Source organism: Archocentrus centrarchus, chromosome 19 (assembly GCF_007364275.1).
Source record: "Archocentrus centrarchus isolate MPI-CPG fArcCen1 chromosome 19, fArcCen1, whole genome shotgun sequence".
NCBI classification, from domain to species: Eukaryota; Metazoa; Chordata; class Actinopteri; order Cichliformes; family Cichlidae; genus Archocentrus; species Archocentrus centrarchus.
In genome coordinates this window covers 2,443,079-2,722,774 of record NC_044364.1, presented here as the reverse complement: position 1 = coordinate 2,722,774, position 279,696 = coordinate 2,443,079, and the positions used below count along the sequence as shown (strand labels likewise).

Here is a 279,696-nt window from a genome sequence, read left to right as displayed (position 1 = left end):
TGGTAGAAAAAAGTGTTTTCAGCATCTGGCTCCCCCGACAGCTCGACTATGTTAGTGCTGCTGGTGTTTTAAGGATAATCTTAATGGAATTTATCGACTACTAATATGGTTTGATGTGAGTACAGACCACCCAAGAAGGCGTTTCTTGGAGTGACAGTGAGGCAACAGTTTGTTGTTAGAGTGGAAGCATGTGACAGAGAGCAGCAGAGGGCTTGTTTATAAGGATGGGGCCTCAGGGAGGAGCACACCTCAGAGGCGTCGCTCAGGATTAAATAATAAAACATGTTTTGCTTGCTGGATCCAAACCAGCCAACGGTCCCGATCCCCTTTTGTTTGATTATTTCTTCTGCTGTTTTCTCAGTGGTTACCTAGCATCTACACAAAATAGAAAAAATAGATACTGTTTATTAAAGTTCTTTCAGCCGGTGTTCAGAACAGATTTAGAGCTTGGAGAGCTGTTTGTTGGCACTCCATCAAGAATTGAGCTTGGTTCAGCTTCAGTCATGGGTCAACAGTTTTTCTCCGCTTAGCATTTCTTACCAACCCCTGCCCAGCTTAATAACACATTTCACCTGTAAGCAAAGAAGAATGTGAGACCTGCTCGTTGTTTGTTGGGTTTCTTTGTTCTCCCTGCACCTGTGTGGCTTTCCTCCAGGTGACTTCCTCCAAAGGCATGCTTGTCAGTTTATCTCGTGATTCCACATTTGGCTGCAGGTGTGGAAGTGAATGTTTGCTGTTGCCTGTCACTCTGTGTTACTCACACTGCAAATCAAAGACTTGAACTTTAAATTCACTGACGAACACAGCTGAGACGCCTGAACAAGAAAACTCCTGCTGCTAGCACTATTTATCTCCATTTCTAATTAGTGGTTAATCAGTAGCAGCCATTGTTGTTTTTAACCACTGATTGTTTCTTTTGTTCTTACCTGAAATGTACCACAGGTAGCTTTTTTAGTTTAATGTATTTTCACCTCTGAATGTTATTCAGAAATAAGGAGAAAAGTGTCTTTCATAATGTACCGGGTCAGTATTATTCACTGGCAAATAGAAGATTTACATTCCATTAAACTGTTCTGTCATACCTGAGACCTCATGTTGAGCAACACCTGTGCTCTTACTTTTCTTTCCTCTCTGCAAATCTTTTCATCTCTGCAGGCAGAATCAGGTCCTCCAGGTGTCAGGTGTCATTTAGAGACTGAATAATGGAATCGGTCTTGTTTTTTTAGGACTTGTTCCTAGATACTCTCCAAAGAGGCACGTTTTCTACCATGTAAGTACTTCTGCTTCTTCGTTATATTTGAACTAAATTATCTCCGTGCGTGTATTATTTAGCTTCTCTTCCCTTGAACAGGCTGTAAATCATACGTACGTTTCTTCAGGATAATGGGGGTGCCTGCTGATGTTAACAGATGTGCTTACATGAAATCTACGTCAATAACCTTTAACTAATAGCCTCAGAAATACATTTTACTCAAGAAACATAACTTTAAGAATTCAACAGAAAATAAATGAATGATAAATTCACTAAATATATTTAATTGTTAGTGAATGTATCATTCATTTATCATTTATTGTGTCAGCACAAATCAGTCAGTGCATCAGTGTCTTTTGGGATACTGTATTGCTAATTACCTGCAGAACTACTGACTGGCCCACTCTCTCAGCAACATTGGAGGGTTTTCAAGCCTGAGTGACCTGTTTAAGGTCATCCCAAAGCATCTCTTTGATTAGACCACTTTTTCTGAGACATTCAGAGGTGGGTTTGTTGGTGTGTTTCCGATCAGGATTTTCTGGTAGAGCAGAATTTATGGTTCCATCAGTCACAACAAGTCATCCAGACCCTGAAGCAGCAAAGCAGCTCAGACCATCGCACCATGTTTGACTGTTGGTAGGATGATATTTTTATGAAATGCTGGGTTAGTTTTAACCCAGAAAAGGATGTAAACATCTCCCAAAGGTCCAAAAGTTTGTCTCATCAGTCCACAGAATATTTTCCCAAAAGTTTTGGGGATCTTGAAGATGTTTTTTTGGCAAATGTGAGACGAGCCTTTGTGTTCTTGTTGGTCTGCACTGGTTTTCTCCTACGAGCTCTCCCATGGATGCCATTTATCCCCAGTATCTCTCTTATTGCTGAATCATGAACTTTGACCTTAACTGAGGGGGGAGTGAGGCCTACAGTTCTTTGTGGCCTCCTGGATCGATCGTTGATGCTCTCTTTTTTTTTTTTTTTGCATTTTTGGCCACAGCGGCTTTTATGGGTGGTGGAGAGAGACAGGAAATGGGGGAAAGATACAGGGGAAGACACGCAGGAAAATTGGCGATGGGCCAGGACTTGAACCCACGCCACCCGCACCGCAACGCGGCATATGTATGTGGTCGCTGGCTTCACCACTAAGCCACCCAGGCACCCCTCGTCGATGCTCTCTTGGAGTAACTTTGGAAGGCCGGTCTCTGCTGGGAAAGCTCACCACTGTTCCAAGTTTTATCCATTTGTGGATAACGGCTCTCATCCTGGTTTGCTCGAGACCCAGAGTCTTTGAGATGACTTTATAACCTTTTCCAGATGTCTGTGACTTTTTCATCTGCTCTTGAGTTTCTTGAGATTGTGCCATGATGTGTTGCTTTTTGAGCCTACTTCACTTTGACAGACAGGCTCTGTTTAAGTTTTTTGTTTTATTCAGCACAAAACACAGAAATCACATTAAGTCAACTGGAGACGTTATTGCTGAGGTTCATTAGTAAACTCGGTCGGCAAAATTGAATCTAGAAGAAGGACAGTCTGTGGTTTTCTCTCTGTGTGTGTGTGTGTGTGTGTGTGTGTGTGTGTGTGTGCGCACGTACTATAAAGAAAGAATTGCTGTCATTCAGACTGTAAACAGAAAGTCTGCAGCCTCTAATATGTTTGTCATGGAGCAGGATTATGGTGTTCAACCGTGACCAGGTTTTGTGCAGGATCCGGTGCTGCTGTCAGTGATGTTTGTGGAGCTGAGACAGTAAACAAATGTTTCTTTGAGAAATTGGTGGAGACCAAAACAGAGCTAAAGGACAGCGGCGTGCTAATACTGTTTGTTAGCATGTTAGCCATAGCAGCTATATCTGAGAGTTACAGTTAAAGCCTTTTAGAAACAAGAATCAATCTCATCACTACTCCTCAGCAAGCAATCAGCATGTGAAGTTAAAATCCAGGTTTAATTTAAAACATCCTGAACTTGGAGCAGATCCTCCAGTTAAGCCTTTATGCTGTAATTTTGTTTCCTCTAATCCAAAACTATGAAAGAGTTCCCGAAATAAAACATAAGCTATGCAAATATAACTAAACCTAACATCATCTCTAAATCCGAGGGCGTCACTTACATTTATATAATGAAGAAAAACAACAGATTACAATAAACTAACAATAATCTGTTTCTTAATGTTTTAAAAACAGCATAATTTTAAATCGTTTCTTCTTTCTTCCAGTTTGTAAAGACAGTGAAGCTTCAGGATGTTCTGCCTGTGGATGTGTTTGAGTCTGTTCTATGTGCTACAGAGCAGAGTCTCATCAGATGAAGGTATTTTTATTGCTTATACCAGAAACAGAAATGCTATTATTATTACTGACTGCTGTAAACATATTAAGAAAAAAACACTGAATAATATTAGGTGTTGTTTTGTCCTCTTTCAGTTGTGTCACTGACTTGTAACCAAACCGTCAACGTTGCATTTGGAGAAAATGTGACTCTAAAGTGTTTCATAAATTCAGCTCCAGAAGAAGAGTGCCCACCTCTAAATCATGTTTGGTGTACCACAAATGGCACCAAACTATGTAACACAATCTCCACAAAATACACCTGTGACTTGGACCTGAGCTACGTGTCACTGACCATCTCAAATGTCCTGGAAGAGGAAAACTTCACAGCTGAAATCGTCTCAAACTGCGGTATGGCGAAATCACAGCCTATCAGAGTACAGCTACTCCACAGTGAGTATGGTGAGAGTCTGTGTGTTTTGGTCACACATGCAGTACAAATTGTACTCAGTGGATCTGTTAAAATAACTGTGTTGTACTTTGTCAGGTGGACCGAATCTAACACCAAGTTACAGCGAGCAGGAAGAGGAGTCGCCACCTGTGACGGCCATTTTACTTTGTGTGTCTGCAGCTGTTGCTGCTGTGGTCATTTTATACTTCCTGTATCGAAACTACAGACACAGAGTGAACGGGAGGACAGCAGGATCTGAATGTATGCGCTGGTTGTGAAAGATTTAGCTCACCTCAGCTGAGTCTGCTCCTAAACCATCATGGTGTGTTTTTATTTTATTTACATTTTCATTTTAAGTCATTTTTAGAATTCCTTGATGTGTTTACATGTGATGATTTGATGTGAATAACACTCCACGTCACTCTCAGTCTGCCCATCATAAGGGAAAGATTATCGGGAAACTGGGGAATGGGAATTTCCAGTCTGATGATTAAAGATTATGAGGCTGCGTCTGCTCTGAAACCACAGATTTGTGTTGCCGGTCTGACATCAGGAGTTTATTTTTCATCGGTGCTCGAATCACCATAAAGGGATCATGAAGCAATCTTACCTGGTAAACCCGCTGAGGTTTCTCCATCCTGACTGCAGACCTGTCAAATCACAGCTCTCACAAAAAAAAACACACAAAAGCCTTCAAGTGTATAACTTGTGATTGACAAGTGGCTGTCACGTGATGCCCCCTTCTCTAGGCAGTGTTTGGTTTCAGAACAGCTCAATGACAACCTCAACCAGAGATCAACCATCAAAACACTCAGAGTTTTGGACTTCACATATCAAAAGGGTTGTCATGGTGGATCCATCCATCTTATTGATACAGTCTATACTTATAAATATTATATATATATATATATATATATATATATATATATATATATATATATATATATATATATATATATATATATATATATATATATATATATATATATATATAAATAAAGTACAGTGACTGCAGAATTCTAAACGGTGCTATTATGGAAACAATGTAATTCATCTGAGACAAACCTTCCTGTGTTCCATCAGTTTGTTTTTTTGTTACCATTTCTTTCTGTGTTTATGTGTTACTTGAAAGTGAAATTCATCATGGAAAATAGAAATGATAACTGTGAAACTGTAAACTGTGATTAATATCCTGTATGTGCTGTGTGAACAGATTAACTGTAAATGAAGCAGTTTTGTTTAATGGAACATCTTTTTGAATACAGATGTGTCAGTAAAAAATCTTCCCCATCTTTGATGTTATGTGGCACACATGCACACACCCACACACAGCTGATAAAACAGCAAGAGTCGGTCTTGTTTCCTCTCTACGCCACATTTCTCCTGTTTGACACATTCAGGCTGCTGTCAGTCAGTCAGAGTGTAGAGCGTATGTGATAGCCTGACTGCATGATGAAAGTCCACTGGTGGAGCTGTGTGTTGGGACTGCTCTGCATGCCTGCTGAGGTGATACTCGGCCTCGGGACAGGTGAGTGTGTTTAAGCGAGAGGACGTATAAATATGCATAATATATTTTTTGAGTTTTGAAATCCAAAACCTTAGTTTGTCACAGGACTCCATGCAAGTCCAACCTGTGATTCAGTAGCTTGTAGAAGCAACTTTACCAGCAGTAACTCAAAGCAGAGTCTCTCACATCGCTGTGGAGGAATTTTGGGTCACTTTTCTTAACAGCATTGCTTCAGTTCATTAAGGTTTGCAGGAATTTGTTCATGCACAGCTCTCTTAAGGTCCTGCTACATCATTATCGAGTTGAGGTCTGGACTTTGATTGAGGCATTGCAGCAGCTTGGTTCTTTTCCTTAGATTTGCTGCTGTGTTTAGGATCATTGACCTGTTGCATGACCCAGTTTCTGCCAAGCTTTGCTGTTGGACTGATGGTCTCACATTTGACTCTAGAATACTTCAGCATACAGAGGAGTTTGCGGTTTACTCTTTAACTGCAAAGTGCCCAGGTCCCGTGGTTGCAAAACAACGATATGCTGACACGCTTTGTTTGGTTTGCTGTGCATTATGACTGAACATCCCCACATTGCTCTCAACTGTCCAAATGAGGTTGTTCCAGAAGTCTTGTGGTTTGTTCAGATGCAAATTTGTTCTATTTCTCTGAACATCCCACGGTCCGATGTTGGGGTGAAAGTGTTGGGATGACTGCTTCTGGGAAGAAAGTCTTTTTTACATGACTGTAGATGTAGTCAAAGATGAGTCAGTCACCTTTTCCTGTTTGTTTGCAGCTTCATCCTGTTATTGGGCTCTTAGCAGCGTCTTAAATATAGTGATACAACAAAGATATGTATGTAGAAGTACGTGTCTACAAATAGAAACCCACTGTGAGTGACATGGCAGTTTCTGTGTTTTCTGCCTAGATACTGCTTCACTGAAATAAAAGTTTATTTTCCAGTGCAACGAGGTAGAGTTGATGTACAAAGTAGCATAAAATGTAAATGATCATCCCCTCGACTGCCTGAATAATTGATTTTCCTCCACTGCACTTGAGTAACAATCCATTTCTCCCTGACAGCTTTCCAAAGTCCCTCATCCATCTCTTTTATGAGAGTCAACTCATCTGCTGAGATCACATGCTCCACGTCCCTGAAGAATCCAATGGGGCTATACGTGTACAGGCAGTTCCACAGTGAAAAGAACATTGTGTACTTGGACTTGATGGAATTTTCAATCACCAAGAACACCATATATAATACATTTACAGGCCGACTTCACGTAACTCCAGCCAAGACGGTCACCAATGACCATCACGGGTTCACCTTCCAGCTGTCTTTGCTGGGCCTGGAAGACACAAACTTGTATTACTGCGAATGGCTTTACACAGACACCCAGTTCAATAAAAGACAAGTGGCCAGCAACGGCACCATCATTATAATCAAAGGTGAAGAGAATCGTCTATTTCAGCTCATGCAATCCACTCACATTGAAAGAGGTGTGACTTTAAATTGACCTGTCTTTTTTTTTTCCCCTCACAGAGGGTGGCCCTGAGGAACAATGCAAAAACCCCATACTGGATCTGATTTTAATTTGCTCAAGCATTGGAGCATTTACTGTCATACTGCTCATCTTCATTATAGTGCTGATTATGAGGTGCAAACGAGTAAGTGCAAAACAAACAGACCTGCTGTAAAAGATCAGGCAAAGAGGATGTGACTGTGTTCGAGTGAGAATGTTTTCTTTGTCTTTGTCCAGTACAAAAAGAAATTCCGACCTGCTGTGCCACCACCAAGACCTCCGAGGCCTCAGCACATCTGTCCTCACCACCACCATCCTTACTTAGTCACATCTGTGAGCACAGACATAAACATGGATGTAAACATGGACGTCAGGTAGTGCTCAGAGATGGTGCAATGCTGACAATAATAATGCGTATGATGCACAATTAATTACACAGTGCATTTATCAGAGTGTCGTTTCTAAGAGCTGGCTGGAGATGTAATCTCTAACCTTTTGCTATAGTGCATCTCACTTCCTTTTACATAAATTTGTGTTTTATCTGCACAAAAATGACTGAGCTACCACATCCTGGTTGATGCTCAGTGTTCAGGTGCAATGTGTGAACAGTGTGGGTGAAGAAAAACTGCAAACCAAGCATTTTGATGCAGCACTCACTGGCTTGACCTGTTGAGTTTTCAACAGCTTTGTATAGTTTTTTTTTTTTATGTAAGCTTTCAAACTTTTTTGAACTATAGTTTTCTGCCTCATTTGATGTGCACAATAAATCAAGTTTATTTTTAAATTGTGACATTTCTTTGAATTTTTTTTTTTAAAGGATAATTGCAACTCAGTGGGCCTAAATTCAAAAATAGTAGTAAAAGTACATTAGTATTATCATTAAAAGTACCTAAAGTGAAAGTTCTCATATTATGCAGAAAGGTCAGTTTCACAATCCTACGCAGTGCAGTATACTTTTGAATCATAACTACTGATTTATTAATCTGTGTTAATGTATTGATAAAGCTGTTGCTAACTGATTAGCCTACTTTATCTACTCCTGGGTAACTTAGCTCTATTAGCACTTCATTACTGATTAGTAAAGAAAAGAAATAAGCTACTTTAAGCTGCTCCCTTGTCACGAGGGGTTTCCACAGCAGTTAGCTCCACATGTTTATCGCTGACTTTCACCCGTGACCACCAAACGTCCATGACTGCAGCAAATATGCTTGCATGTGAATTAGTCTCAGGATAATCCCAATCCAAACATGCAAAATAGCAGAATCACATACAACTTATTATTGGCTCATCATCATCATCCATCCATCCATCATGCTCACAGTGGTGTTGATAGCTTACAAAACCTTAAACATCAATGCAATTTAAGCTGGTAAATTATAAAGCAGTTCATAGATGCCAAGAGTGACTGCCCACTTTTTAAGGGCTCCAGTTCTGGGAGTGAATTTTTCATTCTTTTTCTACACTGATGTTTTAGACAATCCTCATATAAAGAGTTTTAAGCCTTGAATCAAGCCAGCCAGCTACAGGGTGAACCATGACTGTCAAAAAGATTTTACTTTGATTCAAATAAAAAGAAACAAAAAGAGACAAAAGTACAAGACTGTGTATAATTACTTTTAATACTAAAGGAACTACTCATCCCATAACCCATCACAGATCTCAGATTGCACAGCAAACTACTTCTAACCTTCTTGAATTTAATCCTTCTCATTTTCATAGTGTTGTGTAGTTTTCTATATATTGTGTAGTTTGTGCTGTGTGTGTGTGTGTGTGTGTGTGTGTGTGTGTGTGTGTGTGTGTGTGTGTGTGTGTGTGTGTGTGTGTGTGTGTGTGGTATAACCTAATTATCAGTTTGATGGAGTGCTTTGTTTCATGGTCACTTTATGGGTAGAGTAGTTCTTTTCTCAGACACCTAAAAGCAATGTTATTACACAGAGTTAGAGTTTCTACAGGAGCACGTACCATCCTTTCACAATGACACAGCTCGTAGTAAGTCTACGTTGACATTATGGCTCATAACCAAAATCCCTTTGGAGAATATGAATGAGATTTTTGCTTCAGGAACCTCACTGTTCTATTCTTGTCATTAAGAGAGAAATAAAGACAAGAACCATCTTTGAAATCATATTTTAGGTGGCAGCAGTGGCACCCCTTTAGATACACCCCTGCACTTCACCTAAATATTTTCAGCTGCATAGTGTTTGGACCGGGATTTTCCCGCGATTAATTTACACGCAATCAAGTTAGACAGTCTCGGGTGAAAGTCAGTGGAAAGAGCTAATTCATTGATACTGGAACACTAATCATGTGGAACTTTTATTGTTAATGTCAGTTTTCCACGGACGGTTGTGAGTGTAACACAAGGTCCAGCAGCTTGGAAGCAGTTTGTTTCGGTGGTAATATTTCATGTGATAAAGTTCACACGCGTAAAATCAGTTAGAAACGCGTAGATATAGCCAGCTGTTAGCGTTAGCTAGCAGGCGGAGGGCGCGGAGCCGGAAAAAAAGAAGTGCAGAGTAATGACAGAAGGTTTCCACCTTGGCTTTTGAACTCTGCTGCGCTGCTCAGTGACCGTCCAAAGCTCAGAGGAGGAGAGGCACCCATGCAGAGCTGGTTACCGGAGACGAGGAATGCAACAGAGAGGAGTTAACCGTTTCTTGCTCTAAAGACAGACAGCTCGTCTATAGGCAGAAAATGATGAGCGCTCAAAAACTGCTGCTCTCCGAGCTGAAGCTGTGGACATCTCGACTTCACACGGGTAAGCTAATAAGTTATGGCTAATATATTTAGTGTGAACACGTGCCAAACCTTTATCAGGCTGAGATGAGTCAGCGTCTCGGCAAACACCTGATATACCAAAACTCTCACATCAGTAAAACATAATACTGTACAGCTTCATGCCTCAGTCTGGGAGGCTTTCATCAAAACGCTGCAGGAGTAGGCTGTACAGTGTATTAGCTTACACTTTTTTTTTAGCTCACTGAGCAGATTTAATTCACATTCAGGCCTCTCTGTTATACTGCAGCTTTGCCTCACCACCTCTTGTGTTTTTGCAGGTATATGTGGGCGTGGAAAGGCTTCTTTCTCCTCATGCGGCCCAAAGGTGTGTATTGTCGGAAGTGGCCCCGCAGGTTTCTACACAGCACAGCATCTAATCAAGGTATGGTCTGCTGTTTATAACCCAGAATGCATCCTCCATTGCCTTCTATTACTGCCTGCAGGTAGTAATAAAAAGGTAATGCAGATAAATATCTGTGCAGAAGTCTTGAGTCACCCCTGATTCTTTTACATTTTGCCTCCGATGAGACCAATCAGTCTCTTTTTAAGTGGTTTTGAGTGGTGGTCCGCCGGGTATTGTGAAGGTCTTTCAAAGTTCTTCTTTGGCTATCGGCTGCTTTTTTTTTTACACAATTTTCAGTCCAGTCTGACCATTTTTAAAGGGGTGTTTTTGTTGCTGTTGTGTGTGAAGCCATTTAACACTGACTTGTGAGTCATTCAAGCATTAAAACGGCACCAGACTCAAGGAACCAGTGCTGTGCCTGCACATAGCAGACAACTTAGCAAAGAACCAATTTTAAGTTGTATCTTTAGGCACTTTGTTGCTATCAGCCTGACGTTAATGCACATCAGTTGTATCTTTAGTTGAGTTTATGAAAAATGTCAAAGATAACACAGTTTAACAGGCATAAAATTTTATTTTTGCACCAATGAGGTGATTCCTAAAAGGCTGTTATCTATTCATATTAATTATGAATGCAGCAAAGTACCGTCAGATTTTGATCCATCATTCACTTCCAGATGGAAAGTGTCTTATTGGTGCTGGACACCAAGGCAAAATGGCATTGTGCAAGTATAAACTCTTGTTAAAAAGGTCTCTTTAGCAGTGCAAAGCTATCAGTGCAAACAACAGCACAGAAAAATTCAGGCAGAGAAATCCTTACACATTTTTCTGCTACCTCAGGGACCAAAAGTGGAGAAGCTAATCCAATAGCTAATAGGAGCTGAAAAGGAGGACTGGAAGTCCTAATTTAAGTTTTTTATTTCATAATTCTCTTAAACTGCCTTTAAAAAAAAAATTGAAAATCTTTTTTTATTTTGAAATCAAAAATATTTGTTTAAATTAGTTTTTTTTTTCTGTAAATGCCTTCTCTGTTTGGACTATTTATTAATGGATTAATAGTTCAAATAAAATATTTATTCATAATTGTTTTAATTAACCAATTTATTATCCAATTAAATAATCAAATAACAAATTACTTGTCCAATAATAATTAACGTCTAAATAAGTAGAATAGAATAAAATGCCTTTATTGTCATTATACAGGATGTACAAAGAGATTGGAGATGAAAATGAACTTGTAAATAAATTGACTAATGAATATTTTACTGAAGAACTTTGACTTTCCTGGTCCCTCCATACTTGTAGCAGTATTTTGGGGGTTTGTTTGTTTTGTGGTTTAGTATTCTTTTTCTCCAATTCCAGCAGCATCTTTTGATGTAAAGATAAAGAGTCAGGCAGACTGAGCGTGCTTCTCCCTGCTGAGCACATAAAACCACTGCACCATCACACCATCACACCCTAACCAATACAGCCCCTCAGCTGCCTTCTGAGTCGCTGCTCACATGTAGAAGCGGAAATAACTTGCAGAGGATGTGTTTTTGAGTCCACAGGTTATGTCATTGCAAGCAGTGCTCCCCCCCAATCCCCCTATACAGTGGCATTATGTTCATTGGCAATACAGCAATGTGGCTTTTTGATGGTGTGTGTGTGTGTGTTATTATAGTTTTCTTTATTTTCTTTTATTTGTGTATCAGTAGATGAACCAGTGGATGATCATGTTCAACGTGGCCAAAGAGTTTAGTGTATTTGCAGATAAACCTTTGTCTGATAAACCTCAGACTGCTCTAAATGTGCTGTTTTTACTTTTGGCTCTGCGTGATGTCAGTGAGAGCACATGTCCCTAATATAGTTATCTTAGGCTCTGGCCATCAGCACAGAAGACCCACCCACCTGCTGTTTGGATCTTTTGGTTACAAGAAACCACCAGTCAGATGAAAGTTAGCTTAAAGGAAGGGGAAAGGTAGCTCAACATCTTGTTTGAGACAAAGGATGGACTGAGGGGTTGTAATATGGCCCAGTATAAAAATGAATGAGAATAATTTTTGAACTGTGAATCATACTGTCTGCGCATCGCCTCCTTATCATGGGGAGGTTTTTGTGTCCCAGTGATCCCAGGGGGGCTATGTTGTCTGGGGGGCTTTTGCCAAGGCAAACAGGTCCTGGGTGAGGGGCCAAAGAAAGAGCTATTTCAGTGACCCTTTTAAGAGGATTATCATGGGATCCGTTTATCCTGCTGGGATAGGATTACTGGGCCCACAGCCTGGAGGCAGGTCTGGGGAGGGTGCTTGAGAGAGTGGCTTAGCCTTAGCCCGTGAGGCCCGGCTGGGCGCAGCCTAAAGAGGTGACATGGGCCTGCCCTCCCACAGGTCCACCACCCACAGGAGGTGCCATAGGGGTCGAGTGCAGTGTGTGTCAGGCGGGGGCCGAAGCTGAAGAAGGAATCCTTAACAGGCTTGGTTCACCTGTGGGACCTCAGAGGCAGCTGATGGGTACGGGCAGGTCAGGTGGAACGGGGCTCAGGTGGTGGCTGAAGCTGCACTTTGATCAGGAGCCATGCAGTTTCAGTTAAGCTTAGTTTCACAGGTTGTTTAATGAGTTTTGTATTTAATTGTGTAAAATAATTAGAATTTAGCTCATTTTAGCTTATTGTTGAAAAAAAAATGAAAGAAACCCCAAAGAGGAAGACTAAAGATATTTTAGTGAGTTTTGTAATCGCACAGTATTGTTTCAGTTTTTATTTTTCTAAAGTCAATTAATAACTCGCTTATCTCTGTGTGTATGTGTGGGGGGGGGGATTTGGCATTTGCATTTGGCTTCAGTTTTACGTAACTTTAATGACTGTGATTGCAACAACTACAATCAAAAGATTATATCTTTGATTTTGTCTGTTTTTCCGTCTCAGGCCCGTCAGGATGTCGAGGTGGATATTTACGAGCGGCTGCCTGTTCCCTTCGGCCTGGTCAGGTTTGGAGTGGCCCCCGATCATCCTGAAGTCAAGGTGTCTGCTTCTAATCAGATCTTAGAGAACAGATAATTGCTTCAAACTATTTTTTGTGTATTACTTTGTTTTTAGCGAGTCCAGTTTATTTCTGCTGATCAACATTAGCCTATTCAGCAGTTCTGACGCCAGAAGCAATGACTATCTTTTACCCTTTGGATTGCAGCATTGTTGGGGAAAAAGAAACTCAGTCATCTCTTCAGATAAACCTGTTTACTAAAGTCTATTAAGTTTCACAGGACTGTGATTGTTACCTCTGGCACCATTAATAGTCAGTGGTTAATGCAGCCTAGTCAAACAGAAAGTAAACTTGCTAGACAAGGACATGGTTAAAAGCAAACAGTAAGTCTGTCAGTAAAGTGAAATTAATTAAAGGGTGCGATCATTTTCTGTTTTTGTGTTTGAGGTTAAATGTGAGCTTTGAAGCTCATTCATGGCACGTCTGTGTCATCACGGTGCAGCTGAAACACCAAAGGGATGGTATGCAAACGCATCGCAACACGCCCACAAATATACCAATTAAAAAATAAAAGCTTCTTAATAATGAGAGCTGTCTGCATGATTTCCCACAGCTGATAATGCCACCTTCAGATGTCTTCAGATGATTTGTGGTTAGGGATGTGGTTAGCCTAGCTTAGTATAAATACTGTAACTGAGTAAAAAAAAAAAACACCTACGGAGACCTTTTAAATGACTCTTGTGTCTCGTTTGTTAAATCTATACTCAGACATGTGAGAGCAACATCGTTTTTGGGGGATTTTCAACCATTTCTTGTGAAGCAACAACTGTTTTCATCTTTAAAGCACACGTAGCACAAAAGCACCCGTTTTTGTTTCTGTAAAGAAACACGATGCAGCGAGGGTGAGGTGGGCGTAAAGGTGGGCTTTTAAAAAGTCCGTAAGCCTGGTCTGATATTTCTGTTAAACTGTCCCCCGCTTTTAATTTTACACACCATAAAGGTAAGAGAGCACTAAGAGAACTAAGAGAGTAGCGGCTCTAAGGTGTAGTTGTGTACACATTTGCCTAACAGGGAAAAGATCCCCGGACTGATCCCAGGAGGAGATGCAGATTCACTGGGAGTTGGGTCAGGAAGAGTATACGGCGTAAAAAATCTGCCAAATCAAACATGTGGAGCGAACACGTGTGAACAAGGGAGCACCTGAAGGGAGCTTCTTTTTTTTAAATTTGAGATAAGGAGCAGCGTCCTGTCATTCAGCTGTCAGATTTGTGCTGTAGATTAATGTGCATAACAGATAAAAGTGTCACAGCGATATCAGGGCTCTTAAATTGTTTCGTTTGCGAGCTCGGTCTTGCTCACGTTACTCAAACTGAACAACAAATATTAAAAAATAGTTTTTTCGTTTCTTTGTTTTTTTTTTAACCTTCTTTCTTTCTGACCACAAATCCTAACCTCACATTTTCCCTCAGAACCAACACTGGCTCCATAAACAATTCAAAACACACCATTTCTGTCACTTTAGTTGATAAAGGCAGCCACACAGACAGCTCTAAAATAAAATAAAACTCATCCGCATTTATAGTTGTTCCAGTGGATCTATGGTTCAAGCCCAGAAGGCGTTGCATTTCAGTCTGGATGCGTGTTAGTTTAACTCCTGATCCTAAATTGATTGTGGATGTGAGGTAGATAATGTGCTTGAAGCAGAGAGAAAAAAATCTGTGTGGTTAAAATGTGCATTGAGTAGTAAGATTATATAAATCAAATGTAGCATATATACTACAGGTTAGAATAATGTAATCCAGGTTAACAGGAGCTGAATTTGTATTATTGTTTAATAAACACTCAAATAAAATGCTTTTGTTGGAGTCTTTATTAAGTAAATGCAGCATCATATACCAGCAGGATCCATGTGAGCATCTCTAAAATCAGACACTATATATGAAACCTCTCAAAGTAGCCTTAAAACCACAAATTGCTGTAATTAAGTTAGATAAACTATTAATATTTTAGGTGTTATTTCTTTGGCCCAATTATTGTTTGTCATTATGCAACTTTATGGGTGAAGTTTTCCCCATCGCCAATGTCAGCATTTCTTCTCCTAAACTATTAAAATGGCTGTTTGTCCAAATTAGTCCATCCATCCATCCATTCACTTCCGCACATCCTGTTAAGGGTCGCGGGGGGGCTGGAGCCTATCCCAGCTGTCATAGGGCGAGAGGCAGGGTACACCCTGAACAAGTCGCCAGCCTGTTGCAGGGCCAACACAGAGGGACAGACGACCTTTCACACTCACATTCATGCTCTCATTCACACCTATGGGCAATTTAGATTAGCCAATTAACCTAACCCCAGTAAGTTACTGGGGGGTTGTCCAAATTAGTATTAAATAAAATTGTTTTTTAAATTACGGTGAGGATTAATAACACAGTCCCATCTACCGTGTTTCCTTTGCCATTTCTCACTCCGGCTGGGAGGTGAAAGGTGGCAACCTTCATTTAAGCCACTACACTTGTTAGTGAAACAAGTGTTTGTTATTACAGAGTCTGTGCAGTCTAAAGTTCAGGTTTATTTTTCTGCACATCTGAGCAAACACTTCATATAGGAACTGATATTAAGTAATTTTGCTTCCTTTTAATGGTGTAGCTATTACGTCTTCATCTCCAGGGTTACATAATAACACTGTAATCGTATTGACTGCAGCCCTGAACTTTTCCAGACCTCGCCAAACAGAAGTGCATGTGAGAACGCAAACGTCTGCCGCAGCCAGTCGTCTGTGAGAGTAAAGCAGGTTTTAGTGTGGAGAATTCACAGTTAGTGAGTGGGCGTCTTGCCTCCTGCCCACACTACCAAGGCTGCGCCCTCACCTAAACCAGAGTATTCAGAGAACTGAGAGTGATTCTGAAGCAGACTTTCCCATGCTGTGTGCTACGCGGGAGAGTTGCAATATTTCTTTGCACGATTCCCCCGGCTGGGAGTTCCCGTGTGAAAATGGGCAAACAGTAATGTATTTTTCGCTAACGTGAAAATCGGTCTAATTATGGTTTCATCCCCACTACATGAGCGAAACAATAAACCTTCAGTCGAATACCGTAACGTTTTGTGTAAATATCCCTAAATCTGAGTTCACCCCCATGATACTTCAGACTCATCTTCAGTACCGAGGCCACTGAGCATCGGATAGGGAACTACTCCCATAATGGGCCAAATGGAACCAGAGATGGAGAGTGCAGCTTGAAGGTTTGGTCCAGGTATTCAAGAGTGAGGTGCTAACTTTAATGCTTTTGGTTCTTATCCTCAGAACGTCATCAACACATTCACGCAAACAGCCAAACACTCACGCTGCAGTTTCTTTGGCAATGTGAACGTAGGGAAGAATGTGAGCATCGCCGAGCTGCAGCAAGCCTACCACGCTGTCGTACTGGTAAGGATGGGAAAGCCCACTGCATATCCTTCGCCTTAAAAAAGAATTGTCTTTGTGACTGTATGCTGTGTGACAGAGTTATGGTGCGGAGGGAAACAGGAGTATGGGAGTACCAGGGGAAGACTTGGACGGTGTGTACTCTGCCAAAGACTTTGTGGGCTGGTACAACGGGCTGCCCAGCTGTCGAGAGGTAAAACTTCCAAGTGAAACGTTCCCATAAATACCGCAGATGTTTCCATGTGTTAAAAAGAAACTAAATAAAGTCCAATCGTGTCACATGAAAACCATCAGATAAGCCCGTTTTACTTTTTCTGCCACAACATCTCAGTTTCTCTCTCTTATCTGTCTGATTTCTTCATTCAGCTGAGTCCAGACCTGAGCTGTGAAACCGCAGTCATTCTGGGACAAGGCAACGTGGCCCTGGATGTAGCAAGGATTCTGCTATCGCCCATCGACATTTTAAAGGTGAGAAGCACACGGCTTTGAAATAAAAGTGTCAGAGTCAAAGCCCCAACAACACCAACAAAAAGAATGAAGACGTTTCAGTCAGCAAGCCTTGAGATATGTGGAAGAGCCGCTTGAGTTGAGGAATTTTATCTGTTTAAATGATCACCACAATTTTTTTTATCACTCGTGGGTTTAACACGAAGAGGTAAACAGAATCTGTCATGGTGCATTACCACACGCAGTCGTGTCCCAGTGTTACAGAAACAAATCAAATGCCGGGACTTTTTTCCCTCCTGGGTCCACGCTCTTTGTTGAGGTCTAGTTTTTCCACTTCTTTGTACATTCCTTCACATCCATGCCAAAAGTTTCAGTAGTCTAGAAGCACAAAGAGGCGGAGCCTTTATAGAGCTCAGGTGAGGTGAAAGAAAATGTTTTTCTAGTGTCCAAAGCAGCAGCGCTTGTTCCTGTAATCACCATTAAAACCTTTACTGGGGAACAGCTGGAGGTCCTTCATCAAACCACCTGATCAGCAAGTGTCAGCGTGAAGAGAACTTTGTAGCTGCTCCATCCACCGCTGTTTGTTTTACACAGCACAAAACTACAGTTAAACTAAAATAAAAGATGAACTGTTAGTCTGATAGCATGTTTAAATCAGGCAGCTCGCTGCCGCCCTGCTTTATATGGCAGCAATATCTGCAGCAAGCAGCGGTGAGTCTGAAGGGGGACGTGGGGCGTACTAGATCACATTTATTTATTTATTATTCTCTTCTGCTTATCCTGTTCAGGGTCACGGGGGGGTGGGGGGGGGGGGGCTGGAGCCTACACCTGTACAGGTCGCCCGTCTGCTGCAGGGCCAACACAGAAAGACAGACAACATTCACACTCACATTCACACCTGTAGGAAATTTAGAACCACCAATTAACCTAACCCCACTGGCTGCATGTCTTTGGATTGTATATGAATATAAAAGCGTTTTCCCCGTAAGTAAAAATGTACATGGTGCCAGGAAAAACTCTGAGCCTGTGACCTGGGGCTGCTGGGTTGGAAACTGAATTGTTATTATTAACATTAATTATTAACACATACAACATCAGAACATTTGTTTTCTGCAGCAGGAAATGTTCCATCAGAGCACAGGACCAGCCCCAGGTCTGAGAATGCTCACTTCTCTTCTCCTTTAAATACTTACAGACACGCAGACTGACTCATTCACTAGCACATACACACATGCAGACACACACACACACATGCTCAATAACACTGTCAGAACTCTTTTTAGCTTCCTGCTGATGTAAGGAAGCATTCAACGAGAACAGAAGGAAGGCTTTTATTTTTACACCTTAGTTTAGTTTGTATTTATACTTTATTGCATTTGACATTATTGCACTTTTTTTTGCAAAAATATATCAGACATAAATACATTGATATTTTTTTAGATGTATGCAGTTAAACTATTAAAAACTGCCAGTTAGCAACTCACTTTAAAAGGTCTGTTTTTTTTCTCTATTTAATATTTATTATTAAAACAAAAGTATTTTTTATCCAGTAACTCGAATAATTTCTGGAATAATTCATAAAATACTTGATTATTAACGCGATTGATAGCAGCAGCCCCAGACCCAAGTCAGGCTGTTTTCACATAATCACAATATAATCTTTAACACGGCACTGCCTGTATCAATAAATGAGGGCAGTTTAATATCAGGTGATGAAAGTGTTCAAATATACAGGTAAAAATCATGAATGTGAACGAATCTTTCTGTAAGTATGTTTGAGCCTCTTTTCACTGACTGAAACTTTATCAGTGCTGCATCATTAACAGAAGAAACGCAAGAATATTCTTGAACAGACACTTACTTTTTCCAGGCTTCAGGCCATCACTAAGAGTACGCTAGCTTGTCCCCCCCCCCCCCCCCCCCAAAAAAAAAAACACACACACACACACGGTTTGTGTCTCTTTCATGTATATGGTGAATGAGTTAGCCACTAAAATATCAGAAGCCTTCAAAGTATGTAAGCATGGCTTTTAGGATGTTTATTTTTGACAGCATCTTTGAGACCTTAAAACATCATAATAAGTAATGACAGGAAAGCACAGTTAAGCTCTTTTAAAAAAAAACTGTAACCAGACCAACGGTTACTGTTCTTGTGATGAGTAACCTTCATCTGCGTATCAGGTTTCTCTGACATATCACTTCATATCACTTCATACTGTATAAAACTGCACCTGATTAACAAGAACTTGTAGGTGAAGGTCAAAGATAACAGTGATTCTTATTCCTCGTATGCTTGACTGGTAAACACACCACAGCATTGTGTCAGTTATAAAAGTGAGTTTGACTTTTTTTGTTTGAAATAAATGATGAGCTGGTTTGTGAGACTAAAGTGGGAACGTTGCACAATCAAGAGCGGAAGTTTAATGAAATACAAATGTAGCAATTGACAGACAGGTCCATAATTTGTCAGACGAAGACACAATTCTTGGGAGTTTTGCCTCTGTACACCCCCACAGTGGATTGTAAATCAAACAATCAATATGTGATTGAAGTGCAGACTTACAGCTTTAATTCAAGTTCATTTGCATGAACTGTTACAGCCATCCTTATTCAGAGTTCCACATTTTCAGGGGTTCAAAATTAATGGGACAGTTGACAGTTTCATGGGCAGGTGAGGCCTGCTCCCTTCTTATTTCATGACAGATGAAGCAGACATTGTTGCAGACAAGTGTTGAATTTGTAGATGTAATTTAAATGTAAGCCCAAAAGAATGTAAGTGAGGGAGGCCATCATCAGGCAGGAAACAATAAATAAATAAACTCAGAGCAAAAACTGTTCAAAAGAATGAACTCACACTGAGCAGCTCAAAGACACCAGAAGACCAACAACTAAAGTGCACAATGGCAGAATTACTTCCATGGTTATGCAAAGCAGCTTCACAACATCTGACCAAGGACAGAAGACTCTCGAGGACTGTCAAAGTCTACGATCAAGAGACCCCTTCATGAATGGAAATGCAGAGGATTTACAACAAGCTGCAATCCACTGGTTACACTCAAGACCAGGACGGTCAGAGTAGACTTCAGTAGAAAACATCTAAAAGAGCTTCTGTACAGATGAAACCAAAGTTGTTGCTGTTGGAATGGATTTAAGTTAACAGCTGTGCCTTATTAAGAGTTCATTTCTTGAATTTCTTTCCCTCTTAATGTGTCTGAGACCATCAGTTGTGCTGTGAAGAGGTAGAGCTGGTATACAGTGAATAATCCTATTTGAGTAATGTTCTAATCCATATTATGTGGATAATTATTATATTATAATAATAATTATAATATATAGTTATAATATAATAGTAATAATTACAATATAATTATTATTATATTATAATCCATAACTAATTAAAGAAAAACAACAGTCCATCATTACTTTAAGAAATGAAGGTCAGTCAGTCCAAAAAATTTCAAGAACTTTGAAAGTCTCCTCGAGTACAGTCACAAAGAGCCTTAAACGTAATGATGAAACTGGCTCTCATCAGGACCGCCCCAGGAAAGGAGGACTGAGAGTTCCCTCTGATGCTCAGGATCAGTTCATCAGAGTTACCAGCCTCAGAAACCACAAGTTAACAGCACCCCAGATAAGAGCCCACCTAAATGCTTCACAGAGTTTAAATAGCACACACGTCTGAACATCAACTGTTCAGAGAAGACTGCGTGAATCTGGACTTGATGGTTGCATTGCTACAAAGAAGCCACTTCTAAAGGAAGAACAACCAGAGGTAGAGAATGGCTCGGGCCAAAGGACACAAGGAATGGACATCAGACCAGTGGGAATCTGTTCTTTGGTCTGAGGAGTCCAAATCTGAGATTTTTGGTTCCAAACACCATGTCTCTGTAAGATGCAGAAAAGGGGAGCGGATGGTTCCTACCATGAAGTATGGAGGAGGAAGTGTGATGGTGTGGGGTGCTTTGCTGGTGACACTGTTGGTGATTTATTCCAAATCCAAGGCACACTTAACCAGCATGGCATCCACAGCGTTCTGCAGTGACATGCCATCTGGTTTGTGCTTAGTGGGACCATCATTTGTTTTTCAACAGGACAATGACCCCAAACACACCTCCAGGCTCTGTGGGGGCTTTTTAACGAAGAGGGAGATGGAGTCCTGCGTCACATGACCCGGCCTCCACAATCACCTGATCTAAACCCAGCTGAGATGGTTTGGGAAGAACTGGACTGCAGAGTGAAGGCAAAGCAGCCAACAGGTGCTCAGCATCTCCGGGAAATTCATAGTCTGGATGACTTCAATATTAATTTACAATGTGGGAAAAAAATTAAAACATTGAATGAGAAGATGTGTCCAAACCTTTGACTGGTTTTCCAAGTCTAGGCTTCAATCTCATATTGATTGTTTGATTTTTAAACTGCCTCTGTACACCACAAATAACTAATGACCTGATAAACATGTCTTTTATCAGGTGTCCAGTTTTCCAGATGAAAATTACATTTATTTCACAAACTTGTGCTGTTTTTTTTTTTTGTAGAAAACTGACATCACCCAGCCGGCCCTGGAGGCTCTGGCAGAGAGCCAGGTGCGCAGGGTGCTAATTGTTGGCAGGAGAGGACCTGTTCAGATCGCTTGCACAATCAAGGTGTGTATCAGAAAGAAAAGAAAGGGAGTACATGCTTGACATTTAACAACCATTTCTTTATACATGATTCAGTTGGTTGTTAGCGCTACAAACAGAGGATATTATTATCAACTTTTTAACTGTATTTTTGCCTGATTCTTATCAGTTAAATTATGCTAGTTTTAGCTTTTTTTGATCATTTTAGTTGATTCAGTTTATTTAGGATCAGCTGACGGCTTTTCCGTGAGCTTTTACAACAGCCTGATAGTAGGGTAGTAAGGTAATACTATTCAGACTAAGTGTCTGGTTAGACAGTGTTTCTAAGATTCGTGGGGCCGAGTACAATAACTGTGGGTTTATTTGACTTTAGAAGCAGGAAATTAGAGGTCATCCAGGCCTTTATGTCTTTAAGACATTCCTGCAGTTTAACTAATTCAAGTGTGTCCTCTGGTTTCATGGATAGATAAAGCTGAGTATCATCTGCAGAACAATGAAAATTGATGCAATGCTTTCTAATAATACTGCCTAAGGGAAGCATGTATAATGTAAATAAAATTGGTCCTAGTACAGAACCCTGTGGAACTCCATAATTAACCTTACTGTGTGAAGAAGACTCCCCATTTACATGAACAAATGACAGTATATATAATTGTACCAGAATTAATAGGAATGATGGTCAAAAAGACAATAAGATCCAAGTCAAACTTCTTCACCAAAAGAGATTCTGGATGTTCTTCAAGTTTTAAATGATGTTTGAATTTGGTTCAGCAAACCACACTATCCTCTCCTTTTTCTACAGGAACTCAGAGAAATGGTGAACCTGCCAGACACGAGACCTGACATGGTGGCCTCTGATTTTGATGGAGTCAAAGAGGCTCTTAAAGGTGAGACCAAATGCAGGTTTATCTTCACGTTTGCGTTCTCACCTGTCTGCTCTGTTTTAAAGCCAATATATGTTTGCATACTTCAGGTGCTTTTAAGACCTACAAAGTGTGTTTTTCTTGTGTACCTGGAAAAGACGTCTGGTGTTTATAGTGAGCGGTCAAATGAGTTTAGATACCTACATTTGGCCTCTAACACGTGAATAAGAACACAGACTGCAGAAAGCGTCATGAGGAAGGAAGAAATGTATGTTGTGGTTTACAACATACGTATTTGAGACCTATAGCTCATATACTGTGAGGTGAATGGAAACTACTAACCAGCCAAGACTACTGCTGGCTGTAGTTAGAAAGCCTTTCTGCTGGTGTGAGAAACTACAGGTTGGGGGGAAAGTAGATTTGAACTGTGCAACACCCTGCAGCATCTTACTGACCTTCTAGGCTGGCCTCGTCCTTCCTAGAGAAAGGCTGCTGGTCTGATTGACGACGCCAAGCACGCTCAGGGTTATAGTGATAACCTTGGCTCTGGTCACAGATTATTATAATAACCCTGTGCTTATGTTTAACTGTGATAAACAGCAAAGGATGTATTAGAAGGGGGTGATTTTTATCTGTGTTGTAATCGTGACTGCTGAGCTTGCATTACAAGAGTGACGGGTTTGTGGTCACAGCAGCACATCAGAACATTGCAGTTACAGGAAATTTAAGAAGACCAGTCACTTTAAATACGTCTGGAGTGTGCATATGTGCACAAAACAGAAACTGCACGTGTACCTATGCAGGTGAAACACATGCATAGACACTTGCATACATAAATACATGGTGTTAATTTTGGCAGCTTTTCTTGTAGATGTTATCTTAGTCCTGAGATCAGAGCATGTATTCATGAAGGGGCAAAGAGTAGCTGCTAGTGATGAAATTCAAAGAAGAGATTTTGAATTATGAAGTTTTATAAGAATTTCTCCTAAAGTTAAATGACTACTTTTATCTGTATCCTTACTTATTCACAGAGCATCTTATCCATTAAGAAAAAACAAAACGGGAGTGGAGATGTGGACTTTCATCAGGCTAGAGTTTCAGCAGCACTGGTGGTTAGCACTGCTGCCTCACAGCAAGGAGGTCCTGGATTGGAACAGTGTTGCCAAGTCTGCTCATTAAAAACGACTGTTGGCTTGTTTTTTTTTGTAGTCGCTTGCGGGTCTTGTAAGTTGCGGTTTTTTGGGCTTGTTTTTGAACCTGAAGTTGCTTATTTGGGCTTGACTTTCTTTCCAAGTGAAACTCCTTGATTATCTCCCGGCGCCCCGTGATAAAGCAAAAGGCGAGTGGTTGGTAGTTTGTCCCTTCCAAGAGAAAGTAGCTGCAGTCCTGGTGGGAGACGTATCAAAGGCATTCTGCGAGTGTGAAATATGTGCTCACCAAGCTGATTTAATTCAACATGCTAATACAGAGAAGAACAAAAAAAAACTGTGCACCCTTGTCTTCTGTGAGGCTAAGAAACATGGGTTTCACTGCGCCACAATGAGACAAAACAAAGAAATGAGCTATACTGCTATGGAGCTATACAGTTTTACACAATGTGGTGGGTTGCCAGTTATTTTGGGCTTGTTTTCATAGAGCTGGTTGCCTGTTTCTCTCGCGAGATCTGGCAACACTGGATTCGAATCCACCACCTGGCCGGGTGCTTTCTGTGTGGAGTTTGCATGTTCTCGTGTGTGCGTGGGCTCTCTCCGGGTATTCCGACTTCCTCTCACAGTCCAAAGACATGCAGTTAGTGGGGAATGTTGGTGAAATTGGTTCCACTTTTAGACTTTCTTATTTTATTTTGTTTTTTTATCTCCAAAAACTCAACTAGGAAGATTTAATTTTTGTTATATTCAAAAATTATAGTATTACTTGTTTTAAAAAGTTATATATTTTAGTCATGAGACATAAAATATGGATGTAATAGCAAATGGCAGATTTACATTAAAGATATAAAAAAATTAAAGTTCGAAATTAAGCAAAGCAGACACATTTTAAACTGAAGTATTTCTACTTTGTCAGATTTGCCGAGGCCCAGGAAGCGCCTGACAGAGCTGATGCTGAAGACGGCCCTGGAGGTACCTGGAGAAAAGGAGCAGGAGAGACGGAACAAGGCCTCCCGTACCTGGGGCTTTCGATTCTTCCGGAGCCCCGTCGAAGTCCTGGCCGACATCAGCCGCGGCAGAATAGCCGGCATCCGTCTGGCAGTCAACAGGCTGGAGGTAAGCAGGATTTGGATTCCAAAAAGCACCTGTGCCTCTCACTGTGTGCTGCTGCTCCTTGTTAAAGCTGATACCCTCTCTGTGAGTAGGGTTCAGGTGAGGGAGCCCAGGCGGTGCTTACAGGAGAAGTGGAGGATGTGTCGTGCGGCCTGGTCGTCAGCAGTATCGGCTACAAGAGCCTCCCCATCGATCCATCAGTGCCTTTTGACTCCCACAAAGCCATCGTTCCAAACACCATGGGCCGCATTCAACGAGCTGCAGGTGCTCAGGAAAAACTATAAAGAACAAGAAAATTTTACATTATTTAAGAATATTTAATAACTCATTTTTCTTTGTAGGTCTGTATTGTAGCGGCTGGCTTAAAACAGGCCCTACAGGTGTCATAGCCACAACTATGAACAATAGCTTTGACACTGCACGATCATTGGTGGAGGACATGGAGTCAGGAAAGTTGGATGTGTCTGCCATCAAGCCCGGATCACAGAGTATCAGTGCTCTGCTGGAAAAGAGAGGTACTGTTATCACGTCGCTAATCTAAAACCGTGATGACATTTTTACACTTTTTCATGTCACAACACACCTGATCTGCATCTGTCAGGACATGTGCAAGTTCTGTCATTCTACGGTCAATAGCTGTGCATAAAAGTTGTCAAACCAGAAAAGAGGGGACTGGAAACAGTTGGATTCAGAGACAAGAGAGTTTGGTATCAAACTGAAAACAGGAAAAATGAACTTGATGTTGGCATAGGGCCCAAAAGAAGCAATCCTACATGCCACTAAAGCATTTGCTACAGAGAGTCATAGATCAGCAGCAGCACTGCCTCAGTGCACACAGAGCCCGACTGTTTCACAGGAGTTCTGAAGTTCCCACTAAGCTGCAGCCAAATGTGATTATTAATTTCTCTTCCGTAGGAGTGAAACCAGTGACTTTCTCAGACTGGGAGAAGATCGACAATGTGGAGACGAAAAGGGGTGAATCCAGTGGGAAACCCAGAGAAAAGCTGCTGACTGTGGAGGAGATGCTGCAGGTGGCTTGGACATGACTGAAGGAAACGAGCTTTCCATGTGAACAGGCAGTGCTGCCTAACTGTGACCTCACTGATTGACCACACAATAGAAAAAACAATCATTTGAAGTGCTTAACCTGGATTTAATTCATATTGTACAAATGACACTAGTAGGAACTGGTATGTCATTTCACTACCTTGTTAAACAGTATCAATCCAACACACTGAAAGACTGACAGCCTGTTGCTCTCAAGACCAAACTCTAATGGATACTATTGTTTTAGAATTTATACACTGTAATATATTGTTAATTAAAACCATGTGGCTGAAGCATTTTTTTTGCACTTTATATGATGACATTTAACATCTTAAATCTATATTTGAGGAAATAAAGTGACTTCTATGCTTTGGTTCCTGTCTCAGAGCATCATTTCCTACTGCTGTCATCTACAGTTCGGTCCACAGATCTTTGGACAGTGGCACTACTTCTATAGTTTTGGCTCTTTATAATTTGAAATAAGAATTACCCTGACACAACTGAAGTGCGGACTCTCCTGTTTAATTCAAGCACTGAGGAGCAGACAGTTCATTCAGCAGCTGTTTCATGGACAGATGCAGGCTATTGCTTAAGCATGTAAAAGCTGTTGATTGTAAGTGTGGGTTTAAAGCAGTTTCTATGAACCCTCAACATCAATCTGCAGGATCAGGCTGCAAAGAAAGAACCAGAAATAAGAACTCCTAAAATCCCAATAAATTTGAACCACTGTCACTTCCTGTGATTGCACTATAGCTGGACATTCCTTTATGACCATAGGGGTTTCTGACTAGTATTCTACTTGATAACATGTTACCATTTTTTATGCCACGGAAACAACACAGAAAGCTGAGTTAGTAGACTGAGTAATCAGATGGCATACACATCCAGCAAATTCTTTGACCCATTGTTCCCAAAAGGCCTGGCTGTATGTGAAGCACCTTTTTTGATGCTAGTTTTGATTTAGTATGACAGCTGTGTGATATTTTACCTCAAACATGCATATACTATGTTCTTCCATCACATCATCCAAAACATTTGAAAACCTGCAACCTTCATAGTATCCTGTTCATATGTAGATACTTGTCTACCTTGTAGGTAATCATAGTGTTTTAATCTACACTATATTGCTGCCAGTTTGTTGCTCATCTACCTTGAACTTGAGTAACAGCCCATTCTTAGTCCATAGGGTTTAATATTGCAGCTATAACAGCTTCACTTCCTCTGGGAAGGTTTTCCACAAGGATTAGGAGTGTTTCTGGGAATTTGTGAGGTCTGACACTGATGTTGGAGAGAAGGCCTGGCTCACAGTCTCTGCTCTAATTCATCCCAAAGGTGTTCTATCAGGCTGAGGTCAGGACTCTGTGCAGGTCAGTCAAGTTCTTCCACACCAAACTGGCTCATCCATGTCTTTATGGAGCTGCTTGGAACAGGAAGGGGCCATCCCCAAGCTGTTCCCACAAAGTTGGGAGCATCAAATTGTAGATCTCTGTAGGCAAACACACACATCCAATAGAATAGAATAGAATGCCTTTATTGTCATTATACAGGATGTACAATGAGATTGGAGAAAAGAGCACCGAAAGGAAGAGCCATGAGCGTCTGTGCATCTTATTACAAAAGTCCAATTTATTGCCCAAGAAGGGAATGGATACCCAAAACGTCACTTATTTATTGAAGGTACTTTTGTAATAAATTATCAGGGTTATTATAGTTAACGAAAACGAACGAAATAACGAAAACTGAAATTGAAAAAACATTGTCGTTAACTGAAATAAATAAAAACTATAATTAAAAGGAAAAAACGATAACTAATTAAAACTGAATTGTGAGTTTACAAAACTAACTAAAACTAACTGAAATTATCGATAAACTGACTTTCATTTACTTGTTTTTTTTTTAAGCCTTGTGGATTGATATGAAATCATTTTTTCTGCTCTCCGAGTTTAAGCTGGGAGCGCCACAGGACAACTGTGTGAGTGTGTGCGCATGTGCGCTCGCTCACCGCGCTGGTCCGCAAAGTAATGGCTGCGGTCTGCCGAGAATGCGGCAGAGTCCCGTATGGAGGCTCTTTGAGTACAAGAGCACAGATAGAATCGAAAGTCTTGTTGTGGATGATGAAAAATGTGCGGAACACTTCTTGGTCAGGAAAAACCAGCAACATCAAAGTCCAGCTGAGAAGCACACAGCGGCTACAGAAACCGCTCTGATCCTACCAGGTAACCTGGCCTGCGCCTCTGAGAAACGGGACTACTTGTCGGGTCCACGCAGCCCAGAAAGTTGTGACTAAACTGTTGCGTCCTTGTGCGTTTCCGGCTACTTTATCAGTGAGAGAATAACAATCAGGAATAATAATCAAAGCATCAATATATAAGGACTCACAACTGTCAGCAAATTCCTGGTAGGAGACTGCTGAAACTGTCAGGATGGACGTGAAGAAATGAAGAAAGTGAAAAAAAACAGGGACAAATATGTTAGCAGCCAAAAAACTGAGCACAAAGAGCGAGGACCAAAAAAGAAGTCCCAGCCTGCACTGCATATAAAACACCTGCACACGACCACAAGGTAATAACACACACAATCCAGCTACACAAGCATAAATGTGGACATGAGGTCGGACACTTCCGTAGGTTATGTACAGACACTGCAAAGACCCTGCAAGTTTAATTAGCGAGCATCTAACCAAGCTAGCTCCAAACCAGGAGCAGCTTCAGGTGGTGAGAACATCAGGATGCAGCTGGATTTGAGCTTTGACTCCTTCAAAGAGTTTGTTTTTGTCAAACACCACATGTAGGTGTTGTTAATCTGCTGCACTGATGCTGAAGTTTATTGTGGAGTTTATTGTAGAATTTATTGAGTTTGGGAGTTCATGTTTTTCTTTGTTTCTCCCTGTTGATGTTCATGTGTGTCCTTAATATTACACACATTTAGCATTGTGAACAGCTGGTTGTTGAATATGTCTGTGTAGATTCTCAGTCATCCAGGTCATAGTAGTCTCTGGAGCTTGAAAAAGGCGACTGGACTTCTTTTTGTTTCTTGAAGACGTTTCACCTCTCATCCGAAAGGCTTCTTCAGTTCTCAACCAAATGGTGGAGAGACCCAGGTATTTAAACCCCTGTGGGCGTAGTCCCCTGGAGGTGGTTATGACCCTCTATTGATCATGTGCTTGAACACATGTGCCCAGGTGTGAAGGGGGCGTGGGTCATATTTAATCAGTGGTTTCAGTTGAAACCAATTTAGGACTCCGCTCCATTGTTTCCTGTGGCCTATTGAGGTCACTGGAACAAAGGTGTGAATGGGGGTTGAGACGTCTGGGAAGGGAGCTCAGGACAGCACTGTAAGCGGGGGAAAGTTGGTGACGTAATCCACCTCCTCTGTTCAATGATGGTTGTTCACAGTGGACATAGATGGCTTCTTTCACTCCTCTTTCAAACCATCTGTTCTCCCTGTCCAAAATGTGAACATTGGCATCCTCATTGGCATTTGGTTGAGAACTGAAGAAGCCTTTCGGATGAGAGGTGAAACGTCTTCAAGAAACAAAAAGAAGTCCAGTCGCCTTTTTCAAGCTCCAGAGACGGTTGTTGAATATATTTCTTTAAACGGTATCTTTTGTCAAGTTTTCATTAAACAATAGTCACTTTTGCGCCTTGAATCTTGCACCTGATTAGGTATGAAAATACTAAAACTAATACTGAAACTAACTGAAACTAACTAAAACTAAGCATGAAACCAAAAATAAAAACTAATAAAAATGAGAAAAACCACTCTGAAACTAATTAAAACTAACTGAATTAAAGAAAAAAAAAGTAAAAACTAACTAAAACTAAACTATAATGTAAAATCCAAAACTATTATAACCCTGTAAATTATCTCCCAGGAGCTGTCTTCTTCTACTTAAGCATCAAATTGTCCCAAATGTTTTTGGATGCTGCAGAGGTGGGAAGTAACGAAGTCTAAATACTTCATTACTGCACTTAAGTAGATTTTTCAGGTATCTGTACTTTACTTGAGTATCTATTTTTCTGACTACTTTTTTACTTTTGTTCCCTACATTTTTACACAAGTGTCTGTACTTTATAATTCTTACATTTTCAACCAAACTCGTTACTTTAGGTTTAACACGTCTGAGAAGTTTTTATTTCCGGTCACTGCGCAGCACGATCTGAGCCTAAATGGAGGAATAATAACATATAAGAGACAATCCTACTGGTGTATCCTCCATCCCCGCATACAACGAGATTAAAGAGGCAAAACCATATAATTTATGTATCATTTAATATAATCAGGGGTTACAGATTGAGGGCAGTTGTCAGTAAGTTGTGCTCGCGGTACAGGATCTTGGCTAGCGCTACTGAAGAGGAGCGAGCATAAAGGGAGTAACGTGTGGCAGGTAAATGCAATGTTTCTAAATGCTCAACAAATATCAGCAAACACACAAAGTGTGTGCAGTTTGTCACACAGTGTGTCTGCTAGCTAAAAGAAGAGCTGCTGTATTTCAGGGAGAGCAAAGAGAGAGAAGTTCACTCAGAGACGTAACAAGGAGGACAGGAAGAAGCGAGGTTAGATTTAAAGGTAAGGACTGCAAAACAATCGAGGTATGCTACATTTGTGTAATTCTAAGATTGTATAAAATACTGCAGTTTAGTGTGTAATAAACAGGTCAGCTTGTTGTACTGTATTTACAGTAAAGCTCTGTGTTGGTGCAGAGAGGCTGTGTTCATGGTCAGAGTTACATCAGTGCAGCAGAGATGAGTCTGAATCAAAGCTGCTGATGCTGAGATTCATTCACTGAATCCAACATTTCTACAGGGGATGGAGATCAGCTCAGACAGCTGTGAAATACTCATGTTTGTGTTCAGGTGTGGAGGCACAGTCACCCTCTACTATGTAGACACAGAGACTAAAGCTGTTATTTAAATGCCCTTTCACAGCTTATGTCATACATAACATCTATCCATCCATCCATCCATTCGCTTCCACTTATCCTTTTTCAGGGTCGCGGGGGTGCTGGAGCCTATCCCAGCTGTCATAGGGCGAGAGGCAGGGTACACCCTGAACAGGTCGCCAGCCTGTCACAGGGCCAACACAGAGACAAACAACCTTTCACACTAACGCTCTCATTCGCGCCTATGGGCAATTTAGAGCAGCCAATTAACCTAACCGCAGTAAATGCATGTCTTTGGAATGTGGGAGGAAACCCACGCAAGCATGGGGAGAACATGCAAACTCCACACGGAGAGAGGGAGGGGCCTGGGCCAAGGTGGAATCAAACCCAGGCCTTCCAGATGGTATTCTAACTGTGAGGCAGCAGTGCCACCGGGCTGCCCATGAGTGCATTCACTAGAGTTCAAACTTAGATTGGAATAACATTTGTATTCTTATGTATTGTTTTATATTATTACAATAATATATAATGAGGTCCAGTTAGCTTTACACAAAAATAGCAGGTAGAAGCGTCCTCCAAAGAGCTACTTTTATTTTCTCGGCTTCCTGTTACCTCTGGTTTTCTGGGCCTCGTGGCCCCTTGGCTGGGGAACTACATCTGGTTTTTTTTTTGTGTGTGTGTGTGTTTGTGTGTTTTTTCCCAGGTACTGTTTGTTTTTTTGTACCTTTTTTTCTTTTTCTTTTTTTTTTACTGGTGCTGCAGTTGATGAACCATTTTCATGCCTGTCAACTCCAGTACTGCCACAATACAGATACACTTATGTGAACAATAACAAAAATGAACAAATAAAATAGAAATAAAAACACTAACAAGAGGAGTCTATAGAGAATTTGTAGAGCTCACCTTGGAAAAGCAAATATGTTTGGCACAACAATGCATTTAGATCATAATTGCAAATGCTGGCAGACAAGACAGGCTTTAAAAAAGCAGCTGGAGCAGTTTGCTCACGAGGAATGGGCCAAAAGACCTGGTGAAAAGTGCAGAAGTCTCACTGACAGTTACAGGAATCATATGACCTCTGACCTTGAGTACCTTGATATCAAGGTACCGAAGGCTGGTTGATGATCACGGGATTATTTCCATGGTAAAGAAGACGGCTTTATAAGATCCAGGAGAATAATTAATTCTCCATGAGGTAGGCACAGGAATAAAAAAAAAAACCCAGATCAGATTTTGCCAGGATACTTGTAAAAACCCAGAATAGCTCTGGAACAGCAATCCTGGGACAGGTGAGACGTACCAGAATGACCAGATAACAAATCATGAAGAGAGTTCTTTGAAAGGCGCGTAAAGCACACCACCTTACTTGTACTACATGTGTTTTGGTATGGGCATGCATGGTTTCCAGTGGCACTGGGTCACTGAAAGGACAAGTAGCTTAGAGCTATATTTTCTGTTTGTAATGAAAAAAAAAATCTCTGAAGCAAGTTTCAAACTTCTTACAGTAATTGCACGCAGGGGATTCCTGGGAATGAATGAAACTTCTCATTTTAATTATATTCAAGATCTTGAAAATGGATGTGTGTGTATAAAAAGTGCTGCAATTGCTCAGTGTTAAGGCAATATGTTCTGCACCTTCTTAAAGCTTAAGTCTGCATCTCAGACTTCTGTGCAATGATGTGCTTTATCATTGCAATGCTCAAACCAAGTTAACACCGAAGGTTATCTTCCAATTTATACACAGTATCAAATCTTCACCAAGGGTTTGAGCTGTCCCTCGAGAAAGCATCGTGCCAAAAGTAAAAAAAAAATCAATTTAAACTTGAAAAAAAGAATTGTTGGTGGTCACAAAGCAGGAGATGGATATACAGTAATCACAGCTTTTCTAAGTTCCAAGAACTGGAGTGAAAAGTATCATGTAGTAATTCAAAAAGAGCCACACAGTACAGAACAAGCCTGGCAGAGGTAGGAAGCAGATTTCAGCAGATTTCGAAGACCAGAAAGGACAGCAGTGACAGATGTGTTGAAAGAAACTAGATGGTCTAGCAGTCATTTAAAAGCATATTTCAGTTATGGATGTGAAATATTGATGTAATCAGATCAACTTAATTAAAAAAAACATTGCTGGTGCCTAAGAAGAAGAACCTAACTATCCCAGTGTATCTCTTTCTGTTTTCCTGCTAAAGGTAGTGCCGGTAAAACAGCTGCACGACCTCAGACTGTTTGTTTCTGTGTTTGTATTTCTTGGATGGGTGTTCTGTTAACTGTAACTTCCCCATTGTGGGACTAATAAAGGAATTCATTCATTCAAATTTATTTCTCTAATGGGAGAGACGAGATTCCGTTAAATGATTTTTATTCTCACACGAGGAGAAGTCACATACACACCCAAAGGAATGTAAATGAGTTCTGAAGAACTACACAAAGACACAGTGCACTTATGCCCTTTTCACCCCTCTCACCCCCTCCTTAGCCCAGCCATAAAGAAGAGGAGATTGTCTCCCAATTGCATGTTCCTGCATAAAGAGAAACTAACCACAAGGACACTAAAACTAATGAATGTGACCCCATTAACACACAGGGTCCTGAGAGGGGAAGGGTGTGTGTTTACAGATAAGGCATCTGGTTTTTACAACCTACCGGTCACTCTATGGTCAACCAACAGATAAGAAGTTAAAGTAAAAATTTCTATCACACCACTGCAGTGCAGTACCTTTAATACCTATAGTATGCTCTAATCTCTGTAATAAAATGTTCAATTCAATTGTACAACAAACAGTCGCCTCAAGGCGCTTTGTATTGTGGGTAAAGACCCTACAATAATACACAGAAAACCCAACAGTCAAAACGACCCCCTATGAGCAGCACTTGGTGACAGTGGGAAGGAAAAACTCCCTTTAACAGGAAGAAACCTCCATCAGAACCAGGCTCAGGGAGGGGGGGTCATCTGCTGCGACCGGTTGGGCTGAGGGGAGAGAAAAGACATGCTGTGGAAGAGAGATTAATATCAATTAATGATTAAATGCAGAGTGGAGTATAAACAAAGTAAATAAGGTGAATGAGAAGAAACAGTGCATTATGTGAACCCCCCAGCAGACTAGGCCTATAGCAGCATAACTAAGGGATGGTTCAGGGTCACCTGATCCAGCCCTAACTATAAGCTTGATCATAAAGGAAAGTTTTAAGCCTAATCTTAAAAATAGAGAGGGTGTCTGTCTCCTGAATCCAAGCTGGGAGCTGGTTCCACAGAAGAGGCGCCTGAAAGCTGAAAGCTCTGCCTCCCATTCTACTCTTAAGTATCCTAGGAACCACAAGTAAGCCAGCAGTCTGAGAGTGAAGTGCTCTATTGGGGTGATATGGTACTATGAGGTCTTTGAGATAAGATGGGGCCTGATTATTCAAGACCTTGTATGTGAGGAGAAGAATTTTAAATTCTATTCTAGATTTAACAGGGAGCCAATGAAGAGAAGCCAATATGGGAGAAATCTGCTCTCTCTTTCTAGTCCCTGTCAGTACTCTAGCTGCAGCATTTTGGATCAGCTGAAGGCTTTTCAGAAAGCTTTTAGGACAGCCTGATAATAATGAATTACAATAATCCACCCTAGAAGTAATAAATGCATGAATTAGCTTTTCAGCATCACTCTGAGAAAGGATGTTTCTAATTTTAGAAATATTGCACAAATGCAAAAAAGCGGTCCTACATATTTGTTTAATATGTGCATTGAAGGACATATCCTGGTCAAAAATGACTCCAAGATTTCTCACAGTGTTACTGGAGGCCAAATTAATGCCATCCAGAGTAAGTATCTGGTTAGACACCATGTTTCTAAGATTTGTGGGGCCGAGTACAAGAATTTCAGTTTTATTTGAATTTAGAAGCAGGAAATTAGAGGTCATCCAGGCCTTAATATCTTTAAGACATTCCTGCAGTTTAATTAATTGATGTGTGTCATCTGGCTTCATTGATAGGTAAAGCTGAGTATCATCTGCATAACAATGAAAATTGATGCAGTGCTTTCTAATAATACTGCCTAAGGGAAGCATGTATAATGTAAATAGAATTGGTCCTAGCACAGAACCCTGTGGAACTCCATAATTAACCTTAGTGTGTGAAGAAGACTCCCCATTTACATGAACAAATTGGAGTCTATGAGATAAATATGATTCAAACCACTGCAGTGCAGTACCTTTAATACCTATAGTATGCTCTAATCTCTGTAATAAAATGTTATGGTCAACAGTATCAAAAGCTGCACTGAGGTCCAACAGGACAAGCACAGAGATGAGTCCACTGTCAGAGGCTCTAAGAAGATCATTGGTAACCTTCACTAATGCTGTTTCTGCACTGTGATGAATTCTGAAACCTGACTGAAACTCTTCAAATAAACCGTTCCTCTGCAGATGATCAGTTAGCTGTTTTACAACTACTCTTTCAAGAATCTTTGAGAGAAGGAAGGTTGGAGATTGGCCTATAATTAGCTAAGACAGCTGGGTCAGTGATCGCTTTTTAAGTAGAGGTTTAATTACAGCCACCTTGAAGGTCTGTGGTACATAGCCAACTAATAAAGACTGATTGATCATTTTTAAGACTGAAGCATCAACAATTTGAAAGACTTCTTTGAACAGTCTAGTAGGAATGGGATCTAACAAACATGTTGCTGGTTTGGAGGAAGTAACTATTGAAGTTAACTCTGAAAGATCAACTGGAGCAAAAGAGTCTAAACAAATACCAGCAGTGCTGAAAGCAGCTGAACATGAAGAATAATCTTTGAGATGGTTATGAATAATTTTTTCTCTAATGTCTAAAATTTTATTTGTAAAGAAATCCATGAAGTCACTACTAGTTAAAGTGAAAGGAATACTCGGCTCTACAGATCTCTGACTCTTTGTCAGCCTGGCTACAGTGCTGAAAAGAAACCTGGGGTTGTTCTTATTTTCTTCAATTAATGATGAATTGTAAGATGTCCTAGCTTTATGGAAGGCTTTTTTATAGAGCAACAAACTCTTTTTCCAGGCTAAATGAGCATCTTCTAATTTAGTGAGACGCCATTCCCTCTCCAGCTTTCGGGTTATCTGCTTTAAGCTGTGCGTTTGTGAATTATACCACGGAGTCAGGCACTTCTGATTTGAAGCTTTCCTTTTCAGAGGAGCCACAGTATCCAAAGTTATACGCAGTGAGGATGTAAAACTATTGACGAGATAATCAACCTCACTGGGAGCAGAGTTTAGGTAGCTGCTCTGCACTGTGTTGGCACTGAAGAGCATAACAATGAAGGAATTAGATCCTTAAACTTAGTTACAGCACTTTCAGAAAGACTTCTACTGTAATAAAACTTATTCCCCACTGCTGTGTAATCCATTAAAGTAAATGTAAATGTTACTAAGAAATGATCAGACAGGAGGGGGCTTTCAGGGAATACTGTTAAGTCTTCAGTTTCTATGCCATATGTTAGGACAAGATCCAGAGTATGATTAAAGTGGTGGGTGGGCTCCTTTACATTTTGAGAGAAGCCAACTGAATCTAACAATAGATTAAATGCAGTGTTGAGGCTGTCATTCTCAGCATCTACATGGATGTTAAAAATCACCCACTATAATGATTTTATCTGAACTGAGCACTAAATCAGATAAAAAGTCTGAGAAATCAGACAGAAACTCTGAGTAAGGACCAGGTGGACGATAGATAACAAATAAAACAGGTTTTTGATTTTCCCAATTAGGATGGACAAGACTAAGTCAGGCTTTCAAAAGAAAGCAAACTTTGTCTGGGTCTTTGATTAATTAATAAGCTGGAATTGAAGATTGCTGCTACTCCTCCTCCTCGACCTGTGCTTCGAGCATTCTGACAGTTACTGTGACTCGGGGGTGTGGATTCATTTAAACTAACATTCATCCTGCTGTAACCAGGTTTCTGTAAGGCAGAATAAATCAATACATTGATCAATTATTAAATCATTTAATAGGGACTTTGAAGAGAGACCTAATGTTTAATAATCCACATTTATTTTGTGGTGCAGTTGAAGCTGTATTTGTTTTTGAATTTTTATGCTTAAATAGCTTTTTGCCGATTTTAGCTTTGTTTTTTGGTGGTCTGGGAGCAGGCATCGACTCTGTGGGGATGGCAGGAGGAGAGAAGCTGCAGAGAGGCGTGTAAGACTGCAGCTCTGCTTCCTGGTCTCAACCCTGGGTAGTCAGGTTTTAGGGTTAATAAATTTGGCCATATTTCTAGAAAGGAGAGCTGCTCCATCCAAAGTGGGATGGATGCCGTCTCTCCTAACAAGACCAGGTTTTCCCCAGAAACTTTGCCAATTATCTATGAAGCCCACGTTTTTGGTTTTAGAAAGTTTTTCCCCCCATTACGTTTCAAAATTGGTGAAATAGTGAGTCAAAAACCTTGAATTGTCTTCATGACAAGAATGCCACACAGAAATTGACCTTAAGAGCTTTATTCAAGGCAGAAGGAATCAAGTCTTGTACAATGCTTAGTGTAGGGCTCGTAGCAGCACGCCGCCCGCAGTCGCGTTGTCAGCCAGCAGCACGCCGCCCGCAGTCGCGTTGTCAGCCAGCAGCACGCCGCCCGCAGTCGCGTTGTCAGCCAGCAGCACGCCGCCCGCAGTCGCGTTGTCAGCCAGCAGCACGCCGCCCGCAGTCGCGTTGTCAGCCAGCAGCACGCCGCCCGCAGTCGCGTTGTCAGCCAGCAGCACGCCGCCCGCAGTCGCGTTGTCAGCCAGCAGCACGCCGCCCGCAGTCGCGTTGTCAGCCAGCAGCACGCCGCCCGCAGTCGCGTTGTCAGCCAGCAGCACGCCGCCCGCAGTCGCGTTGTCAGCCAGCAGCACGCCGCCCGCAGTCGCGTTGTCAGCCAGCAGCACGCCGCCCGCAGTCGCGTTGTCAGCCAGCAGCACGCCGCCCGCAGTCGCGTTGTCAGCCAGCAGCACGCCGCCCGCAGTCGCGTTGTCAGCCAGCAGCACGCCGCCCGCAGTCGCGTTGTCAGCCAGCAGCACGCCGCCCGCAGTCGCGTTGTCAGCCAGCAGCACGCCGCCCGCAGTCGCGTTGTCAGCCAGCAGCACGCCGCCCGCAGTCGCGTTGTCAGCCAGCAGCACGCCGCCCGCAGTCGCGTTGTCAGCCAGCAGCACGCCGCCCGCAGTCGCGTTGTCAGCCAGCAGCACGCCGCCCGCAGTCGCGTTGTCAGCCAGCAGCACGCCGCCCGCAGTCGCGTTGTCAGCCAGCAGCACGCCGCCCGCAGTCGCGTTGTCAGCCAGCAGCACGCCGCCCGCAGTCGCGTTGTCAGCCAGCAGCACGCCGCCCGCAGTCGCGTTGTCAGCCAGCAGCACGCCGCCCGCAGTCGCGTTGTCAGCCAGCAGCACGCCGCCCGCAGTCGCGTTGTCAGCCTGCAGCACGCCGCCCGCAGTCGCGTTGTCAGCCAGCAGCACGCCGCCCGCAGTCGCGTTGTCAGCCTGCAGCACGCCGCCCGCAGTCGCGTTGTCAGCCTGCAGCACGCCGCCCGCAGTCGCGTTGTCAGCCTGCAGCACGCCGCCCGCAGTCGCGTTGTCAGCCTGCAGCACGCCGCCCGCAGTCGCGTTGTCAGCCAGCAGCATGCCGCCCGCAGTCTCAATTTTGACCCCCTTGGACAACAGCTTGTTGAAGAGCCCAAGTTTCAAGTTGCCAACTGATGCCTTACTACCCACTTCATTGGTTTCCTGTTGTACTGTGAGGGGAGAAAGATTAGCTTTTAAAGTCTTAAAGCATTAAGCTTTAACCAGAAATGCACAACTGCTATTCAGATGTGCCATGTAAGACTTTCTGAACCAGGTCATATGCAAGTATAATGTCAAATATATCAAACATGATATTGCTCATTAACATTTTTGTAGCATCCACATCAGCATAGCTGCCAGTACTAGCCAAAAGTTATCCCTCCTGCAATTGCGCCATACACACATGTATAGTCAAATGCCTGACCAATAATGGAAAGTTGCTACATAAAATTGTATCTTGCCAGCAGGACTTACCTTCTTTAACATTTTGTGTCAGCGTGAACTCCATTGACTGGAGGAGGGCAAGGGCTCTCTGTAGAGAACCATCATTGGGTACAAGGCCTGTAAATAAATGATACAAGAAGTTCTATTTGATAGAACAGTGTTCAGCAGGATTTTACACTTTAGAAATTTCATCTTTCCTGTCACGGTCCTTCAGTAACTGACTGAAAACTCCCATAGATTTACACTTTGAATTCTAACTGTTTTTAATGCATCTAAACTTAATAGGAAACTTGTGTTTGGGGAATTTCTTTTTGTAATTATGCTTCTTGCCATTCTACTAATGTCTTATTTTGAGCTTCTAGTACTACAGGTGCTCACAATTAGGCTTGTTTCTTCAGGCTTCAATCATCAAAGCCAATGAACACTAAAAACAGCAAACAAGAGTCAATAGCAGAATAAGCTGTTTTGCATTGGCAGAAAAGGTTTCTCAGGCATTTCCTATTTTGAAGAGGTTATACTAAAATAAATTTAACCCTTCATTCTTTTGCCTCTGCAGCTCTTCCTTCTGATTCATTCCACTGACTGCTAAACAAGACAAACATATTTACACCAGAACCTTCTAATAATCTCAAGATTTTATCTTAACTCATCCAGTCTCACATATACCACAGCCTACCTCAGGGTTTGTTTGTTTTTTTTTATTTTAACTGAAGTGCTAAACAACATAGAAACTGCCCACCTCTAACAAGCCAAACAGCCAGCAGACAAGTAAGAACAGTCCAAACAGCTCCCATTGTTCCAGTCACCAAGAGTGGACGCCACCAAGAGTGGACGCCACCGGTGAGGTTTAAGAAGGCAACCTGCAGGTGGCACATCTGCAGCTCATCAGCTCTAATTATCTTGTGTCAGAAGAAAAAAGTGGGGGAGAGCAAGGCAATTGGAATGAATAAAAGACATCTAGAATATGTTAGAGGATTAAATTCAACCATGAAACTATTAGGAAAATAATATACAGGACAATGTGGAAATGCCGACAGAAGGAAACAGTGGAACATGTTATTGAAATGTAAAGAATTTAGAAGACCAGTTCTCACAGGTCACAAAAAGAGGGACAATGGGGGGGGGGCTAGCTTGCTGCCACAGTACTCTGAACTCACTCGCCTCTGCTGGCACATCCCCTCCGCTCCCCACCCTAATGCTCCCATGCAGTATGTGCTTCTAAGCTATGCAGAGGTTTTTGCAAACTCGTATTGTGCTCTGTGTGGCCTGGGGGGGGGCATAGTATGAGATGAATTTGTTTTCATTTTTAATAATGGCAGCGCCTCTCGGTGAGGGCAGGAAGGCCACAGACACTTATCTCCCTGTGTTTGTCTAGTTGTTTCTCTTGTCTTGGATAAGTGTTCTGTTAACTATAATTTCCCCATTGTGGGATCAGTAAAAGTATCATTCATTAATTCATAAAGCTAAAATACAAGTACAAGGGTGTTCAGGAGTTTATTTCTGAAACCAAACAGTTGTGATGGGTAGATGAAGCCTCATGAAGATTTGAAACTATTCATCCATTTGGCTGCACAAGTGGTAGAAAAGTAGTTGCTTTGTTAATTATAATTAACATGCTTTTATGAATTGGTGGATAAGAAACAGGTGGACACTGGGATGGCGGCGTCATGCTACAGAGCCCTGTCAACCATACAAGACTTGTTCCTAAAACCTGTGTACTTGTTTTCATTTGCCACCTTGAATAAAGAACTCAATGTCAGTGTGTTGGTTATACATCCTAATCATTGAACTCTGACGAAAGGTTGGCATTACTATTTATAATTTTTAAAACTTAACAGTAAACTTGGCTCAAAAAGCATAAAAAAAAACTGTCCTTGACTCATTTCTCTGCAACATTGCTTCTTGTCAATAAGTCTTATACAGTATGTCAGACTACCTCCAGAATTCAGAAGCATCGAAGATTGAAAGGCCTGTCTGCGGTCTTGACCTCAACCCATGACTCGCAGGATCAGCTTGGATGTGCTGTTTATGCCACAGTGACCAACACAACACTGGCTGACTTGCCCATCTCACAGCAGTGTGTGTGGTGAAGATGGTGCCTGGCATGAGAAGGTATTGACTGTTGTAGCTGTGTGTGGTTCTTCTACACGCTGAGGCTGCTGACTGAATAAATTGAATTGACAATATGTCTGGATAATTGAAGTCGGAAGAAACTATCTAAAAAACAACACCAAACAAGTCAGTAGCAGAATAAACTTTGGCATTAGCAGAGAAGATTTGGCAGCCCATATGATGATCCTTAATTCTGTCATTGGATTGGGGAAAAAAAACTTGCAATGTGTTATCCAGCCACCCCATTTCAGCAGCTACAGATCAGAATTCAATTTTAAACTCTGCCACACTTAGTCCCTTGTTTTAACCTAAGTAACCTCCAACCAGCACTTCCCTTAGACCAGGGGTGCCCAAACTTGCGGCCTGCGAGCCACTTCTGGCCCCGCCCCCTTCTGGTCCGTGAATTTATGTCAAAAATAACATACAATTTGGCCCTTTAAGTTACTTTTTTGACATTTCGCTTAACCCTCTTTATTGGGGGGGAAGGCGAAATGTCAAAAAAGTAACTTTACTGTTTGTGCTGGAGGGTTATAGTTGATAATTCATTTTTTTAGGATGCATTACTGTTTCAGCCTTTTCAATTCTATTTTTCAATTCAATTTTATTTATACAGCGCCAACTCACAACAAACAGTCACCTCAAGGCACTTTATACTGTAAGGTAAACTTACAATAATCCAACCTAGAAGTAATAAATGTATGCATTAGCTTTTCAGCATCAGTCTGAGACAGCCTGCTGTTGCTGTTGCAGAGGACGTGGAGGCTACAGCAGCAAGCATGTCTGTGATCTTTACACATTTTGTATCATCTACAGTGACACTCTTCAGTTTCTTCACACGTAACTTCTTGGCACACCCTTTCTGCCACTTGGGTTTTTCCATATTGTCTCTACTTTAACACACTCGCTCAACACTGAAACTACTAGCAGGGGGCACCACACAGAGAAAGGGTGGGGCCGCTTTCATCCTATATCCTGATTGGTTCTGTCCACTGTCTATATTGAAGATGTGCCAATGAGCCGCCCTCTCTAACTTGTGGGCCGGTCTCTTGTGGAAAAAAAAGGGAATAAAAAAAAAATCCAACAGCATCGGCCCCTGAGGACTGTCGGCCCACCGGGCAAATGCCCGGTACGCCCAATTACCAGTCCAGCCCTGGGTAATGCTGAGTATTATCTGCATAAATAAAATTGATGCAATGCTTTCTAATAATACTGCCTAAGGGAAGCATGTATAATGTAAATGAAATTGGTCCTAGCACAGAACCCTGTGGAACTCCATAATTAACCTTAGTGTGTGAAGAAGACTCCCCATTTACATGAACAAATTGGAGTCTATTAGATGAATATGATTCAAACCACTGTTTTGGAACCTCGTAAGGTGTTCATAATGAACACAGTATGAGATGATTTTTTTTTTTAACCTAACTATCCCAGTGTATCTCTTTCTGTTTTCCTGCTAAAGGTAGTGCCGGTAAAACAGCTGCACGACCTCAGACTGTTTGTTTCTGTGTTTGTATTTCTTGGATGGGTGTTCTGTTAACTGTAACTTCCCCATTGTGGGACTAATAAAGGAATTCATTCATTCAAATTTATTTCTCTAATGGGAGAGACGAGATTCCGTTAAATGATTTTTATTCTCACACGAGGAGAAGTCACATACACACCCAAAGGAATGTAAATGAGTTCTGAAGAACTACACAAAGACACAGTGCACTTATGCCCTTTTCACCCCTCTCACCCCCTCCTTAGCCCAGCCATAAAGAAGAGGTGATTGTCTCCCAATTGCATGTTCCTGCATAAAGAGAAACTAACCACAAGGACACTAAAACTAATGAATGTGACCCCATTAACACACAGGGTCCTGAGAGGGGAAGGGTGTGTGTTTACAGATAAGGCATCTGGTTTTTACAACCTACCGGTCACTCTATGGTCAACCAACAGATAAGAAGTTAAAGTAAAAATTTCTATCACACCACTGCAGTGCAGTACCTTTAATACCTATAGTATGCTCTAATCTCTGTAATAAAATGTTCAATTCAATTGTACAACAAACAGTCGCCTCAAGGCGCTTTGTATTGTGGGTAAAGACCCTACAATAATACACAGAAAACCCAACAGTCAAAACGACCCCCTATGAGCAGCACTTGGCGACAGTGGGAAGGAAAAACTCCCTTTAACAGGAAGAAACCTCCATCAGAACCAGGCTCAGGGAGGGGGGGTCATCTGCTGCGACCGGTTGGGCTGAGGGGAGAGAAAAGACATGCTGTGGAAGAGAGATTAATATCAATTAATGATTAAATGCAGAGTGGAGTATAAACAAAGTAAATAAGGTGAATGAGAAGAAACAGTGCATTATGTGAACCCCCCAGCAGACTAGGCCTATAGCAGCATAACTAAGGGATGGTTCAGGGTCACCTGATCCAGCCCTAACTATAAGCTTGATCATAAAGGAAAGTTTTAAGCCTAATCTTAAAAATAGAGAGGGTCTCTGTCTCCTGAATCCAAGCTGGGAGCTGGTTCCACAGAAGAGGCGCCTGAAAGCTGAAGGCTCTGCCTCCCATTCTACTCTTAAGTATCCTAGGAACCACAAGTAAGCCAGCAGTCTGAGAGTGAAGTGCTCTATTGGGGTGATATGGTACTATGAGGTCTTTGAGATAAGATGGGGCCTGATTATTCAAGACCTTGTATGTGAGGAGAAGAATTTTAAATTCTATTCTAGATTTAACAGGGAGCCAATGAAGAGAAGCCAATATGGGAGAAATCTGCTCTCTCTTTCTAGTCCCTGTCAGTACTCTAGCTGCAGCATTTTGGATCAGCTGAAGGCTTTTCAGAAAGCTTTTAGGACAGCCTGATAATAATGAATTACAATAGTCCACCCTAGAAGTAATAAATGCATGAATTAGCTTTTCAGCATCACTCTGAGAAAGGATGTTTCTAATTTTAGAAATATTGCACAAATGCAAAAAAGCGGTCCTACATATTTGTTTAATATGTGCATTGAAGGACATATCCTGGTCAAAAATGACTCCAAGATTTCTCACAGTGTTACTGGAGGCCAAATTAATGCCATCCAGAGTAAGTATCTGGTTAGACACCATGTTTCTAAGATTTGTGGGGCCGAGTACAAGAATTTCAGTTTTATTTGAATTTAGAAGCAGGAAATTAGAGGTCATCCAGGCCTTAATATCTTTAAGACATTCCTGCAGTTTAATTAATTGATGTGTGTCATCTGGCTTCATTGATAGGTAAAGCTGAGTATCATCTGCATAACAATGAAAATTGATGCAGTGCTTTCTAATAATACTGCCTAAGGGAAGCATGTATAATGTAAATAGAATTGGTCCTAGCACAGAACCCTGTAGAACTCCATAATTAACCTTAGTGTGTGAAGAAGACTCCCCATTTACATGAACAAATTGGAGTCTATGAGATAAATATGATTCAAACCACTGCAGTGCAGTACCTTTAATACCTATAGTATGCTCTAATCTCTGTAATAAAATGTTATGGTCAACAGTATCAAAAGCTGCACTGAGGTCCAACAGGACAAGCACAGAGATGAGTCCACTGTCAGAGGCTCTAAGAAGATCATTGGTAACCTTCACTAATGCTGTTTCTGCACTGTGATGAATTCTGAAACCTGACTGAAACTCTTCAAATAAACCGTTCCTCTGCAGATGATCAGTTAGCTGTTTTACAACTACTCTTTCAAGAATCTTTGAGAGAAGGAAGGTTGGAGATTGGCCTATAATTAGCTAAGACAGCTGGGTCAGTGATGGCTTTTTAAGTAGAGGTTTAATTACAGCCACCTTGAAGGTCTGTGGTACATAGCCAACTAATAAAGACTGATTGATCATTTTTAAGACTGAAGCATCAACAATTGGAAAGACTTCTTTGAACAGTCTAGTAGGAATGGGATCTAACAAACATGTTGCTGGTTTGGAGGAAGTAACTATTGAAGTTAACTCTGAAAGATCAACTGGAGCAAAAGAGTCTAAACAAATACCAGCAGTGCTGAAAGCAGCTGAACATGAAGAATAATCTTTGAGATGGTTATGAATAATTTTTTCTCTAATGTCTAAAATTTTATTTGTAAAGAAATCCATGAAGTCACTACTAGTTAAAGTGAAAGGAATACTCGGCTCTACAGATCTCTGACTCTTTGTCAGCCTGGCTACAGTGCTGAAAAGAAACCTGGGGTTGTTCTTATTTTCTTCAATTAATGATGAATAGTAAGATGTCCTAGCTTTATGGAAGGCTTTTTTATAGAGCAACAAACTCTTTTTCCAGGCTAAATGAGCATCTTCTAATTTAGTGAGACGCCATTCCCTCTCCAGCTTTCGGGTTATCTGCTTTAAGCTGTGCGTTTGTGAATTATACCACGGAGTCAGGCACTTCTGATTTGAAGCTTTCCTTTTCAGAGGAGCCACAGTATCCAAAGTTATACGCAGTGAGGATGTAAAACTATTGACGAGATAATCAACCTCACTGGGAGCAGAGTTTAGGTAGCTGCTCTGCACTGTGTTGGCACTGAAGAGCATAACAATGAAGGAATTAGATCCTTAAACTTAGTTACAGCACTTTCAGAAAGACTTCTACTGTAATAAAACTTATTCCCCACTGCTGTGTAATCCATTAAAGTAAATGTAAATGTTACTAAGAAATGATCAGACAGGAGGGGGCTTTCAGGGAATACTGTTAAGTCTTCAGTTTCTATGCCATATGTTAGGACAAGATCCAGAGTATGATTAAAGTGGTGGGTGGGCTCCTTTACATTTTGAGAGAAGCCAACTGAATCTAACAATAGATTAAATGCAGTGTTGAGGCTGTCATTCTCAGCATCTACATGGATGTTAAAATCACCCACTATAATGATTTTATCTGAACTGAGCACTAAATCAGATAAAAAGTCTGAGAAATCAGACAAACTCTGAGTAAGGACCAGGTGGACGATAGATAACAAATAAAACAGGTTTTTGATTTTCCCAATTAGGATGGATAAGACTAAGTCAGGCTTTCAAAAGAAAGCAAACTTTGTCTGGGTCTTTGATTAATTAATAAGCTGGAATTGAAGATTGCTGCTACTCCTCCTCCTCGACCTGTGCTTCGAGCATTCTGACAGTTACTGTGACTCGGGGGTGTTGATTCATTTAAACTAACATTCATCCTGCTGTAACCAGGTTTCTGTAAGGCAGAATAAATCAATACATTGATCAATTATTAAATCATTTACTAATAGGGACTTTGAAGAGAGACCTAATGTTTAATAATCCACATTTATTTTGTGGTGCAGTTGAAGCTGTATTTGTTTTTGAATTTTTATGCTTAAATAGCTTTTTGCCGATTTTAGCTTTGTTTTTTGGTGGTCTGGGAGCAGGCACCGACTCTATGGGGATGGCAGGAGGAGAGAAGCTGCAGAGAGGCGTGTAAGACTGCAGCTCTGCTTCCTGGTCTCAACCCTGGGTAGTCAGGTTTTAGGGTTAATAAATTTGGCCATATTTCTAGAAAGGAGAGCTGCTCCATCCAAAGTGGGATGGATGCCGTCTCTCCTAACAAGACCAGGTTTTCCCCAGAAACTTTGCCAATTATCTATGAAGCCCACGTTTTTGGTTTTAGAAAGTTTTTCCCCATTACGTTTCAAAATTGGTGAAATAGTGAGTCAAAAACCTTGAATTGTCTTCATGACAAGAATGCCACACAGAAATTGACCTTAAGAGCTTTATTCAAGGCAGAAGGAATCAAGTCTTGTACAATGCTTAGTGTAGGGCTCGTAGCAGCACGCCGCCCGCAGTCGCGTTGTCAGCCAGCAGCACGCCGCCAGCCTGCAGCACGCCGCCCGCAGTCGCGTTGTCAGCCAGCAGCACGCCGCCAGCCTGCAGCACGCCGCCCGCAGTCGCGTTGTCAGCCAGCAGCACGCCGCCAGCCTGCAGCACGCCGCCCGCAGTCGCGTTGTCAGCCAGCAGCACGCCGCCAGCCTGCAGCACGCCGCCCGCAGTCGCGTTGTCAGCCAGCAGCACGCCGCCAGCCTGCAGCACGCCGCCCGCAGTCGCGTTGTCAGCCAGCAGCACGCCGCCAGCCTGCAGCACGCCGCCCGCAGTCGCGTTGTCAGCCAGCAGCACGCCGCCAGCCTGCAGCACGCCGCCCGCAGTCGCGTTGTCAGCCTGCAGCACGCCGCCAGCCTGCAGCACGCCGCCCGCAGTCGCGTTGTCAGCCTGCAGCACGCCGCCAGCCTGCAGCACGCCGCCCGCAGTCGCGTTGTCAGCCTGCAGCACGCCGCCAGCCTGCAGCACGCCGCCCGCAGTCGCGTTGTCAGCCTGCAGCACGCCGCCAGCCTGCAGCACGCCGCCCGCAGTCGCGTTGTCAGCCTGCAGCACGCCGCCAGCCTGCAGCACGCCGCCCGCAGTCGCGTTGTCAGCCTGCAGCACGCCGCCAGCCTGCAGCACGCCGCCCGCAGTCGCGTTGTCAGCCTGCAGCACGCCGCCAGCCTGCAGCACGCCGCCCGCAGTCGCGTTGTCAGCCTGCAGCACGCCGCCAGCCTGCAGCACGCCGCCCGCAGTCGCGTTGTCAGCCTGCAGCACGCCGCCAGCCTGCAGCACGCCGCCCGCAGTCGCGTTGTCAGCCTGCAGCACGCCGCCAGCCTGCAGCACGCCGCCCGCAGTCGCGTTGTCAGCCTGCAGCACGCCGCCCGCAGTCGCGTTGTCAGCCTGCAGCACGCCGCCCGCAGTCGCGTTGTCAGCCTGCAGCACGCCGCCCGCAGTCGCGTTGTCAGCCTGCAGCACGCCGCCCGCAGTCGCGTTGTCAGCCTGCAGCACGCCGCCCGCAGTCGCGTTGTCAGCCTGCAGCACGCCGCCCGCAGTCGCGTTGTCAGCCTGCAGCACGCCGCCCGCAGTCGCGTTGTCAGCCTGCAGCACGCCGCCCGCAGTCGCGTTGTCAGCCTGCAGCACGCCGCCCGCAGTCGCGTTGTCAGCCAGCAGCACGCCGCCCGCAGTCGCGTTGTCAGCCAGCAGCACGCCGCCCGCAGTCGCGTTGTCCGCCAGCAGCACGCCGCCCGCAGTCGCGTTGTCAGCCAGCAGCACGCCGCCCGCAGTCGCGTTGTCAGCCAGCAGCACGCCGCCCGCAGTCGCGTTGTCAGCCTGCAGCACGCCGCCCGCAGTCGCGTTGTCAGCCTGCAGCACGCCGCCCTCAGTCTTCATTTTGACCCCCTTGGACAACAGCTTGTGGAAGAGCCCAAGTTTCAAGTTGCCAACCGATGCCTCAGTATCCACTTCATTGGTTTCCTGTTGTACTGAGAGAGGGTAAGGAAAAAAAAAAAAAAAAAAAAAAAAAAGTTAATCTATTCAAGTCTTCAAGAATTAAGCTTCATCCAAAATTACAGAACGGCTCCTAGATTGATATAGTTCATTGGCATTTTTGAGAAGTCTGTGACACCATGTCTGCAAATACTGGCCAAAGATAGCCCTACTATATATACACACACAAACAAGTGTACTGTCAGATACCTGACCAATACTGGAAAGTTGCTACATAAAATTGTATCTTGCCAGCAGGACTTACCTTCTTTAACATTTTGTGTCAGCATGGACTCCATTGACTGGAGGAGGGCAAGGGCTCTCTGTAGAGAACCATCATTGGGCACAAGGCCTGTAAAATGATGATACAAGAGGTTTCATTTGGGAAAGTTAATAGAACAGTGTTCAGCAGGATTATACACTTTAGAAATTATCTTTCCTGTCACTGTCCTTCAGTAACTGACAGACAAAAGGCAGTTACTCCCATAGATTTACACTTTGAATTCTAACTGCTTTTATGCATCTAAACTTAATACCAAACTTGTGTTTTGGGAATCTTTTGTAACTATGCTTCTTGGCAGTCTAATGACTTGTTTTGAGCTTCTAGTACCACAGGTGCTCACAATTAGGCTTGTTTCTTCAGGCTCCAATCATCAAATCCAATAAACACTACTCTGAAGTGGTTATAATTCAACAAATTTAACCCTTTAGACTTTTGCGCTCTGCAGCTCTTTATTCTCATATTCATTCCATCGACTGCTAAACAAGACAAACGTACATTTTCTGTTAACTGGTTGTGCTGTTTAATGGCAAAAGCAAAATCCCTTGCAGTAGCTAAATGACATTTCAGGAACATTACACCAGAACCTTCTGATAATCTCAAGATTTTATCTTAACTCATCCAGTCTTACATGTACCACAGCCTCTGATTTTTTATTTTATCTGAAGTGCTAAACAACATAAAAACTGCCAACCTCTAGCAAGCCAAACAGCCAGGAGACAAGTAAGAACAGTCCAAACAGCTCCCATCGTTCCAGTCACCAAGAGTGGAAGTCACCTGTGAGGTTTAAAAAGGCAACCTGCAGGTGGCACATCTGCAGCTCATCAGCTCTAATTATCTTGTGTCAGAAGAAAAAGTGGGGCAGAGCAAGGCAATTGGAATGAATACAAGACATCAAGAATATGTTGATGTCTTGATTAAATTAAATTCAACCATGAAACTATTAGGCAAATAATATACAGGACAATGTGGAAATGCCAACAGAAGCAAACAGTGGAACATGTTATTGAAATGTAAAGAATTTAGAAGAGCTGAGAAAATGTCAAAATACAAATCCAAGGGTATGCAATAGTTTATGAAACAATTAGAGAATATTATGACACAGTTCACTCAGTTTCAGCAGTCACCACTTTTTGTGAACTGACAAATTCACAGGAATTCATTGATACAGCAGGTGTTGACGGTAGTATCAATGAAACCTGAACCATTGTGCTCCTGTTGATATTAAATACATTATACTGCTTCAAGTATTCACTCACCCATCCAAATAATTGAATTCAAGTGTTCCAGTGACGTCCACAACCACAGGTGTATAAACCAAGCACCTAGGCATGCAGACTGCTTCTACAAACATCAGTGAAAGAATGGGTCGCTCTCAGGAGCTCAGTGAATTCCAGCGTGGTACCGTGATAGGATGATACCTGTGCAACAAGTCCAGTCATGAAATTTCCTCACTGCTAAATATTCCACAGTCAGCTGTTAGTTTTATTATAACAAAGTGGAAGTGATTGGGAATGGTAGGCCACATAAAATGACAGAGCGGGGTCAGTGGATGCTGAGGCATATAGTGTGCAGAGGTATCATCACCAAGTGCAATGCAAAGCGTCGGATGCAGTGGTGTAAAGCACGCTGCCACTGGACTCTAGAGCAGTGGAGACGTGGTCTCTGGAGTGATGGATCACGCTTCTCCACCTGGCAATCTGATGCAGGAGTCTGGGTTTGGTGGTTGTCATGGGAACAGTATTTACGGTGTATTATGGTGTGGGGGTGTTTTTTAGGAGTTGGGCTCAGCCCCAGAGTTCCAGTGAAAGGCGTTCTTACTGGTTCAGTATATGAAGAAGTTTTGGATAATTTGATGCTCCCAACTCTGTGGGAACAGTTTGGGGATGGCCCCTTCCTGTTACAACATGACTGCACACCAGTGCACAAAGCAGCTCCATAAAGCCATGGATGAGCCAGTTTGGTGTGGAAGAACTTGACTGGCCTGCACAGAGTCCTGACCTCAGCCTGATAGAACACCTTTGGGATGAATTAGAGCAGAGACTGTGAGCCAGGCCTTCTCTCCAACATCAGTGTCTGACCTCACAGATGTGCTTCTGGAAGAATGGTCAGAAATTCCCATAAACACTCCTAAACCTGTGGAAAGACTTCCCAGAGGAATTGAAGCTGTTATAGCTGCAAAGGGTGGGCCCACATCATGTTTAACCCTTATGGATTAAGAATGGATGTTATTCAAGTTCATATGCGTGTGAAGGGAGATGAGCAAATACTGTCAGCAATATAGTGTAGATTAAAATACTATGAAATCCTGCAAGTATCATAAACAAGTATCTACATGTGAACAGGGTACTGTGAAGGTTGTGGGTTTTCAGTTGTTTTGTAGGTTAAAATGTATCTTCAAACTTATTTAAGAGTTTAATTCCATGAACGGTTAGCCTGTGCCTTTAAAATAAAAATTCTTTTGAGGTATGGATTGTTTGCAGTTATTTTCTTGAAATTTCAAGTTAGCGCTGCCAATCAGGAAGCTCTGTGATTCGTACATCATTTCCTTGTTAACCAAAAGCAGGAAGCTGAAGGTATCAGCTTTCCAACAGATCGACATGTAAACATTGATTCCAATCCTTACCTTTTATGCAGCTGTTTTTTGTTAGAAGACATTTTGACTGTTTACTGTCAAAAACACACCGACAATTTGTTCACATTTGCTATAATCTGCTAGCTCACTGATATTGTCGCTACCCCATTTTGAGTGTGCATGCGCTGGTGGGATCTGCTTCTGGGCTATGGAAGCTTGCTTCCGCCACTAAAAAAAAAAGATTAAATCGCCATCCCTAACTCGAAATTTCGAGTTACGTATCTCAAATATTCGTGTTATTAACTCGAAATTTCGGCTTACCGCTACCAATCAGGAAGCTCCGATAAAGAGGCCATCTCCTTGTTACCCAGAAGCAGAGGTGGCAAAAGTACTGACAGTCTGTACTTAAGTAAAAGTACAAGTACTTGTGTTAAAAACTACTCTGGCAAAAGTTGAAGTACTGGTTCAACTTCTTTACTCAAGTAAAAATAAAAAAGTACAGCCTCCGAAATGTACTTAAACTGGTAAAAGTACCTCTTTGGAGGACGTTTCTACCAGCTATTTTTCTGTAAAGCAAACTGAACCTCATTATACATTACTGTAAAATTATACAATAATATTACATGAGAACACAATGTTATTCCAATCTAAATTTTAATTCTAATGAATCCACTCATCTTGAATCTGTTATGTAGTGAAGGAATATTCATGATATATGCCACATATATATCTTATGTACATTTACTTCCCTGAGAAATTTGTTTTTGATTGGAAGATAAACATAACTGATTAAAAATACAGAAGCTTATAATGTTCCGTGTCATCATGAACTTTGTGTTCTGACTGTACAATGAACCACACTGATGGAGACTACACAATGATAGAAATGGAGACTTTGGGATCACCCTGTTGTTGAAATTCTCTGTTTTCCACATTCTGTTTTGTATGAGGTAACCAAGACTGATATCTGTGACTATATGAAACTGTAAGCTGAATTAGTCATAAGTAAATAAGTAAAAGTAGTCAGAAAAATAAATACTCAAGTACAGATACCCGAAAAATCTACTTAAGTACATTAATGAAGTATTTGTACTTTGTTACATCCCACCTCTGCCCGGAAGCAAGCTTCCATACTACAGAGCCACACTCTCCATTGACATCTAGTCACATGGTCCAATCAGATTCAGGTGCCTTCAATGACCTGCAGAAACAACCATTATCACAAATATATTGTCCAATAGTTCACCATCACTGAATCAGCAAGCTGGCACAGCCGTGTTCAGCACTACTAAGCTAATGCTAATTAGCCCCCCACCCCCTCAACACACGTGCTAGGCTGAATTTTTTTCTGTTTATTTCGCCTTAAACTGAGACACATTTGTGGGTTGAGCAGAGTTGAGTATGTGGGTTGCAGCCAGAAAATGCTTGCCAAATCTTTTCTGCCAGTGCAAAACGGCTTATTCTATAGACTCTTGTTTGCGGTCCTTTACTAAATAATTGAAGTCTGAACAAGCAAGACATTAATTTATTCATTTAACAGGCATCACCCAATATGACACCACCTCATACTGGTCACACTGCAGTGGAATTGCATCCCATTCTTCAACCAGCCAGTGTGGCTGTGTTGGTCACCCAGCACACCCAGGCTAATTACACAAGTTTTCAGTGGGGTTGTGGTCAGGACTGCATGCAGTTTTTCCCATGGGCAGAACCCACATACTCAACTCTGCTGCTCAATCCACAATGCTGTGCCAAGTTTATTTCCCCATTAAGTTTTAAAATTGACACAATAGTGAAGTCAACATTTTCTCAAACTTTCTTCATGACTGGGATGAATACTCAACAAAAGTTGTCATTAAGGGTTTTATTCAAGGCAGAAGACAGCAGGAATGTGCACACATTTTAAAAGCAAGTCTTGTAATTCCTCAAAGTTGTTCCTCTCATTGTGAGGGGCTGTGGATACAGTGGTGTTAGTGTAGGGCCAGAGTGCCAAGTTATTTTTCTTAGACCAGCTTCAGTTGCTCGACCTCAAGTTGCTCAAACTTTAATTGCTCAAGCTTCACGAGCTTACCTCCTGGCAGCATGCCCCCTGCCATCGTCGCATTGCTCCCCACTGTTTTATTGCCACTCACAGTCACATCGATGCCCAGCAGCATGCTACCCACTGTCATGTCAACCCCCACAGTTTCATTGCCACCCACTGTCACATTGCCCCCTGCACTCATGTTGACCTCCAGAAGCATGCCGCCCACTTTCACGTCCACCCATCCCGTTTCATTGCCATCCACTGTCATATTGCCCCTTGCACTCATGTTGACCTCCAGAAGCATGCCACCCACTTTCACGTCGACACCCGCCGTTTCATTGCCCCCTGCACTTACGTTGACCCCCAGAAGCATGCCCCCCACCATCACGTCCACCCATGCCGTGTCATTCCCAACCACTGTCATGTTGCCCCCTACAGTCACATTGCCCCCCAGCAGCATGCCACCCACTGTTTCATTGCCACCCACTGTAACGTTGCCCCCCAGCAGCATGCTGCCCACTGTCACATCGACCCCAGCCGTTTTATTGCCACCCCTCACATTGCGCCCTACAGTCACATTGCCCCCCAGAAGCATGCCACCCACAGTCACGTCAACCCCCGCCGTTTCATTGCCCCCTGCAGTCACATTGCCCCCTAGCAGCATGCTGCCCACCGTCACGTCGACCCCCGCCGTTTCATTGCCACCCACCGTCACATTGCGCCCTACAGTCACATTGCCCCCCAGCAGCATGCCGCCCACCGTCACGTCAACCCCCGCCGTTTCATTGCCACCCACCGTCACATTGCGCCCTACAGTCACATTGCCCCCCAGCAGCATGCCGCCCACCGTCACGTCAACCCCTGCCGTTTCATTGCCACCCACTGTAACATTGCCGCCTGCAGTCACATCGCCCCCCAGCAGCATGCCGCCCACCGTCACGTCAACCCCCGCCGTTTCATTGCCACCCACCGTCACATTGCGCCCTACAGTCACATTGCCCCCCAGCAGCATGCCGCCCACCGTCACGTCAACCCCTGCCGTTTCATTGCCACCCACAGTAACATTGCCCCCTGCAGTCACATTGCCCCCCAGAAGCATGCCACCCACTGTCACGTCAACCCCCGCCGTTTCATTGCCACCCACTGTAACGTTGCCCCCTGCAGTCACATTGCCCCCCAGCAGCATGCCACCCACCGTCACGTTGACCCCCGCCGTTTCATTGCCACCCACAGTAACATTGCCCCCTGCAGTCACATTGCCCCCCAGAAGCATGCCACCCACTGTCATGTCAACCCCCGCTGTTTCATTGCCACCTACTGTAACGTTGCCCCCTGCAGTCACATTACCCCCCAGAAGCATGCCACCCACAGTCACGTTGACCCCCGCCGTTTCATTGCCACCCACAGTAACATTGCCCCCTGCAGTCACATTGCCCCCCAGAAGCATGCCACCCACTGTCATGTCAACCCCCACTGTTTCATTGCCACCCACTGTAACGTTGCCCCCTGCAGTCACATTACCCCCTGCAGTCACATTACCCCCCAGAAGCATGCCACCCACCGTCACGTTGACCCCCGCCGTTTCATTGCCGCCCACTGTCATGTTGCCCCCTGCAGTCACATTGCCCCCAAGCAGCATGCTGCCCACTGTCTTGGCTTTCTCTGTTTTAACATCCTCAGGCTTTTCCAAGGGTTGTTCAAGTTTCAAGTTGCCAGCTGATGCCTCAGTATCCACTTCATTGGTTTCCTGTTGTACTGTGAGAAAAGATTAGCTGTTGACATCTTAAAGCATCAAGCTTACACACAAAATTATACACAATTGCTCCCAGATTTCAGGTGTGCTGTGCAAGACCTCCTTAACCAGTCAGGTCATATGTAAGCATAACATTGAATATATGAAACATTATGACAGTACTCCTTAGCATTTTGGTAAGTTCATGACAACACAAGTACTGGCCACAGGTACTCCTCCTGCAGGTGCTATATCCAAGTGTACTGTGAAATATCTTACAAATACTGGAGAGGTGCTACATAAAATTGGATTGTGCCAGCAGGGCTTACCTTCATTAACATTTTGTGTCAGCATGGACTCCATTGACTGGAGGAAGACAAGCACATTCTGTAGAGAGCCATCACTGAGTGCAAGGCCTGTAAACAAAACTCTGATTTATGGCTACATTAGATTTCATGTTGTGAAAAAGTTTAAAGAACAATGTTCAGTTGGATTTCATAGTAAAATGTCATCTTCCCCATCACTGCTCCTTCAGCACCCACAGACAACCTGTCACCACGTAACACAATAAAGTCACTTTCTGTAGTTATACTGTAACTTTGATTTTCTGGCATCTTCTACCTAAAAAGATGTAGGCATATGACAATGTTTCCAACCAAAATTCTGTACTGTGACCAAGAGGGATTAAAAAAAAAAAAAAGTTACTCCCATCAATTTATGCCTCATTGAATTATCACAACTGCTTTTATGCATCAAAACTGAGAAGGAAATTTGTGCCTTTTCATTTCTTTGTAATAAGTCTTCTTGGTAATAAATCTTACAAAATTTTAACTTCACTAAATGAACTTGTAATGTGTTTCTTAAAGCTTTAATCAAGACTCTTGAGAAGTGCATGATTCCTTACCTGCATTTTCCCTCTGCAGCGCTTCATCCTGTCTGAGACTCATTCCACCAACTGCTAAACAGGACAAACATATTTTCTGTTAACTGTTTGTGCCTTTTAATGGGAAAATATAGTCATTTGCAATAGCTACATGACATTGCAGGACCTTTACATCAGAACCTTATAATAATCTCAAGATTTTATCTTAACTCATCCAGTCTTGGGTATCTGCTTTGAATTTGTGAACTTTAAGGTCAAATAACAGAAACTGCCAACCTTTAACTAACCAAACAGCCAGCAGACACATAATAACAGTCCAAACAGCTCCCATTGTTCCAGTCACCAAATAAGAGTGGAAGCTACCTGTGAGGTTTAAAAAGGCAACTGTGCAGGTGGCACATCTGCAGCTCATCAGCTACAATCAGGGGGGAAAAAAAGTGGGGGAGAAGAGAAATGGTGGCTTTATAGGAGGACAATAATGGAAGCTTTATGCTGGGGAACTTGGTGGGAACAGCGACTCAAAAAGTGCGCAGGTTATCATTTGTATTTCTTCACAATACAGAGTTGATGGAAAGGATATAGTTTTTGTTTTGTTTTGTTTTTTTGGGGGCTTTTTGCTAGCCTCCTGTCCAGTCCAGTAGGTGGCGGTAATACACCTGCCATCACACTCTAATGAAGAAGAAGAAGCCTAGGGGGTTGGCACATATTCTTCAGGCTACGAATTTGTGGTACAGGATTGAATTCAACTATGAAGCTATTAGAAAAATAATATAGAGGGCAATGTGGAAGGTGCCAGCAGAGGGAAACAGTGGAACATGTTTACGGATATAGAAGAGCTGAGAAAAAGCTAAAATACAAATCCAAGGGTGGGCAGGAGTTTATTTTATTTAAGGTGGCATTGCAACACTAGTTTTTTTGGGGGGGTTTTCCCAGGGAGGCGGGAATCTTAAATAGAATCTGGGGATTAAATGCAATATATTGTAGTTGGATGTTTATACATGGGTGGACAGATTCTCTGTGATGGGCCCTTCCATCCCCTGCTGCAGATTCTCCTACCACCACCCTAGTCAAGCAGTGATAACAGACCTTACTGTTGGTGTCTAAAGATGAAAATGTCTTCAGAGGAGTCACTGACTTAGTTGAACTTCACCCTAGCATGCCTAACTTGTATCTGAAAGGGAGTGAAAAATGAGAAAAATGCAAACTTTTAAAAAATGTTATCATTTCAAACTGGTTCTTGCAAACATATCAGGGCATTTTTTTTATATACATATATGATCAAACGCACACCCCCAGTAGTAATTTTACAATCTGCAAGTGCAATACATCAAAAGTGGCATAAAACAGACAATATGCATCTGCCAAGATTACTAATAATGTACAATCATATTTGAGTCACAGTTATATAATTGGATCCCTAAATTCCTGACTGATAAGTCTCAGTTATCAGATGAGATCTTATCAGGAGGCATTTCCTTTTCTGGCACGTAGGGATTTTAACCCAGTAGTGCCATCTGCTGAAAATGTGCTTTTTTATACATTTCAGTATAAGAACAGAGCAGTGTTTAATAATTGGATTCATAACAATTTATTCAAGTCTGAATAAGTGTATCTTCAGGGGGGCTTTTAGACAACTTGACTTTTACACAACTATATCAGGGGCTCAAAACTCATCGTATTAAATAATTATTTGATGCATAGAAAAACTTTATAATGTTACTTTTATTATATTTTTAGTAAACATGGTCTACAAGTTGAGTGTGATATGTATCCACTCCAGACTGTTAAATGTTTCAGGCTCATATTTTGTGTTGCTGGCTGGGAAAATCCCTGCCAAATGATCATCAATAAAACTCTGGTAACTGATTTGTAGTGGCATAATATAAGGTCCTTAACAAAGGTAAACATAACACAACCCCAGCACAGTTGAAAATTGCTTTATTTTTCCTGTTATGGCATAAATATGTCAAACATTATCCCACACTGATAGGAAAATGTGTGTTTTCGCAAACGTGCATGCGTCTCATGATCAGTATATTCCATAGGTGTGCTCCTTCCCGTCTCTGTATCTGTCCAGGTAGCGTAGGGGCTGCCGGTGAGGGTATTTGACCTGTGGGGGGTGGTACACTGGAGGCCTGATGAACTCAAACACCGGCTCCCTCATGCCTGCAGAGAGAAGTAGCAGGAAAGCAGACCGTTAAACTCACGTTACTTGCTGTTAGAAAAATGTCGGCCCCCACTTAGATGAACGCTTTAGTGACGAGCCTGGGCACGCACTCTGTTGCGTTTGTCATAGCGTGACTCACTTAGTGTGTTGTGAAAGGTGTTTGTCACGGATTCGTCCCACTGGCATTGAAAGAAGGCCAGGCCCGCAGGAGTCAGACTGTCCTGGTACTTTCTGTAGAAGTCGACGGTCTTAAACGTGCGATGCAGCAGTGAATGGCTGCGAGGAGAGACAACACGTGCTTAGTGTGTTTTTAGTTATCATGCAACGTAACACTTATGTGCTCAGTCAGTACATTTTTGGATCCAGGAGATGTTGAGCTCTGCTAAGCATAAAGACTCCTAAGTCCACTTGTTAAACACATTAGATTTTATTTGTTTGCAGAGCCACCTCATTACATGCAAATACCGGGACTATCAGCCACCTGTCTGACACATATCTAATTAGGTTTGTTTAAGATGAAACCAGCAGCTCCAGTAACAGTGACTAACTCAGGTCCTTTATCATGTTTCAGAAGTTTATGCGATGCTAGCATTTTACAAAAAAGAGGCACCTGATGAAATCTGTTGCTACATCTCTGTACTCTCTAATGCAGGGGTCTCAAACTCCCGGCCCGTGGGCCTGGGGGGGCAGGGGCCAGGAGTTTCTAATGGATCCAAATTTGTATAGCTAAAATGTATCTTTTTTTCTTTATTCCTATTGTGCTCCAGAGCCATGAGTAGAAAAAACTGTCTGAAATGAAGTGCTTAGAGCAATCTGGAGCCTGAACCTGCCCTGTCTCTGCAATCAGAATCAAGATCTGAATGCACTATTGTGCTGAACAAGTTTGCTTTTCCACTTCTATTCTTAATATTTTTATTTTTTTTCACCTCAACTTTTGGCTTAGACATGCACTGACCTCGTTATTTGAAGCCTGTTTATTATGAACATTCACCACTTTAACAATATATAATTATATATAAATGTGAGACATCTGGTCACGAGCACTGAGCGCTGCCCATGGCAGAGTCCTGCTAACTGCTCAAAAATAAACAGCCTCCATTTTAAAGCGGTTAAAACTGATGCATCATTATTGATCATGTAATATATTTTATCAAGTGTCAGCTGCAGATTTTCTCCAGAATATATATATAATTTTTTTATACTAGAGTAGCTTTGCATGGTTCACATTAAATATAAATGTTCCTCATTTATACCGGGCTCGGTGCCGTTCATCCTCCATCTAAAACTGCTCTTTTAGCTCTCTTACCCTCCATTTAAGACAACTTTCTTCAGTTTGGTTGCCTCTCAGAAACAAGATTTAAACAGCTTCTGTGCTCTGCTGTGTGTCTGGCCGTATGAGGTATCAACTCATAACCACATCGTAGAGCCAAGAATAGAAAAACTCTGTAACAGAGTGTTTTAAAACAGCCTGAGAGTTCGCCTCAGATGGGTTACTTGCACATAAAATTATCCCTTATTTGAATCATGTTTAGTATCACCACTATGACCATATATGGAAAAATATAGCAGCTCCATTTTAAGTAAAGGTTCAGGCGGCAGTTGCTGGTCCCTTCACTCAGATTAGTGTTACTCCCACCGCCCGATAGCTCTAACTGAGCAGCAGATGTTTCCTAGAACTTAAATAAATCAGTAATATCTTCAGTAGTTTAGACATTTCCTAACTTTTAAGTTTTCTGGCGCAACTACTAACTTGCTGTTGGGATGGACCTTGTTATTATGGTAACTCCATCCAAACAGAGTATGTCTCCCACCACCTCCTGGCTCTGTTTAGGGTACCGCTCACCATGGCGAGGGTCGGATGTCTTCCTGGAAGTTGATGGCTCCCTCCTGCTTGAAGAGGACGTAAATGTAGCGGTGGAAGCCCGTCCCTCTGGCGGGGAAGGGGGGCAGGTAGTGGCACAGCTCCTCGCCGGCCTGCACTGCTGCGCCCGGGATGTTCCCCCTGCAGAGACAAGCCATCCAAGGCATGAATGTCTGACTCAAATCCAGATTTATTTTGCTTTGCAATGATAACGGCCCATTCTGAAGCCACCAAACTCATGTCAGTCTTCTGGTAGATGGTATATGGAGTTAGTGTAATAGAGTAGAGATAGAGCAGTGAGTCATGTAAGTCAAATTAAAATACCCTGGATTAACTGAATCAAAACATGAAGGCTCAGAAATATATTTACAAGTACAGAAATGAGTGAATGAAAAACATGAACAATCCCCATCAGACAGGTTTTCCCTTCACTCTGATTTAAAGATTCATTTATTTGATATTTCTTGTGAACTTTGCATTGAAATGGTTTCAGCTTTTGAAGGTGGTATCTTGAGATATGGGAGATCATGACAATTTTTTTTTTGCCATATTTCAGTATTTTATAGTTATTGAAAAGTTATTCACTAATCCAGAAAATAATTGGCCAATTAATCAATAAGGAACTACATCAACCGCCTCCAACAAAGCTCAGTACTTTAAAAAACAGACAAGAAAATCGAAACAGTAACCTTGTTTCACAACATGAGGCAAAAACACCATCAGGTGAAACCAGACTATGAAAGAGGAGATGCTAGAAGCTGGTGATGATGTGCGACCCAAATATACACACACGACTCTACCGAGCGCCGCCGGAGCGCTCACCATCTGTACTGCATGTGACAGGAAGAGCAAAAAAGCAGCGCTTTAGGCAACTGGTTACAAACACTTGACCCAAGATGCAACGTTTCCATTTAATTATGTGACAGTCCTGTGCAGCTCCTGAAGAGTTACCAGCTTGAGTTTCTTTAGTTATTGTTAAAGTGTTAAACACACTTATGCTCTCACATTTAATGGGGAAAAAAAAAAAAAACTACCTGGGCTGCTTTTGTGCTTACATTTGATTTATGCTGTCACTGGATGTAAAGCTGCTGCTGGCAACCTTGAGTAGCTTCATGCTTCAAATTAGGTAGTGTATTATCAGTGGCAGTAACTCATTAGAAAAGAGGGAAAATGCCCTTCATTTACTAATAAATGCTGCTGACTGAAAGCTGCAAACATTAAAAAACAAGCATTGTTCAGCAAACCAACGGCCTCCCTGTTAGTGTGCATCCTGCTCGACCTTCTGAGCCACAGTCTTAGCGTGATTCCTCAGAACAGACCCATACATACAGACCCATAACCATGCAGCATAACGGAGCCTCCTGATTCTTTTGAAGTGTTTGTCAACCAGCTGTATCCACAGCTGGCCACAAGATGTCTCCCTTTCCATAAAAATTGCACTTCTGTACACCGGTGACTTGGATTCTGAACTAGTTTTGACATCAAAATCCTACTCCTATGAATACTTATGGATTACACTCCTCAGTTACACTCTGAGTTTGTGTTTCCACAGACAAACTCACTAAATGATGCTCACACAGCCAAATGAAGGAACTGTAATCATACATTGTTAGCCATATGGTTTTAAAGCTTATGTGACGATCCAAGCATACTCACACAAGCCAGTGGACATATTCTGCCTCATTATCCTGAAGATGCTCATCTGGAAGAAAAAAAAAAAGCCCCTTTATTTAATTTGGACAGTTACTTATGTGGATGTAGTGAAGAGAGTCAGTCTTTATTAGAACTGTCCAGTGAGACCTTTTGCCTGTTTTCTACTAGTACCTACTCGGCTAGACTCTACTCAGTTTTACTTGTTTTCCATTACAATTGAGTACCGCCTCAACAGGCAGCCAGTGATGTAATTTGTATGCGACACAAACACAAACAGTCGCTCCGTCTCGCTCCCGCTGGATTCTGCTGTTAGCCGCCAAACACAAAAACATCTGTGTTGGTTTGCGTGTAGCCGTTTCCCTCGTTGGCGAGTATCAAAAACAGCGGGTTTGTTTATTGTAAAGGAATTGCTCTCATGACTCATCTAGTGACATCACTGCCTGGCCAATCAGTGGCATGCAGTCTGTTGACGTCACAATTTCGGATTGACTCGGCACGCTTGGAACCGCAGCAGAGTAGATAGTAAAAAAGTACCTGGTACCGGTTACTAGCACCTGATGGAAAACCCAAAAAATCGAGTCGAGCTGAGTAGGTATCAATGGATTTGTGTTTACCTGGACAGGTAAGCAGCAGGGTCCAGAGGGAGCCCTCCTCTGCATTGAAGCTGATCTGCGGAGCTGATGCTGCCTAAAGGTCCACAGAAAAAACAAAGAATATGGTGTGAGAAGATTTATACGGGTGGAAAAAAAAACACACAGACAATAGAATCAGAATCTCTTAATGTACCTCGGTGGGAGACAGCTGATTCCCATAGTGCACGTGAGTGCTGTTATCCTGGCTGTAGCAGATCTTTAGCGTGACCTGAGGTAGAAAATAAGCCATGGAGAAGAGATCTCTGAAGACCCCATAATGGTCTGCAAGTCTTTTAATGTGAAACGGGCCGCTTGTCTCCTCCCAGGTTTCCTGCACTCGATCCAGAGGGATCTTAACTGGTGGGCAAGAAGAGAAATGTTGCCACATGGTGCCTCCATTGAGTACCCGAAGCACTGATTAAAAACTGAAATAAGCTTACACGTGCGCAGACGAGACGCCCGCTCCAGCTCAATGTTCTTCTTGTTCTCCTTCATCACCTGCCTCCTCCTCCTCACTTCTTTGGTTCTGGCGGGTTGACAGTAGGGCAGCCCAATGTCCACTCGCTCAGCGCCTTCAAAGACAAAATCCATTCACGCTCTCTCAAGTTTTAACTGTGAAAAAATAAAATTTATCAGACACTATTTCACCAGTTCCATCATCTCACCGTGCTCAGGATCAGCTTTTCCCACGTAGCTCCTGTAAGTCTTCCACCAAACGTTCTTCTTCTTTGCCTCCTCCGCTTGCCTGAAGTAACGATTGTAGCTGCGATACTTCTCTATCAATGCCAGGTTTTTAACATCAATCTCTTCATTCGGCATTGGACCCACAGGAGGAACCCGTCTGCAGAGCAGCGCTGGAAACATCCCAAACAGTTAGACACGTCACAAAGAAGATGTGCCAGCCATTTGCACACTTTTCCTGTTGCAGTCCTGTTCTACTCAGCTGCAGCTAGAGTACTGACAGGGACGAGAAAGAGAGAGCAGATTTCTCCCATATTGGCTTCTCTTCATTGGCTCCCTGTTAAATCTAGAATAGAATTTAAAATCCTTCTCCTCACCTACAAGGTCTTGAATAATCAGGCCCCATCTTATCTCAAAGACCTCATAGTCCCATATCACCCCAACAGAGCACTTCACTCTCAGACTGCTGGCTTACTTGTGGTTCCTAGGATACTTAAGAGTAGAATGGGAGGCAGAGCCTTCAGCTTTCAGGCCCCTCTTCTGTGGAACCAGCTCCCAGCTTGGATTCAGGAGACAGAGACCCTCTCTATTTTTAAGATTAGGCTTAAAACTTTCCTTTATGATCAAGCTTATAGTTAAGAGACTATGCTTCTGTTCAATCAAAATTACTGAGCTGAATTTTAATCAAACTTAGTGGAGAAGAAAGAAGAATCCATCAGATTTTCATACATAGCTGGGCCACTTTGTTTAAAACTGTGAAATAAGATACTGACTTCTGTGGAGGACTGCACACTATCAGTGCCCTTCTATTTTGTTTGTAGGCAAGGTTATGTACAAACTACAGGCCGAATGTTGAGAAATGTGGTGGTAAGGAAGAAAAAGCAGAAAAAAATCTAACAAATTTTGACTTGTATCAAGATCACCTTCTTTAACGTTGAAAAAATTGCCAATAAAGCCCTGGCAGAGGATGCACTCTCCAGGTTTGTGTGATTAAGATTGTGCAAAAACTACTAAAGGTGAATTACCATATAAGTCGATCTTAGTAAAACAAAGAAACAATTACTATTTGATGCAAACCATTTGTTTTAAAATTGCAAAATAAGGCACTAGCTTTGGCAGAGGATGCAGTCTGCCCATTTATACTATTACAGCCCCTGAGCTGTGTCACACAACCTTTTTTTTTTTTTTTTTTTCTTGAGAAACGTTTAGCTTATTTATTCGTCGCAGGTGGTGTCAGGAAGAGGGCAGCGTGCATCAGCGCTCTGCTTCAGCTAATGTAACCTGACACGGCATTTTGTGCATTCAGAAAGTTCAGGTAGTATTTTCAGAAATGTAAAACAGAATATTACTTAGTTAAGTTTGCCATACCTGTTGTGATAAATGTCCTCGCATTACTGACCCCTAAATCTGCCCCGGTTCGTAAGGTAGCAGAACAAACTGTGCGCAGCGCCATCTTGGAATAACTATCCCCGCCCCCTGGCCTTTTTTTTCTTTTTCTTTTTTTTTTTTTAATAAGTTACGGTGGCCGAAAGGAATAAAACGAGTCTTATTGCATTTATATTTCAAAATTAAATATGAATTATACATAATTTGATTGCAGTCGACCGCTATTTCACATTAAATAAACCAAACCAGACAAATGTTATAGTGTCATAATGTATAAAAAAACAAACAAACAAAAAAACGATCGACACAAATTAAGCAGTACAGTCTTTGCTCCTTTATATTGTACAGAACTACAATTTGCCTCCTAAAATATGAAATACATATGAAATACTGCGGATATTTTTCTTCATCGCTTTCTCGAAAACGCGTGAAAGCGTCATTTTTTGCGTCTTACGTCATCAGGGAAGCTTCTACTGACGATTTTCACTCAGTGTTGTGCGCGAATGTATCTGTTTACGTGGTAAGAATGATTTTTGTGTCTGTTGTACAGTATCTTGGTGGTAACTGTGCTCTATTTTAAGCTAATATCTTTGGGTCATTTGAATATTTTGACACGTATTCGTTCCCAAGAGTCCGAGCTAACGTTAGATGACTTGAATGCATGCTAACGCTGGCTAACGTTAGCGCTTCCGTTCACTTGTGTGGCAGCTGAAATTACCATTGGGACTGCTGCTTTCCCTTGGCTTTGCTGCTACTCTGATAACTATCCCTATAAATTTTAAGGCAGTTTTGAAAGAATATCTGTCCTTCTTTAAAAAATAAAAAAAACATTTTTAATAAAGTGAAGTTGTTTCTCTTGAAAGCTGTCACATCATGAGCAGCCTCATCCTTTTCTTTTTCTTTTTTTATCCACAGAGATGTCTGCCATGTCTACCGAAATGGAGTCTCAGAATGGAAATCTAAACTGCTCCATATGCCTGGAGTGTTTCCGGTACCCTGTAACCATCCCCTGTGGTCACACCTTCTGTAAGCACTGCATTACCAAGCACTGGGACACCAAAAGCCAGGCTGACATTGGCCCTCAGTGCCCCATCTGCAATGAAGAGTTCAAAACCAGACCTGTGCTGAGGCGTAATGTGTCCCTGTCAGTCCTGGCAGAGACTGCAAACAGCGCAGGCCCCTCCTGTAGGGAGACCCTGGTGAGAGGAGGTGAAGGGGCCAGAGCCATGTTGCTGTGCGAGCGCCATAAAAAGCCTCTGGTTTATTACTGCAGACAGGACAAGATGTCTGTGTGCTGTGAATGTGGCATCTCAGAGTGCGCGAACCACGAAAGGGTCATGCTGGAGGCAGAAAGGGAAACTCAAGAGGTATAAAAGAACAATGCATCCTCAGCTTTTTAGCTGGGAGTGGAATATAGATTGTGGTCATTAAATATTATATGACTGTGTCAATATGTTTTCCTTTACAGCTGCTGCTGGACAGGAAGAATATGGAGGTGGGGAAACTGATTGAAGAGATGGAGAAAAGTATAAATGACTTGGCTGAGAATATTGATCAAGCTAAGGTAAACTCACGCTAAGCCTTTGTGCTTAACAAAAACTGATGTCGCTCTCCATGAAAGAAAGAAATCAGGACTCAACCACGTGTTCCCAAATTTAACAAAGCAAACATGAAACTGAACATATTTTAAATCAACAGGTCACTCTTGATCAGACGTCAGCCTGGGTGAATGCCAAATTTTCCAGCCTGATGAAAATCCTGGCTGAGAAGCAGGAGGCGACGGCGCTTTTTATCGAGATGCAAAAGCAGGCAGCGCTCACAGAGGCAGAGACACGACTAGCCGAACTTGAAGAGCGCTCCCACGTGCTCAAAGAGAGCCGAGGCCAAATTGCAGCGCTGCACGATCTCTCTGATGCAGACCTCATCAGGGTTTGTACCCCTGCCTTTACATGTTTACTGAAACAAAAACCACATTGATGGGCCGGATCTGGCGCTTTGTTGCGTTGCAGGTGGTTCCACACACAGGTGGTAAAAGTAAGATTGTCCTGTCCCTGTGAGGTGAGGTTTTAACGGAGCATACCCAAGAGGAGCTTCCTGCTGCTAGATGGCTGCACAAGCATTTTTTAAATCAATAAGTGTGGTCTTAATTAAATAACAGCTCAAAAGAAAATTGAATCTGTGTTTAAGTACTACTGACAGATTAAAACAACAAAATGAGATTTATTCAAATAGGTGTGCACATAGATGATGCAAAGCTATAGACTGACCCTGCTGGTAAATAAAAGCTGGAATTAGCTTTCAAAGCCAACACTCGAGTGTCTGAAAACCTTCATTCTGTCTAAAGGCCAGCAGGTGGCGGCTTCTCAGGTTGCAAAGGGAAGTCTGGGGACGTTGCCTTAATGTTCCCTTTATTTATCATCTCGTTAAGCACTTTTCTTATAAATTTATTTTCTCAGTTTTTAGTTTCGAGTCTTATTGATGGTCATTTTGTAAATTATGGTCTCCGCTCTGCTTTTGATATCTGGGTTCAAAGCGACAGAAAATATTCAGTGTCATTCCCATCTGTGGGTAACGTCACAGTGGCTTCTTCTTCTTCTTTTTCTTACATATCTATAGTCTGCGGGTCAGACACATAGAGGCATTATTTGACCCAGCTATGGCAAGAATTGCACAATTTAACAGAAACAATGCCTCCAATCTAATAACCACAAATTTTACGGGCCTATATCATGATATGGTAATATGACAATGACTGCTGTCTTTGAAGTGTCTTTAAGTTTTTGTTAAAAGACAAAAAAATTTAATTAATTTAACAATTGCAGACACATCCTGAACTCACTGTTTCAGTAATCAATCAAACTTCTGCCCGTTCATCAAAGCTGTGTCTGAAACGTGTCTTCACAGGGATCAATGCACATAGAGGTCCCACGCTTCAAGGAAATTCCCACAGATGTGACTTCGAACCTGCAGGATCGATTAAACGGCATCACAGACATCCTCTCCCGAGTCTCTAAGCTGGTGTCTGAGGACCTGGAGAAGGCTGTGAGCACGGCTGTGGGTCATGACAAAGATGGTAACCTGCCACTGGGAATGATGTAGCATGTTAGCTTGATTTGTCATCAGAATGTGTTCTCATGCATGCTTTTGGTTTCCAGGTTCTCCTCAGGATAAGAGGCCAGTACTAGCTGTGGTTCCCAGTCCTGCTGCTCCGTCCCACCCCGTAGGGAAGGAGGGCCTCAGTGCTTGTGAGTCCTGAGAGACATTATATGTTTAAGGACCTTTAAGGCTCTTCTAGGTCACAGTTCCTGCTCTGACCTGCCTGATTAACTTTCTTCCTTCTTACAGACCGATGCTCTCTGACTTTTGACCCCCGGACAGCAAATGGGCACCTAGTTCTTTCCCAAGAAAACCGGAGGGCTGAGCACTTGACCTCAGGGCCACGTGCTGTCCCCGCACACGAAGCCCGCTTTGATTATACCTGGCAGGTGCTCTGCTTTCAGGGATTCAAACATGGCCAGCACTACTGGGAGCTGGAGGTGTCCAAGCCTTGGGCCTACCTCGGGGTAAGGATATCATAATGCTGTGTACATTGGCTGTGACCCATAAGCACGTACACGTACTCGGTAGTAGACTTACACTGATGTGGCTGATTGGTGTAGGTAGAGAAACAACCAAAAGCTTGTTCACACACATCCTTTTCCCCAGGTAACCTACGAGACCATCCCCAGGAAGGAGAAGGGCAAGAGGTGCATGGTGGGTATGAATGAACTGTCCTGGAGCCTGCAGCTGGACGAGCACCAGCTCAGCGCCTGGCACAACGGCCGGCGGGAGACCCTCCCGGGCCACTCCCATCACAGCCGCATCGGCATGCTGCTGGACTACGAGGCGGGTACGCTGACCTACTACGGAGACGGGCAGACCAGGCTGCACGCCTTCCACTGTGCCTTCACCCAGGAGCTGTTTCCCGCCTGCTGGATAGGAGAGGGGGTCAGCATCACCCTCTGCTCCACATGAGCCGGCGAAAAAAGGAAGTGGAACTGTAGGAAGCACTATGAAACGTGGCCACAATCTGACTTGAGTTAAGGACCCCGCCCACCCCACCCGCAAACAGTCTAGGAGCTTTTTTTAAAAAACATTTTTCTCTTGTGGGACGGCTCCTTCCAGCATTGTTTTTAGTAGTAGAACTGACTGACTGGCATTTTCCCCCCTAACATGTTTGCCACTTGGTTTTCCATTGTCACTTACCACAACACTGCTAAGGAAACGGTTACATACTCTGCCTTTAAAGGGGACTTACAGTTTTAATACACACTAATTCATTCTGTTTAGTTTTTTTTAAATATGTGTTAAATAATCTTCAGCTGTCCACTTTCAGGTTGGGGGAACAAAAACAGTCCCAGCTCAGTGGATCACACTTCTGAACTCTCATTACCTAAAATAATTTTTAGTGTTGCATTACAAAACAGTGAGCACTCACTGTAGAGGTTCAGGCTCAAAAGCAGGTGACTCATCATGAGACACTGAACTCTTCACACATGCTGGATTGTGTCTTTGGTTAGGACATCCAGTCCAGTTGAAACACAGGTTCTTTTTTCCAGGACGTGTGCAGTGTTCTGAGTGGAAAAATAGTTACTGAGGTGCAGGTGAGTGCATCAGTAACACTGTGTTGTGGTACTGTGCCAACACAGGATTGAACACACTACTCCTTGCATATGTCAGATTAGACTATCCCTGACTGCTCTGCTCTGAAACAGGTCACTGAGGGTTACATGTGAAAGTAGGTAACACTTCAGTTTCTTACAGATTGAAGATGACCTATTGCACTCGTTCCTACTGTGGGTTGGGCCCCATTTAAAGCAATATGAGTTGAATATAAGGGAATTTTATGATTATTTTGTTGAGGCAAAGGTAATATTGGTATTGGCCTTTTATATTAAAAAAAAAAGACATTTTAATGTGGCTGCGTGTCTCCTGTGTGATATCCGCTCTCATTGATGTCACACAGTGCAGTCTGAAGCCTGAACTCATTATTTGAAGCTTTGTCCATGTTTAACATGAAAATCCAGCACTAACAGAAAATAAAGCAGAATAGGTCCCTTTAAAAACACGGTTCTGGGCAGCTGCCTGTTGTAGCCTTATGTTCGTCACACACAATGAATGATGGACACTGATGAAAGTCCACCTGTGCCAGCGTCCACATACAAATGAAAACAAAGATAAGAGCTAAAAATTGTACTCCTACATGCCCAAACTTCTCAGTGCTTCTTTTTACGTGAGCGCTGAGCTCAATCTACAGAAATACATGAGCTTGTGTTTCCACGGTGTGGACGGTTCCACGCTGCTCTTTACAAACCTGCTGTCGGTGAAAAACTGTCTCAGGCTGTAGCGTTACTACTGAGAGGACAGAACTGAAACTCGAAGGCCACGTTATCACCGGGGGATCTGATCATGAATGCACAAATGGTGTTGAACTGGAATCTGATGTATTCTCCTGATGTGAGTTTTTTTGGCAGGTGTTCAGTCCCAGGTGTCTTTTAGATGATGACGGTTTACAAAGCTTAGCTGAGAACTTTGGCACATTTGAAGTGAACTGCTGTGGATTTGCACAAACTGAAGATAAGGAGTGACTGAGAGAAGCATATTTGGCTGTCTTGGCCTAATGATTGGGGGGGGGGGGGGGGGGGGCGGGGGTACTGTCACCCTTCCTGCTGACTGTTGCTTATGTTTGTCAGAAATGCTAATGCACTGTACTGTGGCATATTAAAACTCACCATCATGTGATAGCAATACTGAAATAAAGAGACAGTTCTGAATTCATTTATTAAAATCCAGTCCAATGCATACATGCATTAGTTGATCATGCCTTGTTTTCTTACTTGAGCTGTTAATTATACAATAAATTAGTTTGAATTAAATACAGAGCTTTATTTGTATTTTACACACAGCCGTGACGGAGCGTACAGGAACCCAATGCATAGCATTCTAAAAGTGCAAAGAATCAGCCGCAGATGTGCCACAGATACTGTATATAGATTAGTGACCACAGAGGAAGGAAGAATAGATGATGAGATGCTGAGATCCTCAAATCAGATAGATGGACCATAAACTGAAGACTAATGATCACGACCACAGGAAGCAGAAACAGAAGAGTTCACTGATGTTCTGTTTGTGTGTCTAATGTTAAAAATGAAGTGAAGGTGAAGCAGGCTGACGGTGAGCCTGACCGTGCGTTTTCTCCAACGTTCAGAAGCGTAAGAAAACAGGAAGTGACATCATTGGGTGACTGCTCTGCTCTTGCAGCACGATAAAGGTAATCCCTCCTGGCAGTTGGTCCCTCCGAGTCCCGGCCCGTCCTCTCTCTGCTCTAATCCAGGATCAGGGATTCGCTTCTGCGGCTCAACGCCGCTGTAATCCGTGTGGGCCGCTCGTCGGCCAGAACATGTCAAAGCAGATCGGGCCACCCTGCGACCCGCTATCTTTACAAAAGCTAGTTCTTCGTTAGGTTAGTGTTCTTGACAAAATAATCTCATTTTAAAAGTCTACATATTAAAAGCCTGTACACACAAATAATAGAAAAATAAAAGACTGCATTCATTTCGCCTCTGGACACGTTAGCAAAGTATTTACTATCATTAAACTGAGCGCAGGTTTATAGACAGTCACAGCAAATCATAACTGCTGCTGAATTTAAAGTTTAAGGTGGCTGCAGGATCCTGGGGACACTTACAAGGCAATAAATACTAAAATAGCTCATCAGGTTACAAAGCCCCCAAACCCTCTAATCACTGACCTGAACAGTCTGTTCTCCCTCAAAGATTGCTACCAATCCTTCTTCTTTGCTACTTTACATCGAGTAAAAGTGCATTTGAGAAGAATGAAGCCGATTACAATATATGACTCATTACAAGGAATGCAGGTCGAGGCAGGAAAGCAATGGGATGAGTTTAAGATAAAAATGGAGATGAGCTGGGAGACTAGGATGAAAAAATGGATAATGTTAAAAAAAATTTAAAAAACACACCCACACACACCTTCCTGCTGTCCAGTTAATGTATGAGAAATGATGTGATCCAGCAGGAAAGAGGAGAGAGGACAAAGAGAGGAAAGAAGGAGACATCGAGCAGGTCTACTGGTTCTTCTTGTCTTCTGGAGGAGAGTAGGGAGGAGGCTTGTCCTGGAACAAGAGCACAGTTTTGCTTTGAGGCCAAAGTCAGCTGTTTCAAATGTGAAACATTGTAACTGTTAGTGGAAGAGTAAGAATGCACAGTGGCCTTTGATTACTGAGAGAGAAGCTGAGGCAAACAGCTGGTCTTTAATCCAGTAAAATCATTTCTCTGCAGACACTTTGTGCACAGTTCCTGTCTGTGAACACAGAAACTTTTAAGATCTATTTTTTTTTTTTTACTGCTGTGTCTGAAATTTCAGGATCTGACAGGCGGATCTATCAACGGGTTCTACTTCCTGTTTCTGCACCACCGAAGAAAAGAGACAAAACAAACACTGGAGGGGAGGGAACATTTCTGACCTCACCGGCAGACATCCATGTTTAAAATAAACTGGCGAATGGCTGCACCAATATTTATGTTTGTTTTACTATGTTTTTGTTATTAATTACCCTTTTTTGTGTGTCAGGGAATAACATGAAATCTTAATTATGGAAAATATCTGACTTGTTTTCTTCCCCAGTGCAAACATTGATGTGATAATATATACTGTCAATGCCATTTTAATTACCAATAAGCTGACATCTATTCTGTACAGCGCTACATTTCAATGTTTGTTACATTAAATGTAGCATTAAAATAAATCGATATTTAATCTTTAGGTATAAAATATGTAAAAACTGTAGATAAATTCTTTTAAAAGGCGCTCATACTGAGCAAAACTCTTCAGATTGCTTTAAAAATCTGCCCTGAAGTCCAAAGCACAAAGAAGCTTACCATCATACAATCACTGGCCACTTCATTAGGTACACTTTGCTAGTAATGAGCTGGACCCGCTTTTGTCTTCCGACCTACTTTAATTCCTCACTCACGGGTTTGACAAGTTGCTGGAAACAATGATGTAAATTTCCTGTTCCACCACATCCCAAAGGTGCTCTACCGGATTAAGATCCATCATGACTGTGGAGAACATCTGAGTACACTGAACTCAAGAAACCAGTTTAAGATGATCTGAGCTCTGTGACCTTATCCTGCTGGAAGCAGCTATCAGAAGATGGACAGGCTGTGGTCATAAAAGAATGGACATGGTCCCCAACAATGCCCAGGTAGGCTGTGGTGTTTGAACGATGCTCAGTTGGTACTAAGACACCCAAAGTGTGCCAAGAAAACATCCCCCACACCACCAGACCAGCAGGCTCTGATTCAGCCTGAACCAGAACCTGAAGGCAGAATGACCCATGCATTCATCTATTTATGCCAAATTCTGCCCCTACCATCCAAAGTTCACAAAAGAAATCAAGACTCACCAGGCAACATTTTTACAATCTTCTATTGTCTCATTTTTGTGAGCCTGTGCAAACTGCAGCCTCAGTTTCTCCTCCTACATCAACAAGGCATGTTCACTCAGAACTGCTGCTCACTGGACACTTTGTCTGAGCATGCTCTGTAAACCCCAGAGATGGTTGTGTGGGAAAATCCCAGTATTCTGAAATGCTCAGACCAGCCCACCTAGCATCAACCACCATACCATCTTTAAATCACCTTTCTTCCTCATTCTGATGCTCAGTTTGAACTTCAGTAATCTTGACCATGTCCAACATGACTAAATGCAATAAGCTGCTGGTGTTGACGAGCAGTTGAATAGGTGTACCTAATGAAGTGGCTGGTAAGCATATATGAAAAGCAAATAACTATAGCTTATCTTATTATCCTACACACAAACGGTTACTGCTCTCCTAAAGGAAGAATGGGTCAATTCAATAAGACATGGAATTTCAAACAGCATCACAGCCGCTCGATTAAGATGACTGACGATACTTACACTGTATTTGACTCATTTAATAATAATAATAAAAACATTTATAAGCGGGGACATCCAGGCAGCTTACCTGTGGCAGGTACACATGTGTAGGGGGCAGCGTGGCACAGCTGGCGCTCGCTGCTGCTTCGGCTGCTTTGGCCTCGGCTGGGAAAGAGCGTGAGACAAAGGAGGGGGACATTAGCTAAACATGGGTCTTACTTTTAATCCCTGGGATATATGAGATGAGAGGTGCTAATCAAGCTGGAGGTTCAACGGTCAGTGCACTGAGGAAGGAAAAAGACATGTATGTTATCAAAAAGAGGGAGCGCAACAGCGAGCAGAGGAGGCGGCAGAGCACCGAGTGAGAAAATAGCTTTGATGTGTGATCAGAATGAAGGGAGAAAAGATTTTTCTTCAGATTATCTGATATTTTTAATGTAAGAGTGTTTGGTTAAAATCAATGTCACAGTCTAAAAACTCTTTTTCTAGTATTTTTTTTTTCCACCTCAATTTATGGTCTGCTTTAGAAACCGTGTTAACTCAAAGTGACTATACTAAGCTCGTTCAGTTGTAATGCCTCCTGACCATAGTCCAGATGTTACGGAGTTTGGAAATGTTCAGAGTTCTTCCACATAAGTAGGCAAAGCCCTACAAAACTGGAAAAAGCTGTAAGATATTTTTCTCTGGCATCAGATGCCAACTTTGCACCCTTGAAATCACTTTTTAAAGGCCTTTTCCAGTCTGACTGCCTTCTCTGACATCTTTGAGCACCTTTCTGTAAAAAAATGCGTCTGCTGGGATGTATTTAACCTTTACAGTGACTGTAATTTATGGAAACATACTTAAATATTGTAAATGCTATTTTTGGATAACAAAGGCCTTTTTTGGCACATTTCATGTGCAGGACAAATTTATGCCCCCCCAAATTGTAGCTGCACACAATTAGACATTAGCAGCTGCAGAATCACTTACAGAGGCTGTGATGTGAATTCACATCAAACTCTTTACTGGGGCAGCCAGCCCTGAATAAAGGGAAATATTTAAATGGCATTATAAAATCTACATAACTTGCACACAGCTTTTTTCAGGTGGAAAGTGTTTAAAATATTTTGGAGATCAGTGTTGCAGTAGGATGTGACATTAGCTCGTCTTTAACCATAAGCTCCGTAGTACAAAGTCTGCATGATGTTGGATTATGCCCGTGTGATAATATTCAAGGTGTATTTACTGCCAGCAAACAGGCAACATGTGTCCTGCCTCCAGCAGGCTGACTCACCTAATCCACACAAAGCACTTCCAATATTATGAACACATGTGAACTGGACCATTTCTGCTGCCCATTACAGGTGAGAAAAGACAAATGTGGTAAATAATCCCACCTGATTCTCTGGAAATTTAAGTTCCTGTGTGAAAACGGCTGAGAACTCTTTAGAGTTCCTGGTATGATGACACCACACAACAGCAAAGAACAGCAGAGTCTCGATGTCAGAGGAACCAATAAGGCAGGTTCCACTTAACCTGTGTCTGTACTCACTGCTTCAAAGAGGCTCAAAGGTTTGTTCAAATATCTTGAGGAAAAAAATCTATCCATACTTTCCAAACATGGATAGTATGTAAAGTAAAAATGTTTTACTCTCACTAAGAACACCTCTGGATGATTGACAGTTAAAATATTTCTTATTAGGGCCCGAGCACGAACTGTGCGAAGGCCCTATTGTAATTGCTTCGTTTATTATTAGGGCCCGAGCACGAACTGTGCGAAGGCCCTATTGTAATTGCTTCGTTTATTATTTTTATTATTATTTTTAGGGCCCGAGCACGAACTGTGCGAAGGCCCTATTGTAATTGCTTCGTTTATTATTTTTATTATTATTTTTTTTATTTTTATTATTATTCAGGCAAATGAATTGGCTTTTTGGGGGCTTTATCATATTCAAAAACTCATGAAACTTTGCACATGCATCACACCTGGTGAAAATTTAAGTATTTTCATGGGCTCGGGCAAGGGCGCGCCCAAATGGCTCGCTAGCGCCCCCTAAACTGGAGCCCCACCGCTGTGTTTCACGTACATGAATGAAACTTCATACACATGTATATCATGTCCAGGCGCACAAAAAATCCTCTTGGAGCCATGCCCTAAACCCAACAGGAAGTCCGCCATTTTGAATTAATTATGCAAATTTGGCGATTTGCAGCCCTCACACTTTCTCTAATAACTCAGAGGTTTTAGACGTTATCATCTTCATATTTGGTTTGTCTAACCTACACCCCCAGGGGAATCTAAATCTCGAAAATGGTGAGTTTTTGCCAAGGGGGAGGGGTCCTTATGCCCCTTTGACCTTTGATCATTCGCCATGAAAATTTGATTGCCTCTCATTCATACCTACATGATCCAATGTGCATCAAACTTCTCCAGTAGGATGAGGGTGCCCCCCTGAACACATACATATGACAATATTTAATATCAGTCGCAGCGCCACCTAGTGGGAACAGGAAATGTCATATTTTACACTTGGAGGTCCAGCTCCAAGGTGGTTTAGCAGAACCATCTCAAATTTCACCTGGAAAGCCTTAAGAAGTTGGACTTACTGTGTTTTCAAAACTGTGAGTTTTTGACAAAAGGGCGTGACCCTTATGGGACGGCAAAGTTCGATGATTCGCCATGAACACAAAAATGGCTGTAACTCAAAGCCAACTTGCCCAATCTGGCTCAAACTTCAGTGGTGTGATAAGCATGCTGCCCTGAACACACTCATATGCATAAAGTCCATAAACGTTAGAGCGCCGCCTAGTGGCAGCTCGGAATATCTTAAAATAGCAAGTTTTTTGAGTAGCCCCGGAGCTACGTTTTCTCTACATGTATGAAAATGTACATGCTCGTGTAACATACTAAGACGTACAAAAAAGTCTCTTGGACCCATACCCCAAACCCTACAGGAAGTCGGCCATCTTCAATTGAAGGTGTCAATTTTTGCGATTTCCACGCCTGCTATTTGAACGAACTTGTCCTAGGGCATTTCACCCAGTGACACCAAATTGGCTCCAGATCATCTACACAAGTAGCCCATCAAAAGTTATTCAGGGTTTTGTAGAATATTGAACGGTGTTGCCATGGCAACCCTCTGAATTTGGACTTTTTTCAATTTCAAATTCACAGAGATTCTAAACATCAGCCCCTGGGCTGTGCTTTCTCTATGTACCTGAAAATGTGCCTGCTGATGTAAAATGCTAACATCTACAAAAAAGTCTCTCGGACCGATAGCCGAAACCCAACAGGAAGTCAGCCACGTTCACTTTAAAGTGTCATTTTTGCCGCATTTTTCGCCTTTTCCAGGCCTTTTTGCCTCAACTCCTCCTAGGGCATTTGACCCAGTGAGACCAAAATGGCTCCAGATCATCCACACAAGTAGCCCATCAAAAGATATTCATGATTTTGTAGAATATTGAACGGTGTTGCCGTAGCAACCCTCTGAATTTGGACTTTTTTTCCATTTCAGGCCCAGATAGGTTCTAAACATCAGCCCCAGGGCAGTGCTTGGTCTGTGTACCTGAAATCGTGCATGCTGAAGTAACATCCTAAGACGTACAAAAAAGTCTCTTGGACCGATAGCCGAAATCCAACAGGAAGCCTGACATGTTCTAATTAAGGTTTCATTTTTGCAGCATTTCTCACATTTTTCAGGCCTGCTATTTGAATCATCTTCTACTACAGCTTTTCATCCAGTCACACCAAAATGGCTCCAGATCATCTACACAAGTAGCCCATCAAAAGATATTCATGGTTTTGTAGAATATTGAACGCTGTTGCCGTAGCAACCCTCTAAATGTGGGATTTTACTCATATACCACAGTGCACCAAATTGTTACATCTCTGACATACATTGTCCGATGTGCCTCAAACTTCACAGGCTTAATGGGAGGGTAAGGGAGACTGGACACACCCCTCTATCAGCTTTGTTTCACACTCATAACGCCACCTAGTGGCAACAGGAAATCAGTAGGACACTGATACTCATCATCCTATGGTCATTACAGTTTCATTGATGGCTGCAGGCATTACATAGAGCATTGTGACATATTAATTAGTGGGCACTCACCGACGCCACCTAGTGGGAGCGGGAGACGATCGACGCGAAGTACGGCTAGCCTGCTGAGCCGTCAGCAGCCGGGTGAGCCAGCTACTCTCTCGTCTGCGAGAACCTCCGAGCGCGGTTCGGCTGGAGCGTGCCACGGGTCGACGCGCGGCTTGGCTGGAGCGCGCCAGGGGTCGACGCGCGCCGGGTGCGAGGGCCCGCTCATCGCCGCTTGCAGCTTTAATTAGGGCCCGAGCACGAACTGTGCGAAGGCCCTATTGTAATTGCTTCGTTTATTAGGGCCCGAGCACGAACTGTGCGAAGGCCCTATTGTAATTGCTTCGTTTATTATTATTATTATTTTTATTATTAGGGCCCGAGCACGAACTGTGCGAAGGCCCTATTGTAATTGCTTCGTTTATTATTATTATTATTATTATTATTCAGGCAAATGAATTGGCTTTTTGGGGGCTTTATCATATTCAAAAACTCATGAAACTTTGCACATGCGTCACACCTGGTGAAAATTTAAGTATTTTAATGGGCTCGGGCAAGGGCGCGCCCAAATGGCTCGCTAGCGCCCCCTAAACTGGAGCCCCACCGCTGTGTTTCACGTACATGAATGAAACTTCATACACATGTATATCATGTCCAGGCGCACAAAAAATCCTCTTGGAGCCATGCCCTAAACCCAACAGGAAGTCCGCCATTTTGAATTAATTATGCAAATTTGGCGATTTGCAGCCCTCACACTTTTTCTAATAACTCAGAGGTTTTAGACGTTATCATCTTCATGTTTGGTTTGTCTAACCTACACCCCCAGGGGAATCTAAATCTCGAAAATGGTGAGTTTTTGCCAAGGGGGAGGGGTCCTTATGCCCCTTTGAACTTTGATCATTCGCCATGAAATTTTGATTGCCTCTCATTCATACCTACATGATCCAATGTGCATCAAACTTCTCCAGTAGGATGAGGGTGCCCCCCTGAACACATACATATGACAATATTTAATATCAGTCGCAGCGCCACCTAGTGGGAACAGGAAATGTCATATTTTACACTTGGAGGTCCAGCTCCAAGGTGGTTTAGCAGAACCATCTCAAATTTCACCTGGAAAGCCTTAAGAAGTTGGACTTACTGTGTTTTCAAAACTGTGAGTTTTTGACAAAAGGGCGTGACCCTTATGGGACGGCAAAGTTCGATGATTCGCCATGAACACAAAAATGGCTGTAACTCAAAGCCAACTTGCCCAATCTGGCTCAAACTTCAGTGGTGTGATAAGCACGCTGCCCTGAACACACTCATATGCATAAAGTCCATAAACGTTAGAGCGCCGCCTAGTGGCAGCTCGGAATATCTTAAAATAGCAAGTTTTTTGAGTAGCCCCGGAGCTACGTTTTATCTACATGTATGAAAATGTACATGCTCATGTAACATACTAAGACGTACAAAAAAGTCTCTTGGACCCATACCCCAAACCCTACAGGAAGTCGGCCATCTTCAATTGAAGGTGTCAATTTTTGCGATTTCCACGCCTGCTATTTGAACGAACTTGTCCTAGGGCATTTCACCCAGTGACACCAAATTGGCTCCAGATCATCTACACAAGTAGCCCATCAAAAGTTATTCAGGGTTTTGTAGAATATTGAACGGTGTTGCCATGGCAACCCTCTGAATTTGGACTTTTTTCAATTTCAAATTCACAGAGATTCTAAACATCAGCCCCTGGGCTGTGCTTTCTCTATGTACCTGAAAATGTGCCTGCTGATGTAAGATGCTAACATCTACAAAAAACTCTCTTGGACCGATAGCCCAAACCCAACAGGAAGTCAGCCACGTTTACTTTAAAGTGTCATTTTTGCAGCATTTTTCGCCTTTTTCAGGCCTTTTTGCCTCAACTCCTCCTAGGGCATTTGACCCAGTGAGACCAAAATGGCTCCAGATCATCCACACAAGTAGCCCATCAAAAGATATTCATGGTTTTGTAGAATATTGAACGGTGTTGCCGTAGCAACCCTCTGAATTTGGACTTTTTTTCCATTTCACTTACAGATAGGTTCTAAACATCAGCCCCAGGGCAGTGCTTGGTCTGTGTACCTGAAATCGTGCATGCTGAAGTAACATCCTAACACGTACAAAAAAGTCTCTTGGACCGATAGCCGAAATCCAACAGGAAGCCTGACATGTTCTAATTAAGGTGTCATTTTTGCAGCATTTTTCACATTTTTCAGGCCTGCTATTTGAATCATCTTCTACTACAGCTTTTCATCCAGTCACACCAAAATGGCTCCAGATCATCTACACAAGTAGCCCATCAAAAGATATTCATGGTTTTGTAGAATATTGAACGGTGTTGCCGTAGCAACCCTCTAAATGTGGGATTTTACTCATATACCACAGTGCACCAAATTGTTACATCTCTGACATACATTGTCCGATCTGCCTCAAACTTCACAGGCTTAATGGGAGGGTAAGGGAGACCGGACACACCCCTCTATCAGCTTTGTTTCACACTCATAACGCCACCTAGTGGCAACAGGAAATCAGTAGGACACTGATACTCATCATCCTATGGTCATTACAGTTTCATGGATGGCTGCAGGCATTACATAGAGCATTGTGACATATTAATTAGTGGGCACTCACCGACGCCACCTAGTGGAAGCGGGAGACGATCGACGCGAAGTACGGCTAGCCTGCTGAGCCGTCAGCAGCCGGGTGAGCCAGCTACTCTCTCGTCTGCGAGAACCTCCGAGCGCGGTTCGGCTGGAGCGTGCCACGGGTCGACGCGCGGCTTGGCTGGAGCGCGCCAGGGGTCGACGCGCGCCGGGTGCGAGGGCCCGCTCATCGCCGCTTGCGGCTTTAATTATTTTTATTTTTATTATTATTCAGGCAAATGAATTGGCTTTTTGGGGGCTTTATCATATTCAAAAACTCATGAAACTTTGCACATGCGTCACACCTGGTGAAAATTTAAGTATTTTAATGGGCTCGGGCAAGGGCGCGCCCAAATGGCTCGCTAGCGCCCCCTAAACTGGAGCCCCACCGCTGTGTTTCACGTACATGAATGAAACTTCATACACATGTATATCATGTCCAGGCGCACAAAAAATCCTCTTGGAGCCATGCCCTAAACCCAACAGGAAGTCCGCCATTTTGAATTAATTATGCAAATTTGGCGATTTGCAGCCCTCACACTTTTTCTAATAACTCAGAGGTTTTAGACGTTATCATCTTCATATTTGGTTTGTCTAACCTACACCCCCAGGGGAATCTAAATCTCGAAAATGGTGAGTTTTTGCCAAGGGGGAGGGGTCCTTATGCCCCTTTGAACTTTGATCATTCGCCATGAAATTTTGATTGCCTCTCATTCATACCTACATGATCCAATGTGCATCAAACTTCTCCAGTAGGATGAGGGTGCCCCCCTGAACACATACATATGACAATATTTAATATCAGTCGCAGCGCCACCTAGTGGGAACAGGAAATGTCATATTTTACACTTGGAGGTCCAGCTCCAAGGTGGTTTAGCAGAACCATCTCAAATTTCACCTGGAAAGCCTTAAGAAGTTGGACTTACTGTGTTTTCAAAACTGTGAGTTTTTGACAAAAGGGCGTGACCCTTATGGGACGGCAAAGTTCGATGATTCGCCATGAACACAAAAATGGCTGTAACTCAAAGCCAACTTGCCCAATCTGGCTCAAACTTCAGTGGTGTGATAAGCACCCTGTCCTGAACACACTCATATGCATAAAGTCCATAAACGGTAGAGCGCCGCCTAGTGGCAGCTCGGAATATCTTAAAATAGCAAGTTTTTTGAGTAGCCCCGGAGCTACGTTTTATCTACATGTATGAAAATGTACATGCTCGTGTAACATACTAAGACGTACAAAAAAGTCTCTTGGACCCATACCCCAAACCCTACAGGAAGTCGGCCATCTTCAATTGAAGGTGTCAATTTTTGCGATTTCCACGCCTGCTATTTGAACGAACTTGTCCTAGGGCATTTCACCCAGTGACACCAAATTGGCTCCAGATCATCTACACAAGTAGCCCATCAAAAGTTATTCATGGTTTTGTAGAATATTGAACGGTGTTGCCATGGCAACCCTCTGAATTTGGACTTTTTTCAATTTCAAATTCACAGAGATTCTAAACATCAGCCCCTGGGCTGTGCTTTCTCTGTGTATCTGAAAATGTGCCTGCTGATGTAAGATGCTAACATCTACAAAAAAGTCTCTTGGACCGATAGCCGAAACCCAACAGGAAGTCAGCCACGTTCACTTTAAAGTGTCATTTTTGCAGCATTTTTCGCCTTTTTCAGGCCTTTTTGCCTCAACTCCTCCTAGGGCATTTGACCCAGTGAGACCAAAATGGCTCCAGATCATCCACACAAGTAGCCCATCAAAAGATATTCATGGTTTTGTAGAATATTGAACGGTGTTGCCGTAGCAACCCTCTGAATTTGGACTTTTTTTCCATTTCAGGCCCAGATAGGTTCTAAACATCAGCCCCAGGGCAGTGCTTGGTCTGTGTACCTGAAATCGTGCATGCTGAAGTAACATCCTAAGACGTACAAAAAAGTCTCTTGGACCGATAGCCGAAATCCAACAGGAAGCCTGACATGTTCTAATTAAGGTGTCATTTTTGCAGCATTTTTCACATTTTTCAGGCCTGCTATTTGAATCATCTTCTACTACAGCTTTTCATCCAGTCACACCAAAATGGCTCCAGATCATCTACACAAGTAGCCCATCAAAAGATATTCATGGTTTTGTAGAATATTGAACGGTGTTGCCGTAGCAACCCTCTAAATGTGGGATTTTACTCATATACCACAGTGCACCAAATTGTTACATCTCTGACATACATTGTCCGATGTGCCTCAAACTTCACAGGCTTAATGGGAGGGTAAGGGAGACCGGACACACCCCTCTATCAGCTTTGTTTCACACTCATAACGCCACCTAGTGGCAACAGGAAATCAGTAGGACACTGATACTCATCATCCTATGGTCATTACAGTTTCATTGATGGCTGCAGGCATTACATAGAGCATTGTGACATATTAATTAGTGGGCACTCACCGACGCCACCTAGTGGAAGCGGGAGACGATCGACGCGAAGTACGGCTAGCCTGCTGAGCCGTCAGCAGCCGGGTGAGCCAGCTACTCTCTCGTCTGCGAGAACCTCCGAGTGCGGTTCGGCTGGAGCGTGCCACGGGTCGACGCGCGGCTTGGCTGGAGCGCGCCAGGGGTCGACGCGCGCCGGGTGCGAGGGCCCGCTCATCGCCGCTTGCGGCTTTAATTATTATTATTTTTATTATTATTCAGGCAAATGAATTGGCTTTTTGGGGGCTTTATCATATTCAAAAACTCATGAAACTTTGCACATGCGTCACACCTGGTGAAAATTTAAGTATTTTAATGGGCTCGGGCAAGGGCGCGCCCAAATGGCTCGCTAGCGCCCCCTAAACTGGAGCCCCACCGCTGTGTTTCACGTACATGAATGAAACTTCATACACATGTATATCATGTCCAGGCGCACAAAAAATCCTCTTGGAGCCATGCCCTAAACCCAACAGGAAGTCCGCCATTTTGAATTAATTATGCAAATTTGGCGATTTGCAGCCCTCACACTTTTTCTAATAACTCAGAGGTTTTAGACGTTATCATCTTCATATTTGGTTTGTCTAACCTACACCCCCAGGGGAATCTAAATCTCGAAAATGGTGAGTTTTTGCCAAGGGGGAGGGGTCCTTATGCCCCTTTGAACTTTGATCATTCGCCATGAAATTTTGATTGCCTCTCATTCATACCTACATGATCCAATGTGCATCAAACTTCTCCAGTAGGATGAGGGTGCCCCCCTGAACACATACATATGACAATATTTAATATCAGTCGCAGCGCCACCTAGTGGGAACAGGAAATGTCATATTTTACACTTGGAGGTCCAGCTCCAAGGTGGTTTAGCAGAACCATCTCAAATTTCACCTGGAAAGCCTTAAGAAGTTGGACTTACTGTGTTTTCAAAACTGTGAGTTTTTGACAAAAGGGCGTGACCCTTATGGGACGGCAAAGTTCGATGATTCGCCATGAACACAAAAATGGCTGTAACTCAAAGCCAACTTGCCCAATCTGGCTCAAACTTCAGTGGTGTGATAAGCATGCTGCCCTGAACACACTCATATGCATAAAGTCCATAAACGTTAGAGCGCCGCCTAGTGGCAGCTCGGAATATCTTAAAATAGCAAGTTTTTTGAGTAGCCCCGGAGCTACGTTTTATCTACATGTATGAAAATGTACATGCTCATGTAACATACTAAGACGTACAAAAAAGTCTCTTGGACCCATACCCTAAACCCTACAGGAAGTCGGCCATCTTCAATTGAAGGTGTCAATTTTTGCGATTTCCACGCCTGCTATTTGAACGAACTTGTCCTAGGGCATTTCACCCAGTGACACCAAATTGGCTCCAGATCATCTACACAAGTAGCCCATCAAAAGTTATTCAGGGTTTTGTAGAATATTGAACGGTGTTGCCATGGCAACCCTCTGAATTTGGACTTTTTTCAATTTCAAATTCACAGAGATTCTAAACATCAGCCCCTGGGCTGTGCTTTCTCTATGTACCTGAAAATGTGCCTGCTGATGTAAGATGCTAACATCTACAAAAAACTCTCTTGGACCGATAGCCCAAACCCAACAGGAAGTCAGCCACGTTTACTTTAAAGTGTCATTTTTGCAGCATTTTTCGCCTTTTTCAGGCCTTTTTGCCTCAACTCCTCCTAGGGCATTTGACCCAGTGAGACCAAAATGGCTCCAGATCATCCACACAAGTAGCCCATCAAAAGATATTCATGGTTTTGTAGAATATTGAACGGTGTTGCCGTAGCAACCCTCTGAATTTGGACTTTTTTTCCATTTCAGGCCCAGATAGGTTCTAAACATCAGCCCCAGGGCAGTGCTTGGTCTGTGTACCTGAAATCGTGCATGCTGAAGTAACATCCTAACACGTACAAAAAAGTCTCTTGGACCGATAGCCGAAATCCAACAGGAAGCCTGACATGTTCTAATTAAGGTGTCATTTTTGCAGCATTTTTCACATTTTTCAGGCCTGCTATTTGAATCATCTTCTACTACAGCTTTTCATCCAGTCACACCAAAATGGCTCCAGATCATCTACACAAGTAGCCCATCAAAAGATATTCATGGTTTTGTAGAATATTGAACGGTGTTGCCGTAGCAACCCTCTAAATGTGGGATTTTACTCATATACCACAGTGCACCAAATTGTTACATCTCTGACATACATTGTCCGATCTGCCTCAAACTTCACAGGCTTAATGGGAGGGTAAGGGAGACCGGACACACCCCTCTATCAGCTTTGTTTCACACTCATAACGCCACCTAGTGGCAACAGGAAATCAGTAGGACACTGATACTCATCATCCTATGGTCATTACAGTTTCATTGATGGCTGCAGGCATTACATAGAGCATTGTGACATATTAATTAGTGGGCACTCACCGACGCCACCTAGTGGAAGCGGGAGACGATCGACGCGAAGTACGGCTAGCCTGCTGAGCCGTCAGCAGCCGGGTGAGCCAGCTACTCTCTCGTCTGCGAGAACCTCCGAGCGCGGTTCGGCTGGAGCGTGCCACGGGTCGACGCGCGGCTTGGCTGGAGCGCGCCAGGGGTCGACGCGCGCCGGGTGCGAGGGCCCGCTCATCGCCGCTTGCGGCTTTAATTAGGGCCCGAGCACGAACTGTGCGAAGGCCCTATTGTAATTGCTTCGTTTATTATTATTATTTTTAGGGCCCGAGCACGAACTGTGCGAAGGCCCTATTGTAATTGCTTCGTTTATTATTATTATTATTTTTATTATTCAGGCAAATGAATTGGCTTTTTGGGGGCTTTATCATATTCAAAAACTCATGAAACTTTGCACATGCGTCACACCTGGTGAAAATTTAAGTATTTTAATGGGCTCGGGCAAGGGCGCGCCCAAATGGCTCGCTAGCGCCCCCTAAACTGGAGCCCCACCGCTGTGTTTCACGTACATGAATGAAACTTCATACACATGTATATCATGTCCAGGCGCACAAAAAATCCTCTTGGAGCCATGCCCTAAACCCAACAGGAAGTCCGCCATTTTGAATTAATTATGCAAATTTGGCGATTTGCAGCCCTCACACTTTTTCTAATAACTCAGAGGTTTTAGACGTTATCATCTTCATATTTGGTTTGTCTAACCTACACCCCCAGGGGAATCTAAATCTCGAAAATGGTGAGTTTTTGCCAAGGGGGAGGGGTCCTTATGCCCCTTTGAACTTTGATCATTCGCCATGAAATTTTGATTGCCTCTCATTCATACCTACATGATCCAATGTGCATCAAACTTCTCCAGTAGGATGAGGGTGCCCCCCTGAACACATACATATGACAATATTTAATATCAGTCGCAGCGCCACCTAGTGGGAACAGGAAATGTCATATTTTACACTTGGAGGTCCAGCTCCAAGGTGGTTTAGCAGAACCATCTCAAATTTCACCTGGAAAGCCTTAAGAAGTTGGACTTACTGTGTTTTCAAAACTGTGACTTTTTGACAAAAGGGCGTGACCCTTATGGGACGGCAAAGTTCGATGATTCGCCATGAACACAAAAATGGCTGTAACTCAAAGCCAACTTGCCCAATCTGGCTCAAACTTCAGTGGTGTGATAAGCATGCTGCCCTGAACACATTCATATGCATAAAGTCCATAAACGTTAGAGCGCCGCCTAGTGGCAGCTCGGAATATCTTAAAATAGCATGTTTTTTGAGTAGCCCCGGAGCTACGTTTTATCTACATGTATGAAAATGTACAGGCTCATGTAACATCCTAAGACGTACAAAAAAGTCTCTTGGACCCATACCCCAAACCCTACAGGAAGTCGGCCATCTTCAATTGAAGGTGTCAATTTTTGCGATTTCCACGCCTGCTATTTGAACGAACTCGTCCTAGGGCATTTCACCCACTGACACCAAATTGGCTCCAGATCATCTACACAAGTAGCCCATCAAATATTGTGGAAATCTTTAAAAAATATTAAACGGCCTTGTCACACCAGGCCATTAAATTTGGCCTTTGTTTTTCTCCCTCACCACCAAAATTGTTTGTGCACTTGTTCGCACATGCTTTGTCTGATCAGGCTGAAAATTTAATCACTCATGTACACACCCAGGCTGAATCCATAACTACAGATTCAAGACTGTAGGCGCAATAGCGCCCCCTACAGAAGCAAATGAAAATTTGTATGACCGTCCACAGAATTAGTTTTGCTCTGAAATACATGAAATATCTTTCACCATTCCTTACAAAATCCTCATCTATTTGATAAGCCTCCTGCCCTGAACACATTGATATGCATAAAGTCCATAAACGTTAGAGCGCCCCCTACTGGCAGCTTTAAATATCATAATATACCATGTTTTTTAGCTAGCCCCTGAGTTACATTTTATCTACAGCTCTGAAATTTTGCACACTCATGTAACATCCTAAGACATACAAAAAAGTCTCTTGGAGCCATACTCCAAACCCTACAGGAAGTCCAGCATCTTCAATTGAAAGTGTCAATTTTTGCCATTTTCAGGCCTGCTATTTGAATGAACTCCTCCTAGGGCATTTCACCCAGTGAGACCAAATTGGCTCCACATCATCTAGACAAACAGCCCATCAAAAAAGTCAATCAGACCCATGCCCTATTTTGCATGCTGGAGCCGTGACCACACCCCCAAATATTCCATTGCGTCTATGCCGAGAGCAAAAGATACCTTTTCCTATAAAAGAATTCAACTTTCTAGAGACCCATCACGATCACAAAACCTCCGAGTGCGGCACGGGTCGACGAGCGCCACAGGTCGACGCGCGCGGAGTGCGAGGGCCCGATATCACCGCTTGCGGTTTTAATTATTATTATTATTATTATTCAGGCAAATGAATTGGCTTTTTGGGGGCTTTATCATATTCAAAAACTCATGAAACTTTGCACATGCGTCACACCTGGTGAAAATTTAAGTATTTTAATGGGCTCGGGCAAGGGCGCGCCCAAATGGCTCGCTAGCGCCCCCTAAACTGGAGCCCCACCGCTGTGTTTCACGTACATGAATGAAACTTCATACACATGTATATCATGTCCAGGCGCACAAAAAATCCTCTTGGAGCCATGCCCTAAACCCAACAGGAAGTCCGCTATTTTGAATTAATTATGCAAATTTGGCGATTTGCAGCCCTCACACTTTTTCTAATAACTCAGAGGTTTTAGACGTTATCATCTTCATATTTGGTTTGTCTAACCTACACCCCCAGGGGAATCTAAATCTCGAAAATGGTGAGTTTTTGCCAAGGGGGAGGGGTCCTTATGCCCCTTTGAACTTTGATCATTCGCCATGAAATTTTGATTGCCTCTCATTCATACCTACATGATCCAATGTGCATCAAACTTCTCCAGTAGGATGAGGGTGCCCCCCTGAACACATACATATGACAATATTTAATATCAGTCGCAGCGCCACCTAGTGGGAACAGGAAATGTCATATTTTACACTTGGAGGTCCAGCTCCAAGGTGGTTTAGCAGAACCATCTCAAATTTCACCTGGAAAGCCTTAAGAAGTTGGACTTACTGTGTTTTCAAAACTGTGACTTTTTGACAAAAGGGCGTGACCCTTATGGGACGGCAAAGTTCGATGATTCGCCATGAACACAAAAATGGCTGTAACTCAAAGCCAACTTGCCCAATCTGGCTCAAACTTCAGTGGTGTGATAAGCATGCTGCCCTGAACACACTCATATGCATAAAGTCCATAAACGGTAGAGCGCCGCCTAGTGGCAGCTCGGAATATCTTAAAATAGCAAGTTTTTTGAGTAGCCCCGGAGCTACGTTTTATCTACATGTATGAAAATGTACAGGCTCATGTAACATCCTAAGACGTACAAAAAAGTCTCTTGGACCCATACCCCAAACCCTACAGGAAGTCGGCCATCTTCAATTGAAGGTGTCAATTTTTGCCATTTCCATGCCTGCTATTTGAACGAACTTGTCCTAGGGCATTTGACCCAGTGAGACCAAATTTGCTCCACATCATCTACACAAGGAGCCCATCAAATATTGTGGAAATCTTTACAAAATATTAAATGGCCTTATCACACCAGGCCATTGAAGTTGGCCTTCGTTTTTCTCCCTCACCACCAAAATTGTTTGTGCACTTGTTCGCACATGCTTTGTCTGATCAGGCTGAAAATTTAATCACTCATGTACACACCCAGGCTGAATCCATAACTACAGATTCAAGACTGTAGGCGCAATAGCGCCCCCTACAGAAGCAAATGAAAATTTGTATGACCGTCCACAGAATTAGTTTTGCTCTGAAATACATGAAATATCTTTCACCATTCCTTACAAAATCCTCATCTATTTGATAAGCCTCCTGCCCTGAACACGTTGATATGCATAAAGTCCATAAACGTTAGAGCGCCCCCTACTGGCAGCTTTAAATATCATAATATACCATGTTTTTTAGCTAGCCCCTGAGTTACATTTTATCTACAGCTCTGAAATTTTGCACACTCATGTAACATCCTAAGACATACAAAAAAGTCTCTTGGAGCCATACTCCAAACCCTACAGGAAGTCCAGCATCTTCAATTGAACGTGTCAATTTTTGCCATTTTCAGGCCTGCTATTTGAATGAACTCCTCCTAGGGCATTTCACCCAGTGAGACCAAATTGGCTCCACATCATCTAGACAAACAGCCCATCAAAAAAGTCAATCAGACCCATGCCCTATTTTGCATGCTGGAGCCGTGACCACACCCCCAAATATTCCATTGCGTCTATGCCGAGAGCAAAAGATACCTTTTCCTATAAAAGAATTCAACTTTCTAGAGACCCATCACGATCACAAAACCTCCGAGTGCGGCACGGGTCGACGAGCGCCACAGGTCGACGCGCGCGGAGTGCGAGGGCCCGATATCACCGCTTGCGGTTTTAATTTTTATTATTTTTTTTATTTTTATTATTATTCAGGCAAATGAATTGGCTTTTTGGGGGCTTTATCATATTCAAAAACTCATGAAACTTTGCACATGCATCACACCTGGTGAAAATTTAAGTGTTTTAATGGGCTCGGGCAAGGGCGCGCCCAAATGGCTCGCTAGCGCCCCCTAAACTGGAGCCCCACCGCTGTGTTTCACGTACATGAATGAAACTTCATACACATGTATATCATGTCCAGGCGCACAAAAAATCCTCTTGGAGCCATGCCCTAAACCCAACAGGAAGTCCGCCATTTTGAATTAATTATGCAAATTTGGCGATTTGCAGCCCTCACACTTTTTCTAATAACTCAGAGGTTTTACCACGTTATCATCTTCATATTTGGTTTGTCTAACCTACACCCCCAGGGGAATCTAAATCTCGAAAATGGTGAGTTTTTGCCAAGGGGGAGGGGTCCTTATGCCCCTTTGAACTTTGATCATTCGCCATGAAATTTTGATTGCCTCTCATTCATACCTACATGATCCAATGTGCATCAAACTTCTCCAGTAGGATGAGGGTGCCCCCCTGAACACATACATATGACAATATTTAATATCAGTCGCAGCGCCACCTAGTGGGAACAGGAAATGTCATATTTTACACTTGGAGGTCCAGCTCCAAGGTGGTTTAGCAGAACCATCTCAAATTTCACCTGGAAAGCCTTAAGAAGTTGGACTTACTGTGTTTTCAAAACTGTGAGTTTTTGACAAAAGGGCGTGACCCTTATGGGACGGCAAAGTTCGATGATTCGCCATGAACACAAAAATGGCTGTAACTCAAAGCCAACTTGCCCAATCTGGCTCAAACTTCAGTGGTGTGATAAGCATGCTGCCCTGAACACACTCATATGCATAAAGTCCATAAACGTTAGAGCGCCGCCTAGTGGCAGCTCGGAATATCTTAAAATAGCAAGTTTTTTGAGTAGCCCCGGAGCTACGTTTTATCTACATGTATGAAAATGTACATGCTCATGTAACATACTAAGACGTACAAAAAAGTCTCTTGGACCCATACCCTAAACCCTACAGGAAGTCGGCCATCTTCAATTGAAGGTGTCAATTTTTGCGATTTCCACGCCTGCTATTTGAACGAACTTGTCCTAGGGCATTTCACCCAGTGACACCAAATTGGCTCCAGATCATCTACACAAGTAGCCCATCAAAAGTTATTCAGGGTTTTGTAGAATATTGAACGGTGTTGCCATGGCAACCCTCTGAATTTGGACTTTTTTCAATTTCAAATTCACAGAGATTCTAAACATCAGCCCCTGGGCTGTGCTTTCTCTATGTACCTGAAAATGTGCCTGCTGATGTAAGATGCTAACATCTACAAAAAACTCTCTTGGACCGATAGCCCAAACCCAACAGGAAGTCAGCCACGTTTACTTTAAAGTGTCATTTTTGCAGCATTTTTCGCCTTTTTCAGGCCTTTTTGCCTCAACTCCTCCTAGGGCATTTGACCCAGTGAGACCAAAATGGCTCCAGATCATCCACACAAGTAGCCCATCAAAAGATATTCATGGTTTTGTAGAATATTGAACGGTGTTGCCGTAGCAACCCTCTGAATTTGGACTTTTTTTCCATTTCAGGCCCAGATAGGTTCTAAACATCAGCCCCAGGGCAGTGCTTGGTCTGTGTACCTGAAATCGTGCATGCTGAAGTAACATCCTAAGACGTACAAAAAAGTCTCTTGGACCGATAGCCGAAATCCAACAGGAAGCCTGACATGTTCTAATTAAGGTGTCATTTTTGCAGCATTTTTCACATTTTTCAGGCCTGCTATTTGAATCATCTTCTACTACAGCTTTTCATCCAGTCACACCAAAATGGCTCCAGATCATCTACACAAGTAGACCATCAAAAGATATTCATGGTTTTGTAGAATATTGAACGGTGTTGCCGTAGCAACCCTCTAAATGTGGGATTTTACTCATATACCACAGTGCACCAAATTGTTACATCTCTGACATACATTGTCCGATCTGCCTCAAACTTCACAGGCTTAATGGGAGGGTAAGGGAGACCGGACACACCCCTCTATCAGCTTTGTTTCACACTCATAACGCCACCTAGTGGCAACAGGAAATCAGTAGGACACTGATACTCATCATCCTATGGTCATTACAGTTTCATTGATGGCTGCAGGCATTACATAGAGCATTGTGACATATTAATTAGTGGGCACTCACCGACGCCACCTAGTGGAAGCGGGAGACGATCGACGCGAAGTACGGCTAGCCTGCTGAGCCGTCAGCAGCCGGGTGAGCCAGCTACTCTCTCGTCTGCGAGAACCTCCGAGCGCGGTTCGGCTGGAGCGTGCCACGGGTCGACGCGCGGCTTGGCTGGAGCGCGCCAGGGGTCGACGCGCGCCGGGTGCGAGGGCCCGCTCATCGCCGCTTGCGGCTTTAATTTATATTATTCTGGGTGGGGCAGCACGGTGGCTGTGAGGTGCTGTTGCCTCACAGCTAGAAGGTGTGGGTTCAAATCCACCTTTCTGTGTGGAGTTTGCATGTTCTCCCCATGTCTGTGTGGGTTCTCTCCGGGTACTCCAGTTTCCTCCCACAGTCCAAACACATGCAGTTAGTGGGGTTAGGTTAATTGTCCATAGGTGTGAATGGTTGTCTGTCTCTCTGTGTTAGCCCTGTACAGGATTATACTGGGTATTAATTACACTTATGCTGGGTTAGCATGATGCTTTTTATTTAGGCTGCAGCTGAAGTGAACATCAGCTAGCTGAAATCAGAGCCCCTCTATCAGAGAGTCTCACCTGCTGCTGAGGAGGGGAGGTCTGGATCATGTGGTGGCTGCTGACCCAGAGGAGCAGAATAAGGAGGTGGAGGTATGTATGCTGCAGAGGCATCAAACGCTGGAGGAGTGGGGTAGAATCCATCTGTAGTGCAAGGGCAGAGTGTTGCAGTTTAGACCAGCTGCTATGAACACTTTGAGGAGATGTGGAACTAAACTGATGACAACTCCACTTTCTACCTGGAGGAGGAGGGTTAGGGTAGGAGTATCCAGGTGGAGGTCCTGCTGGGTACATTCCATTGGCAGGGGGGGGAGGGTAAGCGTAGGCCCCATTAGCCATGTAGGGGCACCCACCAAAGCCAGGAGTCACAGGCTGACCTCTGGATGCTGAAATGAGAGGCAGTAAATCAATTAATAATTCCATAAAATAACAGGAATTGTACAGTTTTATTTGTGTTGCTTTGTTAGCATACCCTGAGCTGCAACCTGCAACATGTACTGTCCAAACTCTATGGCTCCTCCAGAAGCAAAGATGAGCTTGAACGTAGCACTGCCCTCCCAACCACCTGGGAAAGAGAGTCAACAGTCTCATAGACACAAAATGCTGCGTGTCCGTGCACGATTACAGCCCCACAGAGAAAGGGTGCACCTACCTCCAGGTTCTGCATTGATGGTGCCCTTGATGTAATTGGCCCCCAGGACAGGCTGTTTGATCTCACAGCCCTTCATCAGGTAGAAAGGCATCATAAAAGACTGCAGTGCATCACGTCCTTTAGCCAGGAAGATCACCTGGGAGTCAAAGAAACAGCACCATCTCAGCTACTCCCCTACGAACTATAAACACTATGCTCTAAGCTTATTATCATTATTAATAATAATAATAGAGTTCCGCAGATTGTTGCGTACTGTATGTGAATTGTGGCACCATTATGCCAACAAAAGGCTTTGTGTAAACAAAGAGTTAAGAGTTGTGGGTGTTGTCACTCACCCTGTATGGAGTCAGGTAGATGCTGCCCTTCTTGCTCTTTCTGAAGGCTTCGGGCAGCCTCTCCGCATCACAAAAAACAAGCTCCACATTATCATGGTTCATCAGCACACTAGTTACAGAAACAGAAATAAGACACTGGAAATAGCTGATTGGAAAAAAAGAGAGTTTATCCAACATTTTTTTATGTGCATCAAAATAAAAACCTACAATTTTTGTATGAGGTTTTGACCTACTTTCATCTGAAAGGCTTAAAAATGAGCTCACTGGGTTACTGACTCACTGTCCATTGCCTTTAGTACAAAGTACTATAAGCAAAGGATTATGCTTACTTGCCATCTAGTGACAGAGCTTACTACAGGTTCTGGGTAAGCTCTAATGGGTTTATCGTTACTCTGCAGCATCTTCCAGAAGAATCTGTCAGTGATTTTGTCTCATGCAAACTGATGACATTTGCTCCGGATGAAATAAACAAAACAAATATTTCACCACAGAGCAGGCCAGAGTGCAGACTCTACAGGCTGAGGGGCTACGCAGCACTACTGCACTGCAATATATGCTCAGCTACTCCTGCAAAAAGGCTAAATAACGTCTCATCCTCGATATGTTGGACTTATTAAAACATTAAAAATAAAAAAAAACATTTATGTAATCCCACGTGAAGCCTGCGGTGATGATATAACAGGCTGAAGGCCATATTTGGGCTAAAAGTTCGAGACCCGGTTGTGTAAAATGCGCAGCGAATATTACATTAGGAAATATGGCGATAAAATAATAATTATAGCCGTGCTGGTCGTGAACCATGTGGGGGTTTATTTTCTGTCGTCCTGCATTGATTAGGAGCTACTCTTCAATTCGGATTATATGATGACACCATAAGCCATAAGGCACTTTGTAAAAATGAAACTGGAGTCAAAAATGAAAGCCCAACGGTTGCTTCAAGCTTTTAGAAATATTTTTGTATGTAACAAAAAGCTACCAAACGCTAAAAGTTAGAATTTCAATGCAGTGTTTACTGTGTGCGCGCGTGTATTAACCGAATAAGACTAATAAGCTGCTGATATGTAAAGTATCTCCATGAAATGTCAGAACCACATTATTTTTGAATGAGTCTGGCGTGACGCTCGCCCCAGAGAGAGCGGATAACTTATCCCAGTCCGGTGAACGGTAACCGCTAGCTAACCGCCGCTAACGGACGTTACCTCTCGCTGTTGTTGATGATGACACCGCCGGACTCCGAGTGGTTCTGATTCAGAGTCATGGCGACGGCCCTCCAGGATGTCTCAAAAAAAGATTAAAAGACTGTGTTAGGCAAGCAGGAAAACGTATCCACAGGCCTCTCTGCAGCCTTTCCCCCGCGCTGATAACGGTTGTTGTGATACGGAGGCTGCTGAGGTTACTGCACCTGCCCTTCCGCCTTACGTGTGACACGCCCACGGGGTGACGTAACGCCCCCTTTAAAAAGTCGGTTTAGTGAAATTTAGGTCTGAAAAAATATTCAGGTCGATATTTAAAATGTTTTTTGAAACACTGAAGATCAAATGTCTGTGACTGAATGATGTTTGAATGAGCGACGCAAGATGATGTATTAAGAGAAAGTTCTACAGGGTTCTACAACGGCTGCAGTACAGACAGCACTTCCAATAATAATGCTGGAAAATGACCACTTACATAAGACTTTCAGCTTGCCAAACCGTGGCGCTATAGTTAGCACTACAGTCAGATATTAGTAGAAAAGAAACTGAAACAATTATCAAAAATTGTTTTCTATTACTTAACGTGATGTTTGGCTGATTCAATTCAATTCAACTTTATTTATATTGCGGGAAATCACAACAAACACCCGCCTGGTGCTTTATATTGTAAGGGATAATTACAGAGAAAAACCCAACAGTCAAAACGACCCCCTATGAGCAGCACTTGTGGGAAAAAAACTCCCTTTTAACAGGAAGAAACCTCCAGCAGAACCAGGCTCAGGGAGGGGCAGTCATGTCAACTGGGGGATTAGGGGAGAGAGACAGGACAAAAGACACTGTGGAAGAGAGCCAGAGATTAATAATAACTAATGATTAAATGCAGAGTGAGGTATAAACACACTAAAAAGTGGTGAATGAAAATACTCAGTGTATCATGGGACCACCCCTACCCCCATCCCAGCAGCCTAGGCCTGTTACATCATAACTAAGGGAGGGTCCAGGGTCACCTGATCCAGCCCTAACTATAAGCTTGATCATAAAGACAAGTTTTAAGCCTAATCTTTAAAAATAGAGAGGGTTTCTGTCTCCTGAATCCAAGCTGGGAGCTGGTTCCACAGAAGAGGCGCCTGAAAGCTGAAGGCTCTGCCTCCCATTCTACTCTTAAGTATCCTAGGAACCACAAGTAAGCCAGCAGTCTGAGAGCGAAGTAAAAGCATCTGTACTTAGATTCATAAATATTAACCTATATAGTAGTGTATTGTTACTGAATGTTAACCTTCTAGGCAGGGTTGACCTTATCTATTTAAGGAGCAGATAATATGCTTCAAATGAGCCACAGGCAGTGGCAAACAGGAGTAACTCCAAAATTCTATTTGCAGTACAAATAATGCAGGATGATAATACCAAGTATTAGATGCCTCTTACATTATGTAACAGCTACTCCAATGCAGAGAATGAGTCAAGAAAAGGTGAGTGGTCAGGTTAGTCAGAAATACCCACATGTTTGTGAAAGATGCAACAAGTGGCAAATGTGCACTGTGTGTCTGGGCCTCCCTATGTATTGCTCTCTAATCCCCACACATGCTGGCATTATTAGAGCCAACAAGGAACAAACAACAGATTACCCAGAGTTGTTAAGTGAAACACGTCTGCTGATACAGAGGAGGTGATGTAACGACCCTCGCTGCCAAAGTTTCCTCACCTGGATATCAGTTCATCTAAGCTGTGACATGTAAGCTTACAGTACAGCTAAAGCCTTAAGGCTTACACATGTCTGTGCATCTTTGCAGACGCGCTTGGCTGATGCTTGAAATTAAATCTAAAATAGTTATATGAGAAATATGAATTAGTAATTATAAGAATTCTGAAATCAGTCAGCTCAACATTTAGCTAATTATTTTTTTCACTTAATTACAATTGTAATTAAAATTGGAGTAGCATGAGTAAACTGTCTAAATAAACACAGCCAGGCTAACCACAACCTACACATAGACCGGGCTGTCTCATGTTACACGCAGTTTCATTATTTCATTCAACTGCAGTTTATCATGCGTCATGTTATGAAAATTTTGCTCCCAGGATATAAAATTACTTGTCATAACCGCCAATAGTGAATGCAAACTTTTAACCGTGATTCTGACAAAGCAGAGTGCCCTGACGTGTAAAACACTGCATGCGTGTTGATGTTTGTGTATGCAAAGCTAAAGAGGAGTGAGGCCTGTGTTTAGTATTCAAACAAAATGTAGGGCACTAGATGAAGAAAAAGTCATAAGTCACTGACGTTACCACCTTCTACAGGAAGTGATGACTTCCGGCTGCTGTGTGACAGCACCAAAGCACACTCAGCTTCCCTATATCAAACACACTAGGCTCACCAGCTCACGAGGCAGGAGTCTGAGGATCTTATATTCGCATCATTATGTCAAGTCAAAGTGAGCCCCCCAGCAAAGGAGACAATCTACTGCGAGCACCTCCACAAGTAAGGACTACAATGCATTTCAATATACTGACATGATTATAATATAGGCTACATAATATCTTTTTAATTTTGTCTCTCTGTTAATTTACATGGCGATCGGGTAACGGCCAAAGTGATGATGCCTTCAGTATTTCTGCTCTGGGTGTGAAAGGCTTTCCTGGACTTTGGTTTTCAGCAGCTTGTTACACTATTAAACCTTTGTTGAGTTTAAGATCAATTTTATGAAACTTAAAAGGAAAAAAAAAGCCTAAAATGGCAGCTGCAACAATGTTAAAATTGCATACAAAGTTGAGTCACTGGCTCCAAATGGCTATTTCGAGATGCTGTGACTATGATTCATTATTGTTTAGGGAAAAAAACATCAGATGATGTAGACTGAAACTTATTTTTCACGATGATCATCACAGTGTGTAGTTCTACGTGCTGTTTTGCAATCATTTACTTTTAAAGAGTTCGCTGCATGTGTACTAAGTACAAACATAATGAAAATACTGTATTTGTGTGTGTATGCATACGCTGAGGCTGGGCACATGTGGATTTGCATGCTTATTTTTAGAGTGTGTTAGTAAAGATCCCTCAGAGGTGAGTTTCCTGGATTGTTGCGTTACTGTTGTTTCCAAGTCAGTTTCATTATCAGTGACAGAGGAAGTCTCTTACACAGGCAGGCCTTATCAGAAACTTATAAAAGCACTTGCATTTCTTCAGATCAGCAGTGATGTATTTTTGTTGCACAGGAAGCTCTTGTAGCGACGGGTGCAGAGACCTGAGCTCGTGTTTAAATTCTTGTTTGTTTCAGTTTGATTTTACTGAAGTAGTTGCATTTTTTAATGTCCCTTTAAATGTTCAGCATACGCACTTTTGCTTTGTTTTCCAGGAGCATGGCTTAACAAAGCTCAAACAGGTAAACACACAAAAGATTTGTCATAATGGTGTTTTTTTTTTTAATTAGTTTTTTTAATTAGCTGAACAAAATTGAATGAATACAGCCACTCTAATGACTCTGTACGGCTGTTCTCAGCATGCTGACACTGTCATAATTGCAGATGTTTGGATGTGTAGTCATTATCTGGGTCATTACTAATTACCACCTAATGCAAATTAATGGGATGGACTGACATTTTGATACTGTAGCTTTCTAGTCTGACCACTGAAAGTGCTTTAGACTACACCAAGTATACACTGGAAGTATGACATAACTTTGGCCTTACATTGCAGTTATATGTAATCACTATCATTTTTACAACTCATCTGATACAGGACCTATATCTGTGTAAAATGACCAGTCATCTACTTACTGTTACGATATCTTGCTTTCAAAGCTCAACTGCTGCTGTTGTTTCTAGAGGAAAAATCAAGGCATCATGAAAGTCATTATGATGCTCTTACAAGATGGTTTTACAAGATAAGATAAGGTTTCAACCTTTTGTGTGGTTAGTGTCTGTACAAGATTTCATGGCAATAGCTGTCGAGACACTGACAGAGAAAAGTATTCAGGTATTCCCCCAAATCATTAAGATACATCCTTTAGGAACATTCATCCATTGGAGCTATCCCAGCTGCCATAAGTAACACCCTGGATAGGTAGCTAGTCTATCCCAGGGCTTACACCTATGGTCAATATAATTGCCAAAGAACCTAACGCACACATGTCTTCGGACTGTGGGAAGAAGCTGGAGAATAGTGTGAATTATTATATCTTTATTTATATTTATAATAACTGCGGCTGCTGTTACACCCAAATTTCCCCTCTGTGGGACAATAAAGGCTGTTTCTTCTTCTTCTTCTTCTTAAAAAACCCAGAGCAAACTTGTGGAGGCAACAGGGAGAACATACATGCTCCACACAGAAAGCCCCCGGCCAGCCATCGGATTCAAACCCAGGATCTTCATGCTGTGAGGCAGCAGTGCTAACCGCCATGTTTCTCTTTAGGAACAATGAAGCATGGGGCAGCACGGTGGCGTGGTGGTTAGCAGTGTCGCCTCACAGTGAGAAGATCTGGGCTTTCTCCAGTTTACTCCCACAGTCCACCTAGTAGGGTTGGGTTAGGTGATTCTAAATTGCCCATAGGTGTAAATGTAAGTATGAATGGTTGTCTGCCTCTCTGTGTTAGCCCTGCAACAGTCTGGTGACCTGTACAGGGTGTGCCCTGCCTCTTGCCATGATGGCTGGGATAGGTTTCAGTAAAGGATAAGTGGAAGAAATTGGAATGTCAGCATGTACAGATCTTGTTTGAGTCTGTCCAATAGATATTTTGCTGGTGGCACTAGAGAATAAGTCTGCTCTGAGGAGCATGAACGTCTGTGCAGGATTTCATGGCAATCCTTCCAGTTGTTGTTAAGACATTCATGTCAAAAGCAGCTTGCTGACATTGGTAGAAGACAGTCCAGTCCTTAAAGTCATTAGCAAGCATTCTCTATGGACGATGTCAAAATGTACAAAATTTCAGTGTAGGAAGATTTATGTAAAATGTACCAAGAGTTCTTCCAATCTGACCTGCAGATGTTGGGATATTTTACTGAATAGGTTAAAGCTTTGACATGCAAGTAGCACTAGAGAATAAATCAGGAGGTTTCATCATCAGAAGACTATGAATATCTCTACAAAATGTAATGGCAATCCTCCCAACAGTTGTTGAAAGCTGTGTTTCAAAATTGACCTGGGAGGTATTTCTAAAGGAGAATTCGAGGTATGTCCAAAACAGGAAACATCATCTAGTGACAATGCATGTCAAAATGTGTTAATTAGTCCAGTAGATACTAAGGTATTTGTTAGGAAACATGCTATTGATTTTATTTTATTTTATTTTATTTTATTTTATTTTATTTTATTTTATTTTATTTTATTTTATTTTATTTTATTTTATTTTAAATCACAACAGTTGCCTCAAGGTGATTCTGAAGTAGCAGAGAGCAAGTTATGTGCTTTGGGGATCATGAATGAATTTTGTATGTGTAGTAAAATTCATGGCAGTCCCTCCAAACTGAATCTATGTGTTACGCTGTACAGAAATGATGACTTTTTAGAAAATAGGAACAATACATTTTCACACCAACGTGTAACCGCATATCACTGATATGGTTCTTAAATGTCTTTTTCATGACTGTTTAGTCATTTTCTGTGTTTCTCTTGCCAGTTTTCACCTGGTCCTGTACGTAAACTAGGGTTGACGAGGAAATTGAGAGGGAGGGTAAGCCACTCCGCACGTCTTTTAAATGCCTACATTTGAGGTTTGAATTCTGTGTGTTTACTACATTTATCAAATAGAATCCCGGAAACACAGTTTTCCTGTGTCTCCTTTAGGATTTTAAAGAAGATGAAAATCCAGAGGAGAAAGCAAGGAGACACAAGGAGATGGAGGTACAATCGTTTCCAGTGTATGATTACATGAAATGGCATTTTCCAACAACATTCTCAACATGATTGTATCTGTTAAAAGCTCAAGCCTCTGTATAAGGAGCTGTTATACACCATTGCACACAAAATGGGTAAACCATCTTCAAACGAGGTCTTCACAGATGACCAGCTTCGACAGTACATCAGGGAGGTAAAAAAATACACAAATACATGATTCCACTCATAACTTTCCTACTGCATTGGTGTGCAGCTATGATTGTTCTTCCTATCTACCAGGCTTTCACTATGACAGAATCAGAGCACGACAGCCTGTTGGAGAAAGTACAGAGCACAGAGGTGAGAAAAGGAAGTCCGCATACTGGTTCCAATGAATGCACGGTTGGAGACCACCGACATCTATTCAGATGAATTTCATTTTCCACCGCCTTCACAGTGGCAGAAATTATGTCATCGGTGTGTTTAATGCTGCAGTATTATCTAACCCTCTTACCTACCCAGGCCCCAGTGTACTGTCTGATGGCCACTGTCAAGGAAGCCAAAGGAATTCTGGGAAAAGACATCACTGGTGAGTTCTTAACTTTGCAGATGAGATATTTGGGGTTTTTTTAAGTGATGTGATGATCGGGATTCATTTAAATACATATTTTTTTAGCCACAGATTCTCTACCGGTGGTGGTTTAGGATAGGCAGTTGGTGGGTCTTTACAGCTTTGGGCCAGAGAACAATCGAAATTATGCCTTGAAAGTTACTAATTAATCAAACTTACACTGTGCAGTCTCCTAAAAAAAAAAGTCAAACATCTAAAGTGCCTAAAACACATCATACATCATTACATATATGCATCATTTATCCTTGTGGCCTCCTGAAAATGAAACCCCAGATATTCTCTTATACTGCAAATTATTTCAGCATTTACTTTAAAAACAGACATGGATTCCAGATGTTGAATAGTGAATGCACTGACATTAAAAACTGCTACTTTGGTTATTTATAATATTCCCTTCAGAGCTGCAATATTTTGAAAATAAACTAACCTTTGTGTATCTTTGCTGCCATTTTCCTATCAGTTTAACTAAAAGTTCCAAAGCCTGTGATATTATTGTTTGGTTTATGCCCAAAATTAAAAAAAAAAAGCCATTAAAATAAATACTAGCAACTTAGTGCTGAACACTGGTAGCGTTTCCATTGTCATTATCATTGTCATATCACCATATTGGATATGAAACAACCACCGGCTCCTCTGGAAAAATGTGTATTCCCCGACTGGTCAGCAGTGGGTCCTGGAGGATGCTGGTTGGTGCTGGGTTAAGTTGCATGCAAAGAAGGTGCTGCACCAAAAACCTCCTCGTGATTGCTTTGGTTGCTAGCAGATTGCCACAGTAATTTTTCATGTTTGTCTGCAAATACTTCTTAATTACCTGCCCAGTGGCAATAAAACGTGAAGAAGTACAACACAAATGACATGGAGAAGGTTTGCCTTCAGTGTAAAAGTTATGCCTGAGTGTGGCACACAGCAGCCAGGGGTCACTGACCAGTCTGTAGACCTGCATAATTTGATGAACGGACTGGTACTTAAATAGTAATTTTTAATACACTGAGCACTCAAAACACTTTTTGTTACAAGCCTTGCCTAATTCTAAAATTCTCACACACACACACACACACACACACACACACACACACTCCGATGGATGTATTGGGGTTTGGTAACTTGCCCAAGGATACGTCAAGATGCAGACTAGAAGATTTAAGGATGAATCCATCAACCGTCCAATTGGCAGACAACCCGCTCTACCACCTGAGCCACAGTCGCCTCAACTTGAACTTTAGCATTCATTCACCCAGCAACTGCCATCGACCTCCAGCAACCACTCACAACCGATCAGGGAATATTAAATTTTCCCCAACAACCAGTGGTTGCCAGATGGTTGCGGAGCAGTCCCTAGGGTTTTGGTTCTTTAGTTCTGTTGATGGATTCTGTTTGTATTATATTTCCTGAGTGTCCTGCCCCCCTTGTGTTTCTGTGTCAGGTATTGTCTCCATCTCTGTGCCTCTGGGTCTGTCTGGTCTCTCTGTTCTTGTTCCCATGGTTGTGTTGATTTTATCTTGCCTACCCATTCAGTTATATCTCCTGTTCTTTGTGTCCTTAATTCCCTGCCTCTTAGGTTGTTATTCCCTTTTGTATTTCCATTCAGTCCAAGTCTCATCTCTGTGTTTAGTCCTTGGTGCCCCTGCTTTAATACTGTTTTCTGGGATTTTCTGGTTTTTAAGTGGGCTGCAGCACTGTTGACTTCAGGAACCTCTGGTCTATTGTTTATACTTTACATATGTTCTCAAATTGCTGATCCTCAGAAAAAAGAAAAGGGAAAATACCATGCCCTTCCTTTTAAAAATGTATTTCCTCTAAAACAATGATGCAGCCTTTTTGTGAAGGGAGCACTTTGATTCAGACGCGCTCAGTTTTAAGTGATTCTCCTGCAGCAAACTACATTCTTGATTTGGGTTTTTTTTTCCTTTTTTACTGAGTTCAGACTTTTCATACTTTTATGCTTGGTTGATCTCTATTCGGGGACGAGTTGAGTTCATCAAAAATGATTTGTGTTGAACAGGTTTTAGCGATCCATACTGCATGCTCACTATAATGGAGGATGAGGAGGAGAATCGGACCCGCAAGTCCCGAGCAAAACCCCTTAAGTCTGTTGTAAAGGATGCAGTGTCAGATGATAAAATCTACCAAACAGACATTAAGAAGCAGACTCTTAACCCCATCTGGAACCAAACTTTTGTACTGTGAGTCACAATTCCTGATTATTTCTGGTGATTTAAATTGAAATGTGGGCCTACATTACCTACTGTTGTCCTCCCTTTAGAGAATTTGGAGATGTTGCAGGCGCCAGCTTCCACCTCGAGATGTGGTGAGGAAAACACAGATCTCCACTTTCTGTCATATATGTGCAGTTACAATGGTGGATGCTCTTATTAAATGTGGCCAATTAATAGAGGGGCTGCACCGAGGAGATAAAGATTTTGAACCACTTATCATGCAAAGCTACTCTAGTAGAGTTTGAAAATAAAATATGATGTTTGAAATAAGCAGATTAGGTTCCCTATAAAACTGCCTTTTTCACTACATTCCCCTTTCCTATGCTTTTGTTTTGTATTGTACTACAGGGACAAGGATGAAGAGGTGTCACTCTCTCAGAAACTAGAGGAGTTCACAACCAACTTAAATAATTTAAGAAGGTATTCTGCTTTCTCTGTGACGGGTGCACACAAAGCTGAATATGCAAAGCGGGTAAATGCTTCTACTTGTGCCTGTTTAGGATGATCAAGGAGGCCAAAAAAGAGAAAGGCACAGACGACTTTTTGGGAAAAGTTGTCTTAAAACTAAAGGTATTAAATGGTCTTATTTTTGTATCTGCTCTTTGACTCTTTCCAGTCCAATAACCATTTTTTATCACCACACTACAGGATCTCCACTGTACTGAAGACAGCTGGTACACTCTGGAGCCTAGAACAGAGACTTACCCCGATCGTGGCCAGTGCCACCTCAACCTCAAGTTCATCCACAAAGGGGTATAAGGATGCCTTCTGAAGCCCTTTGCAGCCTTTGCAGCCCTTGTGTAGTTACCCAGCATGTATACATAGAAGTCTCTGTTAGAATAAATGAAGAAATGCACACTCATGAAACCTCTTTGATGTCTAAACATGCTCAAGAAAAAGGAAGTGGGCTCAATAACAGTGAAGCTAATAACACAATACTCAAATATGAGAAACAAGTGCTTCTTACAGGACATAGAACGCAGCACTGATATGTGTGACAGAACGTGTTGTGTTTACTGACAGAGAGACGGGACCCTGAGCGCTGGGCGAAGTGCTTATGTCAACTACTGCGGGATCCTGCAGCAGTTCGTCCAGGCTTACATGTCAAAGCAGCAGGTTAGACAACCGTCCTCTCAAAATCCTTTTTTAACCTCTTACCCCCACCCCACCCTTTAAAGGGACAGTTCACCCCAAAATAAATGTCCATATTTTGCCCTATCCTGTCACGAGATCAAGCCTCTCATCACAGGTGGATGGATCCTTTCTTCTGCCCAGTATTACGGTTTGTGGTTGCCGTTAGACAGAAAGAAAAAAGTTCCTACACGAAACTCCTCACTACTTGTTTTCTGAATATCTGAGTCACAGTTTCTTGAAAGACACTGCTGATGAGTTTTCAAAATGTATTTTTTTGTTTGTTTTATTTATTTCTTTTTTTGGTTTTAACCACTGTGTTCAGAGGAAGGCAAAAACCTTTACAGCGGAAATCCCCTAAAAGAGGCCACTCACACCAATAACGGTCTAGAGGGAAAAATTTACTATAATGCATAAAATGTATGTCTGTCAACAAAATCATTTTTGCACAATCAGGAGTCGAGCACAGATATCCTACATCAGGCCTATTCAATGACTTTTTCTTCTGGGCCAGATTTGAAAATTTTGAGATGCCACTGGCCCGAAGACCCCTACTTATATTATTTCTTGAGATTTAACTCTAAATATGCTAACACCTGAACTAAGTCATAAAAATAAATAAAGGAATTCACAATAAAGGCTTTATACTGCATCATTTATTGATGAGCAAAATAATTCAAGTGCATTGCAAATTTTAACATTTGGTCCAAACCTTGACCAGAATATTTTTAACGAGGCATCTATTCACCACACATATGTTTAATAAAAAACAATGTAATAATAACAACTTTTTGCAACAGTAAAATCTTCTATAACATTTTAGATGTATTTGCAAAAGTGCATTTGTTGAACTAGAAAGACCAACTGATGCAGTGCATTAAATATTTCAACAAAAGAAACTGCACCAAGTGAACACTTAATAACTGTAAAATTAAAGCTTCTTCTGCATATTCAAAGTAATGCAGACTTAATGAGTTCAGTCTTAGAGTCTTTGGGGTAAAATAAACACATTTATCAGTCCAAGCAGGGTTTAAACGGCGATTTTCATTGTCAATTTTACGTTTTTGACCTGTCACTGATATATTTTGGCGGTTGTCGCACTTGGAGAGTATTCTGGGCTGGCGCTGCTAGTGGTGCGTTCAAGTACAAGAGGAAGGGCGGGAATTTTTAAAACTGTCACAGCAAATATGATTTAAATGCGTTTTTGCAGATTACGTTGGGTCAGTCAGGGGGTGGGCCGGTCAAAGGGGGTTCGCGGGCCGGATGTGGCCCCCGGGCCGCTAATTGAATAGCATATCAGATATGATGATGTCATAATATCCGATGATGTCAACGGGCTAAAGTCACCCATCGTCAGCCTTTATGCACTCACATCAACTTATAAAAGTATCCTATCATTTTAATTTCATGACAATAACATCTGCTTTATATCTGAAAAACGTTTAATTATGCGCGACCGCCTACAAACAGTCTAAAATTACTTGTTAGCCTTTAAGCACCTGCAGCACCCCATAAAAGCATTTTCTCATTTACATTCATGCATGAACAGTAGCACAAACTCCACTGTAGCACGGCCATGCACTAGTATTGATAAATATGTAAATTTGATTTGGGGGTGAACTATCCCTTTAACCCTCCGATCTTGCTTTGTCTCGTTCAGAGTTCTGCCCCATGGAAAGGGGGGTTGTGTGGCGAGGCTCAGACTCTGCTTGAACTGTACGCAACACAGAATGACCTTTCACCTTTTCTCCAGGACCTGGCGTAAGCACCATATTTAATATGTTGCAGATTTAATATGAGAAGAGCATAAAACGAGCTCTGTATTAGCTGAGTGAGGGTTACATGAACACGCTGTATGTCACTGTTCTTCAAATTTCTGCAGCACAAGTCAAATATTCCACACAAAATGATGATGAAATACTTTGAGTACCATCAAATACCTTAGTAAGGCTGTTAACCCAACCACTGTGCTCTATGTTACCACTGAATAAATGTGGATGTGTGTGCCCTTGGCAGGAAGTGGGTGGCCTACAGTAAGCTGTACCAGAGTTTAGAAGTGGACTCATCTGTGCTGTTACAGCAGCTCACCAGTATAGAATACCACTGGCATCAGCAGGAGCTGCCTTACCAGCAGGTATAAGTGCTCGACTCACTGTCGGTCCATCAGAAGCAAATGTGTTTTTCCTTTTTAACCCTGCAACACTTATCTGGCATATATGCATGCAAATATACGTTTTTGATGGCCAAAGTTTCAAATCATGGTCCACAGTTTTTCTGGAAAAACAAATGCAGAATTTCCAGGTTTCTTTACAAAAATGAAAGCAGGAGCTGACATTTAATGGCAGAAGCGTGCTGAGAAAGTTTTTGCACTCTTGTTACCAGAAACAGGAACTTGGGGACTCTCTTCACGGCTTTCTGCAGTACGGACTGTGTCTGGTGGCCAAATACAGAGACATCTTCCCTCCAATACCCAGTGGTACCCCCAAACTACACACACTGCTCAGGTACATGTGGTTATAAGTGTTTACACACTTGATGGCAGAGCTGTTGTAGTTAAGGACTTAGATTATAAGAGACATGAATGTGCTTTTTTTGTTAGGATTTTGGTCCAGATCTGTAAGACACAGGCATTTCAGAAACTGAACCCAGCTCAGTTTGACCTTCACGATGAGGTCAGCGATGCCATACAGGTAAGTCGTCATACTCATGACTCATTACAAAATGAATGTTTAGTACATCATAAGTATTTGTAACATGACTTTTTTATCAGAGAGGCACAGAGGAGTGGTTCACCATCAAAAAGGGTCTGCATCAGCCGATGACAAAGGTAAAGTTAAACATATCCTGAACACCTGACTGTGGAAACAAGGTTTACCTGGTTTATCCATTTTATTGCACTTCACTTGTTATTTTTGCTCTATGCTGTCATAAAGGACCTGTCAGAAATTGGGAGCGCCCTCTCTAGGTTGATTGGGGAGGTGCAGGAAGACATAAAACACAACAAGGACATCTGGAACAGGGTATTTGCCAGGTAAGAGGGCAATTAAATGTTATTTTTGTAACTTTTTTTCATGCACAGGCAAGCAAACACAAAATAAGCACGGCTGCACCCTGTTCTAACAACATGTTTTTATCACAATAGCGCTGTGCAAGTTGATGTGTTCACTGTCGTCTACAAGAAGTTTGACTCCCTGGTAAGTAGCAAATGGAACATTAATTCCCATCAGCCTTCTTAATGAATCTGATCATTTCTCACCACATTATACCCTCCTCCATTCTCCTCTGTAGCTCGCAAAAGAAGTGAGGGAAACCTTGTCATTAATGGAGGGTCAGATGGAGCAGCAACTAGCCAACAGCCTGTTCCCAGTTTATCTGAGCTTGCAGGCCATCCACAAAGACAAGGCTTTCTTACAGAAAAGGTCAGAAATCATCATACTTCACATCCCTGTTTGTCTGATATGGCAGCACAAGCTCAAGCACCCTTTCACTTATCTCACTGCTCATGCTGCAAATGTAGAACCCTGTTTCTAAAACAGCTGAGACTGTAAAATGTAAATTGAAAACAGAAGGCATTCATTTTGCAAATCATGTAAACTCTTAAAAGTAGGATTAAAAGCTCATTTAGGAGCTTTATTCCAGCAATGCATTTGTAAGAAGTTGGCACAGGAGGCAACAAAGGTCCAGAAAAGGTGTGTAATAACTAAAAAAGCAAAAGGTGGAGCACCTCACAATTAATTAGGCCAACTGCAAGCAGGCCAGTAATATACAGTCTATGTTCATTAACATAAGTAAATATAAAGAGAGAGTCTGCGTCTTCCTTAAATAAACCGAGCTTTCTGTCTCTGCAGGGGAGTGCTAGAGCTGATAAACTTTCATGAGGGCTTCAGAGAGGCTCTGCCGTACTGGCTGAACCAGGCGTTCAGCACCACTCAGGATCGGGTGGAGAGGGCCGTGCAGGTGGACCAGGTAAATGATACAAGGCTGTTATTATAATGCACATTACATCCACAAGGATGAAGCTTTTTAAACCCTTCCCTCCTCTCAGCTCCAGCCGCTGCAGTCTGGTACGGTGCCAATAAAACACAGCTCCTCTGCAGTGGACCTGGTGGCATGTATCCAGCCCATCTGCCAGCTTTGGGACCAGCTGTCCTGGCCTGACCCCGAGGAGGCCTTCATGCTCATGGTCAAAATCACGGAGGTGCATAAATCAGATCCTATACTGGTTAGATTATGTGAGTGTGGGAACACTGGTGGTTCACTGTTGTGTATCCCTGCTTTCTGTGTGTTTTCAGGATGTGTGTAAGATTGTGGTGAACTACTGTCGCATCCTGAAGGAGAGGGTCAGGGTGCTGTCTGAGAACTCCGACCACGGCTGTGCCATTAACATGGTGAGAGGAGAAAAGATAAAACTTTAATTAAAAATATTTTAATGCTACAAAATGTTCTCCTCTCTGCGCAGTTGTGTGTGGTTGTGAACGACCTCGAGCACTTGCGGTCTGTGCTGACACGACTTCCTACGCAGCTGAACTGGGCGGGGCTTCGCGACAGGACTCATGATGTGATTGGGGAGAGCCAGTTCAAAAACACGCTGCCCTCACAGCTCCAGCAGGCTCAGAGCATCTTGGGCCGAGAGATCCGATCGGCTTTAGACACTCTTGGGAAGAAGGTATCAAAGATGAGTTACTGCTTTTGAAAAGCACCATATCACACGTGTTTAAAGTGACATGTCTGTCTCTTCAGTTAAATACAGACATTGAAACGCATGTCAGAAGCATGTCAACCAGGCGGAGGATTCCCTCCAAATCCACAGAGGATGTAAGTGATCGTCATACTTTTTTTTTAACATGAGACAGATACCCGCTTCACGTTTAGCCGTCTTCTCTGTTTTTAGGCTGCAGCCCCTCTAATGCGCTACCTAGAACAAGAGCTGCAGTACATGAATGAAAACTTGGTTCAAGAGAACTTCAACAGGTACTGAGCCTGATGTGTGGCAGCTCTTCTTTCTTTTTGTGTTTCCAGATGTGTCACTTTCAGAGCCTCGGCTAAGTTTTCTAAAGATGAAACCGTGTCGATTGATTTTATCTCCCATGTCCAGCCTCCTGACGCCTTTGTGGAATAACTCAGTGAAAATCATCCACCAGGTGGCTACTCAGCATCAGCAACAAGAGGGGCTGATGGTGTTCTCCCAGAGGCTGCTCTACACACTGCAGGTTGGTCCACAGCCACGGGGAACCGTCTCTTTTTCCAACACCACTTTAATGTCTGATAAAGTCTGGCTTTCTTGTCTTTAAGCAGTCTTCAGGAAAAGGTCTCCAGGCTTCTTGAAGGACGTCCAAGCTCTTCTTTGGATGTCAGCTGCCTTTTGTTCTGCTCACTGTTGTACCTCTCCCCTGACCTCCTCCATATATACTGACTAAGATTTGAACCAAAAATGTCAAATTTGGATCCATCACTCAATAAGACCTCCTGTCACTGTGTTCTTGTGTATTTCTTTAAGAATGGCTTCTTGACAATCTTCTGATGTTTCAGTTAGACTTGGAATGAGAACCTCATTAATAAAGTGTTTACTGAGGTCACAGATCAAGAGAGCAGAAGGCCTCTTTTCTATAGACTTTAATACTATCAGTTCTTTTTTACAGAGAAGCTGCGACTCCAGGTCATTAGGAAGAATGATCCAGAAGCCACGTCTTTTACATCTAGTGGAAAAACACCATTTTGATGGGACTTCATTAAAAACAAACAAAAAAGCTTCATAATTCATTTTTATTCCTTGTAAATTCCAGTGCCTTGAGCAGTGCTTCCACGCTGAGGGAAATGGACTTCCTTTGAATAAACTTCACTCTGATGAGTACAAGGTGAGAAACTGCAGACAGCAGAGGATGAACTGTTCATTTCACTGCGTGTTTCATTTTGTACAAAAATGAGGAGGAAAACAAAAAGTTTTACTTAATATTTATTTAATATTTCACTCCTGTGTCTGTCAAGGCTCTTAAAAGTCACCTCAACCACCACGCCCTGAGCAGCCAGCAGCTTGTGGAGAAGTTCCTTGAGGGGAAAATATTTGAGCAGGTGAGTTTGCAATAAACACTTCTCAGACTTTGGCAGATTCCTTTCAAACCACCATCAGACTGTTACCGTCTCCGCTGTTTTACAGAAAACATACAGTGGAGAGAAATATGGTGCTGTCACCCTCCTAGCATCCTACAGAAGATCAGACCAGAAGCTCCAAATTGAGGTGCTGAATGCAGTCAACCTTCTACCAATGGACTCTAATGGTGAGAACAGCTCCAAACATACTGTTGACAGATGATACAGATATATAACAAGTATACAGTGACGTGTGCATTGACGCCAGGTCTCAGCGATCCATTTGTGCAGCTGTGTCTGGAGCCTTACCACATCTTTGCTGAGGTAGAACCTCGCTGCACTCAGATAAAAAGCTGTGATCTCAATCCTCTTTTTGAAGAGAACTTTGAATTGTAAGTACTTCACTTTAGTGAGTGAGCTTGTGCTGCTGCTGTCTACTTTCCACGCGTTTCACCTGGTTTATCTCCATCTCGTCTCTGTCGTAGTATGGTTTCACTGGAACAGTGTCAGGCACACGGAGCTTGCCTGGTGATCACGGTTCTGGACCACGACACTTTGAGTACAGATGACTTTGAAGGCGAGGCCTTTCTGTCCCTCAGGTCAATACCAGGAGTCGCTACAGAAGGCAAAGGAGATGAACTGAGCTCACGGCCAAATGACACCCCTGCTCAAATCCGCCTGCCTCTGATGCATCCCAAACCTAACGGTATGTCAGTATGTTAGAGACGTCAAGTTACATAATTATATTTGTGCGTGAAGGGCAGATTAATCTAGATAAAACATCAAATCAAAGCACAAGGTTACACTGTAGACTGGCTACTTTAAAGCTACATTAATCAGTATTTTGAAATATACTGTAAAAACAAACAGCACTGAGGGATGACCACACTGACTCTGCAGTTCCCTTTAGCTCTGTAGAGCTATTTAGTGCCTTTGAACTCACTGTTTTAGTATTGTGGTCTACAAACATATTTTTCTATGGACGATAAATGTTTTTTCTGACATTTTTTCCCTCCTCATTTTTTCTGGCTGTTTCTTCCACACGTTCTGCATTTGGCTAGGGTCAGTGTCACTGCTGGTAGCATGAGGTCATACCTGGACCCTACAGAGGCTGCACAGGTAGTCCAACTCCTCCAGGATGGCATATCAATACACGCAATTGCCAGAAGGTTTGCTGTGTCTCCCAGCACAGTCTCAGAGCATGGAGGAGACTCCAGGAGACAGGCAGTTACTGTAGGAGAGCTGGACAGGGCTGTAGGAGGTCTTTAACCCATCAGCAGGACCGGGATCTGCTCCTTTGTGCAGGAGGAACAGGATGAGCACTGCAGAGCTACAAAATTATCTCCAGCAGCCACTGGTGTGAATGTCTCTGAGCAAACAATCAGAAACAGACTTCATGAGAGTGGCCTGAGGGCCTGACATCCTCTAGTGGGCCCTGTGCACACCGCCAGGCACCGTGGAGCCCAATGCGGGTGGGTCAGCAGTGGTCTGGAGAGGCATATCCATCGAGGAACGCACAGACTTCTACAGTTTAGGCAACAGCACCCTGACTTCCATACTGTATCGGGATGAAATCCTCGATCCCACTGTCAGACCCTACATTGGTGCAGTGGGTCCTGGGTTCCTCCTGGTGCACGACAATGCGGCCTCATGTGGGGAGAATGTGCAGGCAGTTCCTGGAGGATGAAGGAACTGATACCACTGACTGGTCGCCACACTTGCCGGACCTAATACCAATAAGAACACCTCTGGTTCCGCCAGGTTGCACCTCCGACTGTCCAGGAGCTCAGTGATTCTCATTTCCATCACATGATGTGGCATCCTTTCATTCCTAACACATTACCCAGCCCATATCAGTATAGGTATCCAACATAATTTTCTTTCCCCCATTGAGACCTTTCTTTCTGAGACGTGTGCATACTGAAATTATGACCGCAAATAAGGAACTCCACATGAATGTGATAGGCAGCTTAAAAATTAACGCTGCTTCTGTAGCTTTTCTCGTCCTGCACATTTTGAGACATTTGGTGCATAAGCATTATTAAATAGCATGTGCAGTTCTGTCCCACCTAAGTCATCCTGACCACTGAAACCTAACCCCTCTTTGTGTGCACTTTTTTGTAGACAACGGCATCCTGCGGTTACTGGAGTCCAGGAAAGGAGACCGGGAGGCGCAGGCTTTTGTAAAGAAGCGACGACAGAGAGAGAAACAGTCACAGGAGGCCACTCAGCCATAACGAACACACAGAAACAAGTTGTTCCTCCAAAAATATACAATTTGTTTTAATGATCTGTACCAAAAAACAATGAAAAAATCCACTCAGAAGGAAACACTGGTGTTGCATGAGTTGTGTGTGGACCTTATGCTGAGCATGGGTTTACTGAAGACCATCACAGTGATCATGAACACCTAGAGCCTCACACAGCTTTACATACCTGTATGCTTCCTGATGCTTTGTCTAATCAGTGCAAAAGAGTATGACATCACTTAACTATGTGTGTGTGTATGTGTGTGTGTGTGTGTATAATATAAGACTACATTTGACACTGAAATGTCAAAGATTACTACAAATGCTAAAATATTGGCAGAGAAACCTGTCATGTGGGGCCGGTTTTCACAAAAATACCTATGTCTGCGTTAACATGAAAAGTAAAAATTAAAAATATGTCTTTTCAAAGATTACACAAGTTGAGTATGTTTGCCTCGATTGTGTTAACATGCTTCCCTCTTCCAGTTTATGTAGAAGAATATTAGAGAAAACCTGAGTGCTTTAAATAGAGGCCATCTGTTGTAAATTTAAACAAATATTACTACTATTGGTTTAATATTTCTGTTAATAATGGCCAGTAATTAGCTTTCCTTTGCTAGGAAAAAAAAAATTAATAAAATCTAGACAAGTGGTATCAGTAGGCAGGTGGGATGTCCTCCTTTTGGCTGTAACAATATAGACTCGTTGCTGGATGAAACTAAACACGCCCTTAAAGTGTTTTCAGTCAGACCTTTTGATTTTTGTTAAGATGGCTCAAGAATGTTAAAAATAAATAGAAAGAAAAACTGCTGACCTGTTGCAGATGGATGGAAAACACTGTTTCTTTAGAGTGAAAAACATAATTGAGAACTATCTGTGTAAATATTCCATAGTTAGGTTTACAGAAGTAATGACAGCAGGTCATAAAGTGATTTTCACAACTCAAGGGTGAGAGAAAGAACAGTGCTGCTGGTCAAAAGCAATATCTAGTTAAAAAAAAGTGTTCCATTGGTAACACTGGAAACATTATTCATTCTAAGTTCCACATTAAGAGCTTTTACTTAGTGACTAGAGCTCACCAAGCTGCTAAGTAATGAGTTAATCTCATCTTAAAAGTATGCAGCTAGGTCAGTGCTTAATTTATTACCACATAACAAAATGATCTCCAGGTAATTCTGAACGGCTGCCAGGACTCGAGGCTGGTATCTGTGGAATCAGGATTGACTGGTCTGGAATCTGTGGTGGTCCCACTGAATTGTGAGGTCAAGAGAGCTGCTGTTCCAGCGACTGTTCGGGGCAGAGTGGGCAATCTGTGGAGGTGGAGCAGCTCTCGCACTGTAGTCCGTGGCCACAGGATAGGGACACCGAACCCTGCTCTCCACATGTCACACAGCATTGTCTCTGTTTCCTGTACACCACCTTAGTAAACACAAGAGTCACATGTTTACACCTCTTAAACTGCACAAAGAATTTTTTACACTGGGTCTCATTTACTATGTGCATTGACACATTCTTACCTTGCACAAAAAACATGAGTTTGCCTTCAACATCACCGTCTGATTTATGACACGTGACATTTTAAAATAAATTTTAAAAAAGTGACACTTGGGCAGAAATAACTTGGGGGGTGCTGAATTTCCCTGGCTCGAGTTAAAGAAAAATAGGAATCAAAATTCTTATTCTGTTCAGGGTCGCGGGGGGGCCGGAGCCTATCCCAACTGACATGGGGCAAGAGGCAGGGTACACCCTGTACAGGTCACCAGCCTGCCGCAGGGCTAACACAGAGAGACAGACAACCATTCACACCTGTGGGCAATTTAGAGTGACCAGGTAACCTAACCCTGCATGTCTTTGAACTGCGGGAGGAAATGCACACAAACACAGGGAGAACATGCAAACTCCACACAGCGAGGCCCAGGCCGAGGTGGAATCAAACCCAGGCCTTCTAGATGTCAATCCAGCTGTGATGCAGCAGTGCTAACCACCACGCCACCGTGCTGCCCGGAATCAAAATTGATATGAAAAAGACAGTCTACAAGCAGAAGAAAACAGGTGGAGGACCCAAAGTGTGTGATTGCGTGCGGCAGAAGTTGTTTTTGATGAAAGATAAAAATATGTTTGGATTAAAAGGTTAAAGCTGAGACCTTTCCATTCAGTATTTAGTTTTCTTTACATGCATTTTTATTTTTATTAAATTGTAATTCTGAGCAATTTATGGCTCACGGTGTTTAGGAAAACTGTAAATAATGAATAAAAGGCAATAATAATTAGTAGCAGTAGTAGTACTATTCATTTTAAAGGTTTCTTAAGACAGCCAGCCCTTCATTTGCTTGTACGCATCGTCAGAGGGACTTCTAAATTTGTTTGCGACGTACGAACAAATTCAGATAAAAGAATATTGATAAATCACTGATCTGTGCGAGAAATATCTGTACACACAAGATTTGTGTGTACAAGAAATGATGGCTATTGTGTTTTTTCATACCTTAATCAAGGTTCAATATAAGAGAAATGACAGTTATTTTTAACTGTGATTCCAAAAATGAGGAGCTGAAAATTATTATAATAGGTCCAAAACATTATTTTGTTAAGTTAGGCTCCAGTCACACAGATCTGGAGACTGCTCAGTGAACTCCTGGCAAAAATGTGTATTTCCAACCCAGATGGTGAGAGGCTGCTGGCTGTCCCTGGCTGAAATCCGTTAAAATAGGGGTGTGACACCTTGTGATTGCTCTGGTTGTTGCAGACTGGTCACAAACTGGAAAGTGAGACTATTCGCCTTCAAAGCAACCAGTTTAAATCAATGTCCGCTCAGACTCATAATATGTACAATGAAGACTGAAGAAGTTCCATAAATAGTAAAAAGTATGTTTACATTTATCTAATAAAGCACATTTTGTCTCAAACTTGTGGCCATGTAGCCAAGATTTCTAGTCAACGTATGAAAGTCTTGTGGAAGTTTTGATAGAAAATTAAGCTCATAAAAAGAAAGCTTAAGATGACTAATTAAAGCTTCTCTTCCTAAGAAGCTAAGCTGGAGCTTTGTAGTCCTCATTATGCTGTATACAGATTCAAATACTGAGGTAAAAGCATCCTGAACAACGATCCCTTCATTTAATGTTTTTTGCTCCATCTTTGAGGTGGGCTGGTCAGCTTTGTGTGTTAGCCATCTGACCTTTGGTATTACACATGAACCCTAAATACTTTTTTTTCTCCTGAGTACTGTGGAGGTTCTGGGTATTACCTGTTCTACAGCATGTAAGCAGGTACAGAGCTGAGCCTGTAAACTGAGGACCGACTCCAAAGGCAGTCGGTGTAGTAGCTGGAGTTGGTGCAGTGTAAGATGAGGATTATCGCCGCTCCTTAAGCTCTCCAGCGCCTCCTGCAGGAGAGTAGCCTGTCTCTGTGCCTCCTCCTCAGCCTGCCTGGCTCTTTCTGCTTCCATGGCTAATCGTGCGGCATGGGCACGCGATTCCTCTGCATCTGCTTTCAGTGCAGCGAACGACTGCAAGAGAAAGCAGGCAGAACAAATGATGTGCAGTCAGAACTGGGATTCGTTTCTTCAGTTTCTGCAGGTCACGGCATACAAACTGCCATTTCAGAGACACGCTCACATATGCATGCCCCACTACCTACCTACCTGAGCTGTGTGTCTCCAGCTGTGACCCCACTGCTTCAGTGTCCTGTGAGCTTCCTCCAGCTCCTGTTTGAGCCTGGTGGTCTCTGCACAGGGGCCAGAGAGCAGTAGGGTTGGAGGTGTACCAGGAGACCCCTGGCCTGATGGGAAGTGTTCCCAGATATTAGTGCTCATACCATTCAGACCTACAAAGAAATGAATAAATATAGGCAAAATCATATCGCTTACATCACCACTCGATGACTTAAATGAGATTCTACAGACCTAAAGAACTATGAGATGGTCCCAGGAAGGTGCTCTCTGACTGGCCAGGTTGGGACAGATGCGTAGAGAAGAATGGAGAAGCGTGTGGCCTGACTGGGGGAGATGGTGAAGGTGAGCTAAAAGCAGCGGAGCTGCTAAAAGACCCTGGGATGTTCACTGGAGCAGAACTCTGAAGCTGGCTACCGCCTATGAAGGCAAATGAATATTTTTACATACATGTGCATACTGTTTAATGTTGCACAGATATTCATATGTCGACAGTTCTGTGTGTTCATGCTTTTACGTACCAAGCATAACTCCCACACTAGGCAGAGCAGAGCTGCTGCTGCTCTCCAAGCTTCTCTCCAGCGCCGAAACACCAAAGTCATTCAGGTCGAGATCATCCAGGGCTGACTCTAGAACACATAAAGCACCACAACTTAAATATTTCATTGTCACACCTGCTTGATATGTGGAACCGTCTTAGTTCTAACATCTTTACTTACCAACAACTGACTCTACAGTTTCACTAGTTGGGTAAAAGGGGAGAGCGTTAGCATTCATTCCAGAGGATATGCTGGATCCTGGGGGTCCGAGAGGAGCGGGGCTGGGCGGTGTGGCAGCCAGACTAGAGGGGATACTGGAGGACAGACTCAAAGGGCTGCCGACCGGCAAAAACACCTGTAAGTCCTTAGCAAAAAGGATTTTGTTACTTAACGTGTCCTTCACACAAGGACATTGACAAATAAATGAGCAAGAAAATAAGTGGACGAGCTAATGGCATGCAAAATTTAGGCTAGTATAAAGCACCAAAAAAAAAAAAAAAAGTGCTGAAAGGTGTAGTGTTTTTACCTGTTTGTTCTGAGTTGATGCCAGTTCTCTGTGCCGCTGCTCCAGAGCAAAGCCCCTTTGCTTGGCCTGAAAAATAGTGACTTAAAATAAGAAGGACAAACACTGCATAGTAACTACAGCTTCATTCCAGAGATGATTTTCTTTCAGTGTATCTTAATACAAACCTATATATGTCTTTCTCACCTGATCTTCCCTCTCAAAGCCAGGTGCCCGGCCGTACCCTCCTTCTCCTGCCCAAGGAGACTGAGGCTCTGCAGATCCACTCATGTCCTCACACAGAGACAAAACGCTACCAAGCAAACCTTGCTCTGTTACACATGAGCCTGCAGAGGGGGAGAAGGGGTCTGAGACAGAGCAAGACCCCATGTTGTGACTACTGGGACTCGCAGAAATCTCCTGGACAGGAAGAGGGTCTGGAGGTCTAGGGGGTGGAGGGGAGCTGGGGTTGGGGAATGATGGTTCCTCAGGAACAAAGGGCTCTGGAGGAGGAAGAAAAACTAAAATTACAAGCCAACTCATCAGGTTTCTGAAGACATGACCAGTCGTGTTTTGTGGGGACTTACTTTCAACATGAGCAAAGGCACAGAAGGGCCCTCTGGGACAGCTGCCGCATTGCTGCATGTCATTGCACTTGGTGGATTTATAGATCTGTGACCCAAATAAAAGTACTGCTATTAGTCTTTTGTGATTTCCAGTCAAGATTCTATGAGCGTTCCCCTAAAAGAGACAAACCTCTGGGTGGAACTGCTGTTCCGTTCTTGTGTGGCAATACTGACATGACTCAGCTCCCTCACATTTACTGGGATCTCCCCACTCTTCACTCTGCTTCACTGCAGGACACGGCAACGCTCTGTGGTGGTATGAAACAAACAACAATTTGCTTAAACACAACCCCAATCGAGCAACAACACTGATCTGTAAATCGCTTCTTTAGCACAATGAAACAGAGCACCTGTATTTGTGCTTGTGTGGGCTGCGTCTCCTGTCTTTGCTGTTATGATAATACGGACAGGCATAACCTTGACGGCACAGGCGAGGTGGTTTCTTACAGAGCTCAGTCTTGTAATGTGACAGCACATAGTCATTATCTGAGGAGATATGGAGAAGAAGAAAAGACACAGTGAGGCAGGCCATTTGAATTTAAGTAATAATATTTGACCTTAAAAGATTTAAGAGATTTAAAGAAACAGATAATATCATAATACAGCCCAAAACTTTGTATGAGGAAGATCAGACGCTACATTTAAATTCTGGGTTTCTAAGGACTTGAAAAGATTCAAGGCCTGTTCAAACTGATGTCTTTGTGCCCTCTGAAGAACTGAGACATACATTTAATAATAACAGAAAACTTTTTTTTTTTTATATCAAGATCTGAGAGGTCCTGTGAAAGCATATCAACCTAATTCAATTACTAGACCTTCACACATACCTGTTAGCACTGTTTAAGAAAAAATAATATAAATAGATATTGAAGGAAGACATGGATGCAACAGAAAGCCAACTGGAATGATTGATGTTAACCATGCATTTTTTTCCATCCATCCTCTTAACTGCTTATCCAACTGCAGGGTGTGATGGGACTGGAGCCTATCCCACCTGTCACGGGGTGAAATGCAGGGTACACCCTGGACAGGACACCAGGACTAACACAGAGAGACAACCATTCACACTATGACTAATTTAGAATCATCAGTTAATCTAACATGCATGTCTTTGGACTGCAGGAGGAAGGTGAAGCACCCAGCACCCAGGCACTTGGGGAACATGCAAACTCCACCCACAAAGGCCCTAGCTGGCCAGTGAATTCAAACCTAGAGCGTTTTTTGTTGTACCACTGTGCCACCCTGCAGTTTTTTGCACTGATGAGAGTTTGAACATTTTGTTTGCAGCTCGGCCTCTTTTTTTCCTGCAGCTTTTTTTCTGTCTGAATGCCTCCTGAAGTGGTGTTCCAGATGTTACCTTGCCAGCGTGGCTCCTCGCTCAAGATCTTCTCTATCAGGGCTGTGCTTGCTGCCTGTCCCGACTGTCCATCGCCTCCACCTCCCTCCGCGGTCCCCGAGCCTCCTTGAGACTCCATCACCTGCATTTCCCTGTGGAGCACATAATGACAAAAGACTCTGTCAGCACACAGCCATGCACACAGAAACTAAGATGGCTTGCACATTTCATTTGGTGCACCTGATGTCATAAACGGGGCTGCGCAGGTCATGTGATCCGTGAGCAAATGCACAATGGGAGCCGTTCTTGCTGCAGTGGCCTTTTGCATCAGTTTCGTGGATACACGATCCAGTTTTATAGTAGCGGAGGTGGTACCTGCGCTCTGTGTCACCTGCTGTTCGATGCAGAAATGGGCATCTGGAAAAATAACATTTAAAAATGTATATAAAAACATGCAAGTCAACTGATGATTTTTTTTATTATGAACTAACTCTTGTCAGTAAAATGTCAGAAAGCTGTTAAAGAAAAGCTCAATTCATAATTGTCTGTTTGTGGCAACTCTTGCATGGATAGAAACATGACCATGAGATGTTTTACTATAGAGTGATTTAAGAACACAACATTTACAGAATACTAAGTAGTATTTATCAGAAGCTCCAATTACGAAATATATACCCTTTCCACCTTTATCTATGGGTGGCAACAAGCCATTTTCCACGGTTTTGGCCCATTTGTGGATGTCCAGAATCACTACTTCACTGCCTTTGATCCAGATGAAGACAGTCTGTTGATATGCAGTGACCTACACATTTGCATAGTGGATTTCATAAAGGACCTGAACGTAACATTCTCTTAACAGTTTAAAAATGACTGCAAACCTGAAAACATGGAGCTTTTAGTCAAACACTGTGCCATTCTTTTTTAATTAAGCCTATACACACCCCTAATATAGACCTTCCGAGACATGGTGCGGTCAGGTATGCCATTCACAAAAATGACTTGCCCCTTACACAAGTCGCCATTTTTTTTGTACTGAAATTAAATCAAGGCAGCTGGGAAAACCAACGAAAACGTGATGTGAGGCAATCTTGTACAAAACTGAATCCTTAGCCAGACTCACTCATCTCCATCAGGACAGGTGCCTGTTCCCTCATCATATTTGGTACAGTAAACATCTGGGCTGTAGTTGAATGTTCCGTCCCGTCTGCGGATTGGCCTCCGGCGCCGCTGGTTCAGGAAGTGCCAGTGGAAACAGGAAAAAGGCCGGTGCTGGGTACATTTATGTTGAACGAACAAGGGACACTGCTCCGTCCTGAACTCCTTCAGATATCTGGGGAAAAGGTAAGCAGCAAGAGAGACTGGAATAAACTGCTGTACGGTGTTACTATATTTTACAGTGTCTTATAAATAGGAATATATGAATATATTTTATGACTTTTCCTGTCCTTATCAAGAACTGTCTTAGCCCAACCCAGTCATAGTCTCGGCAGCAGTGATAAACTATTCCTATTGTACATATTGTCACTAAACAAGCTTTAAATTAATGCTGCCGTAGCACACACAATCAAAACACTTAAACCATCCTCTACCACACACAGCTTGTATGAAAGGGCTACTGTTACTGTTACGTTAGGCCTCTTTATCGAGACCTGCTGCGCTAAATAAACACATTACTGCTGAAAATGTTTGCTTCATCCATTTTAAACTAGTCTACCACGCACTCGTTTTCCTCAAATAAATTTTAACTGTTGTTTGCTGTGTGTAACTGCACGTGAGGTTGTGTACACTTTACTAGCTAATCCAGCTAACTTAGCTACGTACGTGTAATGTTGAGGTTTCTCGGGCTGCACGTTCAACACGGTTGCAGGAGATGTTGACCCCCCTGCGGGCGAAGACGAAGAGGACGAAGATGGTCCTCCGGTAGTCGTCACTACCGAAGATGACGGGGGCTGTGGATGCGTTTTAGACATTTTGCCCGTCTAAAGCCCAACAACAAGAAGCTTGTTTTTAGCTTACTGGCTAGCTTTTCTTATTAGCTTCGAAATCCGCATTCTGCGGCGATGTGAGCCTGCGCAAGACAAGAGGAAGTAATAGCAAAGGGACGACTATTAACACGGAACTATGGGACATGAAGTTCAATTATGACTTGACTAATAATTGTGCTAGTTATAAACAGTCAAGATATTCTTACACAGTTATGGCATTTGTTACAAAGTTATGGCATTTGTATAAAAACTAAACAGAAGGAAATAAGGAACAATCGAGGTCACATTTGTTTTTTTTATTTCCTTGTTTCTATTGGCTGTAACCAGCCAATAAGCGTGCAGTGTGGTACAAGCTTGACGTCACGGCAAAGTATTAATAGTCGGCCTCGTCGCCCTACGTACTAGAGAGCGTTTTCGGAGGGTACCAAGGTGTAGGTGTTGTTCACGGTGATAGTTTCAAACTCAACTAAAGTCGTAAAGGTAATGAGTGGCTCGCCTTGCTGATAATACTATTAATTAGTGTACTGTCTTTGCTGTGAAGTGTTGTGGTTTTGTTTCGGGCTTAAGTATCGACTTGCTAACGATAGCCTTTGCTAAAAACAGGACAATGGAGTCTCTTGCTGTTTGTCGTTTAACGTCACTATTAACTCACTGAAGTGTAGCTAGAAATCAGAAACGACGCCAAAATGTGTATATTAGGTCAAAGTTGAGATTGCTATATGCGAAACGGTTACTAGCTTAGATGATTGTTTACACTAATATCGGTAGTGAAATAGAAGTAGTTTCGCTTCGGTGTTGAGGGGGGTGGACGAGAAGCTGAAAATGGCGAAGTCGAAAAGCGGAGACTGGCCGGGCTGGTTCGGGCTCCCGCTGTTTTGACGCCATTGTCTCTGGTTACAGTGGGCCGCAAAACAAGTTTGTCTATATCAGTGAGTTAATAAACGTGTTAAACGAAGTGTGTTAAAGAGATCAGCATTGGGTCGCTTTAGTGGAAACTCTTACATAAGCTGAAGTGGTGGATAAATGTCACGTCTGGTATGGTTGTGCCTGCCGCCTTGGGGGAGGGGAGCTGTGCTAACCTTGTAGGCTAGGCTAGCATGCTATCCTGGTGACTAGTTCGTGTCATACTGTTGCTTCAGCTCAACTGCTTTACTTCATCTGGCAGTTACTGTATATCTTTTCTTTTTAAAGCTATTACGAGATGGCACGTACCAAGCAGACTGCTCGTAAATCTACTGGAGGAAAAGCGCCGAGGAAGCAGCTCGCTACCAAGGCGGCCAGGAAGAGTGCACCATCCACCGGTGGCGTGAAGAAACCCCATCGTTACAGGTGTGTAGTACTTGTGGTTTTCCTTAAATAGTTTTTTATTGGCATGCAGTATATTGACTGTCTCCTTGATTCTTCTCCTAGGCCTGGAACTGTGGCTCTGAGGGAGATCCGTCGCTACCAGAAGTCCACTGAGCTGCTGATCCGCAAGCTGCCCTTCCAGCGCCTGGTGAGGGAGATTGCTCAGGATTTCAAGACTGATCTGCGTTTCCAGAGTGCTGCCATTGGAGCTCTTCAGGTAAATGAGGTTACATTTCATCACCTACAGAGTAGGCTGTAATATGGACATCACTAAATGGCTTTTGTTTTGTTTTGTTTTTTCCCCTCCCTCTCCCCTCCCTTTCCTTACACAGGAGGCCAGTGAGGCCTACCTGGTGGGTCTGTTTGAGGACACCAACCTCTGCGCCATCCATGCCAAGCGTGTCACCATCATGCCCAAAGACATCCAGCTGGCTCGTAGGATAAGGGGCGAGAGGGCCTAAGTGGCTAGTGACTGCATTCTCATGACAAATGATCCTATTTATCATACTTAACCATTTTGTGGACTCTTGTTTTTTTTTTTTTTTTTTAAAAAAACCAGATTCTTTTCTTTATTTTTTTTTTTAGATTGCGACAAATCAACCATTCCACAAGATTGAGCCCCTTTCAGACATACTGCTGTCTTATTAGATATGGATCTGGTTTGTTTTAATCTTTAATAACATGCAACTGTGGAGAGAGCCATCATATGAGCAAAAGGCTTGTATTGTCAATAAGGCAATAAGTATTGTCAGCTTTGACTTAAGTGTTAGTCACGCTTTGGAACAATAAGTTCTCCATTGTCACAAAGTACAAAGCCCCACAACCCAAGCATGTAACTGATTACTCTGTCCCACTGCTCTCACATATTTGGCTCTCTTCCTCATTAGGAATTGCAAATGCATCATTACAGTGTTTTTGTTTGGGGATGTTTTTTTTAATGCTTCATGTTGCTGTTGAGGGCATTCTCTAGTGAGCTGAGCAACTCACAAAGATGCACAAGCAGTTGTAATCTTGTGTGCCCATCTGATAAGCGTTTCAGCTTGTACTGTCAAAAATGAGGTTTTGATGTTACGACAAAAACTTTTTGTCAGAATAGTATTGTGGGTGCATAATGAGTCCCATCACATCAATGGGAAAGCGTGTGTCTGAATGGAGCTTCAGAGTATCCATCCACCATGGGTCATCTTACAAGCTATACCATCACTTATTTGTTGTGGGTGTTGGGCTCCTTCTGGCCATAGGGTTCTCTTTGCATCTTCCATGGGGGAGGGCAGGGTTTTTAATCCATTTACCACAAAATGCCAGCATGTCATGCTCTACAGACATAGTGTCAGGGTATTGGCTACCTCAGTTGATCCTCTGTACTCCGCAACAAGGAGCATGGCAGACCCCCTGTGTTTTCTTGATGGCTTTTTAACATGTTTTTTCCAACATAAAATCTTGGCAGCTACATTTAATACTATTTATGAAATGTTGTCACATGTCTTTCTATTAAAGGTCTTTATGAGTAGTAAAAGGTGTCTTGTAGTTTTGCTATACAGACAGTCAAGAGGTCTATGTGGTCACTACACATCTTTTATTTACAACACACGGCTGGTCACAGCTGGTTTTGTCATACAAACCATTCAGTATGCTTGAACCCGGTGGCTGTAAGAGGAAAATGCAAGTCTTTAGTGTCTGACACATCTGTAAGCACGTGGCTGCGTCTGATAACCGTGATGCCTCACCGATTCGGCAGACGATGTCTTCACACTCCTTGATGCTGCTCGCTCGAAGCGCCACACAGCAGAAGCCTGTGGACTGAGGGGTTTCTGGGGAGTCTCTGTGAACACAGCCAATCGTGTGTTTAGATGACATGGGGGGTCCAGCCAATGACAAGGCTTATATATTGCATCACCATCATCACGTGGGAGGAGTGTGAACTAAACTACAAGCAGCCTGGTTTAACAGGGATGTGTGGAAAAGCCTTTAATAATAAAATAGCCTCGATTATCATGTTTTCCTGGGGTGTACTGTGATACTTACGCCACACAGAAGGCAAATACTGTGTAGTCTGGCTGTGCATATCTCCCTACACATGAAATCTCTGGATAATGGTGCTCAAACAACTCCTGATGAGAAAATGGAGACAAACTTATTCCAGAAGAGTTAAAGTTTGGTCAAAGAGGGGCTCTGAGTGAGAGGTGTCTACTTACCAATTTACTGTTTCTGTCTGTGCACGTCAAATGTGTTTCCTTCAAATCTAAAAGCACTTCCTGTGGGGCAGATTACACAGATTATGCACATGCAAGGACTTTGCAGAAAATCCAGGAAAACTGCTTTGATTACCTTGCTAGGTAGGTTTTTCTGCAACACCTGTGGAATCGCATGCTGCAGCACTTCCTTTCCTCCAAACTAAGAGGGAGGAAAAGGGTAAGCCACAACAGTTACAGGAGGTGTGCACACCATGTCTGAAAATGCTCCAAGTTGTAAAAACAAACTGTCATCTACCATTCCAATGTTTGCCTTTCCCAGGAACTGCACTATGTACACAATCCTGTGGAGGAGAGGTTCAGAATGTATTTCTAAAGTGTTATATGACAATAGCATGAATACATATTACAGAGACACTGCATTAACACTTACCTTCCCTCTTTGAGACACTGTGATGGCGGGGGCTTCTGGTCTTTACTGGCTGTCTGCAGGGAGGGAGCAGGACCCAAGTGCAAGGTGGGGTTTTCTGTCCTCAGCGCCCGCAGGAATTTGATAAGGGGTCTATACACGGTTCCATCATGGGCCCTCCATCGTATAATGCGGATGGACAAAGGGCAGCCCTTAAACCGAGACAGAACTACACCTGCCTGGGAGTACAAGGAAAAATTTATGGTCAAGAAGTGTATTATGCAGTTGTAAGTCCATCTGTCTCAACAAATGCTAGTGCAATTCCATTTCTGTCCTTAATCACTCTAACCTGCTGCACATCCTTCCTCATCAGTATGAGTCTGTTTCTCCTTCCTTAGGGGCCAGATTCACATACAACTCACTATAAATCATTTTCTTTGCTAAATACTTTCCCTGTAATTCCTCATTACACCACCAAGTCTTCCTGTTCTCATAAATATATCCAAGAACAGCAACAGCTTTTTTATTTTTCTACCTGTTTGGATTCGACTCTGGCCTTATCGTGCCTTCAGGTGTGGTAATCTTTACTTTGTTAACAAGGAGAGTCCTGCTCACACCCACACAGACCTTCTGGCTCATTAGAGAAGTGCTCATACAGGGTGTAGCTACACCCAGAACAACATTACCTTACACACACTGTGGCTTTTAATAAAAATATTCTAGTGTAAAAAGGACACATTTAAAATGAAAAGGTTAATAGTCTACAGATGTGAATGAAAACACTGTAAGTAACATTTTAGTCTCACTTCAGATGTGTAAGTGCACAGAAGGGAGTCTGTAACCATAACTGTGCTAAAGGACACAAAAATAACAATTGCACAACCATTTATGTTTGATCTTATCATATTATTGACACTATAACAATATTTTACTTTAAATATCATGAGTAACATTAACACATCATGACGCATAACTGTTATAATGTGATATTGGGCTAATCAAAGACACAATAACATAAATAATAACTGTTCTTTCTTGGGTGTAATTCTTTTGTTTAAAATATAGACCACACACAATCATTTGTTTTTCAAAATATCCACAAATATCACACAACATCTTTAATATTCATTATTTTTGCTTGATAACAGTGTAATGAAAATGTGATATCATGAAAACCCTAATGCTATATGACACTGTACGACTGAGGGATATCTCACATGTCCACTTTTGGAATTCCTCAGCGAAGTCCCGTTGATCTCATCGATTATGTCACCGGGACAGACGAACCTGTCAACGTCAGCCTGACTGCCGGGCATCAGGTCGAGGACGAAGACGCGCCCACTGAGATACCTAAGAAGCAGATACATAGATGTTTTTACTAGCCCACATGTTCAGAGGCACGGAAATATTTTTTGTAGACTGTAAGATACAAACCTTAGAACCAACCCCAGCTCCCGGCAGGGCACGACTTCATACATCTCACACACCTAAAAACAAACAGTCAGTCTTTCACCTCCTGCACTGCACTGTTTTTTTTCTATGGGTTTCTAAGGCCTGTAACATAATAACACTGTTACTGTGATGCCCTTACCGGAAGGAGCCAGCTCTCATCCAGAAAACTGCAATTCTGTATAAAAGAGGAGAACAGCCTTATTAGATCGAAGCTCAAAGTGACTGGAAAGAATCTCGGCAGTAGCTCTGACCTCCATGTCCAGTTTGAAGTCCATGTGTGAGAGGACCAACAGCAGCGACAGGAAAGGTTCTGGAAGAGGAAGAACAGCTGTTGCTGATGCTGGGCAGTGGTGGTGTCAAGAATTTCCTCAGTTTTGCTGAAGCTGCTGTAACTTAAGAAAAAAGCCTCACCCATAAATTCCTCATTCCTGAGAATGGATAAATCTGGGCTGTACCACTGGAGCAAAGAGAAACAATGTTCATCACAACTATGCAGGTGTGTTAGAGAGACACACTTGCCAAAATCCCATTTTTGTGTGGTCAACACTGGGGAAAATGCATCTCTCTCTAAATACACTGCACTAGAAAAACATGCGTGGTCCATGTGTCTGACCTCCAGGAGTCTGGCTGTGTGCAGCAGGTGCGTGAAGAACTGCGGCAGGACCTTGCGGCTGAGGGCCAGCCTGAGCAGGTAGCGGCCTCGGCCCTGAGCTGAGAGCAGCTTCCTGCAAACTCTGGTCTGCTCAACCGCTAAGGACAGAGCAGACAGACTGCACAGGAGAACACAGACAGGGGTGACAGGCATTAACAAGCGAAGCTGCCACTAAAAGGCTTCCCTCTGTGCTAACTCTAAGTGGGATGCAGTTACCTGCCACAGGTATCTTGGTGAGGAAGCTGTTCAAAACAGTGCCAGTAATCTCTGTGCACCAGACTGAGAACTGGCTCTGGAGAGAAATGAAACACACACTCAGTTAAAGACTGCAAAAGCCTCCTTGGCCATGAATTCTGCTCCAAAAATGCGTGATACTGACGCTGGAGCCCCTTCCTGAGGACCAGCTCCAGCAGCTCACAGCAGGAGGCGAGGTGAGGGTTAGAATCTGTCAGGGTCTCTCCATCTGACTGCAGGTTCAGGACACACACTGCGTGGGGAGGGGAAAAAAAACACGCAACACACAGTGGATCTGTCGTCATCAGCACGACGATAATACAACTGCATTTCATTTCACTCATCGACACTGTGACTGGGATACGGTGCCGCTGATAATAAATGTGGCGGAAGCTTTTTGTGTAAAAATAGTGCGCTTCAGGCTGTCAGAAATAAAACCCAAGGCTAGTTGTATGTTTTATTGGGAGCACGTCACCAACAGCTGCCTGCTGAAATGCTGATCCAAAAACACTATCAGTATGAATACCAATATCACTATCACTCATCTATTATTGATGCTTACCTTTGAGGGAGCCGAGGAGAGGGTCTTTGGGTGCCATGCTGATCCGCCAGCTGTGAGCAGAGCCTGTCCTCGATCTGAGACGCGCCACTGCCAGCCTCCTGTCATTTAAGCACGCGCTGGGGACGCGCGCTGTAAACACACTTCCGTGTAGCTGACATACCTGCCCGAGACCGTGAGCGAGGACGGGCGAAATGCGGGGTCATTAATTTATTATATCAGATAAACCAACGAAGCGAAGAAATATTCAACCTGCAAACACAAGTGCCTGAAATAACACACACACACACCTCAGCACTGACTGACAGTAAACATGTCGTGCTGCCTTCAGGGACTCCGCCTTACAACCACTCATTTCAGTAGCTGATACTTATCTAAATTTTAATAGCTTAGCCCATTTTATATGGGCATAATGTTAATTATCCCGGCTCGTATCCGAATACGTAACTAAATAAGCGACTCACTTGTTTTACTCCTATTTAAAGTATGGCAAAGCTGGTATCAGGGCGGTAACGAGGAATGGTAGGCTCGAGTAGAGTACCGTCTGCCTTTTTTTTAAATCAAGATTGCGGTCATCAGTCAAATATACCGGCTGTCTTATTTAAATAAAAAATGAACAGATTAATTCACGGCCAAAACAGCGTAAATTAATCATTAAAAAAGAAAGAAATAGAAATAACCCCTGTGAGGTTCTCTCTCTTCGGTGAAGCTGTTTGGCGGCCTCTAGTGGCCCGTATTTCAAAGTGCCGCTCGGTGGAGGCGGTGGTTGATAAGGGCGCGCGCTCCGTTCTCGCGCCGCAGTTGTAGACGGGTGAAGGAAGCGGTGAGTCTGTGAAGGATGGCAGAGCACTAAAAATCAAACCGGCTTTCGCGAAAACATCAGGAAAAAAAAAGCAGCACAGAGTTTTCGGTGGAAAGGAAATTTATCCTGTTACAAGGTGAGATTTTTTTTTTCACTCAACCGAGGTGATAATTAAGAAAACTGGTTGCATTGTGCCTGCTCGCAGGGCCTAATTAAATTAAATATTTATGCTTGCTATTGATTAATGTCCTTTTTTTTTTTTTGCATTATCGTCGCTTCAGGCGCAAGAGGTCATTTTATCTTTACTTATAACATTAACATTTCGAAATCACATGCCATTTATTATTAATAGCATTTTGCAATTAAATCCAAAGTGCATTGATATTACGTTTACAATAACGCGTGCCTGTTGTTGTGCATAGTGTTTTGTTGTGATGCCAACTTGCAGGCAGTGATTTGTCAATCACTCCCAGTATAGAAAGCCACTACCTGTGTTTGTATAGCATTGGTAATCCTGGATTTCCTCTAATCTTCCAGCTCCTCTGCCACCTACATGCTCAGCCTCCGCTGCCAGAAATAACCACACCATCCAAACATGAGTCACTTACAGACGAGCAAAGCTGTGACATCTGCTGCTCTCTTATTATAGGTGGAGAGTTAAAGTTGAGCAGCACTGTATTCACTTAATTGATTCAAAAGCCAGTTGCATAAAAACAAATATTTAAACCCAATTTCTAATACCAGGGATGAGGATGGAAGAAATTCATATGTATATCTAATGAGCAGAAAATAGGCGTACCCATGAGTGATACTGTCAGATACTGCTCACTACAAGGCAACTTTCAGTCCTGACTTTGTGCTCCTCAGTGTTTGTTGCCTCCTTTTAGCCCTGCTGCTGCCTCTACATCACAGAGAGAACAGCAAATCCTCCCTGCTTGTCACACTGACTGCTGAATCAACAGCAAACTGGTCCAATGATCCCCCGCAACCTCCGTCCACAGTGTTTTTATTAAAAGCGCACTGCTGTGCTGCTGCGCTCACATCACCTTGGGAATAAATTTCCAGTTTCAAGATGCATCGATCCACGCGCACGGCAGGAAATCCTATTGCTGTGCAATATTTTTTTTGGCATGTTTTTACATCTCTGTTTGCCGCCCACTGTGCGGGCTTATGTATGTGTGCTTTGCGGAGTGAGTGGGCTGCCTAGTGCCTACCAATACACGGGTGCGCTTTCACTCCTCCTCAACACCTAATGATAGCTCAGCGGGCCTCTTAATCAGCTCTCTGTGGACTCTGAGTGCAGAGCTGTGATAAAAGTTCTGCAGTGCTCCACACACACCTTTTTGCCACCTTCTCACGCATTAGCCATTTCTGCTCCCTCATCGATTTGTGTGGGCAACGGGAGCGCAGTCAGCTCCAGCTCTTGACAGAATGAGTGCCAGCGTGCTAAAGCTTTTTTATTATCATACCACAGGGCATCGGCCTCGTGCTCCAGCTGCCAGCATGATGAAAGAGTGCCTGCAGTTCCTCATCGAGCCAGCCAAAAAGCTGAAAATCCGACTCAAGGTATACAACTCCTCCCATAGAAATTGCTGCAGGGGCTAAATGTACTTCGAGTCCCAGTTTTCTCCTTCTTAATTTCTGCTGCTTTGCTCCAGGAGTCTCGCAAAAGAGTGAAGCTTGACAAGAAGGAGCCTCTGGTGGAGAGTCAGTTGTTTATTATGGAGTTGGCCCGGGAGCTCAACAGAATCTGCCAGGTAAGCTCTTCTCTTCTCTTCCTTTTGTTCTTTATTACTTACAGTCACTGGCACTCATTTGCATGGTTTTTGTATCTCAGAGATCAAACATGCTTTGCCACATCTGGACTGGAGAGGACATCTGGCCAGCAAACGTGTGTCGTGACTTTATTGTGGAATGGGCTGCTGTGCTGGAGAAAAGAGTGCAGGTATGAAATAGGTGCCATATATATATACGTATACATTCATTGTTTCTGGATGCTCTTAAAAGTCTGTATTCTTTATTCAGCCGAGGATAATCTCATCTGACTGCCAGTATGAGAAGTCTGAGAAGAAGGACTGGAAGGGACACCTTCTTTGCATGCTGGAAGCAGGGGGCGAGTACGACATGGGCCCCCACAAAAGGGTCATCATGGATTGGACTCGGGAAATTAAAGGCAGACCTCAGGTGACTTTCTTACGGCGCCTGCCTGGTTATTAAAGTCTGACCCAGTTCACTCCGTGCATATCATAAAGATGATTAAGCTTAATCCTGCCCTTGACAATGATCTCATCATACTCAGACTGTGCTGGAGCTCTTGCCACAAATTAGAGTTAACAGTTTCTAACCCCTTTTTCCAGCCGACTGTGTGGCCGGGCGAGCCTGTGCTCATGATGCTGGATGACCTGGAGTTCCAGTGGAAGAGGGGCCGTCTGCCCAACCTGGTCCCAGCCATGGAGCTCGTCATGCTGGCCGTGCTGAACGCCGACAGCCCCATAAAGGTCTAGATATCTGTTGCTAAATGAGCATGACTCAATTTTTCCATATTCTGTGGTTGAATTCATGGCCAGTAATGTAATAAGTCAGCTTAGGTGATTTGAAACATGAGAAATTTGCATGATGTTCTTATATCAGGTATCTGGACTAGCATGATGCATACATGATGCATACATGCTGCATGACACTCAGTCATGCTAATCTGTTTATCTCATTGTTCAGCTCACCTTGGCCTGCTTTGTGTTTCCACTGTGCGTGTGTGTGTGTGTGTGTGTCTTTGTAGGAGGATGTGACAAAGCAGTGGCTGGTGAAGAAGCAGAGAAGCCAGAAGACTGGTGAGTACATGTCATCCAGTTTAACAATGCTACACCAAACATCCTGATTTTTGTGGTTATTAGTCTGAAACCAGCTGTTGCTGCCTGATCCGTACCACAAATGGATGCACTGAATGATGAGTGGCATTCTGTTATTGGACTTCTGTGCAAATTACAGTTTGTCCATGGTGAACACCGTGTTTGAACATAAGGGGTGTTCTTAAGTGCACGTGGCACCAGGAGACCCTAGGTCACAGGTCAGTGATCGATGCTTGGTTATCCTGTGGGACTCTGGCAGCAGCTGAAACAGAAACTTGGGTGTGGGAGGATTTCAGTGAGGCCGCGGGACAAGACTTTTGGTCGGCCTCGAAGCGATTCTGGCAAATCGTCAGGTGACTCAGGAGGAGAGCACAGCTCTACTCATATGGTTTATAGTGCAGGCGGGGTGCTTTGACTTTAACTGATGGTATAGTTGGGTGGTGGAAGGAGTATTTCAAGGATCTCCTCTGACATGCCTTCCCTAGAGGCAGCAGAGTCTGGGGTAAGGATGGGCAATATGGCCTCAAAATTATATCAAAATTTCAAGAAAATTTGGGATGATTTTTCTGACAATATAGAAAAAAATTGAAAAATTTCATCGATGCTTGAAGCTCGGCAGGCAGCAGCATTTGTAAGTGTAAGTAAACGAAGGGCATCTTCAATCCTTTTCACTGATTCACACTTCTTAATCTGAAGTGTGAATCAGCTGAAACAAGGTCACAGGTCATATCAGCAGCATATCCAGTGACACAGCATAAGTCAAATGTAATGTAAGAAGTGTTTTCCCTGGAACTTTTAAGTAAAGGTATAAAATAGTGGCTCAACAGTTTAGCTTAACAATAACTAAAGTAACTTAATCTTGTAACTCTTCAGGAGCTGCTTAAAGCCCTGCCTTTCCACAATGTAACCACATCAGTCGTTTCCATCCACCATTTGTTCTGCGTGTTATATGGAGGCCAGCTAGCGTGTCATTTGGTTCCATCTGAGTCACACACCAGCAGCTGCTAGTATCTCCTTTGTAGCCTGGTTGTACTCGATGGTGTCTTTTTGCCTGAAGCAGTGAAACAAGTTTGTAGTTTCCATCTTTAGCGGGAAAAGTTTTCTTGCATATTTTTCAAAGTACGGAGCTTTGTTGGAGGTTTTTGAAATCGTTCCCTTTTTAGATATTAAATCATCATCTGACGCTGACACGCAGCTCTCTCAGACATGCCTGGGCTTATCTTGAGAACACAAACACATGGCATTGCTACAGCAATGATATCACAATAGGACATTTTTATGTCACTTAAAAATTTATGGGGACGGTATCTGGGCACGAAGAGGATGACCGCAGGTTCACCGACGGAAATCTCGTTATGACTTTTACTTCCTTTAGTTAGACAACTTTGATCACTGAACACTGAGACATGGAGACTTTTAAGGGGAATGGGAAGTGGCGTTTTGTGGCTTTTGATAGTTTAGGGATGGGTATTTAACGGGTTATGATGCAACATGATTAATTGGCGTGTAGTACGTGTGGAAAGGATTCCGTAAATATCATGATCTCATTTTTGATGGAGGTGGCATTTAGCGGCTTTTGCATCTGAACTCACTAGGCTAGTCTTGATTTCAGTAATATTTGGGGGGTCAGATAAAAAACTGTGGCGGGCCGGATGTGGCCCGTGGGCCACCTGTTGACATTCACTGATGTAGGAGATGCTTCAGGAGTATGGGGGTTCTGGCTCGTTGGTACGATCCATTTGGTCCCTGGTCGAATGTTTATTGAGGAAGGGTCGGAGTAGAGCTGCTGCTCCTCCAGTTGAGGTGTTCCAGGCATGTGATACTAGGAGTAATCATTTTCTTGATTCTTGATGAATTTATGGGCTCTGACACTTGTTTCATATCATAAAACATGAAGTTCATCAATTAATTAAAAAATTTACCTGAATATATATTATACTGGGATTGTTTGATTTGCAATAATTCCACCATTAGAGTGAGTCTAACAGTCAGTTTAAGGCTAAGAGCAGTGTGAACGTTTTCAGACCTGCTTATTAGTTTACAGCACACATTTATTATCATGGTGAGCCACAAATCCTTTGGGGGTTGCATCCAGAAGGGCACCTGGTGTAAAAAATCTGCCAGATCAAACATGCAGAGCGGCCTGCTGTGCTGATCCTTGTTAATAAGGAAGCAGCTGAAAGTGGCTTTTATTAAACTGTATATTAGCTCCTAAGATTAACATTTTTCCATCATGAGGCAGCATTACGTTTCATAGGCTAGTTAGCCGGCTAAAACATTCAACCCATAATCAGAAAATAATATTGAGATGTTTATAGTTTGACTGCCTCTAACTCAAAAGCTTAACCCAAGCTAAAACACAGGCTACGAAGTAAGGAAGTAAGGAAGTCAGAAAGCCACACAGCCAATGCTGACCAACCACACATGTTAATTGGGTGTCATAGAAAAGTTGGTCTCAGCACAACAACCACCGCAGTCAGTCAGTAACGTGTGAATGGCTGTTACCGTAATACACTGCACTGAGGATTTAATTAGAGCTCATCTATCAATATGTGATTGGAAGCATGTTAGGAAACAAGCTTGTAGGAGGATTTGGGCTGTGAATGGAATACTTGTCTCCCTTTAATCTCAGTAACTTCTTTCTTTCAGACGCTGTGCGCTACATCCCCCACTGTGGTAAGTCCACATCCTGACTGCTGAGCACTGAATTAAACCCCTTTGATGTTTTTCTATGGTCGTCTGGGGCTGGGGGGGGGGCCTGGATAATATGATCTGAAATCTATAGCATGTCACAATAAATTTTGAACTTCATTAACAGCAAATGCAGTGATAATGTCTTTATGGTGCATCACTGGATCATGTGTTTGTTCACTTTTAATATGTCAGTACGGTATGAAAAGTTGAGCTGGATTTGGGAGAAATTGAACTGTGTGTAATTCTGACATTTGTTTGGTATCACTGATGACAACCCTCTATATTTTTTATGGAAAATTAAATCTCTGCACCTGCTTGAATTGATATTCGGACTTCCTGGGGGCAACAGAATTGAAGTGGGTCCAGAGTGTGTTCAGAAAATACCCCCACACATCACATGACTACCAGCAGCCTGGACTGTTGATACAAGCAGGGTGGATCCATGATTTCATGTTGTTTACGCCAAATTCTGATCCTAAAATCTGTCGCGGGATAAATCGAGACTTATCAGGCAATATTTGCTCAATCATCTGCTGTCTAATTTTTGTGAGCCCATGTGAACTGTATCCTCAGTTTCCTGTTCTTTGCTGACAGGAGTGGCACCTGGTGTGGTCTTCTTCACACACTGGTTGTTGTGCATTCAGAGATGCTCTTCTGCACACCTTGTTTGTAACAAGTGGTTACTTGAGTTACTGTTGCCTTCCTATCAGCTCAAAGCAGTCTGGCCAAAGCCAAAATCCAGCTTTTGTTCAGCATATTTTTTTTTCTATAACCAACTTTGAACACTTATAGGATATATCATAGTCCAGACTTTATCATTTTAACGTATATATGACAGAATAACAGAACCAAGCACTGCTGCTCTGGATGTTTAATCATTTATCTGGTAATTCACTGGAGAAAACTTAAAGTGCTTTCTGGGTATATGAAAGATCTCCTTTTACCTCTGTGTTGATAACAGGCTGATTTTCAGGCCGTTACTCCCTTTTTGTGTGCTTATGGAGAAAGAACATTGGAGTTCATATGTTCTGCATAAAAGTTTGGAAATATCACACCAAAAATGCTTTTCAGAATGTTTCCAGTGAGCACGCAGAAGGTCCTGGATCACCACTGTTTTGGTCTTCACTTCTGTCTCTTTGCTGCTAAATGCACCATTATATTAACCATTTAGCTGCTGTGTTTGTTGGCTGAGCAGATAGATGACAGTGGGTGTAACCATGTTTTCTACTTGTTTGATCGGTTGATTTACTTTACAGTTAACTATAATCTCTTAAAGGAGTGTCTTTTCTTTTTCTCTGCAGTGTGGAATTGGATTTGTGATGCAGCAGGTATGAAAATCTCTCCTGTTTTTCACGTTGCTGTGACATCATTTTACAATTTGTAATCCCGCCCTTTCATTCCATAGAGGACGTCACTCTGGACTCTGAATCCTCCCACCCAGGCCTGCTCATCTCCGATGATGACAAACGAATGCGGTGCGGCCCGGAGCGCCGCGACGTTCTGCGGTGCCCACGGCGCTTCGATGGCTGGTGGTGTGCTGTGGGCCAGGAGGGTTATGCCTGTGGACGCCACTACTGGGAGGTGGAGGTGGGTGAGCGGGACTGGCGGCTGGGAGTGGCCAAAGCTTCGGCCGTGAGGCAGGGCTTCCGCTCGCTCAACACAGATACAGGATACCTGACCCTCCGTCTGGAGAGAGGCACAGATCTGAAAGCCCTGACGGTGCCTGCTACCCCTTTACCCCAAAGCCTGGTGCCTAGGAAAGTCGGGGTATATCTGGACTATGAGCAGGGCCAGCTGTCCTTCTACGACGTGGAGAAGCGCTCACACCTGTACACCTACACCGAGAAGTTCACAGAGGAACTGTACCCTGTGTTTGGGACTGTGGAGGTGGTCAAAGACCTGGTGATCAGGCCTGCAGACCTGAGACAGCCGTGCCTGTGCCCGGGGCCCTGCCTCTGGAACTGAATCAGATCGGTCCTAATCCTCAGCGGCTCACAGAGCTCGTGCTTTTATTCCACTGAATCAGAACCTCGTGCTGTTTCTGGAATAAAAGTCTTTCTGTGAGGGGAAATCCAAAACAGGAACTGCTGTTCTTCTGCGTTACACTTTCTGTTTCTCTGCCTTCATGGAGACATGTAGTATTTGACTCTTTGTATTTTAAAATGAGCATTTTAATGATGTCAAGTGAAAAAGTTCTTTTTTTTTCCCCACAGTTTTAAATTACTTTCAAACTTTATTAGATAAAATATGAGAGCAATTTAAAACTGATGTTGCAAGATTTTCATCCATGTGGATTTTCTTTTCTTTTTTTTTTTTTTTTTTTTACATTTTTTATTGTTGATAAATGAAAAATAAACATCGCAAATGTTACAGCATGAGTGCACTGTGAATGATGATAGTTCTAGCTTCAGTGCGGTGCTGATGAGGGCAGATATTTACAGACCGGGCTGACGCATGCCACTAGTTGAATCTCACTCTGTTTGATTCTTTGTATCGAGCTTCCTGCAAACATTTCTTGGGCATGAGCTTCTTTTTGCAGCTGTGTTTTTGTTTATTTGTGCTATATAAGACATGGCAATGCTCCCCCTCTCCTCAATAAATCTGACTAATAATTCCAGAAATCTCTGGAAGTCTGTTCATCTCTTCTTCGCTTATGTGAATAGCGGGTGTGGCGCTGTGGAGGCGAGCAAGTTCAGTGCTGAGTTTGAAGTTCTCGTATTTGAGCTAAAAGCTGTCACCAGTGCGTCCGCTAAAGTCAGGGGAGGGGCATACATGCACACATCTTCCCATAACCTACCATGAAGTATTAACCCTCACACAGGTCCCTGACGGGGACTGACTGTGTGGTTTGGGTCATGGTCAACCATAACTTAGACAAAAAAATCAGATAGAGTATAGTAAAAGGTTTATTTCATATCTTTATTATGTGCAATAAAATTGGTGTATGAAAATTTTAATAAAAATAAAAACTCAACTGTTGAAAAGTGATACATATTGATCAGAAGGACAGGAACGCTTTATGTGTTTTTGGTGAAAAGTTCATCCACTTATCCATTTCCCTACTGAGGAGTTACAAAAGCATTTTCAAACAGAATATGAAGCCAAACAGTAGGACGTGCAGTAGAAGCAAATACAATCTTTCTGTCTTTACACACATTTTCTCCAATATGTACGGGGGCCCAGAGGTGCCAAACACAAAAAAATAAAACAGTTCACAAAGTACATTCAGAGTTAGCCGTTCATAAACAATAGACTGTAAGATTCCTATTTTATTGTTTACAAGGTGTAACTTAGAAACATCTCCTCTTAAACTGTTCATGTTCCCTTGTGGGTATGTTATGAAGGAGTATTAGGGCCACATTGAGAAAAAAATTATAAATTTTGCATTTTGAGAATAAAGTCAAAATTTCAAGAAAAAGTATTTTGAGATTTAAGTCATCATTTGAAGTCAAATAACGGCCGCGGCTGCTGTACCCTCTACAAGATGCCTTGGCTAGATGAAACGACTCGATCAGCTGTCTTATTGTGTCTTATTGTGTCTTATGATTTTACACGTCCCCTCTGTACTGCGCGAGGGTGCGGCCATCGATGTCCTCGCATCTGTCCGTTGCCAGTTTGTGTTTTTTCCTTCCGAGCAGATGCAGCTTTGTGCACCATCTCTTTAATGTCCTCATATTTAATCACTACATCGTGTTTGTGCTAAAACAGAAATAATTTCCTTGTTACTAAAACCAATTCTAAACTATAGTTTCACTAACTCATAACATAAGACAGTTTGGAGAGGGTACAGCAGACGTGGCAGTTGTTTGATTTGAAACCACAACTTTAATCTCCACATTTAGACTTTTTTTCAGATTTTTGACTTTATTCTCAAAATGCACAATTTCATTTTTTTTTTTCCTCAATGTGGGCCTAATACTTCTTCGTAGTATGCAGCTCTGGCATGGATGTAAATTTCTGCAGCTTTTACACACAGTCTTGATTCTTGCTTACAGGGTTTGAAGTGTAATATTATTCCAGTCTCTTCCATTGTTTCAGGATTCTTCCACTCAAAACCAAAAAATGATTACCAATATTTTTACGCTAAGTGAATTTTTTTCTTATTTTCTTCTAGTGTTTTGCACCTCAGGGCCACTGTACATATATCTGACTGTTAAAATCTTACAATGCTGAATACATGGGGAGAAAAAAACCCCATTAAACATGAAAAATACCAACTTAATTCGGTGGTGACAGTAAATGAAATACCAAATCAGGACTTTTGCTCGTCAGCAGGAAATGTGTAACACAAAGTGAGTTTGCAGACGTAGCTTGATATTTAATAAGTATGGAAATGTTAAAATAAACCAAACTTATGGAAGAAGATGACAGCAGTTTGTAACAGACGTGGAAAAACGGCCTCCTCTCCGCTGATTTCTACATGGAATGATTATTAATTGGTTGCAGCGTGTAAGCCACACACACTCTCACATATACAAAAACATTCAGCACTCCGAAGGCGACTCTTTTTAAAAGAGATTCTCACATGTGATTCCTCATTACGTCAGACATCTGGATGCCAATTTGTCAAACAAGCCCTTTAAGATTCATAAAACATCTTCTTTGTGACAGTAGTTGCTCCCATGACGCCCCTCTGAACCACCTCCTTGGTGATCTGGCGAGTCACCATGCTGCCAGTCTCTGTGTGCTGCGTAGTCATCATCATCCCATCTGTCGCAGACAGAGCGGCACGCAACAGTGAGCGAACACATCTTATTTTAAAAAGAATAATAGTCAAGCTTGCTTTATTTCTGTACCTGAGAAGAAGGGGTCGTCGAGCATGGTGTGGGAGATGTTGGTTCGTGTGCTGACTTCTGTTGGCAGGTGGAAAACCTCCCGCCGGGTCATTGATTGGCTGCTATGCTGGGACAAAGCACCTATGTGAGACAAGGAAAGATGGAAGCACAGATAGATGGTAAGTCTGTTACCTCCAAGACGCAAGGAATAATGAGAAAGTGGCAGAAATGCTAAAATCAAGCATTAGATTATCAAAAAACATTTAAAGCTTAAGCTAATTTGCTATGCTTGCTCCAATACGGGCTTTTAAAGGTACTTTCCGTAATCACCCTCAGCATAAGTTAACCAACTTCCACCACCAGGGGGCAGAATTCTACGCGTTGTGTTGCTGTTTAACTTCTGATATATTATGAGGTGTTACCTTTTGGCAGGCCGCCTTTGTAAACCAAAGCATTATCTCAACGGCTTGCCTGGTTAAATAAACTGCACCATCTTGTGGTACAAAGTGGTATTACACAAATCCAGCCCAGCTCTAGTTCAACTTAACCGATATCTCCTCAACACAATACACAGATGGAGACAAAAATTCAAAACATATTTTAAACTATTTTTAAATACAGGTATTTACACTGTGGAAAATACATAAAATTCATGAACTGATACTTTAAAACTTCAGAACTTAATGAAAAATGTAGACAGAAGAGTAAAGTAGTACAAAGAAGTACCATAAAATGATAAGAGGCAGATCATTAATGAGAGCATGGCAGATCCAGCTTTAAAAACTGTTTCAGTTCAGGTTTAAAATGACCCGAATCAGGATCCACTTTGAATTCGGCAGGCAAGAAAACCCACATGTGGATCGCCTGATATAAAATGCTGTTTTTTCCAGTGAGGATTAATGTAATGTCACCTAACATTTCCCACTGGGCACTCCGTGTGCGGCTCAGCTCTGAAGAGGCGCCCGCACGGGAAGTCATTTGCAGCCATGTGGTGACCAGAGACCACAGAAGGTCAGTGACCTTCAGTGATTTCAAACAGCAGGCAAAATAACGGCGCAACTTCAAGGTGAGCGACTGAAGCCAAAAACATAGACTGTCACGGTGTTTTTGTGTTTTTTGAAGTTTTGTATTTGTTGAAATTCCTCTGTTGTGTTGCTGAGTTTGCCCACGGTTTAGACTCCTCGTTTGTTATAGTTTCTGAGTCCTGGTCTTAGTTATGGTTATTTGCATTTTAAGCCTGTTTCCCTGTTTCCCATATTCTGTCCTGGTCTCCGTGTTTAATCTGTGGCGCCCTGCCTTTAGTTTGTGTCGCATATGGTTTGTCTGTCAGGGTCACATGCCTCAGTCCTGGTCTGTGTTTAGTCATTTCCTGTTTTACTTTGGCGGTTCCAGCTGTTTCCTCTCTCTCCTCGTCATCCCATGTGTATTTATTGTGTTTGTCTATGAGTCGAACCACTTGATGAATTCTAGAAATGCTTTCTGTACATTTTCACACCTTTGCAGAAATGCTGGAAGAGCACTGAATTGAAAAATGTGAGCTATTAATGAATCCACACCAGTTTTCATACTTTATAAAGCCATCCAGCGGCCTGATTCGGACTCATGGTGAGACAGTGACAGCCCCTGAGTGTCATGTGAGGTGCTTCTGCTGTAAGTGGAACCCTGAGGTCAGCGAGCACCTGTTAAACGGATTACCTGTTAATCTTTAGATTTAACTCAGGATCTCTTATTGTGCACGGCAGCAGAGAAAAAGCAAAGTGATGTTTTCTTATTGTTGAGTGTAAGAATTATTTAAGTTTTAAGGTAATTTATGGAATAAAGTAAATGTAGTATAAAGAAAGAAATCCAGAGAATTTCTATTAATTTTGATGGATGATAGAGACTTGTGGACCTTTACAGTGCCACAGTCATGTCAATATTTCTGCTTGGCTGAGAGGACCATAAATCAGCCCCAGAGGTTCCCAGAGGATGGATCTTTTTTTGGTAACAGCTTTAAAATTCATAGAGCACATTCCTCTTACATAACTCCAAAATGTTTGCTCTAGCGTACCCTCAGGCCAAAATGTCAAGTCTGTACAGAAGATGTCCTACATCCTGATACAACAGATTGGCATTTGCATTTGTGCTTCCGAGGGGATCATCTGCCTCTTTTTAGATCTTTCGTGTATCCTTTTCAGCTTTTAGCAACAACCGCTGGGAGTTTTTTTTTTTGTTTTATTCATATCAGATACCAATCTGTCAGGATGGGCTTTGTCTTACTTCCGTCCTGAGATTCGATGGTGATGATGCCCTCCCTCTCGGGACCGAAGCCCTGTGTGGTTCGAGCCTGGACCTTAAACTTGTACGGGACGTTCTCACTCAGGTTTGGAACGGTCAGACTGGTCTCAGCACCGTCGCCGTTCACCTGGAAGGAACGCATATCACCTGGAGGAACCAGGAAACAAAAGTCAGGCAAAACACACTCACTTTAAACGAGACCTTAAATTAGCTGTTTTAAAATATTAAAACGCTATTTTTTTGCCTTCTTCTCAAAGCCTCACCTCCACCGTGCAGCTGTTCACAGGTGATTATATATCCCAGGATGTCTCCGTTGGGCTTACGTGGTTTCTCCCAGCTGAGCTGCAGGGAATCAGGACTCAGAGCTGTGAACACCAGAGGGCCTGGAGCACTGGGAGTGCTTAGAGTGAAAGGTGAGCCTGGGAGGAGCAGAGACAGAGGGCAGCATGAGGAAGGAGAAATAGTGCATCTAGTGACTCTATTAAAATAAACAACCATTGTTTTTGTCAATCGACGAGTGAATGAGCACCTGGCATGGGGCTGAGGGGGCTCTTGGGGTCCACAGCGGACTCGATGGTGATGACGCCCTCTCTTTCTGGACCCCAGCCCTCCTGACTCTGAGCCTTCACCTTAAACAGGTAGGAGTGATTTGGCAGCAGGTCCTGGATGATCACAGAGTTCTCTGCTGGGTTTGTCACATTGATGCGCTTCATCTCACCTGCAGAGAACAGAGAAAAGATATTAACTGCCTCCATAAACAGGAACTGGCCACGTGCATGTCTTTTTCTCGCACGTCTACAGTAGTGTGCTACATTTATGTCATGAACTGGTCCTTGCATTTACCTCCATTGAGAAGCTGGTAGAGGACACAGTAGCCCAAGATGTTTTTCTCACAGTGGGGCTCCTGCCAGCTGACTTTGAGGGCTGTTGGTCCCAGAGCAGAAAACACCAGTCTGCTCGGGGTGTCTGGAATGCCAGGGGGGAGTCGGGCATCTGATAGACAACACAGAAAAACACGAGTGGTGAACCTATCAGAGGAGAGAGATTGGCCTGGCATTTGTTTTTAAAAATATCACTTTTAAATGACTCCACTACTTTTCAGTCTCAATTACTTTGAGTGAGCGCAAAACAGCAACCAGGATTGTTGCAGACTTGTTGGATATCTCTCTCCTCTGTCTGTTATATTGCCATTATGATGCTTTGCAGTGACATATCTGATTTAAAAACCACCCCTGATGATAGATTGCATTATAGAGTTCCTGAGTAGTCCTTAAAAGCACTGCAGTTAGGAGCAGCAGGATCAACTGTATTTGACATAAAATTCACTGGCAAACAAACTATATTATACCAAATATTCTATTTACCAACTCCTCAGGGAAACACCTGTCACTTTATCTTTCAAGACTTTAAAGGAGTGAAATGAATTTAGTCTGAAAAGTAAAACTGCAGAGTTGGAAGACAATCCTCTGCGGCTGTTTCGCTACTAGGAACTCTGCACGAGTGCTTTTAACCCAAATTCTTTCTTACGGCCAGCAGGGGGCGACTACTCGTGTGACTACTTGTGTGAAAGTCTATGTGAAAACAGCTCTCGGCTCCCTTCATCTGCGACCTTAGTAAACACTTTAATGAGGAGTGTATGATCTCAAACGCTAGCTTTAAGTCTTATTAATCCTCTGGAGTTGATGGGTGCATGTTGTTTTTGTTTTGTAAATGTTCCCCATTAAAGTCAAAAAGGATGATTAAAGCAGGGTATGTTTTAGCGCGGGCTATTTAGCCATGTAATCGGCAAGTCACTTCCACATGTAATAATTTGATATGCATATGTGAATGAAAAATGGCTTTAATATAAAACAAAGGTTGTTAGAACAGCAGATCTCAGCATGAGGCAAAGTTCCACTTAAAGTAGCAGCAAAGACTGAAGAGGGGTGCTTTATGCATCGCACCCGGCAAACCCTTCCAGTGCTTTCATGCTTGCATGCTGCAGACTTACCCTGGAGAACCCTGTCCAGACTATATAGGGCATCACTGACTTCTGAAGACTGAGTCCTGGCCCTCGGGCCTTGAGACAGGCTGTAGCCGAAGTGACTCTGAGAGCTGCTCTGCATCCCAGTGTAGCCGAACCCACCTGATGATGGTGCATTGAGCAGGGGAATTGGGGGGGGAGTAAAGGACGAGGACACCAGAAGGATAAAGGAAATGATGGGGAAAAAAACAGAAGGTGGAGGAAAGCGCATAAGGAGAGAAGAAAAACGAGGCACAATACAACAAAGAGGAAATGAGGGGAGGGAGGGAGAAATGGCGATAGTCAGCATAGCAAAGTCTACGTGGATAAGCCTGCTGTACAGCCAACAGCCCCAACCCTGCTAACAGATGTCCAAACCAATGGGCTCATGCGCTTGCACAGTTTACCTGTCAAGACATCTTAACTGATGCACTCCAAAAAAACCTGAACTTATGGCCCGAAGAGCAGAAATAATTCTTTCTGAATCCACTGAAATAAAGTCAAGCTTCAGTGAAAACTTACCGAGATCTTGGAATTTGCTTAACTGATCTCCCATGACGATAGAGTCGCGGATGTTTTCATCCGTGTAACCTCTGTTCTCCGAACGCTTCCTCATGATAACTTCGGATGTGTGGACTCCTCCTCCGATCACATCCTGTCTACGAGAGCCTCCTGCATGAAAGGAGACACAGACGGAAGGATAAAGATGTGCGATGTCTTGACATTTTGCTTTTGCTCAGTGCCGTTCCGGTCATCCATCATACCTGGCCCAGACAAGTAGGTGGTGGTTGTTTCTGTGGTAAAGGAGCCGCCTGCCCCTCTGTAGTTTGAGCTCAGAGTGGACATTGGAGAGGACGATGCAGAGAGGTTGCGTGTGCCTGATCCTCCTGGGAAAAGGAAGGTCTGGTCCCACTTCGAATTGCCCATATAATCTGTGACACACAACAGTGAGAGCCAGGGTTGTTAATAAGACAGTGGAGATTTTGCAGCTAACATGTATTCACTTTCACTCTGCTATTGATGGGAAGCAGCCTCAGCCAGTCCACAGAGAGTAAAGCAGCAGCAGTTTCAGTCCTGCTTATGTGCAACTTAAAGGTTACGCAAAGAGCAACTAAGGTTTAGCAAATGTTCACCATGTGCAAGCAAGGAAAGGCTGTCTTGTCAGTGCAGGCATTGAGGGTTACAACTGCACTTTTTCTTTTAATTCAACTGGAATAATTGATCTTTTATTGCTAGAAGAGTGCCTGTTTCTCCAGATAATTAACATGTTATGCTTACTTATACTGTAGCAGGTCACAGTGTCATATTTTAAAGGAGACCTATAATGCTTTTACATAATATATCATATATTTATAGTGTTATAGTGCTGGATAAGTTCAGCGTATGTAATCTATGTGAGCCAAACTCTCAGGGTTCAAACTGCTTTAAATACTTGGTTTCCAACAGTTTTCTACTCTTGTGCTGAGCTGATGTCACTTTGGCACAGATTTCCTTATATGGTCATTTTATTACTAAACCAGCAAATATACAGGTGTACGAGCAGTGGGATCTGCTTGGGGAAGCCAGGTAAGGAGCAGCCTGGAAGTTTTTTCAGCATTTATTGTTTTTATTTCCGCTGGTTGCTAAAAATAAAACCTAAAAATCACAGAAATAAACTAACTTGGACTAAAGGCTAGGGCGCTAACGCACAATAGCATACACATTTATTATCTAATCTTAGCATACATAACTTCCTAGTTAGTGATGCAAAATCTTGCTTAGGTTGACAGTAATGTTATTAGTCTTATATTTTTGCCAATATCTATTAATCTAATAAATACTGAGATATTTCACGGAGTATATTTGACCTGCGAATGAAGTAAAGTAGCCATGCAGTACAAGTGATAAAACTGAAGTACTTTCTTTATGAGCAGGTGGTGAAATCAGCATGTCTTCATCTACAGACCCAAACTGTTCCTGGTATAATATATCAAATACTGGCAGCCTCCTAGATGTAAATAACTGAGTTCTTACAAACCAGATCCATGAGGTACTTTGGATATACAAGAAGACAAAAGCAAAAACAGCAACAGTGGATTTCAATAATTTAAAAAAAAAGAAGTGTATTCCATACTTGTGTGCACACTAACTAAGCCTTTAACACAGCTTAACACAGGCAAGCTGCCTCCAGATCACAACCTCCCCAGTGGGATACATAGAGAATAGACCCGATCATCAACTGGAGCTGCAGCAGTTGATGCCAGTGCTCCTCTCTGGGCAGGATATATGGGACAGGTGCCTACTAAGGGACAAATGGTAATATTTCAGAGCGGATCCAACCGCGAAAGCAGCGAGAAACGTTGTTGCCTTGCTGGGAGCATGACTAGCCGTGCATAACAGCTGGCATGCTGGCTGCCTATCTGCGGGTCTGATGGAGTGGTCTTCACCTGGCAAGGGTGTTTTGGTGTAGCTGGGGTTGGGGGCCTCATCTGTGCTCGTCTCTGTGTCTGTGCTGAGCCGACTGGGGATGACATCCACTCGCTTTTTCCACGACACCTTACGGAGATCCAGGTTGGACCCCACCAACTTGACATATTTCCAGCCTTGATTTTGTGGTTACAGTGGAGAAGCATGCAGGCCAAGGATAGATTTGTTTGTTTTGCTACAGAGTACTTTACAAGAAAAACTACAACACATTCATGGGGTTATATGATCTATACTGTACTGAATATATATCGCTTAAGTGTAAATTATCTCGGAGGCGAGGAGCAACTTTAGCACTGCCTGCCAGAGAAAACTGAGAGCAAAACAATGGCTGCAAAAGCAGGAGAGTGACAACAAACCAAATGGGTGAAGACCTTTAGGTTTGTGATCATAGAGACATCCACTGCATATGTCTGCAGAGGCAGTGGAAGCAGATTTCTGTTGCCTGTAGGAAAAAAGTCTGCCAGATGGAAATGATATCATAGAGCCTTGAGGATACCACCATTTCTGAGTTTCAAAGCTCTTGCAGGACTTCCTAATGTCAGCCTTTTCAGGCATTTTACACTGAAAACCTGAAGAGATGAGAGAACCGAAAAAAAAAAAAAAATCTCACATGTTGGATCTGACCAACAGTTTGCAGAGTTTATATCCCCTCTGCCTTGGAGCAGTGAGAATGTGGACGGAAATAACTGGATCCATATTATAGTGACAGCTCATTCTTAAAGCCTGGCAGTCGGCAGAGCCAGAAATCAATCCAAACTGAGCAGTAGCGCGATAAGATGACCCTGACAGCTATCATGAGAAGCTTGTGGTTCTGGTTCTAGATACTCACCCTCACCAGAGACACTGGGTGTCTTGGAGCCTACAGGTGACTTCAGCACCTCATTGCTGTACATCAGGTAGCCGTCATACTCATCTCCTGCCTCGGCATCTACAATAGGGACATCTGGAATGATGGGAACTGGGAACAGAAAGAGAGAGAGGTGAATTTTTTTTCATGCAGACAGAGGTTTAGCAGTAAGGGCTCTGGGAAAGTGTTTGCCACAGACTTACTGGACAGAGGTCTGGCAGGCTGTGATGCCAAATTGATGGTTGCATCTCTGAAGGGGCCCCAGCCCACGCTGTTCTTGGCACGGACCTTGTACTGATAGGTTTGTGCGTTCTGGAGGTTCTCGATCAACAGCATTCGCTTTTTGGGGTTGTCGATCTTCACTTTCTTAGCTGGTCCCACTGGTTCTGTGAGAAGACAGGGGTAGAATAAAAAGCATGCACTGCTACCATGCGTAGAGTATATGCGTATTTTAAGAGTGGGTCTCTTACTCATATCATCATCGATGGGTGTGTAGACGACCTCATAAGCTGTAATGTTGCCATTGGTCTCAGCAGGCTCTGCCCAGCTGAGCTGAGTGACAGTCGGACTGATGACGTTGAAGGCTAAACGACCAGGTTCTCCGGGCACTACAGGAAAACGGTGCAGTTGAAATTTATAGAGATTTAGATATTGCTAAACTGAAACAGGTTCCACAGAAACTAGCTCTTCTGTAGGGATCAGACATTAGACTTTAATACAAAGGAAATGAGTCACAATAATTACCATCCTCCAGTGTTTGACAAGGAATGACATCAGTATTGTAGCCATCTCCCACTGCATTGTAGGCGCACACTCGCATCTCGTAGTCACAGTAGGGGTACAGGTTGGTCAAGTCAGCATGTGGAGTCTTCACATCTAAGACCTGGGCATCTTTCTCTGGGTCACCATAGATCCAATACTTCACCTAAAAGAAACATAACGTTTGATAAATATTGCAAAATGTGCTTCACAGGAATCAACTCTGAGACTAACGGTGATGATTTCATGTACCTTGTACCCCATGGGGTTACCAGGCGGGGGCTCCCAGTTGAGCCGGATGCTTCTGGGACCAGTTGCTACGGCCTTAGGGTTTTCTGGGGAGAGGAGGTGACCACCGGGTGAGGCCGCTTTCCTGTTTATGAAACCCATCTGTGCCATCTGGGCTATTTCTGGAGATCTTGGAACTGCAGGATTTGGAAGGAATTACCAGATGAAACAATCATACAATGATCCGAAATTTCACAAATGCAGTTTCAGTACATTTTTGGATCAATGTTTTTGTGGAACTAACAGTTCAGTCTTACCTCCATCTGTGACATTGACAACCGTGGTCTTCCTATCTCCAATAGAAGCATTGCTACTTGGGTCAAACAGCTCAAGCTGGAAGGTCTCAGGCTGGATCGGGCTGGGGTAGGCTTTCGGATCAATCACAATGTTCTTTTCTGTCTCTCCAGGAGCAAATTTTAGAGGGCCAGATAACTCAAAGCGCTGGGCCTTCTTGGTCCGCCATTTCACTGTGGCAGGGCTGTCGGGGTTGCGAGTGCGAACCACTGGGATGGTGTAGGATGGATCTGATGTAGTGAAGTTCTGGAAGTCCTTCTTGAACATTAACGCACTGGGTTCTGGATAAAGAAAGATGTGGGAGAAAGAGAAGCAACTTTAGTGATCAGGTCTTTAGTTGGAAGCAAGGCTGTAATCAGAACACTTATGCATCCGTTGACCTGGTAGGTCTGTGATGGTGACGGTGGTTCTCGGGTAGCGTCCCAGCTTGGCACCCTGCCTTGGGTTACTGAGGTCCATGACAAACTGCTTGACCTGTTTGTCTTCCAGTAGACCATCTTTCTCATTCAGCTCCAACAGACGAACAGGAACTATCTTCTGAGTCTCACCAGGACCATAGGTCAGGTCTCCTTCTACAGTCACATAGTCCTGAAATACATTAAGGAGGAACAGGTTAGGAATGTGGAAAACTCAGTGACCTATACCACACTGACTGCGATTAGAAATTGGCTACAGCCTGTAAAGGCTCTAAAGGTTTGAGAAGTCCCCGTGCTTTCCAAATCAGACTGGAAATACTGGAGCATTTTGGTCACCCTGTTCGTTTTTAAGCACCAGACATGACCATATTTGGATGAAAGTGTGGAGAAAGTAATAGGCTTGCAAGCTTTGTTAGAAATCCATAAACTGTAGACATACCTGCTATTTACAACTATGCGCCAGAATAATGAAATACTCCAATTTGACTGACTAAAACTGAAGAATATGGATCTTAGACAGCCTATACCGAAGAGCAGGTCCAGATTTGTGAGATAATTCCATTAAATATCCACTAAAAGGCACCAAGTCTACAAACATAGTCGAAGGTTCCAGTTTAGTGACTCAAATCAGCAGTGGTGAGGCCTACAAGATAGCTGTTGGCCACAGCTGCCTGTCAATGGGGGGAAACAAGCTGTAGAAACAAAAAGGTTTACTGGACCAGCCAGGAAACCTGTTAATCTATTTGCTTAAGTTGGAACATGGAACATTTTCCAACATGGAAAAAAACACGGACGCCTGTGAGAACTGAGTTGAAGACAGCTTAACGTGGCTGCTGAAGGAACTGCAGTTTTTGGCGATCCCACTTTGGCTTTATGTTTCAGTCCCATCCACATCATGCTCTAAAAAGCCACATAAGTTATCAGCACACAGAAGCTCACCTTCTTATCCTTGGCAGTGAGGTCTCTTGTGCGGTATGTGACTTGTGTGCGTCCATCCTCAATGATCTCTCTGCTGATTGGGATGTTGGCCACTCCGTCCTTCCTGCTGTAGGTGTAAGCTGGCTGGAGGAATGAAAAGATATTGGTGGCTGGGGGAGAATAGAGGGAAGAATCAATTAGTGCACTCAAAGATTATACAGTTCAAAATTAGTTCAAACCACAGGGCCTCTTGAATTTTAATTCAAGATTTCTCACCGTGCTCTTTGATGATGGTGATGTTAACCAAACGTTTGCCGATCTCTGCAATGCCCAGAGGCACATCGACAGCCTCAACCTGCAGCTGCTTCTTGTCGTCGTCTTCATCTTTGACGAAGAGCGGCACGTGAACGTCTACTGACTCCACGCCTTCTTGGAACTCGATGGCTCCAGCAGCCTCTGCAGAAGAGGAGCAGGTTTATGGCAGGCAGTGATGAGGATGTAGCTGAACTACAGTACACAAATAACACACACCTCTGTCTGTGGCTACTGTGTAGTAGCCTGGAACCACTTTCAGGTCATGGAAGTTTCCAGACTGGACGTTCTTTTCAGTGAGTTTGACGATATCTGGGTAGCTGCTACGAGGAGCAGACAAGGCGGTGTCCATAATGGTGTAGTCCTGCCTGAAGAGCACAGGAGGGTCAGAGAAGTCAGACATTCATCAACTTGGGTTCTCTAAGAATAACTGCAGTGTTTTCTTGTATTATATTAATGGTACCTTTTTCCGGCATTTCTCTGCATTCTGTGAGGACAAAAACATTTGTGAGAAAACTGAAAATTTGTTTCCAGTTCTGATGACAAGAATTAAAAAAACACACATACACACACCTTATGAGTATGGATTAAGAAGGACATTAATGGACATGTAGCCCATCTTACCTGAATGAGGGCTTTTGCACCTTCTGTGCCCCAGGAATCTGCTTGTACACCTCATTTAGCTGTATGGAAGAACAATAGCTAAGTGAAAATGTTCGTACACTCGTACATGCGTCCACAGGCGATCAAAAACACTCACATTATCAGTAACTTCCTTGCGCAGCTGTTCAGCCTCTCTGGAATCTGGGTGAGTTAGGCTCTCAGAGAAGAGCCTGTTCAATCGGAGTGAGATCGGGAATGGGACTACAAAAGAGAACATATTTATGTAAATAACTTTAAGCTTTCATTTTCCTCTTTTTACTCCAAAAGCCCACTTTCCTTTTTTTTTCTCTCTCAATTAATGTGCTTTTAAAACAATTTAACACTCACTGGTCTCTTTCGGGTTTGGCTTTATCAGAGCCTGGGGGTGACTGAGTCCACGGTGGACGTTGTCTGTGACCTTCCAGCGAACCACATCGGTTCCTTTGGGTGGACCGGTCCTCACCATCGGTGTGTCCAGATGGTCTGAGGTGAGCAGAGACTGACGGAACAAATACTCATCTTCCTTGAATCCGACCATGCGACCTGAAAATAGAATTCAACATAAGGTGACTCACCTTGAACGTGATCTCTGCTGGGAGGGTGAAGGATTTAAATGAGCACTGTCACATGTCACGTGTAACATGACAAGCATCTTACCTCTCCTACAGCAAGGCAGCAGAGCAAGGCAGCTCTGTGTGTTGAGAAGAGACAGAACGCATTACTTCAGCTGTGACTTCTATGAAATATGAATTATTTATGGGTCCAAGTATAGGTTTTTACCTGAAAGCAGGTCTTGCAGCAGGCGCAGTATTTCCAGCAGCAGAGCAGCAGAAGCCCCAACAGCAACAAGAGGAACAAGATGAAAGGAAGCAACCACAGGAGACTCGCAGGGGGACACTCTGAAGAATCATCAGGAGAAGTTGATAAAGTTAGAAACAAAATCATACAAAGCACTGCTGCCAGAGCTGCCAGAGCTCAGCATAAAGCTACTACTTCTCCACATCAAAAGGTGCTAGTTGTGGTTGTTCAGGGATTTCAGTAGTTTGCCTCCTGGGCGTCTTTTAGGTGAAGTATTTTAGGAAGAAAACCCAGAGGCAGACTGGTTTGGAGATGCCTCAAAAGTTTCATTGCACTTCTTAAATACTTCTCAATGCCATTAAATATGCCTGAATAAACAGCAGATCAAGCTAAAACTAAGACTCCATCCTAAGGATGTTATATAGTAAGAATTTGACACATGCTGTAACTTTTCTCCAAGTTAAACTCATAAAACTAATGACAAGAACTTTTAAAGTAAAGAAATTTGTGTGATCGGGCATTATTCCACCACACAATGAGAAGCTGCTTCAGAAAGCTGCTTCATTGTAGATGTAAATGAAAAACATACATATGTAGATGTAAAATATAATAATCCTGCAGCTCACCCTTCTTTTTGAGCACCTGAACCTCCAAATGGTTCCTTAATGGACCTGGGTTGGTAACAGTGTAGTAGTACGTACAGTCATCGTCCTCATCACGGAAACTGCAGGACTCAGACACTTCCTCCTCTGAAAACACAAATGTATGAACTAACATTAATCCTGTGTCATTATAGTGTCACAGCTGAGAATCTTTATTAAAATGATTTATTTAATTTCCTCCCTTTGTATGTGCTTACCTTTTTTCAGTTCATCCACCATGATGACTGTGAACGGACACTCGTCACACCTCTCTTTTTCCTTCTTTTCTCCTGTCTTCCACGCCTGACACTGGACACAGCTCCTCGTAGCCTCGCACGCACCAAAATGAGCCTAGAAAGGTTACAAACACACGAAGAGAAACTCAAGCAAGACTGCAGAGATGTTAACTAAGGCTAAAAAGTAAAAGTAAGTAACTCAGCTGATGATATACTATACTGGGACATAAAAACACATATTTATACATCCACATACCTGGAAATTTGGCTCACAGGATGAAGTCATCTCTATGCCAGAGTCTTGACATTCACACCAGCCGCACACACATTTACCTCGCCCACCGCAGATAACCTGGCACAAATACAGACACAGTCATGCACTGATTATCTTTAAGGATACATGATAACCTAATATAATTAACAAATATCTCTGGCTGTACTCACCCCCTTGCTGTCCAGACAGGTCTGGTTGCTCGTGGGGCATTCACAGGCATTGCCTGTCCAGCCCGCAGTGCACGCACACCGACCCATAACACAGGAGCCGCGGTCTGATGGGAGAGGAAACAATAAGATGCAATATTTTTTATCCTTGAGGTAACTGCTGATATAGCTAACAAACCCAGAGAGGGTGCTCTCATCAAAACCAATGTGGCTGCATGGCAAAAACACTAAACGAATGCAAAATCATAGGGTGACATCACCGTGGCTACATCCATCATTCTTAGTTCATGGTGGCAGGAGTCACCCACAAGTGGCTTTGCTGGTTCGTGACTCCTGCCACCATGAACTAAGAATGATGGATGTAGCCACAGTGATGTCACCCTATGATTTTGCATTTTGCATTCTGCTGTTTAAATTGTGGAATTTTTTGAGCTGAAAAATGCAGCTGCTCCAGTTTTGGGTGCACACGCGTGAATCTAAATTGTTTGACTAACAGATGAAAGTAAAATATGTTGGTATAAGCCAAATATAAAGCAATTTAAAACTGTCAGGAATTTCTACCATGGAAAGCACAGCCAGTTTAGTCATAATATGTCATAAAGTATTGAATGTATATATACTGCGGCACTGAAAACATTATGCATACAACCTTAAATAACAAATTCAGCAATCACAGCTTGGCTTACCATTGCAGAGGAAACCTCCATGTCTATTACACTGGGTCTTGTCATACTCGCAGTAGGGTCCTTCAAACTGATTTGGGTTGTAGCATATGCAGGTTCCACACTCCTGACATTCTCCACGTCCTGAACAAGGTTCATCCATGCCTGGAGCTTTGCACTGGTTGGTGTCTGCTGCTGACGCGCTCCCTGAACAATTACAGAAAGGACCCACCCTGAATGGGAGACATGACAGCATACCATATTAAACCCAAAGGCTTGAAAATGTCAGTCAAATGTGCCACAATCCTGGTAATTTTTTATTCTTTCTTATGAATGAATAATTAAAGTCTTACCAGCCTTTATGGCACTGACACTTCCCACACACCAGATCTCCTTTGTTGTAGCACCTAGGTGCGTTACGGATGACCGTCTGGAGGAGAGATTAAAAAATGTCTTTTAGGGATGATCTGCCATAAAGAAATTTGACTGTAACTTGACTTTTTGTGTGCTTCTGTACATCATACCTTCTCACAATCGCAGGTTGGACACAAAATTGTGGCATTAACCCTGACACCATTGCTAAATGTGGTCGGTTTGACTCTCAGTACTCCCCCTTTTTCATCTGGTCTCATTTTACAGACATGCTCTTCATCAATCATCCGTTGAGCTTTGAGCCGCGTCATGAACTTGCCCTAGAGACCATGCAAACACAAAAAAAATCATGTTTCCAAATTTATTTCATCTGTTGGCAGCCTCAGACAAAATTGTTAGGTTAACTGGTGATTGGCCACGGTGTGGAGTGTGTTTGGTTATCTGTCTCTCTGCCTTCCTGTAAAAGATCGGTGACCTGTCCATATAACTAAGTTGGACAAGCAGTTAAGAAAATAGATGGATGGATGTTTAATAGTGCAAAAATGTGTACAAAACAGGGCAAGCAAGGCAGGCAGTGCTTGCCCAATGAAGTCTAGGAATAAACATCAATTAAGAGCAAATTAAGTGATCTCTCAAACAGTGTTCTATCATAAAGCTTCTCGCATTCCTATTTGCATCCATTCATTACATTACTCCCATCTTGTGGCTGCAGTTTGCTATTGTCTCTGGAAGCAGAATTAAAGCTGCTTGATAAGGGAGGTGCTGAAATCTGTATGGGTGGGTTTTCACGGGTAAGTATATAACCCATTAACAATGGCTGGAGTTTGTCAAGCTGAGAGGCTAGTAGCTCTTTCTGGCTCTTTGCGCATGTGCATTTTGGATAAACCTCTGGTCTCTCATGGGAGACTGAGGGGAGATTAGCATGCTAGACAAGCTGACACTGGCTTTGCTTTCACTGAGCTTAGTCTGGAAACAGCTAGCATTAGCAAGCAAACGAGCACTCTCATTTATCATTGTAACAGATGAGTTTTAGTAAACACCTTTGTCAACATGTTTGATGTAGGAAACTTTTAATAACTTTTAAGAACTCTTTTAGCATGTTAGTAATGAAAGCTTTAATGACGGCGAGGGGGACTCCTGCCATGTCTGGTTCAACAAAACAGATCTACAGACACTATAAACCTATGATTTTACAGAATATGATGCATTACCACAGATTAAACAGTATATTAGGTGTTTAAAATGACCCCAACCATAAACATCTGCAATAGTAATATGAATCCGCATAACACCGATGGGAACATTTATTACTTTATTATTTAATACACTTTATTTTTGAAACATTATGTAAAATTTGCCAAAAATATAGTTTTATGTGCAGTGAAGTGTTTTCATAGTATTTTATTGCCACTTTTGCTAAAGCAACAGTTCTAAAAAAAATTCCTCCACCACTGGTCATTGTCAGTTAATAGTAAATAGTTAAGTAATTATGGAGGTATAATTTATTTATTTAGTGTCTGCTCACCTTTTTGTAAAAGTCACCTCATGACACTGGTACAAAATTATTTTTGATAGAATATCTTTATGACTCTTGTTGTTGTTGTTGTTGCTTGCCCTGTTGTGTAATTATAGGTGTGCCTTAATTATGTATCTTGGGTTTCATAGTAAAATAGGGAGGGCTGTAAACATTACTTTAATTCTGAAAATCCCAGTTGGTGCCAGCAAAAATAATAATACATAATACATTCATTAGTAAAATAAATTGTTTCCATCTTGTTTTCTCACATACAATTTGTCCAGGCTGGAAATTAAAGTCCCCATACTGTGCAGCTTGTCCATTTAGGTTCATGAACTTAGCCTCGAAAGCCTTGGGTCTATCCTCTGCACGGATGCTCATCTTAGCACGGATATTCTGAAAGGACAGCCGGTGTGAGCACACATCAGCACACAGAGGTTCACTAAACAGTGTACAATGTTCTAGCAGCTGTAAGCTGTTACCTTGAAGGCGGTCTCCATGATCTGCAGGATGTTGGATGAGTCTTCTTGCAGCAGACCAATCTCAGCAATGGGGAAATACTCTTTGAGTTTCTGCACACAATACGCATGCCATAAATGCATAAATATATATCTTTTTTCAATCAATCACAGACTGTAGGCATGACTTCAGTGAAATCTGAGCATCTAAAACCCACCAACCTGGTAGTATGTGTAGGAGTGGTCAGTGACAGCAAAGATGGGGATGATGTTGTGTTTTCCCAGCAGACGGACCAGTGTTGGTATTGAAGGGTAATCCTGCTCCTCGGCCTTTGTGTAAAAACCGCTTGCATTGAGGTAGCATTTCTCATCGTTCCGTGATAGGATGCCTGACAGCACATTAGTGCCGTCAACTTCATAGTGGAAGGCTGACTCAGTGGAGAAAACCAGGAGATGCGTGCTGTCTTTGCGCCAGCCAATTTTATCCTAGAATAAGGACATAAAATTGAGAGCAAAAGATATGTAGTAAAAAGACTAGAAGAACATGTTGGGGAAAAAAGGTACAAAATGCTCAGCCTTTGCAGAAACCTTTGTATTCGTGGGTGTTTGGAGCTGAGAAAATATTATACAACAAATTTCAGGGTGCTTTTCTGGACGTGTCCAAAAATAATGTCACAAAAGTGAATCTATAACAATAAATTTGCAGGATGGAAAACCAAATGATGAGCTGAAAGGTGATCAAAACCTTTGTAGTTACACGGTAATGAGGAGAGTGAGAGTTTCTGTGTATGACCCAGTACTGCTTGAGTTGACTGCCTGAATGAGATGGCAGGTTTCACCAAGTGGCAGAAGGCTCCACCTTGGTGGCATCAAGAGCTTATCTCTGCCTCTTGTGGATGATGTGGTTCTGCTGCTGGAGGCCTCCAGCACTGGAACAGTTCAAAGCCAAATGTGCAGCAACAGAAATGTCTGAGGCCGTAGCTCTGAGCTGAAAAAGGGAGGCGTGCCGACTCTGGGTGAGGGGTGAGTGGAGTGGAGTTTAAATGTCTGTGGTGTCTTGATTGATGGACAGATTGGGGCTGTGTCTGCAGTGAGGTGGACGCCATGCTGGTTTGTTGTGTTGAAGAGAGAGCTGAGCATGAAGGGAAGCTGTCTACCCTCACCTGTGGTTACAAGCTGTGGGTACTGACTGAAAGACTGAGATCATGGATACAAGTGGTGGAAATGAGGTTCCCCTGAAGCGTGACTGGACCCATAGGAGTTCAGTCATTCTGGAAGGACTCAGAGTACAGCTATTCTTCCACACTGAAAGGAGCCAATTGAGGTGGTTCAGGCATCTGACGAGGAGACCTCCTGAGTGAGGTGTTCTGGGCATGTCCTACTGGGAGATGCCCCTGATGTAGACCCAGGACATGCTGGAGAGAGCACATCTCTCGGCTGGCCTGAGAACAGCTCGGTGTCCTCGTGGATGAGCTGGAGGGGGTCTGGGCTTCTCTGCTTATGCTGCTGCCCCTGCAACCCGGCCCCGTATCAGCATCAGAAAATGGACCGATGGAAGGATGCCGGTGACAGTTTTAGACCTGTGAATTCAAGGTAAATTCAGGCAGAGCAATACTGGTTTAGTATTTTTATTTACCCCACACACTGCAGCCTGTAATATGGCATCGAAGCCTCCCTCAGGAGCATCCAGGTTGCCAGATATTTGCTCCTTCTGAAGCTTCTCTGTGAATTCTTTCAAGTCGCTGGTCAGCTTGATGACATTTTTGAAAGAGAACGGAGGGTCGCTGTCGGGCCATGGCTGTTTAAGTCTGACAGGGAGGAAGGAGAAGAGACAAAGAGGAAAGGGTCATTGTGGTTTGACTATGCTAACGTTTGCACAGGATGTGCTCAGCTTTCTTTATTTTCTCTCTTACTTGGAGGGCCTCATGTCGGTCTGGGGCTCTATGACTTTGTCCACAAACTCTCCAAATCCAATAGTGTAGTCATTTGACAGGTGCTCCACCAGTGAAGCTACAGGAAATACATTCCAAGTCAGTATTACATCAACAGTCATCACAACCCATCACCTTGACAAGGGTGCTCACCCAGCTCATTCCCCATTTTCTTCAAGTTGTTCAAATCGTCCACCATGGAATTTGAGAAGTCCATAAGAATGTACAGATCCAGAGGGCCTTTCTCTGGGGCAAACACCTCCACGTTCAAGTTTCTCTCCTCTCCTGGCAGGAAGGTCATCATGACGTTTTGTGGCGACACCTGAGACTGCTGCAGATTAACGTTGATTCGTCGTTCCTGAGCAGAAAGATGAACGGAGAAGAAGAAGAACAAGTGAGATCTGAAATCTGAAAAATCTTGACTGTAAACAGTGGTAGGAGAGTGATGAAGGCTTACTTCCAGGATCTCCTGGCTGCTTCGAGCTGTAATGATACTTGCAGCCTTGCAGCCATGGCTAACTATATTCTCGTGCAGATCACAGCGAGGGCCATTATAGGTCTGAGTGAAAAGGAAGACAGATTTGTGAGGACTGCTTTCCTGCAGAATCTTCGGTTGACAGCTTAGGCAAGATTTTTGGAAATGGAGTAAATTTGGTCTGCAGACTACATCTACTCATAACACGAGGTCACAGTATCATCTGAGATTCTAAAAATGCTAAGAATAAGAGCATTCTCCTCGAGGAATGAATCATCTCCTGCTCTTTCATATCCCTGCAGTTTCTCCTCTCACCTCTTCGGAGCAGTAGGCGCAGCCTACCCCAGCCTGCAGACATTCTGAGCAGGTCTTGGCCCTGGAGGCAAAGCAGTACCTATCTGTTGGAGCAGAAAGAGAAAGGGAACACCGTCAGAAGGCGTCGCAGTGAGGCATGAAACTTAGCTCAACTGAAACTAAATGGATCTTCAGATCTGCCATTTTTTGCCTCTATTCCATAAAAGCTGTCTAAAATAGTGTGTTAATTAAGTTTTTGGAAAATTAGGGTCAAATCCAACGATTCATTAAAAATATCTCATTGAAAATCCACAAATTGTCACGAGATCCTTTGTCTGTGCAGGTTTGGTGAATTTACACTTCAGTGGTTTTTAATCAAACAACATGGAGACATATTTTATGATAAATGTTTTTAGTGTTGGTAATACATATCTGGTCTTTCTCACCTTCAGCACGAGAGCAGGTCAGCAGGACCGCTAGAAGCACGAGTCCCACCGAGAGATGTAACGTCCATCTCCCCATCGCCTTCCTGCAAGAGAAACAAAAAAAAAATTTGCAAATGTAGACGAATGCTCAAATCCACATTTAGGGAGAGAAAGAGAGGAGAAAGAAAAGATGAGAAAGACTACTTTACTGTGGTGTAATTTGAACCACCTCTACTCTCAAAGGCCGGATGGACAGAACAGGAGCAGACACTCCCATTACCTTCACTTCAGTGTGGGAAAACAGCAGTTTCAAAAGACAAAGACACAATGCAACACTAGACCTTATTTTTTTTTTTAAAAATCACTTTTTAAAATACCTGAATATGCTCAAAAATAGTGATCTACAAACCATTTTAAAGTCCCTGTTTGTGGTCTTGTAGATAGTTTGGGTGCAGAGGTTTTGTGATATCAAGGAGAGAACATGTGGGTACACCCAAATACAATAAAGGATCATCATTTCAAATACTGTGAACTGACTTGTCTAGAAACAGCTGCTTCTGAGGTCTGCCATGCATCAGACTGGGGAGCATACATTAAATCTGTGTTCCATTCGCTGTTCTCATCCAGCTCGTTTCATGCAGAGAGCCAGTTGAAGCTCTTTATCTTTGCTGCAGCGTGATGGAGGGAATCATGATACCAAAGGGCGGATACAGGGTGGGACCTGGAAATATTCGTGGCAGCACGCTGTGCAGACTCTTCACAACAAAACCACTTTATAATTTCACACTGGAATCTTGGACAGAAGCTGCAAAAACTGCACTGAACATGGCACTGAACAAAGGGCGCTGTGTGGCACGAAATGTCCCAGTAATTGCCTCAGTGGGCAGATGTGATTTGAGTGCACAAAAAAAAAAAAAAAAAAAAGGTGATTTTCACCCTGAAGATTTACAACTCTGAAAAGGAATTTCTCCTTCAGGCGAGAGAATGACCTGTCCGAGCTAAAAACACATGGGAAAGGCAACCTGGCAGCTCGGTGTGAACTTGAGCTGGCTACAGGTGTGTGCATGAGCAAGGAGATCATAAATCACTGAGCAGAGTCGGTCAGGCAGGAAAAACAGAACAAAACAGCTCTTATCCTCAAACTGGCTCAACAGTCCCCGAACACGAGCAAAAAAAAGAGCAACTTTGTGTGTTGCTCCTTCTTAGACAAAATCAAAGGCACGCAGGCCTTTATGACACTGACACAATTTGCAGCTTCAATACAGTCACTCAATGATCCTGCGGGGCATTTCCCAAACCCCAGAGTTGTTTCTGTGCAGAAAACTGGCTGCTAGGTGAACATGCCACCACTGGGTGTGGCCTGACTTTGTCGTGCCTTCATCAGTAAAAGGCAGGAGGGTCTTTGCAACAGCCCCCACTTCCCCCCCGTTATCTGTAAATTCCTCCCTTACAACCACAAATACCACAAAGCAAGCGCCAACACAACAGGTCTGGAGATTTAATATTGCTTCTCTATCAGCAGAGAGCAGCAGACTGTGCTCATATGAGCACAAAGATTTCTCCCTCCTCACTTTGGCTGAGCCAGTTTCCTTCACCTGTGTTACATTGTAGTCTGGATTTTGATGTGAGCAATCATGCAGGAAGAGCAGTCAAAGTAATACACACACACACACACAAATTAAATACAAAGTTGTTCAAAGCTCACTCATCAGTCTTGTAACATGTGGCATGATATAAAGTTATATAACGCAGATTTTACAGCCATTTGCTTCGCTCAGAAGTCACACAAATATCAGCAGGTGGAATAAGCTGTCAAGTTCTCAAAGCTCAGTTTAAAGCGAAGGACGCTGAAAACAATGAAGCTATTTGGCAATTTATGACCGCATACAAAGAGATTACTGATCAAACAAACCTCTTACTGTGTCCTCGCCCAGTCCAAGTCCAAAAGTCCAGCAACAAATAAGAAACCTATTTCCTTTTTTTCCTGCTTTGTTTGATCCGAGAGTTTGGAGGTTAGTTTGTATCCACCTGTTAGGGAAAAAACACTTCTTCGAATCCTCGTGTCCAAGTTCAAAGTTCCCCTTAAAAACAGAGACGGACGCACTTCCAGTTTCTTTCTTCAGTTTCTTCTTTCTTTGTTCCCGTACAGTCCTCTCTGGTCAAATATTGACTTATTTGCTCTTAAACTCAGCTCAGACAAGTGTGTGTGTGTGTGTGTGTGTGTGTGTGTGTCTCAGAGTGTAAGACAGAGTCTTTAAGTGTCTGCAGGAGAGATATGAGACACAGTGAGAGCAGCTGAGTGAATATACTGCGAGGGCTGTGACTTGATCCCTCCTTTTGCTCCTGCATGCTCACACCCACACACAGACACACACAAACACACAGACACGCACACACACACACACACACACACACACATACACACACACACACACACACACACACACACACACACACACACACTCCCTTTCCTATCCAGGTGAGTAGCTCTAACAGAGTTAACTCCCCTCTGCCACCTCCATCCTCTTCCTCTTCCCCACACTGTTGGAAGTTAAAACCTCCACACCTCTGTGCATCAGGCCCCCCTTCCCCTGCTGCATTCCACCCCAGCAGGAGTTCACCTGTGTGGGCTTGACACTCTGCAGTCAGTCCCTTCCTTCTGCGGCCTCCTCCCATGTTCTTGGGAGTGGCACACACAGCAGAACTCTACCTGCAGGCTACGGGAAACAGTTCTGTGAATCGTGTTTACACAATCATGTACTCGTACTCACAGGGCACATTTTCTTCCTGTCAAATATTTGATATTAATGTTCTGATTGCCACATACCTGAATCAGAGCAGGGAGAAGGAGCAGAGGAATCTGAATTCCTGAACAGTGTCGTGGTCACATGGCCCAGTGTTTATACTTTTTATATAGTTTATATTTGCTTATATATTTAAACGTCCTCTCATATTTTGTTGGAAAATCTTTCCAACTTGCAAAACAATTAAAAACAGAATAAGACCCCCCCACACACACATTTTTTTGCTTTCTGAAATGTCTTTTTTTTTTGGCACCTCCGGGCTCCTGTACTTATGACCACTGCAAATATGCTTGATTTGAGATTTCTCCACTGTGCCACCTCTGTGCTGTTCAGTAAGAGGAGCCTATGCTGACTGTTGGTGGGAGACGGGGACGTACCTTAAAGTTGTTAATGCAAACAGGTTACCTACATCAGCGCCTGTTTTTACACAAATTGGCCAAAAAGCAGCAGCGTTCATGTGAATATGTTTCTTTTATCTTCTGCTGCTGCGGACCGTCCGCTTCAAGATGCTCTTCTGCACACCCCAGCTGTAACGAGCGGTTCTCCGATCAGCCTGAAGCAGCCTGGCCGTTCCCCTCTGACCTCTGCCTTGTTGATACAAGGATCATTCTCTGTGAACCCTAAAGGTGGCACTAACAGCCATGTCATATTCCAAGTCACTCAGGTTCTAAATTGTGTAGCTGTAGCATAGAGGGTGGGAGGTGGGTAAATGGGCTCGGAAGCAGATCACATGTTTATTCAGCCCTGGCTGTGAGTGAGACTCATTCCCATATTGACAGCATGTTGCCATAATCATGATTTCATTGCTGTTTTCTGATCTCCCCAAGAAGGCACTCGTGCTGCTGCGTGCTCATTAAAAATGCTCGTGTGCTGGTAGAGTTCAGAGAGGAGACACCCATCTGAACTGATCTTTCAGCGCCTGTGTCCCTTAGGGCAGGGCTTTTTGTTCAGATGTCAGGATTGGCGTTCATCATTGGACTGCTTTGTTGTTGAGCTCTCTCAGTAAGTCCTCCTCTACCCTTTAACCGTAACTCTAACCTGTTCATCTTTGCTCCACTTTAACTTTTTGCTCTTTAATGAATTTCTTACAAACACAGGATTTGATTAAGGAGCAGAATTATATTCAAAAGGAAGTCGTGGGAATTCCAGATAGAGGCAGAGTCAGATTGAACAAGAAAGCCTTTTCCTCTGCTCTGCAGCAGACCACACATCAGGTGTTAAAGGTTACTTACAATTACTTACTGTCTCTGCACCACATCTCCTCTAACACTTTGAGAGCTGCACTCACGCAGACTCGGATAAGGATCCAAGTTGGACCAGATGTGGGATCTGAGGACTTTACGAGACTTTTTTCCTTTTCACTACATTAACAGCCTGCTTTTTTTCTTTTTTTTGGGGGGGGGGGCATGCACAGCCACACTCCTAGCAACCAGATCTGGTTTGATACAATGGGCGACTCTCTCCAGGGGAACAAAACATGTGCAGAAACAACTCTTCTCCACATTCTTTTTTTTTTTTGCTAACACTGAAGGAGGTGCTGGAAAGGTGTGGCACACCTGCTGTAGCATTTCTGCAATTAGTTTGAACAAGGGATCGTGTGAAAGAAGCTTTGTGCTAATTATACTCATACATACGTGGTTATACATATATTTTAGCTTGCAGTAAACACAAGCAGTGACGGCCAGCAGTTTAATGTCATCTGTCCATGTCAAAAATCTGAATGAAAAGCAGAAATTATAACTCCTTAAATTGTGCTTTTTAAAAATATTTATTTACTCATTTGTTAACATTATTCACACTGAGTGGAAACTATATGTAAAAAGATCATAAACTGTTCATGGACCACAAATGCACAGCTGTTGCATTCACATCTGTCCTTTGCAAACATACTAATTATGACTTAAGGCGTTACTTACTGCGTACAAGATGCACCTGTGGGGAACTGGACTCATCTGCAGAATAGATGGGGTCGTCTTCCCCACTCAGGAAAAGCAAAACAATCCAAAAAGTGGGGAAAGTAACATATAAAGTTTTTTTTTTTTTTATTCAGAGAAGAAGCAGAACAAGAATGTCTTCCCGCTCCCCTCTCCACATTTCAGCCTGAGTCAGTGCCCGACTCTTTGCCAATTTACATGACAAAAACTGCACTTTTTCTGGATCACTGAGTTCATTCACCCCTTGTAACCGTGTCTCCCCTTCTTCTTCTTCCCACCAGTAAATCTGTTGCAGTGCACAGCTGAACTCAGCTTAAATCAAGACCATCATGCTAGCAATTAATGACTTTAATAAAGCTGTGCTATAATGTAATTAAGTGTGATGAACACAGTGTAAAGTTAGCAAGAAAGGGTTCCATAAAAACACATATGATTTGTGTCTGTGGTAACTCCCTTCAATCAGCAGCAGTGCAATATGAACAGTTAGAATATAAAAAGAATATAAATATAAATAGAATATGAATAGTTAAAATATAGTCAATTAAATAAATAAAGATAAAGTAGATTGAGATGAGATATATATATATATGGCTATACACAGTGCAAACCAGATAAAACCAGATGGGTATTGAACTCTGTGTAGTGCTGTGCAATGATGTGCTTTAACTTTGTAATGCTTTATGTTTGGTGAAAGAAGGGAGGGGCGTGCAACCCAAAGAGCACCGTCCCCACAGTGAAACACGGCGGTGGGGGTATTATGCTGCGGGGACGCTTCAGTGCGGGAATCCGGGAATCTCATCAAGGTGGAAGGAATGATGAAGAAAGGAGGATATTTGAAAGAAAACCTCAAACAGTCAGCTGCTAAACTGGGTCTGGGTCACCGCTTTGTCTTCCAGCGACCCAAAAACATACCTCGCTCCTGGTGAAGAACGACCTCCAGAAGACCAAAGTGAATGTTACTGACTGGCCTGCACAAAACATCTGTGGGATGAACCAAAGACCAAGGTCCAAGCCAGAAGACCATCAAATCTGGAGGAGCTTAGAGATTTGTGAATGGGATTGCTCAGGAGACGAGTGTGAGGCCTGACTGCAGGCTGTTATCAGCAAATAGGATACACAACTATTAGCATCAAAGGGGCTAATAATTTAGAGCAGGGGTCCTCAAATCCAGGCCTCGAGGGCCGGTGTCCTGCAGGTTTTAGATGTGTCTCTGCTCCAACACACCTGAATCAAATGGCTGAATTACCTCCTCAGTCTGCAGTCAAGTTCTCCAGAGTCCTGCTGATGACTTCTATATTTGACTCAGGTGTGTTGAAGCAGAGACACATCTAAAACCTGCAGGACACCGGCCCTCGAGGCCTGGATTTGAGGATCCCTGATTTAGACCCTGATAGTTTTTTGGTTTTGTGAAATAATTTTGCTTCTGTGTGCAAACTAAAATAATGTAACCATCCAAAATAAAACGTTTTAAAAGCTGTGTTAAAAATTCCTTTCTCAATACTTAAAATCATGGGGCCAATAATGCGGTCCTTGTGCGTGTTTATGTGTACGTATGTATAAATACCATAAAGCCAATATGGACCCGGGGACCCACAGAATAACATCTTAATATTGTGTTGACATTGTGCGCACATTTTGAGTGAAATCATGACAACAGTGGATCGATGGGGGAAAGTTGTAACCTGCTCGGTACAAGCTGTACATCGGGCGTGTCTCGAGGGCTCGCCTCCAAAGTGTGTGCTCATCCGTGATTTCACACGCACACACCTGTGGCGATGACGGTGAATCATCCGCCATTTCTTTAAACTATAATCCACAGAGAGGGGGGGGGGGGGGGGGGGTCAATTACATTTTGCTTTCATAATATCTGAAGGTATCTAAATACACTTTATACAAGCCCATTTTCATTTTATATTTTAGCACTCGGCTGGTTGAACTGATGTGAAAGCTCTCAAGAAGGAGGGACCTCTAACTTTTCTCTCTTCAAACTCTATGCATGTACATAATCAATCAAGCTTTATTAGCAAAAAGTCACAGTCCAGCTCGTGAATGACATATAACGGGAGATAAAGCTTTAACCAAAAGTTACCAGTTTATTAATTAAAAGAAGCAAAACCTACAGTTAACTTCATGAGGTGTTAGTATCTGGATGAGTGAATGTAAAGTCTATGGGGGTGTCTAGTGTTAAAGTAATGAGGCTGAAGCCAACTAAGCAGGTGCTGGGTGGATGGAAGTATACTCAATAAAAATCCACATTACAGTTTTAATTTGAAAACTTCAACGCTTTTACAGTAATGACACCATCAGCCGAGTGTGATGAAACCATCCAATCAGCTCCAGTTTCCGGCACTAACTGTATTTTCATGTCCTCGGCCGCTCGAGCTCGGAGGGTTCGTCTGCAGTGAGGAATCCAAGTGGAGCCAAGAGTGAACGGCAACAGTGATTTTGGAGCCTGCAGGTTGTTTGTCAGTAACGCATTTGCATTCCGGGCTGTGCAAAAACATGTCGAGATCCAACGAGAACATGAACGCGCAGTCTACCAAATGCATGTTCTGTAAAGGCTTGTGGGCCAAACGTGGGTATGATTCAGCTGCATGGTCATAAATGAGTCAGGTCTAAGCCATAATCTGCACTCTAAACCTCCCTCAGGGATAACACCAAAAATCACCGAGTCCTCTCCATCCTCAAAAAACAAAGTTTTAATGACTGAGAGTCAATTTAGGAAGTCAGTATATGATTGAGGGAAGAATATACAGTTAATCGCAAACCTGTGTATGGCAGTCTTAAATTGCAGGCCACCGTGGATGATTATACATCATCATGACTGAGAACGCAGGGTGAGGTTCCGATAAACAACTGGAAAACAAGTAAGTCTTTTTTCTGCATACTTCAGATGTTTAGTTAGGCAAGTTAAAGGACTGCGCCCAACTTACAAGTATGAAAGGTTATGATAAACTATGAACAGGAAGTGCTGCTGCTTTAAAATTCAAAGCAGCTCAGAGCCTGCTGATTCTTGCCAGCTTCAACCCACTGCAGTCCCTCAGAATCACATCAACTTCTTGACACTCCCCTTCCACAGAAGTCAGACGAGGAGCGTGAGGTTTGACCTCACCTGGAACGCAGATGCTAACCCCGAGAGAGAAAAGTCTAACTGTGCGAGTGTGCTGGCGGGCGCCGGCACAAACACCAGAGAGATTCTTCAGTCCAGATTCAGGCCAACGCCTGCAGTCAATAAGAGCCTGCTCCCCAGTAACCACGCAGCATCCTTTCAGGACACAAAGATGTGAAGCTTCGTTAGAAGCAGACATATCTGAGCTGAACAGCAAACAGGATACAGAGTTACAGTTTGTGCAAATGACTAAAAAAAAACAGACAAGAGTCCAACTGAAAAGGCAACATCTGATCCATTTATTCACCTTCTTTTCAATACATATGTACAAGTGTAAAAAACAAACATCTTAACTCGGTCTCATTCACTATGCCACAGACGAAAAAAAGAACTGTTACGGCAGGCATGAAAATACTGTACCAGATCTATGAGTAGAAAAATAAACTTCAGACATTTCTACTGCATCTGTTCTGCGTGGGACGCTTTTACATTTTCTGTCTTAAATAAACACGTGTTGCCAACAAATAAAAACAAAAAAGCAGGCTGACATACTGGTTTGATCAGAAAGAGATCTGCATGCATCAGATTTACAGAGGATCCAGGAGTATTTTCCCCACGCTCAGTTTGGCTTCAGGATGCAGTAATGCAGATACAATCCCAGAGATAGAAGGCAGTTTTTAGTCTTCGAGTCCACGTGGAGCAGAAGGAATTTGTAGGCTTCTTCTAAAAAAAACGTGTCCATCAGTTCATTTGTCTGCGTTTTACACATATATGACTGCAGCACAACACGGGTCAGCCCGTTTTCTCGTGCTCACTGCTTCGCTTTCTTTAAGATGGTACCAACGGCGGAGATGACCGTTGTCTTGGTGCCGCTTGCTGTGGTTGTCACGGAAACAACAGCAGGCAGTGTGGCCGTGGTAGTGATGAGGGTGGGCTGTGCCAGGGTCACGGGGATCGCAGAGTCCCACTTGCTTTTCCTCTTCTGGGCATCTGCTGGTGAGAGTAAACACAGTCAGCAGCAAGTAGAGTATTTTTTTTAAAATCACAATTAGCAGCGTTCATAACAGCAGGTCTGTTTTTTCTGTTTTATGCACACACACACACACACACACACACACACACACACACACATGAGAATAAAGGTGGCTTCAGCAAACAGTGGGTGGATCTAACTAAAGGGCCAGATTCTGTGTTTTTGTGACAGACTGCAAGTAACAAAGCTCTCGGTTATGTGTAGACAACACTGGTCAATATTAAGAGGCTTAACAAACAAACAAAGAACATTCTGGTTGGGTAAAAGGAAGAAAATCTTTGAAAGCCCTTCAGAAAACCTGCCCAAAACCACTTTAAGAAATCACAAGAAGCTCCTTGGAGGCAAAATGTAAAGAAATACGAGCTGGCTCAAGATTTTGCAGTACTGTACCTCACTAACCCAGTAATCTCACTTGTTAGCGTACCCCTCAGGTCTAACCTCATCACACTACTGTTGTAGCACAGAGAAGCTGACGCTATCGGGGGTTGCAGGGGCATTGTTTCACCTGTGGCTGTTGTAGTGGTGGTGTTGCTGGTGGTAGAGGCTGCTGTGCTGGAGGGGTTGGTGCCCTTCTTCGTCCCCGTCACAAACTCAATCTGAAAAACACACAAACATTGAAATACTGGTTTAAATTCTTGGTGCTGTTTGTTTGCCACTATTACTGCTTAAAAGAACAACTTCACTGAAAAGCTCTACATGAGAGGACGCAGCAACAGCCGAGTGATGGAAACAAACTTGTTAACATTTTGCACAACTACAAATTCATGGACGGCTCTAATGTCTCTTAGTTTGACTACTGTAACTCCTTTAAGCTACATGTTCATTCAAGTCAGGTTTCTAACTTGGTGCAACAGCAGGAACGATGCTGCTGATGGCAGCACGTATCACTATGTTTTTTAACATCGTCCTTGGAAACTCCCATCTCACCCCTCTTCCTGCATTTACTTGTGTGAAATGATCTACAATGTAAGCCAAAAAGGAAAGGCAGTTTGTTTTTACACTGAAACCCAGAGCGGGTAAAGCTGAGCGCTACATCTGCCCTGGGCTGGGTCTGAGCTGCTGTGATGAGAGCTCAACTTGGCAACACTGATTTCTGTCTGTCAAATGGAGGTTAAGTAGAAATGAAGCACAGCTGGTGGAGACTTGCCCCTGACGCAGACTGACAGAGTAATCCTCTCTTCTTTATTGTTAGGCTCACCTTTGTCCGTTCCTTCTTGGCTTTCTCCAGTTTGTCCATCTCCACTTTCTGAGCTTTGGCTGAAGGATTAAAAGCAATAATGAGCGCTGGTTTGAAATCACAAAGAACAAGAAAAGAAAAGAAAAAAAGAGAAAAAAGGTTTACCGAGAGCCTCGTAGTATGAGTCTTCTGACCAGCCGTGAGGATCGAACATATCTTTTGGGTAGTTAGTTCCCAGTTCATCTATACCGCAGAACTGTATGAGCTTCTCGTAAATGCTGGGGGGAAACAAAGCGAGAGAATAAACGGTGTATCTGGTATCACATGTAAACGTTAGCTTGTGTGTGTGTGTGTGTGTGTGTGTTTGATGGTCTCTCCAGCCCAGCCGAGCTGCATACCTCGGGTTTCTAAATTCCTTCTTTTTCTGGATGTGGCTGTTTGTGTCAAAGTCTCCATGGAGCTTCCTCTCATACAGCTTATGAATCTTCTCCTGTTACAAAACAAACAAATTGGCGAAGGAACAGAACACACAGGAGGTCATCCCCGAACAGAAAGACACGCACACGCCTCAGGTTTGACCCCACTTAACTTGTGGCACATGTGAAATAAACACCACCTCTGACCAGGAATGGAGTTACTTTCTGATTTTTCTAAGAAATAGTTAACATCCAAGCTAAACTAAGTCACAGGGAGCTGGCAGATGTATCCAGAAGTGATGTGTGATGACTAACACAGAGAAAGATGGAAGAAAGCAATGAGAAGTGAGAGGATATTGCTCCTCATCATCCACAGAAGCATCTTTATCATCACTCCAGTCCAAAGCCTAATTCACGGTCTTCTAATATCAGTGTAATCTAAACAGGCATCTCTATTGGCTGGATAATTTGTTTCAAACCATTACAAACAATTATTTTTGATGCTTCCTGACCTTCCACGATTACAGCTAAAGTCTGAGTAAACCCCTGTGGACAGGCACAAAACACTAATTAAAAAGGTTTCCTGTGGAGTCTTGAGCTCAACAAGCACATTTATATTAAATTTATCTGGATTATAATGAATTCTAAGTATTTTCAAGGTCCAATAAGCACGCATCTTCCTCCTCTTAAAAGGTTTACATAATCTTACGGTATATTAAAACCTGCACTGTTTTTATTTCCCATTAAACCACCAGCGGTGCATCAGCAGAGTGGCAGAAATCTGCTGGAATGAACTGGATGGAATTAAACGGAGAACCTCAGTTTAATTCAACCTCAGTTCCATACTTGAAATAACCTATGTATTTTTAAGCTGCTGCATTATTTTGGTTCTACCAAAGACAAAGACACAAGCTTCATTTATACTTCTCCACTGAATCAAGTAGATCCTACAATATATCCTATGCAAGTAGCTGACACCTTTGTTAGCATTTGACACTTGTGTGTGCCTGCGCTGCTGTATAATTCCTGCTGCGACACTGGCTGGCGGGGGGGTTTTTCCTCTTTGAATTAATCTGAAAGTTGGCGACAGAAGAAGCATTCAGAAATGCACAGGAGCAAACTGTGTCCATGCAATGTTTACAACATGTTTCAAACATCTCTTTAGAAGTCCTCCAACTTCACTTTTTGTCTGTAACAGGTGAAATATTTATTTTACAGTGAATATAATTTGGATTTCTGCTGATAAAACTATTCAGGCTGTTGCGAGCTCATTTTCCAATGACTAACACATTACACAGGACGCTTTTTGACCTGGTCCTTAACCTTTCCTGCGACCCCCTCAGATTTTGTGGGGCTGTTAGAAAAACACTATCCCTTTAATTTCTGCAAGAAAACTTTCTCTGATGTGGACTTGGTCCCTAAAAATTAAAAACAGATATAGCAGTCCAGTTATCTTAGAATAGAAATCCTCTCTAGAGCGATCTGCGGTTCAGACTGAGTGCAATGAGCTGGCAGCCAGTGGATCGTTCTAATCTGTTCTAATCCCAAGGTCACGGCATGACTGCAAAAGGCATTTGGAAACAGTTCACAAAGTGGCTACATTCCAGCACTGGTGAACCGACAGGACAAAACAGAATATTTGCGAAATCCAATTAAACCGCACTGTGAGAGTGCTGCAGCTCCTCTGTGCCTGGAAGGCAGGGATATCCAGGCTGTACCGGTGAAGGTGAATCATTAGTTGTTCATCTGATAGGTGGGGGAGTGTCAGCCCAGAGGGGATACTGCTGAGCTGTTCACTTACTAAGTCAGCTGTATGTCCTGACCTGCCTTTGCTCCTCAGAAGACAAAGCTAACTGGAGCTGGAAGCACCAAACGCACAGCAGCGAACAGAAATCAGCGGTGGTGACGCTAAGCTGACTGAGGATGACACTGTGTGCTGGTTTAATTACAGGGGCGCATCTCAGAAAATTTATGTCGCCACCAGAATGTATTTCTAACCCGAGAGGGAACGAGTGAAAGCTTAATTATTCACTTGGCGTCAACGGGAGGTTATTTTCAGTGCATAAACAGCCAATGTGTTTTGTGTATGGAGAAGGTGGCGTTCACGCTTCAAACTTTAAGTCTCAGTCTGGAATCCTTAACTCTGATCCGATCGGACTGTTTCTCTCCCTGTGGAAGCAACTTCTTCCTTTACAAGCTAATAAGTTCTCTTAGGAGGATGAATTTACTACCTGGAAAGTAGTGATCCAACACATAAACAGGTCTACAAACCCAAGATTATTCCATCAAGCTCTTATAAACCCCACAGCCCCAGCTTTAACCACACACCCTTTCCCCCATCTGATTAGCAGACATAACTGTGGGCTGGGTGGCGCTACTTAAACTGTTGTTGTCATATCATGCAGGCAAAGGGAGTGCTGCAAGTGAAATGTATGTGGTTCAGTAAACGTTTAACAGCTGTGTACCTGCAGTTGGCTGGAGCAGCGTCCAGGAGGTTCAGCGGGAATCTTGATCTCGTCAGGTGACATGTTCCTCACCTTTTCTGAAAACAGAGCTGGCAGGAAGACAGAAAAATAAACATGAGCCTTCAGATGTTTTTACCTCGGTGGCCTTTTCCCTTTTCTGCTCTGCCCTGCGTGTCTTTACATGCAGAATAAGGATTAACTAAGTTACTCAGTGAAACAGTAGAATCAGAGGGAAGGTGGTGGGATATGGATATGCACTGGAGAACAAACTTCATGTGCATAAAAGCATTACTGGAGAATTCCTGAACACCCTTGTGTTCATCTTACTCCTAAGTGTGCGCCAATAGGTTTTACAGAGCAATGTGGTATGAAGAGTGCATGTCCCAGGCAGGGAGTGGCTGTTGTTGGGGCTTGCACAGCGAAGGGAGGCTCCTTTCATTCCCTGTGGACCTGTCCCTTGTTTTGTTCTCCTCGCTCGACTTGTCTCCCTCTGCTCCCTCTGACTGCAGGCCAGGCATTCTTCAGTGTCACTCCAATGCCCAATCACACAGATACAGTTGTTTAGTACCATCAATTACTGTGTGCATAGATGCTGCGAGTATGTGCCTGTGCAGACGGAGGAACTCGTGTCTGCTGAAGTTCTATGAAGAACACTGACGAGTAAAGACTTGACGGGGCATGAGAAGGCAAAAAAAAAAAAAGTGCTGACTGGGTCTGAAACCAACTACTTTTATTATTTTTAGTGTTTCTTTAATTCAGCTTTAATTAAAGGACCTCTAGAGCAAACTTCCACATTTAATGCACTTAAGTGTGATTTAGGAAAACATTCATCTGAGCTTTCAATCAAGGAACAGAAGGAAGAAAGAAAAACATGTCAGACACAAGTCATTAACCTGAGTATATATTTCAATTTCTGACACTTTTCAACAAGACCAAAGCTGAACGTCCCGTCAGGTGGCACAGCATCAAAATACTCTAGTAGTCCAAGAAAGCTTCCAAAAACCATCATTTAAAATGGACTTTGGCAAAGTGGAAAACTGCCCTGTGGTTTGGAAATAATGGAGGCTGCGTCATCTTGGCCAATGAGGAGCGTGACCACCCGGCTTGTTTAAAGTGTGCAGGTCAAAAGCCTTCATTCGTGATGGTATGGGGGTGCATTAGTGCACATGGCTTGGGTAACTTATCCATCTGTGAGGGTGCTTTTTATGCTGAAGGATAAATATACAGAAGGCCTTATTGACAATGGGTTAAAAAAAAAACCCATCCATCCATTTTCTTCCACTTATCCAGGGCTGGGTTGCGGGGGTAGCAGCCTGAGCAGATTTCAGGCCTCCTCCCCTCCAGCCAGCTCCACCAGTTCATCCCAGGCCAGCTGAGGGATATAATCTCTCCAGCGTGTCCTGGTTCTACCCCAAGGCCTCCTTCCTGGTAGGACATGCCAGGAACACCTCACCCAAGAGGCGCCCAGGAGGCATCCTAGTCAGATGCCCTCGCCACCTCAGCTGGCTCCTTTCAATGTGGAGGAGGAGCAGCTCTACTTTGAGACCCTCCCGAATGGCTGCGCCCCTCACTCTCTCTAAGGGAGAGGCCAGCCACCTTTTGGAGGAAGCTCATTTCTGCTGCTTGTATTTACAATCTCATTCTTTTGGTCACGATCCAAAGCTCGTGACCACAGGTGAGGGTAGGGAAATAGACTGACTGGTAAATCGACAGCTTCAAGACTGGCTATTGAAAAAAAACCCATTCATATCATTCATTCAAGAGTCCATCTGCTGGAGTGGTCTGCTTGCACTTCAGACCTGTCACCTACTAAAACGTTATGAAACAACAAAGGATGCCCTTAAACAGATTAAATGTTATATCAAGAAAGAATGGGAATGCATTTGGCTTCCAAAAGTAACAACTGATCTCCTCAGTTCCCCAAACACTAACACACGTGTTGTTACATGAAGAGGTAACGCAACACAGTGCTAAACAAACACTTGTCCCATCAAATTCAAATATCTTTAAAAAAAAAACAGTGATACTGATACATCTGTGTGTTATTTTCAATTAAATCTAAGCTTTAAATGATGTGCAAATCACTGCACTCTGTTCTCAACATTTTACACCATCTTCTAGGTATGCAGAAATATCTCTGCACCAAAGTTAGGCAACCTCTGCATGTGGGTACTGTGCCAGAACTGAAATGTAAAGTGCTTCTCTGCAGACACGATGCTGTCGTACACTGATGATTATTTTCCCCCAGCAGTCCCACCCTCCACTATTTTTTCTGTTTTCCCCCTCAGTCTGCTGATCGTGTGGGACCACAGACTCACACGTGTACGCTGATGGCTCCTCATGTCAGAAAATTCAAGGAGGAGGAGTACCACCACCTCCCGTTCCCTCCATAGCTGATATGGTTATGGTTAACTTCCCCTGCCGGGGTAAAGGAGGGGCAGGGTGTTGCCTCTGTTGGCTAGACACAAAAGTAAAGCTGAGTATGCATTTGCACAGGTTCATACACATCGCTAAGATGTAAACTAGTAAAGAGACATCTAGTTGCATGAACACTGTTGGTCCCACGTGTAACTAAGCCTGTACTATTAAACACAGAAAATACTGTAGCCCCAAACAATAAAAACAAGACAAGGCAGGTCCAATGACTCAGAGGCATTAGGTGGTAGCTTGGTATTTCGTTAAACTCTCTCAGACACAGACATGCACACAGTGGCTCACAGTGCCGCTGCAACAGGGGTTTAACACTGTGGACGCCTGCTAATCCACTTTAAACAACCTGAGATTCACTTGATAATTTTGTGTCCTCGTACAAACTCTAGACACTAAAATAAACTGAACATTAAGCTCGTAGTAGCAGTGGAAGTGAGAATAAATCCCATCCTGTGCAAAAAAAAATATACATAAATCAAATCAATCAACCCCTGATTATTACACAGCTCAGCACATGAAGGAATATTCTCAGACAACAGGAGGAAAGCCAGGAAGAATCTGAGTAATAAACAGACAGAGAAAAGATTATACTCTGTTTCTAAATCACCATCTGTCCTCCCCAAAACAGACAGAAAGTCAAAGTCTGTGCCCTGGGGGGGGGTTTCTGGACAGACAGACAATGTCCGTCCCTTCAGTAAACAGACAAAGAGCCGTCTTCAGCTTGCTGACAGAAGGCTTTCTGCCAGATGCTCTGTGACATTTACTGACAGACAAGACAGAGGAGCCGGGCTCCACTGCAGGAATGCCAAGGGTCCGGGCTCAGGCTGTGAGTCACACTCTGACACTACAGTACACTTATGGCAACTGCTCTGAAAGCCTGAAATCGCTCTAGTGCATTTCCTTTTCCTCTGAGACTCCTTTTTATGGCCGAGCCAGGCCAGACGTTTGGAAGAGGTGATGATAACGGGAGATAATATGCGAGCAGACGCCACCGAGCTTACTCGGCTTCTGCTGCCTCTCTCAAGGAGTGATGTGAAAAATTACAATGAGATGCATCGACACCTTTTAAAGAGAATTTATTCCATCTATTTTAATGCAATATTTTAATGGTTATTATGGCTTATCTACACTCACTGCACTGCCTAATCTGTGCTGTCATCTACATCCAGCTGGGGGCTGTATAAACCAACGACAGAGGGGGGAGTGTTGGTGCCAAAAGTTTATGATCTAAGAGATTGGTGTATAAAACGCCACATCCTGCATCACTCATATCCTGCCTGATTTGATGCTCCCTTACACACCTGTACAGGTCAGTCATGACTCACTAACCACTGCCAGGTCCTTGTTTCATTTGTCAGTCAGTGGACAAAAAGGCTTTTTAAGTCAACTTGGTCTAGTTAGTGATTCACACAGCCCTACTGCACCAACACCCAAGTGACATGATTTACAGGGGGAGGGAGATTCTTTCACATCACACACATTTAGATGCAAGTGTTATTCTACATTCGTACTATTGCACCTATAAGCAAATGTTAAGAAAATCCCAACCGTGTCTGAGTCAGATCATTATCTTCTACAAAGGATGAGTCATAAATTTGTATTTTTAAAAATGGACAAAATGTGGATATCCTGGGGTCTACACTCAGCTGCAGAACAACAGGTTTTCTGCAGACGTCATGAAGCTATAATGTAATTCTCCTGGATGATCATACCAGCCAAAATGCAACTGTATGATTTAATAAAACATGCGAGGGGCTTTGTGGTCTAGAATTATTATAATATCACATTCTTAATGAATTTCAGGAGTGATTTATTGAGAATAAAAATGGGAGGAAAATGTTTTTACAATCATCACTTCCTCATGATGATACATGTCCACTTTACACAATATTAAAGATTAACACTTAAATCCAACTAGCAGCTTTAATCGGGTATCAACCATCTCAGCAACCAGCATAATCAGCAAGGGCACTGTTGGAAAAATATTCAACAGGCAACTTCACGATGGTTAAGGCCATCTTTATATACAGTCTATACTAAAACTGTATTTCACCGTGAAGTTCGGCAAACAATGGCTGCCTCACATTTATGTGAGTCGCAGTACTTAATTCTTGCATCTTGATCTCAGTATGATATTGTTGAAGTCAATAACATAATGAGAGGTCAAAGGTGGTGGCTGCTGGCATTGCTGCAAAGTCTCAGAACCTTTACAGAAAGCATCAGGACTTGAGCACACATTACACAAACTGTTTATTCTTTTTAATACTGTATGAGGTCTTTTGAAAATAAGACTTCAAGTCAGGTTAGTTTTAACAACTTGTGGACAACAGCAGAGGAGAAATATACAGCAGGCTTTGGCTAAAACTTCTGTAGGTTCAGTTTATTGCTGTAGGTTCAAGATTGAGAGGCAGTTTAACCTTTTAAGGGTTGTTCCATATTCTGTGTGAGTATGTGTGTGAATTTGTGTGTGTACTCACCAACTAGCTCATTGGGGTCCCTTCTCTCTGCTTCTGGGATCTGTAAAAACACAAGAAGAGGGGAGAGAGGGGGAGAGGAGGAAAAAAATGGATACACTGGCAACATCTAGGCAGGAGGTGCTCATCATTAGTGCTCGATGGTGGGAAATACAAACAGCACCAGTCATAGATATTATGAAATCATGATTCCAGCAAGGGTTTAGTGAAATGCTGTGGATTACAGGTAAGGTGGTGAGATGAATGATCTAAACAGCTAGATCCGTTCAGGTGAAAGACAGCAGCTCATTCTCTGTGTACCTGAAACCTACAAAACACAGAAGCCAATGCAGCAGACTTCACACACTGAGGTGCAGTTTCTGAGCAGCAGCTCTCAGACGCTTCCAGTGAATGCCTTGGCTTGGCAGGAGGCGGAGTCTCGTACAGCCCTTAAAATACGCCGCCTGTTGTGCCAGCATTGTGGACGTAACACAGGTTCAGCACAAAGGAACAGTGCTGTTATTCACAGGAATCATGCCGTCACCTAGCAACTGCACAGGCACATCAAAGAAGGATCCTGAAGTGGGCCAAATTAGGAGGAGGAGGAGGAGGAGGAGGAGGAGGAGGAGGAGAGAAAGATGTGGATGTACAGTAGAGAAGACCGGCAAAAATCCAAATCATGACATGACACGCACATATTATTTTCATATTATTCTCTCCCATTTAGCTCTCCCTCACAGTGAAGTCACAGTAAGCAGCAGTCAAAGGTTTCTGTAGAGTGATTATAAATTCAGTCCTGCCACCAGGCAAGACCTGAAACAGGGGTGTCAAACTCCAGGCCTCGAGGTCCGGTGTCCTGCAGGTTTTAGATGTGTCTCTGCTTCAACACACCTGAGTCAAATATAGAAGTCATTAGCAGGACTCTGGAGAACTTGACTGCATACTGAGGAGGTAATTCAGTCATTTGATTCAGGTGTGTTGGATCAGAGACACATCTAAAACCTGCAGGACACCGGCTCTAGAGGCCTGGAGTTTGACACCCGTGACCTAAAATATCACCAACCCTTCAGATCAAAATGGACAAAAACAGACAAACCCACAAACTAATACTGTCGTTTTCTTCTTTCCTTCTTGATGGGATTTATGTGAGACAGCTGTATTACATACATCCTTCTGTTAATGTGTTTTGAATACTCAGCAAACTGGGAACAAAGATGAAGACTGACCCGTTGGCTTCAACTCCACTGTAAACAAACTCTTCTTCTGAAGGAAAGGACAGTAACTCAACAGGTGTTTGTCTGGAAACAGGATGCTGATGTGGTCGAGGCACCCACACGAACAACAGGTCAAACTGGAAGGTCAACACAGAGGCTGTATATAAAATGGACGTGAGCCTTTCATAAGGAGGCTGATATCCTTCAACGTGTGCAGCAAAATAGTGGGAATTTTCTCAGTTGTAGCGAGCGCAGTGCACTTTGCTGTGATCGACTAGGGAGCAGCTGGTGACACAGAGATGGAATAAACCAATCAGGAAGGCTGGCTCTGTGACCGGCTGCAACTGGGATACTTTTGAATCTGTGGTGGAGTGGAGCTGTTCTGCATCATAATCCTGACCACCGTCTGCACTGCTCACTGGACAGGCAGCAGAGCAGCTTCTGAACAGACAGATTCAGCTCCACTGCCACAAGGGCAGAATTATTATTATTACTACAACTACTACAGAGTTCTAGCCAGCGGTTCATCGCCTGGCGCTGCACGCTGTATGATCGCACTGGGGTGAGAACTTCGGACCAATTCACCATTACCACAGGCAGTAAGCAGGCGCGGCCATTAGTTGTCAGGCTCTGTCCTATTATTTTTTTTTTTCCATCATCATTTCAAGTCATTTTCTTTCAGCTGCTCCCTTTAGGGGTCAAAGCAGCAGATCATCTGCCTCCACCTCACCCTATCCTTCCATTCTCCTGTCACACCAACCCTCTTCATGAACTCTGATACACTCTGTTTACATTTTCCTGTAGTGGGAGGCCCTGCTGAACAGCTATCATAGATATAAGAACTATCAACTTAATCAACAATACAAAGGTTTCACAAAGGCATCCTGACTTGAGACTAGGGCTGCAACGATTAGTCGACATTGTCGACAATAATCGACAAAAATAGTTGACGACGAATTTAATTATCGATACTAGTCGTTTATTATTACTGGTGATTTTTTTTTTTTTAACGTAGTGAGACATCTTCCTGTCCGTCTATCTCTGGCGAGCTTCACACATGCGCAATCTGGTTGTTAAAAGATGACGTAAATTCCATTTCCGGGTCCAAACTGTCACGTGATCAATTTGCCGCAATGCTGTGTCCCTGGTTGTTTTAACTCGAAGAAAAACACACTTAGCTGTGATTTTACGGAGGAGAAAGAGAAGCGGAAATAGCTGCAGTTGATAAGGTATGTTACAATCATCTTTAATACTGAACAGTCATTGGTTATACCATTGCCGTTTATTTAGGAGCATTTGGACCCGGAAATGATGTCAGACTTAAAGACCGGATAGAATTCAGCGGCACGTTTAGTGATTGGGAATACTGGTGAAACTGTGCCAACTTTGTTTTACGGGGACGAAAAGGTACAATTTTTATGGTTGGAAAAATGGGCCGTTAAATTTATATCAGCAGCAAACCTGATTAAAAGTTTTGAATGAAGTATGTGTTTACTACCACATTTTAAATAATCTTATGCTAAATGTAAAAGCTGAGAGCTAAATAAGTGCCATTTCATAATTATGTGATTCATAATCCGATTAGTCGACTAATCGTTTCAATAGTCGATGACTAATCAACTATCAAAAATAGTCGTTAGCTGAAGCCCTACTTGAGACTAGAGATTACCCAGTTTCTGCACTCCACTAGACAGTTCCCTGTCCATGAATGTGTAAACTGGATGTTTTCTTAAGATTTTGGACTGGATTACAGTACAAACAGTGAGGTAAAAAAGAAAAACATTATGAGACAACTGGCATATGCAGCCACAGTTCTTACCCAGTCCAACCTGGGAGTAGGCCTTCTTTAGTGTTTAGTCTTTGTGGTTAAATGAGGACCAAGCACTGCACTGCAGCTCTCATCACAGTTTGACATGCATCAAACCAACAATGAGCAGCTGCAAAGAACAATAAAGTTTTAGGGCAGAGCGAAAGCTAAGACATTCACTCTCATTCTTTTTCTAAATCTGAACCCATACAAGTCAACCACAGGCTGAGACATGGGGGTCCTCTGACCGGGGTTAGGAAACCATGAGTGCTACTGAAGATACTCGTGACCCAAATATTTACCTAACATCTACCTTGCTCACAACAGTGTTTGTGCAGATCATGTCGCAGTTGCAAGATTTAGCCACACACTTTGAGCATCATGTACGATCTACGCAAACTCCACGCATCAGCTCGTTCACGCACAACTACGCACACTGTCACTTGAGTGTCTATACAGTCATGTGACGTCTTGATTGGCTTCACTGGGCGAACCAGTTCATTTCACCAGAGACAATCATGACAAGTGCAGGAGGCAACGTAAGCTACAAACTTAAATATTAGATTATAAAATTTGCAGAAGCAAATCCAGGGATGAAGCAGAAAGCCATTGCCACAAAATTTGATAATAGACCCCAAACTGATATTTTGAAGAATTTTGATAAATCAGATTTTATCCGTCTTGTGTGTAAGTCGGATAAAATTCCACGGGCCACTTCAATCCGACTTACCCGACGTTTACTGTAGAACACAGAAAACATATCAAATGTTTAAACTGAGAAAATGTGCCATTTTAAAAAAAGATGGTCATTTTGAATTTAACGGCAGCAACAGTTGGAACAGGCCCATGTTTGCCACTGTGTAGCAACCCTTCTTCTCTTAATATCACACAAATGTCTGGAAACTGAGGAGCCGGGCTGCTGGACATCTGGGAGAGGAATGTTGTCCCATTTTTGTCTGATATAAAATTCTAGCTGCTCAACATTTCTGGGTCTTCCTTGTCGTATCATTGTACATCCTGTATAATGACAATAAAGGCATTCTATTCTATTCTATTCTATTCTATTCTATTTGTTTGTTTTATGATGTGCAAATGTTTTCATGAAAGGTCTGGACTGCATGTAGTCAGGTTCAGAGCCTATGAAGCCATGCTGTTTTAATAGATACCATACGTACATGCATACAGTTAGCCCTGTCTTGCTGAAATATGTAAGCTGTTCAGTGAAAAAGACTTTGGTATGGTGCATATGTAGTTCTAAAACCTGCTTATACCTTTCAGCATTGATGGTGCCTTTCCAGATGTGCAAGTGCCACTGCTGCACCCTTACACCATCAGATGTGCAGGCTTTTGAACTGAGCGCTGATAACAAGCCGGGTTTCTTTTGCAGTTCAGAGGATGCAGCGTTCATGTTTTCTAAAAATAAACAGGACAGTTTTCCACTTTGCCTCAGACCATTTTAAATAAACTTTGGCCCAGAGAAGACAGCAGCATTTCAGGAATCTAGCTGAAAAAAAAAATCCACAGCCCCCCCCCGTATTGATTTCCATCATAGAATCATGCCTGTTTTCAATGCAGTGTTGACTGAAGGCCTGATAATCACAGGCATCCAGTATTGATTTTTGGCCTTGTCCCTTCCTTGGACACAGTCTTTGAAGTTTTATATTTAGGAACATTAGAAACATAAAATATTCTAAAACTGTTGTTTTGGGGGTTTTTTGCAGACTGGTGAATTTCTTCCCATCTTTATTCCTAAGAAACTCCACCTCTCTTTTTAATACCCATCATGCTTAATTACTTGTAAAGTGTTGCTCAGGCTGTTTCTTTTTATTTGCACTTGATATGATACAGTTTCTCAGTTTAAACATGACATGTTTTATATGTTCTATTGTGAATAAATGTGGGTTTATGAGACTTGCAAATCACTGAATTCTGCTTTTATTTACATTTTACACACCATTTCAACTTTTTGGAATTGGGTTTGTATAACAGAAAGGTGTGAAGTATTTTCCTACAAGGTACACACAATATGTTCCATAACATTCCTGGAAACATTTCTCTTCCATGGGCAGAAAGCTCTACATGTCGATACAAGCAGTATTGGGAAATCACATCATGATGCACAGTTATAATTACCACACTGCAATTTCCTTTCACTGCCACAGCTGTTATCACTTCATGATATGGCATAACAAACAGACAAAAACTCACAATCTTATCAGACTGCCATCAATCAAAGAAAGATTGTAAAACAAAGCCTCAGACAAGCTAGTCAGTTTGAGTCGCTCTGACCTCGGTGACCTGTATCAAACAGCACAGCAGGAAGCTGGCACGCTGTCTGGATCAGCTTTAAAATGCAAACACACACAGTGGGATGACGGTCCAAGCAGGGTGCTGTATAAAAACAGCACTGCTGGTTAACTTCTTCACTTTATGACACACATGAAGATGCATCAATAACTCATAGTGTACTTTAAATACAAGCCACTCTGTAGGCCGTACCTACATGCAGAGTATCTGTTATTTGAAAATTCCCCTGACATACCCACAGCACCATCTAGTGGACATGCTCTACCATTGCATGTTGTGACAGCCATCGCTGTGCTTCAGATTAGTCACAAAACAAAATGACAAATTAATCAGGCTTAATCTCTAAATCTAGTCGATCCCACAGCACGGGGGTGTTCAAATACCTCAACATCATCTGCGTCTCTCCCCTCGTCAGATTCGTCCATTTCCTATAAAAACAAAAATGCAGAAGGTTAACACTGTAAGGGGCAAAAGGAAAGGAGACCATAACGGGAAGCCAAGCAGCAGCACAGACCAGAAAACAACCAGAAACCAGCAACATGCTGTAAAACCATTTGCAGCCTATTTAACCGTTTCTTCTACAAGTGAGACTTTAAAAAAGATTTTTGGAAGGTTGCAAAACTGACTCAATGTTTTCTAGTATTTGAATATTTTTGCTCAAACACTTCAAACAGGTCCAATTTCATGTTAAAGTTTAATGTAAAAAAAAAAATTATTTCCTGGTATGCAAAGGTGGCTTTTGCAAAAGTATTGAGAAAAAAAAAGGTAACATAATAATATCCACTCTCATAATACTCCTTTCATCTATGCTCGGGTCTGTATGGCTTTTGAGCACTAGCTCTCAGCATAGGAACATTGTTACTTTGGTCAGCCAAAAAAATTGCTGTCAGAGTGCTGCAGGAGTTCTAAAACCCAGAAATGAGTTCGCATTTTCTACTCCCACTTCCCTTGGTTAGGAAGTTTAGATGACCTATTGTTAGGAAATTTTCCCTTTTTGTTCTGACGAACATGAAATGTCTCAATAACCACGTGTGAATTTTGAAGCTGTACAAAAACAGGAAAGTAGAGGTCGCTTGCTTACAAGTGACTAAAGCAGAATTTGCAGTCCCACAAATGTGTCCGTCTGCCTAGTGGTTTCCATTCGGACAGTATACGGAGAGGGGATTTCACCCACCACAAACATGCTCCTGTGCAGCCCTCCAAAATCCCAACTGCATGTCGATGGACACAAATGACCTATACAGCAGTCGAATGCTGATTGGTTGATAACTGGGCCAAAATAACAGAGTTCACCAGGAATGGGAGAAACGTAGAAAAATAATCAAAGATCAAAAATACAGTGTGAAAAGAAGCAGACAGAGGCTGCAGTGGACACTCGCCATTGCTTTTAAAACACTCACTCTCACTTGAGCTCTTTGTATGCTATAACTTCAGTCTTGTCCTCAGCTGGCTGATGGACCAACAACAGCACAAGCAAGAGTAGCCCACAGACTGGTTGTATCACATGTTTCTGACACTGCCCCCATATGACAACAACACTCTCTGCAGGCAGAGAGCTGGTCCACTTCTATTATGCACAGCATGCGCACATCAGTGCAGAGAAATAGTCATGCGCACACTCATTCCTCACTGTGCATGAAAATTTAAACTGAACTGTTACTGTGCTGATTCTTCACATGAAGCTCTGTCTGCTGTGTTTAACTATTTTTGCGCACACTCACACACACGCTCCTGAATATGATGCAAATACAGCCACAACCAAGCTATTAGCCATCTAACACCCCACCACCCCCATATTCAGTGAAAATTCAATGTGTATAGCCAATCACAAAAGTGTCAAAGCACGCCACATGCTCCAAGAGCACAGCATGAGGACTGTTTTTCTGTAAGTTAAAGCACAGACTCAGACATCAGTGGAATGGAACTGAATGGCGAGTAAAAATAAAACCTAGAAATTCAAGCTCAGAATTCAAACACTGACCGAATTGCTTTCTCTGCTGTCTTCATCTGCAGACTCTTGGTCTTCTGGGTTTTCAATTCGGTTCAGGTCATCGTCACCATAGCTGTACACGAGGCCTCCTACATGCCCCCCTATGGAGGGAGAGGCACGGGGACATCACAGAGACAGAAGAAATGGATAAATCAATAAGACATCAGCAGCAGCAAATCATTCTTTTATGGTTCTTTTAGGATGATATGAGAAAACAAGCATAAGGCCTGAATTAGACTTCTGTGTCGGGTCTCTGCAAGCCTACGTACATAACCTACATAAGTGGCTGATATTTATACTTGTACGAGGTGCCCTGTGTGTGTTAATTACTGTAAAGTCATCTCCCAGTGCTTTACATGCGGTGCCAGCTGTCAAAAACAAATAAAATGCTGGGCTAAAATGCTCTTTTCCCTCCTGGATCCTCACTCTTTGTTGTGGTCAGTTTTTTTTTGTGTGTGTGCATGAACATATTTGTCCTTCTAGTTTTTTCATTTTGTTCATTCCATGACATCCATTCTGATAGTTTCAGCAATCTCCCTCCAGGAACTTGCTGACTTTTGTGAATTCTTATAGTGATGCTATGATCATTATTCCTTACATTGATACTATGATTGTTACTCTTTCACTGATAAATTAAAAAACTGCGGGGAAAAGACACATTTCTCAAGAGGTGCACGTCAAGTTACGTTGTAGGTTACTGCGTAGGGTTCAAATAGGTTACCAGTTATGTATGTAGGTCCTGGAAAGACCAGACGCATTAGGCTAATTCAGGACTAATAATTCCAAGACGAAAACTCCCAGTGGATCACGACTATGGGAAGATACTGCAAAGCCATACTCCATTCAGAAACCAAAATATATCTACAACCCACATCCTGCAAAAGTAATCAGGAGTTAAACACAATATTTCATTCAAAAATTGTACATCTGCTGGCTTTCAGGAAGACCTTACAGAGAGGAAGTCGTGGGCATCGCGCAGTCGAGGGGTGATTGTACGACAAATCATAATTATAATAAACTTTTTTTCGACAACAACATATAGTAATGAGTAAGTATATCACAGTGAAGAGTGATGGTATATCTCGGAGTGAAGAAGACAACCCGGTAACCTTACACAAGACGAGCCCTCCTCCGCTGCCCAAACATCCACAACCAGGCTGCATTAAACAGATCAACTGACAACTGTTTGTCTCCATAAAACAACAGCCTTGACTGAAAAGTGGTCATGTTTTTATTATTGTTTTTACTAACAATACAACGCATCGTGGACGTTGTCTATGGAGTACGTTAGCTAAGCTAGCTACAAGCTAACGCTAGCTCCCACATGAAGTTCCGGGCTAAGATTGGCACTATTACAGAAAGGCTTTTATAGCCGTTAAACATACAAAATGATGTTAAATAGTTTTTATATACCTGACTCTTCTGGTTCGGGGTCAGAGTCGGGCTCTGAATCGTCTCCATAGTCTGCCAAAGAGGAGAGCAGTGCACTCTTTCTACCGCTCGCCATTTCTGTGTATGTCACGTAAACGCACGGTCGCAGAATATTAACGTCAGCGAAACTGTACTGCGCAGTGCGAAGGAACCAATCTGGCACCGGGACATGTAGTCCTTTTGTTTGACAGCCCACATTCCGTGGTTATAACACAGGAAGAGGCTTTGAACTTGGATTATTTTTATGTAAACATGATGTACAGTTTACACACAACTCACATGAAAATCTTACATTTATTACATCTACATGTCCAGCTGTGCTGCTTAGATTCATTTAAGTCTCATTTAATAATTATTGTGCCTTCACTCACTAACCAATGCATGCTTATCTGTGCTGCACATTGTTGCCTCTTCTACACACAGTTCCTGCAATATTAAACAATATAACAAGTTAGTCTCATACATCACTGTGAACCAAACCAACTTGTAAAACAAAAACTTACTCTACAGAAGCACTTTATTGTTTGCCAGGAGTTTAATAATAATAGGAATTATATGATTGATCCCTGTTCATGCATTTATTTGAACCTACTTGTAGATAGATAAATTCACACCTCCTTACATCTCTGTCTTGATTTCCTAAGGTACTGTGAATATTTCATCCTAAGACTCAAGAACTGATTAACATTTGGAAAACGCATGTGATGCATCTTCAATGATAATCTAAAGGAAGCCACTTGAACATGCACGCATCTGAAAACTAGCAAATGGAGATGATCTGAGTTATAGGTGAAGTTTGAAAGCTGAAAGTATTATTATTTTTGTTGCCATACTTTGCCTGGTCCTTGTGTTTCTGAATGTTTTCTGTGTGCTTTCTATCTCCCCCTTCTCTGTATTTATTACTGCCTTTCTGTGATTTTTCTTTGTGCCTCATTAGGTTTACCTCCTGTTTTATTTTAAAGGTTAATTCCTCATGTGGCTTTCTGTGTTTTTGCTTCCTTCCTTATTGTCTAGATTGAGTTCATCTGTACCTTCTTATTCCTCAGCCTGTAATCTGTGGGTTTACAGACTGCATTTAAACTGTTGGTTCTGGTGGATTACATTATGAATGATCCAACTGTATCCAGGTTTGTTATTTTTACAGTAAGGAATTAAAATACACTGTGTATGCATCTGAACTGCTTGTAAAATCAGTGATTTATATCCTTTTCATATTTTACCTTTATCATGTTTGGGCCTAAGAAAAGTAAACTAGTTAAAACTGTGAATTTATACAACAATTTGTGTAGATTCACAGAATGGATATGAATAATTTAAAATCACTAGTCAAACTTTGAATAAATGAGAAAAGGTTTAATAGTGGTGGTTCGTGTTATTTTGTTACAACTGCAATATTTAAATGTTTCCTTCTTGTAGCAAAAAGCACTTTGAGTGCTCAGAGTAGAAAGTGCTCCATCAGTCCGTTTTACAACTCTTTTTGACAGTGACACACATTAAGCCTTTAAGCTGTAGAGTTCATGCAAATAACTGCCTGCAAAGCCAAAGTTAACAATGGTTTGGCATCACTGATGTGTTCCCACTGTTTTGAGTGATACTACAGAAACATATCAGCATTTTGATTTCAAAAAAGGCGACATACTGTGTAGCCAAGAAATTCAAATTTCAAAAGTGGAGATTTGTACAATTTCTCCTTTATCTGAACACACACTCAAATGACTCGGTCCTTTGAATTCTTCTGCCTTTTCTTCTTCTTCAGTGTTTTGCCTCCTGAGCTGCAGCAGCATCCATACAGCAGAGCGAAGATCACCAGAGACAGAGTTCCCAGCACGAACACTCCTATGACAATAATACCGCCCAGTGCCCACGGCTCCTGATGCACACGATGAAGGAACCACTCCACCCAGTCCTCAGGTGGCCCTGTGGGTTTCTGCTGCTCCAGTATACTGGATGGAGAATTATCAGCTAGATCAAAACCAGTGAAACTTACCCTTTAGGATATTTACCTACTCACATGTTGTTGATTCTATAATTTGACACTAAGAGCAGAAAGAAGCAGATTATCTGCTAACTACAAGAGTTATTTAACAGTCCCAAAGCTAAGACACTACCAGGTATGTTATATTTTTATTGGTATGCTCTACTAATCTGCAGCTGAAAAGGCTTTTGTCACCCAATATATTCATTTTCAAAAACTCACCTCTCCACCGCCATATCCTGCTAAATGATCGGCTCACTGACTCCTAACAGAATGTGAAAACACAGCAGAGTGTGAGAGCAGAAAGCTTCATCTGCTTTCCTGATTCCCAAACACAACTGTGAGTTTTTAAAAGTCCCAAAATGACAGTTTACTTTCACTTCAAGCACAGAGGTGTCCTTCTGTAAATCCAAACGTAGCACGGTTCCTGTTTGCATGTCCAGGTGACCCGTGTCAGTTTGTTCTCATTTCCAGGTGACTGCCATTTCAAAGTAAAAGCAACAGCTCATGGTTAATGTTTAAACTCAAAAGGCAAAGAGGAACTCTGATGATAAGGAGTGCACACACTGGAGCACTGATGAGATTTTGAGCCTTGCTCTTATAGACTGTGGAAACTACATTAGATATTAAAAAAAAAGAATTTATTTAATTAAAGTATTTAGCATCTATTACATTTACAAAACTAAGAAGCAAACAACAACAAATGCTGCATTTCCTGTACGTCACATACTATTTTACAATATAACGGGAATACATTTATAACATCAAACAATGAACAGCTCACATTCTCCGTTGGCACGATTTGCTTCACTGAGCCAGCAGAGGGCGCTACGCTTGCTAACAAAGGCATGTTTCTGTTGAACGTTGTCCACGGCACACATACGTGTTGGAATGTACACTGTCCATGTTGTTGTTCACATTCCTGATGAATGTGAACAGCATAGCAAACCACTACATTTGTAATAACTGAGTCACTGTGACATTTGAGGACACATCAGCTTTGTTACTGAGTCTTTTTGTCAATGAAATGCTGCCACACAGGGTTTCATTGTTCTGGTTTATAATGAATCTTGATGAGTTGTGCCTCTCTGCTGATTTCTATGGATTCCAGTGGCGTGGCTCTCTGGATGCTCATCCAGTACTGGAAATAACATGGCACCGACTTCCCATCCTTGCCTCCACAAGCCCTTTTGATACCCACTTAATTCTTCCAGAGACAACTGAAGAAGGATGAAGATTATGTTCATTGGTGTAGTCTGTTCAGTCTCCTCCTCAGGCGCCATGTATGGGCTGAACTCTTGAGGGCTGGTGCTTTAGCTTTTTAAACCAGCATTCGTGGGTGCATGAGAGTATTATCATGGAGATAACTGTGACTGTGAGGAGGAAAAAGAGACACAGAGTGGGTGGGGTCAGAGAGAATTTTGAGTCTGTATTTTCTGCACGAGTACTGGGCCCTGCACTAAGAAGCAAGTACAGCATACTCAGGCAAGTTCACAGTCACGTGAAGGTGGTTATCAACTCGATACATCAACCCAGGGTTTATCAATTTTGCTACAAACATGTTCATTTAAAGTGGTGGTGTTGGCAGCATCTGGCCAATCAGAAATATGTTTAAGCCTCATGGCAGCAGGGTGACTGATTTTACAAAGGAAAATAAAACTATAATATTAAAAAAATATGAAAATGTTAAACACATACTACAGGCAGAAACAACACAGCTACTGGAGACAAATCAGCAAGGTGTGTGTGTGATAGGAAAAGCACTGTATAAATGTGTGTGCGCTTTAAGTGGTCAGAAAAGACCGACTACATGAACAAACTCTAACCTACTTGGAACCACGAAGTTAACAGACGTCTGAGTATCACAGCTGTTTCATTAAGCCACAGGAGAATCTGATGGATTTTTTTGTTATTCCATTTAACCGACTTAGAACAAGTCAAATTCTTAAGAAAGGCTTAGTCCACATGTGAACTGGATCCAAGGCCAACAAGCAGGAAAACATCCTGCTCCGTAGTACAGGCCTCTGGATCAGATGGACATGTATGATGAGAGAGATTTACTTTTAGGTCCCCACCTGCCATGTGGAGCATTTAAGCACCTTTTAGCTTACTGGTTTATTTGTGCGGCCAGCAGCTACTGTATCCTGCTTTGGTTTACTCTTACTAGTACCTGCAAAATGACTAAGCACAGCCAGCTACATTGTTGCCAGCTCACTGTTGAAGTGCTTGTAACATCAGTCATGACTGGTTCAACATGCATCACATCAGCCGCTCAGCAACAAGTGAAGGCCATCACTCTGTAGCTTATAGCCAATCACTTCTTCATCAGTAGTGTGACAACAGCATCGGGTGCAGGTGTTTTCAGCAAGGAGATCCAATACATCCACTACACACTTATAGGGCAAAATGCAGGTGGAAGTGAACTAACTAGTCAGCATTTAGCAGCTCAAGAGATATACTGTTGAGTTTCTTCATAAGTAGGTAGAGTTTGAACTTAGAGGACTTGCAGAATGAATAAGTTAATGAATGTTTTTTTTCTGCATGTGTTCTGAGGTGTAAATAAGAAACTTTTTGCCATATAAGCTTTACCGATATGTCAGTGTTGTTTACTTCTTGTTTGGCTGCATCCAAGTGGCCAAAAATTTACACACCTGTTTACAACTTTTTTCAGGCTTTCCCCCCATATTCTAATAGATCTGTGCTTAAAACTCACCAACAAAAAGGAGGAGCACAACAAAGGCTCCCACGTCCAGCGAACTTGCTTCTGGGAGACCCTGAAGTTTGGTCCATATCTTCCAGAAAATATCCTTCACCTCGTCTCCCATGTTCAGGTGCAGGAGTTGCAAAACTGATTCTCTTCCAAATGAAAAAGGCTTCAGCGGAGCTCTGAATGTAGAAACAATAAAAAAAAAAAAGTTATTTTCATCTTTAGCTCCACCCTTCACTGCTCCGATTTTCCTCTTCCACCCAGCAATTACACCGCAAGCTGGGTAAAAAATATTTGCTCTTGATCTCTAAATACGCTGTGCTCTGTACTCACTCACTATATATCAGCACCCCTAATTAACTTCCTGTATGCGTAGGGGTATTTGGCAGGCCACGTCTACACTGTGCGTGTGTCTGTGAACAGACAGTGTGTGAAGCCATGCGTCAGGCTTGGTAGGTCTCGGTATCCACAAACAGGAGAAACCTTCCTGCGTGTGCAGTTTAATTATAAACAAGGCTAACTATTTCAGGCCTGGCATTTCCAAACCGAGGCCTGTCATCAGCACTGGAGCAGCTGTGTGTGGGAGAGGCTGCAGAGGAGATAAGGGCACGGCCCGGGATACTGAAGACAGGCAGTCAGCACTGATCGAATTCTGAACTGATGTCTGTGTGTCAGCAAAAAACACAAACTAACTGGTTCCAGAGCCAAATCTTCCAATTCAGTTCAATTTCATTCATAAAGTGCCAAAACATGCCATAAAGTAACATCAAGGAGTTTTCATATACTGTGACAAAGGAGTCAAAGAAATAGAAAGGCAGCTTATTATTACTACTGTTATATATTTAGATTGATAACTTTAGCCCTATAAAAATTTCCATACATCCTGCTTGGTAATAAAAAGCACTAATATAAAAAGTAGACTCCTGGTGCATAATTTATGGGCAAATTGAGGAGAATATGCTAAGCCTGGGAACGAAATGTGTTCTTTCAGCTTTTCTGCTTATTTATAATAATTTAGTCAATTTCTCTTTTTTAAAATATCCGTTCTAATTTTTTTTAAATGCAAAAAACAAAAAATGTTTTTAATATGCATCTTTACTTTTTGATTTAAAACAGGTAAACTTTGTAGCATAGCACTGATGGAGTTTGTGAATTTTATTTTCTAAATAGTTAAAGGACTTATAGTACTTACAGTATTTGGCACAGAAAACAATTCATTAAATAACAGCTGACCAAGTTCGCTTATACATCTTTTAATGCAGTCTAATGTTAGCTAACACCGGTTAGCTAACACCTGCTAAGCTAACGCTAGCTATATGCTAGTTAGCAGTTCGGTGGTGTTGTTGAAGTGGAGCAGAAAGGTTACAGTTACAGTTACACCCGGACACTTTCCAGCTAAAAGGCGCTTGTAAACAAATAAACAACAACAACTATTTATCATTTAATTAAATAATTAATATTTCTCTTAACAATTAAAAAGGAAAAGTACTATACCCAAGATGGCCTGCTGCTTGTTGCTAGGCGACATTTAACCAGCATACAGCCATCACATGGATTACTAGATTTATCCACGAAACCCTTTTTTGTATTTTATCTTAATTGGTTTTGTCTGAATCAATTTTAATATTTTATGTACGGATGTAATACTTTGTGTATCAGTGCTGTGACTTAAATAAAGTTGTGTGTGGTACTTTTTGTTTAACTGTATATTCTGACGGTTTTCCGTCTTTGTGTAGTGTGTATAATACACCATGTCTTGGTTTATGAGCTTTTTTAAGCCCAATTTTTACAAATCATCAAAACAATGATGGCAGGAGACTTTTTCTTGCGCTTTCGTATTTCCCCATTTCTTGTAAATAAAACTATGCTTGTATACTCCTCAAATTTTCCCCCTACATGTAATCTTTTAAGTTTAAATAGAGCTGAGCATTACTTTAGATTCTAATAAATTTTAATGTATTTGACACTGTACATATATGATTAATATAAAAAATAAACAAATTAGGGCCCAAAGCTGCACCCTGTGGAACACCACATCTTTTGTCAAACACAGCGATTTATGATCTGCAAGTCGTAAATATTGAAGCAGTCCTTACTTTTGGTTTAACACTGATGCATGGACTTAGAACTGACACACACATGCTGTACTGTGCTGTTTTATCATCTTTGAATATATTCACTGTAACGTCTCAGTGTAACTGTAAGTAAATCAAATAATTGGTTATTCAGAAATTCTACTGATGCTTCATGAAACAGCAGTGTGCAGCTCTTAGTGGGAGACACTATACCTCCCAGTATTTCATCATCAGTGGATAAATATAGCTACATACACATGCTTTTACACTGGGTGAATACACAGATAAATGTATGTTCTTCCTGGTTATAGTAGCTCCTCCAGCTGATTCCACCCACCTGCTGGAGTTAGCCTGAGGAATGTGTGACCTCTGCTGCTGACCCTCTTTACACTGCGAGCTCTTCTTGTCTTTGTCCTTCTGCTGCATTCATGTTGTGTTTCGTAGCAGAAATCAAAGAAACCTCCTTCTTTGGGGTTCATGTGAGCAAGTTTACTCATTCAGTTGCTGTTTTTTCTTTACTTCCAGTACTCAGGTATTTCCATTTGGCAGTATGGCCCTCAAATATTAAACCTGTAAACCTGTTCATAAATCACAGAAGAAGAAGAAAAATGTCTCTTACCTCTGGAGCAAATGTTTGCAACTTTTCCACCAAACTCTTCTCTGACAGGAGAACCAAACGCAGAAGTAAACGTTTCACAGACTTTCACTCCTCCTGGTTTTCTCCCTCCCCCTCTTCTTTCTCCTTTTTCATAAGTTTGTTTGTGGTGCCTGCTGCTCCTGGGCTCTTCATCTAATTAGCCTGTTCCAGCTCTGACTGAGAGAGGCCAGCACTGGATGTTTGGAGGTAATATGACTCTCTGAGCAAATCAGCAGCAGTTTCTTTTTTATGGCCACAACTGTCCCTCCTGCAGAGTGTTCACTTTCTCCTCCTGTTCTCAGGGAGTTTGTGTACCTCCTCACTCTCCTCCTCCTCCTCCTCTTTCCCCTCCCCCTCCCTCCCTCCTCCAACTAGTTTCCACATCAACTCTCTCCCTGCTTACGCTGTCTCTCACTCCCCCTCACCCTCTGTCCTGTCTGTACATCTGAACACTCATTCACTGTCCCCCCCCCCCCCCCCCCCCCCCCCCCCCCCCCCCCCCTGTTGCTACAGACCAGCTGTGCCAGGGCCTCTTTTTTTGTCTTCAGTCACCCTGGAGACGAGGCTGCCTCTAAAAGAAGCAGGGGGTGGTGTTTGTGTGTCCATCCTTCTGGTGTCCTGCCACCTTACTCCCATGGCTCTTATGGGAATGTTTCTTGCAGTTGCTGTTGATTCACTTAAGTGAAACAAGAGAAAACTGTAATGGCTTGAAGCGCGGCTGATTTCTCCCCTGTGAGTTCCTCCTCGATTAGAGGTGGGGTGTTCTTAAGCAAAAGGTCTGCAGAGAAGAAGGAAAGAACAATTAGACTGTTTCTTTTCCTTTTGTGCTTATTTTCTGAGCGATCTGTCTCGCTAGTATGTTTTCTCCAGCTTGTTTAAAGAAGAATGGCCCCTGCTTGGGAAGCTTTGATGAAAGTCATTACAAGGAATTTCATTAGAGGATATGTGGGCATTCCAAGCTAAGTGGATTCATCCATAAATGACCATTACTCATTTCCTAAAGGTTTACCAGAATGCAGCGTAGAGTTCCTGCAGTGGAAGTGTGTTAAAGTTGCCTTTAACACACTTCCACAAGCTTCAGATAGTGCATCTTGGTCAGGTCACCGCTTTTGTTTTACACTGAACGACAGTTTCTTACATTTTACGCCCTCTTAGGCACTGTAGCATATTCAGTGGAAGTTAATACACATCATCCAGATTCCCTCTGACTTGCCATTTGTCCAGTTTGTCCAGTATGAAACACAGAGGTATGTATTGTATATAAAAAGGACTGCATGAACCACAGAGTGCACATAAAGGATGCAGCCAATGCAGAAATGCCTTAAACCTGCATTCTGTCTGATGGCCAGCAGGGGGAGAGTCCTCTGGTTTCAAAAGGAAGTCTGATTGTATGGAAGTCAACAGGAAAACCTTCACTGTAAACACTTTCCTTGTGAGTTTATGGCCTCAGAATAAAGAAGAACAATAAAACAGGGGATACAGGCTCAGCTTGTGATTGACAAGTCTACCGTATAAGCATCACGCTCATCATGTCTGGTTTCGAAACACCAGCACGGTGATGGTGGAACGTTGGCGATGTCTATGCAGTCAGTGGCATGCACTGCTAGTTTACAGTTTCAAAGAGTACGCCTGAGATTAAATAATGTTTTGCATTTCTGTGGATATTAGAGGGCTCCACCTTGTCAAATGCTTCTCATACAACTTGTATTCTTTTTGTATTTTAAAGCTGAGAGATGGAGGATCATGTTTTGGCCACCTAGTTAAAGAAGTCTTTGGGGCATTTGCTATGGTAGGATTTATAGCAGATTAAAGCTCTTCCATCAAAGCCTTATGGAAGTACAATTACAGGGATTATTGTTTTGGTCTTTAGGAATATTATGATGGAAACTTTCTTTAAGGGCATCAAACATATCCTTTAAAATATTTCTACAAATATTTAAAAATCTGAAATATAAAAAAACTAAAACATTTCTATTCATGTTTGCTGATTTGCAGTATAACTTGAGAACCTAAGAGCTGTATGAGTGGGGCTAAACAGTACATTTGTAGGCCATAAAAACCAAAACAATGAGCTGAAAGGCGATAAAAATGCACCAGTTGGGGAATAATTCTTTTCTCTGTCTCTTTCATTGTTACTGTAAATAGGTTAGAACAGCTTGAAATCCTGCATTGGTTGAATTATAAATGTGACATCTAAACTTTATTTCTTTATGTATTTCTCAGCTACATGATATTCTTTCATGTAGCTGAGAGTTACTCATTATTCAGTCAAAGGACTCTTTGGTGCAAATTAACTTATCATCTCCATTATAAATACTGTGGAAGGTTTATTGTAGGGATGTCATTGATATTGATGGAATAGCTCAGTGGTTTAGGGGTAGATAGATCAGAGTGCAACAATAGGCTGATTTGCATTGACTCCTGGGCAGTATGTTGTGAACAGAGGCCTCTGACTGAATCAGTCTCATTTCAGAACTTTAGGGAGCTTTGTGTTGACAAAGCTTTATGTTAAACCTGGTTTACACAAATGCACAGGAATCAATACATTTTATAGATTATAAATTTGCACTGTAACAAATCAGTATATTTTGAGCTTCAAAAGTATCCTGTATTATAAATTATAAAGTTTTTCCAAACTTAAAAGACAGGATGATTGAAGAATAGCAGCTCTTTAACATTTGATGAGCTGGAACATTTTATTAAGCAAGTATTTGTATTTTTTTTCCTGAACAAATTAAACAAAATTATTATTTTTTGATTGATTTGATTCACAATAGTCGATTCATGAAGGATTAATTCAGGATTTCTGCACCACTTCACAGTAACAGTGTTGAAACAGCCTTAATGCAATCAGTGATTAAGGGCTAAAAATTAACATTTACATTCAGAGGCTTGTAATGAGACCTGCTGGCTCAGTGCTTGTTTTCTGCGTCACACCTAAACATGGTGCTGGTATTATATGTTTAGTCCCTCAGGGGTCAGCTCCTGTTTCCACTAAATCCAACATTCACAGGCACAAGTTTTACTACACTGGAACGCGTAGCTTGTTATCCTGATCGTCGAATCTTCAGGTTTATTAGTTCAATCCGGACAACACTGGAAAGTAAAACTTCTTCATCGACGCCTGGTGTAATCGCTGAGGGTGGTCATACAAAAACGCATTCATGCATGCATTTACTTATTCTAACATCACTCTTTTTGCCGGTCTGTAAGATAATTCACAGAACTGTACTAGGCTTGTCCTCAATTTCCAACAATGCACTGTTCAAATATCAAACTCTCTGTGGTCACCTGGTTTTCTGTTTGCTGCAGTAATGAAACCTACATTTGGTAACGGTTAGGCACTAGGTGTTTGTTTGGTGCTGTGCTTCGTTCTGCTGCAGCTAACTGGAGGGTGACCCAGACTGACTGGATCAGCCACAGCGGGATTTTGGGTTTATCTCGCCTTCCTCATACTCTACCATTCACCATGCATACTTTACAGTCCTGTCATACTGATGAGCACATGTTCTTTTAGTATATGTTTTTTCTAAGTCTAGAGCCAGGCTGTGACATCAGGAACAGTTTGTACTGAATGTTCTTCACAGGAAAGACAGATTGAAGACATATTTCCCTGGCTTCCTCCAGCAGGGTTGGAGTTTTTAGTGCTTTGGAGATTCATGCGATGCAGCTACTTGGGAAAGAATGGGAAACCAACTGGGAAAAAAACATTGAAACCACTAAAATTCAAGCACTTAATTCTTGCTGATCTAGAACTGTGGAACCAGAGTGCGCACATGTATACTGTGAGTTTAGTGTAAAACATTATTTATCCGTGAATAAGCCGGATGCAACCTCATATGAACCCACAAAATGCTATTTTCTTACAAATGTGGCACAAATAAACTGACTTTCCAGCAGTGTAAGATTTATTCCCCAGAAGCATTGCCACAACAAAGAAATAATCAACTACAAAAAAAAAAAACAATTCCTTACTTTTTGTGCTAAGTTGGGAGTAAAGAGCACGTTGCTTTCAGCACACAAAACATCTGTTTGAATCACAGAACTGGTTATTTCCCCTCTGCTTTCATCCAACACAAAGCTGCTCTGAGTTCTGAGCAGAAGTCTGTTTTGAATCAAAGCTGTTGCACGAAGCAAGAGTTTGGCAACTTTTCATACACGTGTGCAGTAAAGTGGCTAAGCTGTGGAGGATGATGACAACCCTGTAAAGTCTCATTTTACATATTGTCATAGAACAATAATCACCAAAGTGGCTGCAGGTCAAATCTAACCCATGGGTACCCAGGAAATATCCCATTTTAGTCTCTGCCACAGCAGCTGGTATAGATAAGGCAAGTATTTCTGTATGCATGAGAACTGCCTGCCCAGCTGAGTTACTCAACCACAGTCCTCAGAGAAATCATCAGCTGACAGCAGGCTGTCACAGTGTCAGAAAGAGTAAAAACGGCTCCTCTGACTGGATCTCCAGACTGAGTCTGGCCTCCATCTGGAGCTTCAGTGTCACATCAGAGTTATAGATATCACTGTGTTATACAAACGTTGTGCTTGTCATCATTGTCCTGCTGCAATTTCGCCCAAGCTTTAGCTGTCACAAAGATGGCCTCACATTTAACTCAAGAATACTTTGGTATCCAGAGCAGCTCATGGTCAGCTCAACGACTGTGAGGTGCTGAGGTCCTGTGGCTGCAAAACAAGCCCAAATCATCACCCCTAACAGCTGGTGTGAGGTGTTTATGCTGATCTGCTGTGTTTGGTTTTCTCCAAACATGTCGCTGTGCATTATGGCCAAACATCTGCAACCTGGGTGCTACGTCCCCTTTTAATTCCTATGGCAGCAGTAAGAGTGCGCTCAGTTTTTCACAACTGCGTCTGCATTTTGGCTTAGCTTTTGTTGTGATATGTCAGGCGGTGTTGTTCATCTGAGGGCGCATTTACATCATTTTAGGATTTAGGATGTTGTCATGGCAAACATGAAGCACCAGCTCGCCCTCTAGTGGTGCAAAGAACACGCACCGTAGTTGAACAGGGTGAGATGAAGTTAGGTGAGGGTATTTTCTTTTTAAAATCAGACACAACATTTCAGACAGTTTTACATGAACCTCTTGCATTTTATTAGTACCAGTGTCAAATCATGTTAGCTCATACCCGGGCCTAATAAGCTTCTTTACAAAAAATGTGATCATTTAAGACAAATTTAGAGATTTGGAGTGATTCTTTCCTCTAAAGAAACAAGTTGGCACCCCCACCCCAACTCCCTGTATAGGTCTAGGGTACAAGTTTTTCCTTTAACTTGTCACCCATGTGTAGCTGTCTTAGTTAATGAGCCTAAATTATAGATGTGATGTCTTGAGGTCTCTTTTGCCATCAATCTAGAGGGCGCACTTGAACAGAAGCTAGCCGAGCGGAGACAATTGCATCTTACGAGCAGCACGTGAAGGCATCGTGAGAGCGGCGGGAGAGGAAGTGCGGTTATTCGCTGCCTGCCACGTCTGTAGGCTCCTGAAGCGGCGCAGGCTCCAGAGGCGGCTGGTCGGAGCACCGGGATGAGCCGCTGTGGGGCGGTGGTGGGGGGATGAGTGGGGGAAGTGGGAGTGACCGAGGAAGCGCAGAGGAGAGGAAGGCAGGAGGAAACACGTAGAGCCACAACACACCGCCGAGGAGCCCGTGCGCAGCTTCAAGGAGCGACCGCTGCCTTCTGGAGGATCCTTCCTGCAGGAGGTCTGTTATCCAGACGGAGCCGGAGGGGTAACCCATGCTGAGCTCAGGGAGAATGGAGGAATTCGTAACCGAGGAGGAAGAGCCGTGGTACGACCAGCAGGACCTGGAGCAGGGTAAGACAAGTCACCATCCTCCCTGCCCGCAGCATCCCGCATTTCTGTCAGCTTCTGGCACCGGCCGCTCAGCCGGCCTCCTCCGAACAAAGACTCTCTGTTATGGTGAGACACGGCAGAGACGTCATTTGGAGCCGTTTGCTCGCTTTTTAAATGCAATCACTAAAAACACCGAAGGAGGAGCGGGCAGCGCTTCTTTGACAACAATGCGTTGAAAGCATGCCAAGCAGGGCCTTTCATTGCTGGAACTAGTCAGCATCAGTGTGATGCACCCTACAGTAGACAGGAACTACTTTAGGAAGCCTTAATATTTCTTACTGTAACTAAAACGCATATTTTTAGAGATGCACCGATGGTGAAATTCTGGGTCGATAAGTTGATGTGCACTTATTTTTTTATTTCTTTATTAAAGGTTTTGTGCCAGGGGAACTAAAGGATCCCCATTCTAAAATATATGAGCCTGTTTAATTATTTTTTAAACATTTCGACCTGAGGAAAAGCCCTCATTGTAGCTTTTATTCATCACTAGGGCCGATATCAGCCGATACTGTTGTGTGGCCGATATCTGTGTGCACCACAGTGACGTTGTAATGCAGCTTGATGGGTGAGAAACAAAGCCTTTCGTGTCTTTTAGGTCAGAATTGCAAAACGTATTCCGCTCCAGCTCCACAGTGATAGATGTTTTTTCTCTACATTTTTGTAAAAAATTACACAATTTCATAATACATGGCCAAATGTTCTTTGTGGTTTATAATTTGGAATAATGTATGTTGTAACCATCAGGACTTGGTGAAGTCCCTCAAATTATTGTTGCTGTTTAACTTTGTCCAACTTTCTCCCGATTGGCTGCCCCTCATAAACATGAAGTTGGATGGCTCAGATGACCATATTAGGGATACCCACTCTTACTGACATCATACAGTGCCAAGAGCAGAAAACAGTGGTGCAACCCAAGTGTTGAGAGCAGTCGGAAGCCTGAATTTCTGGCTAACAGAGATTACTTGTACATATACTGACCTCATTATTTGAAACTTTGGTTGAACATGAGCATTCCTTATTGTAACACTGTATATATGACAAAGCAATTAGAAAAGCATCATAGGTCATCTTTAAAAGAGATTAAAAGGGTAGGCCAATCAACTGAACATACAGCAAACCTTTATAAGCCTTTTAAATGTATTTCAGTGTTTAGAAATTGCAGCTGATGTTCTACAGGATGGAGTTGGTATCAAGCAGTTTACATCTGAATGAAGGCAGCTTTTTATGCTCCAGTTCAAGGAAGCATTGACTGTCAGTGACTCAGGCGACTGCATTTTGAATGAAGTCACACGGTCGATTTATTGATGAATTAAACATCTGCACAGACAGCCGTGAGCCAGTTTGAAACCTATTCTGCACAATGAGTTGTATAATTATATGTTTTTAGGACTATATCTGCAGCTCCTGCAGGCACATGTTCTCTCCTCCACTTATTCATTTCCTTTCTCCCCTAATCTCTCAATCACCTGCTCTCTGGTCTGCTAACCATAATGGTAAGCTGCATTTCCCTTGACAAAGGCTCAGCGGTGCTGATGCTGTGATTCCACCTGACTAGAAGCACCCATGCACACACAAACATGCACATACTTGCCACGATGATGTCACAGATTGATAAGCTAACTTCTTCCCTGTGCGCAAAGCGTCACACATCGGGGAACCCGAAGGTAAAACTAGGTCTTTATTTTGGGAGCTGATGATGAAGAAAAGAGTGAAATTAGAAGAAAGATGGGGCAAATTAGAGGAACCGCATGAGAGTCAGAAAAATGAGCAGTATCTCTGTGCGGAGAGCTCAGTGTTTGGTGGAGCAGAGAGGATGTCGGAGCTCTCTTTCTCTGTGCTGGGCTTCATAGTGCTGACTGCCTGAGTTCGACTTCAGTCATGTGACATTTCAAGGTGCATCGAGTCCTTCGGAGAGGGACAGCACTCTCATTGTATTACCTTGTTGTCATGCAGGAATCTCTGGGAAGTCGGTGTTCATTAGGGTCACTCTGACCAGAGAGCTGTGGGGGCTTCGTGCAAAACAAATGTGGGTAAATTAGGATATTTTTCCTTTCAGTAGATTTTAATGGGAATTGGTCAAAGATACTAAACTGATTGTCTAATTCTAGCATTTGCCTGTTTCCAAACACACTCCCAATGGATCGGCCTCCCCAGAGGCTGGACCTCAACATTACTGAAGCCGTGTGGGATCGCCTTGACAGAGATTGGATAAATGCTTTTCCAGTTAGGGAGATAAACATCCTTCATACTTCAGTGAAATTCTTCATGAACAGTATATATTGGGCCAGTAAATTAAATAAAGAACAAAAAGTACAGTGTGAACAAAAAAAAACAAAAAAACTAACATTTATTGAAAACAAACTGCTCCCTTTGGTCACGTGGGAATGAAACTCTCTATTTGTGTGGACGTGGTAGATGTTAAACTGGGGGTGGGACTGCACAAACTAGCTATGATGTTGTTGCGTCTCAGATTTCAAGTCTTAACAGAGAGAAATGAAAAAGGCAGGATGCAGACATGTAGTTGGGATGCTTCTTTGTTTGAGCTTATTGTGCGTTAGCCTGAGCCTCTGCGGGCTGATGACCAAGAAACAAATATGTGGCTCGACCAGCTGATGAGCTCTTTAAGCACTCCTGTCACATCCTAAGTGTTTACATCACTCAGGAGTTAAGAGCAAATGTCCCAGGACATCTTTCTATAAATTGGTACTTTGACTACTGCAGTGTGTATTAAGGCAGTCTGTATTACAGAGAAGCACTAAATGATTCATTCGTGTCTGCTGAATGTTTCTAGGACCTTTTCTTTTACAAGGTTAGTCTGCAACACGGGAAAAGAGGAACCAGAGAAGTCTTGTTTTCCACATTCCAGCGAGTCTCATGGGTGATATGCACCTACCAAAAAAACAGGCTGTGGAAGACATCACTACGTACTGTAGTGACTGCATGGATTTGGCTGCAGATGCATTCACACATTCTTAGTTATAGATTATCATTTTTTTCCCCAAAGCATAAGCACACTCGTGGCTGGCTGCATGTATTGTCTGGAGAGCTTCTTCACACATGATGCAATTGTGTCGGAGGTCCGGCGTCAGTCACATCATCCTGTGTGGGTCTGTGTCCGGTCTGCTCGGAGCAAGCAGTTGTCCATGACGGGTATCGACTTGTAAAGATGTTTGCTTGTGCAGTGAGTTTTATTGATTCCACTTCTGTTCTCACTTCGTTTTCCTCCTCCTCTTCTTCTCTCCTCCTCCTCCTCTTCCTCTGTTATTGTCTTGAAACTGAGGCTTTAGGCTGTGTAGTGTTCACTCTCCTCCTGGCAGCCAAATAGACTCTGAGATCTGAAGTTAGACAAAAACTTTTGGATTGACTGGTTTTACTTTGGACTTTATTTCACTTCACCAAGACAACTTCTGAAAATTCAGTTTTCTTTTTATTTATAAGAGGAGCACAAACCAGGGTAACATTTATGCTTACTGTGTCATAATTATGTCAAAAAGGGAAAATCGTGGACAATCTTCTCGGACAAATACCTTGGAAATCAGACAGTGAACCAAAACAATAAACTAATGGGCACACAGAGAGAAGGGTTTGTCACTTTGAGCAACTTTAAGCAATCCCTCTCACATTTGATCCATTCAGACTGATCGTTTATACAGTGTCCAACGTAGAATTATTTAGCAAAACAAATTATTAAAAGAAACAGCAAATCAATACATTTACAACAGGTATGACAAGGAAATGATCATATAAATTCTTTTTAACCCATCACACAAATAAGACCTCATCAGTATATTTCTGAGCTGATGGTTAAGTGAAGGATTTCTCCGTGCACTCCTGCTTGTGTGCTTGCAACAATAGGAAAACGTTGCAGTGATGCAGGCCATCGGTTGCTTTGACGTTCTTGCAGCCTGGCATTGATCCAGTGGTTCACTATTCATTACTTAAGCCAGAACCAGGACTGCATGAGGCGACTTCATTGGCTGTTTAGTCCCTCGCTTTCTGGGAGGTCGCAAACCACATTTCGCTGACTCAGAGTCAGTAATGTAGGCCTTCAGTACCGCTGAGTCAGAGCACAGTTTGAGTGTATGATGTGACTCATCTTACTTTAGAGGTATGGTAGCAGCCGGGACGTATAAATTAAACACTAAAGTGCGGCGCAGTCGCAGTAAATTTATCTGCCTTTTGTCTCTCTGAGTGAAATCTCTATTCCTAATTTCTGAGGAGACGTCACTCCAAATAATCTTGGGTCCAATCTGTGACCTTCATATTCAGTCAGTGGAGAGCAGCAGGCTCGCAGGGGGACATGCTGCAGGGAGGAGCACTGCCTCTCTCTCTCGTCCCTCTATAATTGAATTGTCTGGTGCAGACTAAGGTGATGTGATGGATCATTGCAGACCAGTTATAACTGTGCTTAAAATAGAGCAGTGTGCTCTATTAAACGTGACAGAAGTAATCTAAATTGTGCAGCTGCATTAGGTCTTCCTCTGTGAGATTATTTTACTTTTATCATTGTTAATATTTATACCTCAGGTCTTCATCTGTTCCTAATTTTCTGGCTCTCTCCTCCTGCGCTCTGCTGTAATCTGCCTCTCTTTTCTAGATCTGCACTTGGCGGCAGAGCTGGGGAAGACTCTGTTGGAGAGGAACAAAGAGCTGGAGGACTCCCTGCAGCAGATGTACATCACTAATGAAGAGCAAGTGCAAGAGATTGAGGTGTGGACCTCAGAGCGATGCAAATGTTAAATTGATCAATATAGCAGCAAGTCATAACATTGCCATCACAAGGCACTCAACAGCATTGTCACAGAAAGTGCGACATGTCACAGATTCCGGTTTGCTCATGGTAACGACAACGCTTCTGCAATCCATAAAAAGGTGTTATGGAGTTCCACAGGGTTCTGTACTAGGACTGACACGTTCACGTTATACATGTTCCCTTAGGCAGTTTCATGGTAAGACTGCCTTCTTTCATCTAAACTATAACAGCTGCATCAGGAGCACCCGGTCTCAGAGTGATGCTGAAAACTGGTTTATGAATTTGTTATTTGACCATTGTAATTCCTTATTATCAGGATGTCCTAACAGCTCATCAACAAGCCTTCATTTCCAAATGGAAGCCAGATCATATTTCTCCCTCTCCATTTTCCTCAGCCTTCTGCTGTCACACTCCTCTCTGTAGAGCCAGCAGTGTGTTCAGCAGGAAGGCACCCTAACTGCTTTAAAGGGTCGTCTTAAAGAGGACCCTGGACTCTACTGAAGTAGCTATATGTGATTGATAATTGAAAATAATCTAAATAATTTATCTTATACTGGACCTTGGTGTGGATGCTCAGTTCATCCACAATAAGACAAATGTGTTAATTGATAATTTACTGATTAATGATTGATTTGATGATATTAAGAGAAATTACAGTGGTGTCCATTTAGGCTTTTATGATGTCACATGATTTTCAGCTTTTTTTTTTTTTATCCCCCTTTTGACTTTAAAGATTTGTAACATTGTTGCCACCTTATCTGAAGTTGTGCGTTTCAGTTGCACTAATATATGCACGTGTTTGTTTCCCAGTACTTGTCGAAGCAGCTGGAGGTTCTTCGGGACATGAACGAGCAGCACGCCAAAGTGTACGAGCAGCTGGACGGGACTGCCAGAGAGCTGGAACACACCAACCACACACTGGTGATGGACAGCAAGGCCTCGCAGCAAAAGATTGAGAGGTGACGGGACTGGGAGTTTTCCTTTTTTAATTTTCCTTACCTTCTTTTGTTCATTCATAAAGCTTTGTCCTTTTTTATGCTCCAGGTTAACAGGGACTATCGAGACTTTGCAGAACCAGGTGGAGTCTCTGTCAGGGCAGGTGGAGCAGCTTCGCTCCATGGAGCAGCTCCGGGTCAGGAGGGAGAAGAGAGAGCGACGCAAGACCATCCACTCATTCCCATGCCTGAGGGAGCTTTGTACGGCCCCCAGGTACTTGTTATGTCTTCCACAGTATGAAAAGAAGAGGAAACAGCTTCTTTAAAGCCACACTGAGACAGTGAAAAACCCTCATTTTTTCTCATCTGTTATTTTGTCAGGTATGAGGATGAGTTTGTGGTGGGCAGGGCTGAAAGTTTTACCGTGGAAGCCAAGCGTCAACCGTTTGAAGAAGAGAACCAGCACCTGAGGGAGGCGGTGTCGGCTCTGCGAGCTGCTGTCCGGGCTGAGAGGGGTCGTAGGGAAGGGGTGGAGAGGGAGTGCAACCTCCTGATAGCGGAGTTCTCCCGGCTGCAGACACGGGTGCAGGTAGGGCGCAAAATGATACACCGAGCACGTTTAACTCACATAACGTATATATATATTTAACGATGAAGTGTGACTCGCTTTTTGAGCCAGCCTCAGGAGGCCATTACAGGAACTGCAGCTTTAGGCACGGCTTCTTTTTTTCAGCCACTTCAGCCGAAGGTTGCTGCTTCTGTCAAATTTACTTTAAAATAAACCTGATCGTTTGTGCTCGCAGGATGCTGAGAGCTGCCAGGCGAGGGTTCGGGAGCTGGAGGTGGAGCTGCAGGAGCTGCAGCAGCTGCGTCGTGCTCGGACTTTCCTGCTGAGCGGTGAGGACGACGGCGTGGCTCTCACCCAGACTGTCCTCAGTATCACCCCGGAAACTGACACCTTCTTGGAAGTGGAGGTCGGGGAGACCGGAGGGGGCGTCAGGGAGGAGACTGCAGGTGGAGGAGGTGTTGGAGGTGAGGCATTACCTGATTCCAGTCCTGTGAGGAAAAGCTGCAGCGACACGGCGCTCAATGCCATCGTGGCCCGGGACGCGTCCGGCCGAAGGAGAGGCAGCTACGCTCTTCACGCCAACAGCGTGAGGAAAAGAGGGATGTCCATCCTCAGAGAGGTGGATGAGCAGTACCACGCCTTACTGGAGAAGTATGAGGAGCTGTTAGGCAAGTGCCGACGACACGAAGAGAGCCTGTGTCACGCCGGCGTCCAGACTTCCCGGCCTGTCTCCAGAGACCCGTCTATGAAAGACTGTGCCATGGGCCCCATCGTGGCACCTCCCCCTACCCCCACCCAATCACCCTCCACCCCCGAAGCCATTGAGAGCATCAGCAAACAGGTGGAGGCAGTGGATAAGCGGCTGGGGCAGAACACTCCAGAGTACAAAGCGCTTTTTAAGGAGATCTTCTCTCGTATCCAGAAGACTAAGATGGACATCAAAGCTACCAAAGCTGCCAAATCTAGCAAACCTGGTAAATCTGGTAAATCTAGTAAACACTAAATTTGCAGCGACTGGCTCTAGAGAGGATGACATCATTGCTATTTCCTATAGAGGGTGCTACTTTAAAACGGCTAAATTCAAGTACAGTTCAGGTTGGCTGAGGTCGAATCAGACTCCTGTGATCCAGAGCTGAAACCTTCCAGAAAACAAATAATCTGATTTGCATCAATTTGAAAACGTTGCAGAGCTTCAAGCATAAAAATGTGAATAATTTCAGTTCAGCCACCCATTCCAAAATCTGTCCTGGCTTCACTGCCTTACTAACTGTACCTAAAACACTAAAGGGTACCTAAGTGGTGCAGCTCGTGAGCCTCGCGAGTGCACTGAAAGCTAACGTTACGCAAAAACTAAGATAATTGCGTATCTGAGGAGAGACACGAGTACAAGCAAAATCTGTTATTAACACGAACTGTATGTGTTACTTTGAATATAAAGAACAAAACTAGCATTTGTGTCAGTATAAATAAGACAAAGATTGATTTCCTCACCTCACACGCCGCAGTGCAGCCTGTCAAAGATGACCTCGAGGTGCTACTTTTACTAATATCACTGCTTACGTTAATTCTGCTGAAACATTTTAGTCTGGATGAGGTTCCACCTTCATGTGTGTGACCGTACTTTGGTTTGCGATGCCTCAGCTTTTGAGGAATAGTTTGAGATTTTTGGAAAGCGTTCGATTAAAAAAATCCATACAAATAGCATGTTTATGTGGTTAATATGGAGCTACAGCTCATACTATCTACCACCCTTTTATCATGAAACCTAGCCTGGCTCTGCTGACAACAACCACGTTGTGCTTTTGTGGGGTTACCTGCCAGGTTATTTCTTGACCAGGAGCAGAAATATTATGAATGAATATAATACAGAGAGCCTGATGGATACTGGATTTTGGGGGCTAATAACATTTCTAGGGAGTAAATAATCCTCTACAGTACTGACTGTGCTCAAAACCTACGGCTGGCTGATACCTCACTAACAGGGTTACCTGCTGAGATTGAGTAACATGACGGTGGTCAGGGACGGGCGATGTTAAGAATATTTTTTATTAACTCTCATGCAGTACATTTCACAAAACTGGCATTTGTCAAGCTGACACTAACATAACTGGTAACCATGAAAATGCATTTATATAATCTAAGCTATCAAGTTGCAAATATCCACAGTTTGCACACTGGGGATCTGTTTAGCATATATGCAACCAGGTCTTGTTTAAGGTTTGATTTGAACACAACAGCTTACCGTGAAGTCGTCTCAGCTGTTAGGCAGTGCTGCAGACAGGGTTTCTAGTATGTGATAAAACCAAGTTCCTCAAGGGTCAAAGATTCTAATGCTCTGAATGGACATTTGAGGTCGGCTCCAGAAGTGAGTCAGTCATCATGTTAAAAGGCCTGGAGCAGACATTAAGCACGTTCACAGTTTGGTCTTCTTCTCTTCAGCCACAGCGGATCATCTGCCTCCATCTCACCGTATCCCAGTATCCTCTCCTGTCACACGAACCCTCTGTACGTCCTCCTTCACTACATCCGTGAACCTTCTCTTCGGTCTTCCTCTTTTCCTGCCTGGCAGCTCCATATTAAACATCCTAGATCCACTATCTCTCCTCTCTATCTGTCCAAACCACCTCCCTTACTTTCTCTCATACCACAAAACCTGAGCTTTCCCTCAAACCTAAGCATCTCTGGTCCTGTCCCCGTTGGTCACTCCCAACGAAAATCAAATCAAAACTAGCTGATGCTTAAAAAGTTACACAGGAAGATCAGAGACCTGGCCACCCTGTCTGCAGACAGTGCTGAGAGTATTTTCAGAGCCCATCTCTTCTGGACAAACAGTTTGATGATCCCATTTTTCTGCTAATTAGAAATGAAAGAAAACGCCGGTATATCTGTGATAGGCCCAGTAAATGCTACAAAGCTGCTGTCTTAGAGACAAGTCTGCAGACGGTTGTTTTCATTATTTCCTGGGCATTATGACCTCTCATACAGAACACAGTGAATATTATGACCTCTCATACAGAACACAGTGAATATTATGACCTCTCATACTGAACACAGTAAATATACAGCATAAGCATGTTTGGTTGTTGGGGAGAACACTGAATGAAGGTTTGTGAGGAACTCGCTTTTCTTTATTAGCTACACAGACTCACTAAATAGCTGATGTGTAACCAATATAAGGCTTCAAACCAGGGCTTTTTCTAACACCTAGCAGTCTTACCAAACTATAAAGCTAACCTGCAACATATTGCACCTTTTTCACAATATACAATACCTATGCCTTTTTTTTCTTGGTAACCTCCTGTATGTAAATCTTTGTTATAATGAATGTTATTACAGTTAAATATTTTATACGCAACTCTTCAGCGTCCCGGAGGACACACAGGCACAGCTGACGCCCGAGGGACCCTGTAAGTGTGTTTAAAGAAAACACACACACACACACACACACACACACACTGTGGAGGATGGATCCGAACAGTTACTGAACAGCTGTGGTGCGTTTGAGGTCAGCGCTCGTGTCTTTTAGAGTGATCCAAGTGAAATGAGAGAATATGTGTTAGCAATGCCAAACCAGAGCCTGTTATTATTTTAAAAAGGCTCGTGGGGGTCTCTGTACTGTAATGATTTACCTGTTGCACTTAAAATGTCTGACGCCTCAGCTTTTCATATTTAGAATAGCTATTATTAAACTGTACCTGTATTTTTTAATTTTGTGTGAATGTTTTTTTTCTTTATCAGTGCCGATATGTGAATGTTGATAACATACTGTCAGAATAAACTTATTTAATTTGCTTTACTTTTATTATCCAGTTGAAACGTGCGTTATTACTTCATAAGATATTGGCATTAATGTGTAGTCTAATCTGGTATTAGTTCCAATTATTACTGAACTAAGACTTTACCCTGTTAATAAAGCATTTACATAATGCATTCAGTCTCCTTGTTTTTGCTGTATCATGAAGCTGAGTAGTGACGTTCCATGAGCCTAGAACTGGATTGGGCAGCTGGGGATCAGACTCTAAGGCTTCTGCACCGTCCTAGGTCCTGGCCCCAGTGGTCGTGTCCCAGGTGAGGTAATGTGATGTGGTCCTTATGTGTCACACTTAGTCTGGCCCCTTACCCAAGACCAGTTTGCTTTCAGATACCCTACCAGGGGCAAATCACCCTGAAAAGCATAGCTCCTGGAATCACTGTCATGCAAACCCCTCGGAAGGTGGTGATGCAATTTGGGGTCTTGTTGACACGTGAGTGAAGGGTAGGAGATTGGTGGATAAATTGGTGCAGCATCTGCAGTGATGCAGACCTGTTGATAAATGCAAAAATGCTGTGTAATAAAAATGTGCTGCCTACCTGTGGCATGGTATAAACACAGCAAGGAGAACAGGGGCGGAACAAATTTTAATTCTCAGTGGTGCATAACAGGATAAAGCTATTCAAATCCAAACCACTAATGTAACAATTAAAGATGAGGACTTCGTCATGGAAAGAGTTTAGAGAAGTTTAGAGTGTTGGTCTAATCTTTAAGAGCATGCACATTTCACTAAACATTTTTAGCTCACTTATAATGATAAAAAATGACTTTTCGGGAAAATCCACCATGTTTTGTCGTCATTCAGCACCAGAACAGTTGCTATACTTACACAACTTGATATTTCTGGGACAATAGCAGAAGGATGAAAACACCGTTCTTCTACACGGTTTTCCCTCATTTGTCGTTGAAAGCGAAAGCTGAAACACACCAGGTCTGTGGCGACTGTTCGCATTTTGTGTATTTGTCCACAAACGGGTCTCTGTTTGTCAATCTGACCGCGTGGCCTAATGGATAAGGCGTCTGACTTCGGATCAGAAGATTGAGGGTTCGAGTCCCTTCGTGGTCGTGTTTTGCCTCTGACGCTGTCGACAAGAAGATTTTAAGACACGTTGAGAAACAATAGCAGCGTTTTTGGTATCCAGTCGAGTTTAAGACTGGAAGCTAAATAAAGTGAAGTTATCTGTTAAGCATTTCGGAGCATACTCGTGTAGGAAACTGAGCCCAAAACACGAATGTTTTGGTAATGCAATTGGTAAAAGCGACGGTGCTCATAGATACGCCAGTGTTACAATAAATAACGCTTCTGTCAGTAAGTCAACAGTAGACACTAGACTGTATCTAACGTATATTAAGCGACTGTGGCACTGCAATGTTGAATAGATACACAGACCTGTTTTCTTTCCGTGGCAGCAGAGTGGCGCAGCGGAAGCGTGCTGGGCCCATAACCCAGAGGTCGATGGATCGAAACCATCCTCTGCTATGTTTTTTTTTTTCCGCTCTTCTGTCAAAGGCTTTTATTTGCGGCAGATTGCGCAGAATCGGTGCTATTTCCGTCTCAGTTCAGTACTGTTCCTTCATTCTACAACACTGTGCGATTAATTTTTAGTTAAAGGCAGTCTCCACCTCCAACATTATTGATGCTTTATGAAACAAACTGTTTATTTTATTTTACAAAGACAAAAAAAAAATCAACAGTAGACATGTTAACCACATTATAAACAATGTAGTGAGATTCTTTATTACTCCCAGAATTAAGGAACTCCAAAGCAATAATCCAAAACATGGTAAATGTTGGAGGAAATGTGGTTGCGCATCAGCTGGTCATTTCCACATTTTTTGGAAATGCCCTAAGATTTCCCCCTACTGGACGGAAGCGATTAACACCATTAAACTGATCACCGGGGTACAGCTGCAGGAGAGCTCGCCATATTCTATCTTGGCAATAACCCAACTGGTTTGACGAAACAGGACAGAGACCTGTTACAAATATTGCAAGCAGCCAGCAAAAAAGGCCACAACAAGAAAATGATTAAAGGAGGAACCACCTACTGTTTCGGAATGGATGGACGTAATACATGAACTTTATGCAATGGAGCGATTGACTTTTTCCCTTAGAGATTCTACAGAAAAATGTGAACAATACTGGAAAAAATGGAAACTCTTTCTTCGCAATTAATCACCCTGCATCAGTGTTGAACTCTATGCAAAATATTCATAACTTTGTACCAAAACCCTATAGAATCTTTTATTTATATTCCCCTCTTGCCAGATGGCTTTCTTAAATGTTTGATAAATCTGTGTTGGTCTTTAGGTCCCTTTTTTTCTCTCTTTCCCTTTTTATTTCCCCTTATTGTGTACCAATGTTCAATATGGAAATGCTCAATAAAAATAAAATGTAAAACAAACAAAAAAAATCACAGAATTAATTTATATGGTCACTCAGTCATAGGAGGTAGAAGCATAACGATCAGTCAGTCAAAATCCACTCTTCTGCTCTGCTTGGTAACTGAGTGGATCTTCTTCTGTCTGAGTCTCTCCTTGTTCCTCTTCTCTGACCTGCACAACACATTTCATATCAAAGTTAGGCATATTTACGATCAAGGTAGATCAATAACCACTTTGCTATACTCTAAGTAGCACCTGGCTGCCCTGAGAGCGATGTCTTCGGCTGTAGGTTCATGGGGCTTCTCACTGGCCTCTGCTATGATGGTGGAGATTTTCTGTATGCAGTCAGAGAGGTTTCTCTGCTGGCTCCGGCTCAGCTCTGAGGTCACCAGCAGCTCCCCGGCCTTAGTGATACGGTTCTTGTTCTGCACAGCGCAGTTTCAAAGTGAGGGGTGAAAAAATCAGCAGAGGACGTATTTAAGAACTACTGCATTTTCTCTCAACTATAGTGCATGGGTACAAGTTGGATGAACAATGGCATCAGCAAGAAAACGAACCTTCTCAAGGATTTTTTTCCGAACATCTTCTGGGATCCATTCTGCTGTTTGCACATGGAATCGGACTTCTGCTTTTGTGCTGACTGTCGATCGAAAATGATAAATTATTATGTTATTAATATGCACTATATTACTATATTACTAATCGTGCACCAGAAAGCATTGATTATTCATATAAAATTAAACTCTGATAACCTTTATTGACATGCTGACCCCCAGGACCACTGCTTCTACTGTAAGATACCGTCAGACGCTCTAATACCCAACAGAAGACCATATGTATTAATGCAACATATAAATGACATCTTTAACATATAAGTGAGTGTATACACATACCTACTGGAATGTGCACTTGGGCTTCCTGAAAAAGTCAAAATAAACTTGTGTTTTTCTATGTCCATTCAACATCACAACAATGCTTCTTTACTGACTGACTTTTTACTGCAGGTATGAAATTTAACACACCGTGAAATCATTCACTGAACTTTATTTAGGAACGGTAGGTCAAACAGTCCCGTTTTTAAGGGAGCTTTCCGGGTATTCATACCGCCGACAGTAGAAATAAATTGTTCGTGTTTAGTTTACTAACCTGTGTGCCATCTGTCTCACGGGTCCCGTAACTAACACTGGACTGTAAAGTGTTGCTCATGTGTCCCAGCAGAGCGTTCAGTGGTGGGACATGCTGCCTAATCGCGTTTATTCCTGTACAGCAAAACACACAGGACCGTCGCGCCATGGAGGTCGCCATGTTGGGCTGACGTCTTTACCACGGGCGAGCTGACGTTCTGTTACTGCTGCCACGAGGGAGCAATATATATGAGGGTGTACTGTTACGGTTAGTGCGATGCTTGTTATTTTACATTCACGTTTGGACTGCATGTTCGCAAGAGAAAACATTAAAAAACACAGGTTCCACCGAGATTTGAACTCGGATCGCTGGATTCAGAGTCCAGAGTGCTAACCATTACACCATGGAACCGCCACGCAAACACGTCCTTTACATGTGTATAAATAAGCAAGCAAATCATCAGGGCTATTCTCAATATAATTTTTTTTCCATGGGCAATTCCAGCGACTGTACCTTATTATATAACAAAAAAGCTATCCAACTAGAGCTGTCCCCTGGATGACAGCCTCCCTTGAGGTCTTAGGTAGGTCAAGGCCAGTCTCTCCAGTTCCTTCATCACATGTGATAAACCCGTGCTTCAGCTGTAAACACTCAAGAGAAGAGAGACATGTTTAATAGAAATATGTGGAAAGTCATAAATAAAATTACCAATTTGTTCAAAAGGGGCACTATGATTAACAAGAAACCGGAACTCTTATTTGTCTCTGTTTCACTGGGAAGACGTGCGGACGGACACAGCTAATTTTACTGACGAAACAAACCAAAGCTGCTACCCTACGTTTATTTATGTTTCCGTAACATTTAATAGGCGACATGACGTACTAAGTACTATCCTGATATATTACTAAGTAAACAGGTAGCGTTTGTCACGTGGTATTTGCATTCAGGTTGTCGGGACAGCGCTACAGTCTTTATAGCTAAGGTTAAATGCTAATCACGCAGCATCCAGCAGGCTGCCGTTATCAACAGCATTAGCGACATGGTGTAATATTAGCCAAACCAGGTGTAAGCAGTTACAACAGTTCAGTGTTTCTGGGTGTAGCGGACACGGGCATCAGGGTGGAGTTCATTTAGGATGATTATGCAACGCCGGAATTTGGGGGGAGACATTCGTGTGTGAAGATCGCTGCCAGAAGGGCTGGCTGCTGCTCTGTCAGTGAAGTCATGCATGACGTGAAGTTTGCATTGCTCAAGAGAAGCCTGTCCACGCTTCAGTGAGATATCGCTGCTTATTTACCTGCAAAATGCCTGGAATGGTGGTGTTTGGTCGGCGCTGGGGGATAGCCAGCGACGATCTGGTCTTCCCGGGCTCCTTTGAGCTGTTCGTCCGCGTACTTTGGTATGTTGGTTACTCTCGTGAATAAATTGAAACACCTTTGCCAGTCTAAGCCTACCTAACTCGGCGAAGTCATGTAATTCACTGACTTGGTTTGTTGTCTTTCTGTAGGTGGATTGGCACCATGATCTTGTTCACTTATCACAAGGGCCACTTTGATTGTAATGGGAGAGGAGTTCTTCACAGCTACCTGGTTGGACTGCTGGTTGTGCTGGGACTCATCATCCTCTCACTGTGCGCTATTGTCTACGTCAGTGCTCAAGGTAAATTAGTTGGGGTTCATCCATCAGGGCTTGGTGGTATGTAGACAGCTAGAAAAGCACCATATTTTTTGTTTTCCAGGGGCAGAAATCACAGGTAGGCAAGTACCAGTACTGTGAAAATAAAGGACACTGAAGGAAGTTTGCAAGATTGTTGTTTCTTTATGCAGCTGCTTTAGAAACAAGAGGGAAATTGTTTAAAGCTAAGTTCACCCTTTAATGCACACACAAAAGCTATCCTTAACCTGAAAGTGACTGAACTGTAACAGAGCAGCACTATCTAAATGAAGAAAGGATTTTTTTTTCTTACAGTGGTGCCGCTTGAGTAATTTCCTGTTTTGCACTTTTTTGCAACATGTAATGAGCCTGTTTTTTTCCTTGTGTAAGATTTATCTGATGGAAAATCTGGCTAACGATTGTCTTATTCTGGCAGCCTTTGTAACATTGCAGCTCTCTGATGAATCATTAAAAGCGCAATATGCATCGCATGTAGCGGTTGCTTCACTTCCTAAGCAACACATAGACATCAAAGGCTCTAGTGTTCATAGTCTATCACCTGACACTATTATAACATAGTAACCTTCCAGCATCCAACTTGCATGGTGATCTCTCTGTGTGGAAAGCTACAGGATCTCAGTTTGCTTTGGGGAACTAGGCATCCAATCCTTGGCTAATGCTGGTGGCTGTATGGGGGACATTATGTGCAGTGTGTGAGGAAGCATGTGAACATGTAAGTGTCCAGTGCAGTGATATTAGTGGGTCTTCTGCCAGAAAGCTTCCTAGTACAAAGTACAAATGATGTCAGATTGTTTTGATGTGTGAATAGAGCAGTGAACAGACACCGCTAGCGAGTGGGCATCTTGCTAGCCGCCTCCCTGCATGCGTGGCCCAGTGTCCTGCAGGTTTTAGATGTGTCTCTGCTTCAACACGCCTGAATCAAATATACAAATCATTAGCAGGACTCTGGAGAACTTGACTGCATACTGAGGAGGTAATTCAGCCATTTGAATCAGGTGTGTTGGATCAGGGACACATCTAAAACCTACAGGACACTGGGCCACAAGGCCTGGATTTGAGAACCACTGATTTAAATCTAATGGAGTTTTTCCAGTAGCGTGGATGCATCTGAAGCAGACATTTTCCTGCTGTGTGCTACATGTGAGACAGAACAGCTGTGGAGAATCTTTTGATTTAATTCTCCTGAAACTGGCCAATGTTCCGCCTTTCCTTCTTCGCGTTGGGCGGAAAGCAGGACTGGCTAGTCCTGCCACTCTGCAAACATTGTGGGGATGCCTTCAGGCAGTTATTAGTCTTGTTATTCATTATTTTCCTAATGAATGCAGGGAGAGCCATAACTACAATTTCAATGTACTGGGACATAAAAACTGTGTGTATAGAATCACCAGCAAATCTGTTTAAAACAGCTTAAAAAAAAAACGTTAAAAAGATTTGTGGCAGTGGAACGTGGTTTCTGACTCAGCTGCAGGAGGAGAGGTGGGGCAGAGCGATTCAGGGAACAGTTTGAGGCGAGGTGATTGGCATATCTTCTGCCTTTTTATCTAGTAGGTATGAGGCCTTCCACATTAGCCTGGGAGTCCTGCCAGTGGACTGGGAAGCACTCTGCAAAGATGCCTTAAGTTTATTAGTGCGTAAATATTCATGGAAATAAAATAAAGACTAGTGTGCGAAACTACTGACCTCTGTACTGAGGTGAACCCATGGGTACCACAGCCCCATGGGGAGCTTAACTGCAATAATAATCAGAAATGTCTGACACCACACAGTTAAAACATATGAGCCAATTATGTTGTTGCATGCATCAGTGCAACAGCATAATGAGCTCATGTTTTGTGCTCTGGCTGTTGATTGGCTCTTTGGATGGACATTTTTACTGTTAACTCTTCACTTCCTGTAAAAAAAGTTGTTGGAAAGTTTTCAAACAACTTTTTTGTTTGTTTGAAAACTTTAAACATCCACCTGTCTCTAGTGTAAATGTATTTTCAGATATCTTTTCTTTTCTCCGTCAGGCACCATCACAAACCCCGGCCCGCGGCGCTCTATGCCTGCGCTGGTGTACCTGCGAGCTGTGCTGTACGTCCCTGAGCTGGTGTGGGCCTGTCTGGGAGCCGTCTGGGTGTCCGATGATGGCCGAAGCTGTGATCCTGCCACAGTGGGTGCTGTCATTACAGCAGTTGTTGCCAGGTCGGTTGTTCAGGTGTGAAGTTTTCAGTTTGTTGAACTAGTTAAAGTTGCTTTGATCAAACTTTTTTTTTTTTTTTTTCTTGTTGCAACAGCTGGATCATCCTGCTGTTCACGGCCGTGGGGGTAGTGTTTGTCTTTGACCCGCTAGGAAACCCCCGTCCTCAGCCTCCTGCCATGGAGCCGCTGGGAGTACGAGACATGGAGAGCAGTGAGGGCACCCAGTTTCTATCCACCGCTCGTTCACTGGCTGTCAAAGTGTGGGAGAACAGGCTGCGGCTGCTGTGCTGTTGCCTGCCGCAGGACGAGAGCTACCGGGCAGCGTTTTCCAGCATCGCTCAGCTCTTCGGCAGCTTCTTCTCTGTAAGAGACGTAAAACTCTGCAGAAAAAAAAGAATGTAATTAACATTAAAATAAGCTGTGTAGAATCTAATTTCTACTGACACTGTGATGATGTATATGCTCCAGGACACAGATCTGGTTCCCAGTGATATAGCAGCCGGTTTGGCTCTGCTGCACCAGGAGCAGGATAAGATGGAGCGAAGCAGAGATCCAGAGGTCGTAGTCACTCACAGCCCTTCCTCTCCAGTAGTAAGTCATGATTCATGTAGATGAAGCAGAGCGCACAGGAGACTGCTGGGAAACCAGTGAAGCAGAGTCCTACTTATTTGTCTTTTACTACTTCAAGGGAGAAGATCTGGAGACAGAGTTGGAGAAAGCCGCCCACTGGATGCAGTTTGCTGCGGCGGCTTACGGCTGGCCACTGTACATTTACTCCAACCTCTTTACCGGACCCTGCAAACTCAGTGGAGACTGGTAAGGTGTTGCGTGTGTTGGAATCAGTGGAACCTGTGGTGAGACCAGTAACTCAAATCCAAACGTGTGCGTGTTTATCAGCTGTAGGAGTCGCACAGCTGAGTACGAAATTGTCGGAGGCGACCACCTGGGGTGCCATTTTTCGTCCATCCTGCAGAGCACTGGTTTGCAGTACAGAGACTTTATCCACGTCAGCTTCCACAACCAGGTGGGAGCTCCCTCCCCAAATACTTTCCCTGAGGTTTAAGCATTAAATGTCATCTCCGGCCGTACGTGTCAGTGATTCAGACAGTTGTCTTCAGTGTATCATCTAAGCACACGTTGTGTATTGCAGATCTATGAGATCCCCTTCTTCGTGGCTCTGGATCATAAGAGGGAGGCTATTCTGGTGGCTGTCAGAGGAACTCTTTCACTGAAGGTGAGTTGGGATGTTTTTTTGGGGTTTTTTTGGACAGTTGATGCTAACCAGCTGGACCCAGGCTGTCCTGTCTTGTGTGTCCCTGCTGGCAGCTTTGATGCTGCTCTCGAGTGAGTCTCTCATCTGCTGTCAGATGGACTCAAATTCCACCAATCTGCTGCCATTGTCTCATTGCTTTATACCACAGGACACTTTCAGAGATCTTTTTTTGGAGATACAATACAATAATATGGTGATGATTTGAAGGTCGAGACTGATCTGTGTGTGGCGCTTCCGGTACACAGGCTGAACAGCTAGACCTTGTTCTTCTCTGGAGATCCATTACAAACTCTAGGTTCCCCTCCACACAGTTGGAGAACCGGGTCATGTGATGCTGACGCAGCTCATAGAGGCCGCAGAACAGATCACGGATAAGCATCGAAAGTTGGAATTGTTCGGCCAGACAAGAAAAAGCATTAAAAAAAACACCGAAATCCAAAATGGATTTGCATGAAGTTAACAGTCAGGACATTATTGTCTCTCCTTTTGTTTTCTCTTAATCTTCAGAATCACTTCCCTCTTTTTTTTGTGTGACTGAGTGAAAGGTAACTGAAAGAATAGACTGATAAATATAGGTCCATCTGCTGCCGTGTGACATTCAGTTTAAATATCACTCATACAAAAAAAAGAGAAAGGGGGAAGTGAAAAGAGGGTGTGTTTGCATCATTACGTGCCCACACATGAGGAGCGAAGGTGAAACGGTGGATTTGGTTGTGAAATATTTTAACGTTTCTTCTTTTGAGTCTGAAGCTTCAGGAAGGAGCTGAGTGATTTTTATCCACACGAGACTTGAACTTGATGTTGAATCCATGTCTCCTGCAGGATGTTCTCACAGACCTGTCTGCTGAATGTGAGAACCTGCCTACAGAGGGGGTGTCTGGAGCCTGCTACGCCCACAAGGTGAACATCCCTTTAAATACAGCTGTCCGAGCTTGTCTTTGTTGAGCTTTCCACCAGACTCAACAGATGACTGTGTCTCCTGCAGGGCATCAGCCAGGCAGCGGGTTACATTTACAAGAGGCTGGTCAATGATGGCATCTTGAACCAGGCTTTCTCCATTGCGCCGGTAAGAAATGTAACCGGGCCAGAGGCTGCGCTTCAGTCACGCTTTAGTTTCTTTTTAGTTACATCACAGCTGGATCATGAAAGATCGGTCAGTGTGTCTCACTGGACCCCCTCAGAATCAGTAGTGTTTGTTTTTTTTCAGTGCAGAAACTTGAGCGAGCCCCCCCCCCCCCCCCCCCCCCTCCTGGTGAATGACCCCCCCTCCCTGAGCCTGGTTCTGCTGGAGGTTTCTTCCTGTTAAAGGGAGTTTTTCCTTCCCACAGTTGCCAAGTGCTGCTCATAGGGGGTCGTTGTGACTGTTGGGGTTTTCTCTGTATTATTGTAGGGTCTTTACCTTATAATATAAAGCACCTTGAGGCAACTCTTGTTGTGAGTTGGTGCTATATAAATAAAACTGCATCTAAATTTTGTGCCTTTTGCATCATTTTCCAGCATGTTTGATCCCTTGTGGTTTGGTCACAGGAGATATCAACAGGAAATTTTCAAGGCTGAAAAACAGGTGTTTTTTTTTTTCCCCATAACCAACTCTGAGCATTGGTATCCTGGGATATGTATCAAAACTGTACCTATTTAATGTCAGTGAAGCATTGGTATCCTGGATGTTTGATCTGTTTTCACTAATGGGTGAACTCCCAGGGGTCCTATCACCATGTGGGATTGGTCAGTTAAAACAGTCACAGCACTGCCTGCCAAATCTGCTCCAACCAAACAGGTTGTCATGTTGCACAGTCGTGTGGAAACACCCATTTTACACGTATACAGATCCATGATGCTTTGCATTCAGTTTTGACTACTTAAAGTGTTCTTCCCCTCTGAACTCATCTTATGGCACCAGCTAAGCTTCACATGCTCATAATGACCAGCTGATAAAACCACATTTTCGTGGCATGTTGATTGTCAAGAATTTGCATGTTTCTCATGATATTAGCACAAGGTGTCTGTTAAACTTGAAAACCACATCTTTGTGCGTGTGGAGTACAAGTATAATTCTCCCTAACTCAGCATGGTTTTACTACTTTAAGTACTCAGAATTTCAAATTTAATATTTGGCTTTTTGCTGAAAAAAAAAACAAAAAGGTACTATAAAGTTATTTTGATTGACTTTGCTACATGGTGATATCAACCTTGAAAATTAACCTAAAAAGCACTTTTTGAAGGTTTCTCCTGTGAATTGTCATAAAACTGTCTTAGTGCTCTTTCCTCGTTTTGTACATTAATAGGAACAATCTACAAATAACCCAGTCATCTCCTTTTCTCCCTATTTGAATCTACACTGTGTGTTTGTAGGAGTATAAACTGGTGATCACCGGTCACAGTCTGGGCGCTGGTGCAGCCTCGCTGCTGGCTATTCTCTTGCGCAATTCCTTCCCCGCCCTGCAGTGCTATGCATTCTCTCCACCAGGGGGACTCCTAAGGTAAGGTGTGAGGTCAGGACTGATTTTTAAGCTGCAGCAGTGGGCAGCTGGCTGTGGACACATCTGAGCTCTGCAGTAGAACAGTACAAGTGCAAATACTGCTCTGCCACACAGCTTGTGTAATTTGTGCGTCATATTTAAATAGAAAATGTGTTCACACACGTATGCTGCCAGTTATGGGACCCTTTTTAAAAATGAAAACCGTGTTTTCTGTTCTGCATCCTCTCTGTGCAGTAAAGCCTTAGCTGATTACTCCAAGGACTTTGTGGTCTCGGTGGTGCTGGGAAAGGATCTGGTTCCCAGGTAACACAGAAGCTCTTTAATTATATACTTCTTAGGGATTAAAACGTGTAAAATTTAGAGCTCCTAGCAGATATGTATTGTATGCTAATGCTGAGTAGATCCTTGTTACAGAGATTTTCAGCATTCACAGTGGATCATTAAAGGTCATGTATGAGTGTCAGTGCAAAGATCTGTTGTCTTCAAAAAGCCTGCATGAATGCGCTGTGACTATTATAGACCGCTGCATGATGGAGCGTCTATATTTGGCTCTGCCCTGTTATTACAGGCACAGAGAAGGAGAACACAAGAGGAACTCACACACTTATTTTAACTGACATGTAGTTAGTGGGGTTAGGTTCATTGGTGATTCTAAATTGCCCCCCGAGCGTGAATGGTCCTTTGTCTGTCTGTGTTAGCCTTGTAACAGGCTGGCGACCTGTTCAGGGTGTACCCCGCCTCTCACCCTGTCACAGCGGACTGTCATAATCTGAACTGAAGTGATGGACAAACACTCTCCAAGCTGTGGTGAAACTGTGAAAAGTGTGACACAAAGTGTTGCACAGACGACCTTTAACCAATCTGCCCCCCCCTCCAGACTGAGCATTCCAAACATGGAGGATCTGAAGAGAAGGATACTGAAAATTGTTTCAAACTGCAATAAACCCAAAGTAAGAACCCTTCTAATAGCCTTACACTAGCTGGGAATATCTTAAGTCGCTCTCATGATTTTTGGATCCTTTTCCCTGTCTGCATCGCAGTACCGCATCCTGCTGCGGGGATGTTGGTATGAGCTGTTCGGGGGAGACCCAGATGACGGTCCCACTGAGATGGACAACAGGAGGGAGCGAGAGCTTAACCAGCCGCTCCTGGGAGAGGAGTCTCTGATCGTTCGCCACTCATCCTCCTATCAGAGCCTGGCCTCAGATGACTCGCCCGCCCACACACCTGCACACTTGCCTCTCTTCCTGCCCGGACGCATTCTGCATATCACAGAAGATGGACCAACACGGAGGTGGGTGCACAGATGTTTTCATTTCTAAATGATTTCCAGATTTACCATAAAAAGCAAAGTGTTTGTTTTTGCCCAAAAGTGGTGACAGTAGGTAATTCATCTTCAAAAAAGCCAAGAGTTTTAGACCCATTCTTGATTCACTGAACAAGTGTTGGCCAAGGTGAAGCGGTTCTTATGTACTTCATGTCCCCAGCAACTGTAAGCAATTTGGGAACCTACTGGCAAGTCTGTTGACTTAACCTCTTGGGACCAGCTACCCTGGGGCTGAGTATTTTCACCGTCACCATGTTAGTGTTTCAAAACTAGATGTCACACGTATGGGGTGGATCTCACTGTGGAAGCGAGGATCACTGCATACTTTCAATCAAAATGCTGGTCCACCCTAAAGAACACCTTGTATAGCACATTAGAATTCTTCTGGACACTAATTGGGAAATTAATTTACAAAATAAACATCATGTTACATTCAGTAAGACTTGAAACTAGTAACTGAGACCATAAACTCAGCAGGAGAGTGTTCATGCATGAATCAAACGAGCTGAGGGCTGTTCTCTAAGATAGAATTGGAGTTCATTTTGCAACCAGAGGAGTCTCCCCCTGCTGGACATTAGAAAAACTACATCCATTATTTTATAGTCAGTCTATGAATTATGTTTAGGCTTTCATGTGTTCTCTGCATCATGCTTGTGTTAATTTTTTCTTCATAAAATGTAGCCTTTTTTTGGGCTGGAAATAATTTTAGATTCTTATAGTATGAGATGAACAATCCAGCTGCTTGGATGTGTGCATCATTTCCAGAGAAAAGCACATAAATTAAGTGTCCAGTCTGTCTTTTGTTCTGTTCTCCTCAGATCCTGCTTTTCCCAGGTCCGGTACCGTGCAGATTGGTCCAATGAAATGGCATTCCGGAGTATTTTGATCAGCCCCAGGATGCTGACAGATCACATGCCCGACGTCGTGCTCCGAGCTCTCAGCTCTCTGACCGAGGACAAGCCCTTTTCCCTTTGCCCTTCATCTTTAAGTGACAGCCAGCACAACACTATCTGAAAATGTACCATAGAGACTGATTGTGTGTGTCTGTGGTCCCGGCCTTTTCAGTGTTTAAACCCACTCCTGATCATTTCTCCGTTTGTCTCTGCCTGAGAAAGGACTGCTTCAGGTAATTCGCTTGGCCTGTAATCACAGCATTTCCTCATATTTTAGTTCCAAGCCTTATGAAATTTCAAATACTTCAAATATACAAACATTTGGTTGGAGATTATGTGAAAGCATAGCGATCTGCCAGCTGTGATCGCCACGAAGGAACTTTACTTGTAAAGAGAAACTGGAGCACAAGCCTTCATTTATTCAATTGCACTTTTAATTCTATATATCAAATGATTTGATGCATTTTGACTTTGAATTACTCCACAAGCAACTGAATGCCATGATCTTTGAATGTGCGTTGTGTACAGTATTTGACAGTGCTGCAGTTTTTTACCATGACGTCAGTGTTCTTGAGTTTTATGTTTGTGTGAGTGGTGTATGTCGGTTCAGGCTGCCCCACTCTCGCTGTATCTTCTCTCTGAAGAGCAAGAGCGGACTGAGGCAGAGTGATGATGAGGGCAGCTTTGCCACAGAGACCTACACTAAAATCACACCTTCGTTGTGTAGTAGTTGCGATCAGCCTGTCTTGTGTTTAATGTCTTGAGACATCAGGTTGAACAGTGCCTATGCATTACAGAAAACCAAGGCCAAAAAGACAGCGATGAGAGCAGCGTGTTTACGATGAGATTTTTTTTTTCTCTCTTCAGTGCAGTTTGAATAGTGCATGGTGTTTGGCATACATGTGATAGATGTAAGAGCTAGAAAGATTGTACTTGTAGTAATGTGGGAACCTGCCATGGATATTGCATCTCATCTTCAGGATATATATATTTATATATATATATATTTATATTTATTTATATATATATATATATATATATATATATATATATATATATATATATATATATATATATATATATATATATATATATATATATATATATATATAATAATAATAATCTCACATCCTCTAAAGAAAGCACTGGACTCCTGAATGCAATTAAAGTCTTTTGTGAAGCACTTATATTCTTTGATTTTCTTCCTCTTTGGAATAAACTGAGTTTCTCAGTGAGGGCAGCCTGTGGATTTTAGAGCTAGTAAGTTTTATAAGTCTTAACGATGGGATTAATCCATCACAGGAGTTGGCTGTTGGGCTGTAATTTTTGAACCGATCAGTAAGGATTTGTTGCAGTGTTTTGTTTTTTTTTTGTTTTTGTTTTGCCACTATTTTATTAATTTAATTAAGACAAAATACAAATGTGAAAGTTGTGATCATATAATGCAGACAGTTCAATAAAAAATCATTGGCACCAAGACAACCTGACCATAATTTGTTTTTACACAAGGTCTGGTTATCATTTATAGTGGCTCAAAATACACTGCATTGCCAAAAGGATTCACTCACCATCCAAATCGTTGAGTTCAGGTGTTCCAGTCACTTCCATAACCACCATAAACCAGCACATCAGTGAAAGAATGGGTCGCTCTCAGGAGCTCAGTGAATTCCAGCGTGGTACCGTGATAGGATGATACCTGTGCAACAAATCCAGTCACTGCTAAATATTCCACAGTCAGCTGTTACTGGGATTATAACAAAGCGGAAGAGTCAGGCCTTCTTGTCCAACATAAGTGTTTGACTTCCCAAATGTGCTTCTGGATGAATGGTAAAAAAAATTCCAATAAACACTCCTAAACCTGTGGAAAGCCTTCCCAGAACAGCTGAAGCTGTTATAGATGCAAAGGGCGGGCCCACATCATGTTAAACCCTACGGATTAAGAATGGGATGTCACTCAAGTTCACGTGTGAACGAGCCAATACTTTTGGCAGCACAGTGTACTTCATTTTTTTTTTGTGCCGATATTATTTAAAGAGCCTTACTATGAAGACTAAGTTTCATGATTGAAACACTGAAACAAGCATAAAATGTTTTAAACTTTGGTTTTTAGTATGAAAACTTGCTTTTATGGAAATTATATTTACCATGAATTAAAAATAAATGAACAACATAACATATTGTCCTTAAGAACACTTTTTTTCTGTCCCAAATTGTATAAATTTGTCCTGTGAAAAGATGGCAATACCTTGTTGTGTGGGTGCAGTTCCAAAAGGGAGATCACTGCTTCATCACAGGTTATGGTTCTGATTTAAGAACATCTTCACAGGCGGTCACTTTGTTGGTCAGTAGGAACTTTCTAGGGAAAAGCCATGACCATTTCCGGTTCATGTTTTCAAAAGTAATGTTCTAAAAGCAGATACAGGACAGAGCTGTGATTGGATGTCTGAGAATGATGTTTGTGGTTATTCTGTTGGATGCTTTGTTGTTGATAAAGTTGCAATCATAGTCGATATAAATGGTGCTTGGATCAAAGGATGGTGTGATGCAGTCCACCTGGGGGAGCAGATGCTGAAAGTCTCACTGGAATTACATCAAAAATAGTTACATATTCTCTTGGTAGTACAAGAAATCCATAAAGGGAAGTAGATACTTAACATGAAACTATCAAACTGTCTGAATGAAGGAATTTTTTTTCTTTCTTTCTTTTTCCACACTCTGTCCCTGCTGCCCACTTTAGCATATGACGTTAGCGCGACGTACGGTCACCAACACGATATCTTCAAGTGATCCTCGTGAGCTCCTGTTTCCAAACTGACGGTAAATTACAGAGCGGTCATTCACTGCAGTACTAATGCTGCGTAAACATCACCATCATCCCAGCTTTGGCTTGGGGAAGGAAATCAAATAGTAGACCTACATAACTACTTTGTGCTACAGCGCTAGAATTAAAAGCTGGAACTGCGCAGTAACCCAGTGACTTAAATCATTTTCGATATAATTTAAAGTGGAGCGATACAGTTGAAGTTATCTGAAGTTTATGCGTGAAGACAAAGCAACAAGTGTTTCTTTAAACCGGTTTTATAGAGTTTTTTTCTCCGCCCCCCCCAAACGTCACCTAAAAATAACTATATATGAGCAATAGTAAAAAAAAAAAATCACATTATTTAGCTCCTCTAGAACGAGCTATATATATATATATTTTTTTAGCAGGACTGCTGGGCTACACTGTCGCCTTTCAGTGTTTTGTGTTTCTGTTGTGTTTCCTACTTTTTTGATTCGCTGAACTGCGCCTGTTCCCTTCTTTCCGACAGCCCGTGAACGCGGCAGCAGAAGCCCATCTGTTGGATAGGGAAACTAATCAGGAGACAAGTAAAGACTTTCCAGTACTGCTAGCTTCTGGGCTAGCAAGGCTTTAAAGTCTGCCGTCCACAAGACTAAGGAATAAGACTTTGTTTGTGAAGTACAGAACGTCCACTGTACAAGAAACAACATCTGAGCGATGTTTTAGGAGCAGTTTTGTTGTTGCTGTGATAGTAAAAGGCGATTAGCCTCTGGTCAGCCGAAGCTTGCGGCTAGCTCATTAACGTTAGCTGGGAAAGAAGTGCAAGTGGAGGCAGGAAAATGGAGCTGGACGACGTAGTCCTGTATCAGGACGACTCGGGCAACTCTGCCATGATGTCTGAGCGGGTCTCAGGTCTGGCCAGTTCGATATACAGGGAGTTTGAACGGCTCATCGAAAAATACGACGAGGACGTGGTTAAGGAGCTGATGCCGCTGGTCGTCGCCGTGCTGGAGAACTTGGACTCGGTGTTCGCTGTCAACCAGGAGCACGAAGTGGAGCTGGAGCTCCTGAAGGAGGACAACGAGCAGCTCGTTACCCAGTACGAACGGGAGAAGGCACTGAGAAAACACGCAGAGGAGGTGGGTCTCGTTAAAACAGCCAACAGCAGTGCCAAATTAATTTACAAGCGGGATTAAAGATTAAAGGCTTGTGTTGGAAAGATTTGTGCCGAAGTCAGTTGGAAAATCTGGCCATTTACTGTTGCAGTGCTTTTCAAGTACGCATAATCGCATTATTCACGGTTTTGTACTTTTTTATTAAGTAAGTATTTATGATGTCCTCTTTTATTCGGTACGATTATTTTTTCTTTCTTTTTGGTTGAAAGTAGACGGAACAGCAGGTAAACTAATAATATTCAAAAGATCGCACTGGACTATGGTCAGCTCTGAGGCACTACTGTGCAAGTTTGTGTCCTCATGGATGTTACTTTAGTGACCAGTAGTTTTACTGAATGCTAGATTAATGCACCAGTGTAGTTTGTTACAGCTCAGATAGCCTGAAAGGCTCAGATACATGCAAACCAGTCAATGATTTGTTTGCCAGCTGGCTGGTTTTGCCTCCACCAAATACAAGTTTGAACCTCAGTGATCACATTCAGCTTCATGACTCATGACTGTGTCACTGACCCTGCATTTGATTCCACCCAAATGACATCCCGTTGCCATGCTCTTCATGGCTACAGGGCAGTTTGTGCCGTAGTTCCTGCGCTGGGTCTGAAACTCAAGCTTGTTATGCTCATTTATCATTACACGTTTTTCCACATTGGACTCTGCTAGAGTAGCTTTGCATGATTTTGCACAATTCACAGTTTTAGCTTTGCTAAAGCTTTGCTTCAGCCTCTCAGCCTCCAAGAGTTAGGATTGGCTGGTCTTCATAAACACCATGTCTAAGCAGCAGCTGGATGGGGCTGCTGTGCTTTCAGCCAGAGCTGCATAAAGACACCTGCTCTCAGATATTGTAAAGAGCCAAGAGTAGAAAAACTGTCTGAAATGTTGGGTTTAAACCATCTGAAGCTGAGCTTTTAGTTTAGGGATTACTACTGCGTACACTTAACTCCTTATTTGAAAGTTTGGCCGTCCACCACTGTATCAGTGTGTGTATATAAGAAAGAATATGAGGAAACTTTAGTGAATAAAGACATTTATTAGATTAGACTTATTTACCTTAATTGTCATTGCATATGTCACAAGTACAGTGCAACAAAAGTACATTTTAGCGGTTGCTTTTCTTACTCTACTGCTGGAGACTGAAGTTTAGAGTAACATTGAAGCAAGTGAAAATATGATCTATGCTGCGTTATCTTCTACTCCGCTTCCCCGTCATGTCTTTCTGTTGGTTGGTGTAAAACATCCAGCTCTGCAGTCTGTTGTAGCTGCCTCAGCGTAGACCTGGTGCATTGTGACGGTCACACTTTATTCCTGCTGTTGTGAGGTGGGTACATTTGGGTGTACTTGTTGCAGCAGGTGTTTCTCCTTTTATAGGTCAGTCCTGAATGGAAGCTTTTGCTGATTCTGTATTAGCAGCAGGCATACTCATGAGTTTTGGTTAGCTGTCTTACAGGCACTCACAGCTATGTGTGCATGTATGTTTACTTTTCCCTCTCACTTTCAGTAACTATTGTTAGCCACAATCCACTCTATCAAAGGTCTAAATCAGGGTGTTAAACTTGTTTCAGTTTGTGGGCCACATACAACTCAGTTTGAATTTGAAGTGTGCCAGATCAGTAAAACCATTACCTAATAAAATAAAACTTATTTCCTTCCTTTTCACATAAAAAGGTACCATTCTGGAAATATTGTCATCTTAATACGTGATGCAAGAAAAATGGCACAATTTCAGCATTACAGCTCAATTTTTCCACGTTCAGCCAGTGTAAAGTCGTTGTGTGGGTCCTTGGTTCATAACCCGGGTTTTGTTCTGTAATTAGAAAGGAAAATGTTGTGTGTTTCACCATCAGATAAAAGAAAAGGAAAAAATATCCCAGGAAATTATTGTGTATGGTATGGTTTATGTACAGTTAAAAAAAAACCCCAATATATTGATGTTGTTTTATAGTTTATTACTTACTTATTGGCTGTATTATAACAGACAGTGGCTAACGTCTTTGTTAGAAGTCTGTAAAACTGAGATCATCACAGAGAGCCAAGAGTACCAGAAAAGTCTAGAATGGAGCTCATCACCTGAAACCCCGTTACTGGAAACTGGCTGTGTCTAAAATGAGCGTCCACCATTGACATAAAAAAGAATATCTATCTGTCTTTCTGTCTCTATCTATCTCTATCTATCTCTCTCTATCTCTCTATCTCTCTCTCTATATCTCTCTCTATATCTCTCTCTATCTATCTATCTATCTATCTATCTATCTATCAGGTATATCATGAGGTTTCTAATACTGTATTGTTAAACTCAAAGTGTGCTGAGTGTTCAAAACAGTCTGATTCAGACACACACAGAGGTCCCTTGAAATAACACAGAAGTCCAGTGGTGAGAATCATTAAATCAATGAACTCTTATATGGTTTATTCAATTATTTAAAAAAAAATCCTCGCGGTAGAATTTCAGTTTCGTTCCCTCTGATTTGGGTACCTGTATTTTGCTGTGGTGACACACATGTGCTTAAATATCTACTCTCTAGAGATTTGATGCTGACTTTTATTTGTTCATGGTGAAGAGCTTCTGTGTACAGTGAATGACTGCTGCTCTGCTGACTCATGTCTGGTTAGGTCCTGTTCAGTCACGGTCCAGATCACTTGGTCACAGCATGCCAAAGCTAATATTTATGTAAATAAGTGATCTACACTGTTATTTGTTATGGGTCATGTATTGGGGCTTGCACAGGCAACAAGGCCCTGAATGCAGGCTTTGTTCTATTCAGCTGCTGATCACTTGAACTCAAGATGTACTTCAAAGAAGTAAAATCATATGATAAATACTGCATGAGTAGAAAGTAAAAACAGCTGTCGTGTGCATAAACTTCTTGTACACTTGAGCAGGGTACATGTAGTCAAACGGCAATAACTGTGACTTGAACAGCTGGATGCCCAGTGAAAAATGAACTACACTGTCCTTGTGAACTTTACATAGATTTATTTTTTTATGTGGTTATATCTGTGTTTTCATATTTGGGCCGTTATTTGCATGAGCAGTTCCCAGGAAACTCGAGAATCTCCAGGACCCGTGAACTGCTGCAGAGGTTTGCTCTTAATCCAGACAGTCGGCTGATAATCCAAGAGAAATGATTCTAAACCAATTTATTCAGACTGGCAAAGAGGTTACAGTAATACTTACCTGCAAACAAACAGTGAAATTATTTGATAGTGTTTGGAAATGATATTTCCATGTGTGTGCAGGTGCTGTTTTTTGTCCTAGTCGTTGACATTTGCCTTGACAGTTAAATGTTGAATGACAAGCGCAACAGGTCACAGAGCAGTGTATCAATAATTGATGTCATGTTGTAACATGTTCCTGCAGCTTTGAGATGGACCTGTGCACATGGGAGTTTCCATCAGTGTGTTAAAGGTTTTTTTCTCACAGCTGTGTGAAATCCCTCTGATACACAGTGCTTTCTATAATGTTCGGGACAAAGACACAATTTTTGTACTTTTGCGTCTGTTACGCCACTGCAGTGAATTGTGAATCAAACAATATGTGATTGAAGTGCAGAGTTTCAGCTTTAATTAAAAAAAATTAGCATAAACTGTTAAAGAATTGCAGCCATTTTTATACGCAGTTCCCCATTTTCAGAGGCTCAAACTGAATTGGACAGCTGACTGACAGGTGAGGCCTGCTATGATTAGGTTTATTGGGGTTTTCAGTCTATCAGAGAGACACCAGAAACTTGAAGTGACCAAATCTACAGTCTGGTACATTGTTCAAAAGAACGAACTCACACCGAGCAGCTCAAAAACACCAGAAGGCCTGAAAGACCACAGAAGACAACTAAAGTGCACGATGGCAGAATTACTTCCATGGTTATGCAAAGCAGCTTCACAACATCTGACCAAGGACAGAAGACTCTCGAGGACTGTCAAAGTCTACGATCAAGAGACCCCTTCATGAATGGAAATGCAGAGGATTTACAACAAGCTGCAATCCACTGGTTACACTCAAGACCAGGACGGTCAGAGTAGACTTCAGTAGAAAACATCTAAAAGAGCTTCTGTACAGATGAAACCAAAGTTAACCTGCACCAGAATGATGGGAAGAGAAACCACTCATGATCCGAGGTGCACCAGTTATCTAACACGGTGGAGGCAGCATTATGGCTGGCAGTGGAACTGAGACACTAGTGTTCATTGATGATGTGACTGCTGATAGAAGTAGTTGGATGAATTATGAAGTATGCAGGGTGATACTCTCTGCTCAGGTTCAGCAAAATGCTACAAAACTGATCAGACAGCATTTCACAATGCAAAGGAGTAATGACCCAAAGTAAACTGCAAAAACAAAGAGTTTACGGCAAAGACATGAAATATTCTTCAATGGCCAAATCAGACACCTGATCTCAGCCCAGCAGAGCAGCTTTTCCATTATTAAATACAAAACTGAATGCAGAAAGACCCACAAACAAACGGCAACTGAAGGCGGCTGCAGTAAAGCTGTAAGCAGCTCTTCGCTCGGCGAGGCAGCCAGTTTGCTATTATTTTGGTGTGGTCAGTTATATTTTTATTGTGTTGTGTCATAGTTCTTGTCTTTTTACATCTATCTTAAGTTTTATTTATATTTGTTTGCTTTCATTAAACTTGCATAAAACAGTGAACAGGTTCACCGTTACATCATCACCACCACAAATATCAGACAGTCTTTGGTGCCACTCAGACGACTTGTGTTACGCTCATAAACACAAATACTGCTGTGGAAGAAACTCTCCCATGTTGTTCCTCTCTTGTGTTTTCCACAAAAACTTTACATGGGCAAGACACCAAGGTATGTTATGGGACAAATCATTTTTACTGTTATATTTTTTCATCCAAGAGAACTGTCGCCCACAATCTGTTTACTAGTGAACAGATTATTTTAGTTGTCCCTGTTGCCCTCTGATTGACATTGTGGTGGCCTTTGGTATCATTTAGCTGCTTCTCCAGTGAGGTCTTTTTGGTGATCCAGGTTCACCGTATTGGACAGCAGCTGCTGGAGAGACTGCAAGACTGTGGAGTTTGAAGGTTATTGTGCATGCCAGCTGTGAAATATCCACAGCCTGTAACCATTATATGTGACGCAGCAGACAGAAACCAGTTTAATGTAAGCACACAAAATAAAAGTCCAATTTTTTTTTTTCATGTTTCCTGAAACTTATTTCAAACAGATTTCATTCTTTTTTTTTTTTTTTTTTCCTCTAAATTTTCTGGCTTGACGATATCAACCTGTCTTTGAATTATTATTGTTTAATAAATAGATAAATGTGTGTAGATAAATAGAGAAATATCTGTAGCACGTTTGTAAATGATTAAGCTGGTAAAAACTAGACTAGATTTACAAGAAACTGTCGATCAGTCATAATTCACACAGCGTTATTGCCACAAGCAAAAGATAGAAAAGTCTCCACCATCACAAAGGAGGCTAATTTCACTGCCTGGCTGGCCAGGTCGCACCTCCACCTCGTGGGGATTTTTCTCCCATAGCCGAGATATTTGCTGGGTGAGGATTCGGTACAAAATAGCATGTTGTTTATTTGCCGTTTATGATTCAGAAGTTATTCAATAAGTGACATTTTTAGGACATAGTTTTAAAAGATATTGCAGACAATATAGTTAAGATAGCAAACACTGGAAATATTGGAAAGTCTGGTTATTCTTGATTTCATTGGCCGTTTTTGGCTGTTTTTATTCGTAGCTGGGATTCTTGGCCTGTGTCTTTGGCAGCTTCATATACGCTGACATTTGAGGTGTGCTGGACTCACTGCAGTCTTCACCTGAACAATAGATGTTGTCACGCAGAACAAACCTCTGCATTAATACTGCTATATTTATATGAGTCAAAACAGGAAGTAAAATGATTGCATCATTTAGGGTTTTTTTTGGTTTGTTCTTTTGTTTTTTTTTCAGTTTTCTGCAGAAGGTCTCAAACTTCGTGAATGTATCAACTTAGCCACTGTTTGTGCACCAAGTTACCAAAACCTAGAACTGCATGACCGTCTGAAACATCATCGTAGTGCACTGGGATTCCCGATGGCAGCAACGGCAAGCATAAGTTAGCTGTGAGTTCAGAGGAACTCATCATAGAAACATCTGATTTTATTGTTTACTTTGTTTTAAAATTACTTGGATATTAAGCTGCATGCAAAGGAGCGCCTTATAAGCAATGCTGTTTAATAGCAGCATAAATGGAGTCTAACTCAGTGGGGAGCTCTCTGCTGTCTCCTCTTTTAATCCCTTTACAGTTTTGGCTGGTTGCTCTGTAGCACTGTCCAGTGCTTTTACTCAGCCTTAATACACCAAAGGATTTCAGAAAACAGCCATAAACAAACTGTTAAGTCATAAAATGGACAACGGAAAAAAGAGACATCAGTGGAGTGAGTGGGTCAGGTGATGGTAATATTAGTTTTTTCTGCGCATACACCTGTACGGTCTGTAGGTGGGCCAAGTGCAGATCGCCATGACTTTCATGTTGACACCCACACAGCCCACAAAGCAGTTTCCTGCTCTGAGAAGGCTAATGAGCAGTGTGGCACAGCTTCAGTTACTAAGCTGCTCATTTAGACAAGTCACCCCAGAAGCAAAAAACAGCTGATTAATCTCAGCAAACCAACTGTATGAGCCAACTCCTGCTTTTCTGCGCCCAGAGGAATTCCTCCTCTCATTGGTTCGCCTCTGTCGAGGGGCGGAAAAGGCAAGGCAGGAAATTCTTAGGGAAAAACTGCACTTCCCTCAGTTCTTTTGTCCATTCAGGGTTGTCTGCTGCTGACATGGGAGGGGCCGCATCCTACTCCGGGGTAATGCCAACTGAATGATCACCACAAATCACTAACATCTACTAGGAGACACGACTACTAGGGTTGACGTCCTGGAGAGTCGGTTCATTTGGCAGTGTTTTAAAGACAAGAGACAGAATTGTGAGACATGTTTTTAGCAGCGTGATGGTTGCTTGATTAAAAAGAGTTGTTCTGAATGCAGGTTGTTTTTGTATTTTAGAGTTTTTGTAGTAATTAACAGTGAGTAAGCCAAACTTTGTCTGGTGAGAGCGTTAGGAGTGTAGTGAAAACAAACAAAAACAGCAGCCAAGAAAAAAAAAATCAGCATGACTAAATTTAGAGATAAAGTCACCGAGCAAAGCTGCGTCAGCACTGGAAGTGATGATTCGCAGTGACGTTGCAACCAGAGTTCATAGAAAGTAAATGACATTCGGTGACTTCAGGGGACTGTGGGCCAATCAGTAGTGAAGTGGGCAGACCTGAGATAAACTTTTCTCACCTTCCAGGTGAGTGCCTGAAGCAACTGCCAATGAGAGTGGAGAATACCGGTGATTGACATATGACCTGATAGCAAACACACTAGAGGTGACCTAGGGTACCGGAGCAATGAAAGAGTCCTTGCAATGAATCGTCAGCTTTAAAGCGGTGCATGAAGACGGCAGATGTGGAAATGTTTATGTTGAGGCTTCGAAGCAGGAGTTCAGAAACCAACAGGTGACGTCGTGATAGCTACATCGATCTTTTATTACCGTGTTCATTGACGACCGAATCACTTCCCGTGTGGATGCAGCTTTAGCGCCAGTGAGGAGAACAAAAGCATGATGATTACAGCTGTAACATTAGGGGTGGACACCCTGAGACAGTAAACATTTCAACATTAAAAAAATAACAACTATCCCAATCCCTAAAGTGAAAACAGAATATCTACCAAACAAACAACTTTGTCTAAGATTTGGTTACAGCCTGTGATTTACTCTTGAATGGATTGTGCACAATTTTAAGACATTGTCGATTGGATGAATCCTTTCAGACTTCAGTGATTCCCCATCTTTTCCTCTCGTTCCATTATGATGGATTTTTTTTATCAACGGTGTCCAGAGAATGAACTCTTATGCCTTTGACCTTTCAGTGCTCCTAATAAGTTAAGCTCTTCACTCATCCAGAGAAATAACACAACATCTTCTGGGTAATTTGTGCCATTCATGGTCTGAGATGTTGTCTGGTGATCACCAAAGTTAACATTTGTGGTTGCAGTTGAACTTCTTGCCTTCTTTGAATGGGATTTTCATAACATTTGGTTCATGCACATTTATCATTCCCTCGGGATGAGTGGTAAGCACAGCAAAAATCTGTTATTAGGTCAGAGGGTGTGTAAAGATGTTCTCTCTGAGAATAGGTGTGGTAAAAATACATGACATAAGTATTTTAACATACTGGGCACAGTAAGTACAGCCTCTCAGACACCGGCTGCTACCAGTGATTATTTGGATTGTCAGTAATAATTCACTGTAATGTTATTCTGGCATTTGAGGATAAAGTTAGTGGATTTGCTTGAAATATTGTGTAAAGATAGTTTTTTTTTTTTTTTTTATTTGACTAATGGATCAGCCTCTGAATGCACCTTTAAGGAAGATGTAGTTTAAATGGGTTTATTATTGTAATACGCAGGATTTCAGTAAAGTATTAATTAAAGTAGGATTGATTGACTTGATAGAATGGGGCAAAGTCCCACATTGGTCCAGAAACCACTGAGGCCCCTTTTACATGAGAACTTTTTTCAGATGAAAACAGTAAAGTTTTGATGCTTTTAAGGTTCTCGTTTGCACGAGAATGACGTGAAACAATACTTTTTGAAAATGGGTTCCAGAGTGGAGCGTTTTCGAAACGCTCCGGTCTCTCTTTCCTTGTAAATGGGTGAAAACTCTTTTTTTTTTTTTTTTTTGGAAAACAGGGGTACTGGTTCATGTGCCCTATGGTTGCGACTCCTATAGCCGATACTTGTGGCCTAGCAGTGGGATCTACAGCGTTTTCATTGTCTTGCATTTCCGTTTTTGAAACGTTCCCACCTGGATGAGTTACAGTTTTTGTTTTCAAAAAGTAAAACAACACAGTTTTCCATAAATGGAGTCTTTAAAGAAGTCCAGTCACCTTTTTTCAAGCTCCAGAGATGGCAATGACCTGGATGACTGCGAACCTACACAGACATAGATCCCACAGTGTGTTGTCATAATTGTGTTTTTTACCACAGCTTTTGTAATCTTATTAGACTACTGCAGCCCTTTATTGCGTCTGGTGTCCAAGGCCTCAAACACCCCCGGCTGTCCTAAACATCCCAGCCGGAATTTGCAGCCAAGAGCACTAAAAAGGAGCTGATTTCAGTCTCTGTCAATTGAGTGCCAATACAGTGAAGCCCTGTGTGTGGGTAGCCACACACTTGTTCTGGAAGCACATGTGTTTGTGGGTATGAGTGTGTGTTGGCACCCAGGGACAAAGAAAGCATTATCTGTGCAGCGTAGGGGGAAGAGTACATGGCCAAATGCTGGAACACTTATTCTCTGGAGCGCTGTCATATGTGCGAGCCTCCTTCTCAGGTCATATGAGGAGCAGCAGGGTGAGAAAGAGTTAGATATTGAAAGTTGCGCAAATGAATGTGTTGCTGCGGTGTGTGTGAGGAGGGGGTGTCAGCATGTGTCATCTTTAGAGTAGGTTAGTCCTTTATGATGGTGAATTGTATCTTTTAAAGCTAATTGTTGAAACCCTTTTTAAAACACACAAACCTGCTGCTTCATGCATTTACCTTCTCTTTGTTAGGTACATTTGCAGATTGGGGTGCTTCCCTCCTCCTCATCAAGCTTCCCATCTGTAGTCTAGCCCAGTGGTATGTTAATGCTCTTAGCAGATTTACATGGAAAATGCTGCATTACTAACAGTATTTAAGTTTTTAAGATGCCCCCCTGGGCTCTCTAAGTCACTCAGCCACAACCTTCAAATAACTGGTTATATTTTTTCCCCCATAAAGATGAAACCGGTCTCTCTTGCAGTGTCAGTGGGCCTACCTGTATAAATATAGGTTAAATAAAAAAAAAAAAAACCCTCCATACCGTCAATGACAAGTTTTGACACCTCAATATAAACTTAGTACAAAAAGTAAGGAAATTTGTACTTGGTCAGTTATTTCTTTTTTGTAACAATACTTTTTAGCAATAAATCTTAAACCGCTATTAAAAAAAAAGCCTGTTTGTTTCCCTTTAAATGGAGCCATATTTGTAAGGAAAATGCATTTGCAGGTTGAGCAGCAGAGTGAAGTATGTGGGTTGCACCCATGGAAAAAAATCTTTTCTGCCATTGGCAAACCGCTTATTCTGCTATTGACTCTTGTTTGGTGTCATTTATTGGTGTGAATGACTGAAGTCAGAAGAAACAAGATATATTGCCAGTTTAACAATTTATTCGTTTAACAAATAGGGCCCTCAGTATCATGTGAGGCCCCTATTTGAGCCAACCACATACTCAACTCTGCTGCTCAACCCACAAATGCATTTTCCTTACAAATATGGCTCCATTTAAAGGGAAACAAACAGGCTTTCCAACAGTATGAGATTTATTGTCAAGGAGTTTTGTTACAATAAAGCAGTAATCATATGTATGTAATTGTGCCTGCTACAGCCATTCATTCATATAAAATAATATTGCTCAATAATCAAAATCCCCTGATTTTGTTTTTGTTAACAGGTACTTGATTTAAAAAAAAAAAGTTATTCAAACACGATTAACTACAAATCAAAAATTCTTAAACAGACTGAACTCACCCTCAATGACTGAACTGTTTAAAAAAAGTGATTTTAAAAAAGGAGAAAATTCACAAAGACATCTTAAAGGACACCTTTGTTAGACCCCTCAGGTCTTAATGGGATGCTGTATAAAGAAGAGGCTGCTTGCAGTTCTCAGGTGATCCTCATGTCTCTGCAGATGACATCCACCATGAGCCCAGGGCTCAACTGCAGAGTTTCTTATTCACATCTGCATCACAAGACTGCGTGTTTACAGGCATAGAATCACCTGATTCAGCTGAAGTATCAGTACAAAGCAGTACCCTGTGTATTTCCTATTATTAGAAGTCGACTGATGCTAATGTCTTCCATTGTCTTTCACTGCTCTCCAATGGGTCATACTATATTAACTGTGTATGCAGAGATACACCTATGCCAACAAAGCTACTGTTGCACAGTGAGAGTATAAGACTGGAAAATACTGAAGATTTTAGCCACAGTTGTAATGTAGCTGTGCTAGCTGGGTTACTCCACCACTTTTGTTCTGGTGCTTTCTGGTTCATGTCTGTAGTTTTATAATGTAAAGTATATTTTTTTTCAGTATGTTGCACTGGAGTTCGCTCTAAACGTATGCACCTAAAATTTTCAGACTATAGTTTGAGCATTCCTGCTGTCTTTTGGATCATCTTACTATTACTCTTATCGTGTTGTTGGATCCTTTAGAAACCCGCTTTACCACCAGAGCTCTTTACAGTTTCATCTTATCTAATATATTCACAAAGAAAATATAAATTGTCACTAGGAGGTAGCAGTTGAATGAGCATTAAACACATTGGGTTTTATGTTGGATGAAGGCTCTTTGGCTGGAGACAGTTTGAAGAAAGGGGTTGAAGCCCTGATTACCTTTTCTGTTTCAGATCGAAGCCCACCTGCTGAACAGTGAAGTAACCGAATTTTTAATCTTATTGTAGTAATGATTTAACATGTGTGTATGTCCAGGAATATCTTAGAGGAGGACTGTTACTGACAGCTGCTGCTGATACTGATATCAGCCCCCACACAGAAAACTGCTCAGACCCAAAAAAAGCTGTATTTTTTTTTTCTATGAGGAAGCTGTCGCTCTGCACCTGTTGTGTGGAGAGGTTGGATAACTTTCATAATGAACAGACAGATACCATGTGCTCTATTTCCCATTGGTATCAGTGTTAGCCAGATCTTTATCAAATGCAGCATTCAGTTCGCACATCATGTCCATTTCATTCTTCTCTTTCGTCCACTATTGTGTCATAGATGCCGGTGACTGCTCGACTGGCAAAGGGGAACTGACCACTCATGCCTGTGTGACATTTCTTCCTCCTGATGCTGTCATAAACAAATCATCACTGGAAGTTCTCATGTTTACAGTAGCTTCCAGTACTCCTGTTAATGTCAGTGCTATGGTAATAAATATCTGCTCTCACTGTCTCAATCTGCAGAGGTACATCACCTTAGAAGACTCCCAGGAAGGCGAGAAGAAGGACCTCCAGTGTCGGCTGGTGCTGTTGGAATCTCACACCCGACAGCTAGAGCTAAAAACTAAGAACTATGCAGACCAGAGTAAGTTGCATTTGCATTGGTTTTTGCTGCAACACACACACACACACACACACACACACACACACACACACACACACACACACACACACACACACACACAGGCCAAACACTGTGAGCAGCATCGACCGTTTGAAGATCTCGTGACTGTTGGTTATCCTGATGTGCCAGAGGGCAGATGCACCGACTGAATAGAGGCCGTTAGTAACATACTCTGAATGTTTAAGTGACGAGTTGCTAAATGAGCTCAAACAAAATAAAGCAGAAAGTCCTGGAGATTTTTTTTTTGCACTTAGACCTGACCTGCTCATAATTTCTATCTCTAATTATACGTTTTAAAGTGACACAAGTCTGTGCTTTTAAATGACATACTTTTCAGAACCTTTTCAGAGGAGCTACAAGAAAGCTCTCATGATTTGTGCATGACTGCACTGTTGACATTGTCAGTGCTTGCTTGGTTCAGCACAGTATTGTAGCACATGCCTCTCCCATGCTCAGGGGAAATTTGAGTTCTCAGAAAATCTCTTTTTATTTCTTTCGTGTTGACGCTTCCTCTTTTTTCTAGTTGCGTTGTTTTGCTGGTTTCTATTAGTCTGTAATTTCATGGTCAAAATTGGCAGCAGAGTGAACTGCATCACTGCACTGTGTTCATGTCAGTGGAAACACAGTCTGTGTAAAGTGCACCAAATGGAGAATGCAAACATAGTTGCATGCACTAATTGTAACAATTTCTTTGCTGTCAGGAGGTTTTTTTTGTTTTTTTTTTTTTTTGTTTTTTTTTTGCCAATCTCTGCATTTTTTTTGAGCCGTAAGAGTCCTTTGGGGGGGGGGGGGGGGGGGGGGGTGACTACACACGTAAACAAGATTGCTCCCCTTCCAGTTAAGGCAATAAAATTATTCTGCCTTATTTTACATAAATCTTTACATTTTCATGTTGGATTTGATCATTTAGTAGATACAAATGTCAAAGTTTGACCAAATGAAATCTGAATTTAAAAGCTCAGATGAACAATGCTGCGCTCTTATGCAGAAAAGACCCTGAATTCATGTAGAAAGCAGAAATAAGTCTTTGGTTGGATGTAGCCTCACTGATTCATCACTATTGCCGCGCTTCCATTAGTACCTACTCAGCGTGGGTCAACTGTGGTCTGCGTGACTCGCCATGGTCTTGTTTTGTTTTTATTACAATTGAGGACAACCTCAGTGTGGGTGGAGTCGATATAGCAGTGCAGGCAGTAGTCTCTCGACGTAATTTGTATGCGACTCAAAACACAACAATGGATGAGATAGAGGCAAGCTAACATAGCTAACGCCGGTTTACTGTTGTCATCATCATCGTGCATAAATCCCCCGTACAATGTTTCATTGAATGAAAGTTAGCATTGTTAAGTATTAACCCTATACCACCGAACATGTTGTAATCTACTCAGTGTACTTCAAAAGTGCCGCTGTTTGCGTACTTCCAGCAACAATTACCGTAATAACCCTACGTTGGTTGTGAAGTGCAGTTTCTCAGCTTTCAGAACTGTTTGAATTTTTCCGATAGGACAAACAGTCGCGTAATTACGGTAATTCAAAATTCCTTTAATCAGCCGCCTCAGTGCTCGGTGTTAACCAGCTGTTCACGGCTAGTAGGGGCAGGTAACGGTGCTTCAGCGGTGATCGCCCAGCAGTATAGGGTTAAAATATGTATGCTGTGTGTGCGTTGCAGATGGCTCTCATATTGCAAAAGTACCGCTGCAAACTGTCGGTCTGGCTTTCTGTGCCTCGATTTTCTTGATGTTGGTTTTTAAAAATGGCACGGTTGATTCTGGTGAAAGAGTCGCTCTCATGACTCAACTAGTGACCACACTCCCTTGCCAATCAGTGGCATCGCTCGGAACCCCGGCTGAGTGGGTACTAAAAAAGTACCTGGTACAAACCGTGCCGAGTCGAGACAAGCCGCAATGAGTCGGTACTAATGGAAACGCGGCATAAGCAATCACCAGTGCGCAACTCTAGATGTTGTTGTTTTACTCCATGTAGGGCTTTCCTTTCAGATCGTTCTGTTCTCTGAGCACACCCCTATACCTACCACAGTTATTTCTGCTCCACTCTTTCACCTCTACTTCCTCTCAAACCCTCTCAAAAACCCACACTAAATCACAGTTTTCACCACAACGTGCAGGTGCTCTCTGAACTGCTCTGCTTCTCTCCATTGATCACGTACATGTAAATTCTCCTGAATTCTCTATTCGAGCCTTGATAAACCTCTGCTGATTCAGGGTTAAAACCGATGCTGAGAAGCGTTAAAGACAGTGGGTACTCAGACTTCAAGGAACTTATAGGGGCCACCTTTGAAAGCGTGCACTTGCATGGCTGGCATCTGAATGGCTCGCTCAACAACTGTCCAACTGTTTGGCCTACAAATGAGCAGGGCCACCTGAGAGCCACAAACACTGGGATCAGTAAGTTGTGCTCTTCTGGCTGGATATAACTTGGAGCAATGCTTATTTGAATGATTGTAAATTCATTTTTATTAATATCCTAAAGTTTTAAAGATGTCATTTCCATTCTTGTTGCTTTAGATCTTGTCAGGCTTTGATACATGCTTTGTCTATAAGACAGAGGGGTTTACATTAATGTTGCTCACTGATTTATTCCCACGACATTACATTACTTTCACTATATTATCCATGTATGAGATTTTACAGTAGATCAAGAGACATCTAATGCTTGCATCAGTCTTCTTAATAAAGGTACTCTATTTTGATAATTATGGCAACGCACTGAGACACACTTAAGTAAACGGCTCATATTAAATTCAGGCTTATACATTAATTTTTTTTTTAGGATTTCTGTTCCAGCATTAAACTGTGACTGTGTTTGACAGCCCATCTGTCTGAAGTTTGGATCACAATCTCATTTGCTGTTAGCTCAATCCTGCCTCCATGGTGAGGATAATTTATGTGTAATGTATGCAGCAAGTGCAGAAGAAAGACATCCAAGAGCAGCTGGAAGCAAAAAACAACCTCAGCTTCATCTTTTTAATCTGACCTGACTCACTTTGATAAAAGCTTAACGATAAAAATTTATTTTCTAAAAGTTTCAGTCTCTAATAGATGTGAAATTATAATGAATGAGCAGATGCACTGCTCTATCTTTTGACCATCGCTAGTGGTGAAGCCGGCCTGTCGCCAATTTGCCCGTGTGTCTTCCCCCGTATCTTTCCCCCATTTCCTGTCTCCCTCCACTGATGATAAAAGCCTCTTTGGCCAACAATGCAAAAAAAAAAAAAACAACTTAACTTTAATCACAATTTTTGGTGTTTAGTGCAGTGCAGCTCAATGCAGGAGATACTCATGCAGGCTTAATCTTGTTTGTCCGTTGCATTCATTCAGACCAATGTGCGGCTGAAACTGAGAGAGAAATAGTTTTTTAATGGAAAAGCAAAAAGGATGGTATTCAGACTTGAAGCTGTTAGGTACACCTGTGCGATTAATGAAAAGACACGTAGACCTGAAAGGGGCTTTGCTTTGGTGTTTTATGATAGAAATCAGATCAAATATTGAAGAATTTTAAAAATGTTAGGTACGTTGGGTAGTGAGAGCTGTCCACCTTATTTCTTCGGTGGAGCTCAGGAGGACTTTTTTGGTGCATGGCAGCCCTCTACTGGCTCTGAGATGTTACTGCAGCAGATAACTTTATCACGCTCAATGATAAAAAATGTAAAAATACTGTACATGGTCTAGTCTTTCAATATTATCAGTAAACCTGGCTCTAATCCAGTGTCTGTTTTTATCATGAACTTTGTGTTTCTTGTCCAGTTAGCAGACTGGAGGAGAGAGAAACGGAGCTTAAGAAAGAGTACAACGCCCTTCATCAGAGACACACTGAGGTAAGTTTACATGTGTGCTTACTCATTTAGGGGTAGTAGGTGTGGGGAAATGCTCGCCACACAAATCAGTGATAGTTTTTTAAAGATGGTGCACCACATAAAACTGTATGGTTTCCATATTCCTTAGATTTCCCTCTGGGTATTATTTATATAACAACACATCATGGGTGTGCTGATTGGAGACCACATTATCTGATTAGGTTTCCATTTTTTTTTTTAAAACAGTGATGGAAAAACCTGAAGGCTGTCCATCATTGACAGATTGAAACAGTTATGGTGATTAAAGACTGAGAACTCAGAACAGTGCTTGCAGCGTTAATGCTTGGTCTCTTATCATAATATTAAACACTGTACACAGAAGAATCCTCCTTCAAGGTCTTGGAGCATCTGGGACCACCATCAGTGGCAGAGGGGCGGAGCTTCTCTCGAGCGTTTCTCCGTGTGACTCGAGTGCTCGCAGGAACAGCGTTTTGTTGACTTATGATCGCTTCCACGGCAGAAATGTTCCCCTGGAGAACTGTTCTGCAGTGTGGCAGCAGTGTGAGAGTTCAGCATTCAGAATAAAATTTAATCAGACATGAAAAGTTGTCTGTCCAGAGGAAAGCATGCATTCGATTAAAGAAAGTCCACTTAGTTTTTACCTAATGAGGTGATTTTATTAGATTTTGTTTTAAGGGCCTTTTCTTTACCTGTGACTACAGAGGAAGCAGTGAATGTATGAATAATGAATCATTAGTAACTTGCCATCAGCAGGCCTTTAAGAAAGAGCTGTTTTCAGTCTTGGATCAAATCAACAAGTGTGATGATAAAGGGTTGAAGAAAGGAAGAAAAGGGCAAGCATGAAGGATCTGACCGTGTTCCTGCTGAGCCTTCAGTCTGTCCCTGCCTGTTGTTCATTATATATCACTAACAGTTGCCTCAGTGTTCAAATAAACCTCTGAGGCCTCAGCAGCCAACTGCTAATCTGAATGATGCTGAATAGGGGAGACGAAAGCCTAACGAAGGCTGTCACCTACACACTGTTGCAGCATCTCCATCTTTCTTTGTGAGCCTGACTGTCACAGCTGTGGACCCAGTGCACTTCATGTTCATCAGTCTAATTTATATCAGTGAGATCATTTTAAATCTCCTGATTCCTTCATTGTTGTATATCTTTCAGATGATCCACAGCTACATGGAGCATCTGGAGCGGACTAAACACCAACACGCAGTGACGCCGGCAGAGCCCTCAGATACAGGAACATCAACCAGAACACGGTTAGACAACCACACTGGTGTTAAGTTTGGCTGCCTTTAACCTTTGAACTAGCACAGGTGCCTGAAATTTGGTACCAGTACCCAACAGTATCTTTTGACTCTGCCCCCGGAGGGCGGAATGGGGTATTGTTTTTGGTATGTTTGTCCGTTTGTTTGGCAACAATATTACCACAAAATTACCAGTCCAATTCATACCAGATTTGCATTAAAGGTGGCCAGTGACCCCTAGATCACCTGATTACATTTTGATCATAGTTGGGTGAAGGTCAGAGGTCAATTTTTTCTGAATATCTTGTGAATAAATGTGATAACTTGAACAGTGTCACATAGGATGCTGAAGTTTGTCACATTAAAAATATAGGTCTGAAACTTTAAACTAGATACATTTAAACATTAAAGCTAACTGTCTCACATCCCACTAAAGACGTGGGCATTGCTTTGTGTGTGTGTGTGTGTGTGTGTGTGTGTGTGTGTGTGTGTGTGTGTGTGTGTGTGTGTGGGTTTCTACACATATAGGATTATTTTGAGGGGGGCAGATCTCAATGAGGAAGCAATCATGCTGCATATCTACACTGATATGAACTGGGTAATCCTTTAAGAATGAAAGGACGTCACATCGTTTGATGGAAATGAAAATGATCAACCTACAGAGGCTGAATTCAAAGACACCCCGAAAATCAAAGTGAAAAATTATTTGGCAGGCTAGTCCATCAAACGTTACTTCACCTTGAAGGCAATTAAATATACCAGAGCGTTCTGGTGTGCGGACTGTCTTTTTCCAGGCTAGTCCATCTTGCCAAAATTTCATTGCAGCAACTCAAAATGGTACTCGGTATTTTGTGTGGCCCCCCACGTGCTTGAATGAATTCCTGACAATGTTGGGGCTCCTAATTAGATTACAAATGCTGTCCTGGGGGGGGGGGGTCTCCTCCCAGATCTGGACCAGGGCATCACTGGACAGTCTGAGGTGCAACCTGGCGGAAACAGAGGTGTTCAATTGGATTTAGCTCAGGTGAGCATGGGGGACAGTCGATGGTATCAGTTCCTTCATCCTTCAGGAACTGCCTGCATACTCTCGCCACATGAGGACAGGCATTGTTGTGCACCAGGAGGAACCTGGGACCCACTGCACCAGTGTGGGGTCTGATAATGGGTCCAAGGGTTTCACCCCGATACCTAATGGCAGTCAGGGTGTTGTTGCCTAGCCTGTAGAAGTCTGTGCGTCCCTCCATGAATATGCTTCCCCAGACCATCACTGACCCACCACCAAACTAGTCATGCTGAATGATGTTGCAGGCAGCATAACATTGTCCACAGCCTCTCCAGACTCTTTCACGTATGTCACGTGTGCTCAGGGTGAACCTGCTCTCACCTGTAACAAAACACAGGGTGCCAGTGCTAAACCTGCCAATTCTGCCAATTCCATAGAATATACTGCTATTCTATTGCAAATGCCAGTCAGGCTCCACGGTGCTGGGCAGTGAGCACAGGGTTCACCAGAGGACATCAGGTCCTCAGGCCGCCCTCATGAGGTCTGTTTCTGTTTGCTCAGAGACATTCACACCAGTGGCTGCTGGAGGTCATTTTATAGCTCTGCAGTGCTCATGCAGGAGGAACAGGATGAGCAGATCCCGGTCCTGCTGATGTCTTAAGGACCTTCTCCGGCCCTGTCCAGCTCTCCTAGAGTAACTGCCTGTCTCCTGGAGTCTCCTCCATGCTCTGAGACTGTGCTGGGGGCCACAGCAAACCTTCTGGCAATGGCACATATTGATGTGCCATCCTGGAGGAGTTGGACTACCTGTGCAGCCTCTGTAGGGTCCAGGTATGACCTCATGCTACCAGTAGTGACACTGCCCCTAGCCAAAAATGTATCTTTGTCAAATATGCTATCATCCCCCGAGTTTCAAATGATGAGGCCGGAGCTATGCAGAAGTAATCTTGTGAGCCAAAAGTTCTGGTTTCAGTTTTTTCTGCTCTTGACTCTGTGTGATGATAATGATTGGGGATATCCATCATTAGCATCATACAGCTCAGGCACAGAGCTCTGGATCTGAAGTCCCGCCCACCTCCTGTTCATGCTCTTTAAGAGGGGCAGCCAATCAGAAAAAAGTTGGCGTGAAGTGAAAGGGAATAAATTTAAGAACAATTACTATGAACAGCAAACCGCACAAAGCTACTCTAAAGGAGTCCAAGATTAAAACTATTGAGCTGAAAATGAGCAGAATAGGTTGCCTACTACATCAGTATTGAGCATGTTAGCCTTGTGACATCAGCATTCAGCTCAAGCACAACCTACCCTGGCTGTGGTCATTATTACCTGTGGTCAAATAAGTGAACATCCACCAAGTATCTAGATGCATTTAACTTAATATCATTTGCTATACTGGGATTAAGTATAACTTGTGTGATAAGGCTGCACCAGAGCAGAAATAGGTGTATTTTTGACGTACCCCTCTACTAGTTTATACTTGATGAAATATATGTATGTTAGACATGTGTATTCTTTTTGGCTCCTGACCGTGCAGTGCATTCAGTAAATGCAGTCTGCCAGCCTCACTCATCTGTGTGCTCACACACACACACACACACACACACACACACACACACACACGTTTTGATCAGTCGCCTTGTTTTGCAGCCAGTAAGCTGCAGCCTGAGAAGAGGCATATGGAACGAGCTGCCTCAGCATCCAAAAGGGAGAGGGAGATGGCGAGAGAGACAGGGAGGGAGGGGTGGCAGTGGGTCCTATCACAGCGGGAGAGGGAAAGCGTCAGAGTGTTCTAGACTTCACAGCGGCTGCTGTGTGGCATCTCTGCAGAGGATAGGAAGAGTAAAGGAGCAAGGAAAATGGAATCACCTGCCAGAGGAATACAGTGAAAGGAGAGCTGCGGCTACCAGCCTCTCCCTGCTCTCTGGATCATCTGCTGCTCTGCTCTAATCTCTCGCTGGTGCTGAAGCCACCAGGATTACTGTTGTTGTGATTGCTGCTGACACATCGCTCTGCCTCAGACCTGCTCCCTCTGTCTTGGTGCCTCAGAGCCCACTGTTCTGGAGAAATTGGGGACTTCGGGCCAGAAGGATACGACATCTTTGACTTCTGCCATCGATAAACCCGAAAACAGCAGAGTGAACTGACCTGTCTCCGGCGAGGCACTGGGCCACGATTTGGGGGGGCCATGAGCCCCGGGTGCATGCTGCTGTTTGTTTTTGGCTTTGTAGGGGGAGCGGTGGTCATCAATTCTGCTGTGCTGGTCTCTCTATCAGTGCTGCTGCTGGTTCACTACTCTGTCTCTACCGGAGGCTTACCTGCCCTGCCTTCCTTACCCTCCTTACCCAGACCCAGCAGGTACAAAAACAATGTGTGTTTGTGTTATATTAATGCATAGTTGTGAAAATGGTAATTGTAACCACAGCCACTTTGAAGCCATGCAGTGTTGCTGCCATGTGGGGGTGTTTATAGTCAGACAGTATGAGGCTGCACGCTAAAAGTAGGTCAAGAGAGGGGGGGGTACAAATGGCACAAGTCATATCTCGACCACATCACCTTTTCCAGTTTCACCAGATTTTGACGGATGTTTACAAAGTGACAATAAACATCTTTTGAAAGTAAAACTGGTGTTGATAAGCTTAACATATATATATATATATATATATATATATATATATATATATATATATATATATATATATTTCTTTTCTTTTTTTTTCTTCACTGTTCAGTTCCAAAAAACAGAACGCAGTGCCGGTCACCATCAGTGGCCTGCATGTGACCTCTTCCTCTCAATATGCTGGTGTGTCCATTGTTTTTTTTTAGGACTGCTGTTTTTCATCGCTGCTCACTGGCTGCTTTATTCCCCATGGCAGCCATTGTTCTCCTCTCTGTACAACATTTTTTTTTTTTTTTTTTTTTTAAATACCTGGTCGCTGTGTGTATTAGCTCGCTGCAGTGGAGGGTGCAGTGTGTACGTGTTTCATCCTGGATTTTATTGGTCGTTCAGAGCTTACAGTTAAAATCAAAGTTTGTGTGTTATCAACTCCAGACACCTGAGCTGACTGAGTTTCATTATTCAAGTGGAAGATGGCTGCTCTCTAGGCTCTACATAGCTTCCTTCTAATAGCAGAGATCACAGAATGCACCTTCTTGATCTCAGAAGCTGGTAAAAATGGTTTTGTGTGACTACCTGAGCTAGTAGCTGGGAGGTAATTGAATTTATGAGGCAACAAGCTATTTTTCTCCTCCCACCACTTCAGCGCCAAGGGAGTCTTTGCTACAACACCTCCCTGTGAAATCCCCACTCACTCTTGTCACACACTTTGTCTTGTTTTGTCTTATTGATTACATCATGCTGATCTGCTTTCGTTGCACTGGAAAATGCCCATTTAATTTAGCAAAATCAAATTAAATGGAGGATTTTTTGTTTTTTTTTAAATAATGGGCTTAATCTCATCACAAGGAAAAGGGGACAAATGCATTCAAATGAGAGAGAATCTTTCCAACATGTTGTACACTATAAATCACCTGTTCCTGCACTTTACTGTGCGCTCCTTTTTAATTAAGGTGCTGCAAAATAAATTCTCAGCCTTTAGCTCTGCTAGCACTGTGGCTATTGGGCCGACTACAATCTATCAGAAACTAATGGATAAATCGTTGAAAATTTGGGACAAATTCATGTTGGAGCTCATTAAATTCAATCATGATGACCTTGCTGATCCTCTTCAGCATCACCAGCAGGTCAGAAGATGTGTCATACGGACTCTGACAGTCACCTGCCCGTTCTCTTGTGTTACCACAGAGTGAATGTTTTTGGTTAAAGTCCACTCGCAACTTTAGTGATACCTTAATGTTGTCTTCATGAGCGCTGTAATCAGGTCAGAATTTTAATGAATACTATAGTTTTGGTCCAGAAATAATCTTCATCCATACAAACACGCCCCGAGTATGTATATCATCATCATTTCTATTCACGTACGCTGGGCAGGCGTCCTGTGCATCTACATAGTAGTGGCATCATAAACTTTGGTGCAGGTTTTAGCTGCACAACTGCTGCTGGCGTGCAAGGTGACTATAAGGTCATCGACACCTGTTGAATTAATTGGTGGTTATTAATTAGTGGTATTCAAGGTCAATGTCTTTTTCTTCTGGCAAAGGATTATATGATATGGACTCAGTGAGTGAGGGAACAGCATGTAGTGATCATACAGTGTATGTGGGCGTGGCCACCATGATGTCACCCAGCGGTTTGTGAAGTCCTGTTTTTGAAGCCTCCAGATGAGCATCTTCACCATCGCCACCTTTTTGTTTTGAAACCAGATGCTGTAAGTGAGGTTTGGAGCTGTTTATGAAACTGCATGCTTATTGGTTAATAACTTGTGACTGACAAGTTGTTAGTCAATGCATGTGTGGATGATTCTCCTTTTCCATGTGGATGACCAGTGGCCTTTTTTCTAATAGACTTTCGTAAAGCTGGATGTATTTTTGCAGCTACAGGTGCTGCTTGCTGTGGCCAATGGAAAGAATGCAGGCTTAAAGCACTGACTTCACTTCACTGGCTGCACTTTTCAGACTCTGAAGATACGTCCTTCTTTTTACCACTGTCTGTGGTGGTGACTGATGGCTAACATTGCTGTATGGGCCACTGTTTATAAAAGTCTCAGTTTCTGAAACACAGCCCCACAGATTTATGGTTCTGAAAGTGTCTGTGTGATGTAGCAAAGGTTATGTCTTTTAAAATTAAAATGATTAGTGTGGATATGGATTAAAGTTGACCTCAGAGAGACCCACTAACATAAGTCTCTGAGGTCAGGGCCAGAGTGCCCTGGTGGGCTCTGAAGGTGCTGTAGTTCATACTTTTTTAAACATATTTTTCATTCTGAACATATCAGAATGACAGAAAATTTGATTTTCAGATTTCAAGTAGTGTCTGGCATTAGTTTGGAGTAGGTAATCAGCACGATCAGTGGGCCAGTCTCTCAGAAACTTATTCACTCCTTTCTTTCAAAGTTGTTCTCTTTACTTTTGAGTCATCCCTCCCCTCTGTGTCTTTCTGTCTCCAGGAAGGAGCGCCCAATCTCAATGGGCTTGTTCCAACTTCCTGCAGCTGATGGTATGACCCCTGACCTCCACAGAGAACCCGTGGACACCCCATCTGTGCCGTGGAGATTCAACAACCTTAGCCATCCGCGGTCCAACACCAGCCTCAAGGTATGATGTAGGCAGGTCCCGGTTTGCAGTCTTAATTCATTTAAAAGAAAGACTTGTCTTCATGTCAGCGGTTCCAAAGTGTAAAGTTAACGAGCTTCCCACGGATCAGACTGGTGACATCATCCCACGTTCGCTTAAGAGTTTGTGAAGCCAAACTAAAAACAGCCAGTGCCAATAAAAACACCAAAGAAAGAGTACATTTCTACCCAGAGAGAAAGGATTGTTGAGTGTGTCCAGAATTTTTAGGAGCCTCTGTGTATGTGTGTGTTCATGTGTGTGGTGGTGGGGTGGCATGGAGCCCAGGAAGCAGGGAAAGTGGTACCATTTGGGGGCCTGCCTTTAACCTCAGGGGAGGGTGGAAAGGACACAGTGTCTTCACATTGTTGCTGTTGGAAACCATGCTTCCAGCAACGCTCCATCATGAATATTAATGGGCATCTAATAAGTATTCATTTGTAGTTATTACACTAGTACTGGGTCAAAGGGACATTGTTAGAGTCTGGAGGCAGAATAGGTTCACTTTTGGTTACCATTGGGGTTAATAGGAGCACAGTTCAGGTATATCCCAGTGTTTTAAACTCAGCTTCTACACAGTGAGCTGCAGTTTCAGACTTCTTTTAGTGCAGCTACACAACAGTGGCTCTGTGTGCTTTTGTCCTCTTACTTGACAGTTACAGAAGATTTAGAGTTAACGATCCTATTCCCCTACAGTGTTCAGCTGTGTGTGTGTGTGTGTGTGTGTGTGTGTGTGTGTGTGTGTGTGTGTGTGTGTGTGTTTTTCCCCTGGAGGCTTAGGGAAGGGCCACGGTTGACAGTCGAGCGGTGTTCTCTCCCAGTTGGCTGTACAGCGCTACTATAGCAACAATAGTGACGCCAACGTGCAGACAGGCGATGTGAAAGGAAATACTCCCACCAGCACTGAGGAAGGAGAATCGGTGGGTTCAGAGAGGGAACAGGGAATACATTAGAGGACACACTAGCGTGGATACAAGTTCAGTCACTAATCCTGGCTCAGTCGATGTCTGTGGAAAACACTTCATCCCTTGTGTGTTTGTCAAGGTGACAGAGGGATCTGTATGGATGGCGTTATTGTCCTGATTGATTCTTTTCCATCAGCTCTGTGCTATTTATAGGAGAGGTTGCTGGCATGAGCAGATCAACACAATGCAGGGTCAGAAAATCTAAATGCCACTGCTAAGTGCTCATGAAACTTTAGAGTATTACACCGGTACTGTAAAGGCCACTTCAGTTTGGATTCATTTGTATCGAGCGCCTTCAGCATGGAGATCACCTTCTGTGCCAAAGGAAGCCATGAACAAGGCTCACTGCTTAGTTTGATAAGAGAGTTCAGGCTTTTCCCACACTTTGGCTTCATAATAACAAATTCCTGTTGTAAGAAACAATTGATATGATGATTACCCCAGTTTATTTTGGGTTTTTGAGCCACCTTAGAGCACTTTGACATAGCTTGTCCACTATACAGCAGTATAACTCTATAGTGTGTATAGTAAACAATTCATCTTTAATATTCTTCAGCTTGAGGAACTATTTTCTCCAGTCACAGTGGAAGATGAAAATTCACAGGAGAATTTTCCCAATCTGAATGCTGATCAGGACCAGGTAGAAACTACAGCCTGTGCATTCATCAGACTAACCTAGGTCTGTGCTTTGTGTCTTAGATGTGGTGCAGGATTTGCTGTATGTGTGTGTTTATATTAGTTCATGCTAACATATTAAAAAAATACCTCATATCCCTGTGAAAAAGCATGATGCTTTGCCTAGTAATAGAATGTTTAGCAGTGTGAGAAGGGGTAGTGGCTCTTACCTTCTCAACACTAATGAGTGTTAAAGTAGAAGAACTAGATAAGATAATTAAAGTTTCTTAACAGTTAAAAAAAATTGTGAAGATGTCGAGCTTTTCGTGGCCTGCATCACAGAGAGGGAAACTCGTGTTTCTTTACTACCAATGTGATGTTGATGCCTACTCCTGTTCCTCACATCTTCACCAAATAAGGTACTCTGTCAGGTTGAGGTCAGGACTCTGTGCAGGCCAGTCAAGTTCTTCCTCACCAGACTCGCTCATTCATGTTTTTATGAACCTTGTGTGTCCTGTTGGAACAGGAAGGGGCCATCCCCAAACTGTTCCCACAAAGTTAGGAGCATCAAATTGTCCCAAATGTCTTGGTATGCTGAAGCATTAAGAGTTCCTTTCACTGGAACTAAGGGGCCGAGGCCAACTTCTGAAAAACACCCCCACACCATAACCCCCCCTCCACCAAACTTTACACTTGGCACAGTGCAGACAGGTACCGTTCCCCTGGCAGAGAAGTGTGATTCATCCCTCCAGAGAACATGTCTCCACTGCTCTAGAGTCCAGTGGCGGCGTGCTTTACACCACTGCATCAACGCTTTGATTTGAGCTTGGTGATGTAAGGCTTGGATGCAGCTGCTATGGAAACCCATCCCATGAAGCTCTCACTGTTCTTGAGCTGATCTGAAGGTCACATGAAGGTTGGAGGTCTGTAGTGATTGACTCTGCAGAAAGTTGGTGACCTCTGTGCTCTATGACCCTCAGCATCCACTGACCCCACTCTGTGATTTTATTTGGCCTACCACTGCATGGCTGAGTTGCTGTCGTTCCCAATCACTTCCACTTTGTTATAATCCCACTAACAGCTGACTGTGGAATATTTAGCAGTGACTGGACTTGTTGCACAGGTATCATCCTATCATGGTACCACACTGGGATTCACTGAGTTCCTGAGAGCGACCCATTCTTTCACTGATGTTTGTAGAAGCAGTCTGCATGCCTAGGTGCTGGTTTATACACCTGTGGCTGTGGAACTGACTGGGTGAGTGAATACTTCTGGCAATATAGCACAACTACCTGTGAGATCCACTGAACTTTGGGTAATGTCCTGTATGGACATTTGATCTTTACAGCAGCAAAAAATTCTTTAATTCTGTTAATACTACCCCCCATATCTACCGTCCCCTTTAAACCCTAGTACAGAGGGTGTTGTCACATGACTCGTCCAGTGTGTGACTTGGAAACATCATGGAGGAAACACCAAGCTGACTGCACAACTCAAGTAGCTTGTACCAAATAAAATGTCTGGAATGTTTAATTTAAAATTTAGAGCTAAAAATACCTACCTACTAAACAAAGACACTTTGTCCAGTTAATGAATAACTGGTTTATCACTAGTGATGTGTAAACTCTTGCATTTTTGTTCTTCTTGGGAAGGTTTTCCCATTGACCTGATTGGTCAGTGTTCATGTTGGTGGCAGTTTTTGGCTGATTTGTATAGAATTAACCTGCCCGGGAGCAGGGCAGGCTCACAGCCAAACACGATCTACCTCGGTTAGAAGGGAGCCAGCTTTTGGAGGACCTGAGTTCATGTCAGATCTATTATCACTTTGTGTTTTAGGCCTCAGGTAGCATCTTTATTTTTCATTGGGTCTTGTGTATGTGTGGGGCTTAGCTGCACGGTAAGGTGCATCCGTTTAGACGTAGTGAGCGCATAATATTCTGTTTGACTAGAGGAAATGTAGATGTTCTTTTCTGATGATGTAATATTTTAAATTAAATTGAATGTTTGCTTTTTATAAACTTGCCTTGGCTAACTGTTTGTTTGGAATGCACTGAGTTATATATAACCTACATCTTACAGCTCATAAGGAGTGAATTTTGAAGTGTTAAAGACTTCCTGAGGGTCAGTTTTATTTTTTGCTTCCTCGGATCTCCTGACTCCCTTCTTCCTCCTCTGCCTTAAGGATGAACTGGCCCACGTACACCCTGGAAGCCCCAAGTCCAACACGCAAACCAACCAGGGGAGCGTCTCCAAAAATGGAACTCCTGTGTCTTTACAAGATGGAGGATCCAAATCCACCGCTCCCATGTCCTGTCAGGGTGGAACCTCTAAATCAAGCACCCCCACATCTACCTACAGCAGTAATTCTCAGTCCACCACACCGTTGTCTCTTCATGATGGTGGGTCCACCGGCATGAGTCCCATGTCTAGTCTTGGGAGAGGGTCTGCTTCTGATGTCGCCATGGAGTCTTTGGACACTCCCCTACAGAACCAGGAAGCTTCAGACGGCCTCAACAAGAACCTGGACTGGAACAGTGGAAAGCCAGAGAGCAATAAGAACATATCAGCGGTGCAGGAAGGACAGCAGAGGGGTCCAGAGCCTGATACTACACCTCTTAAAAGTGATGGTCAGTACTTCTGTTATCACAGCTTCTCTGTCATGTGAACATGAATGCACTCATTTGTAATCCTTTAATTGTGACTGTGCCTGAAATCCAGAGTATATCTGTGCTTGTTCTAGATGGAGCGGATAGCCTGGAGAAGTCTGAGGTGCAGGCCATCATAGAGTCCACCCCTGAACTGGACATGGACCTCACTGGCTGCAGAGGAACAAGGTACAGGACTGATTTGAGACCACAACCAATAATAAGATTTTACAGAACTATAAAAAGAAGTACAATTACACTCACCCCATTTATCATGTCCCTCTTACCTTTCAGTGGTACTCAGTTCAGTGAGCCTCACTTTATCAGTACTCTTTATTGCTGATTAAAGTAACTACCAAGGTGGAAAGATTCACTCTAAGTTCTACTTAGGGGTGCACTCACTGCGGTGCAGTTATGCATCTGTTGTTGTTGAGTGAAGCACTGGAATCTGGATCCCTGATGACTTCATTCCTAATTTAACCCTGGTTTTGTTGCCACTGCTTCACTGTTCCTCTCTGCTATTGTGCTCTTACAGTTTGTGGCTGACCAGATTACGTTTTTCATGATACCAAAGGAACTCTTCCAGGGTTCTAGCCAGAAAAATTTCACTGGCCGGCGCTATCGGACTGAGTGTGCCCCTCAGAAACGATCAGGCGACTACTCGGAAGTGCTAATGGCCACGCTGCTAGCTAACAGTGGAAATTCTCAGCCTGGCGTGACGGTACCTCAGCAAGGTGCAGCGCTGGGTGATCGGGCACTAGCTAGAACCCTGCTTCTGCTTCATCTAGTGAAACTGTAGCTGACAGATTTATTTTCCATCCAACTATGGTACCTCCTGCAGATGGTGAGCCCACAAGAGGACAGGCCAGCCTGTGATACCTCTCTGGGCGTCACCTGGCTGGGCCCCATGGGCTAAGGCACATGACCACCAGGCACGCTCCTTCACCAGGCCTCACTCTAGGGTGGGGCCTTGGTAAACCTATCCTGGGCAGGAAGAACCGGTTCCTTGCTCATTTTTTCTTCATTGGGGTTTCTTGAATTGCTCTTCGTTGGCCCCTCACCTCATTTGCCTTAGGAGACCCTACCAGGGGATAAAACCATCACAGTTCACAGGGTCACCAGGACACACAAACTCCTCCATCTTGATAATTTGGCGGTTCAAATAAGGGATTTGTTTAAGATGTTTTTATGAGCTCTATAACCCAGAGCAACCAGGGATTCATGGGATTTCTTGGCACTAAGTAAAACATGGATATTCCACACTTCTGTCGTGTTCGCATCAAAAACTGTTATGAGTAAAATGCTCAGTATGATCACAGTATTGCAAATCATTCATTCCTTTTTTGCGATGATCCTCTTCTCCCTTTCCTCTCTGTGTCCTGCCTCTCCATCCAGCACACCGACTAAAGGTGGTGTAGAGAATCTAGCGTTCAACCGCAACACCGACTCTCTGTTTGAGGAGCTGTCGTCTGCAGGAAATGACCTCATAGGAGACGTGGATGAAGGAGCTGACCTTCTGGGTAAGAAGCCTCACTCTCACTCTCCAGAATCATAATATAACCTCAGTCTTTAATTTTACAACCAATTTTACCCTCCTCTCGTACTCTCTGAACTGTCTTTTCTTTGGCTGTCTGGCATTATCATCTTTACAGATGAGTTTTCTGGTGTGTATCAGTGAATTTCCCACTCTATTAACCAGCTTGTGGATTTCCTCGTTTGTGTCCCTGATTGTCTGTATAATGTGTCCCCTCTGTGACTTTTCTTTTCTTATATCCAGAATAAATTAGTGGTGCTACTGTGCTGTGAAGAGAAGTGATGTTATAAATTAGGAGTGTTAAAGTGAGACCACCTAACCTAGTTGCAGAGTCTCATAAAGCTCTTTGATTCCCCTTTGCATGACTTTCAGACTACAACCTTCTAGGTAAGACTGGGAGAATTAGTGTGTAGGACAGATAGAAATGTGTAGTTGCTTAAAATTACTTAAAAGTTTTAGGCGACTGTAAGATTACATACTTACTTTGAATTCATATTGTGGGTGATTATTTTCAGGTATGGGTCGGGAAGTAGAACACCTTATCCATGAGAACACCCAGCTACTGGAGACCAAGTGAGTATTCACTGTAACTACTGAAGAGCCAGCCTTTCATCACTGTGCACGCAAAGAGCAGCAAACTGACCGGCTGCATTTACGAAGCAGCACAAATGATCATTTCTCAAACAAGCACCGGCGTTAAGTGGAAAGTTTTGGTGTGCCAGTTTAGAACAGAGCTAAACCAACACAGTCTACCAAAAGTATCAAAAATCATTGGGTCCCAAACCAGGTGCAAGTAATTTACTAAAAACATGCCTAGCTTGTTAATTGTGAGAATATAATACAGGAAGTGTAGGTTTGATGTGGACTCTGTGGTAAAAGGACAGCAAATCAGGCCAGTAGCAGAAAAAAAGAGTTAATATGTTTTGATGCAATAGTGATATTTTCCATCCAGAGGGGAATTGGCTGTAGGCGTGTGCTGAGGATGCACGGTTTTAGGCTTTTGCGCTCCGGAGTTGTTGTTGTTAGGCGGGGGGGGCTATCCTGGCCGATGACAGGTTTAAGGAACAGCAGTAAACCTGTCACAGGGCGAGAGGCAGGGTACACCCTGTCGCATAGACATAGAGACAAACATTCACACGTACGGGCCGTTTAGAATCACCAGTTAACTTAAACCCGTGCACGTGTGTGGACCGTGGGGAGAACCCGCGCAGACACGTAGAGAACATGCAGAAAAGCCCCTGACTGGATTTGAACCTTTCTTGCTGTAAGGCGATGGTGCTAACCACCGTACTGCCCTACGTTACATTCATTTACAGTAACATTTATCCAGATCTTGGTTAGAAGCATTCAGTGTGAGGACTCTGTTGCAGCCCACAGGTTGGACCTTTGAAACTTTGGCTCTGTGTTCACAGCTCCACGAACTAATAAGTAAAAACATGCTGCACAGTTTGTGGACACTGTTATAAGCTACAGCATGCAGTTTGCTGCACTTTCCTTGCACAAAGTTGACACTGTGCCTCTTTTGTTGAGCCGGGGCAGTAGTGCTTTTTCTTTTTTTTGTTTTGTTTTTTAAATCATAAGAGGGTCTGCTGATGTTTTCTGGTGCACCTACAATGTGGTTTCAAATGACTTAAGTTTTTTCTTCCTTTATTTTAAAAATTGGATGGTGATTGGAGTCATGTTTCTATCTTTAAAATGTTTGGTGTACTTCATACACTTTAGTTAGTTCTCAAATATACCAACACAGGAAAATAAAACAATATTGAGGAAGAGAGCAACAGTGCTACCTTGTGTTTAATATAGATATCACACCGGATTGCATGTTTTTCTGCATATGTATGCATTTTCAGAAATGCTTTGAATGTGGTGAAGAATGACCTGATATCCCGCGTGGACGAGCTGTCGTGTGAGAAGGAGGTGCTGCAGGGAGAGCTGAACGCTGTGACTCATGCCAAGACCAAACTGGAGGAGAAAAACAAAGAACTAGAAGAAGAACTTAAGAAGTGAGTTGGTTTCAGAACACAAAATACAAATGAACCGCCCACCAGGCGAGGATCTGCATTTTTAGACTGGGTGTGTCCTCTGTTGCAGAGTCCGAGCAGAGCTGGAGGAAGCCAAACAGAAGGTCAAGAATGAAAATGAGGATGATGTGAGTCCTTGATGCTTGTTATTTCTGCTCATGATGTAGAGGATCTTGAGATATTTAACTTGCTACGAGTGCCATCTTTAAGTGCGCATTAACAGAAGCAGCTCATTGGTCTTCTGCCTGCAGAGTGATGTGCCTACAGCGCAGAGGAAGCGCTTCACCAGGGTGGAGATGGCCAGAGTGCTGATGGAGAGGAACCAGTATAAGGAGAGGCTGATGGAGCTGCAGGAGGCCGTCAGATGGACGGAGATGATCCGGTAAGATGAGGAACAGCAGCGAGCCTATCCCAGCTGAGGAACCACAACCCCTCAGTCCATAAATAAATGTTCTGAGGAATACTGCTGTACTCTATAAACACAGAGGGAAGGGAAAATATGCTAAAAACAGGGCGTGTGTGAGAAATGTAGAGACTCTCTTAAAAAACATTTCATTTAAAGAGATTTTTTTTTTTTTCAGGGCTTCAAAGGAAAACCCAACTCTTCCAGAGAAGAAGAAGTCCAGCCTCTGGCAGTTGTAAGCTCCTCTTTTTTTTCCTCCACTTGAGGTCTTAAATCACAAATCCCGTGTGGTTGCAGTGATACTGATGCGTTTGTGTTGCTCTTCTTTTGAATTCCATGTTGAATGGTTGGTTCTCCAGGATGTAGGTAAATCTGACGTGATAAACATGACTGACTTTTGGTGATCATCTCATAACAAATACCTAACAGAGGAGAGAGAGAGCAGTGCCTCTGATAGTTTTCAGAACAGTCTCAAATTCTTGATTAAAAGTTAAAGCATGTTGTAAACGTCCACCTTAGAGAAGCCTGTGAGGCAGCTGCTGCTCTCCTTTGTTGGGGCTCATAAGGAATGAGTTTGGTTTGAGGGGGGATGCTGTTTGAGGCAGATCTTTGGGATTGGAGCAGTTGTACTTATAAAACAAACCATATCTGACAAATGTACCATCTCTGCCTTTTTCCTGTGTGTCCTTCTATTCTGCCTGATGTTGTGATGTCTGTGTGCAGGAGGTGTGTTGGGAGGGTTGATTGTGGAGATGGGAGGGAATTCAGAGATTATGGGTGGAGTGTATTAGTCAAACAGTTTAAGATGGAGATGATTTCTTACTGAAGGGGACCTATTATGTTCATGTCCAACACCACATTTCTTCTTATTGTTGGACTCTTTTAGGGTAGCTTTGCATGATTCACAATCCAAAATAATGCTTATTTGTCTGGTATCAGGCCTCAGTGCAGGTCCTCAGTTCATCCACTGTTTTAGCTCCTTTAAACCAGCTTTCTTCTGATTGGCTGCCCCTTAAAGACCAAAGTAATAAACAGCAGGTGTGGCTGCTGTGCTCACAGTCAGAACTGTGTACCTGAGATGACCATATTAGGGATATCCAATCTGACGTCATACAGGGCCAAGAGTAGAAAAAACTGTCTGAAAGGGTGCATTTAGAGCAGTCTGAGGCCTCAGCTTTGAGCTTGCACATACATTAATAATTAATATGAGCATCCACCTTTATAACTCTGTGTGTGTGATAGCAAATAAGGAAAAGCATAATAGGTCCACTTTAATTTACAGACTTGCAGATCTGCTATATTAATTTTGAATATGTTAAACATCTGTTGTTACTTGTAGACTGATTGAAAGCTTGAATAAGTGTCGAGGAGTTGTGGGGCTATGAAGTTGTTTCTGGTCAGGCCTGTTCTGCTCTGTGTTGTTGACTAACATCCTAGTCGGTGCTCAGTATTAACCCTGCGCTCCCTGCTCTCCAGCATTCTGAACGGACGGGCGCTCTGACGCAGATCAGTTCATTTACTGGTCTGTGTGGAAGCTTGCACGGTGTGTTGGCATTGGGAAATGAACCTTTTTATCCTTAAATGTTGAACCCTACCTCTGTTGCTGGAAGCTACTGCTTGCGTCCGCCCTTCTATACGTTTTTGTCTGTGTGCTTTGTTTCCCCTCCCTCCCCCCTTTTTCCTTTCCACTTCCCCGCCCTTACACCTCCAGTTTCAGCCGTTTGTTCAGTTCATCGGGCGGAGGGGCCAAGAAGCCGGCGGCGGAGGCCCCAGTGAACGTCAAGTACAACGCACCCACCGCTCAGATTCAGCCGTCCGTCAAGAAGAAGAGCAGCACGCTGCAGCAGCTGCCCAGTGACAAGAGCAAAGCCTTTGACTTCCTCAATGAGGAGTAAGTCAGAAAACAGGAATATTGTCAGCTATGATGTGTTTTTGGTGCATTTACCCAAAGATCAAGAAGAGCCCGCTCATGTGTTATTTTTTTTTCTCTGAATTCACTGACACGAGGCTGCAGCTGTTAACATTTTTAGTTACGTTTTCAAATATTTCAATACTTCAACGATAGTTTGATTCATAAAATGTCCAAAGAACAATCTCATATACTACAGAAGCCCAAAAATATTCAAACAACTGGTTTTGTTTAAGATACTTTGTTTAATGTTACAGGGGACTAATAAAAGTAGCAGTATATTTTAGAAAATAAAATACACAAATATTTGGCATTTATGCTAGAAAATAAAAATATTCATTTTTAATAAGGTTAAAATTTCAGTTTGTCAAGATTTGACAGGCTATTATGAAGCTAATATAACTACAGAGTGATCAGGAGGAGAGAAGCTGAGAGCCTGCAGGAGGATCAGACAATAAATCAATAATTAAATTAAAAACTGTCTGCAGCCTTTCAGCAGTTTCCAGTACCCCACTCAACATCGAGACAGCAGGTTTGTTGTGAGGGGGTTACACCCTGTATGCATGTCAATGATTTTTATTATTACATTTTCTTTATTTGTGCAACTAATAGCTGTTTCACATACTTTTCCCACTGCAGAATCTGCTTTCAGTCATTTGGGGAAATAAAAGAAGAGGCGTGTTTGTCAGTGAGCTGCTGTTTTTGTCCTGCAGAGTGCCGGCTGATAATGTGGTGTCCAGGCGAGAGCAGAAGAGGGCTCAGTACCAGCAGGTCAAAGCCCACGTCCAGAAGGAGGACGGCAGAGTGCAGGCATATGGCTGGAGCCTCCCGAAGAAATACAAAGTAAGGAGATGGACACAAAAATCGTAGCAATGCAGGTTAATTTTAGAACATTAGCGATATAAGCGACACTAGAACAAAGCTGTAAATGCAGTGGGTGTTTGTGTGTCTGACCTTTCAGGCTAACGGTGGTCAGGCAGAGGGAAAGATGAAGAATTTGCCTGTTCCTGTCTTCCTCAGTCCACTAGATGAGAAAGATGCTTCTATGAAGGTTTTAAAGACTTTAAACTTTAAAGACATTTTCACACTGCTGTCGAATTACAACAAATACGTTACACTGTATATTAAATATGTTTGGGGTATGTTAGATATTCTTTTGCTTAAGTAGTGTGATGTAAAAAATGAGCATATTCATATATTTGACTGCTGGATGTGTGCGTGTGTGCTCCAGCTGTGGTGCGCTGCCTGCGTGAACCTTTCTGGAGGTAAAACCAGAGATGGAGGTTCGATAGTTGGAGCCAGCGTGTTTTACAGTGACGTGTCGGGACCAGAGAGCCCTAAAAAGAAGATCGGATCTCAGAGCAGCCTGGACAAGCTGGATAATGAACTCAGGGTACACACACACACTGATCTGATCTTTGACCTCTTATTCTAATTTCCAACTTTGTTTTTTTGTTCTTGGATTCTACTAAAGTACCTTTGTATGACTCACAGTTCAAAATAATACTTATTTATCTCATACTGAGCCTCGGTACAGCCCCTCAGTTCATCTACTGTCCCAAGCTTCTGATTGGCTGCCTCTTGCAAACTGAAGGTTTGAATGGCAGGTGGGTGGGACTTCTGTGCTCACAGCCAGAGCTGTTTGAGTTGAAGTCTGAGCTACTGGCTCACAGGGGTTATTTTTACATACATTGATCTCTTTATTTGAAACCTTTCTCATGTTTATAATTATAACAGGTCCCCTTTTAGGGCGCATAGAGGGATGACTAGAAGCAGAAATAACTGGTAAGTAATTCACATTCTGCTTCTCCGTTTTTGTGGTTCCAGGAGCAGCAGAAGGAGCGTCGGCACCAGGATGAGCTGTCATCACTGGTGTGGATTTGCACCACCACCAAGTCCACCACTAAAGCTGTCGTCGTTGATGCCAATCAGCCTGGAAACATCCTGGAGAGCTTCTTTGTTTGTAACTCCCAAATCCTCTGCATCTCTAGCGTACCAGGTCAGTTAATTAGTATAACTGTATCCCACATTTGGGAAAATTATTTTATTTTAATTGTCTTTTTTTTGTGGCTCCCACTTGGCATTCAGTGGCCCACAGAGGACTCACATCAATTATAAGGGACAGCATGATTTCTCTATTAATTTCCTTCAGGTGCAAGAGAGACAGACTACCCAGCTGGAGAAGAAGTGTCTGCAAACTCTGAGGTGGGACCAGTGGGAGACAGCAACTCTTCAGCAACCAATACCAGCTCAGTGGGTGGTGACAGCGTGCTTGGAGGCATCACAGTGGTGGGCTGTGAAGCTGAGGGAGTAACAGCTGTTCCTCAGACAGCAGGAAAAGATGGAGAAGCCGGTAAGAGCTGTCGGGCTCACTGAAAATCAACATTTGCAAAGATAAAACTACTGTACAGGTACTCGTGTGATTGGTTCACTGACAGATGATCTTTTTCTCAGAATCCAGAGCGGCGGAGGAAGCCACAGAGGCAACAGAGACCGGCGTAGGACCTGCTGAACAACGAGAGAGCCTGAGGGAAGTCTACACTGAGCACGTCTTCACCGATCCACTGGGAGCTCAGCACAAAGTAGAGACTCCAGCCAACTACTCTCAGAGGTAACATCAAGAAGCCCATTATGAACTAAAGTGATGTTGTGATTCAGTCTTTAATAATAAACGCAGCCATAAACAAACCACAGAGCAACAGCAACACCTCACTGTTAACCGTTTACTGTTCCTGCTCTGTATGTAACTGCTAGCAAACATTTACCACAGGCTCTGTTCCTACACACTTTGGCTGTGTGAACTAGTGTAGTCCATTTGGTCTAAAAGCTGGAATTATGAACGGTCTGAACTGCGTGTCAGATTCATTCATTCTAATCCGGTGCAGCACTTTTAGGTAACGACCCTGAGAAACGTGGATCTGCAGCTGCGTGTGTTCAGATGAGCTTGTGTAGAGACTAATGTAGAGACTGTGCATTTACTGTGTCCTGTGACGAGCAGGGAGAGTGATCTGTTGAAGGATGGCGTGAGCTCGAACCCCGGCGCAGAGGAGCAGGACCTGATGAGAGAAGAGGCTCAGAAAATGAGCAGCGTTCTGCCCACCATGTGGCTGGGGGCGCAGAATGGATAGTGAGATTTGTTCTTTCGCTCATCACACTTTTGTATGTGACTGAATCTCAGCTTCTTTCTAAATCAATGCACCTGCTGTGATTCCAGCGTGTACGTGCACTCCTCCGTGGCTCAGTGGAAGAAGTGTCTCCACTCTATAAAGCTGAAGGACTCTGTGCTTGGCATAGTGTAAGTGAATGGAGGCTGTTATTCACTCTCATCTGCCCGTTAAACGTAATTCCCACACATTTTCTCCCACAGACATGTGAAAGGACGTGTGCTGGTCGGCCTCTCTGATGGCACGTTAGCCATTTTCCACAGAGGTGTAGGTGAGAGAACTGCACTCTTACCACCTCCTTTTAAAAATGTATACACAGTATCCAAGTGTCTAACTTGACTGTATGTTGTAAGATGGACAGTGGGACCTGACAAACTACCATCTGTTAGACTTGGGGAGGCCTCGCCACTCCATCCGCTGCATGACTGTAGTGCATGACAAGGTGTGGTGTGGCTTCAGGAACAAGATCTATGTGGTGCAGCCTAAAGCCATGAAGATAGAGGTACAGTAACCTCCTGGTGATGGTTGGTAATGCTGAAGTCTTTCCTTCGCTTCTCTTAAACCCCTCATGTCTCTGTACTCTGCAGAAATCGTTTGATGCCCACCCTCGTAAGGACAGTCAGGTACGTCTGCTGGCCTGGGACGGCGACGGTATCTGGGTGTCCATCAGACTCGACTCCACCCTCAGGTTGTTCCACGCTCACACCTACCAGCACCTCCAGGATGTCGACATCGAGCCCTACGTCAGCAAAATGCTGGGTCGGTTCTACAATCAAATGTCTTCAGTAAACACAGGAGCTCGTTTTGAAAATGCAGAGCTAAATCCAGTCTTTGACTTTTTTGGTCTTGGATGTGCACCGTCTGTCCTCCAGGTACCGGCAAACTGGGCTTCTCGTTTGTCAGGATCACAGCTCTGATGGTGTCGTGTAACCGTCTGTGGATCGGCACCGGCAATGGAGTCGTCATCTCCATCCCTCTGACAGAGAGTGAGTCTGAGAGCACGAGCTGTTTAGTTCTTTCCTAACTTTTTAGCTGAGACATTATTTTTGGTTATTTTGTCCTGAGTTCAGCTTGCAGAGTAGGTACAGTAACTCTGTGAGCGCCGAATGTAGCTGACTGCTCAGGTGGTACTTTTTTAGACAAACATTGACTTTGTGTGTAAAATGTAACTTAATTTAGAAAACTGTGTCTCTGATCCACTCATTGTTTCATTAGCAACCAGCAAGGTTACCAAGGCAGCAGGTAACCAGCCGGGAGGTGTAGTTCGCGTTTATGGCGACGACAGTGGCGACAAAGTCACAGCTGGGACGTTTGTTCCCTACTGCTCCATGGCTCACGCTCAGCTCTCTTTCCACGGTCACCGCGATGCTGTCAAATTCTTCACAGCTGTTCCAGGTGAGTGAACATGAAACCTGCAGCGAGCAGAGATCTGCTAAAGCCCCCCCCCCCTCCCTCCTGCTCTAAACACCTCACAACCTGAGGGTGCATGTTTTGGTTATTGAACAATGTGATTAATGGAATTCTTCTTAAATACACACACGTTTGTTTTTCTTCCTCACATTACCTGATAACTGGCAGCAAACACAAATGTCAGTTTATGTTCATAATAAGACATCTACCTAAACCAAACAATACTGCAGGTTACTGCTGAGAGCTGCTTTGTACAGTACTAAGACAGTCCAGCTGAGTATTATTGGCAGTATAACCCACTTTATCTGACATGGTTTACGTGTCTGTGTCGCTTTGTAATCACACCTTTAAAAAAGGATTCTATTCTGTGTTAGGCTTCTTTGTCTGCTTTAAATACACACTGAGCTGAGCAGATCCTGTTGCAGTTTGAGCCAATAAATATTAAACAACCGTTGCTTTAGAGTTTTTACATGGATTGGCAGAAGGCTGTGCATGCAGATTACTGGCATTGGCAGCAGGTCGCCTGATTCCCCAAAACTGGGAAACTGATAGGTGCAGCTCTATTCCACAGACCTTAGTGTTCACCCAGAACTAACTGGAGAGATTATATAACCCGTCTGGCCTGCTAACACCCTGGGATTCCCCAAGAGGGACTAGAAAACATAATTGGTGAATAAGATGTCAAGAATAATATGAAAAACCACCTAATTCAATGAAATGGATCACAAAACAAAGTGGCAAAGTTCCGGTGTCTGAAGTAAGTGTTGCAGAGTTTAGTCCAGATGCAGTTATCTGTTCACCACTGCCACAGTCATCTGGATGACCTCTGCATCAGCTGATGGAGGAATCCAAACAGCTGGATTCAAACAGCAATGACAGGAGAAGCAGTGTGGGAGCATTCCACAGCTGGCAGTTCATCATGGCTCAGTCACATTTCTTCTTACTGCTCACACTAACAGCCATGTCTGCCTGAAAAGTCCTGAAGCTGAGGCCACGCTGCGGTCTGGGACGTTTGCCTGTAGCTGCTCAGTTCTGAGACCCTGTGGTCTCCTCTGTAGCTGCTCCAGGATTGCAGGCCTCTCTCAGGGGAGTAGAACTGTCAGCGTGATCAGCTGGTGCACATGTAGAAAAGACACAAGTAGATTTGCACAACCTGACACAAGACTGGGAAAACAAACAGTAACCATTTCACCTTCGCATAAAATGACAAGGACTTTGGCTTTTAATGACTTTATCGAATGATGAAGTCACATCTGTTCTTCTATTTGGACTGTTTATCACCACAACCTGATAAGTGTAGGTCCCTCCCAGACCTCTTCAATGACAGTATGCTGAAAGGTTGCTTTGTTTCTTAACTCTGCAGTCAACCTGAGAAGGTTTAAAGTGCAGTGCTTCAGCACACCAACTCCAGCCTTTATTGAATAGTAAAAAAGGGGCAAAATGCTTTAAAAACATAAAATGTAAATACATGGCCTTACAGGAGGCGTGAGAATGCTTTTTGCAAACCTCAGTTCCTGTCGTTCTCAAACAGCTGTGAGCCAGAGAGCTGAAGTCTCACTGCTGTAATACTGGAAATTAACAAGGTCTAAATGTCAGAATGAGAAAATCGGTGTATGAGCAGATGCAATCTGGAGCCCATCGGTGGTGGTTACAGTTTGTGCCTCTGTGCGTTCAGGTCACACAGCTCCATCTGCAGCGTGCGCAGGAGAGGCAGCCGGTGACAAGGCGGCAGATGCTGCAACTCAGGAAGGAGCTAAGTGCATGCTGGTGATGAGCGGAGGAGAAGGTTACATCGACTTCAGAATGGGTGAGTTTAATGCATGAAGTGGTTACAGACTAAGCAGTAGATGGTAGAGGAGAACATGACTGTGTGTGTGTGTGTGTGTGTGTGTGTGTGTGTGTGTGTGTGTGTGTGTGTGTGTGCGTGCGTGTGCAGGCGATGAGGACGGCGAGCTGGAGGAGGCGGAGGACGCCCCCATCAAACTGCAGCCTAAAGCTGAGCGCAGCCACCTTATCGTTTGGCAGGTCTCTGTGACGGAGGGCTGAGCTCTCACTTTTCAGCCGCTCGAGGCCTGATTTGCCTTTTCTCTCAAACCGTGGAGGAGTGGAGGTGGGCGAGCCTCCTCTGCGGGCACGAGTTTAATCAGCACTTTTTCTTCCTCAGCCCTGAACAATAAGAGTCAAACAAGCAAAAACTGCTCAGAGCTTCTCCTCAGCGATAATCTGGATGCATGTTATTGTTTTATTACGTCTTCTCTTTTTTTTCATTTTAATTTCAAGGATTTGAAATGTAATCTGTTATAATGCCTCCTGCTCTTTTAATATTATTTCATGTAAAGCGGTCGTTGAGGATAAAACCGTTATTTTCGTTTGTTATATTCGACATTTCCAGGTTCCCTCCACTCAGTCCGGTGTCTCCGGGCCCATGGTTGGCCTCGGCTTATGCTGAGTCGGTTATTCAAAACAGAAAAATGACCACGTATGAGTTCCCTTTTCGCTCTTTGTAAAATGTTAGATGGACAGCCATTTGTTGAAGCCTTCATTGGACAGCTTTGCTTTTGAAAGTGTGCAAGTCTTTAAGTCAAATGCAGTATAGCACGTACCCAGCTGGTTAGTATCTGTTTATTATCTCCATATTCAATGAGCAGAAGCAGTAGCCCAGTTTGTGCCTCGTGTGTTTCGTCTACATTCAAGTCGCACATCTGTCCCAACACGGAAGCACCAAAGACTGCAGTTCTTCTAACAGCCACTAGAGGGCCCATAGACTCCCATCTTTAAACTTCAGCCGTGAACAGGTGTGATGAAGGTGCTCTTTGGGTGTGTGTCTGTAGTTAGACCTGCACAATTTATGGCTGCAGCTTGCACTGTTATTGGATAACTTGGCACGCCACGCTCTCGTCCTGCTGCGGTCACTTCTGGCTCGAAAAGGCAAACGAGGCTAAACTGCTGATGTTGAGGCTTCAGAATGGAGATTGAGGGAAATCTGCTAATCTTTTCCATGCAGTCACAGATCTGTGCGTGCTGCTATATTTAAAAAAAAAAATATATGAAAACATGTGATCACTATTTGAAGGTAGGTTAAGATCTTCCCAAAAACATCTTTATTTTTATCTTGCTTCACGTGGAGCAGCGTTTGAGCTGTTTGGTTTAAAGAGTCTTTCGGACTTCAGGAATTACTCAGAGCAGCAGTCAGATAAACTATAAAACGTCTACGTTCACACGGGTATTTATGGTCCCCTTGAAAAAGCTCCCTAAGCTTTCATGTAGCACTACGTCACCTGTAAAATCTCGTAACGTTTTGATTTTGAGATTCTCTCACTGCCTCTGGGACGTGACTTTGGGCAGATTTTTCTTCCTGAAAATCAGATGCTTAACTCTGACTGTGTTCATGCACGAGGGGCACAAACTGCAGCTCTAACAGAGTTCAGGTAGCAGCTACATTTAACTCACTGAAAAACTGCTGACAGAGGTTTTGATGAAATGAAATGAAAAGCAGCAGCTGCTCTGTGTGTGTCTGTGTGTGTGCCACAGAGCGCTGCTGAGTCCTTTAGGTATCAAGGCTTGAAAGAACAAATGTGTAACAAAGTATTTATTTTTATTTTCTCAGAAGAATGCTCTGATTGTTACCAAAGGTAAAAGAATATAAAGTTTGCCACATGCTGAAACAGTGCTAGTGTCTGGTCTAAATAACGGCTCCTTCCAGCAGCACGTGTAGATACTGTGCAGGTTTTTCTAACAGGATTCCTAGTGTATAGATGAGATCTATTTTTAGACTTTCATATGTGGGAGTATTTTTAGGGTGTGGGGAAGAGAGAACGTGCTGAACCCAAAACTGAGAGGATTAACCCCCCCCCCCAGTCCCGATCTTCACGTTTGGAGCTAAAAACTGGAAATTAAACACACTTTTCATTTTGCAATAATACCGAAAGCTGGTGGCAGAGCTCGTTTTGCCACCTTTTGTATGAACTTTTCTTTCTCGTGTGTGTTTCTGGCCTGTGCGTCAGTGCGCTGCACTCATGTTGTTGTTTTGTTCTCTGTGTGTTGAACTGTGTGAGAGGCGCGTCCTCGTCACACGAGGGCGTGTGTGTCGTCTCTCCCGGAGAGGAGGAAAAAATGATTTTGCAGTTTAGCCATTTCAGTATTTATTTACAATGATTGAGCCTTTGCAATTCAGAATGTATCTTTGTACATTGAATATGAATATATTTGATTATATATATATGTATGAAACATGAATGTGGCTTGGGTTTCTTGTTTATTGTATGACTTTACTCAGCTATGCACCTCTGAAGGGGAGTGAGCGTGGGGTTTTTAAAAAGTAGAAGCCCTGCATCCTGTCAGCACACACACACACACACGTTTCCATCTCCAGCGTGGGAATCAAGACGAGCTGAAGCCTGGAAGGCACTGATTGGGCAACTCCATCCCATCGCAGCAGGACAGAGGAAGCCTTCTTGTGGAGTCTGCAGACCTCCTCCACACGGCTCCGTCATCCCTCCCCTCTGTGAAGGCTTTTCATTAACTCAGCAGGGGCTCCTCCATATTTGCAGTACAAACACCATCTTGTACTCCTTCAGCATCTCTAGCCTTACTCATTCTTAACAATCAATTAAAGCGACTTTTGTGGGCAAAGTTTTGTCTGCTGGTTATTTTCTAATTGGTTATTGTAGGCGTGCAGGCTCCGCTTGGTTACGTAGAGTAAAATGAAAAGCAGAAATTTAGATTCAGTGAGACTTTATTCAAGTGTCTCAGTCAGCTGTGACAGTATGATCGGGCTGTGCTGCTGTCTGTGCTGCTGTCTGTGCATCGTGGCCAAACTCATTACATCACAAAGCCTACTAGAAATAATCAGGAAGCATCCATCCATCCATTTTCCTATAGCACTTCATGAACTCAAGTAATAAATGATAAATCAATAAATCTTAATAGTTAACAAAACACTTTGTCCCATGTCATTTAGACACTAATGTTACTTGGTTAGGTTTTGTGGATTGTGGTTGTGATTTAGATTCAAATATAAGGAACTGCAGGGAGACCGACCTCACCGTGTCTGTGAGCTAAAGGACACCTCGGGCATATTTCTGATGCCGGTGGCTGTGATGTCATGATGGGCGCACCGATCAGTCGTGAAGCCTTTTAAATTTAAATTTTTTAAAATTAAATTTAAAAAAAATCTGATAATTAACATACTCATTTAAACTGAAATAAACCTAAATTACGTCATTGGCGATTAATAAACAATAACTTAATGTTTATTATGAAGCATTACCCTTTTTCCTAACTGTTTAGCCAGCCGGGGTCATGTGAGGGCTGGAGCCTATCACAGCGGGCGGGGTACACGCTCACAGGCATCTTTGGCCAGCGGGAGGAGCAGGACGGGGAGAGAACAGCACTCCACACACGGTGCATGGTTCAGTTTTATTTACACCTTTATATTGTGAAGATCCTACACTATTAAAAAGAACACACATGATTAGACAAGACAGCACTCGGCAACAGTGGGGAGGAAGACAACGAGGCTCAGAGAGGAGCAGCAAACGCAGCAGAATGCCTCGTTTATTTAGTTTAAATAAATTAATGAACAGAATGAAGTATCTGCGTCAGCGTTGCTGCTTCTAATGCAGTCAAATTAAGGCTAATATCGGAGACATGGCAGAGCTACATAGGGAGCACCATTTGTTCCCTCTGAAATGCTGCCTCTCACTCGGTTTGACGTCCTTTTTTACCATATGGAGCCGGTTATGTCACTTTGTACAACGCATGCTGCAGATTCCAGAGGCTTTCAGCCTGAATGCATTTCTTTACCAACACTAGGTGGCGCGCTTGACCTACAGCGTGTGAATGTTTTCCCAGTGACTTTATTAGAAGGACAGAGCACCCCTCCCCTGCCTGTGATTGGTCTGTGACTGTTCTATTCAAAGCCTGGGTTTCAGCCCATTGAATGAGGGAGAACTGGTGCTTAGCAGGCTGAGAGACAGACAGAGAGGCTTTAATCGCTTCCCAGGCTCTTTGGAGAATGCCTGGCTGTCATGGATCACAGTCATGATAGTGGAGTAGGAGGTTAAGTGATACATATACAGTGGATTTCCCTTCATTCCCCACTTTGTCTACTCGGCCTTGATTTTGAACTCCCTGTTATGACTTTTAGACAGAGCATCACATGACACCAACAACTGTTGCATGGAAGATGTGACCTTAAATTAGTTGTTTGGCAGTTTGAGGGTAATAAGCCCATTCTGCTAAATGGTTATCTGAGAGGGCTGATAGCACCAAAAGAAAAGAGTGTACTCACACTAAATTGAGGATCACAAATATTCTAGGACTGAAAAGAATTTTTTTTCTTTTTACCAAAAATTCACATTGCTCATTTAATAATTTCTTGTGAAGTATGAAAGAACCTTTAAACCTTCCACAAACCAGCATTTAAATAGCATGCAAACCTTTTGTCTGAACTAACTGAAAGTTTGTTGAAATGTGGATCTGTGGCATGTTGAAAAGTACAAGACGATTATATATAAAAAAAAACCAAAACACAACCATAAAACTCGCCACCCCTGAAAAGACTGTATATAAAAGATGGTCCTAGCCACCGTGACATCATCAGCTGGACCACCATTTTTAAGGATTGAGGTTGAAAACTGTAAATTTATTACACAGATTTAATATCTTGTAACCTCTCTCTGTTTAACTTCTCATCACTGCATGTATAAAATCCCCCCTGGCATGTTTTATTTTTTGTTATATTTTTGTTTGTATTATGTCAGTGTTCTGATAATGGTTAATAAAGATATTTTTAAAAAACAAAAAAACCATTGAGGTTGATGTTTTGACTCATCTTGATTTTTTTTTTGTGAAACTAGATGTGGCTGTGTGGATGAGAAGGTAAATAGAGCTGCAGTATAAAAGATGGCCGTAGTTACCCTGATGTCGCCCACTGGTTTGTGAAGTTCTGTTTCGGAACCTCCAGATTCGCATTTTTACCATCGCCATCTTGTTGTTTTGAAACCGGATGTGATGAGAAGAGTGGGTCACTAAGTGGGAAACCGCACGCCCACATCCTAACGACTTACAACTCGTTAGCCATTGAGCATATCTCAGATAATCCTCATTTCTAAAACACCAAAATTTACTTTTTAATTGATTTACTTTTTTTTTTTTAATATAACCTGAAATGAGTGGCTGAGCCTATAAACTCAGCAGTGTTTACAGAGGTCAAGTCAGAAAGCTCTTTTTCTGTAGTCTTCTTTAGGACCCAAACTCTTTTTGCAGCCACACATATTGCCCCCTGGTGGCCATTAAAAAGAATGCAGGTTTAACCAGTTCCATGTTGAATTCACTTTTCAGACCAATACGCTATTACCATCTTTTATACTGTGCATGGGTTCAGCAGTGGAGCCTCAGCTAATGCTAGTGTTGGCTACCTTGCTTGGTTAACAGTAAGCATTTATTGTGATAGTGAATGGGATGCTAACTTTGGCTAGCAAAAACTGAACAATGGCTTCCTTTAAGTCTTGATACAATATAAATGGGTAAGCTACAGAGTTTGCTACCTGTGCAGTTTTATTGAATGTGGAATTTAGCTCTTAGCTTAGCTTCCTCTTTCACTTAGAACATTTTCTTTTCTTTTCTTTTCTTTTCTTTTCTTTTCTTTTCTTTTCTTTTCTTTTCTTTTCTTTTCTTTTCTTTTCTTTTCTTTTCTTTTCTTTTCTTTTCTTTTCTTTTCTTTTCTTTTCTTTTCTTTTCTTTTCTGTTACCCATGTAAGTTTCATTGGACTCTCCAGAATACAACCTTTGAGACTTTTGGGACCAAGCTGCCTACATGGTAAAATTCATCATTTTAATATTCCCTTCAATCATGCATGTCCTGAAAAGGTCACCGGCATTAATATCAGCCTGCAAACGGTAGAAAAAATTCTCTCCTGACATTTTGCACCACCTAACTGTACCATTTTAGAGGCTACTCCACAGTTATGTAAGATAGCCAGATGGTGGGTTATCCAGGTCCCATCACTACCGTGACCTCTGGATCCTCTCGTGGTAACTGCTGCCCTGGACGCTCCGGGTCAACTGACCTACTGATACTGCTGCAAATGTCTGTTTACGGGAACACAGAATTGCTCTGAGGTGAAATCCTGCCAGGAACATGCTATAAAATGAGGTTTAAACTGCGTCTTTGTGTGTGCATGCAGTCTTGCAGGCAATCTTTCAAAGAAGGTCAAGAGAGGTGTAATGAGGTGGGCACTGACTTTGCTGAATGCCACCCTTTCACCACAAGAAGGCAAATACACAAAGTAGAAATTGCCGCTTTACAAAAATGCTCCCTCTCCTCGAGACAGATTTGCTGTTGTGCATCTATTCAGCATGACTCGTGGGTAACTCACAAGCACACACACCTTGTGAGTGTGTGTTTTTAACGCAGTTGGTTGCCTGCGTTGCGTGTCACGGCCCTCATCTGCTATGTCATCTCAGCTGGCTTGACACAGCCTTCCCGGGTGGAGGATAAACACACAGCTGGAGTCCCCCCACCATCTATTTCTGTCCCCTCGATCTTCCCCATCACTCTTTTCACACTCTGCTCTTCCTCTTTTTATTCCACGTCTTTCTTCGTGTTTTTCCTTGCACGATGACAGGTCTCCCTTCCCATGATAATCATGACTTTCATCAGTGAGGCTCTTTGTGTGTGGGTGACATTAGACTGCTTAAAACTGAGATGACAGTGTGTATGACGCCATCTGGAATAATTAAACCCCAGCCCCGCACGTCTTTGTTGTGCTTCCATTGATTTTAAACTAAATAAACAGATTTAAGAATATACTTTGTCAGGTCTGCGCGCACGTTCAGTTCATACAAATCCACAGGCACTCGTGCACGCTCGTTTCTCTTTTACCATCCACGAGCCTGAGGCAAAGACAAAAGAGAGAACCTCTCATGCGCTTTGTGCTTCATTTTTCTAAACTCCTCCTGTCATGGTGACTCGCAGCATTTCCTCTGCTCAGGCTTTGAACTTTGTTGTTTGGTTGTTGTCGTGTATGCCCTGTCAGGCCACACCGCAGGCAGCAGTGATGAGTCCAACACTCACATCACTTAAATTTACAAGAATGAGTTTAACACATTCAACATAAATAAAGTTCACTATCTCTGCATATTTGCAGAGGGGTTTCTACAGTGTATCTTAAAGCATTATGAAACTATTTTACCTTAAATGCTTGAAAAGCCTTTTGAAGATACACTGACCTGTAATAAAAAGAATGGCACCAAGCACAAGTTTTCATCCTACCAAGCACAGGCTTGCTAACCAACCTGCTGATAGCTAACCCATCCTCTACCCTCCTGCCCCCATTGGTTAGGCCTGGCTGCTTTGTGTTGGAACAATTTGTAGACTGTGCTGCATTTACCCTTTAGTGCTTGAAGCTGATTTGCATGTTGATTTGGTGCAGAGGTTTACAATAGATGTTCTGAACACAACCCTCCTATTTATGCAGGCTTGGCACAGCGATGAGTAGTACCCTGGCTTGTGACACCTGAGGCTGGGTTTGTGTTGCCTTTCTGTCTCAAACTGTGGATCTGTCACGTCTAAGCTAAATGTGGTAACCACTTCAGACCGAGCACAGCTGAATGTACCAGTAGCCTGTAATTACCACTTGTGGCCACAAAGCCCACTGTGATGCTAGTCAGCAGAAGATCATCATCATCATAATCATCATCATGTGTCATAGCCAGATGGCTCTCATAATGTGTCCGAACTATAGCAATTTCTTCTTTTTGACCATATCCATGAAACTTTCATGGGGGCAAGAACCTTGGTAACCAATTTTCTGACCTCCTGGTTTGAGCAGTGGCTGGCCCAACGCATGCTGAGAACCTACCGGAACTGGTTCATCTCAAAGGCAGCTATTCTTATTGGGAGAGCTGCATTAAGGGACCATGATTCACAAGCATACAGGAGGACCACGAGCATGAAATTTTGTTTCCTCTGTCTCGCCAAACTGTAGCAAAAGTTACATAGTGGAAAAATGGCATGTTTCTAATGTATTATGTTTCCTGAGGTCCTTAGACCTGCTGAGCATAAAGTTCTTGAGTAATGAATGCTAATAAATGGACTGTAGTCTTTATGCCCTGCAGTTCTTTCCAAAACAAAATAAATACTTGAATTGCCCAGTGGAAGAGTCTTCCTGGTGAACGAAAGAGGTAAATGAAAAAATAATCCAATTTTCAGTTTAATATTAATTTTAGTTATCTAGCACCAAATCACAACAACCGTTGCCTCAAAGCGCTTTATAGTTGAAGGTAAAGACCCTAGAGTAATACAGAGAAAACCCAACAATCACACAACCTGGTATGAGCAGCACTTGGTGACAGTGGGAAAGAAAAACACCCTTTTAACAGGAAGAAACCTCCAGCAGAACCAGGCTCAGGGAGGGGGGGTCATCTGCTGTGACTGTTTGAGGAGTAGCTGGTCAACAGATCTCAGGGACCTAGAGGGAACATAAGGTGTTAAGAGTTCAGCGAGATATGATGGGGCCAACCCATTAAGGGATTTAAAAACATGCAACAAAATCTTAAAATCAATCCTAAAATGCACAGGAAGCCAGTGAAGGGAGGCCACAACAGAGGAGATAGGTTCTGTTTTTAGAGTTCTGGAAAGAAGGCGAGCAGCTGCATTTTGGACCAACTGAAGGCGTGAAAGGGAGTCCTGATTTACACCGACGTAAACGGCATTACAGAAGTCAAGACGAGCTGAAATGAAAGCGTGTATAACTCTCTCAAAAGGATTGAAATATAAGAAGGGCCTGACGATAGAAAGAAGCCTCAGTTGGTAAAAACTTGATTTCAAGGCAGAATTGATCTGTTTCTTCTATTTTCACATCAAGGTTGTTTTACAACGGGCTTAACATAAAGACCCAGAGGGCCCAGGTCCAATTTTGTAGCTCTGCTAGAACTACTGGATCTATGTATCATGACCTCAGTCTCGCTCTCATTAAATTTTTAAAAAAGCTAAACCCATCCAGGCTTTCAGGGGCAGATAGATTTAGGAATCATCTGCATAGAAGTGGAAGGAGATACCATATATTTTGAGAATTGATCTCAGGGGACATAAATATAAAGAGAAGAGAATTGGCCCCAGAACAGACTCCTGTGGAGCTCCACATAGGAGCAGTGCAGAGGAAAAGGTTGAGCCTTCAAAACGGACTAAAACTCTCTGACAAGTATGACCTAAACCACCCCAAAGCTATGCCTTTTACCCCCACACAGTACTCCAGATGAGAAATAAGAATACTGTGGTCAGCGGTGTCAAAGGCAGCTGTGAGATCTAGAAGGATTAAAATGGAAGCTAATAAAACGTCAAATATAAACTCTTAAGAGCGCTGATTCTGTGCAGTGAAATGCCTTAAAACCAGACTGCAGCACCTCAACAATCCCATGCATGTCTACAAAAGGTTGAAGCTGAAGAACCACCTTGTCTAAAATCTTTGAAATAAAAGGAAGCTTAGAGATTAGGCGAAAATTGGCTCATCAGCTTTATCCCTCTATAGTTGCTACAGCTCTGCACATCAGTGCCAGTCCACTTCTTCTCACTCAGGCATCCTCTGCCCTCCATTCCTCCATATCATTTGGACCAACTGCCTTTTCACTCCTCATCCTTCTTCATAGTTGCCCTCACTTCCTCCTTACTAATCCTCTGCACTTCCTGATTCACTAACTGTCCTCCCTCCCTTCTCCCTCCCTCTCTCATTTTCTACATTCATGAGCTCCTCGAAGTACTCCTTCCATCTTCTCAGCACACTTCCTTCAGTTCAGTGTTTATATAGTCCCAAATTACAACAAACACTCACCTCAAGGTGAAATTAGTACATTTTTCCCTGCTTTTTCTTTGCTAATCTCTTGCTTTGAATACTTTCCTGTAATTTTTCTTCCACCACCAAGTCTCCTTGCCCTGTTTCTTCTGTCCAGAGGACACACCAGACACCTTCTTGACAGTTTACAGCAGTACGTTCCCAGCCAACTCTTCTCTAAGACCCAGAGCCTGTCTCAACTCCTTCCTGAACTCTGTGCAACATTCTTCCCTCTTTGACTTCCACCATTTAATCCTGGGCTCTGCCCTCACTCTTGGTTTCCAAACTCATCCTACACACTGATGGGGCCTAGCTGCAGTCTACTACCTCATTCAGACTGCACCTTCTGCATAAGGTATAGTTTACCTGTGTGCACCGTCCTCCACTCTTATACATCTAGCAGGTAAAGCTGAGATTTACCAATCCCAGCATTAATTATGGATCATCAGATAGGTAAACAATACCCAGAAAGTCCAGTGTTTCCTTATGGATGAATATGGCCATTGCAGATGTAAACATGTGATGTGCACAGATAAAAAAAAAAGAATACCACACATGTAACACATATCTTTTAAAAATAATAAGGGATTAGACACAAACGATAAAGAAAACCCGTGGCACTCCTGAGTGCTCTGCTATGACAACATGACAAGAAAGATGAGGAAAGGCAGAATTAAATTTAGATTTAAAAAAAGGATATTAGTAATCCTATTAAAGGAGGACAATTAAATCAGGATTAATACCAGCTGTCATATTTTTTTTAATTTAAAAAATGGGGCAAGTATCCCCAAAAGTCTAATAATTCTAGTTTTTAATAATAATTATAGATGTTCCTTAACACCTCACCTGTGTAATTAATATAAACTGTGATCAAGGCTAGATATCCTACTGGGGTAATGAGGGTATCCGAGAGGCTATTAACCCAAAATACACAAGCTTCATTACTTTCCCTTGAAACCAACCAGTGAAATTATTAGTTGACTGACATTAATTAATTGCCAGTTGTTGTTTTTTTTAAACTTATTTATTTATTTTAACGGAGAAAAAAAGGCCCATAGTTTGATAAGGAGCTCCTCTACAAGTCAGATGGCTGCTGATACAACTGGTACTGCAAATCTTTAACAAAGTGCCATCAATCAAATGAGTTGGTTTGCTCACAGAAACCAGCAGCAGGGATGTTCAGCCCATAGACTGTATATTAAAGATGGCCGTTGTAACGTGACACATTGATTTCTGGAATACTCGTTTGGAAGCCTCAGTTCTCCTCACTGGATGAAAGCGAGAAGTTCAAAGTTGTCAGCTAACATTAGCAAACTTATCTAGCAAGCTGTATCTATAAACTGGACTTCATAAACCAGAGGGTGACACGGTAACGACATCCATCTTTTATTTTGCTATCTGTGGCAGCAACACCTTCCTGATAGCATTACCTTCAGCCATAACAACCAGCTGCTTCCTACACACACACATTTCTGCTGGGTTTCCTACTCTTCTAATGTCTAGTTATTGATTCTAAACAGCTGCTATTAACAGAAGCTTTTTAATGCATGCTAATTGGCCTGTAACAAGACCAATTAGCATGCATTAGCAGAATGCTGGCATTTTATGGGTAAAAACCACTTGGCTGTTAGAAAAAACAAACAAACAAAATAATATATTTAGGATTTTTAGATCAGTTATTACTATTTTTCTGTTCAATCAAAATAAAAATTACATCTTTGCTAATGCTAGCTAGTTATTTTTTCAGGCATTGAAAGCAAACCCACAGATTACTGTATGTGTGTTGCAGCATTGTTTAGCGTTTGTGTTTTCTTCCCTGTAGAAAAATGAAATGAAATGGTGCAAGCTGTTCATGTGATATTCTAATGCAAACTGTAAAACAGTGACTGCAGCATCAGTCCTCTCCTCAAATACCGGGTAAGTCTCCCAGTTTGACCGCCTGTTCAGACGAGGCAAAGCTGGGTCAGCGAGGACAGACTGTCTGTGTGTCAGAGGTCTGGTCCATCCTCCTTCTGCCTTTTGGATGCTCTGACTGGTGCCATGAACACTGTCAGGATGAATGAGCTTTTAGCATTTGCTCCATTCTCTGCCCTCGCCGCTGCTCGTCTGTCTGCCTGTCTCTCTCGCTCTTCGTCATCCCCAGCCCCCACTTTCTTTCAAAAACAGCACCAAACACTGTGATGTGGAAAGATGATTTCAAATTGCTCCCGAGTTCAAATCACACTGAAGTTTGCTGATGAGATATAAAAATGAACAAGGGGGAGAAAACAGGTGAGACAGGAAAAGAGGAGTAGATGTATTTTGAGAAGCAGAGCCCAAGGGTGAGATGAGTCACTCCACCCTCCCAAACCCTTTGGGGTCTAACACACACACACACACACACCACCCTCGCTCTGCTCTAACTTTCATCCATACACTGGTTCACACACTCAAACATACGAGAGCTGCACTCGACCTGTCAGCTGCACAGTGTGGTTCTCCCTGTGAATCGTCACTCACAGCATAACCAAATGTAATCTAATGATACGCCACATCGACATGGAGCGCACAATATCACATCTTCTCAAGTCCCTTTGATTAGCAAAAATGAGTCTCTCCCACTCTTGTCGATTTAATTTTCAGCCACATTAAACCGTGAATATCATTCTATTGAGTCTAATCCTCGGAGGAGAATTTTTGCATGGAAGTTACGTAACGCTCACACAGAGGGCAAACACAATCATCCCTCTTTCATCCTTTTTACACAAATCTCCCAGAAACAGCAGTGTCACATCACATGCTGGGCTGTATGTCCTCGTGTGGAAGCCGTCGAGGTACGGGGATAGATGTGCTGAACACTGCTCGTCCTCAGGCTGACTCAGCGCAGAGTCACTAATGTATCCTCTCTTTTGAATCCTGGAGGCGGTCGTCATGGTGAACTGCTCTCTGACCCGTCCTACAGCACTGTGTGCTGTCACAGATACACACAGCGGAGGCAGCACAGGGTCCATAACGCTTGGCTCTGAAGCAGTTATGGTTACTTCCTGCTTTGCTTGGTATTCAGTGCCTTCGAGGCCTTTCTGGGGACGGTGTGTGGGTTTCATGGTCTCTGCCTTCACATTGAGGTACAGTTGGGGCCTGCAGGGAGCACTGCTGTTTTGGAAGTTGGGGTAGAAGAGAAGAAGACAGTTTGTCCTTACCTCTGCCCTGCAGAGCGTGGAGACACACAACTCCCAGTCACATACTCTGTATGTGTGTGTGTGTGTGTGTGTGTGTGTGTGTGTGTGTGTGTGTGTGTGTGTGTGTGTGTGTGTGTGTGTGTGTGTGTGTCTGGCTCTCCTGTCTGGCTGCTTGCCCTCCATCCTCCTGCCCACCGCTTCAACTTCCTGTTCCCTTAGTTGGGCTTCCTTTAGTGGATCAGAGAATATTTTGTTGGAAATCTGATCACATGATTAGTGGATCTATAGATTAGTATCCACACTGCTGCACCCTCCACTGAACAGCACAGAGAGTTTGTGCATGTACTCAGGGAGAGCTCACAGGTTTGTGTCTTTTTTTTAAATAACTTTGGAAACCCACAAGAGCAAAAGGGCTGAAGACCATTTCTCAGTTTGTTTTCACTTCCTGTTTGGTTTAGGCATCAAAACTACTTGGTTGAACTTAGGTAAAGATCACAGTTTGGGTTCAAATGCAGCCTGTTACACTCCATTCTCTATGATGCAGAGTTAAGCTGTCTAAAGGTGATATCAGCAAACATTTTCCACTCATTTCTCATACGCCTGATAGATATTATTGGATGATTTTTATAGGGGAGCAAAGTTTCCACTCCTTAAATGAGCCCTTATGTGTGCTCTGTGAGATCAGGATAACTAACACTACCAGTTTCTCCTGTTGTCATTTTCAATGCACTTGACCTTGGCTCAAGGTCAAAGGCCCAGCATTTTATTTAGAAAACAGCGTAAAACTTGTAGGGAGAAAACGTCTGCATGTGTCACCAGAGAAAGTTATTCATAAAGATTGCACTATATGAGGTAACCTTTTGTTTGCCCACTGTCTGGGCTTGTAAATGTCAAGTGTACAGTGTTTTAACTTTTGGGAATGTTCGCTGTAAGACAAGGAAAATGTAGAAGCTCCGATTCAAAACTGTGTTTAAACTGTTCTGTATTTAAAGATGGCCACGGGAGCCGGGCACGAGCTCGCATCTACGAGACCGTGAGGTTAATCGATGTGAGCGAGCGCTTACTTTACTGCAAACCTCTATCTTAAAATACTGCAAATAACCGTGGAGGAGTGGAGCCTTCGTACAACATTACGCACGTGGAGCGAAAATAATGGACAACAATTTCACACTGTTCAGTTATGTTTGCCTGCTTAGTCGCAGCGATGCATCACTTAACTGAGTGGGCAACAT

General features: G+C 42.8%; 16 protein-coding genes, 1 long non-coding RNA gene and 2 other non-coding genes across 26 annotated transcripts; 10 read left to right on the top strand and 9 right to left on the bottom strand.

Annotated features, from left to right (window-relative positions):
• The first annotated feature begins 5,334 nt into the window (after positions 1-5,334).
• Positions 5,335-7,665, top strand: LOC115798832 (uncharacterized). The gene is made up of 4 exons (XM_030755812.1): positions 5,335-5,487; positions 6,537-6,902; positions 6,997-7,121; positions 7,214-7,665. The coding sequence occupies exons 1-4, from the start codon at positions 5,409-5,411 to the stop codon at positions 7,352-7,354; spliced, it is 711 nt and encodes a 236-aa protein (XP_030611672.1). The 5' UTR covers positions 5,335-5,408; the 3' UTR covers positions 7,355-7,665.
• Positions 7,666-9,257: 1,592 nt separating this feature from the next.
• Positions 9,258-26,064, top strand: fdxr (ferredoxin reductase). The gene is made up of 12 exons (XM_030755831.1): positions 9,258-9,734; positions 10,033-10,136; positions 13,000-13,095; positions 16,353-16,475; positions 16,552-16,665; positions 16,839-16,940; positions 21,455-21,562; positions 22,341-22,425; positions 24,466-24,665; positions 24,755-24,926; positions 25,004-25,177; positions 25,578-26,064. Exons 1-12 carry the CDS (start codon positions 9,671-9,673, stop codon positions 25,706-25,708), a joined length of 1,473 nt encoding a protein of 490 aa, XP_030611691.1. The 5' UTR covers positions 9,258-9,670; the 3' UTR covers positions 25,709-26,064.
• Positions 26,065-57,368: 31,304 nt separating this feature from the next.
• Positions 57,369-63,926, bottom strand: mrpl38 (mitochondrial ribosomal protein L38). The gene is made up of 9 exons (XM_030755314.1): positions 63,827-63,926; positions 62,443-62,631; positions 62,218-62,349; positions 61,932-62,134; positions 61,760-61,832; positions 61,149-61,194; positions 59,475-59,633; positions 57,771-57,907; positions 57,369-57,630 (listed from the first exon to the last, which is right to left on the bottom strand). The coding sequence occupies exons 1-9, from the start codon at positions 63,909-63,911 to the stop codon at positions 57,494-57,496; spliced, it is 1,161 nt and encodes a 386-aa protein (XP_030611174.1). The 5' UTR covers positions 63,912-63,926; the 3' UTR covers positions 57,369-57,493.
• A 303-nt stretch (positions 63,927-64,229) lies between these two features.
• trim65 (tripartite motif containing 65) lies at positions 64,230-69,505 on the top strand. The gene is made up of 8 exons (XM_030755100.1): positions 64,230-64,364; positions 64,760-65,211; positions 65,313-65,408; positions 65,543-65,773; positions 66,749-66,917; positions 67,000-67,089; positions 67,190-67,407; positions 67,550-69,505. Exons 2-8 carry the CDS (start codon positions 64,762-64,764, stop codon positions 67,856-67,858), a joined length of 1,563 nt encoding a protein of 520 aa, XP_030610960.1. The 5' UTR covers positions 64,230-64,364; positions 64,760-64,761; the 3' UTR covers positions 67,859-69,505.
• Positions 69,506-69,634: 129 nt separating this feature from the next.
• wbp2 (WW domain binding protein 2) lies at positions 69,635-94,280 on the bottom strand. 2 transcript variants are annotated; one of them, XM_030754979.1, is made up of 8 exons: positions 93,899-94,280; positions 92,700-92,808; positions 92,365-92,500; positions 92,185-92,277; positions 91,949-92,098; positions 91,734-91,856; positions 72,897-72,973; positions 69,635-71,018 (listed from the first exon to the last, which is right to left on the bottom strand). In XM_030754979.1, the coding sequence occupies exons 1-8, from the start codon at positions 93,955-93,957 to the stop codon at positions 70,971-70,973; spliced, it is 795 nt and encodes a 264-aa protein (XP_030610839.1). In that variant the 5' UTR covers positions 93,958-94,280; the 3' UTR covers positions 69,635-70,970. The 2 variants fall into 2 exon arrangements, with proteins under 2 accessions (XP_030610839.1, XP_030610840.1); XM_030754980.1 differs by having other exon boundaries at positions 91,952-92,098; positions 93,899-94,277.
• Positions 94,281-96,259: 1,979 nt separating this feature from the next.
• Positions 96,260-112,036, top strand: unc13d (unc-13 homolog D (C. elegans)). Its single transcript, XM_030754515.1, has 34 exons — positions 96,260-96,371; positions 97,246-97,272; positions 99,505-99,558; positions 99,672-99,728; positions 99,808-99,915; positions 100,002-100,061; positions 100,224-100,290; positions 102,335-102,515; positions 102,596-102,640; positions 102,897-102,968; positions 103,049-103,118; positions 103,197-103,301; positions 103,572-103,664; positions 105,340-105,440; positions 105,696-105,813; positions 106,062-106,183; positions 106,279-106,369; positions 106,450-106,506; positions 106,613-106,710; positions 106,822-106,873; positions 106,968-107,098; positions 107,528-107,645; positions 107,725-107,877; positions 107,972-108,067; positions 108,139-108,345; positions 108,420-108,494; positions 108,571-108,650; positions 108,775-108,889; positions 109,463-109,534; positions 109,665-109,748; positions 109,834-109,954; positions 110,035-110,158; positions 110,252-110,472; positions 111,891-112,036. The coding sequence occupies exons 1-34, from the start codon at positions 96,312-96,314 to the stop codon at positions 112,001-112,003; spliced, it is 3,348 nt and encodes a 1,115-aa protein (XP_030610375.1). The 5' UTR covers positions 96,260-96,311; the 3' UTR covers positions 112,004-112,036.
• Positions 112,037-112,713: 677 nt separating this feature from the next.
• unk (unk zinc finger) lies at positions 112,714-120,828 on the bottom strand. Of its 2 annotated transcripts, none has more exons than XM_030754518.1 (15): positions 120,507-120,828; positions 119,806-120,015; positions 118,926-119,102; positions 118,707-118,837; positions 117,700-117,835; positions 117,480-117,597; positions 117,311-117,395; positions 116,931-117,226; positions 116,748-116,813; positions 116,402-116,576; positions 116,204-116,311; positions 115,917-116,102; positions 115,656-115,837; positions 115,260-115,520; positions 112,714-113,434 (listed from the first exon to the last, which is right to left on the bottom strand). In XM_030754518.1, exons 1-15 carry the CDS (start codon positions 120,653-120,655, stop codon positions 113,279-113,281), a joined length of 2,436 nt encoding a protein of 811 aa, XP_030610378.1. In that variant the 5' UTR covers positions 120,656-120,828; the 3' UTR covers positions 112,714-113,278. The 2 variants fall into 2 exon arrangements, with proteins under 2 accessions (XP_030610378.1, XP_030610376.1); XM_030754516.1 differs by having other exon boundaries at positions 116,402-116,585; positions 120,507-120,825.
• Positions 120,829-121,036: 208 nt separating this feature from the next.
• Positions 121,037-123,533, top strand: LOC115797936 (histone H3.3). The gene is made up of 4 exons (XM_030754522.1): positions 121,037-121,150; positions 121,862-121,999; positions 122,081-122,234; positions 122,350-123,533. The coding sequence occupies exons 2-4, from the start codon at positions 121,872-121,874 to the stop codon at positions 122,476-122,478; spliced, it is 411 nt and encodes a 136-aa protein (XP_030610382.1). The 5' UTR covers positions 121,037-121,150; positions 121,862-121,871; the 3' UTR covers positions 122,479-123,533.
• A 44-nt stretch (positions 123,534-123,577) lies between these two features.
• On the bottom strand, positions 123,578-128,236 carry LOC115797934 (uncharacterized). Its single transcript, XM_030754519.1, has 16 exons — positions 127,519-128,236; positions 127,102-127,209; positions 126,939-127,014; positions 126,684-126,840; positions 126,482-126,527; positions 126,322-126,380; positions 126,210-126,245; positions 126,053-126,105; positions 125,836-125,968; positions 124,643-124,857; positions 124,508-124,553; positions 124,346-124,411; positions 124,213-124,272; positions 124,043-124,128; positions 123,745-123,839; positions 123,578-123,664 (listed from the first exon to the last, which is right to left on the bottom strand). The coding sequence occupies exons 1-16, from the start codon at positions 127,553-127,555 to the stop codon at positions 123,630-123,632; spliced, it is 1,308 nt and encodes a 435-aa protein (XP_030610379.1). The 5' UTR covers positions 127,556-128,236; the 3' UTR covers positions 123,578-123,629.
• A 65-nt stretch (positions 128,237-128,301) lies between these two features.
• LOC115797935 (butyrophilin subfamily 1 member A1) lies at positions 128,302-136,457 on the top strand. 2 transcript variants are annotated; one of them, XM_030754521.1, is made up of 10 exons: positions 128,302-128,453; positions 129,792-129,883; positions 129,976-130,074; positions 130,155-130,262; positions 130,343-130,501; positions 130,675-130,815; positions 131,094-131,145; positions 133,813-133,839; positions 135,159-135,185; positions 135,263-136,457. In XM_030754521.1, the coding sequence occupies exons 2-10, from the start codon at positions 129,821-129,823 to the stop codon at positions 135,820-135,822; spliced, it is 1,236 nt and encodes a 411-aa protein (XP_030610381.1). In that variant the 5' UTR covers positions 128,302-128,453; positions 129,792-129,820; the 3' UTR covers positions 135,823-136,457. The 2 variants fall into 2 exon arrangements, with proteins under 2 accessions (XP_030610381.1, XP_030610380.1); XM_030754520.1 differs by lacking the exon at positions 128,302-128,453 and having other exon boundaries at positions 129,614-129,883.
• Positions 136,458-136,757: 300 nt separating this feature from the next.
• Positions 136,758-160,412, bottom strand: itgb4 (integrin, beta 4). Of its 2 annotated transcripts, XM_030754720.1 has the most exons (42): positions 160,015-160,412; positions 158,124-158,206; positions 157,699-157,781; positions 157,366-157,467; positions 157,062-157,266; positions 156,891-156,987; positions 156,614-156,785; positions 155,200-155,463; positions 155,002-155,091; positions 154,793-154,915; positions 153,156-153,323; positions 152,985-153,061; positions 152,656-152,864; positions 151,973-152,076; positions 151,785-151,880; positions 151,511-151,643; positions 151,278-151,400; positions 150,634-150,752; positions 150,511-150,544; positions 150,202-150,396; positions 149,972-150,075; positions 149,836-149,894; positions 149,675-149,698; positions 149,431-149,579; positions 149,176-149,355; positions 148,921-149,069; positions 147,946-148,153; positions 147,529-147,846; positions 147,236-147,408; positions 146,969-147,149; positions 146,695-146,832; positions 146,428-146,610; positions 146,207-146,335; positions 143,676-143,843; positions 143,434-143,583; positions 142,900-143,034; positions 141,753-141,902; positions 141,439-141,627; positions 141,173-141,328; positions 140,892-141,056; positions 138,654-138,773; positions 136,758-138,567 (listed from the first exon to the last, which is right to left on the bottom strand). In XM_030754720.1, exons 2-42 carry the CDS (start codon positions 158,197-158,199, stop codon positions 138,437-138,439), a joined length of 5,829 nt encoding a protein of 1,942 aa, XP_030610580.1. In that variant the 5' UTR covers positions 158,200-158,206; positions 160,015-160,412; the 3' UTR covers positions 136,758-138,436. The 2 variants fall into 2 exon arrangements, with proteins under 2 accessions (XP_030610580.1, XP_030610581.1); XM_030754721.1 differs by lacking the exon at positions 142,900-143,034.
• A 6,252-nt stretch (positions 160,413-166,664) lies between these two features.
• sap30bp (SAP30 binding protein) lies at positions 166,665-184,772 on the bottom strand. Of its 2 annotated transcripts, none has more exons than XM_030755461.1 (10): positions 184,655-184,772; positions 183,233-183,342; positions 181,635-181,679; positions 175,948-175,987; positions 171,041-171,129; positions 168,558-168,649; positions 168,325-168,437; positions 168,181-168,239; positions 167,488-167,578; positions 166,665-166,942 (listed from the first exon to the last, which is right to left on the bottom strand). In XM_030755461.1, the coding sequence occupies exons 1-10, from the start codon at positions 184,746-184,748 to the stop codon at positions 166,761-166,763; spliced, it is 915 nt and encodes a 304-aa protein (XP_030611321.1). In that variant the 5' UTR covers positions 184,749-184,772; the 3' UTR covers positions 166,665-166,760. The 2 variants fall into 2 exon arrangements, with proteins under 2 accessions (XP_030611321.1, XP_030611322.1); XM_030755462.1 differs by having other exon boundaries at positions 166,665-166,939.
• A 1,265-nt stretch (positions 184,773-186,037) lies between these two features.
• Positions 186,038-192,372, bottom strand: LOC115798597 (uncharacterized). Its single transcript, XR_004021490.1, has 4 exons — positions 192,049-192,372; positions 189,361-189,533; positions 186,870-188,020; positions 186,038-186,615 (listed from the first exon to the last, which is right to left on the bottom strand). It is a non-coding gene; the product is annotated as an uncharacterized LOC115798597 (long non-coding RNA).
• Positions 192,373-197,675: 5,303 nt separating this feature from the next.
• On the top strand, positions 197,676-208,091 carry LOC115797753 (cerebellar degeneration-related protein 2-like). Its single transcript, XM_030754244.1, has 6 exons — positions 197,676-197,897; positions 202,534-202,646; positions 203,500-203,648; positions 203,734-203,898; positions 204,006-204,213; positions 204,428-208,091. The coding sequence occupies exons 1-6, from the start codon at positions 197,819-197,821 to the stop codon at positions 205,193-205,195; spliced, it is 1,482 nt and encodes a 493-aa protein (XP_030610104.1). The 5' UTR covers positions 197,676-197,818; the 3' UTR covers positions 205,196-208,091.
• A 905-nt stretch (positions 208,092-208,996) lies between these two features.
• On the top strand, positions 208,997-209,069 carry trnar-ucg (transfer RNA arginine (anticodon UCG)). Its single transcript has one exon. It is a non-coding gene; the product is annotated as a tRNA-Arg (tRNA).
• Positions 209,070-209,702: 633 nt separating this feature from the next.
• LOC115798611 (peptidyl-tRNA hydrolase ICT1, mitochondrial) lies at positions 209,703-211,711 on the bottom strand. Its single transcript, XM_030755513.1, has 6 exons — positions 211,535-211,711; positions 211,282-211,306; positions 211,141-211,200; positions 210,946-211,028; positions 210,644-210,813; positions 209,703-210,559 (listed from the first exon to the last, which is right to left on the bottom strand). Exons 1-6 carry the CDS (start codon positions 211,691-211,693, stop codon positions 210,475-210,477), a joined length of 582 nt encoding a protein of 193 aa, XP_030611373.1. The 5' UTR covers positions 211,694-211,711; the 3' UTR covers positions 209,703-210,474.
• A 141-nt stretch (positions 211,712-211,852) lies between these two features.
• Positions 211,853-211,924, bottom strand: trnaq-cug (transfer RNA glutamine (anticodon CUG)). The gene has a single exon. It is a non-coding gene; the product is annotated as a tRNA-Gln (tRNA).
• Positions 211,925-212,301: 377 nt separating this feature from the next.
• On the top strand, positions 212,302-222,316 carry daglb (diacylglycerol lipase, beta). The gene is made up of 15 exons (XM_030755877.1): positions 212,302-212,912; positions 213,021-213,172; positions 215,197-215,371; positions 215,464-215,731; positions 215,837-215,959; positions 216,057-216,184; positions 216,266-216,392; positions 216,519-216,602; positions 217,464-217,541; positions 217,627-217,707; positions 218,994-219,121; positions 219,356-219,424; positions 219,999-220,071; positions 220,162-220,415; positions 221,267-222,316. The coding sequence occupies exons 1-15, from the start codon at positions 212,818-212,820 to the stop codon at positions 221,460-221,462; spliced, it is 2,031 nt and encodes a 676-aa protein (XP_030611737.1). The 5' UTR covers positions 212,302-212,817; the 3' UTR covers positions 221,463-222,316.
• A 2,340-nt stretch (positions 222,317-224,656) lies between these two features.
• spag9b (sperm associated antigen 9b) lies at positions 224,657-267,708 on the top strand. 3 transcript variants are annotated; one of them, XM_030754442.1, is made up of 29 exons: positions 224,657-225,262; positions 237,338-237,458; positions 241,262-241,332; positions 242,492-242,589; positions 248,644-248,791; positions 252,569-253,013; positions 253,127-253,220; positions 254,427-254,551; positions 255,081-255,138; positions 256,416-256,568; positions 256,657-256,714; positions 256,838-256,968; positions 257,168-257,224; positions 258,701-258,880; positions 259,612-259,741; positions 259,860-259,949; positions 260,130-260,291; positions 260,726-260,897; positions 261,051-261,251; positions 261,353-261,509; positions 261,897-262,025; positions 262,113-262,193; positions 262,266-262,333; positions 262,416-262,564; positions 262,650-262,821; positions 262,935-263,048; positions 263,278-263,457; positions 265,148-265,279; positions 265,409-267,708. In XM_030754442.1, the coding sequence occupies exons 1-29, from the start codon at positions 224,963-224,965 to the stop codon at positions 265,516-265,518; spliced, it is 4,086 nt and encodes a 1,361-aa protein (XP_030610302.1). In that variant the 5' UTR covers positions 224,657-224,962; the 3' UTR covers positions 265,519-267,708. The 3 variants fall into 3 exon arrangements, with proteins under 3 accessions (XP_030610302.1, XP_030610303.1, XP_030610304.1); XM_030754443.1 differs by having other exon boundaries at positions 257,168-257,225; positions 258,705-258,880; XM_030754444.1 differs by lacking the exons at positions 224,657-225,262; positions 237,338-237,458; positions 241,262-241,332; positions 242,492-242,589 and adding an exon at positions 245,746-245,935.
• The last annotated feature ends 11,988 nt before the right edge of the window (positions 267,709-279,696 follow it).

Coding starts and splice junctions, on each gene's coding strand:
- sap30bp (XM_030755461.1), bottom strand. CDS start 184,748: ATGGCGAGCGGTAGAAAGAGTGCACTGCTCTCCTCTTTGGCAGACTAT. Junction 183,343..184,654: donor CCCCGAACCAGAAGAGTCAG/GTATATAAAAAC, acceptor CTCCCTCCATAG/GGGGGCATGTAGGAGGCCTC. Junction 168,650..171,040: donor GCTGCTCCAGCCAACTGCAG/GTACACAGCTGT, acceptor GTTTTGTAACAG/GAGAAGATTCATAAGCTGTA.
- LOC115797934 (XM_030754519.1), bottom strand. CDS start 127,555: ATGGCACCCAAAGACCCTCTCCTCGGCTCCCTCAAAG. Junction 126,841..126,938: donor CACCAAGATACCTGTGGCAG/GTAACTGCATCC, acceptor TCTCCTGTGCAG/TCTGTCTGCTCTGTCCTTAG. Junction 123,665..123,744: donor AGACATCGTCTGCCGAATCG/GTGAGGCATCAC, acceptor TTCCTCTTACAG/CCACCGGGTTCAAGCATACT.
- LOC115797935 (XM_030754520.1), top strand. CDS start 129,749: ATGAGTGCCAGCGTGCTAAAGCTTTTTTATTATCATACCACAGGGCAT. Junction 129,884..129,975: donor AGCTGAAAATCCGACTCAAG/GTATACAACTCC, acceptor GCTTTGCTCCAG/GAGTCTCGCAAAAGAGTGAA. Junction 130,502..130,674: donor AAATTAAAGGCAGACCTCAG/GTGACTTTCTTA, acceptor CCCTTTTTCCAG/CCGACTGTGTGGCCGGGCGA.
- LOC115798611 (XM_030755513.1), bottom strand. CDS start 211,693: ATGGCGACCTCCATGGCGCGACGGTCCTGTGTGTTTTGCTGTACAGGA. Junction 211,201..211,281: donor CCAAGTGCACATTCCAGTAG/GTATGTGTATAC, acceptor GTTGGGTATTAG/AGCGTCTGACGGTATCTTAC. Junction 210,814..210,945: donor GGAAAAAAATCCTTGAGAAG/GTTCGTTTTCTT, acceptor TGCGCTGTGCAG/AACAAGAACCGTATCACTAA.
- LOC115797936 (XM_030754522.1), top strand. CDS start 121,872: ATGGCACGTACCAAGCAGACTGCTCGTAAATCTACTGGAGGAAAAGCG. Junction 122,000..122,080: donor AAGAAACCCCATCGTTACAG/GTGTGTAGTACT, acceptor TTCTTCTCCTAG/GCCTGGAACTGTGGCTCTGA. Junction 122,235..122,349: donor CTGCCATTGGAGCTCTTCAG/GTAAATGAGGTT, acceptor TTCCTTACACAG/GAGGCCAGTGAGGCCTACCT.
- LOC115798832 (XM_030755812.1), top strand. CDS start 5,409: ATGATGAAAGTCCACTGGTGGAGCTGTGTGTTGGGACTGCTCTGCATG. Junction 5,488..6,536: donor GATACTCGGCCTCGGGACAG/GTGAGTGTGTTT, acceptor TCTCCCTGACAG/CTTTCCAAAGTCCCTCATCC. Junction 6,903..6,996: donor CACCATCATTATAATCAAAG/GTGAAGAGAATC, acceptor TTCCCCTCACAG/AGGGTGGCCCTGAGGAACAA.
- daglb (XM_030755877.1), top strand. CDS start 212,818: ATGCCTGGAATGGTGGTGTTTGGTCGGCGCTGGGGGATAGCCAGCGAC. Junction 213,173..215,196: donor TGTCTACGTCAGTGCTCAAG/GTAAATTAGTTG, acceptor TTTCTCCGTCAG/GCACCATCACAAACCCCGGC. Junction 215,960..216,056: donor ACAGCCCTTCCTCTCCAGTA/GTAAGTCATGAT, acceptor TACTACTTCAAG/GGAGAAGATCTGGAGACAGA.
- trim65 (XM_030755100.1), top strand. CDS start 64,762: ATGTCTGCCATGTCTACCGAAATGGAGTCTCAGAATGGAAATCTAAAC. Junction 65,212..65,312: donor CAGAAAGGGAAACTCAAGAG/GTATAAAAGAAC, acceptor TTTCCTTTACAG/CTGCTGCTGGACAGGAAGAA. Junction 65,774..66,748: donor CTGATGCAGACCTCATCAGG/GTTTGTACCCCT, acceptor GTGTCTTCACAG/GGATCAATGCACATAGAGGT.
- spag9b (XM_030754442.1), top strand. CDS start 224,963: ATGGAGCTGGACGACGTAGTCCTGTATCAGGACGACTCGGGCAACTCT. Junction 253,014..253,126: donor TACACCTCTTAAAAGTGATG/GTCAGTACTTCT, acceptor TGCTTGTTCTAG/ATGGAGCGGATAGCCTGGAG. Junction 260,898..261,050: donor CTGCATCTCTAGCGTACCAG/GTCAGTTAATTA, acceptor AATTTCCTTCAG/GTGCAAGAGAGACAGACTAC.
- fdxr (XM_030755831.1), top strand. CDS start 9,671: ATGATGAGCGCTCAAAAACTGCTGCTCTCCGAGCTGAAGCTGTGGACA. Junction 10,137..12,999: donor CAGCACAGCATCTAATCAAG/GTATGGTCTGCT, acceptor TTTCCGTCTCAG/GCCCGTCAGGATGTCGAGGT. Junction 25,178..25,577: donor TGCTCTGCTGGAAAAGAGAG/GTACTGTTATCA, acceptor TCTCTTCCGTAG/GAGTGAAACCAGTGACTTTC.
- wbp2 (XM_030754979.1), bottom strand. CDS start 93,957: ATGACTCTGAATCAGAACCACTCGGAGTCCGGCGGTGTCATCATCAAC. Junction 72,974..91,733: donor CCTCCCCTCCTCAGCAGCAG/GTGAGACTCTCT, acceptor GCTCTTTCCCAG/CCGAGGCCAAAGCAGCCGAA. Junction 71,019..72,896: donor CACATGTGTACCTGCCACAG/GTAAGCTGCCTG, acceptor CTCTTGTTCCAG/GACAAGCCTCCTCCCTACTC.
- itgb4 (XM_030754720.1), bottom strand. CDS start 158,199: ATGGGGAGATGGACGTTACATCTCTCGGTGGGACTCGTGCTTCTAGCG. Junction 147,150..147,235: donor GTAACCCCATGGGGTACAAG/GTACATGAAATC, acceptor TGTTTCTTTTAG/GTGAAGTATTGGATCTATGG. Junction 138,568..138,653: donor CGACGACCCCTTCTTCTCAG/GTACAGAAATAA, acceptor TGTCTGCGACAG/ATGGGATGATGATGACTACG.
- LOC115797753 (XM_030754244.1), top strand. CDS start 197,819: ATGCTGAGCTCAGGGAGAATGGAGGAATTCGTAACCGAGGAGGAAGAG. Junction 203,649..203,733: donor TCGCAGCAAAAGATTGAGAG/GTGACGGGACTG, acceptor TTTATGCTCCAG/GTTAACAGGGACTATCGAGA. Junction 203,899..204,005: donor GAGCTTTGTACGGCCCCCAG/GTACTTGTTATG, acceptor TTATTTTGTCAG/GTATGAGGATGAGTTTGTGG.
- unk (XM_030754516.1), bottom strand. CDS start 120,655: ATGTCTAAAACGCATCCACAGCCCCCGTCATCTTCGGTAGTGACGACT. Junction 118,838..118,925: donor AGCCCCGTTTATGACATCAG/GTGCACCAAATG, acceptor TGTGCTCCACAG/GGAAATGCAGGTGATGGAGT. Junction 117,598..117,699: donor CCACACAAGCACAAATACAG/GTGCTCTGTTTC, acceptor ATACCACCACAG/AGCGTTGCCGTGTCCTGCAG.
- mrpl38 (XM_030755314.1), bottom strand. CDS start 63,911: ATGGCGCTGCGCACAGTTTGTTCTGCTACCTTACGAACCGGGGCAGAT. Junction 62,350..62,442: donor AAAAGCTGATCCTGAGCACG/GTGAGATGATGG, acceptor TTGTCTTTGAAG/GCGCTGAGCGAGTGGACATT. Junction 61,833..61,931: donor ATCAGCTGTCTCCCACCGAG/GTACATTAAGAG, acceptor GTGGACCTTTAG/GCAGCATCAGCTCCGCAGAT.
- unc13d (XM_030754515.1), top strand. CDS start 96,312: ATGTCAAGTCAAAGTGAGCCCCCCAGCAAAGGAGACAATCTACTGCGA. Junction 102,969..103,048: donor AACTTAAATAATTTAAGAAG/GTATTCTGCTTT, acceptor GTGCCTGTTTAG/GATGATCAAGGAGGCCAAAA. Junction 110,473..111,890: donor GATGCATCCCAAACCTAACG/GTATGTCAGTAT, acceptor ACTTTTTTGTAG/ACAACGGCATCCTGCGGTTA.